The sequence below is a fragment of the Equus caballus genome, chromosome 24 (genome assembly GCF_041296265.1).
Source record: "Equus caballus isolate H_3958 breed thoroughbred chromosome 24, TB-T2T, whole genome shotgun sequence".
Classification (NCBI taxonomy): Eukaryota; Metazoa; Chordata; class Mammalia; order Perissodactyla; family Equidae; genus Equus; species Equus caballus.
In genome coordinates, this window is record NC_091707.1 from 47,601,120 (window position 1) to 47,814,287 (window position 213,168).

General features: G+C 39.3%; 2 protein-coding genes and 1 pseudogene across 42 annotated transcripts; 1 reads left to right on the plus strand and 2 right to left on the minus strand.

Moving 5' to 3' along the window:
• Positions 1-13,267: 13,267 nt before the first annotated feature.
• On the minus strand, positions 13,268-152,236 carry CATSPERB (cation channel sperm associated auxiliary subunit beta). Of its 38 annotated transcripts, XM_070249415.1 has the most exons (30): positions 117,345-117,532; positions 116,829-117,030; positions 114,363-114,441; positions 113,512-113,669; positions 112,821-112,909; positions 110,611-110,751; positions 108,361-108,421; positions 106,067-106,183; positions 98,401-98,496; positions 87,398-87,547; positions 81,525-81,620; positions 81,283-81,401; positions 80,065-80,097; positions 73,561-73,627; positions 73,242-73,288; positions 72,692-72,844; positions 71,223-71,375; positions 68,068-68,212; positions 55,536-55,690; positions 52,957-53,111; positions 40,991-41,181; positions 38,649-38,987; positions 33,027-33,166; positions 30,463-30,660; positions 30,089-30,199; positions 22,567-22,677; positions 21,208-21,343; positions 19,473-19,573; positions 18,704-18,778; positions 13,274-13,747 (listed from the first exon to the last, which is right to left on the minus strand). In XM_070249415.1, the coding sequence occupies exons 10-30, from the start codon at positions 87,513-87,515 to the stop codon at positions 13,547-13,549; spliced, it is 2,844 nt and encodes a 947-aa protein (XP_070105516.1). In that variant the 5' UTR covers positions 87,516-87,547; positions 98,401-98,496; positions 106,067-106,183; positions 108,361-108,421; positions 110,611-110,751; positions 112,821-112,909; positions 113,512-113,669; positions 114,363-114,441; positions 116,829-117,030; positions 117,345-117,532; the 3' UTR covers positions 13,274-13,546. The 38 variants fall into 38 exon arrangements, 35 of the variants coding, with proteins under 35 accessions (XP_070105507.1, XP_070105516.1, XP_070105512.1 ...); XM_070249411.1 differs by lacking the exons at positions 113,512-113,669; positions 116,829-117,030; positions 117,345-117,532 and adding an exon at positions 118,657-118,755; XM_070249395.1 differs by lacking the exons at positions 106,067-106,183; positions 113,512-113,669 and having other exon boundaries at positions 117,345-117,632.
• LOC102150759 (pyruvate dehydrogenase (acetyl-transferring) kinase isozyme 3, mitochondrial pseudogene) lies at positions 98,773-100,195 on the plus strand (annotated as a pseudogene).
• TC2N (tandem C2 domains, nuclear) lies at positions 152,225-194,839 on the minus strand. Of its 4 annotated transcripts, none has more exons than XM_023628293.2 (13): positions 194,711-194,839; positions 179,895-180,017; positions 178,336-178,569; positions 171,734-171,901; positions 170,543-170,634; positions 169,262-169,337; positions 168,622-168,722; positions 168,108-168,224; positions 164,717-164,908; positions 160,586-160,700; positions 158,127-158,326; positions 155,780-155,854; positions 152,225-152,380 (listed from the first exon to the last, which is right to left on the minus strand). In XM_023628293.2, the coding sequence occupies exons 2-13, from the start codon at positions 179,959-179,961 to the stop codon at positions 152,225-152,227; spliced, it is 1,593 nt and encodes a 530-aa protein (XP_023484061.2). In that variant the 5' UTR covers positions 179,962-180,017; positions 194,711-194,839. The 4 variants fall into 4 exon arrangements, with proteins under 4 accessions (XP_023484061.2, XP_070105527.1, XP_023484062.2 ...); XM_070249426.1 differs by having other exon boundaries at positions 194,616-194,800; XM_023628294.2 differs by lacking the exon at positions 152,225-152,380 and adding an exon at positions 152,607-153,323 and having other exon boundaries at positions 194,711-194,832.
• Between the last annotated feature and the right edge of the window lie 18,329 nt (positions 194,840-213,168).

Sequence of the window (213,168 nt, forward strand, 5' to 3'; positions counted from 1 at the left end):
TAGTTGTGTGTGGTGGGGGCAGCTTAGTCACACAACGGCAGTGTGTGAAACGGTCTGGCCAGGAACTCCTTCTGCTGGAGGCTGGAGCTGCCTGGTTAGTGCAGGATCATGGACCCACTGCAAGTGACATGACACGGGGTGGGTGGGAGAAGGAGGTGGATGTTAGTTGACTACTGAAAGAGGAATGGTGGTACTTCAGGATAGGATGTTTGATTCTGATGGTGCTGAGAAACTCAAATCCCAAAATTACTGATCTAGACAACATAGTCTTGGTCAGAACTAGTCTGTGACTCTTCTGAATGAAGCTCTCATTGCCTGTGGCCAAAAGCTGAGATGATGAAAACCTGGCTCAGAACTGATTTTGTGGATTTCCAAAGTATACTGCCGGTTGAGTTCATAAGCCAGGTAGATTTCTTTGATGAGCATCAAAGTGGCAGATGATACTTCCAAAGATGACTGCAACAAACCCTCCTGACCCATAGGCACTTTTGCATCTCACCTTGCTACTCAAAACAAGTGGAGTCTATTTCTCTTCCCTTTGAATCTGGGCAGGACTTGGGACCACCTTGACCAATAGAATGAAGCAGAAGTGACATTCTGAGACTTTGAAGTCCAAGTATTAAAGAGAATCTGGCAGTTCCCTCTGTTGTGTTCTGGGGGAAGCCAACTGCCATGTAGGAATTCCAACTACCATGATCCCACAAGTCTGTGAGTGGGCCTAAGCTAGCTCCGTGGAGAGGCCATGTGGGGAGACAGATGGCTGGCCAGTCCCCAGCTGTTCCAGCCAACCCAGCTGAGCAGCCAGGCATGTGAGTTAGGAAGTCACCTTGGCCATTCCAGCCCCAACACACAAAGGAGCCTAGATTTACTGGCAAGGGTGCTTTCTGGCAGTCTGTTGCACTGGCGGCCTTCGATGAACCTCACTTCTAAATATTCGTGATTGTGCATAGTCCACTTCCCTTGAATCTGGGCTAGGCTGGTGACTTGTTTTAGCCAACGGAATGTGGATTACATTGTGCCAGTACTAGGCCGATGTGTGGCAACTTCCATTTTTGCATTTTTTGGAGGCCTGAGCTGCCCTATAAGAGGTACAACTACCCTGGTAGAGAAGCTACATAGAGAGACCGTGTGGAGAGGTCTCCTGAGAAGGAAGAGGCTCTGAGATTAGACGGAGAGAGAAAGAAGCTCAGGCATCAGGTGCCCAGCTGAACCCAGCCCCTAGTCAACCTGCTAGCTGAAGGCTGAGGCATGAGTGAGCATTGGACAGACCAGCAGAACCATCCAGCTAAGCCCAGTGCAGACTACACCATCTTGAGCACATAAAATGCTTGTTGTTTTGTCACTAAATCGTGGAGTTGGTTACACAGCAATAGGTAACAGAAGCAACCAGGTAAGAGTGGGATCCTAAAACTTGACCTTTAGAAGGAGAGTAGTGTGCATCCCTGCCTGCTGATGTAGGGCTCGGCCGTGTGACTTGCTTTGGCAAATGGAGTATGAGCAGATGTGATGTGCGCCCCTTGCTTTAGATGGTTCGGATGGTTTGGCAGGGTCTTTTGTGTATGGTCCTGTGCAGTGAGAAGAGCTGCCTGAATGGCCCCTGCTCCTTTAGCCTGTGTTCCAGAATGACAGACTCCAGGGGGCAGACCTGCCTGGAGCAGAACCCCCACAGACCAACTGGGCAAGAAACACACGTTTATCGATCGTCATAAGCCACTGAGAGCTGAGAGTTGAGGATTGCTAGTGCTGTAAAAACGAATATGCTCAGCCAACCAAGTATCATCTAAATTCTTCCTTCACTGGAGACGTTGCCACTTCCTAACGTGCCTCCCTTGTAGGCTCAATCTCAAATTCCCTCTTGGCCCCATTCTTTGTCTGATGGTAGATTCTGACTCAAAATGAATGAAAGGGTATTAAACATAATCAGAATAGAAAAGAGTTACAGCATGGAATTGCAAGTTATCGAAATGTGTTCATTTTATTGACAAACTTAGGGGAAATTTTTATGGGCCAGGAGTTTTGAGATGTTTGACCAAAGACTGAAGAACATAGGATGTGATTATTCTCAATTCATCGTCATAGAGATGCTGTCATAGAGACGCCGGCTAAGGCTGACTGCTGGGGTTCTAAGGGATTGGATTGACTAATGCAAATCTGGCCCAATATCTGCACCATGCCAGGTGACACTGGAAGGCCCGAAAGCACCTGACCCGGTGGAGAGAGAAGAATTCAAAGACTGATGCCACCCAGAAGCCTCTCTCTCCCTTCTTGGCACTGGGCGTAGATTGATATGGGAGGCATCTGAGTCTTTTAAGGCGTGCTCCCTGACCTTTTCTGTACATGGCTAATACTTCTCTAGCACTTTCTAGGTGCTGGGCTCTGTTCTAAGCATTTTATGTCTATTAACTCCTTCCATTCCCAAGCAATTCAATGGGGGAAGTAATGTAATTATTGAGAAAGAAACTGAGACACAGAGAAGTTAAATAATTTTCTCAGATGACAAAGCTAGAAAGCGGCAGAGACAGCAGCATTCCAACCCAGGTGTTCCCACACTAGAGTTCAAGCTCTTAACGGCCACACTGTGTGGTAGGACTGGATGAGGGTGGGTAGTGCTGTGGTTAGAATTGGATCCCTGGTATTGATGGGAATGAGAGGTGCTTAGGATGACCACGTCCAGTGTGGCCATTATAATGACAGCAGAGTGGGCACAGTCATCATGATTCAGAGATAACCAATGGCTCTGCTAATTGGCATATTGCTCCGCTTCAAGCACAGCCCTTCCCTTGGCAGGGGAGCGATATTGTTTTACTGTTCTACCACTTCTGGCTCTGTGCCCCAGTCTAGTAGGGAGGAAGTTAATGACCTCACTCTGCTATAGAACATTATGTTGCAAGAACCTGAAGAGTATGAAGGAGCAACTTCCTAAGCTATCTTGGTAAGATAGCTGTGTGATGGATGAAACTCAACAAGAACACACTTTAGCAAAGTTTGGGTTAATTCAGTATCCTAGAGTGTGTGGGGATCTCCCATTTCAAAATAAGGACAGGCTAGAACACCTTACATTCCCTACCACTAAGAAAGATGAACAATTTTGGTCATTTTGGAAATGTGAGGCAGCCCATACCACATACCACCTAGATTATTCTGCTCTGATGCATTTTGGTTCAAAAGTGGACAGCTTTGAGTAGGATCCAGCCCAGTTCAGGCTGCAGTACAAATCTGGTTACTCTCCTCTCATGACCCAGCAGACCTGTGAACAAAGTTAAGTCTTGTTTGAGTCAAGAACTGTGAAGGAGCTGAGATCCTTATACTACTTGCAAACCAGCAAGGTAGTTCGGGGATGCTGGGTGAAGACACAAGACACCTGGGACAACATAAAGGACAGTTTATTACTTTCAGGAACAGTAGTAGCCAGAGTATCAGCATTTTTGCATGTTTTGCACCTGAGCCCCAGGGTGACACTGAGAGGGCCAGATGACACGTGCACACATGTTGAGTTGCATTACCTGAAAGGAACCCTGAGCTTAGGGAATTCAAATCTTTTTTTTTTTTTTAATTGAAGGAATTCAAGGAATACAGCATCCTTGAAAAACTTCTTTTTTCAAAAAAATTTTTATTGAGTTAATGATAGGTGGCGATCATGTGAAATTTCAGTTGTACATTATTGTCTGTCAGTCATGTTGTAGGTGCACCCCTTCACCCTTTGTGCCCACCCCCGACCCTGTCTTTCCCCTGGTAGCCACTAGTCTGTTCTCTTGTCTACATTTTTAAATTCCTCATGTGAGTGGAGTCATACAGAGATTGTCCTTCTCTAACTGGCTTATTTTACTTAACATAATTCCCTCAAGGTCCATCCATGTTGTTGCAAATGGAACGATTTTGTTCTTTTTTAAGGCTGAGTAGTATTCCATTGTATATATATACCACATCTTCTTTATCCAATCATTTGTTGATGGGCACTTAGGTTGCTTCCATGTCTTGGCTATTATAAATAATGCTGCCATAAACATTGGGGTGCATAGGGCTTTTGGAATTGCTGACTTCAAGCTCTCTGGATAGATACCCAGTAGTGGAATAGCTGGATCATATGGTAGTTCTATTTTTAATTTTTTGAGGAATCTCCATACTGTTTTCCATAGTGGCTGCACCAGTTTGCATTCCCACCAGCAGTGTGTGAGTGTTCCTTTTTCTCCACAACCTCTCCAACATTTGTTGCTATTTGTTTTAGTGATTTTTGTCATTCTAATGGGTGTAAGGTTCTTAGTGTAGTTTTGATTTGCATTTCCCTGATGATCAGGGATGATGAACATCTTTTCATGTGCCTATTGGCCATCCGTATATCTTCTTTGGAGAAATGTCTGTTCATGTCTCCAGCCCATTTTTTTGATCGGGTTGTTTGATTTTTTTTTGTTGAGTTGTGTGAGTTCTTTATATATTACGGATATTAAGCCTTTGTCAGATATATGACTTGCAAATATTTTTTCCCAGTTAGTGGGTTGTTGTTTTTTCGTTTCAATCCTGTTTTCATGTGCCTTGAAGAAGCTCTTTAGTCTGATGAAGTCCCATTTGTTTATTCTTTCTATTGTTTCCCTTCTCTGAGAAGACACAGTGTCGGAAAAGATCCTTTTGGTACTGATGTCAAAGAGTGTACTGCCTACATTTTCTTCTAGAAGGCTTATGGTTTCAGGTCTCACCTTTAGGTCTTTGATCCATTTTGAGTTTATTTTGGTGAATGGTGAGAAAGAATGGTCAGTTTTCATTCTTTTACATATGGCTTTCCAGTTTTCCCAGCACCATTTGTTGAAAAGGCTTTCTTTTCTCCATAGTAGGCCCTCAGCTCCTTTGTCGAAGATTAGCTGTCCGTAGATGTGTGGTTTTATTTCTGGGCTTTCAATTCTGTTCCATTGATCTGTGCACCTGTTTTTGTACCAGTACCATGCTGTTTTGATTACTGTAGCTTTGTAGTATGTTTTGAAGTCAGGGATTATGATGCCTCCCGTTTTGTTCTTTTTTCTCAGGATTGCTTTAGCAATTCGGGGTCTTTTGTTGCCCCATATGAATTTTGGGATTCTTTGTTCTAATTCTGTAAAGAATGTCATTGGGATTCTGATTGGGATAGCGTTGAATCTTTAGATTGCTTTAGGTAGAACAGACATTTTAACTATGTTTATTCTAATTCCAATCCATGTACCTGGAATGTCTTTCCATCTCTTTATGTCGTCATCCAATTCTTTCAGAAAGGCCTTGTAATTTTCATTGTATAGTCTTTCACTTCCTTAGTTAAAGTCACCCTGAGGTATTTTATTCTTTTTGTAGTGATTGTGAATGGTATTGTGTTCTTGAGTTCTTTTTCTGTTAGTTCGTTATTAGAATATAGAAATGCTACTGATTTATGCAAATTGATTTTATACCCTGCAACTTTGCTGTAGTTGTTGATTACTTCTAAAAGTTTTCCAATGGATTCTTTGAGGTTTTCTATATATAAGATCATGTCATCTGCAAACAGCGAGAGTTTCACTTCTTCCCTCCCTATTTGGATTCCTTTGATTCCTTTTTCTTGCCCGATTGCTCTGGCCAGGACCTCCAGTACTATGTTAAACAAGAGTGGTGATAGAGGGCATCCTTGTCTCATTCTTGTTTCCAGGGGGATGGCGCTCAGTTTTTGCCCATTGAGTGTGATGTTGGCTGTGGGTTTGTCATATATGGCCTTTATTATGTTGAGGTAGTTCCTTTCTATGCCCATTTTGTTCAGAGTTTTTATCATAAATGGCTGTTGGATCTTGTCAAATGCTTTCTCTGCATCTATTGAGATGATCATGTGGTTTTTATTCCTCAATTTTTTTTTTTTTTTTTTTTTTTTACAATCTTAACCATTTTTATGTGTACAGTTCAGGGGCACTGAGCACATTGGCCTTGTCATGCAACCATCACCACCATCATCTCCAGAACTTTCTCATCTTCCCGAACTGAAACTCTGTCCCCATTAAACTTACTCCCCATCTCCCTCCCCCAGCCCCTGGCACCCACCGTCTACTTTCTGTCTCTAGGAACGTGATGACTCCGGGGGCCTAGGAAGTGGGATCCTACGGGATTCGTCCTTTTGTGACTGGTTTGTTCACTCAGCACAATATCCTCTGGGTTCATCCATGTTGGAGCAGGTGTCAGAATCTCCTTGCTTTTTAAGGCTGAATAATATTCCATTGTCTGGATGGGCCACATCTTGTTTATCCATTCACTCATCTGTTGACGGACACTTGGGTTGCTTCCACCTTTTAGCCATTGTGAACAATGCTGCTGTGATCATGGGTGTCCAGGTGTCTCTTCAAGACTCTCTCTTCTATCGGCGTGCACCCAGGTATTCCTCAATTTTTTGATGTGGTGTATCACGTTGATCGATTTGCGGATGTCGAACCATCCCTGTGTCCCTGGTGTGAATCCCACTTGATCATGATGTATGATCCTTTTGATGAATTGCTGAATTCTGGTTGCTAAAATTTTGTTTAGAATTTTTGCATCTATGTTCATCAGTGATATTGGCTTGTAGTTCTCCTTTTTCATGGTGTCCTTGTCAGGCTTTGGTATCGGCGTGATGTTGGCCTTCAACAATGTGTTAGGAAGTGTTCCATCCTCCCTAAGTTTTTGGAATAGCTTGAAAAGTATAGGTATTAAATCCTCTTTGAAAGTTTGGTAGAATTCCCCAGGAAAGCCATCTGGTCCTCGGGTTTTATTCTTTGGGATGTTTTTGATGGCTGTTTCAATCTCTTTCCTTGCGATTGGTCTGTTCAAATTGTCTGCTTCTTCTTGAGTGAGCTTTGGGAGATTGTAGGAGTCCAAGAATTTATCCATTTCCTCTAGGTTATCCATTTTGTTGACATATAGTTTTTCATAGTATTCTCTTATAATCTGATTATTTCTGCAGAGTCTGTTGTTATTTCTCCTCTTTCATTTCTGATTTTGTTTATTTGAGCTTTCTCCCTTTTTTTCTTTGTAAGTCTGGCTAGGGGTTTGTCAATTTTATTTATCTTCTCAAAGAACCAGCTCTTTGTTTCGTTGATCCTTTCTACTGCCTTTTTCATTTCAATACCATTTATTTCTGCTCTGATTTTTATTATTTCTCTCCTTCTGCTGACTTTGGGCTTTGTTTGTTCTTCTTTCTCTAATTCAGTTAGGTGTAGTTTAAAATTGCTTATTTGGTATTTTTCTTGTTTGTTAACGCGCCTGTATTGTGATGAATTTTCCTCTTAATATAGCTTTTGCTGTATCCCATATGAGTTGGTATGGCATGTTATCATTTTCATTTGTCTCCAGGTGTTTCTTGATTTCTTCTTTAATTTCTTCAATGATCCATTGCTTGTTCAGTAGTGTGTTGTTTAGCCTCCACATCCTTGTGCCTTTCTCAGCTTTTTTCTTGTAATTAATTTCTAGCCTTATAGCATTATGATCTGAGAAGATGCTTGTTATTATTTCAATTTTTTTAAATTTGTAGAGGCTTGCCTTGTTTCCCAACATATGGTCTATCCTTGAGAATGTTCCATGCGCACTTGAGAAGAATGTGTATTCTGCTGTTTTTGGATGAAGGGTTCTATATATGTCTATTAAGTCCAATTGTTTTAGTTTTTCATTCAGCTCCACTATTTCCTTGTTGATTTTCTGTCTGGATGATCTGTCCATTGATGTGAGTGGGGTGTTGAGGTCCCTACTATTATTGTGTTGTTTTTAACATCTTCCTTTAGGTCTGTTAATAGTTGCTTTATGAACTTTGGTGCTCCTGTGTTGGGTGCATAGATATTTATAAGCGTTATTTCTTTTTGATGAAGTGTCCCTTTGATCATTATATATTGTCCCTCTGTGTCTCTCTACCTGCCTTATTTTGAAATCCGTTTTGTCTGATATAAGTATTGCGACACCTGCTTTCTTTTGCTTGCTATTAACTTGGAATATTTGTCTTCCACCCCTTCACTCTGAGCCTGTGTTTGTCCTTGAGGCTGAGGTGTGTTTCCCAGAGGCAACAAAATGTTGGATCTTGTTCTTTAATCGATTTTGCCACTCTGTGTCTTTTCATTGGAGAGTTCAATCCGTTTACATTGAGGGTGATTATTGATGCATGAGGGCTTAATGCTGCCATTCTGTCTCTTGTTATCTGGTTTTCCTGCGTTACCTTTGTTTCTCGTCCTGTGTGTTTTAGCCTACCCATTGACTTCCGCAATTTCTTGTGCTGGGTTTCTTAGATTTTTCCTTATTTATGCTTTGTGTCTCTGTTCTGTTTTTCAGTTTAGTGGCTACCCTGAAGTTTGTATTCAGAATCTCGTGTACACCATAGTCCACTTTCTGGTGGTCTCTTACTTCCTTGGCCTAGATTGATTTAGTCTCTTTCCTCTTCCCCTCCTAAACTATTATTTTCATCTCTTATTCCACCTTGTGTTGTGAGTTTGTGGTTAGAGCGATAAGATCATCTTTGCTTTGGTGGTTTCCTTACCTTTATCCTAATGCTATAGTTGAATGTTTGCTATCCTATTCTGCTTCTATCTGTTTGTCTCCCTACTCTGTGGTTTGTGACCCCTTTCTCCCTTTTTTTCTTTTTTCAGGTATGAGAGCCTTCTGGAGGATTTCTTGTAGTGGAGGACTTTTGGTTACAAATTCCCTTAACTTTTCTTTGTCTGGAAAAGAATTAATTTCTCCCTCATATCTGAAGGATATTTTTGCTGGATAGAGTATTCTTGGCTGAAGACTTTTATCTTTTAAAGTTTTGACTATGTCACTCCATTCTCTCCTAGCTTGTAAGGTTTCTGTAGAGAAATCCGCTGAAAGTCTGATAGGAGTTCCTTTGTAGGTTATTCTCGTCTGTCTTGCTGCCCTGAGTATTCTTTGTCATTCATTTTTTGCCATTTTTACTACTGTATGCCTTGCAGTAGGTCTTTTTACATTGACAAATCTAGGAGATCTGAAAGCTTCCTCCACACACATTTCTCCCTCAATCCCTAGATTTGGGAAGTTCTCTTCTATAATTTCATTAAGCACACTTTCTGCTTCATTTTCCTTTTCCATGCCGTCAGGAATTCCTATGATTCTTAAATTGGTTCTCCTCATTGAATCCGTTATTTCTCTGATATTTTCCTCATTCTTTTTAATCCTTAGTTCTCTTTCTTCCTCTGTCTGGAGCCATTCAACCTGGCTATCTTCGATTATGCTAATTTGCTCCTCTATGGTGTCTACCCGGGCATTCAGGGAATCCATATTCTTTTTTATCTGGTCCATTGTATTTTTCATCTCTAGTATTTCTGATTGATTCTTCTTTATAGTTTCAATCTCTTTTGTGAAGTAACTCCAGAACTCGTTGACTTGTTTCTCTATATTTCCCTTTACCTCATTGAGTTTTTTGATGATAGCTACTCTGAACTCATTTTCACTTAGTTTACCTATTTCCAAGTCCTTGGGACTTAATTCTGTGTTTTTATTGTTTTCCTTCTTGTCTGGAGCTTTTATAAATTGCTGAATGGTAGAGGAGTGGTTTTTGTGCATGATGGCAGTATTCGGTTGCAGTTACAGCCTGTTGCCATGAGATGGGGGTCGAGAGCTGCGTGTTCTGAGCCCTCTGCCTTCAGCCGTGATGGCGGGTTTGCAGCGTGGTTGGGGGAGGAGGGGCACCTTCTCTTGCATGCCAATCTGGATTCTGATCAGCTCTCGCTCTCTGGTCTCCCGGGGCCCTGGCTTGATGGGGTCCCCACACGCGCAAGCTTTCCCCTGTCAGTGGGTTTCCACTGCACTGGTGGTGGGAGTCCTGGACAATCCCTGGATGCGCAGCCCCTCCCCCACTCCTTCCCTCACCAGCGGCAGCGATCCCAGTCTCTACGGGAGGGAGTGAAGTTCTCTCCTACCCTGTTCCAGCTCCTTCGAGGCTGGCTGCAGCCTCTCCGTCCTCCGTTGTCTTGCTGCTGTAGGTCTCTGACAGTCTCTGTATGAGGGTTATTGGTTGAAATTCAGTTTTTCTGATTCTTTGGTTGTAGTTTGGAGGGGAGAGAGTCCCGGGTCAGCTCACTCTGCCATTTTGCTGGCATCACCCTCAAATCTTTTATAATGGGCAGTAAGCATGTCGCCTTTTGCTCCAGAAAGAGACATTATATTTATTATACAGTGAGCATGCCTGTCATTTGTTCTGAATGCCCTACATGCTGCCATGGTATTCTACCATCTCTGCCAATTTACATGCCAACACAAGGAATGGAGTAACCAAAAAAAAAATGAGAGTAAAGCTCTGATAAATTTATTTAGAATTTTGCAACCAGAAACATCTAGAAAGAAGTGATTCTAATTTCCACATATGTTTACATTTTGTGGTATATCAAAAAATTTTAATTACACATGACGAGACACCGTAATCTTTTCAGCGCTTGTGCCTCTGACCCAATCCTCAACCTCTGCACAGGAACAAGTAAGGCAATGGTTGATGTTTTGGACATTCGATGCATTATTGTGTACTCTGTCACCCAGAAATAGGTGATCTTACGATACAAGGAGGAGGCCTGTTGAAAGTTCATGCACATTGGCCCCCTGGACACTGGTGATTTCTCTAGCTGGATGAAATATGTGTTCCATGTCAGTAATCCCCAGTGTGTGGGACTGTTTCCTACAGCTAGAACACGTTGATTTGGAAGACAAGGGGTGTAGAGTGAATAGTTCTTTTTAAGATTTCACTTAATAAACCACTACCAAAATCTTTTCCTTTTGTGCTTTCAACTTTAGGCTCTGATGACCAGGTGGCCTTAACCAATGTAGAAATGCTTCTACCAGTGAATGCAACAAGATTCCACTGAATGGGAAACCAAGATTGCCATGTAGCTATTTTAGGTTCCTGGTGTATTAGGAAAACAGGCACAAGAGAGGATAATTGATCTTACTGAAGAAAAATAGAGATGCTATAGGACAATGAGGACCAAGATTAACTTGGGTGGATCCTGGGCCACAAAATTCTACTGTTGTACCGAAGGACAAAGATCAATGGAAAATAATTTGCACAGTAATAGATAACTGATTACCAAAGGGCAGGTTTACCAAAGGCTCGGACCTTTCAGGAATGAGGACAGTTGATCCTCCTGTGCGGAGGATCCTAATCAGCTGAGGTGCTGGTCAAAGGCAAGGATGCGCATGGAATGTGTAGTGGAGGGAGAAAGCTAATCTATCAGCCTTGGTATCAGCTACAGAAACGAGGGTCATAAACCCTATTCACATTTCTTGTTTTCTGCTAAAGTATAATAGTTACCACCATTTTCCCCTTTTTGAGGAGAAACTAAGAAAAACTGATGGCACCTAGAGATCCTGGACTCCAAGAACGGTAGCTCTATGACGTTATGTCTGGACCCTACCGTTAGATATGATTTTGGATCATCTTTTTTGGGGGAAGAGGTGAATGAATTTGTAGTTGCATGTAGAATAGCTGGATTATCTCAGTGGGAGCATCTCTGAGTGTACAGGAAGACAGAGGTGCACATGGCATGCGTCTACACACTGAAATGCAGAACAGCCAAAGGGTGATGTGCATAGACCACAGTATAGAATCTCAGGCTAAGGAACTTCCCCAAGTTCACGCAGCTAGCAAGTGGTGGAGCCAGATAAAAACCAGGCTGTAGGATGTCAGCTTCAGAGGCAAGAGAGTGTGGGCTCTATGGGAACCCTCTGTCTTATCTTCACAACTTTTCTGTAAATCTAAAACTATTTTAAATTGTAAAAATTTCCTTAAAAGGAAAAACCCATCCTGTTAAACTCTAGAACTTGCCCTTTTAACCACTGTGCCACATTTTATCAATAGACTCCTGGCCCAAGTGATGTTCTGAAAAGTTGACAAACTCCTGTTTCCTGGGTCCCCAGAATGGTTTTCATTCCTGCCCATGACAATAACTGATTGTCTAGATTTTACTTTGATTATCTGACTCTCTGTAGTATCCTTCCAATAAATTTCCCCTTTTATTATAATTTGACAGAATCGTGGGGCTGCCTCCATGGCCGAGTGGTTAAGTTCACGCGCTCTGCTGCGGCAGCCCAGGGTTCGGATCCTGGGCGCGGACAAGGCACCGCTCGTCAGGCCACATTGAGGCGGCGTCCCACATGCCACAACTAGAAGGACCTGCAACTAAGATATACAACTATGTACGGGGGGCGGTTTGGGGAGATAAAGCAGAAAAAAAAAAAAAAAGATTGGCAACAGTTGTTAGCCCAGGTGCCAATCTTAAAAAAAAAAAACCCTTCCTTTAAAAAAAAAAAAAAAGAATCGCTTTCTATTACTTGCAATCTAACCACAACAGCAGCTAGTACTTATAGTACTCACAGACCCAGGCACTGTCCTAAGTACTTTACATATATTAATTCATTTGACCCTCACAATAACCCCATTAGGTAGGTGTTCATATTATCCCCACTTTACAGGTGAGATATCTCAGACACAAAGAAATTAAGTAACTTGCCCGGATTATACATCTAGGAAGTGGCGAACCCGGGATGTCTGGCTCCTAAGTCTGATTCTTGCATCCACCTTGCTCACTGCCCTCTCAAAAGAACTTTGATGATATACCCAGGCATGGTTTACAGCTCCCAGCACTGGGCTCTTCTGGACCAGGTGCCTAGCCTCTCCTCATGTTGTCAAAGCAGTGTGCTGCTCCTCCTGAGCTTTCCCAGCAGAGTGTGACTCTGAGCTCTGAATGCATGGGCCATCTTCTGACTACAGTCACGTGCCACATAAAGATGTTTGGTCAACGACAGACTGCATATATGACAGTGGTCCCATAAGACTAGCACCATATAGCCTGGGTGTGTAGTAGGCTACATCATCTAGGTTTGTGTAAGTACATTCTATGATCGCACGATGACAAAATCACCTAAAGATGCGTTTCTCAGAACGTATCCCTATCATTAAGAGGCACAGGACTGTGCTTGGGAACAGGTGCTCTGAGACAGCACACGGAGGTACATCTTTCAGAATTCTACAACCTGCATGTAGGTCTGTGAACCAATGCCTCACCTAGATGCTGTGTTCCTCCAACATCCCTGAGAAGGGGTCATGTTTCCCTTTCAGGCACTACAATCTGGTTTTGAAGGTGCTTCGAGAAACCCAAATGGGTTCATCTTCAATTCCCATGAGGCCTGCAGACGAGCCTCCTTCCCCACCCATCTCCCCCCGCGTGGCTGCCTTCCATTCCGACTCCTCTCTGAAGAGAGCAGCGCTGGTGTTCTGAGCCCACAGAATGGGCTCCAGTCAAGAAAAGCCGAAAAACACAGAAAACCCATTCCACACAGAGATGACTACCATTTTATATTTTTCTAAAAACCTCACGGAAGATCCTCCATATAAGTGTTGACATAAGACATTTTCTATACATTTAAAATAAAAGAATGGATGGTAAACATTGACAAATAGCAATTTGAGTTATAATGGTAATTCTGTAGTTTTAAATCTAGTTTTTATATTAACGTTTACATATATTGTTCTAGGAATTGTCTAATAGAACTAGGAAATGAAGAGAAAAGTACGATTGTTGTTCATTCATTACTCAGATTTTCATCAATGAGTCGGCTGATTGGCATTAAAATTGGAAAAGTTCACTTTGTTTCTTCGAAAGAGTCTTCGGAACACATTCCATGGGTGGATGTTACGTAGTTGAAACATAAATGTTATAAAAATTAATCCCCCCAACATTACAGCTGCTGCGACGGCAATAAGTGTGTGTCCTGGAAATGGCAACGGTGCTTCATCAACATAAATCTGTAACAGAAAAAGCAAAGTCTTTAAGTTTTCTGAATCTAGTCATTTAAAACACTGAACTTTACATCCTTCCCACAATGGTGGAGACACTATTAATCTCTTAGCAAACTTCTGCCCCGACTTATGTAGATATTCAGCAGCCACAAATCTTGGCCATCTGACAAACAACAATTTGCACACAATAAAGAGGGGATAAGAATTCTATTTATTATCCTGTGTCTTTAATGGCAGGGGTAGGCAGATAATGCTTAGATGGCAGGAAAACGTTCTATGTTCGTTACAGGGGGATCGGCAAAGTGCCGTGGGAACACGGTTAGGGCATACCTGACCACCTAGGGTGGACAGGGAATGCGCTTCCTGAGCTGGATCCTGAATAAGCGGGTTCAGAGAAGAGAAGAAGAAGGGACGTTCCAGGTAGGGGGAATAAGCATGAGCTCTTTCAAGCTGTCACGTCTCCTTAGAAAATCCTCTACACCAGTGATGACATAGGGAAATTTGTGTATTCCAAATATTTCGTCTGCCTCAATGGATAATCAATAAAAACAAGATCCTAGAGGAGAGAGAGTATCACTGACAGAGAGGCACACAGACGTCTTTTTCTCTGAGACACGAGGCAAGGATGGGTGCCATTTTATGTTCAATGTAGAAGGGAGAGCATAAAGGGAGGAAGGTGATTCAAGCCCTTATGTTCTCTCTGTGCAGTGGAAGCAAGATCATCTTTTGAGGTAGAGAAAGTGGAGATGAATGGAAATAGGACAGAGGGAATGTGGAAAAATGCTAAAGACAAGAAAAAGAACGGATAAGCTGCTTCAGGGAATGGCTCAAGTTAAAGTCACCACCATCCTCCCAGTGACCCAAGGAGGTTATTTCTTTTCTTAGAGTCCTTATATGCTATCAATTCTTTTTCAATTCCTCTCAGATTCCTTCTTTCCATTCCACTTTCAATGCTGCTGTTGTGAACTTTATCACCTCACTTCGTATAAATAAGCTAATCTAATAGCCTCCTTTCTATGCTGTCAATCGATGTTGACCTAATAACATTGCCAGATTAATCCTTGTAAAACATCAGTCTGTCTACATAACAATTTTTTTTAAAGTGAAACTAAAAGAATCTTGACCATACAGAACTGGTACCAGAAGTGGGGTGTTGTAAGCAAAGGAGTTTAAAGGGTAGACCTGGTCAAGTGACGTGGAAAGCAGTGAGAAGTCATTCTTTCCAATCTGGGAAGATAATTATCTCTATGGTAACAGATAAGCTGGTTTAACCATCTCCTCTTGTGCTTTAGAGCTCAGACTATATGCCCAATGGTCCTGGAATTATCGGGGATTTGATAGAAAGCTGTTAGATATCGAATGTGATATACTACTTGTGGTCTTGATGAGAGTTCTACAAGATAAAAATCTTTCTTTTAAACTGGACCATCAGAAGAGGTTGCATAATTAGCTCTGCTAAGAAAGATCTAGTCTGTTTGTGGCCAGTGAGAGAGACAATTGTGTGCTACATGTAATTACAAAAGTGAACTTGCTTTTCTATGTGCAAATTGGGAAGAACCAGAGGAAACAATCCATTGTGATCATAATATATATATATATTTTCCCGTCTCTCTGTTTTGCTTGCTCAATGTTGGATAACTGCCCTCATAGTCCCAACAACCCTCATGGCTGACAGCAGCTCCTGGGGCTGCAAGATTCCTTGTTCAATATCATTAAGAAAGAGCAAGTCCACGTCCCAGCATTTTGAGCAAAAGTCCTGTGGTTCACTCTGATCGGGCTGCCATAGAGCATTGCCTTTCCCTGAAAACCTTTTTTCAAAAATATTTAATAGCTTCTCATTGCTGACAGGAACGTTCTAAAGTTTTCCTTCTGACATTCAAGATCTTCCACAATTTGACCCTAGCCTACCCACCTTCTCATAGATAACCTTACATTCCAGCCAAATGGATAGAAGCTACTCAAGAGATAAGTTTTCTGTTTTCCCATATCTGTGTTTTCCCATATCTGGGCTTCTGTTCCCGCCGCCCAGAGTGCCTGCCTTACCCATTTCTACCTAAAATGAAATTTTAGCCACCTTACTACACAATATGAAAATTTCACTTGCTCAGTTAAGCCATCCATGGCATTCCCAAGAGTAGAAACCTGTATCACCTCTGAATTCTGTATTCTCCAACTAAATTGCTACCTCTAAAGTTTTTAAAAACAGTTTTTCTTCAAATATTTCCCTTCCAACTTTCTTTGACTATCCAAATATTCCACGCCATGTCTAAAAAAAAAAGGTTAAACCCCAGAATCATAAAAGAGTATGTTCTAGACACAATGTCTCTTTACCACCAAAATACTTCAGTTTGTATTTCCCTAAACACAAAGAATTCATTTAAATAACCACGGTGCAATTATCAAAATCGAGAAGTTAACACTGAGACAATGCTATTATCTAATCTACAGACCTTATTCAAATTTTGTCAGTTATCCCAACAGTGTCCTTCATGGTGAGGGAAAATCCAGCATCATGCTTGCATTCCGTTGTTTCAGGATACTTTCTAAAGCAGATTTCCACAGTCCCAAGAAACTTTATGACCATTTTCTATCGTTTCTTAATGATTCTCTTCCTTTATTAACTGTGCAATCACTTCCTAATTTTTCTTTTACTCATTTTTACGGCCCTTCTTTCATTCCTGAAGCTTCATTTCCCTCTGTTGACACTTCTTTTCAGCCTTAAGAACTTCCTTAAGCATTTTTTTTTAGACAATAGATTATCTTACTTTTCTTTCATCTGAGAATGCCTTTATTTTTCCTTCATTCCTGAAGGATATTTTCACTAGACGGAGAATTCTGGATTGACGGTCCTTTCTCCCCACCCTACTTCTGCCCCCAGCACATTAAAGATGTTGTACAACCTTCGTCTTGATTCTATGATTTCTGAAGAGAAATCAGCTGTCATTCGAATCGTCATTCCCTTATATGTAGTGGTTTTTTATCTGGCTGCTTTCAAGATTTTTTTCTTTATCTTTGATTTTTAGCAATTTGATTATGATGTGTTTAGGCATCATTCCTTTAAGTTTATCTTGTTTGGGATTCATTAAGCTTCTTGAATATGTAAATTTATGTCTTGACTAAATTTGGGATATTTTCAGCCCTTAGTTCTTCAGATTTTTTTTTCCAGCACCAATCTCTTTTTCCTCTCCTTCATAGACTCTGGTGACATAAATGTTAGACTTTTTGATACTGTCACATAGGTCCCCAAGGCTATTCTTTTTACAATCTATTATCTTCAGGTTGAATTTCTACTGATCTAGTTTCAAATTCACTGATTTTTTTCTCTGCCAGATCCATACTGCTACTGAATTCATCCAGTGATTTTTAAACTTTAAATATTGTATTTTTCAGCTCTCAAATTTCCATTTGGTTCCTTTTTATAGCTCCCACTTCTCTGCTGAGAATCTCTCCCTTTCCCTTTCCATTTATTTCAAAAGAGTTTACCTTTACCTCATGGAGCATGGTTGTAAAAGCTGGTTTAAAATATCTGATAATTCCATTTGTTGTCATTGGCTGATTGTCCTTTCTCTTCAGAATTGATTACATTTTCTTAATTCTTGGTTTATTGAGGAAATTTGGATTGTATCCTGGACATTTAAGATATTACGTTGGGAGACTCTGGGTCCTGTTAAAAATTCTCTGGAAAATGTTGATTTTTTGTTTGTTTTAGGAGTCCATCACACTGGTTGAGTTTGGATCACAAGTCATGCTTTACTGTCTGTAGGTGGTGGCTCCAACATCAGTTCAGTTTTCAAAGCCTTTGCTGTGCTATTGTGTCTGCCTGGTTCCTTTGCCACTCAGGCGTTATTCTGGAACTTACGTGGTGTTTATATTGTAGTTTTATTTTGACTCCTTTACTATTCTTCTTTAAGTGTATTCTGCTCCTGTGATCCTTGGTACTTATGCTAGTTCATATATGAGGAATCTCCTTCTCCAGCTCTCTTCTCTTAGGGATTCCTCCCACCCTCCCTACTCCCAGAGGCCCTTTTTCCTAGTCCTCTGGGAAGAAAGCTGGGATTCTATGAGAATTTTAGCCCCCTGTACTATTGTGCTGTTCCCTGAAACTGGGGCTGCCTTTGTGACAAAGAGGTGAAAAAAGAGAGAGAAAAATAATGGGAATTTCCTCTCACACTCTTCATATGACAAGTGTTTCTCTTCCTAGTTTATCTATCTAGGGGGATGAATTTCCCCCCAGGGTCTTGGGTGTCTGCACTGCTGCCGTGGCCACCCACCCCTGCAGTTGTGTAGATCCATTATTGGGCTGGCCTTGGGGTGGGGCCAGGATAGAAAAAGGAAAGGGGAAGAGGGAGGGAGAGATTAATTTTGTTTTTTGGTAATATGGCATCAGTATTTGACGATGAATGAATCATTGATCAATTTAATCAAATCCTCATTTCTTCCCACCCCCCACAGGCAGCAGATGTCATTACATAAATAAGCAAAAATGAGTCATTGCACATCATGTGGTGATTTGGGGACACTGATTTTGGCTCTCAATTCTTTTCAATTTTGAAAGCTTTGGGGGTATTTAAGACTCTACCATTACAATGCAAATAACCAAAGGGAGGATCATATTGGAAACTAAAATGTTACAGCCATGTGTCTCTGTCAGGAGGTGGGGGTGAGAGGAAGGGCATTAAAAATCAGAAACTGACCTAAATAAGGAAGGTGGAACAATAACAACAAAAAAGTACAGGCACTTAATAAAATTTCCACAGCATCCATCAGTCCTGCCACCTGTCATGCGCCTTAACCCCGTCATTACTGACAATGTCACTACAAGTCTCCAGGATCCTCTGTCTCCAGGCCTTGTCCATCACACAAATTCTACCATTTTTTTTCCCTTAAGTTTCTCTTGGACTGACGCATGTCATGTTATTTCCCCAGCCATCACCCCACCGGATACCTGCGCATTCACTGTACCTGAAATTCTTCAACTAAGTTACAAAAAGTGACCCCCGGAACAACTGACACTCTGAAGTGAAAAAGCTCAGATCCCTGTGGAAAAAAACACACCTGGTCATTAGCAGCATTGACACTTATGTCCTTTTAAGTAAAAAAATACACTGGGGCTACTGTCCCTCTAGATGTTGCCTAGAAAAATTCCAGTCACCTTCCTAAGGCTTTTGGGCATACACTTCATGGATCAAAATAAAAACACAGGGAGAAGGACGAGACTCTAAGATGAGGGATTCAACAGCTGATGCTTTTATTTGTAGAATGATGAAACAGAAACAAAAAACCTAACATGGCCTTGATGTGTACTGTGGGCTAATCCTCATTTTTATGGTTGTGATTGCCTTCTAATTTTTATTGGTTTTCACAACAATTCCCTGGATTATATCAACTTCATATGTTCTTATGGGCAGCTATATCCAGGTGAAGAATATTGAGCCCGTTTTCCCTCTAACTTTGGGAAACACCCTTTCTGCTCCACCTTAATAGGTAATGTATTAGTCTTGCCTATCAGCTCAAAAATTAGTAAGTTAATGTTAAATTCAACTTTCAGATACCTTTAGAAATAATAACATCAAGGGAAACGGAGAAAAAATAAACACTCTCTGCAAACTTTAAAAATGCTATTTCCACCATTCGTGGATACCTATACCTCGAAACTAAAACCAAACTTTGTTTAGACATATACGTTTTATCTAAATTCAAAACAGGACAAACAAAAATGCTGTCAACTCACCTTTATACTTAAGTTGAGGCCTGAAGGATTATACACCTGGGCATGAAGAATCGGTTCTAAGTAAAATTTCAATTTGCTTACAGTTTCTGGTACAGTGTGTTCTAAAAGTACATGAAGTATATTTTAAGCACACTGACGCTGTTTTCTCATTTTGCACACAATTTGTTACATATATTAAGGTACAATGAAAGATTCCATTCCACAACATGGCTGAGTTATCCTGTTCTTTCAATTCTGCTTTAATTTGTGGAAGATGTATTTAGGGAGATTAGGTCTAGAATTTGATATTGCATCTCCTCGGGGGACTTGTCAAGAAGGACAAGATCCCTGACCCCCTTAACTCAGGCTGGCCCCTCCTTCCAGCCCCACGCTCACAACCAGTCCTGACTGGCACATGCTTTCTGTCTTTGGCAATGAGATAGTTTCAGAACCACCTTTGTGGATGGTAGGTGATTTTCAGTAAGGGGGCAGAAAAGTTCCACAATAGAATCATTTAAATCTTTTCCAAAAGAAGGGATCAGTTACTCCTATCTTTCTCATGATTCTTTCTAAAACCAGATAGGCAGTGTGTGGGTTAGAAATTGCAGCGGTGTAATGGTACATGAGATCTAAAAGAAAAAAGAGCTCTGATTGTAGCATTTGTCAGTTTCCATGGTGTCAATATTCTCACCCAGTTTCAAGCTCACTTCAAGCTACCAATGGTCTAACCACCAGCATGCAAAATGCGTGAACATTTAACAATATTTAACAATCGGTGCTCAAAAGCCAGTAAGAGCAGTCTCCAGCACAAGACAGAAAATTAGCAGTTTTCTCTGCTGGACTTTTCATTTCAAAAATGTATATATTGGGGGGCTGGCCCTGTGGCCGAGTGGTTAAGTTAGCGCGCTCCGCTGCAGGCGGCCCAGTGTTTTGTTGATTCGAATCCTGGGCACAGACATGGCACTGCTCATCAAAGCAAGCTGAGGCAGCATCCCACATGCCACAACTAGAAGGACCCACAACGAAGAATATACAACTATGTACCGGGGGGCTTTGGGGAGAAAGAGGAAAAAAAATTTAAGAAAAAATGTATATATTGGGCAAAGTAAGACTCACTGAATATCAAATATCTGGATATTTGGTAACATATTAATGACTGATCAAAATTTCATTTAATTCTATTGATCTATTGATCAATTGCCTCAAAATATTCCTACAAGAACAAACATAAAATGTGCAGCAAAAAGTTGTATACATGAGATGCAATTGAATTGTGATACATTTCATTTTTCTTATTTAGAAATTTTTCTGCACCTTCTCAATTATTTTAGCATACACCTTTTAAGAAATTTTGCTCGTATAATTAGATGATAGGTCCTACAGATTATCGGGCAACACCTTTTATAACCTCCTCTGTAACATTGCATAAGCAATGGAAGGGGACACCAGACCTACGTGTAGCACAAATTCAGTTAATCACTTTTGTTACTAATCTAGAAAATGGCTTTCAAAATATGTTACAGTTCAAATTCCTCAAAAATGCGGTTATGCCATAGAACCCAGGTCACTGGAAGTGATGCTAAAGCATGCGGGAACCTAAACGAGTAAAGTGAACGGCAATGTTCCAACTGATTCGAATTCTTCTCCAAAGAATTCCTGGCTGTCTCTCGTGTAAACAGGTTTTGTAAGCCACTTATCTAGGTAATAACAACACGACTTAAAAGACAAAATAATTTTAGGAGAAAGCAAGCCCTACTTAGTTTCCAGTTCCGCCTCTCATTCACTTCAGTCACAGTCACTAGATACGGACTTTCCAGTGGGATGCGTCCATCCTCACTGTGAATTTCCAGAGAAATTGGATACTGTGTAACTGGAAACTTAAAACGAGGAACCTAAAATGCAAATTCCAAGAATGAATGTAAATTCGGAAAATTCAATACTAGTCTCATTTCCCGGTAAGGAGTGAATAGATATATTCCCAAGAGTTTGGCTAGTCTACACGAGATGGGCTTCCTGGGGTTTCTACCTTCTCAAGGCACGAAAAAATAATCCGTGTTACAGGAGAATCAATGTGAACTCCAAAAGTAGCACACAAACGTTGTGGTAACAAAACTCAGAACTTTCTGTTGGCCTTTTTTACAGGAATTTACTGTGATGGTAGCCAGACTTTTTTGGCTGGCCCATATCCCACAGGTTCTGCACGAATTGTTCTTGCCCATCTCCCTGACACCCCTCTCCCTGCCAGCCGCGAACTTTCAGGCACACTCTTTAAACTCTGGCTCTGGAGTCAGAGTTCAAATCTGCCTCCATCACACATTAATGATTGATCTTTGGCAAACTATCTGGCTTCTCTGTGCCTCAAATGAAATGAGAAAAATCACAGAGAAAGCCTAGAGCAGGTTAGTAGATAGGAAATGCTCAAGAAATATGGTAATTCAGCAAGGGGGGAGCTGTAGAGGTATATAAAAGCAACCCTCCTAATTTATTGAATGCTAACTCTATGCTCAATATACTCTTATATGAAATCTCTTAATATAATGCTACCTATAGTCTTACAAGGCCTTTGAAACAGATCTACTTGAAACTTATACTAAGTACACCCCTAACTCAGCTAATGCGAACACTACCAGTAACTCGATAGACCTTTAAATTCTTTGAGACTAACAGAATGAAATCTTTCACACAGAATCCACTCTCTTAACCAACACATTATATGTCTTCCTTGATTACAAGAACTTCAACCTTTGTTTTCCCAGAACCCGATACACATTAGATACTCAATTTTGAATGAATCAATATTCACCACAATCTAGTGTAGTGTTTGGTTACAAATTGTTTTCATATAGATACATGCATGTGTGTTTGTATATATCTCTATAAAAACCTGTAAAATGGACAGAGCAGTGTAGGTACTATTGTATTTTACAGATGAGGTTAATCAACTTGTCTGGGGACATTTCAATCCAGATCCTCATAACTCTCTGTCATATTTAGTTCAATGTCATAATAAGACATTATTTCTATGTCTCAGTTTTCACGTTTAACCAAAATCCTTATTTCAAAATCTTATTAATATGAGAGTCCTCTGTCTTTAGATAATTAAAAATTATCTTACTTTTTCTCTGCAATCTGAGAAAGCAACAGCATGCGATAATTTCTGATCCTGTGTGCAATTACATTCCTCCCGAGTAGACACGTTAGCACACTGTTTGAATTTTCCAGATTTCTGCAAATAGAATTAACATAGGTTGACTTGCTTTTTTTGTGGCAGGATTTTTGCAAACTGAGTCACATGTTCAATAAATATTTGGTCCCTGAGTGAATAAAATCCCTGAGAAGTTAAAAGGGAAAAGAAATCCATTAATAATAAAGTAAGAGTAAAAATACAGTATTTTTGAATTTGGTCTCTTCGCTTGGTAATTGGAACCCAAGGACCACTCAGCTGCTTGCCATTTTACCTACGGGCTGTTGATGGTTAAAATGCATGGGACCCAGAAAAACTGTGTCATCTGAATGCAGTATATCAGGACTGCCAACTCCCTGCCCTTGGCCCCTCCCATTGTGAGCGTGAAAACAGAGACCTAAAAGGAGCAGACTTGCTATGGCGGGGGCGCTGCAGACTACAGAACAAGCTCCAGACCTACTATTTTGTGCCTGTCTTTCCTCATAGTATTCATCAATGATATTTAAAATCTCCACTGTAACTGTCCGTTTACCGTTCATTTTTTTACTTGATCCCTCTTGCTAGAGATTGGTTTATTATTATTATTATTAATTTTTTTTTTTTGAGAAAGATTCGCCCTGAGCTAACATCCGCCACCAATCCTCCTCTATTTACTTAGGAAGACTGGTCCTGAGCTCACATCCGTGCCCATCTTCCTCTGCTTTACATGTGGGATGCCTGCCACAGCATGGCTTGATAAGCAGTGCATAGGTCCGTGCCCAGGATCCGAAGCTGTGAACCCCGGGCTGCTGAAGTGGAGCAGGTGAACTTAACCCCTGTGCCGCCGGGCTGGCCCCTATTATTATATTTTTTAAGAACTGGCTTTTGATTTTGATAATCAAGTCTATTTTTTAAAACGTTATCCTTCCTTCTACTTTTTTAAAGATTACTATCTCTCCCTCATCCCTTTGCTTCTTTTTTTCTTCTTTTTATTGAGATAAAATTCACCATTTTAAACCATTTTCACGTGTACAAGGGAGTTTTAGTATATTCACAATGTTGTTCAATCATCCCCACTATCTAATTCCAGAATGTTTTCGTTGCCCTAAGAAGAAACTCCGTACCGATTAGCAGTTACTCCCCATTGCCCCCTCCCTTTAGCCCATCTATTGATTTTATTTTTTATCTCTATCAATTTTCCTATTCTGGACATCTCTTATAAACGGAATCATACAATATGTGGCCTGTGTGTCTGGCCTCTTCCACTTAGCATACTGTATTTGAGGTTCATCCATGTTGCATCATGTCCCAGTACTTCATTCCTTTTTATGACTGAAGAATATTCCATTGTATGGCTACAGCATATTTTGTTTATCCATTCATCAGTTAATGGACATTTAGTTGTTTCCCCTTCATGGCTGTTATGAATAATGCTAATATGAAGTTTTCGTTCGAATATACATTTTCAATTCTTTTGGATATATATTTAGGAGTGGAATTGCTGAGTCAGATGGTAATTCTGTATGTTTGACTTTTTGAAGACCCGCGAAACTATTTTCCCCAACAGCTGCACCATTTTACATTCTCACCAGCAATGCATGAGGCTTCCAATTTCTCCACATCCTTGCCAACATTTGCCATTTTCCATTAAAGAAATTATGATAGCCATCCTAATGGACCTGAAGCGGTATCTCACTGTGGTTTTGATTTGTCTTTCCCTAACGACAAATGATGTTGAGAGTCTATTCATGGGCTTGTTGGCCCATCTCTATACCTTCTTTGGAGAAATGTCTATTCAGGACCGTCATCCAATTCTAATTGGGTAGTTTGTCTTTTTGTCGTTGAGGTGTAAGAGTTCTTTATATAGCCTGGATACTAGGTCCTTATCAGATATATGATTTGCAACCATTCTCTCCCATTCTGTGGGTTGACTGCAATTGTTCTGAACTCCAGATCAATCTGGAGAGAACTGACCGCTTTGCAGCAGTGGATCCTCCCATCAGGAGCATGTGACATCTCTCAATTAGATGTTTTTTACGGGCTTCAGTTAAATTGTAAAATTCTTTTCATACCCGTCTTGCACATATTTTCAGGTCAAATTCTACATCTTTTATTGGTTGTGTGGAAATGAAGAGTGGGCTGTTTTTCACTATAGCTCCTAACTGGTTATTATAAATAGATAGGAACATTATTGATTTTTCTTTGTTGGTCTTATATTCATTGGGCTACATTAATAATTATTATTAGCTTAATAGTTTGCGAGTTGATTCTTCCATATTTTCTAAGTAAATAATTATATCTGCAAATTGTGAGTTTCATCTCTTTCCAATATTTATACTTCATTTATTTTTGTCATATTGCCTTAACTAGACCATACAGAATGAAATAAAATGGAAACGTTTAATTGTGACTGCTTCTAATACTTAATTTTATATGATGTTTGATAGATTTCTCACAGATACTATTTATCAGATTGAAGAATATTACTTCTATTTCTGGTTTGCAGAAGCTTAACGAGAAATGGGTGTTAAATTGTACCTGCTATCTTTATGGCCTCTGTTGAGATTCTTTTTCCTTTAATTCATTGATAAAGTGAATTATTTCAATGTATTTTCATATGCTCAAACTTCCTCGCGTTCTTGGAGAAGCTCTCCAGACTCCTGGTCTACTGCAGTTTTAGATACTGATGCATTTGATTCCCCAGTATTTTATTCAGGATTTTTGCGTCTATGTTCATAAGTCAGACTAGACAGAAATTTAGGGGAGGGTGAACTGAAGAGAGGTGTGTATATATGTACTATTTTTCATCATTTTTTTGTGTTTTTAAAATTTGAATTTTAATGATTTAAAGTTATCAGACGTGGACTGTATTAAACCTTTTTAAAACTCATCAAGACTTTATTACAAAATAAAGTCACTTGTATGAATATTCCATGTAGATTGAAAAAAATGTGTATTTTCTGCCCAAACACACACACGTATGTCTGAATATGAACTGTAATATTCAAATTCCTTATAGACTGACTTGTTCTTTTGACTACTTGAGATGACCATTTCTGAAAGAGTTGTGTTAAAACCTCTTGTTATCATTATGTATTTGTCAATTTTTCCTTGTATTTCTATCGGTTTTGACTTTATATATTTTGAAGTTCTGATATCAGGCACATAGAGCTAGATTAGCAACACACAATCTGTCTCAGAAGATTTCATTTCCCTACTCACTCATCTGCTGTCTGGTTGGGTCCATTGAGCTATTCAGTCAATCTCCTGAGCTGTTCCACTGAGCTCATTTATAATCTCCAACACCTTTTTTGCAGGTACGATGTCTCCAATTTTTTTCATGGCTGCAATATTTCCTTGAATCATTCTGAAATAATTATTACACTCATTCTAAAGGTTGTTTCTAATGATGATATTAAGTCTGTTTTCTGAGGCATCAGCCTTTTTCAATTGTTGAGATCTATGCCTCTTTTTTTATTGTGCAAGTTTTCTTCGAATATTTGGCATTTTGTAGTTGCCAGCTCCTCCCTGGAGGGTCTAACTGCTGCCGCACGTATTTGGAATGATGTCGCACGTGATTGTCCCGTAAAGGAATGATGGCACCACAACAGGCAGTCATAGTATTGGTTCATAAGCACTTTTTTCCAGCCTGTTCATGTTTTGAGGTGCTGGGAGGCAGAGTTACATACATTTTAAGTGGTCTGCTCCAACCCTATCTTCCTATTTTCCCACTTTCCTTATTATTTTTAGGGAGTAATTTTGTAGAATGACAGATGGTTTGGGGTTCATAGTTCTCATTCCAGCAAAAACCCTTACTGTTTAAAAGAAACTGCCAGGGCCAGCCTTCTGATGTAGTAATTAAGTTTGCCCACTCTGCTTTGGTGGCCCAGGGTTCATGGGTTTGGTTCCCGGGCAGAACGTACACACCACTTATCAAGCCATGCTGTGGCAGCATCCCATATACAAAGTGGAGGAAGACTGGCACAGACGTTAGCTCAGGGACCATCTTCCTCACAAAGTAAGAAAAGAAAGAAATTGCTCTTGGCCTCCTTATTCTGATTACCCTAGAACAGTCTTTAGTAATTATGGGGTATGGACTGCAAAGAGAAACGTGCTAGCATCTGAGTGTCTGGGAGGGGGCTCCTATTGCTCTCAATGGTCAGTAGCTGCCTCCTTGTCCCAGGTTCCCTCTGGACGCTCTGCCTTGCAGGTGAAACCCTTAGCATCTCGGGGCAGGTTGTGGAGGGGCTGCCAGATTAGCCGTGCTTCTCCTGACCTGTGCCCCAGAGACGCTCCCTGGCTCCGTGCATCCTTTGACTTCGGAATTGAAATTCTCTTGAACCCCCTCTTTAGGCATTGGGGTTTTGGGGCTCCATTTTTTGTTTCGTTTTGGCTGTCACTTGTGACCTCTTCCAGTTCTGTTTCTCTGTACCTCGGATCCTATTTGCTTTCTGTCTTCAGAATTTCATTAAACTTTTTGGTTTCTTCACCAAACTCTTTCTTTCTTTTTTTTTCCTGCGCTGATATAGTCTATTCAAAAATATGTTCCTCAATGTTTCATGGAGTTCATCCAGCAGAGAGTGTAGATGTTTGTCATTTTTTTCTATTCTTATTTTTTAAAATACATTGTGTACATTTAAAAATACAAATATACAAACATGTCACTCTCTTGCTTAAACCCCGTCCATGCCTCTTGATTTCTCTCAGGATAAAATTCAAAATCCTTTCGACTGCCCACAGAGTGCCCTGGCCCCAGGGCCTGCTAGCCCTCATCTCGTTGAGGGCCTCTCCCTCCCTCTTGCTCACTGTACTCCGGGCCTTCTGGTCTCTGAGTCTTCCGTGTCACTGAGCCCTTTCCCACCTCTGCCCTTGGTGTAGGGCATTTCCTTGGCTTCAAATGCTCTTTCTCTCTCTTCTTCCCTTGTCTAGCCTCGTCCTCCCTCTTGCTTGTTTTGGTTAGCCCTACTTGTCTTCCAGACTCCCTCAGACTGGGTGAGGCGTCCCTGATCCACGGTCCTACTGTGTGTATTATGTCCGTCTCTACTACTTGCCTATCTTAAACTTTAGGGCAAATAAAGATCAACTGGAGAGATTTTTAAAAAGTGCCGATTTTAGGGCCAGCCCTGTGGCCGAGTGGTTAAAGCTCCATGTGCTCTGCTTAGGCGGCCCGGGTTCAGATCCCAGGTGTGGACCTGCTCCACTCATCAGCCATGCCGTGGAGGCATCCCACATACAAAGCAGAGGAAGACTGGCTCAGAGGTTAGCTCGGGGCTAGTCTTCCTCAAGCAACAAAAAGAGGAAGATTGGCAATGGATGTGAGCTCTGGGTGAATCTTCCTCACACACACACACACACAAAAGCCAATTTCAGGACTACATGCACAGTTTCTGAGTCAACAGCTATGAATTGAGGTTGAGAAAGCTGTGCTGCAGAAGCATTCCCAGATAATTCTGGTTCAGGCTCTGCGTGGCCATGCTGTTCAGAAACACTGCACCAGATGATGCTGTTCAACTTGCACCACTTCTTGTGGAATGCTTATTCTCCCCTGCTAAAGATCCATGAAGGTGTCACGTTATCTAGTTCATCGCTGTATCCTCAGAGGATGTCTGTACGGGGCCTGATAGCACCGGAAATGCTGAGATTAACATGTGTTGAATGCATAAAAGGTACATTAGAAAACTCTTATTTACTTAGGTGTAAATTAGATGCATTTTCTGTTCAACTCACAAGAAAATTCTGAAAAAAAAAAAAACCTAACGATTTCCACATAAATATAGCAAAGTTATAGTTCAACAGAGAAGGCTTGGGGGCCGGCCCACTGGCATAGTGGTTAAGTTCGCGTGCTCCACTTTGGCAGCCTGGGGTTCGCAGGTTTGGATCCCAGGTGCAGACCTAGCACCACTCGTCAAGCCACGCTGTGGCAGCATCCCACATAAAGTAGAGGAAGATTGGCACAGATATTAGCTCAGGAACAATCTTCCTCAAGCAAAAAGACGGAGATTGGCACCAGATGTTACCTTAGGGCCAATCTTCCTCACAAAGAAAGAAAAAAAAAATAGAGGAGGATTGGTTCTAGTGACACATGGGGTTTACCTTTGGGAGGAATGAGAATTGAAGAAGAACCCAGGATTATAGTTAGCTGCTTATTGCCTGGAGCAGAGCTTCTTACTCTGAAATCCAAGATGCAACAAGAAGTCAATCTCCTTGTGTGTGTGTGTGTGTGTGTGTAAGTAATAACGTGTTATTAGTCGGACAATTTTTAAGCACTCCCTATGTCTGGCACTGTTCTGGGTACTAAAGATACAGTAGAGAACAAAATAGATTTAAAAAATACAGCAATCTTGCCTCATGTAGCTTACTTTTTTATGAAATACAAGAAATAAATGAGTAAAATATGTAACACTGTAATAAGTGCAATGAAGAAAAATGAGGCAGGCAAGGGGGACAGGGAATGGGTAGGAGGGGAGGGGGGTCAGGAAGGCGTCACATCATGGTGACATTTAAGCAAAACCTGGAGACGGTGACCAAGTATGCCAGTGATATCTGGGAGAAGAGCATTCCGGACAGCGGAATTTTTTGAAATGCAAAGGCCCTAAGGTGGAAATGCGTCTGGCATAGTTGAAGGCCAGCAAGGAGGCCAGCGTGGCCAGAGCAGGTCCACCTGGGAAGGCAGGTCAGCTGTGTGCCGAGGCTGAATCATGGAGGACCTTACAGACTTGTAAGAATTTGGCTTTTACTCTGAGATGGGAAGACAACAGAAAGTTTTGAACGAAAGGAACAACAGTTTTGTGTCTTGGCGTATGTGTGCATGAACATAAGTGGGTATGCCTGACTGCACATGTATATGTGCAGGCAGGTGCATTTTTCTGGAGAGACTCCACAGGCACCTATGAAGTTTCCTGGAGAAGCTACCCCGTGATGTGCTTTTCCTCTGAACCTAATGGTTTCTCTCTGTCCTCTCTGTCTTGGTCACGCTGCCCTCCAGAGAGGCAGAGAGATGCTGGGGGTTGGTTATTTTCTAGGCAGAACCTTGGCAAGAGTTGAAATGTGCCTGTGAGGGAGCAAACACTCTTCTTTTCTTTTGGATGCCATTACTTTCACAGGGCTGCAGACGTGAGATGGGTCTGGGGGCTCCTTTCATTTGAGAAAACATGCTCTTACCCTATGTATCCCCTTTGAAATCCAAATGGGAACCAGGGAGAGGTCAGGGGGAAAGGGTCCATTTAGACTTCTTGGCTGCAAAACCATATCCAGAAGTCGCAGTAAGAGAAGAGGGGACTAAAGTAGTAGGAGAAGACACAGGGGTAACAACAACAATAACTATGATAACAATAAGTGCTGACATAGGGCAGATGGAGCATTGCGCTGAATGCACCTTCTCATTTAATCTCTGCAGCTAGGTCCATCCGTAATTTTACTGAATTATTTCTTGAATTCAAATAAATACTAGTTTATTTGTAGAAAAACCATTTACCTTTGACTTGGGGAATAGATTTCTCGGTATGGGTTTGCTAGGATCTGCGTGATAAAAATTATCTGTGAGTGGAATAGCAATTCCCATATTAGATGGAGGCCTGTAGTTTACCTGTAAGCGATGAAGCAAAGAAAATGTATAATGCATTATTATTTACTAAGTCTTTACCAAGTTACCAAGGAAAATCATTATTTCAGAGAGTGTTCACATTTTAGAAATAAATTATCGTCACATCCTCAAAATGACGTGAGGATTGAAAAAATTGGAGTGTTTTGAGCATCTCAGGAAAGAAATGCTATGACTGAATGGCTAGCCAATCACACAAAAGTAATACATCACTGGTACCCTTAAAACAATCTGCCTAGGTTTCTTACCGGCAAAGTTTTGATCTGATTAAAACCCTGCTTGTCTTTGTGAATTCCACTAATCCAGTGTTCCAGAGTTATAGATGTACTGGGAACATGATGCATAGATTTGAGATAACTACAGCTGCTTTTCAATATCGGCACCATTGTTGTCACAAAGCATTCAGTCGATGCTCCCCGGGCAATTAATGCCAGTGAAGTTGAACCCTGGAAATAGCCAAATAAATGAAGGTTATTAAAGTAACTGTTATAGGCTGAAATGTATCCACTCAAAATTCATATGCTAATGTCCTAAACCCCAGTATCTCAAAATATGACTGTATTTGGAGAGAGGGTCTTTAAAGAGGTAATTAAGTTAAAATGGGGGTTATTAGGGTGGGCTCTAATTCAAATGCCATGGGGGTCCTTATAACAAGAGGAAATTTGAACATAGACGCACAGAGGGAAGACGATGTGAAGACACAGGGAGAAGGCAGCCATCTATAAGCCAAGGAGAGAGGCCTCAGAGGAAACCAACCCTGCTGACACCTTGATCTTGGACTTCTAGCCTCTAGAACCGTGAGAACACAAATCTCTGTTGTTTAAGTCACTCAGTTTGTGGTATTTTGTTATGGTGGCCCGAGCAGACTGATACAGCAACCAACTAAAGAATATAGAAAAAGGAAAGAAATAGAAGAAGAGCGATGATAGGAAATAGAGAGTGATGTTTGACATCAAGGTCTGTTGGAGAACAAGTCACAACAGGAAACATTCTTCTCCAGGAAGAAACACATTCCAGTCTAATGGGTCGTGGGCAACATTCGGAAATGAGCAAGGAGCAGGAAGGACTTATTACCTAAACACCATTATTATCTCCAACCCAGGTCAATGAGGCTTCCCTCATTCACTGACGAGCGCTGGGTCATTTTCTTTGATTATACGAATAAGATAACTTCCACTGGTACACGTCTCGAGAAGAAGTTATTCACTTAGTAATCACTGTATTTCACAAAGATATGTTTTTAGTAGGAATTTATGCACAATAAATGTAAACGAACCTGGAACAATATTAAACATTTAACAAAATTTGATAATTCTGTTTCAAATTTTAGAGCCTTTTTGCAATTTTAAAAATGTAGAAATGCTAATAACTGCAGTACGTAGTAGACTGATAGTGGAAGTTTCACCCTGTCCCCACAGCATAGCCACAAAAAATGGTATATTTTTAATGAATTTCTGCCAGAACACAATGAACCAAACTCTAAGCAGGGTTCTACTATTAAAGGAAGTTGGTGGGTGGGGGAAGGCACCAGTTAAATAAGAAACAATGAGTAAATAGAAAAATCCAGAATATTGGATATTCTATAATATAACTGATCCAATTCCTACAATTGAATGGCAGGGGAAGAATGGAGTAGTACCTACCTTTGATTAAAAGAGATTTAAGAGAGAAAATAACTACATACTGTGTGAATCTTGTTTGGATCCCGATTCAAACAAACCAACTATAAAAATTTTTTTTGAGCAAATTGGGGAAATTTGTTTATCGACTGGGTTTTATAGGACAGCAGAAAATTCATTTAAAAAGTTTTAGGGATGGTAATGGCTTTGTGGTTATATGAGAGAGAATACACATTTTTTAGAGATGTGTATTGAAGCATATAGGAGTGAAATGACATGATGTTTGCTATGCATTTAAAAATATATTAGAATATATGGGGCCGGCCCTGTGGCCGAGAGGTTAAGTTCTCGCCCTCTCTTTCAGCAGCCCAGGGTTTCGCTGGTTCAGATCCCGGGTGCGGACGTGGCACCACTCATCAGGCCATGCTGAGGCGGTGTCCCACATGCCGCAACTAGAAGGACCCACAACTAAAATATACAACTATGTACTGGAGGGATTTGGAGAGAAAAAGCAGGAAAAAAAAAAGCATCATTAAAAATATATCAAAATATAAACAACCAAAAAAATTAAACAGGGATGACAAAACAAAAGCAGCAAAATCTTGGCTATGTATTGTTAATTTGAGTGTAATAGATATATGGAAATTCCACTTTTGTCCATATCTGAAACTTTTCATGATAAAAAATTTTAGAATATGTAGAAAAATATTTATTGACTCGAAAGGATTAAAACATAGAGTTAAGCGGAAGAAGCAAACCTTTTAACATGCATATACAATGCTCTCCCACTGTTGGGAAAATACCGTAAGTTTACGGTGATTGAGCATTTCCTGTGTGCCAGACATTGTTCCAGATGCCCTACTTGAATGATCACATTTAACTCTCAAGACAACCCTGTGAGGCAGATGTTATTACTACTATCCTCTCCATGCTATAGATGAAGAAACTTAGCCACAGTAACTTTCCCAAGTTCACGCAGACAGTACCAGAAGTGCAATCCAGCTCACTCTTTCCAGACCCCACTCTTTCAACCTCTAACAAGCATTGCTACACTGCCTTTCTGTCATACCTCAAATGTTAAAAGCGCTTAGTCGTCATTGATGGGTATCATGATGTGTAATTTTTCCTTGTTAACTTGTCTTCTAAATTGCCTGTAATTAATAGATTTTTCTCGTAATAAAAGAAAAGCTTACTTGACGTAAACCCTTGCTAGCCGCAGAAATTTCCAGTGTATAACTGTCGGTATCATCAAAAGCACCTTCAGCTTTAACTTCCAGTAGAGTTGGGCTTCCAACAATCACTGTCAGAAGTGGTGCTTCAAGAATTTGAATACCTATGGAAACGACGCCAAGGGTCACTATTAACTCAAGAAAATATTGAACAATTTAATCATGCCTGGCTAATCAGGCTTCTAGAACATCTACAGAATCTATTATGAAGGATGCATAATGCCTGCAAATATAGTTAGCAATTTATATAGCGTTAACTTTAACACTTGGAAAAATTTAACTTCACAAATATTTTGTCGCAGAAATATTGCTCTCTTCTACCCCTCCTTCCTCAGCCAGGTTCTCAAACGCACATGAAGGTCCCTTGCATAGCGCCCATCACACTGAGTCGGATAATTCAGTAGAGAAACTGAAGAGTATACGCTCAATTTTTTTTAAACAATATTTTTAATTCTTAAATTTTAGCTTTTTTTTTTTTTTAAAGATTGGCACCTGAGCTAACAACTGTTGCCAATCTTCTTTTTTTTTTTTTTATTGCTTTTTCTCCCTAAGTCCCCTGAGTACATAGTTGTATATCTTAGTGGTGGATCCTTGTAGTGGTGCTATGTGGGACGCTGCCTCAACATGGCCTGATGAGCCGTGCCATGTCCGCGCCCAGGATCCGAACTGGAGAAACGCTGGGCCCCCGAAGCATGAACTTACCCACTCAGCCATGGGGCCGGCCCTATGCTCAATTTAAAGGGCTGTTCATCAACTGTTGCCAAGAGGAAACTCCCAGGCATTTCAAACACAATAAGGCATCAGGCCAATTTCTGCCTGCAGGCCACCTCTGCATACCGAGAAGTTTAATGGAAAAAAGAGATTTGAAAGACCATGTAGTCTAACTGCCATCTTTACTAATCAGTAAATCAGAGCTGAGAAGTAATAAATGATATGCCTGAGGTTCTGTTGGCAGCAGTTTCCCTTAAACCAAAGTCATCTGGCCAGTGCTTCCTAAACTTTAACTGGGGATTTCGTTGAAATGCGGATTCAAATTTAGCAGGTCTGGGGAGGCCCTTGAGATTCTGCACCCTTTCCCCCAGCTTTATTGAGGTATAATGGACAAAGCTAATTATACATATTTAAAGTGCATAACATGATGATTTGATATATGTATCCATTGTGAAATGATTACCACAATTAAGTTAATTAACATATTGATCGCTTCACATAGTTACCTTTCATTTTTTGTGGCGAGAATGCTTAAGATCTACTCTTTTAGCAAATTTCAAGTATACAATACAGTATTATTAACTACAGTCACCATGCTGTACATTAGAGCCCCAGAACTTATTCATTTAATAACTAGAGGTTTGCACCCTTTGACCAACATCTCCCTATCTTCCCCACCCACTGGGAACCAGCATTCTACTCTATTTCTATGAGTTAGCCTTTTTTTTTTAGATTCCACATATGAGTGATAGCATGCAGTATTTGTCTTTCTCTGTCTGGCTTATTTTACTTAGCATAACGTCCTCCAAGTTCATTCGTGGTAGTGCAAATGGCAGGATTTCCTTCTTTTTATGGCTGAATAATATTCCTTTGCATATATATATATGTATATATATATAAACACACCATATTTTCCATATCTGTTCACCTGTTGATGGGCACTTAGGTTCTTTCCACATCTTGGAAAACATTTATTCAAATTCTTTGCCCATTTTTTAATTGGATTGGCTTTTTTTGCATTGAGTTGTATGAGTTCCTTATATATTTTAGATATTACCCCTTATTAGATAGATGGCTTGCAAATATTTTCTCCCATTGTGTAGGTCATCTTTTCATTTTATTGTTAGTTTCCTTTGCTGTGGCCCCTCTTGTTGATTTATGCTTTCGTTGCTTGTGCCTTTGGTGCCATTTTAAAAAAAATCATTGCCAAGACCAATGTCAAGGAGCTTTTCCCTATGTTTTCTTTGAGGAATTTTATGGTTCCAGGTCTTACATTTAAGTCTTTAATCTATTTCAAATTAATTTTTGTGAGTAGTGTAAGATAGGGGCCCAGTTTCATTCTTTTGCATGTGATGATCGAGTTTTCCCAGCAGCATTTATTGAAAAGACTATCCTTCCCCATTTATGTCTTCTTGGCTCTCGTGTCAAAGATTAGTTAACCATATATGCGTGGGTTTATTCCTGGGTTCTCTATTCTGTTCCATTGGTCTATGTGTCTGTTTTTATGTCAGTACCATAATGTTTTGATTAATATAGCTTTGTAACATAGTTTGAAATCAGGAAGTGTGATGCCTCCAGTTTTGTTTTTTCTCAAGATTGCTTTGGCTATTCAGGGTCTTTAAGGTGATACACCACATTGACAGAATGAATGATAAAAACCATTGATCAACTCAATAGATGCAGAAAAAGCATTTGACAAAATTCAACATCCATTCATGATAAGAACTCTCAACAAATTAGGTATAGAAAAAATGTACCTCAGCACAATAAAGGTCATCTGTGACAAGGCCATAGCTAACATCATACTCATACTCATCTCACTCAAAGCTTAAATTTTTCCTCTAAGATCAGGAACAAGACTGATGCCCACTCTCGCCACTTCTATCCAACACAGTACTGGAAGCTCTATCATGAGCAATTAGGCAGAAAAAAAGAAAAAAAAGAGAAAGAAATGGCATCCAAGTCAGAAAGGAAGAAGTAAAACTGTCTCTGTTTGCAGATGACAAGATCTTATATATAGAAAACTCTAAAGACTCCACTAAAGAGCTGTTAGAACTCATAAACAAGTTCAGTAAAGTTGCAGGATGAAAAGTCAACATACAAAAATCAGTAACACTAACAATGAAGTATCCAAAAGAGAAATTAAGAAAACAAACCCGTTTACAATAGCATCAAAAAGAATAAAATAGGGGCTGGCCCCGTGGCTGAGTGGTTAAGTTCGCACATTGCGCTTTGGCGGCCCAGGGTTTTGCTGGTTCCGATCCTGGGCATGGACATGGCACCGCTCATCAAGCCACGCTAAGGTGGTGTCCCACATAGCAGAGACAGAAGGACCTACAAGTAGAATATACAACTATGTTCTGGGGGGCTTTGGGGAGGAGGAGGGAAGGGGAAGAAGAAGAGAAGATTGCCAACAGTTGTTAGCTCAGCTGCTGATCTTAAAAAAAATAATAAAATATTAGGAATAAATTTCACTATGGAGGTGAAAGACCTGTACATTGAAAACTGTAAGACATTGGTGAAAGAAACTGAAGAAGACAAAAGAAATGGAATGCCATGTTTATGGACTGGAAGAATTAATATTATTAAAATGTCCATACTACCTAAAGCAAGCTACAGACTCATTGTAATCCCTACCAAAAGTACAATGACATTTTTCACAGAAATAGAAGAAACAACTCTAAAATTCACATGGAACCACGAAAGACTCCGCACTTCTAACAAGCGCCTAGGTAATGCCGATGTGTTGCAATGCAATGCAACCACACCTTGAGTAGCATGGACTAGGGTCTTCTCCACAGAGAGGCAACTGAGTTTATTTGCTGATTACTACCTGCTTCCAGCAAACTGAATGAGTAAAACAGCATCCTTTAACAACTAATTTGGTATATTTTAAAGTCAAAATAATTAGAACACGTGGAATTTGTGCTGGAATATAAAGAGATAACAAACAGTTTAAAATTTCAGAAATGCTTAAAATAATAGTATACTAAAAATCAGTGAAGAAAAATACACTATTCAATAAGTGATGTTGGGACAACTAGTTAACCACCTACAATTCACCAAAATTAAATCTAGATAAATTAAAGAATTAGATGGAAAGTTAAAACCGTAAAAATAACTGTAAAATTACTTGAAGGAAATATGGACAATTAGTCATATAATCAATGAGAAAGGTTTCTAAGGGTTTCAGAAAGTTTTCCAGGATATTTAGTCTACAATATCGATGGAAATAGAAATAGACGTCCTCCCAGCAACAAACAAACAGATAGATATAGAGAATAGATTGACGGTCACCAGAGGGGGAGGGGCGAGGGCGAAAGGAGTTAAAGGCACACGTATACGGTGACAGGTGGTAATTAGCCTTTGGGTGGTGAACATGATGTTGTCTACACAGAAATCAAAATATAATGATGTACACTGAAATTCATATAATGTTATAAACCAGTGTTACCTCAATAAAAAATAAACTGAAAAAAAAAAAAGAAATAGATGTCCTCCATTTTTTTCCCAAAGCCTATAATTTTCATTTGTATAAGCTGCAATTGGTTATGTTTCTCAAATAAGCTTTTTTGAAAAATAGTGTTTTGTCCTTTCATTATGGTTCATATATCTTCTTGTAACTCTTTAAGATCTCTTTTACTTATGCTTATTTTTACAGTATCTTTCTGATTTTTCTATTGTCTCAAGTACTTGGAGCTTAAATTTTTCTGTTTCCTATGCTTGTTGACTCTCTCTTATGTTGGATTATTTCCTCACATAGTTTTAAAATTCTTTTCCTCAATTCACGTTCAATGAAGACTGATTTTTCCACGAAAGTCCACGTTAGCTGGGTTATGAAATAATTTCTTCAGAGAGTTTTGTGCTTGCTTATGCTGGGGCCCAGGTGTTTTAACTATTTCTCAGTTTGGGATTTCTGCATTTGGTGGGTAGTCTCTGGGTGTTACATAATCTTGGAGTCTGGGGTTTTTTTTACAGGGGATTTTTCTCCCCACTTTGAGTCTCGTGGAGACAATAATCCCCACCCCCACCCCCCCCCCCCCCCCCACCCCCAGCTCCTTCTTTGCGTTGGTGAGTAGTGTTTTCCTAGTCACCTCTTCAGGATTTGACGGTCCCAGCTTTATGTAATGGTCTTAGTTCCAATTTTCTACTACCAAGTAAGAAGGTCCAAAGCCACATCTTCTGCCAATGCTTGGGCATCAAAACCCATCCCGCTCCCTATATGGCCTATATCTGAGCCTCACATCCTTCAGGGAGCCACACATTACCTAGATTCATGGGCCTTGAGTTCCCTCTTCATTTCTGCTGACAGGATTTCCTTCTCTTTCTCTCCCTTCCTTCAATCTTTCCCTCCTCTCTTTCTACCTCAGTTATTTGCTAAAATTTTTTGGTTTTTTTTCCAGTATGTCATTTCTCCATCATCTTCAATAAGTTTTGTGCTACTTTTACAATAAGCAAATACCTGGAAAAATGAGAAAAAGTATAAAATCCTATCTAAAAGCCATTTTTTGGCTTGAAATAATTATAACAGTACCAAGGTAATTACCAGGTTTTCTTTTCAGAGGACAGCAAAAAATCTAAACTAAAATACTCTGTAAACTTGGGGTGGTAACTCATTTTCCTCATTTTTAAAATGAGGATTATTATTTGGCATTTTAGGGTTGTTATAAACATTAAATTTAAAAAATTTTATAAACCATTTACTACAGAGCCTTGCACATCATAAGTTCTCAATAATTAGAAGCTAATACTGTTATCAGCAGGATGCCAGCTCCTATGGAAACCAAAGATAAAAGAAATATCAAAGGGCGTATTTCACATTCAAGGAAACCAGTAACACCTGCTTTTGACGTTTCCCAATAAAAATAAACTTACCTTTTGTGTGAGGTATGAGCTTAACTTTGAAAGTATGAGATTTCCCCAGATCAATGTATTTCAGGACATTGAGGGATAGTGAATCATCGTGTTGTTGAAACCAATAATTACACGGTTTTGAATGTATTTTCCATGTCCTTCCATTCTTTTGCCCAAAGTTGTACAGGAACCAGGAGTCTTTTGGAAAGATCCTATTGGTGGGCACTCTTTCAGGCATCGTAGCAATAGCTAAAGCGTTCTTATCATCTAAAATGCTTGTGATCAGGAAGCTGCTGTAACCAGGAATCACCACAGTCTTCTCTATATCTGAGTCTTGAAATGAGGAAATAATACCTGGAGCTGAAACGGGAATGATTCGGTGTCAAATCAGCAGCCAATGTTCCCCACGCACACTGGTGGACATAACCGATAAATATGCTATTTGAGTTTTTAAACTATGATCTTAACCAGAGAACACATTTGCTAGATTTCAGGTTATAATTCAAATTATTTTATAGAAGGTGTATCACAAATACGTCAAGCACAAACCTTTACTATGAAACTTTAACCTTTACAATGAAACTAGTTCTGTAAGATTCTCAGCAGAAAAAAGAAGACATGTAGGGTTAAGTAATTATAAGAAAGCTGATTTCTTTACTGTAGAACTGCCATGAGCCTTAATAACCTAGAATCTTCATTGTGATTCTACAAGAGAAGGATAATGTGGCCAGTGTTTCCCCAATGCCTACAGGTCTGCCTATTACATAGAAGGTGCTCGATAAATATTTGTTGAAGGGATGAATAATTTATTGCTTAAGGAGAGCAGGAAGGTGTAGAAGAAAAGAGGCTCCAGGACGGGGTCATAAGGGACACTGTCATGTAAGGAAAAGGAAGGAAAAAGATTCCACTTTTTGGAGCAACAGAAGAAGTGATTGGAGAAAATCCATGAGAGGGGATATGAGGAAAGCCAAAAGGAGGCTGCTTCGAAGAGGGAGGAAGTCGTTATCAAAGGTTTTTGATAGGTCATGAAACGTCAACAACAATAACACTTGCTTCATTCTGAAAAGGTAAATAGAAGTAGTCAGAAGAATCTCTTGATTCCCTTTATTATGCACATGTGCTCTAATTTCTCCCTTTTTAAACAAACCAATAAAAATCCTTTCCTACATTCCCTCCAACTGCCATATAATTTCTCTCCTCCCCCCCTAGTGAAATTCCCTGAAAGAGTTGCCTTTATTCACTGTCTTCACTTCCTCTCCTCTCATAATTTCTTGAACATAACCCAATCAGAATTTTGTCCACACTGCTCCACCCGACAATAGCTTTTGTCAAGGTTACCAGTGACTTTCACAGAGATCCATCAGCCAGTTTTCTTTCCTCATCTTACCTGACCTATGGTAGCCTCTGACAAAGAAACACTCCCACCTTCTTGAAACACCTTCACTTGGCTTCTGAGACACGCTCTTTCTTAGTTCTTCTCTGAGCACACCATCCAATCTCTTTTCCGGATTCTTCCCCACCTCCTGGACCATTAATTGTTGGAGTGTCAGGGATTGGAACTCAGAATTTTTCTTTTCCATATCCACACTCATTTTCCAGGTGATCTCATCTGGTCTCATAGCATTAACTATCATATATATGCTGACTGCCGAAATTTCTCTCTCCAGTCCAGATGTCTTTCCTGAACTCCAGACTTGTCTTTCTAAATATCCACCTTATTTTCCCACTTGGATGAGTGACAGCATCTTACAGTTGCTATGATCTCTCACCTGATTATTGCAACAGCATCCTAACTCATTTCTCTGCTTTCCTTCTTGCCCTCTCTCCACCACGTGCCCAGTCTATTCTCAATGCAGCAGCCAAAGTGATCTTGTTAAAACCCAAGTACAGTCATGTCACTTTCTGCTCAAAACCCTCCAATGGCCTCCCACTTACTCAGAGGAGAACCCAAATCCTTACAATAAACTATACTAACTTTTGCTATGTATCTATCATATAATCCTTTGAAAACGAAATTTCCTCCATAACAGTGATTCAAAATTCTATTATTATGTGGGGCAAAATCTACATGGGCTTCCTATTTTTTTTCACTTCTCCTGAATACTATTTACGACAAAATAACATCATAGGAATAAATGAAAGCACTTCTATTAATGAAATATCAATGAAGTTACAGCTAGTTTTTATTATATTAGAAATAAAAAATTCCTCCAGGAACTGAAGTGTATGTAGACTTCTGTAGGTTGGCAAGCGGACTAAATTGTAAAATCGATTGTTCTGCAAATGAGCATGAACAGTCCTCCTAAAAGATAATTTTTCATTTTTTTCTGGCCATCAGTGATGTATTATATTACTACACTTACTTTGTAATTGAAGAGTAAGTTTATAGGAGAAATGTCCAGTTTGATTAATGGAAAGGGAACTAGACAAACAAGAGCTCTCACTGGCTTCTTCTATTCCGAAAGGGTCTATGACTTCTGCAATAACTGAGGACAAAAATCCTTCAGGCCTGTTATGTTGCAATATCTCTCTTATGTAAGCTGTTCCAGTTTTCCTAAACAAAGCAAAAAACATTAAGGAATTTGGAAAAAACTGTGGCTTAAATGAGCAAGTTTATGAATATATAATTTATAAACAAAATATACTACAAATGGCTAACAAATGAACATTTCATTAATATTTCTTCAGCCTCCATAGTACGTAATCAGTGAAATGCCAACTACAGCAATGGGGTACAATTTTTCACCTATCAAATTAGCAAAGATTTGTAAATGATAGGGTTCAGGGGTGGCAAGAGTCGAGTGGAGAGAGGCATTCGTCCACTGCTGATAGGATGTAAGTCAGTACAATCTTCCCAGAAAGAAGTTTGACATTATGCATTAAGAGCTCTAGCATTATTTTTTCCCTTCTGATCCCATAAGTCTACTGATAGGGCTCTATCCTAAGGAAATAACTTGAAACACAGGAGGGAAAAAAGGCTTTCCAAACAAAGATGTGCATCACAGCAGTATGATAAAAGTTAGAAATCAGAAATGCTGGAGCTGGCTCCATGGTGTGGTGGTTAAGTTTGCAGGCTCCACTCTGGTGGCTGGGATTCACAGGTTCAGATCCCGGGGATGGACCTACACCACTCATCAGCCATGCTGTGGTGGCAACCTACATACAAAATAGAGGAAGACTGGCACAGATGTTAGCTCAGAGCTAATCTTCCTCAAGAAAAAAAACAAGAGGATGAGTGGTGGATGTTAGCTCAGGGCGAGTCTTCTTCAGTTAAAAAAAAAAACAAAGAAAGAAAGGCTGACAATAGGAAAATTAAGTAAATGACAATACATGATCTACTTAGGCCGAATGCAACTATGAGAATTATATTTACAGAGAGTTTTTAGTTGCATAAGGAAAGTGGTCATATTATAATGTCTAAATGAAAGAAGCAAGGTGAAAAATGTTAAAATGCATATTAAAAAGGACTAATTGGTAATTCATCGAAGGGTTAACGGCCATGACTTCAATGTTCTCCTTTATATTTATCTGTCTTTTAAGAAGTTTCTACAATGAGCCTGTACTTTATAATCAAGAAAAAAATCCATTTTTAAAATGTTAACCTCGGAGATTCATACACAAAAAAATAAATTTAGACACAGACCTTACACCCTTCACAAAAATTAACTCAAAATGGATCACAGACTTTAAGATAAGATGCAAAACTATAAAACTCCTAAAAGACAAAATAGGAGCACATCTAGATGATCAAAAACACGATCCATGAAAGAAAAAATTGATAAGCCATGCTTTATTAAAATTCAAAATCTCTGCTCTCTGAAAGACACTGTTAAGAAAATTAGAAGACAAGCCACAGACTGGGAGAAAATATTTGCAAAAGACACCTCTGATAAAGGACTGTTACCCAAAAGAAACTGTACGGGAGGAAATAAACTTCTTTTTTCTCTACCCTCCTAGGTTCTGCACTTGGGGCCCTGGAAATTAAACTGACAAAAGGCAGATTAGAAGAGAAAAACAAATAGTTTATTAACCTGTGCATCAAGTTTACACACAGGAGAAACCTCAGTGATGAGTAACTCAAAGGGGTGGTTAGAACCTGGGGCTTATATAGCATCCGAACAAAGAACAGAAAATTGGTAGAGACGTGACAAGACAAAGGAAAAGGGGCTTAAGCTTTTAGGCATGGCAAACTGTGGAAAAGTAAATATATGAGGGAAACTAGCAGGAGACAAGGGTTGTTTCAGTAAGGTTTGTTATGTAGGTTCCTCTGTCTCTGGGCTGATAAGAGTCTCTGGTGTTTAAGAACACCCTGCCTTTCCTGGTAGAGTGGGGCAAGGCAGAGATTTTTTTCTTGTGTCTCTTTCTGCTCTATTGCCTTCAGCTGAAAATAATCCTTAGGTAGAGTGGGGCAAGGCAGAGATTTTTTTCTTGTGTCTCTTTCCGCTCTATTGCCTTCAGCTGAAAATAATCCTTAGGCCAAAGGGGCATATTCTGGGGTAGCTATTCTGATCCCCTACAACTCAAAGAATTCTTAAAACTCAATAAGAAGAAAACAAACGACTCAGTTAAAAAAAAGGTGAAAGATCTGAACAGATACCTCACCAGAGAAGATATACAGATGACAAACAAACACATGAAGAGATGCTCCACGTCATACACCGTCAGGAAAGGCAAATTAAAACATCAATGAGATATCATCATACATCTACTAGAATGGCAAAGGCCAAAGCACTGACAACACCAAATGCTGCTGAGGATGTGGAGCGACAGGAACGCGCATTCACCGCTGGTGGGAATGCAAAATGGTACAGCCACTTTGGAAGACCCTTCTGCAGTTTCTTAAAAAACTAAACATATTGTTACCATACAATCTAGCAATCACATTTCTTGGTATTTACCCAAGTGAATTAAAAACTTAAGTCTACACAAAAAAATCTAAACAAAGACATTTATAGAAGTTTATTCATAATTGCCAAAAACTTGGAAGCGACCAAGAAGTCCTTCAGTAGGTGAATGGATAAACTGTGGTCCATCCAGACAATAGAATATTATTCAACACTAAAAAGAAATGGGCTGTCAAGCCATGAAAAGACAAGGAGGAACCTTAAATGCATTTAACTAAGAGAAAAAAGCCAATCAGAAAAGGCTATAAACCATATGATTCCATCTATATGACATTCTGGAAAAGACAAAACTATGGAGACAGTAAAGACATTAGGGGCTGGTAGGGGGTTGAATAGGCGGAGCGCAGAGGATTTTCAAGGCAGTGAAACTATTCCATATGATATTACAAGGTGGATACACGCCATTACACATTTTTCCAAACCCACAGAATGTACACACTAAGAGTGAACCGTAATGTAAACTACGAACTTTGAGTGATAATGTGTCAATGTAGGTTCATTGATTGTAACGAGACTGGCCCTGGGCTAACATCTGTGCCCATCTCCCTCTACTTTCTATGGATAATTTCTGATTGCTCTCCTGTTCCTATCTCCAAGTCAATCCACCATCAAAGCCTGTCTTCCCTCAAGTGCACCTGCTTCAGCCACCTCCATCTCTCACCTGTATTACTTCCAGAGCTTTCCAGGGGGCCTAGAAACTTCTACTCTTACCCTGTCTTAGAGTTTTCACAGCAGTCAGAGTGATTTTTCAAAAATATAAATTATTTTATTCCCCTACATAAAACTCTCCAGTGGCTTCCCCTGATATCAAGAATAAAATGTAAACTCATGAAGCCTGACACGTCCCTTATATGATCTGGCGCCCGCCTAGCTCCTCACTGACCTGGCCGCCCGAGACCTCACTTTGCACCATGCATACCGGCCTCCTCCCTGTTTATTAGCTGTGCCTGATTCGTTCTCGCCTCGCTGCACTTGCAGTTTCTCCTGCCCGGGAAGCTCTTGCCTTGGCTCTTGGCTCCTCGTTCTCAGCTCTTTATCCTTCTCATTCCCTCTGTCACCATATTTACTTTCTTCACAGCATGTATTAGATCTAAAATTATTTTGTTTTTTGCTTATCTGTTTATCATCTGTCTCTGTTCCTTAGAATGTCACCTTCATGTGGGCGAGGACACTGTCTGTCTCGCCGCTATATTCCCAGTCACAGCATCAGACTCAACGGGTAATAGGCACTCAGTAAATATTCATTGAATTAACGAATAGCTTTACGAAAAGCTCTGTGTAAATGTTGATGATGCTTTTCTTCTGGGCAATTTAGTAGGAATATTGACATTAAGTTGTCACTTTTAGGATTTTGTGAAGATTCTTAGGAACAACTGACCTTGCTATGGAATGAGAGACGTTCCTTCTCAATACTTGACCATTTGTGGAATGAGTATACTTCCGCTATTATCAAGCAGATATATTTTTTGTTTTTTACCTGAAGGTATTGAATCAATTCCTACTGTGGAAAAGATTTTGATTCAGACCCAACAACTCATCATAGGGGGTGCCCTATCCTGTTGTTGGGATTATACGAAGCTTTAGCCCCCATGGTCCAGATTCCTTGCTAAAGTTCTGAATCCCTCCTTTTCCATCACCTAAGCTTAGTGCCTGACTCTTATTCCTCAAACTCTCTTTTGAATTCAAAGCCTACCATTTGCCATCTCCACATTGCCTGATCCCTCACCCACAGTCTGTCTTCCTCAGGTGCCTGTCTTTCTAAGCACAATATGAGAACCTCAGATCCCATGATGGTGATAAGACAAGAGGTAGCTGGGTGCAGGACACAGAAGACAAGCACAGATGTACTTTATCAGGCAAAGAGCCAGGCAATGGAGCAAAGGAGTGGAAAGTGCTCTGGCCCCTCCTCCTGTCGAGTATATCTCCCAAATCTCCCTCAAGGCCATCCATTCTTCTCCATTTTTACTATCAACACTTTAGACCAAAACACCAGTTTGAGCCTAGACTACTGCCAAAGCCTTCTAACTGATCTGAATGCAACCACAATTGTTACCCTCCAATTCACTCTCCACATCACAGCCAGAGCTGCATTTGAAAAGAAAGCTAAATCATTTAAGATAAATGAGAGTTCATGAGTTCAAAGAAGGCAGTAGTAATGGTGTGCTGCGCATTTCGGCTCTCATCTCCATGCCACCCCACATGGAGAAGAAGAAAGTGCCTCTCCTCGCGATAATCCAGGAAGGGCTTTGAGGGGACTGTTTCATAAGTTGCCCTACGTCTTCTGAGGTTTGAAGGACATAGGAACCAAAACTGGACTCATCCTGAGAAATATAAAGAGTGGAGACAGACCAGAAACCTAGGGTTTGAGGCTACATATGCAATGGGAAGGGGATAAAAATATCAATTAATTTTAGACTTTAAGTTAACACGTGAAAATCTCTGATACAATGATAATAATAATAAAAAGAGCATAAAAGTCCAAATCTAGTAAAAGAAAAAAAATTGAAGTGAGGAGAAAAAAGAACCTCAAAGTGAGTCAAGCAAAGAGAGTTAGCAAAAAAGAAATAAAGAAAAAGCAGGACAAATAGAAAGTACAAAAGAAGATGGTAGGAATATATTCAAATATATGAGTAAAAAATAATAAGTATAATTGGATCAAGCTCTCCAGTTAAAAGACAGAAATTGTTAGATTGGCTAAAAAACCCCACAAAATCCATATTCGTCTTTTATGAGAGACACATCAGGCAGGTGGAAGTAAAAGGATTGAATTCACCAGGTAAATATTACACAAAGAAACGTAGTGGGACCACATGAATAACTGACCAAAACCGCCCCCCACCCCAAAACCACTGTAACCCCACAACAAAACCAAACAAGCCGATTGAAAATGAGCAAAGGTCTCGAATAGACATTTCTCCAGAGAATATATACAAATGGCCAATAGCACATGAAAAGACGCTCAACATCACTGACGGAAATCAAAACTACAATGAGGCCACCTCACATCCATTAAGATGGATATTATCAAAAAAATAAACATAAAGTAACAAGTGGCGGCCAGGCTATGGAGGAACTGGAACGCTTGTGCATTGTTGGTGGGGATGTAAAAGGTGCCGCTGCTGTGGAAAACGGTATGGAGGCTCCTCCAAATATTAGACAGAGAATTACCATACGATCCAATAGTTCCACTTCTGGGTATATGCCCCAAAGAACTGAAAGCAGGATCTCAAAGAGATATTTGTACACCCGTGTTCACAGCAGACAAATGGTAGAAGCAACCCAGGTGTGCCTCATAGATGAATGGATAAGCAAAATGTGGTATAGGCATACAGTGGAATATTATTAGTCTTAAAAATGAAGGAAATCCTGTCACATGCTAAAACTTGGATAAAACTTAAGGACATTATGCTAAGTGAAATAAGCCAGCCACAAACGGACAAATGTTGTATGATTCTACTTACGTAAGGTAACCAGTTAAAATCATAGAGACAGAAAGTAGAATGGTGGTTGTCAGGGTCTGAGGGGAGGCGGAATGGGGAGTTACCATTCCATGGGTACAGAGTTTCAACTGGGGAAGACTAGAAGTCCTAGCGATGGATGGTGGTGATGGTTGCATAACGATGTGAATATACTTGATGCCACAGAACTGTATATTAAGAATGGTTAAGATGGTAAATTTTATGTTATGCATATTTTAATACAACAAAAGAAAAGCAGTGAATGCGAAAAAAAGCATTATAAAGATAAAAAAGGTCGCCAAATACCAATACAATGTTCACCTCATCAGGAAGATGTAACAGTTCTAAACTTATATGTACCTAATAACAGCCTCAAAATATATAAGGCAAAACTGACAGAACAACAATAAGAAATTGGCAAATCCAATATCATATCAGAAAATTTTAACATAACTCTCTCAATAACTGATAGATCAAGCAGAAAAAAAATCAGTAAGAATACAGAAAATCAGAACATCATAATTAAAAGGATTAATCTAACAAATAAATATTTACACTGCACTCAACAACAGGAAATTGTATTCTCCACAAGCACATATAGAATATTTACAAAAATTGAGCATAATAAATGGCCTAGTCCTAGGCCATTTAGAAAGTTTCAACCAATTTCAAAAATCAAACTTTCAAGAAACAGAAAACTCCAACTTAAACTGTTCCAGAAAATAAAATAAATCATTTATGAGGCTGGTAGAATCTTGTTAGCAAAATTATGCAATATTTATAGGTAATATACAATCACTAGGATAGGTGTATTCCAAGAATTTGAGGTTGGCTCAACATTAAATCCATAAGACAATTCACATTAAATAAATGGTTAAAGGAAAAAATTCTATAGATAAGCACATTAGATATAGAAGAAATATTTAATTGAAAATCAAAAATAAAACACCTCAAACTGAAAATGAATAAACCGATAAATGAAAAAAGATTTTAAAAAACTATAGAAAGGATAATATGTGATGGTGAAATATTTAAAACATTCTTTTAAAAGTCAGGAACTAGGGGCCGGCCCGGTGGCACAGCAGTTAAGTGCGCACGTTCCGCTTTGGCGGCCCAGGGTTTGCTGGTTCGAATCCCAGGTGCGGACCTACACACTACTTGTCAAGCCATGCTGTGGCAGGCATCCCACATATAAAGTAGAGGAAGATGGGCACAGATGTGAGCTCAGGGCCAGTCTTCCTCAACAAAAAGAGGAGGGTTGGCAGCAGATGTTAGTTCGGGGCTAACCTCAACAAAAAAAGAAACAACAAAGTCAGAACAACAGGAATAGTCTGTGGTCTGAATAGTCTGAATGTGTGTGTCCTCCTCAAATTCAAGCGTTATGACCTAATGCCCAAGGTGATGGCATTAGGTGGAGCTTCCAGTAGGCGATTTCTGTCATGAGGGTGGAGCTCTCATGAATGGGATTAGTGCCCTTATGAAAGAGGCTCCAGAGAGATCCTTGTCCCCTTCCACATGTGAGGACCCAAGCAGCAGCTGGCAATCTGCAGCCCAGAAGAGCGCCTTCACCAGAACACGACCATGCTGGCACCTGATCTTGGATTTCCATCTCCAGAACTGGGAGAAATGTATTTCTATAGTTTATAAGCCGCTCAGTCTGTAGTAATTTGTTATAGCAGCTCAAACAGACTAAGACACCCATTATCTTCATTTCTCTTAAACGAGGGCCTAGACGCTGTAGCATGAAAAAGGTGTAAAATGCTAAGAAATGTTAAGAATGAAACAAAACAAATTATTTGCGGGTAATGTGATTATTGACTCAGAAAAATACCTCAGGCCAGCCCCCTGGCATTGTAGTTAAGTTCAGTGTGCTCCACTTTGGCGGCCTGGGTTCATGGGTTTGGATCCCTAGTGCAGATATATACCACTTGTCAGCCATGCTGTGATGGTGACCCACATATAAAGTGGAGGTAGATTGGCACAGATGTTAGCTCAGGGTGAATCTTCCTCAAGCAAAAAAGGAGGGAGATTGGCAACAGATGTTAGCTCAGAGATAATCTTCCTCAGCAAAAAAAGAAAGAAAGAAAAATACCTCTACTTGAAAAACCCAAAAGAATATATAGAAAAAGCACTGGAATTTACAAAAAGAATTTAGCAAATTTGAAAATTTAAGATTGCTGTGCAAAGTCAATTACAAGACTTCCAATTTTGCTTTCAAAGTAGAAAGATGCAACAAAAAACAAAACAGATAACACAAAGGTCATCACTTTCCTTAACCTCATCAGAGAACTAAGGTTACAAGACAACCAACTAACCTGAAATCCAGGGGAACAAGCCGTTGCAAGGAAAGTGTGAGCACTAGATCAGTCTCACTTATGGAAGAGCATAGGAGGGAGAAACACAGTGCTGGCCCCAACACAAGCAAGCAAGAATTACCTGAATTGTAAAAAACTGCCAAGGCCAAGAATGTGAGTCTGGAATGTTGAGGCATGTTTCAAAGGGGCATCTGCACTCGCTTGCAAGTTTCTTCCCACAGGCTTCTCCAGAGGCTCATGAGAAAGATTGGGGCAGGTCAGCAGGCCAGAGAGAGCCCCTGCTGGTGGTGCAGGCAGCAAGGAGGATGGGAGGATGGGAGGAAACAGGCATGAGGCACCATCCGCTTCCCTGAACCTTCTTTCATAGGAAGCAAAAGCCACAAGCTCCAGGAGGTTGGCCATTTAACGCCTTTGTACACAGGCCTCAAAAGAGGTGATCAGTGACTGGGGAGGAGTATTTGGGGTTGGGGCGGCTGGCACTGAAGCTGGGCCCCCTCCCTCCTTCACCTTTCTCTCTTATGAAACAAGAGCTTTAAGCTCCTGGGAGAAAGAAAGCAGCGCCACTCATCCATGGGGCACAGGCAAAGACACATTACAGACAAGAGAAGGATAAAATGACAACTCTTGACCCCTTAAGGAGGGTCAGGAAGTTGTCTCGGCCTAAAATTCTAAGAGAACAAAGTAGAGTTATCTTACTGCTAGGAGAAGAGGAAGAAATTTCCACCCAAGATCTAACTGCAGATATAAGGCAGAATTTGGCTGCAAGAGGTAATTTCTATTAACAGGTTGTTGTGGGTTTTTTTTCTTAATAGAACTTGATAAGCTGAACCTACCATTTCGATGCAAAAACAAAGGCCAAGAAAAACCAGGAGGGGGTGCTATTCACATGAGTTTTATAGCTAGAGAAATTTAGTCAGCGTGATAAGGGCAAGACAAATACTACAATGAAATAGCAGAGAGACCAGAAACAGACCATTGCATATACAGAACCAAGACGTATGATGAGACACTGAAGATCAGTGGGGAAAGGAGGGACTGGGACGGGCTATCGGTTATCTATACATATAAAAAAAAGAAGGCCCTGCCCCGTGGTAGAGTGGTTAAGTTCATGTGCTCCGCTTTGGTGGCCTGGGGTTTGCTGGTTTGGATCCCAGCCTTGGACCTACACACTGCTCATCAAGCCATGCTGTGGTGGCGTCCCACATAGAAGAACTACAATGACCTACAACTAGGATCTACAACTATGTACTGGGGCTTTGGGGAGAAAAAAAAAAAAAAAGAGGAAGATTGGCAACAGACGTTAGCTCAGGGCCAATCTTCCTCATCAAAAAGCTTAGGAAAAAAAAGATAGAAAAAAATCAGATTCCCACTTCATACTACACACAACATCAATTCTAGATAGATTAAAAACTTAAAAATGAAAAGCAAAAGCTTAAAACTACTACAAGACAACACAGGAGAATAACTAAATAAATTGTGGCATATTCATGTGAGTGAACTACAGATAGAGACATCAATATGGAGTAATTTTAAAAGCATATGGCGTAATTTAAAAGGCATCATGTTGTACGAAAAAGGCAAGTCACAGAAGAAAGTATACATGGCTAAATAATACATTTGGCAAAACTCAAGAATATGTTTTGATACATATGCACATGTTAAAGCTATAAAGAAAAAAATTTTAAATGTTAACACGAAATTCAAGGCAATGCTCATCTTTAGGGGACTGGCATAGTGTTAGGGGTCGGGGAGAGGCAGGAAAGAAAAGGAAAGGAAAGACACTCAGAAGGACTGCCAGAGGGTGAAGGGTTGCAACAGAGCGACACGATTCCAGAGACTAGAGGTGATGGGCCTCGTTGTCACCAGCTGGAGGAGTGGCCTGGCCCCCTGTGAAGGACCCCATCAGAGGTCTCCATGAGGAGGACTTCTCGTCCCTTTATCTCACCTCCCTTCTTTCATCCAAACTCCGGAAGAGCTGGGAACCATAGCTATGTAGGAAGGAGGAAATGAACCAGAAAATCATAAGGATGAGAAATACTCCACCTCGCCACCCTCCAGGCTCCCTGGTCGGGATCAGGCCCAAACGGGCTGGGAAATAAATTTAAATTGGGGAAGAGTTTGAAGTTTTTTTAAAACACTGGACAGGAATGGAGTCATGTGATCATTAGACTGACTTCAACTTTTTTAAACCAAGGAAAGGTTTAGTCACTCTCTAAGAGAAAAGCTACGGGACTTGCTGATAATCCTCTCGGGGTAGAGAGGAATAAGTCCACAGAAGGGATTTGAAGAGACAGTAGGAGGAAAATAAAGTTAGCTCTCCAGCTTGTTCAGTAAAATTACACACAAATCAATCCAGTTATTGATCTAATTAAAAGTCTTCAATGCTTCCTCCTTTCTTGGAATAACGTCCAAATTTCTTACTGGTACTGAAATGGCCCTCCCTGACCTGTCTCCACTCGCTCAAAGACTTTTCTCCTTTGTTCACGACACTGCAGTCACTCTGGTTTTCTCAAACACACATCCTGCTCCTTTCGGCCTGGGGGCCTTTCCCACACTGTTCCCCTAGTCTGGAACCTTCCCCCCACAACCCCCTCCCTTCATCCTCATTCTTCCAATCACATCTTAAACATCCCTTCCTCTGAGAAACCTTCCAAGATCCTCCAAACGAAGGCTCAACCCCCAGGAAAATACTCTGTCAATGCTATACACTCCTCTGGTGTAGACTTACGTCAACTGTAGTGACATAACCGTGTGCAAGGTCATGGAGTGCATGGGCTTGACTGTCTTCTTCACCGCCCCACCAGCACCTACCATAGTGCCCTGTGTGTAGTAGGTGTTAAATAACTATTGTGGAAGAGACGACTGAAGGGCTCACCCTGCTTCACCCCCTGACAACCTAGATATCTGCCTTTGACCTGCCGCTGACTTTGGACTTTGTGATATTATGTCTGATCCCAGTCTTCCTCTCCACCTCCCAGTGAGCGCCCCATGGTGCGTGGAGTTGTTGGCTATGGGACAAGATATGTATCGACAGCCCAAAACATACGATATACAGATTTCAACCTGATGGAATAAGGCCCACCACATTTGCAGTAGGGTGAGCTTCTGGTAATCTGAAATGGTGCCCTTTCTGGCTGTTAGATTCGGGGGGCAGGGTGTAGACTTCATATTGTCCTTCAAAGAGATGTTTTAGGCCCTAAAGATCATAAAGCTTTAAGGGTCATTGGCTTTTGCCGATATCTTAGAAGTAAGCATTCCTGGGAATTCTGCATACCCTGCCATGCAGAATATCATGCAAGATGGCCTCCACGGTGTTAGAGGTGTTTGTCTTTGGGATAAACAAGAATTGCCATGTGCATGAACTCTGTGGATAGACAGTACCCAGTGTAGCCCAGAACGTCTTTGATACTCAAGATGACAAACATACATTTCTATAGCTTGGCCTGTTGGTGCTGATGTAACTGGCCCATGTTTCCAAAATTGGGGCATCATGCAAGGCACCTTGTAGGCTATAAATGTTATTTGACCTTATGAGGAATCAAGAAAAGACTTACTCTATTTGAATCCCAAAATTACCCAAAACGTAGGCTCAAAATTTAGAATCTAGAAACCAGTGCACAATCTAAACAAACGGGAGGCAGATAGTAACCACCTGGAGTGGATCTCTTTTCCAAAGTGAATGTTGTTGAATTGCTTGGTGTGTATACTGTCCTTAGGCTCATTAGCGGGTACATACGCATAAAAGATCATTTCATTTAAGGTGATATGCTGTGGAGCAAGGGCAGTCTCAAAGCCCATATCAGGAGCCTGGAATGGGGAAAAAGAAAATATCGTACTTAAACTATTTTATATTTCAGTTATGACAAAAGGCATATATCAGATCTGTTTCCACTTCACATTGAAACAACAGTGTTTTGCTTATCAATAGGAGTAATAGTTCAACATGTTCTGTTTGAATGTCCACGTGGGTGCAAGGGAAAATGCATTTTTCTGTTGAGGAGGAAAAGGGATGCTGAGCAGTAAGATTCCATTTAAGACTCCTGTGGCGTTGTAGAAGGCAGAGATTAAGGGCGTGCGGAGACTGGAGTGTCTTCCAGCGTGTGTGTAGGAGGCATCCGGAGGTGCAGATTTTAGAACATGGTTCTTGGAGTTATACTTAAGAAAGGGGCTGCGACGTACTGCTCTCCACTGAAAGCTCCTGCTCCCGGTCTCATGCTAGTGACTGCACAGCCACTGAGCTCCCAGCTCCGGAGGCATACGCCCTCTCCTTTCCTCCGGTTTGCAAGGCTTTTCCTCACAGTCAACACGGGCATCTTTGGCCCGGATTTCTGACCCACAGGTCTTCTTTTCAACACACCCTTCTCCGATCCTGATCCTTTCCAGCTTTGGGAACTTTTAAGGGTGAGAAGAGAGGTGGGGACCAGCACCAAAGGGCATATTGGTGTTGACCTTGTTGCTGTGACATGATGATGTGTGGTAGTGCAGACTGGGTGGGGCGCAGCCGTCAAAAGGTGCTTTCGAGACCCATTTTCTGTCATGCCTTTTAGTCTGTTAAATTGGGAACCCACTGAGAAGGGGAGAGAGTGGGACACAGATGCAAGGAGAATAAATGTGGGACTGAACAGATGGCTTAAGGACTCTGAAAAGGCTGCAAATGCTTTAGAATTCTGTATGACATTCTAGCCGGGAAGTGGCAAGAATATCCCATGGAAAGTGTGTGCAAGTTCACTGAATGGTGATGTAGGGACGAAAGCACAGGCCCTGGAACCTGCGGTCTGGACAGGTGCCTGATGCCAGCAACTAACCAGCGGGGGATGTAATCTGGGGTAAGTCATTTAGCCTCGCTGTGCCTCACTTCCCTCATCAGCAAAATGAGGATAAATAGTTATAAAGATTAGGAGCTCCCACAGCGCCCAGCACATCCTCAGAGCCAAATAAAGGCTAGTGATTATTTGGATCCCAAGAGGATGCATGCACACTTTGTTTGGGGGCTGGAGGGGTAATCGTGAGTGTGAGTTCCTTGAATTTGTCCTGAGAATAAAAACCCCACTGGTTTTTGATTTTAATAATTTAAACTTTCTCACAAGAGAACCAGGACATTTTGTACATATTGTGGAGTTAGTGAAAAACTGAGTTAGCTATTTCTTGGTTAGTTCCACCGTCCCACTCATGTCATTTGGTTTGTGTCTATGTGGAGCCTACACCACAGACTGGCAAATACACAGGGAGTCATGTGGCGGCATCTTATTGTTACAAGGACGTTCCCACCTCACTGTCTACACCACCCTCTCAACTGCAGTCTTAGCCTGGTGATTTGGAACAATCAGTCAACACTAGGGCTGTGCTTTATTCTGTTTCCTTTAGGCCCAAAGGGCTCATTTTTATTAAATCTCAGTTAAAAAATCTGTTTGATTCTTTGTTGATATATTGAAGAGAGTTCATTTTCACGACAGTGTGCCCAGTGATGAGTTCTTAGGCATATATACCTTCACAAGTGGCACAGCATGCATTATAATTACTAGAAAAATCTGTATGTAGTGTCATCTGTGAAAAATGATAACAACTCCTTCCTATGTGAGCATTAGGAGAGGAAGAAACGGAGGGCAGGGTCAAGATAAAGAAGAAACGTAAACCAGTGGGAAAATAGAACTCAAGTTTCTTCAAGGTCAGGCTTGGGAGGTAGAGAATGAAGCCCAGGAAGAGCCTGGCTTGGGAGTAATGCATCCAGCTTAGACTATGTGGTGGCGTTTTCTGTGAAGATATTCGTGTGAAGATATCCTGGGTTGCGTTAAATTTCTATAACCCTGTATGCGACTTGAGAGAAGATTTTAGAGATGTTCCCTGGTATATGGAGGCTTTTCTTTTAGTTAAACAGAGCAAAGTACGTTGATAAGAGTCTGTCCCAGGGAGAGAACTTCCCCATTTTCCCATTATTCTGTGTATAGAATGTGGCATCTATTCTTATTTATTTATTTATTTTTAATTGCAGTAAGATTGGATTATAACCTTATAAAGCTTTCGGAGGTACATTATAATATATTCCCAATTCTGTGTAGATTACATCATGTTCACCACCAAAAACGAATTATAGTGCATCCCCTCCCAGGGGAGCCTAATCACCCCTTTTGCCCTCCCCACCCCGCTTCCCCCATGGTAACCACCAATCCAGTCTCCCTTGCGGCATCTATTCTTAAAACAAGGCACACTGTTTCAACGCCTTAGATCACTGACCTGGCCAAAAATACCTCTAAAATTTCCAAAGGCCGCGAGTGACCCACCAGCTTCAAAACGGTCTGGAGTCAGTTTATGTATGAATCCCATGTGGTCATAGTATAATGTGAAAATTTTATCAGAAATGGATCCGATTTTACTATATTGTTCTAACCCTATCAGGAAAGAAACAGAAGTCTCTTAATATTGATGTGGTACAACTAGGGAACTCAATACTCTACCTTGTAAAAACTCCCTCAATTAAACTAACACGCGGGAGTAGGGCTCTGAGACTCCGGAATTAGTAAAATACAGGTTAGTCTTTGTTACATCCCTGGAAAGTCTTTTCTAGGCTCCGTTTGGTTATAGAATCGGCTCACTGAAGTAGGTGAAAAACAGAGGGAGGGGCTGTTTAAGAGATCTAGAGGAAAAGAGGTTAGCTCCACCTCACAGTGGTTTCTTTTCCTAATACCAGGAAATCAGATTCCTGAATAAGCGGGAGGCAGGGAGAAAACAACCCTCAGGAGGGGAAGGGGAATTATCAATGGAGACCATTGGGTCATTAGCTATGCTAGGATTAACACGTGGAACCGAATTTGGCGTGCTGTGTTTCTCTCGAGCCTTAGGACAACACGTGGAGAGGCCCTGGCAGGAATCTGGTACTACAGCAGCATTCATTCAGCCAACAGACACCAATCCAGAGGAAGAGAGAGCCGCCTCCTGCATGGAGCCACAGCGAAAGCTCGGGTCCTGGGATGAGACAGGCTGATTTCCACACCCCTCCCCACCAACCCTCCCTAGCTCAGCCAGTCTCTCCTGCTCCATTCGCCTGTCCTTGATCCCTTAAACGTTTGGAGCGCCCCAGCACTCAATTCTTAGGTCTTTTCTCTGTCTCTGGAGATCCTGCCCAGTTTTAGGATTTTAAATCCATCTTTATGTGGATGATTCCCATATTTAAACCTCCCAACTTATTCTCTTCCCTAAACTCCTGACTTACATACCTGCCTACTGACAGCTCCTGAGCCATGTCCGTCGGGCATCTCAAGTTCAACTCATCCCAAACCAGACTCGTAGTCCACACACAAACCTCCATCCTCAGCCCTCCTCATCTCCAGCAAGGGCAGCTGCATGATTCCTGCTGCTCAGCCCAAAAACCTTGGTGTGGTTCTTAATTCCTCTCTTCCTCTCACACATCTAATCCATCAGCAAATCCTATTGACTCTGGTCTCCAAATATCTATAGAACCCAACCACTTCTCACCACTTCCACCACCATCACCCTGCACGAGCCAATAAGAGAAATACATACAGAGAGATTTATCATGAGGAATTAGCCCATACAATTACGGATGCTGAGAACTTCTATGATCTGCTGTCTGTAAGCTAGAGAACCAAAGGCCCAAGAATCAGGGGAGCCGATGGTGAAACTCTCAGTTGGAGGCTAAAGGCCTGAGAATTGGGGGGTCACGGGTGCAAGTCCCAATCCAAGGGCAGGAGAAGACCGATGTCCCAGTTCAGCAGGCAGACAGGCAGCAATAGGGGTGAACCCCTCTTTCCTCCACCTTTTTGTTCTATTTAGGCGCTTAATGGACTGGATGATGCCCGCCCAAATCAGGGAGGGCAGTCTACTTTACTGGGTCCACTGATTCAAACGCTAAACTCATCCAGAAACGCCCTCACAGACACACCCAGAAACAGCATTTGGTCTGGGCATCCCTTGGCCCAGTCAAGTTGACACACAAAACTAATCATTACAATTGCTAACGTCCAATGGCATATTTCATCTATAAACACTTTTTTTTCACTTTTTAACGCCTTGGAAATTGAAATGTATTTTATAATTGATATGTCTTACGGTGTCCACCAGGTGGCACTGATGCCATAGTGGTCAACTGACTACTCACGCGTACACTTTGTCTCAGCTCTTTACATTATCATCACTTTTGAGTTTCCTGAATCACTGGAGTAACACACGTTGAGTTTTACTGCTGCTTAAAATGACTTAAAAAATACGACATTACAATTTGACATCGAAACAAAGTTACTGTGGGTGCAGCAAGAAAGGAAAACAAAGCAGGGCATGTATTTATCAATAAAGCAAAGGTCACTGGAAGAGTTACTGTGATTCCCCATTTTCTTGTAGAACAACCACTAAGTATTTTATAGGACCTAAGAAAGGGAGAATCTCACAAGCAGATGAAATGGCGTAAGTTTTACTGCTGAGATACATGCAAAATGACTGCCTTAGCACACCCCAGGCAGTGCAACTGGAGGCGAGGGAAACAATGTCACAGTAATCCCTTAAAACATTGTGTTAAGTTTAATTGGAAGAGCTATTCTGTGTGTTAATAGCATCTTACAACCAGTGAGTCTCGGATTTAACGAAATACAGTGTTTACAACATTCTTGTGTTGGCTTTGCATAAGAATTACTAGATAAGTTGTTTCCAAATTCTCAGGTAATACTATTCTTCCCTGAAGGTCTGTAGAAGAAGATGTGATGTTCATTGTTGCAGCTGGAAAATGCACGGCTGATTCGATTTTTGTGCCTTTAAAGTTAACATTTTCTATTTCAAATAATTCAGAACAGTATTTTTGCTATTATTATTGGCTTGTTTTGCTTTCAGTTTAAAAAATTAGTGTCTTATTATCAATTTGATTTCCTTTGTTCCTCCTATTCCAGTATCTATCCATTCATCCATTCACATCAGAGGGCTACTATGTACCAGGAAGTGTTGGCAAAATAGAGAAAGCGAGCCAATGCCTCTGTTCAACTGGAAATTCCTCCAACTTGGAGTTTCTCAATTTTCAGCATCTGTATTTATCACTTTAGATTCTTTCTACTTATTTATTCATTCTGTAATCTGGATGTGTTTCCATAGTTTACAATTTGTAATAGTTTATCATTTATATTGACAATTTAGTTTTCTTAGGTGTTATTTTTACTGTTTCCAAAGTAATCTTGCTTAGTCTATTTTGATTTTCATTTCACAATATGTGCTGTTTATTCTCGATTTGCTCATTCCTCCAGATCCATTCTCAGACTTTCTTTTTTCTGTTTGGTGCACTGGAAAACTGACCCCTGTGAATTGCAATACTTGTGCTCTGTTTCCAGCTGGCATCTGATTGGGTTTGGCCAGTGAAAGGCACTAGCAGGAGATAAGAACGAGGGAAGGAGAGAGAAGTCTGCCTATCTGTCTGTGTATCTATCTATCTACCTACCTACCTATCTATCTATCTGTAGATCTATCTATCTATTATCTATTTATTTGCCTTACCCCTTTAATCAAAGGCACTGTAATGGCTTTCTTCCCTTGCTCCGGATATTTTAATATCCTTGTTGGTTTTTTTTTTCTCTTTTCTTTTTTTTTTTATGCTTTATCTCCCCAAATCCCCCCTGGTACATAGTTGTATATCTTAGTTGCAGGTCCTTCTAGTTGTGGCATATGGGACACCACCTCAACGTGGCCTGACGAGCCGTGCCATGTCCACGCCCAGGATCTGAACCCTGGGCCGCCGCAGTGGAACGCGTGAACTTAACCACTCGGCCACAGGGCGGCCCCTCCTTGTTGGTTCTTTTAACTTTGTCTGCCCCTCTGCAAATCGTCCCCTTATAAGTGTTCTTCACGTGAAACCCCTGAGTGGAATGATGTTTCCTGCCAGGATCACTACTGATATAGAATTTTTACCAGAAATTTCCCTAGAAAACAGAATATCAAGGTGGGATTCTGGGACTGAGCTGCTCACATGTCTAAGGAACGCACAGATTACCTCATACTTATAGATATTGTGACAGTGGCAAGCCATAGCAAGCAAAGGCATCACAATTACTCCAATTATTATTGGTACTAGCATGGGATGGAGCGTGTCTGTGGAGGGAAAGACTTTAGGTGATTAAATGGGGTGGCTGTACTTGACTACAATGATAACCACAGTTTTTACAAAGATTGTGGGGTGGTATGACTTTTACAGATGTATTGGAGAGCTTACAAGTAAAAAAAAGCTTATGACCTTGAATATCCAACTCAAGGTTAGAGTAGAGAACCTGACAGCCATCTGGGGAAAAAAATGATCCTCACCTCATATCGCACACAAAATTAGAAATTTTACATAGGCTTATATAGGAAATCTAAAACAATCTGCTAGAAGAAAACAGGAGAACATCTTCACAAGTTTGGGATAGCAAAGAGTTCTTAAACAGGATACAAGAAGCAAGAAGTACTAAACATAAAAGATTAATAAATTGAACTTTTAAAAGTCAATCTTTTTTTCATCAAAAGACACTGGGGAAAGAACAAAAAAGACAAGCCACTGATTGGGAAAAGACATTTGCAAGTCACATTTCTAAAAAAGGACTCATCCATAATACATTAAAAATTCATAAAAATCAATAAGAAAAAATTAATCTGATCAAAATGATAAAAAAAAGACTTGAAGAGACAATTTACAAAAAAGAATATAAAAATGGCCAGTGAACATATGAAATCGTGCTCAATATTATTACTCACGCAAACTAAATCTTCAGTGAGATACCATTACAAACTCACCATAATGGCTCACTATTTAAAAGACTAACAATACTAAGTGTTGGTGAACAAACAGAATTCCTTCATGTTGCTGGTAGGACGATACATTGCTACAATCAATTTGAAAACATGTTGGCACTTAGCGTTTTTTTCCATAAAAAGCTAAACAAACATTTACTTTACGATACAGCAATTCTGTCCCTAAGTATATACCAAACAGCAATGAAAGCTCTGTCCAGCCAAAGACTTACACAAAAATGCTCGTAGCCGCTTTATTTATAACAGGCCCCAAATGGAACAATTCAAATACCCAGGAGCAGTAGAATGGATAAACAAACTGTAGTTTAGTCATACAGTGGAAGACTGCATAGCAGGTGTATTGACAGGAAAGTGGCATGAGGGAGCTCTCTAGAATGCTGGAAATGCTCTGCATCATGCTCTACTCTCCAATCCCTCCTAATAATATTCATAGTCACTTCTGTTATTTCACGATCACATGAGGCCTGATTGTCAGGTTCCTAAGCCCTGTCTCAACAAATGATTCAGACAAGTAAACCGCAACGATTAACCTTGATACCAACAGAAACTGAACAAAAGTTTTATTGACAGAATAGAGAACAATAAACATAGTGGTGAAAATCTGAGGAAACAGAACCAGAATTTTGTGGTCTCTCCTTGTCCTTGAACAAGGAAGGACCAATAGAGGAGATTGGACACCCATGAAACCTGCTTCTGCTGGTGAGCATCAGGGACACAATTTGAGGGCCAAGAAACCATGCTTTCTGACGTCATATCAGAAACCTTTAGAAAGCTTGTGGTTTAAAATCATATCAGAGACTTGAAGGCCGGAAGAGACTGGTTTTAAGCTAGACAGTCAAGAATCTTGTCAATGATAAAAACAAACAAAATAACAGTCTCACTCTCGTCTGGGAGACAATCAGTGTTTTTCCCACTCTGGCTAGACCTAATCAGATGTCTCCAAATTTACTCCAATCTCCAAATTTACCTGCTAATCTGCAAAGTGCTACTTGAGCATTTTTTGGGAAGACTGTTTTTCTGAGGGTATATCTCCCTTGCCTATTAAGTTACTGAATTTCAGCTTTATTTCTGATACAATTGGTAGCCTCACTATCTTATGAATGCCTGACAAAATGAGCCCAAAAACCAAAATATGTATGAAAACTATAAACCACTCTGAAGAAAACACAGGAGTAAATCTTCATGATCACAGATTAGGCAATGGTTTCTAAGGTATGACACCAAAAGTGCAAGCAAGAAAAGGAAAATTAGATATATTGGACTTCATCAGAATTAGAAAGCCCCATCAAGAAAGTGAAAAGATAACTCACAGAACGAAAAAAAATACATGCTAATCATATATCTAATAAGGGACTTATATCCAGAATATTTAAAGTATTCTTACAACTCGACAATAAAAACACAATTAACTCAATTTAAAAATGGGCAAAGGATTTGAATAGACATCTCTAAAGAAGGTATACAAATGGCCAATAAACGCATAGAAAGACATTTAACATCATTAGTCACTAGGGAAATTCAAATCAAAACCACAATGAGATACAATTTCTCACCTAGTAGGATAACAAAATACAGACAGACAAGAATAAGTGTTGGTGAAGATGTGGAAAAATAATCCTACATTGCTGGTGGGAGTGTAAAATGGTACAGCCTCAGTTTGGCAGCTTCTCAAAATGTTAAACAGAGTAACCACATGACCCAGCAATTAGACTCCTGGGTATATACCCAAGAAAATTGAAAGCATATTTCTACGCAAAAGCTTGTATACAGATCTTCATAATAGCATTATTCCTAATAGCCAAAAAGTGAAAAAAAAATTAAACATCTATCAACCCAAATATTCCGATAAGTGGATAAACAAAACATGCTATATTCATAAAATGGAATGTTATTCAGTCGTAAAAAGGAACGAAACACTGATATATGCCACAACATAGACAAAACTTGAAGACATTATGTTAAGTGAAATAAGCCAGTCACAAAAGGACAAATACTGTCTGATTCCACATATTGGAGGTACCTGGAGCAGTCAATTTGTAAGGACAGAAAGTAGCGTCCAGGGGCTGGAAGAAGGAAGAATGGAGAGTTATTGTTTAGTGGGTACAGAATTTCACTTTGGGAAGACGGAAACGTTCTGGAGGGAGATGGATGGTGGAACTGGTGGTACAACAGAGGAATATACTTCATGTCACTGAACTGTGAACTTAAAAATGGTTAAAGGACTAAATTTTGTGTAATGTATATTTTACCATAAAAATAAACAAATAGCAAAAACCAAAACCACCAGTAGCAGTGAAAAAAGGAAAAGGAATGATGTTATGCCAAAATGTAGAAAAGTATGAGCTAAGGAAAGAAAGAGAAAATTCTGCTGTAATAGGTCACATTATGCTACATCCAGCCCTTTGAGGCAATACATTGAGAGAAGGAAGATAAATCAACAGAATCCTGAGGACTCTCAGTTACACCCTCCTAACAAGAGGGAAGTTGATAGTGGATGAGATGGTACCCAAAGGAAAAGTAAAGGGAAAAGTCAAGCTCTCTTGAGTGAAGCCAGGTTATTACCAAGGCACTGTCCTGAGTTGAGAGAAGGCGCCCACGTCCTACGTAACGAGATGAAACAAATGGGTCTCAAGAATAATTCATGTACGCTACATCAGAGCAAACAGAAGATCCGACCAGTGCTGCACACTCTAATGATGAAGAAGAGAAAAAGAGGAGGAGGAGGGGGAGAGATGGAAGGAGGAGAAGAGGTGAGGAAGGAAAAGAAGTAAGGAAGAAGGTGGGGAAACGGGAGAGGGGAGGCAAGAAAAGTCAGGGAGGGCAGGACTGACAGCACGTAAAAGATAGAAAGAATCCAGCTGAGACAAAGCTTTCCCAAGGTAAGAGGTAAACTTCCTTCCCTATTTTTCATCAAAAGACATTAATAAATTAATAGGTTCACCAAAACAAGATCCCAAGGACCCAATAATTGAATGACAAAAATGAAAATGACAAAGCAGATCAGAGAGATACACAAATAAATTGAGAACCACGTCCAATAATCGTTCTAGGCTCCAAGACTGGTCACCAAATTCAGCTGAGTTGGAAAAGAGTGGGCATCTGTCAATAGGTCAATCAGTATTAACTGTGCAAGCAAACTGAGAGGAGCTACATGGGCTCAATCGATAAAATCACAACATCACCAAATCAAGTAGACAGAGAGCCATATATCATTTACCCAACTCACCTCTTATGAGCTGTATGGTCTCGGTTGCATCAGTTTAATCTGTAAAAGCAAGCTAACATTACCTGCTTCAGCTATTCTGTTACGAATATTAAATGAGATGATATCTGTAACATCTCGAGCACAATTGTAGTTCAATAAGTAGGAGCTATTATTATCTGTCTTTTGGGAAAGTAAAACATCACTGAAATTGTAAATGAGAATATAGCATGATGATCCAGGGTCCCCTTTCTTTAGGGCTGTTCATAGCATCCTATTTTTGTAGATCCTAAAAATCCATCACCCCCAGCGGATTCTGGGAAGACAGCAGAGTAGGAAGCACCAGGAATCTGTCTCCCCATCTGGACAATTGCACTGGCAGAATCTATCTGATGTAACTACTTTGGAACTCTGGAGTCTATTCAAGGCTTGCAGCTTCCAGAGAAGGCTTGGATGGTAAAATGTGGTTAATTTCAGCTCTTAGCACAGTAGAAGCTACCCATCCTCCACCACTAGCCACCTGGGAGGCAACTGTGCATGCGTTCCTGGGGAAGTTGCACACAGCCTGTGGGAGTCAGGGTGGGCAGAAAAAGACTCTGTCCTCCAGATCTTGGGGTTCTGTGCTCTGACTGCTGCTTCTGATACAGAGGTGCAGATAAAAAGGAGGGTGGCCATTGTTGTTGTACCTCCCCCCATTTTTGAAAGTGATTGAAGTGACTCCCCCCCCAAAAGTGACTTCCAGAGAATTTAAAGGGTCTGGGCCCTTCCCCTCTCCTTTAGTTTTCTCTTTTGGGAGCCAGACATTAAAGATTAGGACATTTGAGCTATTATCAACAAGACAAGAGATAACAAGTATAGGCAAGGATATGGAGAAAAGGGAACTCTTGCATAGCATTGGTGGGAATGTAAATTGGTGCAGCCACTATGGAAAATAGTGTGGAGATTTCTTGAAAGATTAAAAATAGAACTACCAATTCCACTTCCAGGTATATATCCAAAAGAAATGAAATTACTATCTTGAAGAGCTATCTGCAGCCCCATGTTCACTGCAGCATTAATCACAATTGTCAAGACATGGAAACAACCTACGTGTCATCAACAGGTGAATGGATAAAGAAAATGTGGCACATATATACGATGGAATATTATTCAGCTACAAAGAGAAGGAAATCCTGCCATTTGCAACAACACGGATGAAACTTGAGGGTATCATGCTAAGCGAAATGTCAGACAGAAAAAGACGAATACTGTATGACCTCACTTATGTGGAATCTATTTTTAAAAAGTCAAACTCATAGAAATAGAGAGTAGAAAGGTAGCTGTCAGGGGTGTGGTGGTGGTAGTGTTGGTGGGGATGGGTGAAGACGGTCAAAAGGGACGAACTTCTGGTTATAAGATGAATAAGTTCTGCAGATGTAGTGTACAGCGTGGTGACTACAGTTAACAATACTATATTGTCTTTTTCAAAGTTGCTAGAAGAGATCTTAAAAGTTCTCACCATACACAAAAAATTGTAACTATGTGAGGCGAGAGATACATTAACTAACTTTATTGTGGTAATCATTTGAATATATATATATATAAAATCATTATTTTGTACATCTTAAACGTACACGATGTTATATGTCAATTATATCTCAGTAAAGCTGGGGAAAAAAGACTAGGACATTCCAAAGCAATTCCATATATGAGGAAAATTAGAAAGTGACCATGTGTGCCCCAGGAAAAGCACAGGCTCAGGAAAGACCTGAGAAGAACTTAAGTTTACATCTCAGGCTGATCCTTGGCACAAAGACAGTCCACAACAATAAAAAAGAAACCACCTAAAACAATAAAAAAAGAAAACACTTGGGGATGGAGAGAATCTCATTTCCAGAGTTACAACTTTATTAGATTTAAATATCCAGTTTTCACCAAAAATTCACAAAACACACACAAAAAAGCAGGAAAATATGGCCTCTTCAAAGGAAAAAAATAAATCAACAGAAACTGTCCCTGAAAAGGATTTGATGGTAGATCTATTAGACACTGACATTGAAACAATTCTTGTAAAGCTGTTCAAAGAACTAAAGGAAGATGTGGAGAAAGTCAAGAAAATGGTGTATGGACAAAATGGAATATCAATAAAGAGACAGAAAACCTAAAAAAGTCAAAAAGAAAAGTGGGCACTGAAAAGTACAATAACTGAAATGAAAAATTCACCTGAGGGATTCAAAGGCAAATTTGAGCAGGCAGAAGAAAGAATCACTGAACAGGAAGATAGGACAATGGAAATTATTCAGGTTGAGGAACAGAAAGAAAAGACTGAAGATAAGTGAATAATGGTTTGTAACCATATTTTTTTCTATGTGATTCAAGGGACTAATACATTTAAAGAAAAAAAATAATTAATGTAAAAGCTAGTATTACTTATTGTAACGTAGATCTGTAACTCCAAATCTTGTTTTGTACATACTTTAGGAGACTAATGCATTTAAAAGAATTATTATTAGTTTAGAATTAGAATTAGTTTATGTTTTTTGTGCACACAATGCATAAAAGATGCAATTTTGTAGGGGCTGGTCCAGTGGTATAGTGGTTAAGTCTGTGTGCTCTGCTTCAGCAGCCTGAGGTTTGCAGGTTTGGATCCTGGGCACGGACTTAGCACCGCTCATCAAGCCATGCTGTGGCAGCATCCAACATAAAATGGAAGAAGACTGGCACAGATGTTAGCTCAATGACGATCTTCCTCAAACAAAAAGAGGAAGATTGGCAATAGATGTTAGCTCAGGGCCAATCTTCCTTACACACACACAAAAAGATGTAATTTTGTGACATCAACCAGAAATAATAATAGTTGGAGACTTCAATACCACACTCAGAATAATGGATAGAACAAGCAGACAGAAGGTAAGTAAGGAAATAGAGGACTTGAAAACACAATAAACCAACTAGATCTAACAGACATATACAGAACACTCCACCCCAAAACAGCAGACAAACATTCTTCTCAAGAGCACATGGGACATTTTACAGGATAGACTATATGCTATGCCAGAAATTAAATCTCTATAGATTTAAAAAGATAGATACCATACAAAGTATCATCTCTGACCACAATGGGATGAAGTTAGAAACCAACAACATAAAGAAAACTGGAAAATTCAAAAAATTGTTGAAACCAAACAACACGCTTTTAAACAACTGGTGGATCAAAGGAGAAATTAGGAAATACTTAGAGATGGATTAAAACAAAATCACAACATACCAAAATTTACAGGACACAGAGAAAGTGGTGAGAAGAGGGAAATTTACAGCTATAAATGCTTACTTTAAAAAACAAGAAAAGTGTCAAATGAACAATTTAACTTTAAAACTTAGGGAACTAGAAAAAGAAGAATAAAGTAAACCCAAAGCTAGAAGAAGGAAGGAAATAATAAAGATTAGAGCAGGGATAAATGGAATAGAGAATAGAAAAACAAGAGAGAAATGAACCTAAAAGTTGGTTCTTTGAAAAGATCAACAAATGACAAAACTTTAGCTGGATGAACTGAGAAAAAAAGAGAGATGATTCAAATTACTAAAATCAGAAATGAAAGTGGAGACATTGCTACTGCTTCTACAGAAAGAAAAAGGATTATAGGAGAGTACTATGAACACCTGTACACCAACAAATTGGATAAGCTAGATGAAATGGAAAAATTCCTAGAAATACAAAAACTACCAAGGCTAAATAAGGAAGAAATAGTCAATCTGAGTAGACCTATAACTGTTAAGGAGATTGAATTAGCAATAAAAAGTCTCTCAACAAATAAAAGCCCTGGACCTGATGGCTTCACTAGTGTTTATACAAAATGTTCCCATAAAACATTTAAAGAAGAACTAATGTCAATCCTTCTCAAACTTTTCCAAAACATTGGAGAGGATGGAAAACTTCCTAATTCATTTCAAGAGGCCAGTATTATCCTGATACCAAAGCCAGACAAAGACACTGCAAGAAAAAAAAAAAAAAAAACTACAGACCAATATCCCTGATGAATATTAATGCAAAAATCCTCAACAAAATACTAGCAAACTGAATTTAACAGCATATTTAAAAGATTATACACTATGACTAAGTGGAGTTTATTCTATGACTAAGTGGAGTTTATTCTTGGAATGCAAGACTGTTTCAACATACAGAAATTGATCAATGTAATACCCACATCAACAGAATGAAGGAAAAAAAACACATCTCAATTGATACAAAAAAGCATTGGACAAAATTCAACGTCCTTTCATGAAAAACCACTTAGACTAGGAATAGAAGCCATTGAGACTGAGCATGAGAAACCCACAGTGAACATCTTATTCGATGGTGAAAGACTGAAAGTTCTTCTTCTAAGATCTGGAACAAATATGATTTCACTTACATGAGAGACCTAGAGTAGTCAAAATCATAGAGACAGAAAGTAGAATGGTGGTTGCCAGGGGCTGTGTGTGGGGGGGTGGGGGGATGGGGTGGGGAGTTATTGCTTAAAGGGTATAGAGTTTCAGTTTTATAAGATGAAAAGAGTCCTGGAGATGGATGGTGGTGATGGTTGCAAAATGATTTATGTATTTAATGCCACTGAACTGTACACTTAAAAATGGTTAAGATGCTAAACATTACATTATGTATATTTCACCACAATAAAAAAATTTTTAAATCCATCACCCCTAATAGGTTTGAGACCTTAAGATTAGTTGATTAATATGGCAGATTTTTCACATATCTTCTAATCCCTGGCTTACATGTACTACTTAAACCAATAAAAGTGAATTCCTTACCTGCCTTGGTCAAGTAAACATTTCCACTTTGGGAAACAAAAGCAATGCCTGAAGTATAAAAACTATGATACGTATTCTTTATGATATCATCATGAAAGTCAGCTAAGAAGTCAAAGGTGTTGCCGCCATCGATCGAAAGCCATACCTAAGGGAATAAAAAGATAATATCTCACTAAAGAGCTGCCAAATCACAGTCGGCAATGACCAATCAGCCTAATCTTCCCACATAAGAAAAGTCACGCAGTGTGGTCTTTCCCATACCCCCACATCCATCACACACACACACACAGACACACACACACAGACTCCTTACCTACGGGGTCTACTCTCTTTCCTGCCTAGAGTTTGTATGACGGTGTATGTGGTGGAGTCTCACGTCTACACAGCATGCATGGTGAAATGTATAAAAAGAACAAAGTTAGTTCTATCATCTCCCAAATGGGGTCCCGTTGTTCGTAAAAGGATGAAGTGCTGGGTGTATGTGGACATGGTGGGGAGAGTTTACCCCGCTGACATGAGACTTCACGTTTCAGGCATCTGGCAAATATGTATGGAAACACGTTTTGGGGGGAAGAGCCCCTTGATATTTGTAAGAGTGCGTCCTGGGACCTTAGCAAACCCTTAAATATACTTCTCCATAGCGTATGTTTCTCTGTTTCCTCATCTTTTGGTAACAAATTGTTTGAAGGTAAATCAGATCATGAATTGGATGAATCCTGCTTGGTACCTCTTTAAATAGCCTGAGTCTTACTCAAATGAAGATTTCTGCTTTTTAAATTTCCTTATAAAAATTAGTTTTAATGACAAGTTATACTTGAAAATAGGCTTTTCTTAAATTTAAAACATTATCGTTGTGGCTGAAGTCTCTTTGATCGCCATCCAAATAATTCTTCTTTCATACCTCACCTGATATAATCGTGGTCTCCTCCCTTCCCAGAGGTAACCACTGTTACTACTTTGAAAGTTCTGTGCATTTTCATTCACATATATATGCACCCATAGGATATGTCACCTATTTTATGTTAAGGAGGAGAAGAAGCACGTATCTGGGCGCAGCACTACTTTTAGACCTGGGCAAGAGGGACCCTCGCCCTGGACTGCATGCTTACTGGGCCTGCACGTTAAAAACTCACAGAGAAAATTTATTGAATAACACAAGGGCGCTTCTAGCACTCAGGAATGTAGCGATCAGTGCTGGCAGAGCACAGCCCATAATCCTAAACATATGATGTGGGGCCTCCATTTTTACTCTTGCTTTGGACTCTGCCAACGTTACCTGTGAGCGTCGTGGTGGTGGTGGTGGTGGGGTGGGGAGGGACTTTGAACAATATATTCACAATGCCATCATACTGTGCTCGTTCTATAAATTCCGTTTGCCACTCAACAATATACCTCAGCTCATTTTATGTTAGCTCATGTGATCTTCACATTATTCTATACTGCTGCATAAATCCAATATTACAGATAGACCATACTTGAGATATTCTATTTTCCTCCTCATAGATATTTAAATTATCAATCCATCAGGAGTTGGGCTTGATGTATGTTATGACGTGGGGCTGTATTTCAACATTTTTCGCATGTATAACCAATACTTTCCGTCCCATTTTGAGCAGCTCCTTATTTTCCTAATGCCACTTGGGCTATCTAGATTTGCATGGGTCTATTTGTGGGCTTTCTATTTTATCCCATTGGTCAATTTTTTTGTTCCCTGGACCAAAACCACATTATCATGATTTCAACTTTTTAAAAAGTGTTAATATCTGCTGGTGCAATCCCCCTTATTCTTCTTCAGAAGTGTCTCGGCTATTCTTAGTCTTTTGTTTTTCCATGTATACTTCAGAATCAACTTAAAGTCCACAATAGATCTTGGGATTTTGATTCGAGTTGCATTAGATCCATAGATTAATTTAAGGAAGAATTGATATTGTAAGGCAACAAGTTTTCCTATTCACAAGCATGTTTATATCCATTTCTTTATAAAGTTTTAAATGTTCTTCACTAAAGTCTATAATTTTCTACATAGAGGTTTTAGAAATCTTTTTTTGGATTTATTCTTAGGTACTTTATAGCTTTCGTTTGTGTGGGTTTTTTTTTTTCTATTGTAAATAGTGTCTTAAAAATTATGCTTTTAATTTACTGATCACGCGCAGAAATGAAACTTACTTTGCTTCCCGCCTTGTTTGATGCTTCTGCTTGTTTCAGTAATTTGTATGTATCTTTTAGATTTTCTATATAGACAATCATATCTTTTGCAAGTAAATAGTTTGTTTACTACATTTTAACGTTCATAACTTTAATTTCTTAATTTTTTCTTTGTCTTATTGAATTCCCTTCTATACACACTTTACTTCTTAATAATTTCTTGGTAGAATTCCAGTTGTAGTTAATACAACGCCGTCTTCTCCTCTATGTATGCACCCCCATAATGGAACATGCAGAAGAATATCCAATAACCCTAAACTGGTCACAATTTGAATTCGTGCGCACAAAACTCGAGAACTCATACTGCGTTTCCTTAGTCAGTCGATTCTCCCATCCTCCTAAGTAACTGTTTTACTCTGTTCTCTTTTCTCAAATCTCCAACACTCCTATCCATCCCCGCTCTCAAATAAAACTCTGATTTTTGTTGAGGAAATAGAAGATAAATTCCCACACCCTTCCATTACCACATCTACCCACCTACCAGTTTTTGAATCCCAAAACTCCTCCTTCCTCCTATTACTATAAAACAATTATCTGTGCTCCTAAGGCTGACCTCTCCAGCGGTTCATACACCTCATCTCCTCTCACCTATTTAGAGATGTCACTCCAGCAATTTCTCCTCTCTCTTTCCTGCACCATCCACTTTTCCCTCTCTACTGAATAATTCCCATCAGTACACATCATAATTCCTTCTATCTTTTAAAAAAACTTCTCTTGACCACTCTTCCTCCTTCAAACATTGCCCCATTTCACTGTTCCCCTTTTCAGCAAACTTTGCAAAACATTTGTTTGTATTTATCGTCTCTAACTCTTCTCATTCTCTCTACATCAGGCTTTCTACTTCCCCGATCATCAGAGTAACTGTTCTTGGCTTGATGTATAACCACTCAGCATAGAGTAAGTGAACGATTTACACCCATACTAGAGTGTGAAATCTCACGTGTACGCACCTGATTACCGTAAGCGTAGAGAAAATGGCTCCGTGGATGGAACACCATTCCCACAGGGGAAGAGAACGATGAAGGAAACAAGAAAAGTGGAAATCTTTGTTTTGATTCTAATTTGCTGTTTTTTAGGAGGCACACTGAGGCACTGGTCTGTTTCTAGGAATAGATAAACAAAGCAAGAGCAAGTCATAAGAACTTTTCCGTTAATATTGTTAGTCTATGTTGTAATTTTTTAGAGTTTCCTGTTCCTTGGATTCTGCTTTAGATAGGGACACACCCATCAACCCAGCATAAAGCTGGAAGGATGAGCAACCACAGGCATCTCTTATGCTGCCTCCCTGCCATATGCATCCACTTGATAGATGTTGAATATGAAGTTTAGGAGGTTAAATAATGTGTCCAAGGTTCTATAACAAACGCCACGGGGAGACTTGCAGGATCCTTGTTGAATTTGACAGACAGACTCCAACACCCACGCTCATAACTGTCATATCAAACTAGTTTTTAAAAGTGTGGCTGCCTGGGTCACACTCCCATTCTACTGGACCATAATCTTGAAGGGGATCAAAATATGCACCACACGATATGCCACTTTGGTATAAAGATTATTTCAAGCTGAAGACATCTGAGATTCAAATGATGCAAAAAAAAAAAAAAAGCCTTCCCTTATCTGACTAAAAGCACAACTTCCGGGAAATAAAGCTGCCATTAGTTCCTCTTCAGAGTTCATCTACTCCCAGAAGGGAGAATGAGAATCAAACCTACTCCAATCCCTCCTCCAGGGGACTTTGAAGCCCCTGAAGGAGACGGAAAGACCACTCACACCTGTATAAACAAGCATTATCACAAGCTTTCTTGGCTCCCGTCTGTTTTCCTGTAATCCCATTACCTTTTCATTTGTTTTCCCTTAAGTGTCTTTTTCATCTCCCCTTAAACTATTAAAATTAGATATAACCCCCAAATTTTAACCACCTGCATGTGTGTACACTGCATGCATAATAAATTGTTTTCTTTTCTCCTGTCAATCTGTCTTTTCTCAGTTTAATTTGCAGGGCTCCAGTAACAAAACCTAAGAGCACAGAGGAAAATTATTTTTTCTCCGTTAGAATCATGAGGGTAGAGCTAGTTCCATTTTTTGTTCATTTAAACTAACCATTTTATGGAAACTTAAATTTGCATAGACCATTTATGTTCTCTTAGAGAATGAACAAATAAGAATCACTGTGCAAAAGCACCATATTTTCCATTTACATCAAACTGAATGACAATCAGAGGCAAGCAATCTCCAAAGTGTCTTAAACTATATTATTAATCATAAGTAATTTGGTGGTTATATTATTTAAATAAATAATAAAGCCAATTTTATCAACTTCTATTGCCAAAGATAACAAGAACTTGGAAATACGCTTTGCAAAGGTAACTTCTCCTTGCTGTAGTGTCCAGAGCAATCATCCCTGGGCAGTAAGGCCCACCTGGTTTTGGAAGAGGTAGATTCCAGAACTATGCTCTTGGTCAACGAGAAATGTTATCACAGTTGAAGGAATAGTTTTTGCTCCTTTTGAAATGTGAGGCAAGCAAGGCAACCATTCAAGAAACGGTTCTTTACTATAAAAACAAGAGCTTGCCTACAAAAAGAGAAAGGAAAAGTTAACGCCGTTCTTGAACTAAAAGTCCTACTTGGTTCTCTTAGGCAAATAAACTAATGAACCATTGTGTTGTCCTGGCTGAGCACAAAAAACAGTCATGAATCTTTAACACCCGTGCTTCTCTTCTGGGGGCTATGAGTCCAGAAAATACTGCAAAGCATCCTTTTCTGGCGTGGGCTGTTTTTCTAGAACACTGTGTAGGTCTAGATTTAACATAACTAGGGAATTACCATGAAACCCAAGTAGAGGCACCACTAGGAGCAAAGAGTGATCGTTAAGCTTTTGGACTGTAGAATTATCATTTTTTAGATGAATAACAATTCATGAAATCACGCACAATAAAATTTCTTACCTTTTAAAATATTCAATACCATACCTCACTTAGGGTCCTGTTTCTCTCAAAGGTGATAGTAACATAATCAACTATAAAATACAAAGATACAAAAATTACGAGCAATATCTATATTTCTAAATGTATCAATAACTAAATAGGCTCAAATACAATTTTCTTGCACTTCAAACAGGGCATGCCTATTGTCTCATTTAAACTAATTTTTCCCCTCAGTTTTAGGCCATTAACTTATACAAAACAAACCTATCTTTACATTTTATTCTATTTTGATTTTATGTCATTTTATTTAATCTATATATGTTACGTGGGAAAAAGCATATTAATATCGTTCACTAAAATTTACCTTCAAAGTGTTCTCTGTTAGCAAAACATCTTTCGTTATACCACAGTTTTCCTTTGACATAGTCAACCTACATCAATAAATAAATTTAAAAAAATATCATTTAGGCAATACATGGACTTAAGATATAAGGAAGAAAAAACTTAAAAATGTAAAAGTTTGGGGCCAGCCTAGTGGCATAGCAGTTTAGTTTGCATGCTCCACTTCTGTGGCCTGGGGTTCACGGATTTGGATGCTGGGTGTGACCTACACACCTCTCATCAAGCCATGCTATGGTGGCAGCCCACATACAAAATAGAGGAAGACTGACAACAGATGTTAGCTCAGGGCCAATCTTCCTCACCAAAAAAACCCAAAAACCAAACAAACAAAAAATGTAAAAGTTCAATAGTTCAGGTACGTGAAGCAAATAAAGAAAGAAAAAATGTATGTAAATAAAATAAAAGGTTGTAGGATGAGGACAAGAAACAAAAATATGCTTTTTGAACAACACCACAGAAAGAATAAAAGAAAAGAAATTTCACATGAATTAGCATGTTAGTGGAAGATGCCCCAGTCTATGAACTGTTTTTCTGAAGCTACCAGAAACTGTTAGCTTTTCATCTCAGGTACAACGGTCACACGCTTCTCTTTTATTCATTAGCTGCAGCTGGCTCAAGGAGTCTTCACAAAAGCCTGACAGCTGCAAGAAGCAATACGAAAAAAGCCACAAAAATACACATCTTGACAATTTGGTCATAAGAGAGAAACTTCCGAGAAAGTGAGAATGTATATGTTGGATATTAATTATACGCAAGAGTTTGAGATGATTTTGTTATAGGAAGATTCTGACTTTAAATTATTGTTGAGACAAAGGGAAGTCTGCCTTACATTTCTAAAGACCAGTAACAAAGTCTGCACAATCCGTGCATTCAAACCCTTTTAAATGTTCCAAAACATTGGCTGTGGTGACTCTGTGACTATGCTAAAGGCTAGTGAATTTTGCACGTTAAATGAGTGCATTTTCTTTTTCCTGAGGGAGATTGGCCCTGAGCTAACATCTGTGCCAGTCTTCCTCTACTTTGTATGTGGGTTGCTGCCACAGCATGGCTGATGAGTGGAGTAGGTCCACTCCTGGGATCCAAACCTGTGACCCCGGGCTGCCGAAGCAGAGCACACTGAACTTAACCACTAGGCTAGAGGGCCAGCCCCTAAAGGGTGCATTTTATGCAATGTGAATTATATCTCAATAAAACTTCTAGACAAACAAAAAAGTCCTTTAAAATGGAATGGACAAGAATTTATCTGAATGGTGTGGTATCTTCAAGCTAAGGTGTTATATCAAATGAATCTTTTGAGTTCTCATATAAATCTTCAGGTTTGCAGGATGCCGTAATTATCACAACATCTGGGCAATTAATATAGAATCTTTATTGGGCCCTAACTCATTCCTTTTCTTTCTCTTTAGATTCCTTGTTTTTTTCCTACCTGGAATCAAAGTAGTAACAGCCCAACGATTATCCTTGGGGACAATTTCCGATCCGGCCACCTTCATTCTAAGGATAAGCTCATGACCGAGGCCTGATTGACAGTCACGAGGATTGGTCGGGACGAACACATGATCCAAGTCAGGGTAATGAGTCGGCCCTGAGATGTGCTGGAACCACTGGGAAAGAGACACTTTTTTCCTGTTGGGGTTGCTAAACTGATTGCATATAAGCCTGATGGCTATTCTTATTAACAACTGGAGAAAAACCTACTGAGAATGAAGCTAAAATAGAGGAGAGCAGGCCCAGACCTTGAGAAGACTGAGTCCTACCAATCTCTTAGGCAGTAAATCCAGTCACGTCTGGAGGCCGGATTCATTCACCCCTTGAATTCCCTATTTACATGAGCCAACAACGTCCCCTCCTTTGCTAAAATCAGTTTTGCTTTGGTTTCTGTCATTTGCCTTCAAAAGGTTCTGACTATCTGTGTAGGGAAGAGAAGCCAGTTATTTTTTCTTTTAAGTTTCTGCTTTGTTTTATGAACTGTGCTGAGTTTTTTCTCATGTAACGCTATTTAATCACCTCACCTCTAAGAGGTGGACATTATTATACGCATTTTAAAATAAAGAAATCGATGTCCAGGGAGTTATACAACTTATCCAAAGTCACATGTTACATGGCTAACGAGCTAGGACAAGATTTATTCACTCATTGATTCAGCAAATACTGAGGCCGCCTCTGCGCGAGCAGTGTAGTAACTTGTTAGCATACGACGGTAACTAAGATGGTCCTTGACATGAAACCTAAAGTCTTGTGAGGCTAGTCAGGGGGCCAAACAGACAAAAGAGTGTGATAAACGACAAGAATTCGTGTTGAGAGCTTTGCGATTGCCCAGGAAGGGCACCTTGGCGGTCAGGGAGAGATTCCTGAAGAATGAATAGAAATTCTCCAGTGACGTTGAAGAGAGGAGGAGGGAGTGCATGCTAAGAAGATAAAACATTTTATGCGAAGGATTTGAGCTGCAAGAAATGTTGGCTGACTTCAGGGAAGGCGAGTAGTTTAGCGCGGCTGGAAAGGACGGCACGAGGTGAGGGGTGGGTGACGAGGCTGAGGAGGTGAGGAAGGCTCTGACTTCAAAGGATCTTGTCTCACAAGAGTTTGAATTTTATCCTTAAAGAAGCAACCCAAAGCCCCTGCTATTTCCACTAAACAGATTTTGGTGGCTAACTAACAGACGTTGCCTCATGCCAAGTTCCCAATTTAGAGTCTTTGTACTCAACATTCCCTCTGTCTGGAAACGCTTTGTTGAAATCATTCCTTCAAGTCGTTGAGTTTCTGCTTGAATTTCACCCCCTTGGAGAAGCCTGTTATAATCACCTTATTGAAAATACAATATTATCTCCCCTTCACTGTCTATTTCCCTTATCTGCTTTAATTTCAATAAGCTCATATTATTATCTACAATCATAGTATGCATTTTTTTGTGTACTTGTTTACAGTCTATCTCCCACAATAGAATGGTAATCTACACAACAGCAGGGACCCTATCCATCTTGTTCACTCTGGAATCCTCTTTGTCCAAACAAGCCTGGCATATGGGAAGTGCTCAACAAATATTTGTTGAATAGACGAATAAGCGAATGAATAAATCATCAAGTGTTAACCCCTTCAACTATCCGCCTGAGCAGCCACATACACCTGATACTTACCAGCCTTCCTTCAATCATCATGAAAGAGGTCTCATCCAAAGGTAACCCCCTACCCCCTATGCTTTCATGAACAAGTTCACTTTTCCCCTTTCCTCTCTCCCACACTATCTCACTACCCTGTGACCCCTCGTATTCCCCTTCTCTCTCATCACTACTAAAAACCCCTGAGTTTCGCTGAGATATTTTAGCTCAAGAGGATTTATTATAATATCCTTGCAAACGGCAAAAACCTCTATGAAGGGCAATTTGTCATTACCTTTTAATATTGCATAAGCATTTACTCCTTAATCTGCCAATCCAAGTTTAAGGAGTGTGTTGTCCCAATATGCGTGGACACATATAAACTTGCTGGGTACAAAATTATTAATGGTAGCATTGTTTGTAATAGCAAAAGATTAGAAAACTACCCAAATGTCCATTGATAGGGTTCAGCATAAGTAAATTCCGGTAAGGCCGCACAATGGAATACTTGCAGCTATAAAAATAAATGAAGAATAAAAAGGCCATTCTCTACATATGAATATGGAATTTTTCCCCTGATATATTGGTAAGTGAAAACTACAAGATATGTATATATTTAGTATATGGTGTAACAAAGTGAAGAGAAGACTATATATTCATAATTATTTGAATTTACATTTAAAAATCACTGAAAAGATATAAAATAATAAAAATAGTTTCCTGTAGGGGCCAGGGTGAAGCATGGTGAGTATATACAAGGTGGGAGTGAGACTTCTCAGTGTATATCTTTATATAACTTTTTTGATTTTTAACTATGGGAATGGACTATTATTTGAAAATAATATTTTTAGATGTTGAAACTTCTAACTTCCCTACTACATGTCCTCTCTGTTTCAAGATGCCTCATCTAGCACTGCACTCTGATTTATATAGGTAGGCAGAAAACATATAAATAGATAGCTATGAGAGGTAGGTGAAATGAGAGAAACAGCTAAACGTTGCTCATCACTCTTTCCTCTTCTCTTTATCTCCCTAATCTCTCTTCTCATTTGTTTATTATGTTAAAGCTCTTTCTTGAGTATTTTCCTTAGTTGGAATAACTGGGTGGTACACTCTCTAAATTCTTTCTTAATCTGAAAGATGAATAATCTTTTGGCTGGAAATAGGATTTTTGGACTTTGGTCCCTTTGTTTTGATAGCCTGTAGACGTTGATTTTCTTTCTGTCTGGAAACCTGTAGTATTTTCCCCTTAACCTCCAAATTCAGAAACATATCTAGGATAAGCCTACGCGTACATTTGTTTCAGCCCTGTCAGGATTTAGTCGACCTTTTCAGTATATAGTCTTGGATCTTTCTTAATCTCAGGGTAATTTTCTTCCATTGTTAGTTGTAGTATTGACTCTCTTCTATCTGCCCCTTTTTCATTCCCTCTGAAAACTCTAGCACTCACCTCTTATACCATCCAGATCCTCCTCAAAGGCTCATTTTCAACCTCGTGATTTCCATCTATCTTCCCTCGATGGTTTGAGAAGTTGCTTTCTCTTGATCTTCCACGTCACTCACCTGCATCTAAACAGTGGCTAGTCTATCCCTCAATACATCCCATTTTTTTAATTGCAATTTGTGGTATTTAGTCCCAGGAAGTACTTTTATGCTGCACTTGAAACTCCTTACGGACATTGGCTGTCTTTTCTTCTTGCTCATATCCCAGTGCCAATGACAGTAAACTCATAACAGGTGCTCACTGGATAACTGTTAAATGAATTAATTAGGTCTTGCTGTTCTTGTTCAGTTGTTGCTTTCTCCATCAGCAACTCTGCTGTATATTTTGATTCTAATGATCTTACATTCTCAGGATGCTGGGCTAGGTTAGATGTATTTTGAAGGGCGGGCTCAGGTCCGGTTTGGGGAGCCGCTCAGAGTGTGGCAACACTGGAGTGACAGACGGCCACGTGGTCACTCTCCTCCGGGCTGCTGTTCTCCCTCACCACCGAACCAGAAAGAGGCTTCCTTGCTGCCAGGTCTCCGTCAGCCTGCCCACCTCAGGCACGGGGAGAATGCAGCCTTCCCACTAGGCTGCTGGCTCGGAGACCAGCCACACTTGCACGGCTGCTAGAAACCTTCCCTGGTTGTTCATGGAGCTCTGCAAGCCAAGCTCCTCCAGGATCCCCCACCTCCCAGTCCTCCGCCTGCATCTCTGTGTTCCCAGATGCCTTGCTCTCACGGGCCAGGTCTCCTCAGTGGGATTCCTCAAAGCTTGGGCTTCGAGTGGGTCCAGCTGTCCAGCAGCCCCCAAACACCTCTGACCTAACAGGCAGGCAGACCAGAGATGGAAGTTAGCGGAGCTGAGGGGCAGGGAGCAAAGCTCAGATTACAATCTTCCATCACTTTATTTTACAATTTTTTGTGTGATTCACTTTTAGGTATACCTCTTGCAATTAGCATATAGCTAGATTATCTTTAGTTTTCTATAATACTCATTTATATTGATTATAACAGCCGCTATATTTGGATTGATTTCCGCCATCTTACTTTATAGTTGGCTTCCCATTCTTTTCTCTTTGCATGTTTTCTTCCTCTTTTGCTTGTTGTGGAACTGATGGATTATTTTTTAGTTGTTTTCTCCTTCACATTTCCTCTGATGAGTACGATGAGTATGGCAAGAAGTCAGTTCCATTTGCTTCCTGAGAAATAAGTGCTCCTTCCTTCTGGATAGTGTGAGAGTGTGCGTGTGTGCACATGTGGGTGTGTGCCCACAAGACTGTATGAGGATGGAATGGGGAAGGGACGTGGCACAGGCTAAGAATACCCGTAATTGTGCTGTGGCTTCCAAGTTGAAGTATGCTTATATGTTGATGGGAACAAACTAGTTGAATCACAAAACTTGACTTTCTCCCGAGAGGGAGGATAACTGATGGAACAAAATCCCCCCAAAAAAGGCCAGAATCAGAGCTGTGGTTAGCTTATGTGGCACCTGTGTGCAAATTAGAGAGAGCGCCCTTTTCTCCAGGTGGGCACAGCTCTACACGGCGGGTGATGGATCTGGGAGTAAAGTATTGGCCAGACTCCAGTTCCCAGTCTCTTTTCAACCGGGCACCGTGTGCAGCACACACCTGAACCACCACAGCAATCCTGGACAGAGCATACAAAGAAGGGGTGGGGGCGGCCTCGGAAACAACGAGGGGACATTTCTTCCTTTGAAACAGAAGGGGAGATCATTGCTTAATCGTCCCTGGAAATACTTTCTTTTAGTTCAAACTGTAAATTATAGTATAGTATCAGGAATAATCTATATTATGAATTCTTGTCTTATCTCATCTCTTAGGTCACCAAGGGTTTTAACCAACCCTTGGAAACTTAAAGCTTCTTACCCTTTCGAAACCACAAAAGTCTGCCCTTGAAAACTAGAAGGAAAGAAAAGAAACTTTAATTTTCGCTTGCATATCAGAAGGCATAACAAAACATAGCAATTTAAATTAAGCTAAAAGAAATGATGCTTTTTACATCCCAGCATTTAGGAGTCAAACACTAAAACCAGCCTCTAAAGTCATTTACACAACATCCTGGAGATTCGCCCCTCGGTCTTTGCCTTGTTGCACCATTTGATCAATTTACTTATACTTCAACTTAATGCCAGAAAGGACTTGAGATCACAGCCTCACCTCCTAATGATTTCAATGGAGGCGTTAAGTGTGCAGAAAGATACGGAGTCTGCCCCCACTGGGGATTAGGAAGGAACTCCCGGATCCTGTCACTCCTCCACGTCTTCCGCCCAGCCCAGGGCAGCCCCTAGACGAGGCCCTCAGGATGCACAGCCCGGGCCTAACTCTCTGTGCTTTGACCTCAGGTCACAGCCCCTGGCTTCAACTCTCCACTTTAGCAATCAAATGAAAAGCACATAAGAGGCCAGAGCTATTAGATGTCTGAGCATCAAATGGTACTTTCTCAGAGACTTTGAGGAAGGACAGGAGGCTGTGAATACTCGTACCCTGAAGAAAGAGGACAGTTACCATGTGTATGAAATACCTGCTTCTCAGCCGATACAATTGCCCCTTCTATGTTCCCCTTTATCTTTTCTTCTACTGCTCCTAAGGCTTTCCTACCGCTCTTTTTTCTGGGTGGTCATTCTTTGAGAGGTGTTTATTAACATGTTTAAGAATGTCACGGTATGCAGACTGCGTATCCTCACCAAAATCTGCATTCCCCTTCTCTCAGTCCCAAAACTTACTTTTAACTTACGTTACTTTGTAATACTATATTTCTCTTTGTAAATCACCCTCAAGCATTTTGGGGTCATATGTAACTATAGATAGATAGACAGGTAGTTAGATAGACAAAGTGTTTTCTATTTGCAGTATTTAAACTTACTATAAACCTGTATAGCAATAAAACTAGCACCATTTTCAAATCACATATTCCACACTATAAGGCAAAGGAGAAAGTTGCCATGTGATGCTTTTGCATTTTTCAAAAGGAAGAAGCATTTCAATTCTGAGCTATACCACATATAACTCAAGTGTCCAATATTTTTACTTTACGTCACAGAAGATATTGAAGGTTAACTCTTAGTTAGAAAGCAATTCACGTACCGTTAAGACAGAGGATGATGGATAACGAAGATCTCCACTTATAAAAAGACCCAAAGAGGTAAGGATAACTAAAAAATGATTTGTTAAAACCATGTCCACCACTGAAAGCTCTGTGTGTTCTAAAGGAAGAAATCACACCACGGGTTAAAAACCTCCTCGGCAAAGAAAGACATTTCATAAATATTGATCAAGTGATGACAGAAACGAAATGCTGAAGACGAAGGCACTGTTAGAGGCATTACCTTCTCCGACTTGGGAATAGATCATATCCGTCAGGTTATACCACGTGGTATTGTCATAATTCCAAAATCCCGAAAAGCTGAGGCCTATGTAAACACCTACCGTGAGAGGAAAGAAGCATTAAGCCTGAATGACTCTGCAGAGTGAGTCACTCACTCCCACGGTGCTGGGTCTTTAGGGGCCAGTCCGCTCCACCTTCCAACCCTTTCTACGGCCCTGCCTCAACACACCTCCCCACAGTCTGAATCTTGCTTCCCCGAGCTGGAAAGATGAAGTAACTTCAGTTTATACCACGGGATTTTAGCCAACTATCTGATTTAATTATTATAGATTTTGTTTTAAATTCAAGGGGATCAAAATACACCACTTCGGCATGAGGATTATTTTGAAACGGAGGCAATTGAGAATCAACAGAAGCAGGCAGAGTCCTCTGCCCTCCCCTTATTTACCTAAAAGCAGGGCATAAATTTCCCCTTGAGAAAGGTACCCTTCCCCTCCCACCACCAGGAAGAGAAGAGCATTTTTATCGCCAGAGATGGGGAGTCAACACTGAGACAAGTTTGCATAAACAGACTTTACTAAAATAACTCTTATCTCCCGTTGGTCCCATCACATACTTCCTGGTCACTCCCCATAATTTACCACCCCTTGAGGCCCAGACCCTCTTCCTTTGTTATAATGTATATATCCCCCCAAGTTTAACCAGTTCTTTGAGTATCACTTCTTTTCTGAAAACTCCCATGAATGTAAATATTAATAAAAATTGCATGCCTTTTCTCTTGCTGATCTGTCTTTTTTAGTTTAATTTGCAGGCCCCCATTTGTTGAACATAAGAGGATAGAGGAAGAATTTTTCCTCCTTGACAATTTTCTTCTAAACATAAATATGTTCCTATTTCAGGAATGTAATCGTAGTCAACAATAAAAAAAAAAAAAAAAACTCCAAAGAAGAAAATTAAAATGTAACCTCCAAGAGGCAAGAAACTATGTTTGATTTACTTTAATATCAGTGATTTAAAAAATAAGAAATATATTTGCTAATGCTTCATGAGAACCTATTAAAAGAAGAAGAATGAACATATTGCAAATACTGAAAGCGCTTTGTTCCTGGTCCCACCTTTCCTTGGCCATGGTTGGGAAGATTAAGAGTCTTTTGTGTTTTAAATGTAGAATGTCACTCTGAAGTCTGGTCAACAGGCATAACTACTGTGGACGGTGGGGGACAGGGGGGGCCTGAAGACAGTTGATACGCTAATGTATATACTCTGTTTCCAAAAGATGAATGTAGGACCACTCACGCTGTGAAGTGTTTCTTTTAACTCCCAGCTCTTTTCCGCATAGGAAGAGATGAGGAAGGAAGTATTATTATTGTCTACTTTTTCCGGGAAGAGGAAAGCTAAAGACAAGCTTTGCCTTTCTAAGCATTAAGCCCAGTTCTGCAGGTAACAGGCTAGCTCTACTGCATTCTAAGTGAGGATGATGATGGGTGTCCAGCACGATATCACATGGCCAGACTCATGGGAAGTTTAAAAACATTCAATGGAGAAGGAAGCAGTAAAATAAATGCTTTATTCTGGTTAAGAAGATGGAATGAAATTAAGTTACAGGCCGCTCTCTATGACAAACTGACCACAACTGTATCCCAGGGTTACCGAAGCTGATGTGGATCATTGGGAAGAGTCTGGATTTTATTCTAAAGGGGAAAGGGAAGCCACTGGGATGTTTGAAGCAGGAAAGTGATGTGGCTTGGTTGACACTTGAGATCACTCTGGTGGCTGTATGGAGGGTGGGTTGTCCTGGGGCAAGAATACAAACAGGGAGACCACTTAAGAGGCTGTGATTAGTCTCATGGAAAAACAGTGTTGACTTGACATAAGATTTTAGCAGAGGACAGAAGTGGTCGTGTTGGGGATGGACACCAGGTATAGCACCATTCTGGAATGTCATGAGAATAGAAGTAGTCAAGAACGTGCCCTGGATTTTAGTTTTGAATAACTGGATGTGAAATGAGTTGAGGAATACTGGAAAGGAACGGATTTTAGGGAATGAAGCATCAACAGTTCTGGATTAGACTTTTCATATTTGAGACGCTCATTAGACATCAAGAGGAAACGCAAAATAGACGATTGAATATGGGAGTCTGGTCTCAAAGGAGCAGTCAGCATGAGAAATATAGATTTGGGAATTATCAGCCTGAAGACGGCATTATTATTATGAGACCGCATTAAGTTTCCCAGAGAAAGAACGTGGTTACATAAAGAAAGAGAGATGAGGACAAAGCCCTGGGTTCATCAACATTTTAGGGGTCACACCAAAAAGGAGCTGGCCTAGAAAACTAAGGAGTGACCAGTGAGGTAAGATACAAGCAATTGAAGGTGGTGTCAAGAAAGCTAGGAGAATAAAGTGTTTTGAGGATAGTGGTCAACTGTGTCAAATGCTGCTGGGAGGGAAAGTAGAAAAAGGGTAAAGAACTGACTGTTGGAATTGGCAATCTGGAGATCATGGGTGATCTTGGGAAGAACCGTTTCAGTAGAGTGGTGGGAACAAAAGACGGATTTGTAGTGGAATGAAGATAAAAATGGAAAGTGGAAAATGTAGTACTGTCTACAATAAATTCTTTCCATAAATTTTGCTTTGAAGGAGATGAGAGAAATGAGGGATGGGAGTAAAGTGAGATAAATGAAGATTTTGCTTAAGATGGGGGATGTTAAGCTGTGCTTGTGTGTCAATGGATCTGATACAATAAGGAGGGAGAGCGTGATGATGCATGAGAGAAAGTTGAAGTTTTCAGGAAAGATGCAGGAGCAAGGCTCTTCAGACGGCTGGCGGAATGCAAGGGGTGACAGGTGCCCTTTGATAGCAGCAGAGACACTTCTCACCATGCAACAGGCAAAAAGGCAAATGCAAGTAAAAATGAAAGTTGGATGGAATGTTTTCAGGTGTAATGATGAAGGAGTTCCTTGTGATCAATCTTGATCTCCAGCGTGAACGAAGTATTAGATAAAGGCATAGCTGAGAGTGAAAAGGGAAAGGAAGTGATATAGAGGGTTTGAGGAGTGGGAAGAGGTGCCATAAGGTCATTTTGCAGAGTGGGAAAATAAACATACCGGGGAAGAAAGATAGGACTTCTGGGCAGTGCTGAGTACCCACTTGAATTTATGATCGTGAATTTACAGCAAGACCAGTCGATGGAATTTTAAAGTGAGACTGGTGTGCAATTTTTTCCTAGAAACATTCTGCTATTTCAGTGCCGGAGTAGAGGTGGTTTGCTAGAGTTGGGGTTGTACTGGTATGGAAGAAGAGAAGAGCGAGAAAGTTACAGAGGTATTTGTAAGGATGGACTATGCGAATTATGGTGAGAAAAGAGGAAAATATGGATGTTGGGTGGTGAAAAAAGTGGTAGGTACAACATAATGAAGTCTCAATGAACCCAAAGAAATATTGGAACGTTGAGTACTAGAGTAGACTGAAAGAACAGGAGGTAGTGGACAGAGCATGAGATGCTTGTTGTGGAAATTTTAGAGATAGTAACATCGTTAGAGCCGACAATGCCAGGAATATGACCACAGAAGCAAGATGGAGGAAAGATCATTAGAGGTGAGGAGGCCTTGAAACTGCATATTGCATGGTCATCCATATGGATGGTGAAGTCACTGAAAATAGTGACAAAAATAAGGTGGAGAGGAAGGCAGGGGTCCAGAGGCTAAACTCATCAATGAGTGAGTGAGTGCCACGGGCTGGCACCCAAGAAGAGTCAGAGGGAGGTAAAGTCTGAGTTCAGAGGAACTGGGCATTTTGAAGAAGAGGAGAGTAACTATTAAGAGGCAGCCCTAAGGAGCAAGGAGGATAACCTTGCCCTTGGGCTCTGAGACATGCGACATGTGAGAAGGCTGCAAGGGAGAGAATGCTAACTGGGAATGGCCAGGTCACTCTTCACGGCAAGAAGGTTAACAGGCCACTCAGAGAAAAGATTAGTAGTGTGCGGGAGTTTCCTGAAGACAGACCACAGATTCCAATGAAAGGATTTGGGTGAATGGAGAGGGACAGAAGTTTGGGAGAAACTAAAGGAAGTGTGGGCTAGGGTGGCCACAAGTGACCTGGGAAGCTTAGATTTCTGGGGGCGATTGATAAAACTTGGATGAAAGGCGTGATGGATGTGTTAGGAGTGTTACAGAGAAGGAAGGTGGGTAATAAGTCCACACGGGAACACATGGGGCTTCTGGATACCTGTTCCCACCGTCAACTCCATGTGGAATGGAGGCCAGAAGGGGACAAAAAGGGCCTCGCAAAGGAACTGCTAGTTTAGCCAGAGGCAGCTTGATACTGTGGGAACCTTTTGGCTTAGGTACAGTGGTGGCCAGCGTAGGAAAAGCCAGCTCATCTAAAGAACAGGTTGCTGAAGCTGTTTCTTTCCTTGGGAGGTTGAGGCGGTCTGGTGAGTGAGATCCCAGGAGTAGAGACTGCCCCTTCTTTCCTGTGACTGTCAGTGGTGTGGCAGGAGGGAGCACACGCAGATGAGAACGGCTCCTCCCCTGTGGCTCCAGGTACTAGCGTTTGGATAAAGAGAAGGAGGAGGAGCCCCAGCCTCGCATCCACAGAACAAAGCTGGAAAAGGAGCTGAGTTTCTACCTGGTTGAGGTAGAGGGGAAAGAGACACAATTTCTAACTCAGCTAACTCAGCAGAAGCAGGCGCTCTAACTAGAGAGAGCTCAAAGACTGGAAGCCATTAGGAATTCAACAAAACCGGGGCCAGGGCTATTTGTCCAGCCCTATACCAGTGCATGCTGTTTTGATCTATGACTTTATAACAAGTCAGGCAAGTAGGGCAAGTTTTTGTTCTTTATATTCTATTTAAAATTACGTTACACATGTTACTTCAGCCTCCCATATGAATTTTGGGATTGGCCTGTTACCTTCCATACACACAAAAATACTGGTATAGTTTTTCTTGGAATTGTTTTGAACTGATTGACAAATTTGGATAGAATTACATATTTATAATACTAGGAGTTCTTGTTCATGAACATAAAATATCTTATTTGTTTTAGTCTTCTTTACGGCCTTCATTAAAGTTTTATAATTTCTATACAATAGACCTTACAATTCTCTCTTTTTTTTTTGGTTGATTCCTAAGTTCCTCTTGAAGGTTTGTTACTTTCTGAATAGGATTTTAAAAATTATAATCTTTAATTAGTCTTCGGTGGGGTGGTTTTTATATATTGTTATTATACCCCTCAATTTTGTGATTTTGTGGCATTCCTATATTTGTCCTGATAGTTTTTCTGTTGATTCTTTTGGATTTTTATATAGATACATAAATTATCTATGAGTAAGAAAATTTTGTTTCTTATTTTTAAATTCTTTTATTTCTTTTTTTTTTTGCCTTTATATTCATTGAATTTGGGGACTAGGAGGTTATCAGTTACTTGAGAAAAACAACTAGAACAATCCTTAAATGTGTAAAGATCCTATTAAATATTATAGTAATGGAAAAACACATACACAATAAATAAAATAATCTGATATCTTAAAACAACAATACCTATTTACACATGGCAAGAATAGCAGATGGATTAGAAACACAATGAATAATCTCCGAGAGGAAATAATATATTAACAGAGGACAGCGGATAAAGGGAATTACGAAAGATACTAAAGTCACCATGTTAATACGTGGCAGAAAGTCTCGGAGAAAAAAATAAAATATCACACTTGCAAGTAGACAAGGTGAAGTGACAAAGAGTCAGTTCTTAAGTGCTTTTAGGAAACATTTTTACTCCATTACATCTATGCATTTAACGTGCACTGCCAGTTAAACATCGCTGTTAGAAAATACAAAACGCCTCTTCCAACATTCCATAAAGCCGTGAACTCACCGTCAAGTGTTGCATTCAAAATGAAGCCAAGTAACGCTACATCATTGGCGCAGGGGCACTTTGTCACTGTGAGATCTACCACATGTGGATACAATTTCCTGACATCGTTCTTGGTCATTACACTCCCAAGATGCCACTGTAGAATAGGTTCTGTGGGAATCAAGTTGAGGTGTTTACATTGTGGCAGCGCTCTTGAAAATGAAACATCACTGCTTTCCTTTAAAGGTTTTAAAGAAACTTTGTAAAGGAACTTCTCCATAGATCAAAAAAAAAAAAAAAAAAAAAAAGGGTGCATTATCTCATCCTTCATCAGTTAGAAATAGGTCAATTCTTATTTTCCAGGCTGGAAGGAATGAAGTCGAATTGCTCTTGATGGGGGCCTGGCAAGGCCCCGCTGCAGGAGAGCATGTGGGATGTGAGGTGCTGCTCTGCCATCTTTGGAAAATACAATTGGCTACAGGATCTGTCCCTAGAAAATGGAATTGCTGGATCACAGGATGTGCACATTTTTAATTTAGAGAACGACTTCTGCCTTGAGAGCCTACACATTTACTCTTTGTTCTCTTCCTTTAATCCTGTCAAAACAGCAGTAGATACATAAAGCGAGAATAAAACCAGGATAGCAGTGGCGAACAGGGAAAATTATTAGTGGCCAAGGCACTTAGAGGGATTTCTGGAAGACAAAGAAGCTGGGGTGGGACTAACGGGAAGAACTAATGAGAGGGGAGACATCTTCAGCCCTTCAACCAGCAGTCTATTCTTGGATATGCAAAGGGTTGGAGCTGGATGAAGTCAAATTTTAATGCATAAGAAAATAGGAGGATTCATTTTCTTCCGAAAAAATGAGGAAAGAGTACAAAAAGTAAGCCGGGGCAATTTGACAGAATACTCTGCTTGAATTTCAAAAATAGTTAAAGAACAGCAATATCTTATAATCGATTCTTTAGCTATTTACATTTCTACAGTGTAACTCTCCTCCATCTCTCCAGACTTTCAATAAAATCTACTACAAAACCAAAGACTTTATGGGATGTATTTTTCACCGTGTGCAAAGCAAGAAAAAGAGCTAAGTTTCCATCTGCGTTGACACAGCGAAGCACAGGGACGGCCAAGGAGGGAAAGAAACACAATTTATAACCAAACTAATCCACTCTGAAATTCAAAGAAATTTGGAACAAGGCAGCTGACTTTCCAGGGTGTGGCATGTGTGTGCAGGCAATTAATAACCAGATCTTAGAGGACAGGGGGATTGGAGTTTGCATCTGGGACATGATTTCATTGAAGGAAAACGCCTCTTTCCTTAAAGTCAGATACTGGGTTTTAAACACTTTAAGAATGAGGGAGGGATTAAAAGTCTTGACTGCTACTGAGAAGCTGAAAAGTGACCAATATGAAGGTGACTGATAATTGTGATTAGAGCAATTTTAGTGGAGTAGAAGAGACAGAAAACAGACTGGAGAAGTCTGGGGTATGGATCAGCGATAAGAAAGTAGGGACAATATTTTTAAACATCTCTTGAGTTTAGTAGTGAATGAAAATTTCCAACTGCAACTCTAGCATTAACCCTTGACTGTCACTTCCCAATGTTTTCTCTCCGTGTCTTCGGCATTTCAGTAAACGACGCCGTCATCCACTTGACCACTCAAGTAAGAAATCCAGGATTCAGCCTTGATACCTCTGTTTCCCTCATCCCCAGTCCACTAGGAAGTTACATCAGCTCCACTTCCAAATGTAGTCTGAAGACTCCTACTTGCCACCACCTCCACTGCTAACCCAACAGCCCAGGTACTCCAGATCATCTCCTGAGCGGATGATGGCAACAGCTGCCAACAAAGTTACTCCATTCTTGCCATCCCTCCCCAAGAACCGATGCTCTCCACAGCAACCAAAGTGATCTTCTTATAAAGCATGAATCAGAATGTATCACTCTCCTGCTTAAGACACTCCAATGACTTTTCATTATAATTAGAATAAAACCCACACTTTTTACCACGATCCCGGTCTCTCCAAACTCATTCTACACCACTCTGTCATTTATTATGCTTCCGCAACATTGATCTCCTTTCAGTTCCTCAAACAGATGTCTCAGTCCTGCATCTGGAACCTTTAAGAACTGCCAATTTGTAAGCTCTTGGCTGCCACAATACCTCTGTTATTCTAAATAAATGTGGAAGATAAACAACAACAACAACAAACAAACACACAGGTACAGAGAAGAGATTGGTGGTTGCCAGAAGGGAAGGAGGCAAAAGGGGCAAAGGGGCACACTTCAACAGTGACAGATGGCAACTAGACTATCGGTGGTGAACACGATGTAGGCTACACAGAAATTGAAATATATTGATATACACTTGAAAAATTCATGTAATGTTATAAACCAACATTACCTCAATTAAAAAAGTAAATAAAAATTTCAATGCAGTATATAATATTCTAGGTACATCTCAATATGTAAATAATTCAGATTTCAATTTTTTTGTTGTTGTTGTTGAGGAAGATTCGTCCTGAGCTAATATCTATTACCAATCTTCCTCATTTTGCTTGAGGAAGATTCACCCTGAGCTAAGATCTGTGCCAGTATTCCTCTATTTTGTATGTGGGTCGCCACCACAACATGGCCACCAACGAGTAGCATATGTCTATGCCTGGGAGCCTAACCCATGCCGCTGAAGCTGGGTGTGTCAATCTTAAGCACTAGGCTATGGGGCCAGCCCCTAGATTTCAGATTTTTTTTTTAAATTTAAATAATTGTATTGGTATTTTTGTACTTAAAAGTAGCACAGGACATCAAAATATCAGAGTCTCAAGAGCCAGTATTACAATTACTATTGAATAACTATTTTTAAAATTTTTGGACACTATGAAAATATAGGAAAGCACAACATTTTGTCACTTTTTCAGCTATTTTAATTTTGGTTAAAGAAATAAAACAAAACCAATACAATTGAAGATATCTCTGCTCTCTTCCATAGTCCCATTCTCCAATTCTCCCCAAATCCAGCCACTATTAGATAATTGCTGTGTATATTTCTAGTACATTTTAATATTTTTATCATAATATATATGTACCCATGAACAGCATATAGCATTGCTTTCTGTGTTTTCTGGACTTTAGACAGATGCTCTCCTGCTCTTCTGAAATCTGAGTTTTCACTCACTTTTGAAATCTGCTCTTGATGGCATATGTGGGTCTATTTCTTTCATTTCACAGCACATGTATTTTTTTCCTCCTGATGGACATTTATGTTGTTTTCCATTTTTCCTTATTTCAAATAATGTTACATTAAATAGGTTGGTATGTGTCTCTGGGCACATATGAAGTCTTTTCTCTAGAGCAGTTCTCAGTTGTCTGCACATCAGAATCACCTGGAAGATTTTAACCACAGATGCCTGGCCCTACTTGTAGATGAAGTGATTTTAACTGGTGTATAGTGGGGTCAAGACATGAGGACTTTTCTTAAAGCTACCCAGATGATTCTTTCCATAAAATGTAATATGAATTTATTTTACTCTGCATTCTGCATAGCACCACATTAAAGTGGGAATAAAAGAAGAAAAGTAAAAGGGAAAGTGAGAAAAGTGAGGATAAATACAAGATCCAGGACTGAGGATATTTTTAAAAATTTTATATTATAGTGCTAGAGGCGATCCAAAAATTGGGCTATGAATCAGACAACTGGAAAAGAGAAGCCTAGCCAGTTATATCACTCAGTGTTCATAACCTTAAAACGACCAGTTTTTGAGGAAAAAATACAAATGTTCTTACTAAGACGGAGCAAGAATTTTTGCTGATGGTCCTCATAAAGAAGACCGTGATGCAATGAACAGTATCTTCTATAACATTTTTATAAAAATAACTTTATAAAACCATTGTTTATTATGACCCCAAATGGTTATAGAACAAGATATATTTCCATATTTCTATAGCCCTCTTTGCAGACTGTTTTTTTTATTGTGGTAGCATTGGTTTCTAACATTATATAAATTTCATGTGTACATCATTATATTTCGATTCCTGTGTAGGAACATCATGTTCCCCACACAAAGACTAATTACAATCCATCACCACACACATGTGCCTAATCACCCCTTTTGCCCTCCCCCCCTCCCCCGTCCCATCTGGTAACCACCAACCCAATCTCTGTTTCTATGTGATTGTTTGTCGTCATTTTTATCTTCTACTTATGAGTGAGATCATATGGTATTTGACTTTCTCCCTCTGACTGATTTCACTCAGCATAATACCCTCAAGTTCCATCCATGTTGTCCCAAATGGCTGGATTTCATCATTTCTTATGGCTGAGCAGTATTCCATTCTGCGTACATATCACATCTTCTTTATCTATTCGTCCCTTGATGGGAAGGTAGGTTGCTTGCAAGTCTTGGCTATTGTGAATAATGTTGCGATGAACACAGGAGTGCACATATCTTTACATATTTGTGTTTTCATGTTCTTTGCATAAATACCCAGCAGTGGACCAGCTGGATCGTATGGTAGTTCTATTCTTAATTTTTTGAGGACTCTCCATATTTGCATTCCCACCAGCAGTGTATGAGAGTTCCCTTCTCTCCACATCCTCCCCAATAATTGTTGTTTCCTGACTTGGTAATTATAGCCATTCTGATGGGAGTAAGGTGATATCCCATTGTAGTTTTGATTTTCATTTCCCTGATAGCTAATGATGCTGAACATCTTTTCATGTGCCTGTTGGCCATCTGTATATCGTATCTTCTTTGGAGAAATGTCTGTTCACATCTTTTGCCCATTTTTCAACTGGGTTTTTATTTTTGTTGTTGTTGAGATGTATGAGTTCTTTATGTATTTTGGGTACTAACCTCTTATCAGATATATGGTTTGCAAATATCTTCTTCCAACTGTTGGGTTGTCTTTTTGTTTTGTTCATGGTTTTCTTGCTGTGCACAAGCTTTCTAGTTTGATGTAGTCCCATTTGTTTAATTTTTCTATTGTTTCCCTTGCCCTATCAGACATGGTACCGATGTCGAAGAGTGTACTGCTTATGTTTTCTTTTAGAAGCTTCACAGTTTCAGGTCTTACATTCAAGTCTTTGATCCATTTGGAGTTAATTTTTCTGTTTGGTGTAAGATAATGGTCTACTTTCATTCTTTTGCGTGTGGCTGTCCAGTTTTCCCAATACCATTTATTGAAGAGAACTTCCTTTCTCTATTGTGTGTTCTTGGCTCCCTTGATGAAAATTAGCTGTTCGTAGATGTACGGGTTTATTTCTGGGCTCTCAATTCTGTTCCATTGATCTGTGTGGTACCTTCAGCTTTGTTCTTTTTTTTCTCAGGATTCCTGTGGCTATTCTGGGTCTTTTCTTGTTTCACGTGCATTTTAGGATTCTTTGTTCTATTTCCGTGAAGAATGTTGTTGGAATTTTGATAGGGATTGCATTGAATCTGTAGATTGATTTAGGAAGTATGGACATTTTAACTGTGTTAATTCTTCTGATCCAAGAGCATGGGATATCTTTCCACTTCTGTGTGTCTTCTCCAATTTCTTTCAACAATGTTTTATAGTTTTCAGTGTACAGATCTTTTACATCTTTGGTTAAGTCTATTCTTAGGTATTTTATTCTTTTTGTTTCAATTATAAACAGGATTGTTCTTAATTTAGCTTTCTGCTAATTGGTTGTAAGTGTATAGAAACACAACTGATTTTTCGATGTTGATTTTGTATCCTGCAACTTTACCATACTCATTATTTCTGAAAGTTTTTTGGTGGACTCTTTAGGGTTCTTAATGTATAAAATCATGTCATCTGCAAATAGTGACAGTTTCACTTCTTCCTTTCCAATTTGGATCCCTTTTATTTCTTTTTCTTGCCTGATTGCTCTGGCTAAGACTTCCAATACTATGTTGAATAAGAGTGGTGAAAGTGGGCATCCTTGTCTGGTTCCTGTTCTTGGAGGGATAGCTTTCAGTTTTTCTCCATTGAGAATGATATTTGCTGTGGGTTTGTCATATATGGCCTTTATTATGTTGAGGTACTTTATTTTTATTTTTTAAATCATAATTGGATGCCATATCTTGTCAAATGCTTTCTCTGCATCTATTGAGATGATTATGTGATTTTTATTCGTCATTTTGTTAATGCGGTGTATCATGTTGATTGATTTGAGGATGTTGAACCATCCCTGCGTCCCTGCAATAAATCCCACTCTATCATGGTGTATGCTCTTTTTAACGTATTGTTGTATTCGATTTGCTAGTATTTTGTTGAGGATTTTTGCATCAATGTTTATCAGTGATATTGGCCTGTAATGTTATTTTGTTGTTGTTGTCCTTGTCTGGTTTTAGTATCAGGATAATGTTGGCTTCATAGAATGAGTTAGGAAGCTTCCTCTCCTCTTTAATTTTTGGAACAGTTTGAGAATGATAGGTATTAAGACTTCTTTAAATGTTTGGTAGAATTCACCAGGGAAGTCGTCTGGTCTTTGACTTTTATTTTTGTGGGGGTTTTTGATTGCCGCTTCGATCTCCTTACTGGTGATTGGTCTATTCAAATTCTCTACTTCTTCTTGTTCCAGTTTTGGAAGGTTGTATGATTCTAAGAATTTATCCATTTCTCCTAGATTATCCAGTTTGTTGGCACATAGCTTTTTGTAGTATTCTCTTCTAATTTTTTGTATTTCTGAGGTGTCCATTGTAATTTCTCCTCTTTCATTTCTGATTTTATTTATTCGAGCCTTCCCTCTTTTTTTCTTGGTGAGTCTAGCTAAAGGGTTGTCAATTTTGTTTATCTTTTCAAAGAAACAGCTATTCATTTTGTTGATTTTTTCTATTTTTTTTTAGTCTCCATTACATTTATTTGTGTTCTGATTTTTATTATTTCCTTCCTTCTACTGATTCTGGGCTTCATTTGTTCTTCTTTTTCTACTTCCTTTAGGTGCACTGTTAGATTATTTATTTGAGATTTTTCTTGTTTGTTGAGGTAGGCCTGTATTGTTATAAACTTCCCTCTTGGAACCACTTTTGCTGTATCCCATTGATTTTGGCATGTCACATTTTCATTTGTCTCCAGGTATTTTTTTTATTTCTCTTTTGCTTTCTTCATTGACCCAATCATTGTTCAGCAGCATTTTGTTTAATCTGCACATATTTGTGGCTTTTCTGATTTTCCTCCTGTAGTTGATTTCTAGTTTGATACCTTTGTGGTCAGAAAACATGCTTGGAATTATTTCAGTCTTCTTAAATTTATTGAGACCTGTTTTGTGGCCTAATATGTGATCAATCCTGGAAAATGTTCCATGTGCATTTGAAAAGAGTGTGTATTCTGTGGTTTTTGGATGGAATGTTCTTTATATACCTAGTAAGTCCATCTTGTCTATTGTGTCATTTAAGGCCAATGTTTCCTTATTGATCTTCTGTTTGGATGATCTATCCATTGGTGCAAGTCAAGTGTGAAAGTCCCCTACTATTGTTGTGTTACTGTATATTTCTACTTTTATGTCTGTAAATAATTGCTCTACATATTCAGGTGCTCCTATGTCGGGTGCATAGATATTTACAAGTCTTATATCCTCTTGTTGGATTGTTCCCTTTATCGTTATGTAGTGCCTTTCTTTGTTTCTTGTTACAGTTTTTGTTTTAAAGTCTATCTTGTCATATATAAGTATTGCTACCTCAGATTTATTTTCATTTCCATTTGCATGGAGTATCTTTTCCATCCCTTCACTTTCACTTTGTGTCTTTAGGTCTGAATCGTTTCTCCTGTATGCAGCATGTATATGGGCCTTTTTTTTTTTTTATCCAATCAGCCACCCTATGCCTTTTAATTGGAGCATTCAGTCCACTGACATTTAAAGTAGCTATTGATAAGTATGCACTTATTGCCATTTGTTACTTTTTTTCTGGGTGTTTTAGTAGTTCTCCTCTGTTTCTTTCTTCTTCTCTTGCTCTCTTCCTTTGTGGTTTGATGGCTTTCTTTAGTATTATGTTTGAGTTCCTTTCTCTTAATTTTTTGCATATTTATAATAGGTTTCTGGTTTGTGATTATTATGAGGTTCATATATAATAACCTACATATATAGAAATCTATATTAAGTTGATGGTCTCATTAGTTTGACCTCTTTCTAAAAGCTCTACTCTTTTACTCCCCTCCTCCCACATTTTACGTTTTTGATATCATATCTAACCACTTTTTGTGTGTGTATCTGTTACCCTCTTATCATGGAAATAAGCACTTTAAGTTCTTTTGTCTTTTGACCTTCCTAGAATCTTCATGGGTGATTGATCTGCTACCTTTACCATATTTATGCCTCTATCAGTGATTTTATTGCCTGGTGGGTTTTTTTGGATAATTTTCATATTCCTATTCGTGGTCTTCTCTTTCCCACTTAAACAAATCCCTTTAGCATTTCTTGTAGAACTGATTTCTTGGTGATAAATGCCTTTAATTTTTGCTTGTCTGGGAAACTCTTTATCTCTCCTTCCATTCTGAATGACAACCTTGCCAGGTAGAGTATTGTTGGCTGTAGGTTTTTTCCTTTCATCACTTTAAATATACTGTGCCTCTCCCTTCCAGCCTGTAAGGTTCATGCTGAGAAGCCAGCTCATAAACTTATGATGTTTCCTTTGTGTGTAGGGTAACCCTAACCCTAACCTTGTTGCCTTTCTCTTGCATCTTTTAGGATTCTCTCTTTATCTTTAATTATTGACATTCAAATTAAAATGTGTTTTGGTGTGGACCTCTTTGGGTTTATCTTGTTTGGTGCTCTCTGCACTTCCTGTACCTGGATGTCTGTTTCCTTCCTTAGGTTAGGAAAGTTTTCCGCTATTATTTCTTCATAAAGATTCTCTGCCCCTTTGTCTCTCTCTTCTCCTTCTGGAACACCTATAATATGAATGTTAGTGTGCTTGATGTTGTCCCAGAGGTCCCTCAGACTGTTCTCATTCTTTTTAATTCTTTTTTCTTTTATCTATTCAGATTAGGTGATTTCCTCTAATCTTTTGTCCAGCTTGCTGATCTGTTCTTCTGTATCATCTACTCTGCTATTGAGTCCCTCTAATGAATTTTTCATTTCCAGTATTGTATTCTTCATTTCTGATTGGTTCTTTTTTATATTTTCCAATTCTTCACTGAAGTTCTGAGTTCATCCATTCTTCTCCCAAGATCAGAGCATCCTTATGACTGTTTGCTTGAACTGTTTGTCAGGTAGATTATTTATTTCTGTTTCATTTAGTTCTTTTTTCTGGGGTTTTGTCCTATTCCCTTACTTGGAACGTATTCCTTTGCCTCCTCATTTTGCATCTTTCTCTGTGCTTATTTCTATGTATTAGGTAGGTCAGCTATGTCTACTAATCTTGGAGAGGTGGCCTTATGTAAGAGATACCCTATGAGGCCCAGCAGTGTGCTTCCCTCTCATCACCAGTTCCAAATGTTCCAGGAGTGTCCCCTCTGTGGGCTACATGTGTCCTGTTGTGGCAGGGTTGCTCTTGCTGCAGGTGCCCAGGGAGGCTAGGCTGTCCCCTTGGCCATCTGATTGTGATGCATGTAGGTGCTATGGACTCTTCAGTCACTTTATCAGGTGTGGGGAGCCCCAGAACAGTTGGCTGCAAGGTCTAATAGCACATTCCTGTTGCAGTTTTTCTGTTAAGTGAGTAGGCCCCCAGCATGGCTGGTTCCTAGGCTCAGGGACTTACAATTACTGTAGATCTCTGGCCTGCAAGGCTCTTGTCAGCTCTCTCAGGATTGAAGCTGAGTGGGGCTGGCCCCAGGCACAGAAGCACCCAATTATTTCAGGGTTTGGGAGGTGGGGCCGATCTCCTACATGGCTGTTTGAGAAGCACAAATCTTCAGCAGCTGACAAGTCCCATTGCCCATGGGGCCACAGACACCTCAACACGGTCATGCCCCATGCGCATGCCCTAACCCCATAAAGTGGACCTAGTCATTCCACTGCAGAGGCCTCACACACTCTACCAATGCCCCACGCACTCCACTTGCTCCTTGTGCACACCTTGCCCCTCAGAGGTGGACTCACTTACCCAGCTGCAGAGGATTCAGGCACCCAGCCTATGTAGGCCCACAAGTTGCCAAGGGCCAGTCCATAGGGCCGGCTGCCTACCCTGGCTGAGCTGGATTAAATCAGTGCTGCAGTGGGTGTGGCAAACTCTGGGCTAACAGGCCAGGGGAAGAACTCCAATTGTATCATCCAGTGTCTGTGTCAGCACACCTGTACTAGGTCACAATAATGGCTGCCACCATTGTCTCAGTCCCTGGAGAGGTCTCGCCTCTCATTGAGATGCACCCAGAGCCTATCAGGTGAGTCTCTTTCCACCAAAGGACTGTGTACCTTTATTTCTGGTGATTTAGGTTGCTTTCTGAAACAGGTGAATTTATGTGTGGGCCCTTTATGAACCAGCTTTTGTCCCCTTGTGTCTGATAGCTTTTCTATGGGTATTCCCCATTGTTGTTAGTATCCAGCAAAGACAGATATTATGACAGTTGTCTCAGTTGTGCTGAGTCCAAAGGATGCTTATAGTGGTAATGCTCTCCCACTCAGATTCCGTACTCCTCCAGGGAAGGCTGTATACCTTAGGGTTGCTCCCAGCCAGCCATGAAACACTGCAGCTTGCAAAGGTGGCTTTTTTTTTCTCTTCAGAAAGGAATTTCTGCCTCTTCCACCTCAGTCAGGACTGTCCCTTGTTGTGGGGGTTCTTTTTATCCATTTTTCAGTTCTCTCTCAGGGATAATTGTCCCAAGAGTAGTTGTAAATTTGTTGTGTCCATGGGAGGAGGTGATTTCAGACTCTGCCTATGTTGCCATCTTGACATCAACCTCTTTGCAGACTTCCGTTAACAATTACCCTTATATATTTAATTCTTTGTTTGTCTCAATAGATTGTGAGCCCCTCAAGGGTCATGATCATCTCTTATTTATGTATCTCCAATATTTAGCATGGAGTCTAGCATAAGAAGGTTACAAGTTTTGTTGAAAGAATAATAAAAATTCCACTTTACTTTTATCTGCTGGCATTTACCTCGAACACTGTCCAATAGAGTTCCTTCAGTAGTATAAATATTTAATCCATGTTGTAAAGTGATCCTTACTAACCATTCTTCTACAGCTGCAACATCTGTTTGAAAACAAAAGGCAAATGATCAATTATTTTTTTGTGTGTCATGTTGGTGAAATGTACGGCTATATGAACATTACCAACAATGATTACCTTTCATTTCCCAATCATTTTCATTGCATTTATATGTTTGTTTTCCCTACAAAAATTTTGATAATAAAGTGAGGAAAAAAGAATTACAAAGTGATCTTACTACCACAGCAGTGAATTCAGATAATAATATTTTAGATCATAATTTTTCTTTGAGAGCTGTTGTGGCTTGGTAAAAAGCAAACCATGGCACTTCATGTAAAGTGGTACAATATTATTTGAAAATAGACCATGATTAATTAAAACATATAGTGTAAACCCTAAGGCCAACTCTAAAAACATTATAAAGCATAAATAATAAGCCAACAGTGGAGATAGAATGGAATCATAAAAAATAATATGAATGAAGAAGTAAAAAGAAGAGAAAAGTAAAACAGAAGAGATGGAACAAATAGAAAACAATCTGATGGTAGATTTCAATACAACCATACCAACAATTACATTAAATGTAAATGGTCTAAAAATTCAATTAAAAGACAGATTACCAGATTAGATGTGAAAATTGAGACTGAGCTGTATGCTAACTCTAAGAAACCCACTTTAAATATAAAAGCATAGATGAGTTAAAAGTAAAAGGATGGGTGGTGAACTTAGCCTGGGACTTGCTGCAGTGGTTGCACTCATGGGCTAAGGATGAGGCTGAGGCTGAAACCAGGGTGCGTTCATGAAGAACATGCCTGATACAAACAGCTCAGTTGCACAAGCCTCTAGGTGGATCTGTGCACCACCCCAAGGAGAATATAGCTCTTCTGGTGGCTGCTGAAGCCACTTGTACCCAAGTAGATCCTAAGAGCTATTTGTGCTTCTTGCTGTCAATGCTCTCTATCAAGTAGTTCCTGGACTTTGGGAAAGATAATGGTGTGAGAAAACATCATATATGTTTCTACAAAAGGAGCTTCCTGCACAACTGGCTAACACAATGACAGAAGTCAATCTTCTGATGGATAACTTCACTGGCCTTCAGTGGGACAGGTTCTAAGTTGGTATATGCATCACTTTCAAAATATGAAAATAAGAACCCTGATGATCCACAGGTCTTGGATAACTTCCTACAAGTCCTGATTAAATTCAGAAATAGAAACAATAATGTGGTTCCTATAATGGTATAAAAGCATAGGAAAATTAAAGGTTTGATCCTTTCATTAACAGTAACATCCAATATTTTCTGAATTGGTTTTATACCAACTGCATCTCTTTCCACATGCTTATTAACTAACACACACTTCTGTTTGGTGTCTATACTAATCCTGCTCATCCTAAACACATGGAAAGTATTAATCCCACCTATAATGTGGCTAATGTAGTGAAAGATGTATATGAAACAGCCAAAAGGCTGTGTGAACAGTGTTAGCTGGTAGATCCAGAGATGGAAGGTGAAGAGCTCGATGCTGAAACTTCAGACAAACCCATTCAGGTAGTTTATGTGCCTTCACATCTGTTTCACATGCTATTCAAGAACTCAGTGAGAACGACAGTAGAACTGCCTGGAGAGTTATAGAAAAGGGGGATATCTGGCCGTTAAAACCCTTGTTACTTTGGGTAAAGAAGACTTATTCATTAGATAAGTGACCACGGGGATGGTATCCCACTCTGAAAAATAGCACCATAGTTATTTCAGCGCTTGAATGTTTATTTTCTCTATACCAGCTGGAGGTACTCCAGCCCTTCCATGAAATTAGTAACTTGAGTAATTTTTCAAAATAACTTGCTGTAGTGTGTCTGGTGCCTGATCTAGAAGAGCACAGAGCCGCCCTACAGCTGTGTCCTCTTACCCTCCACCTCATTATCACAGAGTTGAGTGCCCACATCTCCACGGGATTCTGAACTTCTTCCCCATTCCAGACACAGCAGATACCCACTGTTTCTCTTTGTAACCAAGCACCATGCTTGTCCAAACCACAGATTAGGGCCCCAGGTATCTGGAAGTTAAAGACATCAGCTGAGTCTGTCTTGATAATTCATTCCCAGAGTCCTTCCTGCCTCATATGTGTCCCTCCTCCAGCCTCTGATTGAGATTTCTGCCTTTCTCCACCTGACTATATTCCCATTGTGAGGCACAGGCACTTTTGTGTTAGATCTTACTGATTTTTATTTGAAAATTCATTTATGTACTTCCATTCTGCTGATTAATGTGTTCTAAAAGTTGTCTTAGCGAATAAAACGGTAAAAGGATGAAAAAAGAGAGTTATGCAAACACTAACCAAAAGAAAGCTGTAGTGGCTATATTAATATCTGACAAAGGAGATTTTAGAGCAAGGTAATATCAGGAGTAAAGAGGTGCAATACATATGATAAAGGAATCAATTCAGTAAAAAGACATGGCAATCCTAAAGGTGTACATGCCTAAGAGAAGAGCTTCAAAACATGGATCAAAAGCTGATAAAACTAAAAAGAGAAATAAACCAATCCAAAGTTACAGTTGGATATTTCAACACTCCTCTCTAAATAATTGACAAAATCAGTAAGGATATAGAAAAGCTGAACAATGCTATCAACCAACTGACCTAACCAATATTTACAGAACACTCCAGCTAAGAATAGCAGAATGCATTTTTTTCAAGTGCACATGGAAGATTCACCAAATAAACCATAAAAAAATCTTAAGAAATTATCATATGAAATATATTCTCAGAAAATAATATAATTAATCTAGGAAAATCAATAACAGAAAGATATCTGGAAAAACCCAAAATATTTGGACACTTTACAACACACTTCTAAATAACCACAGGTCAAAGAGGAAGTGGCCTGGGGAATTAGAAAATATTTTGAATTGAAAGAAAGTGAAAACACAAGATATCAAAATTTATAAGATGCAGATAAAGCAGTACTAGAGAGAAATATATGGCAGTAAAATATTTATATTAGAATAAAGAAAAGTCTCAAATCAATTATCTGAAGCAGGGGTTGAAAGAGAGTAAAGGCCTTATACAGTGGCAAATAGTAAATATTTTGGGCTTTGTGGGCCATATGGTCTCTGTCACAACACTTCAGCTCTGCCACAGGAGTACAAAAGCAGCAACAGAAAACACATAAATAAGTGAACATGGCTGTGTTCCAATAAAACTTTATTTACAAAAATAGGCAACAGGCCAGATTTGGCCTGCAAACTGTAGTTTGCTCACCCCTGATCTAAAGGTTCTCAACTGAAAAAACTAGAAAAAAAAGAGCAAATTAAACCCAAAGCAGGTTGAAGCATAAGATAAAGAGTGGAAATCAATGAAATGAAGAGCAGGAAAACAATATTCATAATCAACGAAAACAGAAGATGCTTCTTTGAAAGGATTAATAAAATTGATGAACCTCTCCAGATTAATCAGGGAGGAAAAAAAATACAAATAACTCATATTAGAGATGAAACAGGGGACATCACTACAGACTCTATAGCTATTCTAAGGATAATAAGAGAATATCACAACTTGTCATAAATTCAACAATTTAGATGAAATGGACCAGTTCCTTAAAAGATAAAAACTGCCAAAACTCACTTAAGAACTAACAGGAAACTTGAATATTCCCATACCTATTAAGGAATTTGAATTTGTGTTAAAATCCTTGCCACAAAGAAAACTCTAGGCCCAGATATCTTCACTGTGAATCCCACCAAACATTTAATGAAAAGATACTGAATCTAGAAAAACTCTTCCATAATATAGGAGGAGACTCTTCCCAACTCATTTTATTTGTTTACTTCCCTTTTTTAGAAATGAGCTTTATTTTCAATGATATTTAGTTCTAAAAGCCTGTATACTTACTTTTTCCTCTCATCAGGTTTACCTACAAATCAGGATTTCAAAAACCACAATAAACAAATAAAACACCTGTGGGATTCTGGGCAGTGGCCACCTGCATTTCATTTTGGCAATTAAACCAGGACACCCTTTCAAAGAAGCTTATGTGCAAAATGCCGTACTTCCTAGAATGAGGCTCATTGTTTTTCAACCTTGAAATCACCCACTTGAAAAGCAGACCTAGAGACCCGAGCTTTCAGAACTCAGTCACAATATCGCCACCATTCTGACAACTGTACAATTAACACAGCCCCAAATTTACTGTATCTAACAGAGGGCTTCAAGACAAGGCAAAATTTTTCGTACCACTCCCCTCTGCCCCTGCCAAACGTTCTGCACTTCTCTTCGCTTGGAATCAGTAATACTTCACGCATAAAGTCCTGAGGATGACCTCAGCTGACTGAGTTGCTCAACAGGGCCCATCCGGATGGAGGAAACTTTGGACACAGGTCCCCTTGTTGGTCCCAGCACTGCTGTTGAACCCAGCAACAATGAACTTGTTCATTATTCATAAACACTGTCCAAAAAAGAGGCTGCTTCTAACTCAGAAGCTCAGATCCCCGGATAAAAATCATTTTTGATAATCTGTATAATTCAAATCAAATGAATGGTTGTTAAAAATAAACCAAGAAATATCCAGAAACAGATTTCCAGTGAAAACTTGGTAGAAGAGGGATTCCAATACGAAAAAACAATCTAGACACGTTCTTTTGTCTATGGGGGATGCAAAGTAATCACAACCCCCTGAAACTCCTTAAGTAGACAGTATTTCAATTCAGAGACCAAAGAGAAAATACCTTTGGAAAGAAAACCGTGACTTGGCTGGGAAGAAACCCTGTGCATCTTAGTGAACATTTTTCCACCCACCACAAGCTCAGGCTTTCTGGGGTCACTTGTTTCCCAGTCAAAAACGTTTTTGAAGTCATCAGGAATGGAGGAAAAGAGACTCGTCATCTGGCAAGTATGTTCCTGGTTCCATATCTGTGGCTCAAAAGCCAAAGAGCACAATCCTGCAGGACTCATGAAGACAGTCCCCAGGGCGATGAAGATTCTGAAGTATCTGGGGCTCAATAAGAACTCTTGCATGTTACCACCTTTGCTGGGCTCCCTCGATTCCTCCCCAAATCACTGCCTGTCCTTTTTCAGCTTAAAGTTGAGCACTGACCCTGCGTTCGTCAGCAGCATCTGGAAGAGCTGAGCAACTCAGTTAATAATGACAGCATCACCAGATACCAAAACGAGGTAAAGACATTCATTACAAGAAAATAAAACTCCAGACTGACAACCTCAAGAACCTACCAGCTAAATGAGTCCAGCAATATATAAAAAGGATAATACATCATATCCAAAAGTTGTTTATTCTGGGATTGCAAGGCTGATTCAAATTTCAAAAATGAATCAATGAAATCCACTCTATCAACTGACTAAAGAAAATCCTTATAATCATCTCAATAGATGCAGAAAGAGCACTTAACAGAATCCAACAGCAATTCATGATAAAAACTCCACAAACTAGGAATAGAAGGGAACCTCCTTAACACGATAAAGGGCATCTACAAAATACCTACAGACAACATCATACCTAATGATGAAAGATTGAATGTTTCCCCCGGAAACTGGAAACAAGGCCGAGATGTCCTCTCTTACCATTCCTATTCAACATTGTACTGGAGATCCTACCAGTACAATAAGGGAAGAAAAAGAAATCAAATGAATACATATTGGGAAGGAAGAAATAAAAGTATCTCTATTTCTAGATGGATGATTTATCGCTGTAGAAAATCTCAAAGAATGCACAAAATGCCACTAGAACCAATAAGTTCTACTGAGTTTAACAAACTTGCAAGATACAAGGTCAATCTTCAAAAATCCATCGTATTTTTACATACTAGCAATGAATAATTGCAAATTAAGACATTAAAAATAACCATTTACAATAACACCAAAAACGGGAAATTCTTAGGTATAAGGTTTTTAAAATATGTGCAAGATCTCAATGCTGAAAACCACAAAACCCTTGGATGAAATAAATCAATGAAGATGTAAATAAATGGAGGGATGTACTGTGTCTGTGGATTGAAAGACTCAGTGTTAAGATGTCAATTTCTTCTAAACTATAGATTTAATGCAATCCAAATAAATCACAGGAGGATCTTTTGCAGAACTACAGTTCTTTCTAAAATTTACATGGAAAGGCATAAGAACTATACTAACCAAAGCAATTTTGAAAAAGAACATCAAAGTTGAAGGATTAACGTTACTTACTACAAGATTATTTATAAAGCTAAAGTAATCAAGACAGGGTGGTATGGGTGAAAAGACAGAGAGCCCAGAAATAGCTATTCAATGGAGAAAAAATGGTTTTTACAACAATGGTGCTGGAATAACTGGATATCCATATTCCCAAAACGTTAACTTCAGTTCATATAACATTGAGTATAGACCTAAATACAAAACCTAGAACCATAAACTTCTAGAAGCAAGAATAGGAGAACAACTTTGTGAACTTGGGTTAGGCAAAGATTTCTTGGTTACGATGCCAAAAGTGTAATCCATAACATAAAAAACTCTTAAATTAGACCTCATCAAAATTAAAAACCGTCATCTTCAAGAGTTTATAGATGAAAAATACAAGGCATAGCTTGGGAAAAACTATCTGCAAATCATATATATATATGATAAGGGACTTGTATCCAGAATATATAACAAACTTACAAAAGATTTGAATAGGTAATTCACCAAATGGCAAATAAGCACAAAAAAGATGCTCAGTGTCATTAGTTATTACAGAAAGGCAAATTAAAACCATAGTTAAATGCTATTATGCACCCATTAGAATGGCTGAAATTATATATACATACATGCATATATACAAACATACATATGCACTCGTATATACTACGTGCTGGCGTGGATCCAGGTAAACTGGCAGTGAGAATGCAAAATGATTCAGCTGCTTTGGAAAATAGTTTGACAACTTCTTGTAGAGTTAGATGTCACGCTTACCATAGAACACGGTAATTCTACTGCTCCGTATTAGCCACATGCAACAAAAATTTCTGTTCACGCGAAAACCTGTATGAGAATGCTTGTAGCAGCTTCATTCATAATTGCCCAAACTGGAAAAATCCAAATGTGCTTCAACAAAATTAACTATGGTTCATCCAAACAATGGGATAGTACCCAGTAAGGAAATGGAAGGAACTACAACTTAGATGAATCTCAAATGAATTATGCTAAGTGAAAGAAGCCCCATTCGAAAGGCTACATATCCCATTCATATGGCTCTGAAATAAGCAAAACAATAGGAATAGAAAACAGATCCATGGTTGCTGGGGCCCGGGAGATGGAGAGAGCGTGACTACCGGTGGGATGATTGAGTGATGGAGCTGTTCTATGTCTTGACTGTAGTGAATACACAACTGTATACTTTTGTGGAAACTAATAGAACTGGACACTAAAAAGGGTATATTTTGCTAAATGTAAGTCATATCTTTTTTTATTTTAAAATAAGAACAAATTACGAAGTGTGAATCAAAGAGGGACTCTTTACTTTCAACAGTTTTATGCAGTTCAAACTCCCAACTGCCTTCACCACTTTCTTGTTGTTGTCAGTGCCCTCAAGTCTCCTAGCCCCCCTGTGGACAGCAGAGCAGAGCCCTGCCCAATCTTTTGCACCATTCTCTCACCTTCCAGCGCTACATCAGACACTGCTCTGCTGCTATTCACAGGGTTTTCACATTTTCGGAAGCTGGTGGCCAGGTCCCTCTTCCTCGTCTGTCTTAGTCTGGAAGCTCAGCTGAAACCTGTCCAACACGGGTGATCCTGTTGGTATCTGAAGGACTGGTGGCAGAGCTTTCAGCATCGCAGCAACACGCAGCTGCCATAGCATGACAGTCGACAGATGGGGAGTGTGGTCCCCTGACCAGAACCGAACCCAGGCCGTGGCAGTGAGAGCATCGAATCTTAACCACTAGACTGCCAGGGCCGGCTTCACCGCTTTCCCGCTATTGCTAAATCTGCATTTGGCTTCATGGGCCTCAGTTAAATCATTTGAAAATGAAGATAGTAACAGTGTCCAGCAGATGGTGAGGGACAGGTAAGTTAATATAGGTAAAGTGTTTAGAGTAGTGCTAAAATATAGTAAGAATTCCATTAATGCTCCCTGCTAGTTCTACCACCTCTGTGATGACTATTTGCTACCTTTGTTGTCGTTGTTACCTAAACGACCCTCCCCAAGAGTTCACATATACGTAATACTCAAACTCACGGCATGGCGGTAAATAAGACATGATTAAGGAGGAAAAAGTGAATGAGCAAGTATGGTGCCTTTGCCCTTGAGTACATTTTTCCTGATTTCTAGCATATTGGTAATGTTAGATCATCTTCTCCTACTACATTGCAGGCTCAAATAGATTTCTTTTTATATAGTGACGTACGCCTGAAATTTACCCAGTGTTGTAAGCCAATATGGCCCCAATAAAATAACTTTTTTTAAAAAGAAAAAAATATGTCTTTCTTTTTACTCAGTCCAGGGAGTTGTTCCAGGATAGGCAGAGCTCATTTGGTCTCTTTCCATAAAATACTTAAGTTCTCGGATCACATTTGTTCCTGTCTGGGTGACCTTAGAATCATTGCATTTCTGAAATTAAAGTTTGCAACTAGAAGTACAAATAACATGTTATCTTCACTTCTTCAGTTGTCAAACTAATGTCAATATTACGCCAGGCAACCAGAGCAATCCATCATTATACTGAGGACAGTTCATTTAGATTTTTTTAAAAAGGAGTACATTTTCAGGACGAATTTCTTGAAAAAAAAATCACAAAAAGTTCCAATAGATTAACCTGAAAAAATTGAAATGAATAAAGGACAAAAATGGTGTATAATCCACATCAAATGTTACAGCACTGGGGCTTCGTTTGCAGACTTTTATCTTTGACTCTTCCTTATAGAGTCTTTTCTATCATTTCGGCCTCGCTCTCACCTTCCTCCTGCTTTCACTCTGTAGGACACACAATTCGGGATGTCCTTTAACTACTTCCAGTCCCTCATCACTTGCTACATTTGACTGACACACAAGTTGATACTGGATCAACACTTGGCCAATTTAAGATACTTTCCTGGGAATTTGGAATTGGGCTGGCCCCTAGGAAATATATATATAAATTTTACAGCAGTGAGGGAGCTTTAGGAAGCTAGCTTGAAAGAAGGAAAAATAAATGTAGATTCACAGAAAATAGAGATAAGAGAGGCAGTGTGAAAGTATTCCCTCGGTTACTGATTGTTTTCCATTTGTTAATTCTAACTCCTTCCTATAATCTGGCTGCATTTTTGTCTTTGAGTTCCATGACAAAAACAAATTTCTTCTTTTTCCTTAAGTAAAGTCAAGTTGGTTCCATTTCTTGCATCTACCATATTAAAATGGTATACCCTCCATCATTTTAAACTATAGGAATGTATTGCATGCCTGAAGATCCACTGGCTGAGTGCACTAGTACAATACTCACAACTCCTGGAGTTTGACTTTTCTCCTCCTTCATCGGGGAGTTTACAGTGGCACATAAGGCTAGGCTGCCACATGACGCTCAACAGTAGCTTCCACAGTAAAATAATACATCACACATTTTAGTCTATAACACTTCCAGATTAATGGTTCAATTTCAGTATAATTAATTGGTACATGAATTTCTCAATACTATAACTTTTGAGTTTTAGAAAATGAATTTAAATACTAGAGAATAATATAAGTGTTTTGTATGTCAGAACAATCTATCTATAATAGCATTGCCAGATAAAATAAAGGAAGCCTAGTTAAATTTAAATTTCAGATTAACCACAAGTCATTTTTAGCAAGTATGTTCCAAATACTACACGAGACTTCTTACGCGGGATAGCAAATAATTTTTAATGTGTGTTTTTTATTTGCTAAATTTGGCAATCCAGACCCATGAATTAAAGAATTAATTCAGATGACTCTTACCTGTATTTTTTGTAATGTGTTCTCTCGGAATATTAATCAACCAGTAAACCCGATCACTAAACTTGAATAAAGAGACATCAGAGAACAGTGTTTTACAATGTTAATAGCAACATTATTTTGGCATATTCTACCCTAACTTTTAAAAATGCAAATTAAACAAGAACATCCAATGCATATACTCTTTACCTAGCAATTTCATTCTTAGGAATTTATGCTACATTATACTCATATGTGTGAAATAAAATTTTCATCATTATTTGTAATAGTAGAAGATTGAAAATAACTAAAATGTTCATCAGTTATGTGTAATAATATAGCCACAAAGTGGAATACCATACAGCTAAGCTTAGGTGCCATAAAGCTGAAGAATTACTGGCTTGATGTGTCATAGGACAGAGCTTGGTGTTGACGGTGAATTGGAAATTTAAGAGGAAAATCCCAAGCGCAAGGGAACTGCAAGAATGATGATCTAAGAGTTAAATATAAACTCTTCTCCAAATCCTTGGGGAATACAAGTGCAGAGGAGACTCCTAGAAATCCACATTTAAAAAATCGACAGTGGGGAGCTGGCCCAGTGGCACAGTGGTTAAGTTTGAATGTTCCACTTTGGCTGCCTGGGGTTTGCCGGCTCAGATCCCAGGTGTGGACCTACACACCACTTGTCAAATGGATCAAAGACCTAAACGTAAAAGATAAAACTATGAACTTCCTAGAAGAAAACATAGGGGTAAATCTCTGTGACCTTGGATTACGTAATGGTTTGGCTTGACAAGCGTAATGGTTTCCTACATGACATCAAAAGAACATGCAACAAAAGAAAAAATAGATTCATCCGGCTTCATCAAAAAATATTTTGCACACCAAAGGACACTATCGAGAAAGTGAAAAGACAACACACAGAATGGGAGAAAATATTTGCAAATCATGTCTGATAATGCACTTGTATGAGAATATATAAAGACCTTTGACAACTGAATAATAAAAAGACAAGTTAATTAAAAACGGGCAAAGAGTCTAAATAGATATCTCCACAAGGAAGATACTGAAATAGCCAATAAACACACAAAAGGATGCTCAACATCCTTATCCATCAGGAAAATGCAAATTAAAACCATAATGAGATAGCAGTTCACACCCATAGGATGTCTATAACAGAAAAGACAGGTAATAACAAGTGTTGGTGAGGATGTGGAGAAATTTGAACCCTACTACACTGCCAGTGGGAACTAAGAGAGTACAACCACTTCAGAGAACAGTCTGGCAGTTCCTCAAAAAGTTAAACAAAGAGTTACCATACGACCTAGCAATTCCATCTCCTAGGCTTTACACGCAAGAGAAAGAAAAAACATATTTTCACACAAAAACTTGTACACAACTATTCATAGCAGCAGTATTCACAGTAGTCAAAAAGTGGGAACAACGCAAATGTTCATCCACTGATGAATGGATAAATAAACTGTGGTATCGAGACAATGAAATATGATCTGGTAATAAAAAGAAATGAAAGTCTGATACATGCCACCACACGGATGAAGTCTGAAAACATCGCGCCAACCGAAAGAAGCCAGGCGCAGAAGATTACATATTACATGACTTTATTTACATGAAATGTTCGGAATAAGCATCTCTACAGAGACAGACGGTAGATTAGTGGTTGCTTAGGGCTGGGGAGAAGAGAGTGGAATGAGTGACTATTAATGGGTATGAGCAGTCTTTTTGGGGTGATGAAAATGTTCTAAAATTAGATAATATAATGGTTGCACACTCTATGAATGCACTAAAACCCATTTAATTATACACTTTAAATTGGTGAATTGCATGGTATGTAAATTATATCTTAATAAAGTTGTTACCAAAAACATGAAGGTAAAATAAAGATATTTTTAAGGAGAAAAAACTCCCAGAGAATTCATTGCCAGCAGACCCGCACTGTAAGAAATGCAAAAAGAAGTTCTTCAGGCTGAAGATGTGACCCCCAGATGGCAACTTACATGTACAGAAAAGAGTGAAGAGTAGTAGAAATAGTAAATATTTAGGTAAACAGTAAAAAAATTCATGTATTTTTTCTTTTCTTATCTTCTTTAAAAAATATATTATTGTTAAAGCAAAAAGTATAACATTGCATTGCTGGGTTTAAAATATATATAGATAGAATATTACTGGACCAGCTAATTTTAAAAAACACATCCTATAAGGAAGAGCATCCTTCTTGTTAATAACATACTACAGAATAAAAGAAAATGTAATTACCAAAGTTAAATTAAAGTGGAAGATGCCAGAATATGTGCTATTTATGATTCCCAAGCTGGGAGCGAGTCCTCCTGACGTGAAGATGCTTAGAAATTCCTTTGCAGTAAAAACACTTTCAGATTGGAAAAAACACTGGATTTTCTTTAGGAAAAGAGAAAAAACACAAGTAATGACAAGCTGATGGAGAGAAGCATATTACATTAATTTACAAGTGAGAAGAAATCTATGAAATGTAGATGCTTGCTAAAGACTGCTGTCTTTAGTAATTCCAGTCTCAAACTAGAAAAAAATTCTATTTTGAAAAGTACACGTTCAGAATTCAGAAACCTATTATGCTAGTGTCATAACAGGTTTCAATTCATCCTTATAATAATCTTTTCTGTCAGAGAAAGGTCATTATTACATTTAATAAACATATAATCAAAGCCACATGCCATCACATGTAGAAATTCCTAGCTTATTAAATCATTGTTTTGTGTCTGAATTTAAAAAGAAGCAAATGTATAAAGCAAAACACATTTCCTGCCTTTTTATTGGATATTTCCCAGTCTTGAGAGGGTATATGAAAATGTAGCAATCACAAATTGTGGATTTCACTGAAACTAACTTGAGATGGACACTCAGGCTTTATCTCATTTAGTTCTCCTGCTGGTGAAGATCACTTTGGTCAAGTTACCTGAGTTTCAGTTTCCCTGTCTATAAAATGGGGAAACATATCCATTCCAAAAATATTTACTGAGCTCTTACTATGAATCAGGTCATGTTGTAGATGCTGGGGAAACAGAAGTGAACGAAACAGACGAAAGTCCCTGCTGTCAAAGAACTGCCATTCCAACCGGGATTGGCAGGGAGATAAACACAAACCCCTTTCCTTTGTCTGGTCCTTCCTTCACAATTTACTTCCCTTTGTTAAGATGGTATACGAGCCATATACAAGATGGCATTGAAGATGGTATGCAAATTCCAGCCACCCCTTTGAGTTACTCATCACTGAGTTCTCCCATGGGTATGGCCGTTGCATGTGTAAATAAACTCTGTGTTTTTCTCCTGTTAATCTGTCTTTTGTCAATTTACTTTACAGGCTCCACCCAGTGAATCTGAGAGAGTAGGTTTGGTATTCCCCAAAAGTACTTATCTTACAGAAGGTCAAACGTCATAATGAACGTAAAACAGTTTGAAAAATGCCTTACACACATAAACACTTTGCGAATGTGAGCTATCATTTCTACTAATGATAGAAAATGTTAGCTACTATGTCTACTAACAACTGTTCTAGAATGACTACATCACAACGCTCTAAAAAGTAGGTTCTAATTCCCTTTTTAAGAGGATAAAACTGAGGATCAGAGAGGTTAGGTAACCTACCCGAGGGCACACAGACCATACATGGCAGGACCAATATTTGACCCTGGTTCCATAGGTCTCTCTTCCCCTAAAACGCATTCTTTTTCCATAATATGCAATCACAAATAGGAAAGGCATTTTTGATTCAAAGGGCATGCGCTTCACAACAGTTGTAGATAAAAACCAAAATATATGTTTGGCATATCAAGAAGGAACTGGGAACCAAGTCAAAGCAGACTTCGGGATAAATGTATTTGTCTTCATAGCATGCTTTTCTTTGTTTTTATCATATTTATCATAGATTTTTAGACAATCTGTTCATTTTTTATTAACGTATCTTTTAGTTAGCATTTGCTGCATGGCTATCTTAACAGTCTGTTTTATTTTATTTTGTTGCATGTTTTTAAAAAAAATCTGCCATTATTTGATTCAAAGGCATCAAATCATCCTTTACCCAAAATGACTCCAATGTGGTCCTTTTTATAAAAGGGAAAGATTCTTCCTCAAGGTCACACAAGGTAATGCTCTTTCTCTAACAGGCTACATCTGTCAGATTTCAAAAGGACAAATCAGATCCATAAAAAATGAAGATCGTTACAGCTGATCTTTAAACAAGGAAAGGAGGAGGCATCTTTAAAAGAACAAAACAAAACAAAGCAAAACCACCCAGGGTATTCAATGGCTAAGTGGAATATTTTATCTGATCCAAGTGGAATGGAATAGAAAGGATTATTATTTATATAGAACTTCACCTCCCCGAGTCTGAACACAGTAGAAGGTATTTGAACAGAGTACAGTGTTACTGGTTTTGCACACGGACTTGAAGCATGTGAGTAGCTGTAACACACGCTGTGGGTGGACCTTACCAAGTCGTCTGAGGAAAGATACAATTTGATTATTTCATTCTTTTGGGGGAATCCTTGGCTAGCACAAGCAAAGCTTTGTTCCATATCACCTAAATAATACAAAATATACATATATATTTTAGGTCACCGATAGAAGAATTTCCGTTAAAAGAACCATATTTTAAAAACTGACAATATCTCTAAAAAACATAAGAATGATAATTGTGTATTCTACATTCACATGAATCTAGATAAAATTCAAATCTTCCACGTTTTTTCACTCCAAAGATACAATATCAGGACGCTAAAAAGGAAGGTTTGACTGAATACGAAAAGAAAATATTCCACACGCTAGGCCACGATGCGAATTTTTCAGAGGTGGCCAAAACGCGCTTCTTGACTCTTAAACTCCTCAACCTTGGTGAACATATAAAAGAGTCAGGAGTTGGCAGTTGGAAAGAGAATTTACGTTTTGATTGAGAGCTATTGATATGAAGGTGACTCCTCTGCCAAAAAAGGGGAGTTTGGGAGGAAGATCCTTTCTCCTTATGTTGGTCTAAAGGGAGCCTCTTGTACACAGCACAGAGTTGGAGCGTGTGTTTTTATCCATTCTGCCAATCTCTGTCTTGATTGGAGATTTAACCCACTTACACATAAAGTAATTACTGATAAGGAAAGACTTCTGTCATCTTGCTATTTGTTTTCTACATACCTTATAAGTTATTTCTCCCTTATTTCCTGCATCACTATCTTCTTTTGTATTCAGTTGATCTTTTTGTAGTGAAGCACTTAAATTCCTTTCTCCTTTCCTTTTGTGTATATTCTATAGCTATTTTCTTCACGGTTACCGTGGGGATGACATTTAACATCCTAAAGGTATAACACCCTAATTTGAATTTATAGCAGCTTAACTTCAACAACACACAAAAACTCCGCTCCTTTGCAGCTCCACCCCCACCCGTCAGTGGTCGATGTTACAAAATTACATTTTTATACACTATGTGCCCTGAAACAGAAATTAAGAATTCTTTTAAATGCGGTAGTCTCTTAAATTATGTAGAAAACAAGATTTGGAGTTACAAACCAAAGTTACAATAATACCAGCTTTTACACTACAAAGTTTTCCCACCATAGAAGTCCTATTGACTAATTTAATCTGTGCTTTACTTTCAGGAAATTCTCTTCAATCTCAGCCCGCCAGCCTTATATTTCAGTTTACAATTCCTTCTACATGCAATCATTCATGAAGGAGAAACCAAAGAGATCCATCCGAATAACTCAAGTTTTGCAAGTATAAAATGCTTCTTAAACATTAAACACTCTATGCCTTATAAATGACGAAATACATAACAAAAGAAAAGTCTCCATGTACACAACTGACTAACAATAGAGTCACAATGATATTATTAGAAACTTCTGGACCAGAGTACAACAGATAATACCTGGAAAAAATTGGAAGATAAGGTAAAGAAGAAGTACTATAAAAAATTATTTCAACCATTAGTGAGGAAGGCATACAAAGGAGAACGCCTGAGAAGAAGATAGAAAGAGTCTGACACTTACCTTTGTTATATGTTATTGCTGATGAAAAATCAGACACGTTCAAAAGGAAAATTATAACACATAAAAGCAGCAGTTCCATCTGTTGGAAGAAATAGAATTATTTCCATTTAATTACTCTAACATATCTTTTAGTTCCTTTTGCTATAAACAACTACATCGTAAAGAAATCATCTCTTCCTTAAGTTAAAAACATTTCCCATTGCGTGACAAAAGCAGACAACATAACAGTTGACTAAGCCCTACATTTACTCCCATCTGATGTTAGAGATATTTATACATTTAATTATTGGGAACTAGAGAAAGAGCGGTGGCCCAGTTTCCTTCGATGCAGGTAACTGTTGGAGAGATGAGATCGGTTCCACAGCTGTGCAAAACAGAGCCTGATGACGCAGACCCTGAGGACGCCACAGCTGTACTTTGATCTGAGATGTTGACTGCATTGCTTCCAGGAGAGACGGTCTGCACGGGTCCTGGGCATTCCTGCGCGTCCTTGCTGTGTGCCAGGAGTGCAAGGCCCTGGCTGCCCTTTACCCAAGCCTTTTCTCAGAGCTCTGTTTGCAGCAATCAACCTTGAGGGATGGGGCAATGTCCCCCCTGGACAACAGCAGGCTTGCATCCATGGTGAATCCACCAAGCTCAGGGTTCCTCTCCTGTAATGCACCCCACTATGTGTGTAAGCAAGCATCTGTTACGGGCTGAGTTGTGTTCCCCCTCAAAATTCATATGCTGAAGTCCTAACCCCTGGTATCTCAGAGCGCAGTCGCATTTGGAGATATGATCTTTACAGAGGTGACTAAGTTAAAACAAGATCATTAGGGTGGGCCCTGGTCCAACACGACTGATGTTCTTATAAGAAGAGGAAACTTGGACACACATTCATACAGAGGGAAGAGGATGCTGAAGACACAGGGAAAAGATGGCCAACTACAAGTTAAGGAGGGAGACCTCAAACAGATCCCTCCCTCATGGCCCTCAGAAGGAACCAACCCTGCTAATACTTTGATCCCAGACTTCAAGCCTCCAGAATTGAGACCGTAAATTTGTTGTTTGAGCCACCCAGGCCGTGGTGTTTGTTATAGTGGCCCTACTAAATTAATGCAGCATCCCTGATGGATGTCTCCTGCACGGAACTCCCGGGCATGGAGCACTGGAGGGAGAGTCACGCAGACACTCTGGCTACTGCTTTTGCTGTGGGTGATAAAGTCCTTTGTCTCTGACTTAGGAGTGTTGTGTCCTCTGCCAGCATCCAAGAAACAGTACCAGACTGACTTGCCAGCTGTAGGTAGAGTAAAATCCAGATCCCGCGAAGTTTCTGACACTGCCGAGTAAATTAAATTTAACTGATGTTTTCCTCCCTCAAAATTGATTTGTTTGATTCAATACATCTAACTGACAATAGAAAACTTGAACATTTATTGGATTTTGAATTCATCATTCTTATCACATGATTAGGGGAGAATTTTTTTTGAAGTGCATTCTTTGGTCATCTGAGAAAACAACTTGTTTTCACAAGGTAAGAGGAAACAAATAGTATATCAAAACTATCTCAGTGTGGTATTATGTTCAATTATATTTTTGGTGTAAGAATGAATTCAACATTAAATGGAGAATTTACAACAGTTAAACTTTGAAAATAGTGTCTTTAACAGGAAACTCTTGTATTATTTTGCAAAACATTCAAATTAAATGTCATAAAACCATACTTAGAGCCTGTCAGTTTTTCTCATCCCTGAAAAACTGACTGAAATGTATTATGCTTCAAGGCCCAAGTTTGGATAATCTATTATTGAGTTATCTTCAAAGTTGTTCCAATTCAGTTTTCTCAGATAAATACAAGAGGATCTCTAATTTAATTTGAGTGGATTTGGTTTTATCTATCTTTTTTTAATTTTTTTGGTGAGGAAGATTGGCCCTGAGCTAACATCTGTGCCCATCTTCCTCTATTTTGTATGTGGGATGCCTGCCACAGCATGGCTTGATGAGCCGTGCATAGGTCCACACCCTCGATCCAAACCCACAAACCCCAGGCTGCTGAAGCGGACTTAACCACTATGCCACCAGGCTGGCCCGTGTTGTATCTATCTTTGACCAAAGAACTAAAAACTTACTTTGAAAGCCTTTTAAATGTTTTCATTAAGGAAAAGAAATCTAAGAAAGCATAATTTAAGGGATCTTTCCCTTAAACTAAAGAGCTATCTTTGGGCTTTCTGTGGCTTTGCTACTTACTCTAATTCTAGCAATTCGGCCTATGTTTATTTATTTTTCAATTTAGAGATGGAATGTACTTTAGAGTTGATACATGAGGCATTAAGTAATATAGTCAAAGTCTGTAACTAGCTAGGCACAAAGTCGGGCCTGGCACCAAGGTCTCCTGATTCCACAAATCTAGTCAGCATACAAAGATGCCACAAAAGGAAAACTTAAAAACTGGAAGGCACAAGTCCATGATTAGATTTGACCTCTCACCAAAACTGCTAAATGTGTGCACCCTGATTCTGTTCCATACGCGCATTAGTCTCATTCTCATCATTCTTCAGTGTTACAGTGTTTCTCAGTTTGGTGCACTCATCTCATGGTTGAAGAAAAGGCAGGCTTCAGTCTAAGCTCCGTTCTGCCCACGGAGATGTTTGACGTTTGGAAAGTTACCAAACTTCTCCGAGTTCATTTCCTAGTCAGTAAAATAGAAATAACAGCCACTTCAAAGGGTAGTTGTGAGAATTAAATGAATAATATACTTAAAACATCTCACAGCTACTTTACACAGAAGAAGCATTTGGTGAATACTAAGTCTGAAGTCATAACTTTCTTTATCCCCACCCCACCACCCTACTCACCCTCTTAGCAGTTAAATTACCCCAGTTATCATTCGATTTAATTCTTATATGAGTTTTATATAACTGTCAGAGATAAGTCACATATCTGGCATTTTCTCTTCTCTGGCACCATATAAATTTTGGGAATTGCCTCAAACAAGGAGCCTACCTCCTCCACCGTCTGTTCATGTGAAGTCAGTCCATTAGCACGGAATAGTGACTGCGCTGTCAGTTTGTCCTGTGGTAGGGCCCTTCTTTCTTACTGTAACTCTCTCTTAATGGGATGCCCAACTAGTTGCACTTTTCTTTTTTATATTTTCCCGAGTTTTGTTCCAAATAGGCTGAGAAAGAAAACCCAACATCAGGAGCGGAGTTTTCAGTTTACTGGTTTGAGGGGTCCAGTCCGCTTTGCTAACAGCCAATCAGCTGCCACCAAGCACAGAAGCTCAGACCATTTGAAGGCCAGGCAGTTGGAATTTCCAGTTAACTGCCTCCTTCAGAGCACCAAAGGTCATTTCCTTTAAAATGTTGGCAGATTGCTTTCCAGAAAATGCAGCATTGAGAATTAGACATAGTCTGTAATAATTTGATACGCAAAACAGTAGCTCATTGTTTTACTTTTTTGAATAATGGTGCAGTTGCTCATTTAAAATATGTTTGTTAGCCCTTTTTAGTTCTATAAATTATCTGGATGTCTTCTTGATCATTTTACTGGAATAAGCCTTGCTTGTGAGGTGCAATAATCCCTTGCCATATTTACTATGAATATTAAGCCCAATTTATCATTTAACTTAATTTTACTTAAGATGGATTTTGATGTATAGAAATTAAAATCCGATGCAATCAAATTTATCAGTATTTTCCTTTCTGGTTATTTCCATCACCTTATGGTCTCAGAGTCTACCCCCATGCAGAGACCTACTGTTCTCATTCTTTTTACGTGAGAAAATTTAAAGACTCAAAAAGTTCAAAGAATACAATAAGGATATTTTGATCACCCCAGATTAACATTGCTCCAAGTTTTAAAAAATTTTTATTATGGTATATTTCAAACACTGGAAGAAGTAGAAAGAATTGTGCAATTTATCCCTTCCTATCCATCACCCAGCGTCAGTCTTGTTTCATTGATATGCCCACCCATTCATCTTTCTCCTCCAAGATTATTTTGAAGATATCCTAGACATCTATATACATTTCAGTGCATATTTCTAAGAGGAAATGACTTGATTAAAAAAAAGAAAACCATAATACTATTTCACACCTAAAAATAATAATGATTACTCGATATCTATCCAGTGACTGTTTATATTTCCCCAGTTATCTCATTCTTAAAATGTTTTATAGTTTGTTTATATGAATCAGGAACCAATAAGGTTCATACTTTGCAATTGGTTGATATATCTCTGAATTTTGTAATCTACAGGTATCTCCCCCTGTCTCCCCAATCGTTGTCTCTCTCTCTCTCTTTCCTTGCAACTTACCAGTTGAAGATGTAGTTAGCTCTGTGTTTCCTACAGTCTGAATTTTGCTGATTGCATTATCATGGTATCTTTTCACACCATAAGTCTATCTCATCTGTCCTGTAAATTAAGTAGATTTAGAGCCTTGATCAGATTCAGGTTTAATTCTTTTTTTTGGGCAAGAACGCTTCATAGGTAGTGTTGGGTACTTCCAACAGGAGACACATAATGTCTGGCTGTCTCTCTTTGCATGATATAGCAGCCATCATTTATTGCCTAGATCTGTTAAATTCATTAGGGTTTACAAGATGGTGATATTTTATTATTTCTTCTTTATTTATTTGCTGGAATACTTCTATAAAGATAAATTTTCCTTCATCAACTATATGGTTACCCAGAGGTACAATTGCCAAGGAAGGGCAAAATAAATGCTTCCTTCTTTCCCTTCACTCACCAGTTTTGAAAACAATTAATTGATTCCTCAGCATTCTCATAGAAGCAACCAATAGGGTTTGCTTTTTAGTATCATTATCAACTCATAGGTTTCGATTTAAATATACTTGAGTGCTTCTATCCATTATAGCTATTATCCTTATTAGTGCTCGAAGTGGCTGATATTGGCAGGTGTGGTCTTCTTAAAGTTGGCCCCTAAATCCCTTTGACATGACTCTAGTAATCTCTGATAGCTTCCTTCCTTCCTTATAGGACAAGATATTCCCGGCTTACCTTATACATTTCCTGGCCCAGACATGGAGTCAGTCATTTCTCTAGGGAATTCTGATTCATTTCACTAGGAAATGGTATTAGAAACCATACTCTGGGAGCTAGGTCAGAATTGTTAAAAATAAATACATAAAAACTTTATGGAAGAATGATGGCTACTTAAAAGTGAATTTCCCTATCCGCCAAAAAAAATCACATAAATAAAGAGGAGATTAAAAAACAACCCTAGAGAAACTGGGAGGCAGAGATCACTAACAATTTCCGTTTACATATAAGTAGGAAAATAAACATCTGAGACCAGAAGGACCAACTCTAGGGTCCACACCAGAGCAAAGTCAGGTAGAGATCGTGTGAAAAGAGCGGAGGACCGCAGGAGTATAGCAGTGGTGGAATGCATATAAAATCCTCTCTAATAGAGTCCTGCCTGAGAGCGGAGATTCTGAGAACAGGTTGGAGAACTGGGAGATCAGAGCACTGGCTTGAAAGTCTTCAGGCTGTTTCAGGAGGGCACCATTCTGAAGAAGAAGTAGGTGTCTTGGAAGGGGGAGAAAAAAGCAAGCAAGCAATGGAAATTAAAGGTCTTACAGAAACAAAAGAGAACCACAAAATTGGAAAACACACTGATCCCCACCCCAAAAGTGTTCCTCCTGCGTAAAAATTGAATTTCACGAAAGCAACAGAACAGGATGCTTTTGAATTAAGAAACCTAGATAGACACTCAAATCATGCCCCTTATCTGCAGGCTTGTCCAGAAAAAAATATGACATTTCAAAATGAACACAAAATGTCAGGCAACATCCATACGAAGCTACTCAAAAATAAAAAAGAGAACAGAGGGGCTCCCAGTGGTATAGTGGTTAAGTTCACACACAGCAGGCCAGGGTTCGTAGGCTGGGATCGCAGGCACAGATCTACACACTTCTCATCAAGCCATGCTGTGGTGGCATCCTGCAGATAAAATGGAGAAAGACTGGCATAATTGTTAGCTCAGCACCAATCTTCCTCAAGCAAAAAGAGAAGATTGGCAACAGATGCTAGCTCAGGGCCAAGCCTCCTCACAAAAAAAAAAAAGAAAGATAAAAAAGGGAAGGGAAACATTTCAATATATTCTCCCTGCCAAGAACAAAAAACAAACAAAAAAAACCTATAAAGCAGAGAAAATGGTAACACAATACTTCAACCTGAAATAAGTATGTTAAAACAAGAATTTGCACATTGAACAAAAATTACCTTGAGCAATAAGTTCAAGATGACTCAGAATAGAAACAGAGAAAACACAGGAAGATATGAAATTAGAGTTGACCAAATTTAGAAAATGGAAGAAAAGACAAAATAATCTCAGAAATAAAGATTGAATTTCAAGGTGCTCAAGGGAAAATGGTTTTGAAGGCAAATATAATAAGGATCCTAAAGAAGAGGAATGAAAACTATAAAGAGAACAAAATGAAATAAAGAAAATGGTAAAAAGCATCAGAGAAAAAGTAATAAATTTGGACAATGGGCAAAGAAAGTCCAGCATCTTCTCAGAGCAAAAGAAAGACCCAAGTACTCAGACTGAAAGAATTCATAGAATGCTGACACGAAAATGAAAACAGGCTGATATCTGGTCACACTTCATGAATTTTCAGAACAAGAATAAAGATTCTGAAAAACTTCCAGAGAGAAATTCTCACTAAAAGGACAAGACTCAGACTGGCATAAGTCCTATCAGCTATACTGGATGATGGAAGAAAAGGGAGCAATGCCTTCAAGGTCCTAAAGCAAAAATAAATGATTTTTCAACCTAGAATTCTATAATCGATCACACATGAGAGTATAAAGACATTTTTACTCAGGCAAAGTATAACGGACACATGTTATGTTTTGTCTGCTCAGCATCTAGTCCACCACTCTTTGATTATGATAGCTTTTCACTTTCCTTATAGTCTGGTGGGACTGATAATCAAGATTCTCTACCTTTCTATAGCCAAGTGGCAAGCATGTGACCCAAATCAAGACAAACAGTCCTTTCCTGGACTGGAAATCATAGAGCATAATGACAAGAAGACTGAAGATTGTGGAGTCCATTCTTGAGGTAGGTTCCAAAGAAGATTGATGAGCACTTTTTCTATAACCCTCTCTGGAGCTGCCGCATCTTTATCTGTTCCAAGCCTGCTTCATCAGCCATCTCCTTGAGTCTGCGAGCACCTCCTTATCCTTCAAATAAATTCCTTTTTTGGATTCAGTTATGAGTCTATTTCTGCTGTAGTGTCTAACTGATAAAACTAGGCCTCAGAAATTTATATCCCGTGCATCATTCTTCGGAAGTCACTTGAGGATGCATTCAAGCAAAACCAAAGACGTGGGATCCGGATAGAACTGGAGTCAATCCAGGAGAACAGCCGAAGGTGAGTCCTGGGATGACAAGTGGGCAGCGAGCCTAAAGACTAAGCAGTCCAGATTGGAACAGGATGACAGAGGGCTCCTGCTGGAAAAAAAATAAGAAAGAAATCCCACGTAGTATAAAGTATGATTGAAAAGACAGAAAAACTTGAAGATATTAAAGTCACGTTATCCTCTTGTCAATAAGAAAAAAATGAAAAGGTATAAGAAACTCTAGGAAAAATAAAATGCTTTATAATAAGGTAATGTTCCAAATCATTATAAAAGATGGCACTTTTATGAAAGATGGCAAGTGTGCTTTACTTTTCTGTTTCATTTTTTAAATCAAAATTATATATGACATAGTTCAAAGAGCCAAACCGTTCTGCAAGCCTTGTTGCAAAAACAGCACTTCCTTGCATCCTCCATCCTGTTTTGCAGACATTTGGTTCTGTCCAAAATGTCCATAGAGACAGTTGGCCTATGTCTAAAGGTCCTTGATATTTGGTCTTGTCCAAAACATCCATGGAGACATTTAGTCCAAACCAAAAGGCCCTTGAAATTTGGTCCCATCAGAAATGTCCATGAGCATATTTGGTCCATGCCAAATGGTCCTTGATGTTTGGTCCTAACAAAAATGTTCATGCGTAGAAGAGGTCCTAGGGTTCAAATCGCCCATAATAGTTATTTATACTTTTGGCTTACAGGATTAATGCATAAAAAATACCATCATGTTTTATTGGTCCAATAATCATGGTGTGGCTTTATTGCCAGTAAGAACGCTTTTTGCCTTGATAGCCTAGCTATCAACAGCACATGGGGTTAGGCAGATGGGTGAGGGTTCAAATCCTGCAGAAGAGCAGGATTTATGTTAACTATGCATACGAAGGAAGAGTCCTACAGTTAGAGAAATGCAGAGGATAAGTTGAGGATGGGATCTCGCGATGCATGGGGTGTTAATAAGTCACTGGGCATTTGGTTGGATGTGGCAGGGTCATTCAGTAAGGGCAGAGTTTGAAAGGAGGAGCTTGGTCAAATTGCTATGCAAAACTGGCAGGAACACGTTGAGTAAACACTTTACAGAGCATTTCACTTGTCCGGGAGGAATGAGAACAGGTATGGCTTTCCTACCACAAAGCAGTTGCGTGTAATAGCTGCTGTCAGGGCAATACTGGGCATCAAATTAACCCCCCACAACTATCCCATCCCCCAGGGTGATGTTGCTCTTGAATCCATGTCCTACAGAGGTATAATCACAGTAGACTACAAGGAGTGTCTGCTGCTATTTCGAGAGGTTTTAGTGGGTGTGACTCCCACACGTACCTGCCGATCAGCATGGACCACCACACCCTTGGCTGGTGCCTACCTGCTGGCTGATCTCGCCTGGCCACACTGGGCATCCAATCCATAAGATATTAATAAGTTTTCCCCTATTAGTAAGCCAGTGACAACTGGTCAGATGGTTACAAAAGAAAAAATAATAATAACCCTTCTTATGTTGCTTGGCACTATGACATCTTTATTTGAAAATTCTCAGCGGAATATGGCAGAAATAGTATACTCACAAAAAGAGAAGCCAATGCTACATTATGTAATGGTTTTTTGAGATAGGAGTAAAAGGTACTGGCACTGTGAAAAAGGAGAATCCACAATGCCCGATGAACAACTAGTCAGGATTTGGATAGCATTACAATCATTCAAGATGGAAAAGGAAACATCAGCACAATGATGGTGTTGAAGGGGAAGTAAGGAAAACCCTGAACAGGGTAAAATGACATGCAAAAGAAGAACCACATGCAACGCCATCACAGAACTTCAAAGAACTCTCCATGCTATTCGTGATAAAGAGGTCCTGCTTAACGCTACCAGAAAGAAACTCATTAAAGAGGCAAGTAAGTAGAATTCAAAACAGACATCGAACTTCAAACCCAACTTCATCATATGGAATTGAAATTCCAGAGGAGTATAAAGTGACCAGACATGGAGAACCATTTCTTATGTACGATTCTGGTGCTCAAGAGGGTGAAAAAATTCTTATTTGCACACCTTATGACACTATTCAATATTGAAGTGCCAGTACCACATTATTCAGTGATGGCACCTTCAAGATGGTACCAACATAGTTCACTCAGTTATTTACTGTGCACGGTGTAGTACCAGGTTATACTATGCTACTGAGTTAGGCACTAACAGTGAAAGGTAAGACACTTACAGATATATATGAGAAAGGACTTGCATTTGCAGAGGAAAGAAATCTCAACATTAACCCTTCATTGTGCATGATGGATTTCGAGACTGAAAATGTGAATGCAATTCAACTACTCCTCCCAAATGCACAAGTAAAAGGATGCTTGTTTCACTTTTCACAATGACTGTGCTGAAAAATATCTCCTTTACCTCTAACATATGAGTATATAACAACAGAAAATAACATTCTTAAGTGTGTAGCCATGTTGTTTAGACTTCCATTTGTGCCTTTGGAAGATGTACGTGAAACTTTTGCGTACATTGTGGGGAATGCAGAAGAAAATCTAGATGACCTAATGGATTATATTGAGAGGGTGTATGTCTGTGGAAGGTGTGGCAGAGGCAGAAGACCAGAAGTTCCAAGATTTCCACCAGAAACTTGGAACGTTGATATATCAGTACTGAATAGCAATCACAAGATGAACAATGCACTGGAAGGCTGGTATAGCAAATTTCAAAGGCTGACGGTGGTGCATCATTCTTCAATTTGGAGATTTACTGAAATGTTAAAAGATGAACAGGAAAGCAATGAACAAGTTGCCATCCACGGTCCTGGTGGTCACACTCAAATATGGCCACCAACTTCATGATGATACCAACAAAATCAAATTTGTATAACTGAAACTGTTAACAGATAATAATGAATATAAAGCCAATAATCAGGTTGATGTGTCCTTGAGAGCAATTGCTCATTGACTTCAGAGTAACTCTGCCGAACTTCATGAAGAGGAAGAAAAAGAATAAATATGAAATCCAAACTTCATCATGAATTACAATAAAAATAACATAAATAAAATTTTAACCAAGTTAAATATTTGTATTATTTAATGAATCATGTACCAAATGTCTCCATGGATGTTTTGGACAACACCAAATTTCAAGGACCTATGACCTTTTTGGCATGGACCAAAAGTCTCAATGAACGTTTTGGACAGGACCAAATATCAAGGACCTTTTGGCATGGACCAAATGTCTCAAAAGATGTTTGGACAGGACCAAATATCAAGGACCTAGGACTTTTTTGGCATGGACCAAATGTCTCAGTGGGTGTTCTGGACAGGATCAAATATCAAGACATTTTTGGCATGGACCAAATGTTTCCATGGATGTTTTGGACAAGACTAAATGTCCTGCAAGGTCCACCCCATTTTCCCTTCCCAGAGACAATCACTTTCAATCTTTTGCTGTTTTGTTTTAGTTTTAGACATTATCTATTGACTTTCTTTCTTTTGTCTTTTTTTGCTGAGGAAGATTTGCCCTGAGCTAACATCCAGTGCCAATCTTCCTCTTTTTGTATGTAAGCCATCAGCACAGCATGGCCACTGATTGATGAGTAGTGTAGGTCCATACCCAGGAACTGAACCTGGGCTACCGGAGCAGGGCATGCCAAACTTAAGCACTGGGCCACCAGGGCTGGCCCTCTATTGACTTTGTATTCTGCAAGAGGATTTACCTCTTTTCCTCCACTCTCCCAACACTCATGCATGCACCCTTTCCATTCCTCCATTTTCTAACAATCTTTTGGACTGTTCATCTCATTTTCTTTCCACTTCTATTTTCTATCCCTTCATCTTTTTGTTTAATTTTCCAAGTGTTTTCTCATTTCGTCTTTAAAATCCTCTCTATTAATTTTTACAAGTTTTATAAAACTTTTATATTTTAATAATCGTTTTATTCTCAGAATGTTCCTTTTGATAGATTCTATTCTTATTTAATTTATGTAACACTCTCTCTTTTCTTAAACTATTAATGGTTGGGGTTTTTTTGTGAGGAAGATTGTCCCTGAGCTAATATCTGTGTCAATCTTCCTCCATCTTTTGTATGTGGGATGCCGCCAAAGCATGGCTTGACCAGCAGTGTGCAGGTCTGCACCCGGGATCAGAACCCACGAACCCCAGGCTGTCAAAGCAGAGTGTGCAACCCCAACCACCATGCCACCAGGCTAGACCCAATAGAGTTTTGTTTTGTTTTGCTTTGATTTAATTTCTTTGCACAGTTTTTAATTTTTCCAAGTCATTTTTCCTTTTCTATTTTTCTGGTCTCAAGCTTTCAATTTTGAGACTTTCCCAACATTTTTCACGATCCTTGGTTGTTTTCTCAGATTTAAAAACAGGTACTAAGAAGCTTATTTGAAGCTCTGGACCCAAGAGAATGGTCCACCAACTGTACCTTTCACAGCAGTATTTTCTGGAGAAGTTGTTTCAATGGGGCATAATCTCAATGTTTTTAGATCTTTTTCTCTTTGACTTCTCAAATTTTTCTGGGTCTTCTAATCTCCTTTCTAGAGTACAGACCTGGCTACTAACATACTGGGGTGTCAGTATCCAGTATTTAAGCATTCATCCTGTCCCCCTGTTTTCAGTCTGGTAACTGCTTTCTCAAATGTGCTTGATTTCCACCAGTCCAGCAATCCTCTGTTTTGCTCTTTCCCAAGGACAAACCTCCAGCTCTGCTGGGTAGGGAAGGGCAGCTGATAGGCTGCAGAGTATTGGGAAGAAAATCTAAAAACCTCTTTCCTGGGTGTTCAGATGATCCTACTTTCAGCCCCACTTGCATCTCTGCTTCAAGAGTGCTGCCAGGCCTGAGCCCTTGGGGGTTCTGTAGCGCAAATTCCGCTGCTTCTAATCTTTCCTCGATGCCACTCTAGGATTCAGCTTTCCTAGGTCTGCCAATTCAGTTACCACTTATCCATCTGCTTTCCAGCTTTCTAAATTTTATTCCTACTATCACTTCTTCAGTTTTCTCTGTCCTGTGGGTTTATGCCACTTTAGAAATCCCTTTAGTGTTTAGTTTGCAAGGATCAAGAGTAAATACGTGTTCAAAGCTAATAAAAAGAAATCCTAAATGTGTCATGAATTTAAACAATTGTTGGAAGATAGTGAAAAAGAAATCCATTTGGGGCTAGCCCCATGGCCAAGTGGTTAAGTGCTTATGCTTCGCTTAGGTGGCCCGGAGTTCGCCAGTTCAGATCCTGGGCACGGATCTATACACTGCTCATCGAGCCATTCTGTGGCAGCATGCCACATAGAACTAGAATGACCTACATCTAGGATATACAACTATGTACTGAGGCTTTGGGGAGAAAAAAAAAGAGGAAGATTGGCAACAGATATTAGCTCAGGGCCAATCTTCCAAAAAAAAAAAAAAATCCATTTGATTTTGGTGCTAGGAATACTCTCTTTTTGATGGCCCAGACGTCATGACATTGGGCTCCGAGAGGAGGAAATATAATCCTGGCACACTATTTGTCCTGGAAATGAATGGCGTTTATTTGGTTTACATAACCTAAAGTGACCCATAGTGACCCATAGCCTTGTTTAATCACCTTACTCTGAGTATGAGTGGGACCTGTGGCTTGCTTCTAATCAATAGGATATGTCAAAAATGACGAGATGTCACTTTGAATAAGTTATTATAACTTTGAATAGGTTATATGACAAAGTTGATGGGATCTCACTCCCATGATTCCACTTTGCTATATAAGAAGACTTAGCAGGTTGGAGGGATCTTCCTGTTGGCTTTGAAGAAGGAAACAGCCATGTTGGGAACTGCCTATGGAGAGGGCCATGAGGCAGGGAACTGCAGGCAGCCACTAGGAACTGAGGGTGGCCTCCAGCTAGTAAGAAGCTAGGGCCCTCAATTATACCCACAAGGAAATAAAGCCTACCAACAATCTGAGCTTAGGGGTAAATTCTCCCCAAATTGAGCCTTCAGATGAAAAATCAGTCCAGCCAACACCTTGATTGCAGCCCTGTGAGACTATGAACAGAGAACCAGCTAATCTACATCTGAGCTCCTGACCCATGGAAAGTGTGAGGTAATAAGTGAGTGTTGTTTTAGGCCACTAAGTCTGTGGTGATTTGTTATGCAGCAGTGTAGAACTAGTACAGGTCACAACAATGATTTCATTGAACTGCAAGTTGAGACTTCTACCTGGCAACTCTAATCTCTCATGTCTCTGAATCAACACGTGAAAAAGGGGGTTACTCTTCTGGCTGGGGTGATTGATTTTGACCTCTAAGAAAAAGCTGGGTTGGTACTACACAAGGGGGATAAGCAGGAGAATCCCCCAGGGCATCTTTTAGTAGTGCCATGTCTTGTGATGAAAACAAATGGAAGGACCTAACAGACACACGCAAACATTTTATCCAATGACAGCAGAATACACATTCTTCTCAAGTACACATGGAACGTTTTCCAGGATAGACCATATGTCAGGTCCCAAAACAAGTCTTCGCAAATTCAAGAAGACTGAAATCATACCAAGTATCTTCTCTGACCACAATTGCATGAAACTAAAAATTAATAACAAGAGAAAAACTGGAAAATTCACTAACACATGGAAGTTAAACAACATTCTCCTGAACAACCAAACAACCAAAGAAGAAACAAAAGGGGAAATAAAAAAAGTTTCTTGAGACAACCAAAAATGGAAACACAACATACCAGAACTCATGTGATGCAGCCAAAGCAGTTCTCAAAGGGAGTCCATAGCAATAAATGCCCACATTAAGAAGCAAGAAAGATCCCAATAAACAACCTAACTCTATGCCTTAAGAAACAAGAAAAAGAAGAACAAAGTGAGCCCAAAGTTAGCAGAAGAAAGGAAGTAATAAAGATTAGAGCAGGAACAATAAAATAGAGAACAGAAAAATAAGAGAAAATATTAACCAAACTAAGAGTTGGTCTTTGAAAAGATGAAATTGACAAACCTTTAGCTAACCTAACCAAGGACTCAAATCAACAAACTTATAAATGAAAAAGGAGACATTACAACCGAGCCCACAGAAATTCAAAGGATCACAAGAGGCTACTATGAACAACCATATGCCAACAAACTAGGCAACCTAGAAGAAATGGAAAAGTTCTTAGAAATGTGCAACATATCAAGACTGATTCAGGAAGAAATAGAAAATCTGAATAGACCAATTACTAGTGAGGAAATTGAATCAGTTCTAAAAAATCTCCCAATGCGAGAAGCCCAGGACCAGATGGCTCCATTGGTGAACTTTACCACACATTTAAAGAAAAATAAACAATAATCTTTTTTCAAACTCTTCCCAAAAAATCAGAAAGGAGGGAATACTCTCAAACTCATTTTACAAGGCCAGCATTATTCCGATACCAAAACCAGAAGAGGACACTACTAGAAAAGAAAACTACAGACCAATATCCCTGATGAATATAGATGCAAAAATTCCCAATAAAATACTAGCAAATCGAATTCAGCAGCACATTAAAAGGATCATTCACCACAATCAAGCAGGATTTAACCTGGAACGTAAGGATGGTTCAACATATGCAAATCAATCAATGTGATACATCACATTAATAGAATGAAAGATAATCACACGATCATCTCAAGCACCACAGAAAAAGCATTTGACAAAACTTAACATCCATTCATGATAAAAACTCTTAACAAATTAGGCATAGAAGGAACATATCTCAACATAATAAAGATCATATATGACAAGGCTACAGCTAACATCATACTCAATGGTGAAAGGTTGAGAGCTTTTTGTCTAAGATCAGAAACAAGACAAGGATGCCCATTCTCACCACTCCTATTCAGTACAGTACTGGAAGTCCTAGCCAGAGCAATCAGGCAAGATAAAGAAAGAAAAAGTATCAGAATTGGAAAGGAAGAAGTAAAATTGTCTCTATTTGCAGATGACATGACTTTATACATAGAAAATCCTAAAGACTCAACCAAAAAACTGTTAGATCTAAGCAATGAATTCAATAAAGTTGCAGGATACAAAATTAACAAACAAAAATCAGTAGTGGTTCTATACACTAACACTGAAATTTCTGAAAAAGAAATAAAGAAATCAATCCCATTTACAAAAGCATCAAAAACAATAAAATACTTAGGAACAAATTTAACTAAGGAGGTGAAAGATCTCTATGCTGAAAACTACAAGACATTGATGAAAGAAATCAAAGAAGACACTAATAAATGGCAAGAAATCCAGTATTCATGGATTGGAAGAATTAATATTGTTAAAATGTTCATACTACTAAAAGCCATCTGTAGATTCAATGCAATACCTATCAGGACTCCAATGGCACTTTTTACAGAAGTAGAAAAAACACTCTTAAGATTTATATAGAACCACAAAAGCCCCTGGATAGTCAAAGAAATCCTGAGAAAGAAGAACAAAGCAGGAGGTATCATACTTCCTGATTTCAAACTACACTATAAAGCTATAGTCATCAAAACAGTGTGGGGCTGGCACTAAAACAGACAAATAGACCAAGGGAACAGAATCTAGAGCCCAGAAATAAACCCAAGCATATATAGTCAACTAGTACACATTCTCCTCCTCATTGGAGAGAATATAGATTAGTAAAAAGCAGAGACTCTGCAGTTAGATTTTCTAGATTTTTATTCCTGTGGTCTTTGTTAACCATGTTACTTTGAAAAAGTTACTTAGCCTTTCTAACCCTCCATTTTCCTTGTCTGAAAAGTGGGAATAATAACTATCTCATATAGTATATGAATGTGTGTGTATATAAATATATACTTTCACTTTCCCTTAATTAAAGTAGCGCACTATACACCCTGTTATGCTCTATACAACCCAACAATATACCTTGGAGCTCTTTCCTTATAGCTGTCACATTCTATTTTAGTGGCTGCCTCTTATTCTGTTGTGCATATGTACCATAATTTATATAACCTATTGGTAAGACATTTCAGTCGTTTCTAATGTTTTTCTATTACAAAGCTTATTTTCCTCCATACTTCATTTCACATATGTGTAACTATAGCTATAAGATAAATTTCTGGGAATAAAATTGTTGGGCTAAAGGAAAAGTGCTTTCAAAATTTTGTTATTATCAAATTGCCCATCACTGCTGTTGTAGGAATGTACACTCCTGCCACCAGTATGTGAATGCCAGTTTCTCTACACGCTCGCCAACCAAGTGCTAACATGTCATGGAAGTATCATATTGCCATTGCATTTCTCATATTACATGCTTCCTCTTTTCTGAACTGTTTGTTCATAAGTTTTGCCCATTGTTCTGGATTGTTGATCTTTTTCTTATTGATTTGTAAACATTTTTATATGTTAAGGAAATTAGCCCTTTGTTTGGGAGGTGAATTATAAAAATTTTTCTCCATCTGTACTTTGTCTTTTGACTTTTTTATGGTGGTGTGATTTGTTTTGCAGTTAAATAAATGAATTTTCTCTTATTTCTGGTAATTTACGGTTTCATTTTTTTAATATGACTACTTTGATTCATCTGGAAATCATTTTGGCGTAATTTATGAAATAGAGATCCAACTTTTTTTTTTTCAGATGCCTACTCAGTTGTCCCAACACCATTTACTGAATAATCTTTTTTTCCTCTATTGTTTTGAAATAAGACCTTCATTTAATTGCTGTGTAGATTTGGGTTTGTTTCTGGGTTTTCTAACCTGTTCCTTTGAATTGTTGACTCACTCATGTGCCAATATCTCATTATTTTCACTATTGCAGAATAAGTTTTTAAACTTTTAGTACAACTAGTACCCTTTCATTAATCTTCCCTTTTCAGAATTTTTCTGGTAATCGTTACTTCTTTGTCCACATGATTTTTAGAATCAGCTTGTCCAGTTCCAAACAGAAAACAAAAATAAGAGAAGCCTGTTGGGGTCAGATTAACTTAAGGGGAATTGATACCATGATGACGTCGAATTTTCCCAGCCAAATGTGTCAATACTTTTATACTTTGTCTTCTTCTTTGTTCTCTCCATGGTCTTACAAATTTTTTCATGTAGATTCTGCATGTGTCATATTCCTTTTTTTTTTTTTAATCTTTTCAAACCTATTCAATGGCATCATTTTTTCCAACACTTCTTCTAACTGGTTATTGTTTGACTATGTAAAGTTCTATTTCTGGGCTTTCTGCTTTGGTGACCTTACTAAATTATCCTACCACTTAGCCTTTTAGTTGATTCCTGGAGTCTGCAAATATTGATCTAATCTCCTTCTTTTTAAAATTCTTATTGTTTACTGTGTATTTCTACTTCAGTCTGATCACAATGGCCAAAACCCCCAGAACAAAGATAATCATAATGAATTCATCCGTATCTCATTCCTGACTCTCATGGGCGTGCTTCTAGCGCCTCTTCATTAGGCATGATGCATCCATCAGTCTTCTGCAGCTTACGTCGTTTGATTGCACAGTTGTGATCTGTTAACATCCTTCAATCTGAACGGGCTCAGTTCATCTCAGTTCATCACACCCTAGCCTCTCAGAGGAGGAAAGGCTTGATGGAGAGTCAGCACTACGTGGGATGGTAGTGGTGCTACAAGATTTCTGGGAGCAGCCACAAATGCAGATGACCATAAACTTCGAAAAGTGGAATACAAAATGGTACCAGGGTGAAGAAGTGATAAAGAGGATCACAAGAAAGAATGATGATATACGGGGAAATAAGTAAAGACGAAAGGTAGTATTCTTAGATGCAACTAACTCTGGCTGATTTCTAAATAGGAGTCAACTGAAAGGATATTGTTTGACCCACAGAATTCCCGGAAAGACTTATAGGAGTCAAGATCACAGGCAAGTATCAGGTCATAGAAGAGTCATGAGCACATTGTTGCTGCTACAACCAAAACTACTGAACACCTGCTGCTTACACATGCCCTCCACTGGAATGAACACTGGATACTGCCTCAGGAAACCGGACGTTGCTGAGATTCTCCACGGCTCCTGCTTCTGCTCCTCTCAAGCTCTAGATTCACAGACGAGGTGGGTGTACTTGACTGATCAAACCAAGGTCACATGCCTGGGCCCACGCTGCAAGGAAGGCTGAGATACCAACTATGCGACATTTTGGGTTCCAATTCATGCCAAGACTCCCATGTAAGGACGTCCCAAACACAGAATTCGGGGTTGCTAGAAACACAACACATCTGACAATGTCTGCTACCGGCAGGAACTTTAAAAATTAAATCAGACCATTATAAGGAAAAATAAAAACCAACAGTATAGAACCATAACTAAGGCAGAGTGTTTTCTTTAAGATTTTTTAAATAACTAAGACTGTAGTGAGTAGAGTCAGAGACATAATTCAAACAAAATATCTTATTGGAAAAATCACAGCTGAAGATCCTCTGAAAGTTAAAAACCCCAGGCAGACATCCATAGAGTGGAGAAATTCCAGGGCAAATCCTACTTCTGGTGCCAAAGTATTATACCTCCAAGGAAAGCAGAGGTAAATTATCTGGGGGACAGCACTGACGTATCAGCCAAGTCACAGCTGATCATTCCATCACCTGCCATTACTTGTCTCAACTCTCAACCCCCTCCCTGAGTAAATAAGTACTACAGTGCCTGGGGGTCCCAACAAGAGCACTGGCCCAGAAATTTACCTGGAAATTGGAAGTCAATATGGAGCCAGTGATATGGAATAAAATGGACAGGCCAGAGGTAGGCTACACAGAAGCACAAGAAATACATGCAAAGCCTCAGGTTGAAATTAGGCAAGTAGGAGGCTGGAAAAATATGGTTATTAAAGGCCTCAGCTGCTTTAAAAGGTGAGGAGGAGGGCTGGCCCAGTGGTGTAGTGGTTGGGTTTACGTGCTCTGCTTTGGCAGCCTGGGGTTGCTATTTCAGATCCCGGGCATGGACCTGCACACTGCTCATCAAGCCATGCTGTGGTGGCGTCCCACATACAAAACAGAGGAAGATTGGCAGGGATGTTAGCTCAGTGACAATCTTCTTCAAGCAAAAAGAGGAATATTTTCAACAGATGTTAGCTCAGGACCAATCTTCCTCACACACACAAGGTAAGGAGGGAGCACAGAATTATAGGTAGTAAAAAGCATACATGGTGGTAGGCCGAAGAGTAGGCAGATGGAGTATAAACCTAAGAAATCAACAGAAACTGAGGAAAGTTGGAGGTGGGAGCAAGCATTGTCACATACCTAGACATCGAAAAGTAATAATAAGATTACATTTGGTAAGATATTAACATTTGTAGGGAAAGAAAAAAGAACTCATGTCACTGCTTATGTGAATTTAAAAAGTTTTTCATAATCACTTATTTACTCATGCATTCAAAAGTGTTTATTAAACATGTACAGACTGGAATAAAATACTGACATGTCCTTGCATTTGTGGAATTATAATCTAATGAGAGACAAAGACAAAAATTAGTAAACGATTGAATAAATTAATAGGAGACCATGTGTAGTATTATGCTATGATAGAGAATAAGGTTATAAGGGGTATGTACTACTGAGGGAATGCCACTTGAGATGACACTTAAACCAAAAGATGAGAAGGAGGCCTTCACGTGAAGAGTTGTATACTTATGGGGTGGAAGTGAAGGGGGTGGGTGTGGAAGGCAGAAGGAACAGTGTGTGAACTCCTGATGGTTCTTCCCATCATGTGATTCTATATATCGATGTGGATATCATGAGGATATACACAATGAGACCACACAGGAGAAACACCAACTGGTCTTGTTGGCATAGGGGAGGCTTCCTAAAATTCTGAAATTTTGTGTTTTCATTTCCATGAAAATCCTGAAAAACAAATAAAATCACTTTCTGTATCATTTGGATGATCTATATAACTGAGTACTGCCATACAATTTTATTGCCCAAGTATGTGTTCATGACCTTTGTGTTTCTTTTAACTTTCCTTGTGGTTCCTAGCCTGAATACAAAGAAGGATTCACAGTATTCCTTTCTCTTCCCAACCCCCAGTTTTAACTTTTGTTACATTAACCAAAAGCACTAGAGATAGCCCATCATCTGAGTATCTTTTCCTGGTTCCTCCTTATGTCTCCATCCTGTTCATATTGGAGAACCTCAGGGCCCAGTCCCTGGAACTCCTCTCTGTCTAAACCCAGTCCCTTGGCAAGCCTATCCAGGCTTTTGGCTTTAAATATCACATGTATGCCAATGACTCCGAAATTTACATTTCCAGCTCAGACCTTATCTCTGAATTTCTAACTAGTATATATCCATATCCAGCTGCCCTCTTGAGTCTCTATTTAGATGACTCACATTTCAAATCTAACATGATCAAAATGGAAGTCTTTATCCTGTTTCCCCTGCCACCCAACAAACCTTCTTCCCAGATTTCCCCTATCTCATCACTTACCTAGTAGCATAAGTCAAAAACTTGAGAGTCATCCTTGACTGTCTCTCTCACCCCTCCATCCTGTTGGCTGACTTTTCCAGTGAATTGTGCCTCCAAAATCTATCTCAATTCTCTCCACGCCTTTCCACTTACAATGTCACGACCCTACCCAAAGCTATCACCACCTCTCAAATAGACCACTACATCAGTTTCCAGATTTCACAGCTCCCACTATAAACCATTCTTCATGTAGGAACATAGCTATCTTTTAAAAATCTAAATCAGTAGCTTCCCACAGTACTTTGGATAAAATAAGAATTCCTAACCACGGCCCATGAGGCCTTTTCTTATGATCTGGCCCTACTGTATTTTGTACTTCTTCAACTTCGCTTCTCGCCATGTCCATTCTCCCCTCCCTCAATCACTATGCTCCAGCCACCCAGATTAGCCTTTTTGCAATTCCTCAAACACATGGAGCTCTTCTCCTCCTCAGGGATTTCCCATATTCTGCCTCCGCCCGGAAGGCTCTACCCCCAGGTCTTCACATGATTTACCTCCTCACTGTTTAGATCTCAATTAAACATCACCTTCTCAGATAGGTCTTATCGATGACTCTAATAATCCAAGTACACAGCGTCTTCCTTAAATCTGCTTTTTTCTTTATAGCACTTATTATGTCGGTTTGAAGACAAATCCCACATCACACAGCATGGGGTAAAGATAGGCTTTATTGGGGAAAGAGAAAATTTAAAAGCAAAAGGCCTAGACTAATAAAATAAGAAAAGATATGGGTATCCCATCTTCTTACAGGAACCATCATACTACTGGCTTTGCTTCTGGGTAGAGACATTGAGCCCCCTGGTCATCTCCCTGTTTAGAGGGCCTTGACATTAGAGGATTGTACAGACAGTACTTGGTGCCAGGCAGTCTGACTTTGGCAGCCAAGCCGGTTGTTTACTGGAGTTGTCTAAGAATGCCAGCTTCCCTGCGAAGCTGTAATCACCTATACTGAGAAGACAAAGCCACCAGTCCCATAAGAAGTGGGCACAGCCCCTCCTACTGGGAGAAGAGGAACCTCCAGTTCTCCTTGTCCCGGAAGCTCAGAGTGAGAATTCATGGGCATTTTCAGACAACCCTGCTCCTTGAGCTACAACTTCTTTCTTGTCTTTCTCCCTTACTAGACTGAAAGCTCCATGAAGGCAGGGACCATATCTCTTTTGTCTCCTCTTGTATTCCAAGCACCTAGCAAAGTTCTGGGCAAATATTAGGCACTCAGTAAACACATGTTGAATAAATGAATGGATGGATAGGAGGGAAGGCAGAAAGACAATAGGTCCAAGATTAGAAAAATGCAGCCAAACACATAATTTTCTGTGATGCAGCAAACAAAAATCAGAAACTCTGGTCTTGGGGGAACGTTTCCAAGTTATTAAGCTCTTTCTCAAACCAGATTTCTGACCAGACCAATTCGACAGAGATTAAAATGAGCCCTAGGGGAGAAGTAGTTAGGGTGTGTGGTGGCAACGGCAGGGTGATTTGAGTCCTGCCCCGATGAGGCTGACTAGGATGTAGGTCACACTTGGTTGAGGCGATCCATACAAGCCCTTACAGGAAAACCAGACCTTCATACCAGCTCCCTTCTTACTGCTCACATAGCTGAGGAAGAGAAATTGAGTAAGTTCACATACCCGTACCAGATGATGTCATGCTGGACTCACATCCACTGGGATGCATTAACTTTCCTGCACAATGGCTCCTGGCGTGCTTTCACTCCCCACAGCCAACGCCCATGTCTCTGTCTGAGGGCTGCTCCCAGGCTCAAAGTGATCAGCCAAAGACCACTCCTCCGGAGAGCCTGAAGTTCCTGGGAATTCACACTTCCCCAGGGGCAACCCCTAAACCAGGGGCTCTCAACTGGGAGCCATTTTGACCTCCAAGGGTTAAAATGTCTAAGGCATTTTTGGTTGTCACAAGTGGGTTGGGGACAGGGTTGGGATGCTCCTGGCATTTGGCAGGCAGATGCCAGGGCTGCTGCTGAACACCCTACAATGCACAAGACAGCTCCCTGCAACGAAGAACAAAGAACTTTCCCCTAAAGGTCAACGGTGTCCAGGCAAGAAACTCCATCTTAAACAATGACTGATGGGGAGGGAAGTGCAAATACTCCACTTATCTCGTAACTGATTTGCATAGTTCTGAGATATGATCTACACGGTCGCCAGAGCTCTCCTGTGGGACTGAGCTCAAGTTACCTCCTTGCAAGTTTGCCTGATATTCTATCCTTGTTTGGTTTCCTTCTCGTCCCAGTCCACTTCCCCACTGTCCTACCAACTTTTCCTGAGGACACTTCCTAATAAGCCACTTTTACACAAATCTTCATCTCAGGGTTGCGTCTCAGAAAAACAACCCAAAACAAGATGTGCAGTGGATACTTAAGGAAAACTACAGGTTTTATGTACTCAGTATGGAGTAGGTTACTAAAGGATTGGCTCTGCCCTAACAGAACCCATGTAGTTGGACAAGCCCATCAGTAGAGGGTCAGAGTATCTTAAACCCAAATGAGGAAAGCATGGTATGGTAGGAAGAGAAACCAACTGAAAACTTAGGAAACCCAAGTTAGCTCTGTGACTAAGGAGTCATGAGATCTTAAGTAAATCATAGCCATATGAAAAATGAAAAAATAAAAACTGGATAATTGCTAAAAAACTTTTCTCTAAGATTCTATTTGGCCTTAGAGCAGTGGTTCTCAACCAGGGGCAATTTTGTGCCTTAAGGGACATCTGGCAATATTGGGAGACATTTTTGGCTGTCATAACTGGGGGCAGGGTGGCACTGACACCTAGTGAGTAGAGGTCAGAGATGCTGCTAAACATCCCACAATGATCAAGTGAGTCCCCCCACTCCCAACCTCCCCGCCCCAACCAAGAATTATCCAGCCCAAAATACCAAGAGGGCCAATTCCTGATGGCTAGAATTATTAAATGAGGCAATGTATTATTGAAGGAGATTATAGCACGGCCTCTAAATACATCCCTAAAAACAGCATAGACTACAGATGCTTTTCTGTATAAGATTTGGAAGGACTTATTCTAAACAGATCTTGAAACGTTGTGTGGCAGAACTAAGCACCTATCCAAGTAGCTGGAGAGCAGGAGCCTGAATCGTAAGGAGCTGGACATTATTCTGAAGAACGAACTCTCACCACATATCGGCATTTAAACACTCTGTGAGTACACACCCCTCTCCCCTGCAATCACGGAGGAAACCTCCCTCACATGTCCATTAACCTGTGGATACAACTGTGGGGGCCAAGTTTTCTCCTCTAAAGATTTTCCTGGAGCAAAAAAGAAAAAGTTTCCCCAAATCACATGCAAATAATAATTAGAGAAAGCTAATTATTTTATAGCTGGCTTATCTGAGTTGATAAAAATTTAAATGTACAACATATTTGCTTATGAATCCGGGTTTATTCATGTGACAGGTGGTAAGATGACGCCATACTTAACCTTGACTTCACGTTGCTGTTGGCCCAAAACTCTCACGCCCTTTTTAAACAAAGAGCTGGCAGTAAAACGCGACATATTGCGTATCCAGCCAATGCTACATATTGCTCAGAAACTCCACACTCCCAACAGGAAACTCGGGGAATGAAAGGGTTTCTCAGTTTCATTATCAGATAGATGCCCTCTTCCAGTAACCACAATGGGAGGCTAAAATGAAAACATTCATTCCTGGATTATTGATTTCTTTGAAAATGATTTAAGAACAAACTTACAATTAAAAAAAAAATTTTTTTAAAGATTGGCACCTGAGCTAACAACTGTTGCCAACCTTTTTTTTTTCCTGCTTTTCTCCCCAAATCTCCCCAGTATGTAGTTGTATATTTTAGTTGTGGGTCCTTCTAGTTGTGGCATGTGGGACGCCACCTCAGCATGGCTTGATGAGTGGTGCCATGTCTGCACCCAGGATCCGAACCGGCGAAACCCCCGGCTGCTGAAGCGGAGCATGCAAACCTAACCACTTGGCCATGGGGCCACTCCCCAAAATTACAATTTTTAAAGTGAGTCTCACATAATGAATTCTCTCTCATCTTTGATAATGATTTATTGAATGGTGCATCAGAAAATCTTGTAAGGTGCTTAAAATCTTGAAAGACTAGCTGCTGTCAATTGAAAGGTAGGGTGACAATAGAGATGGAGCCCACGGTTTTCTTGGCTCCTGAAATGAATGGCCTGCACCCTGCTCTTCACCCAAGTCTTGCTAATCAGGAACCAGGAGAGGCATATTCTCCTCTCTCCGGCATCTCTGGAGACCCCCTCTCTAGGAGAAGGGCCTAGATACCACCCACCACAACTAACACCACAAGCCCTTTGATCACCTACTGTCAATGACCAATCCAATACACACTTAACAAGAATGTGGAGATCTGACTTTTCAGACCCAAGGTCTCAAAGCCGAGTATCTGCTCCCAATAATATGACTGCCCTGTGTTTTAGTCAGCAGCAAAGCAAACATTTTAAGTTGTTATTCACACTGCTTACAGCCACTAAATGCAAAATTCAAAAAACTAAACAGCAATCATTATTTTTTATCCATATTATCATGCCTGCCATCTCATGAGGACTCTATCACCAAAGGGAATGAAATTGAAATTTATTGACATTCAACTCCAAATTTTCCAATATGTTTAAGTAAAATGCACTTATTCTCGAAGGAGGGGTGGACAAATGGGGGCACTGATCCATTGAAGGTGATTTACTGCCATTTGTGGTACTTAAGAAACAATAATAAACCTAAAAGCTAGATTTTCTTTATTTCTTCAGTTTGACATGTTAATCTTTATTGGATGTAGAAACAACAAAAAGTCAAGGAAAAGCACAGTCTCATAGTAAGACAGGTTTCCTGTCCAGTGATATGAAAACCACCTCATTTCATTACTCACAAAGAGACAGGGAAGGGAATGAATGCAATTCAACCAGGTGGATCTCTAGTTGGTTAAATAATGGTTAAATCAATGGTATGTAAAACACACACCTAGGGGAAGAGCTCTGAAAAGCAGCCAGGAGAGCAACATCCCTACCTTGGCTGCTTTAAGAATATTATCAATAACTAAGGCAAAGATAAAACAAAATGATTATTAAGTTTTGCATTATACAAAGACATAGACCTATTGGCTGGATAATATCTAAATATTTCCTCTTCTACCACTGAAATGGGCAGTGACATATTATAAAGTTATCAGACGTTCTAACATTATTTTAACCAAAATATAGCATTTAACACATTACCTGGAGATATAACAGGTACTTGATGTCTGTTGAGTCACAGATCACTAGACTAGACACCAGGAAACACAAATCTTTGATTCAGCTCTGTCACAAATTAGTTGATAAAATCAAAGCAACATTTACTTTGGACCCCAGTTTTTTGTTATAAGATGTTCATTTTGCCTCCAAGGTTCTGTGGTTCTAAGATCAATCAGATAGGTTAAATAACTACTAATCTTTTAAAATAGGAATTATAATGTGAAAATCTATACTTCATGTTAAATGCCATCAATTACTGAAAAATAGGACAGGAAGCGGAGAAGGAAATTGGCCTAACAGTAGCTCACATAGGCAAAAAATTTAGTGATTTAATTGTAAATTCAAAGAGTGATGAAATGGACTAAACTGGGGCCTGGCCTGGTGGCAAATTCACACACTCTGGTTCGGCGGCCTGGGTTTCGCGGGTTCAGATTCTGGGCGTGAACCTATACACCACACACTGAGCCATGCTGAGGTGGTGTCCCACATACAAAATAGAGGAAGATTGGCATGGATGTTAGCTCAGGACCAATCTTCCTCACCAAATAAAAAAGCGGGGGGGGCGGGTGGCTAAAATGGGTGAAATCCTGAGTCACATTAACAGAAGTATAGCAGTCAGACCACAAAAGAGAATAATCTCATTTCAAGTGCCATGAGCTGCTAAGATCACATCTAGAACATTCAGTATAATTGCAAACCAGAGATGCTGCAACTTCTTAATTTTATAAAATAAGGTATTTCTAATGTTTCATCAAAAGCAAAAGTGGCATAGCACTGACAATATTAATTCAGGCATCCAGGGCCCTAAACCCAAACTTGGGTTAGGCTGAGAAGAGAGAAGCTGTGATGGTGAATCTTATGTGTCAACCGGGAAGGTCTTTTGGGATGAGATTAACATTTAAATTGGTGGGCTTTTGTAAAGCAGACTGCCCTCCCTAATGTGGGTGGGCCTCATCCGATCAGTTGAAGGCCTGAATCGAATGAAAAGACCAGCCTCCCTGAGCGGGAGGGAATTCTCCAGTAGACTGCCTTCGGACTTCATCTGCAGCATCAGCTCTCTTGGGTCTTTGTCTGCTGGCCTTTGGACTGGAACTGCATCATCTGCTCTCCTGAATGTCAAGCCCGCAAGCCCACACTGCAGATTTTCGATTTCCCAGCCTCCCTAATCATGTGAGCCAATTCCTTATAGTTTACATATAATGTTACTTTAATTATAGGTTACAATAATTAATTTTAATTATTAAATATACAATCATTAATTATATAAATAAACATTTTATTATAAATTATATCCTCTTGGTTCTGTTTCTCTAGAGAACCCTAATACAGAAAGTTTCCTGGAGAAAGTGCTTCTAAGCTGAGACTCTCACAATATGTAGAAATTAGGTAGGTGAAGTGGGGAAGAAAGAGGAAGGCACTGATTAAAGTGTTTTAAGCAATGGGAAACAACATGAGCACAGCCTGAAGGGGCAAGAATGTCTAGCAGGCACCCACATATAAACCCCAAGACCTAAGCTAATGATACCTGGTATTAAGATTTTATCAGAGTCTGTCTCTTATTCTGTATCCCGAGAAGAGGAGAAGTAAGTATCCCCAAAGAATATGGACTTACAGATCATCAAATTACTTCTCTTTTTCTCAGGATAGACTATTTCAAGAGACTTCTGGCATGTAATTAATCTCTCTTAGTTAATATTAACCATTGCTATTTAACTTGAGTCAGATTCAATTTGGAAGATATCCAACCATTAATGGTCATTCTGTTACACAAAATCAATCAAGCACTTCCTCTCATAGACATAGCACCATGTTCTCATAGACGTGCATGTGAGGCAGCATACAAATACACGCTGAATCAATGAGAAATTACAAATTTTAAATGACTGGCACATAGATTTACATAGAAAATAGGAAAAAAATGCAGAAATGCAGTCTTCTCTGGGTCCCACATAATAGATATCCAGTATACATTAGTTGATTTGAAACCTCTATTTACCTGGATTAATTTTAAGTCATTTACTTACATAAGGTAAACTCTTTCTCTTGTGCTTATAATTTTTGTGTATGGACATTAATCTCTTCAAATGGACATGATGACACTATGAGCAATTGGCTTGGTGACAATAAGTGATGTTTTACTCTTATTTTTTCTCCATGTCTAGAAACTAGAACTTTCTTTGTATGTTTCTTTCTTCCTTATTACTCAACTCCATGAGAAAATTATTTGGAACCTTAACAGATACAGTCTTTCCCATACGCATAAGCGTCTAGCTGTTTTTCACCAGTACACTATAGCAACCCTCCTCCCCTCCACGAGAAACATTACTGATGGTGTCTGTAATCGTGAGCACATCTTAGAGACAGTGAGCAGAAAGGTTAGTCTCAGATTAAGGAAATTCCTCAGTAGCTTTAGCTCTAAGGACTTGTAACTTCTCGAGCAAACACGGCTGTCATGTGCTAAGCTGTGATGGTCACCCTGCCACGCTGGTTCATAAGGTGGACGCCAAATTGCTTTCAGGTAACTTTCAGCACCACGACCTGCCAAAAGGGATAAACAGAGCACGGAGCGAAGGAATCTCTTTCTTTACAATTTAGGTAACGTTACGAACAAATGTTCTCCTAACGAAGAAACTCTACTTCTGAAACTCACAGAAACTGTCGTGACAGCACAGGGAATCTCAGCAAATCTTTAAAACATAATACCAATATATGACTACATTTCTTTCAAAACAGCTGTCCATCCTACTTGGAATGAAAAAGCTGTTTCTCCTCATTTTCTTCCCAAGGCAGAAAAATGATAGAACATTGTCATTTTCAGATAAGTAAACTAAGATGTCAGACAGAATCAAAAGTACACTTCTAACACTTTCAAACGATCCTGCAGTAAGAATGGCAATCTTGCTGGAAAGTGTGGGGAGTACACAGAGCCAGGGACAGGTGTTTTCTAACAACAGTTTCCCCAGATCTCTGGAAAACAAATCACTGTTTGGAAACTCTGAGCTCCAGTCACCCAAATCCCAAACTGACATGTTCTTGGGATCAGACTCACAAGAGGGTGAGGACGACCTGAGCTGTTCTTCGAAAAGCTGGAGAGGAATTCTGCACGGAGGAATTTCTCCTCCCTTCCTGCGCTCTGAAGTCTCTCAACCGAGCACAACACAAACCCTCTCTAGTTTCTCCCCGCTTTGAATGACAGTGCCACGTTTTCCTTCATATCTCATACAGCGTTTAAAGCTACCCCAGCTAATGCAGTGATAAATGAATTTAAAAAAAAACAAGTTTCTCACAAATACAGTGTCTTTAAAAGGAGGGAGTAATCAATTGTGTCAAATACTTCAAATGTTAGAACAAAAACTACAAACCCGGACACTTCATTTACATATCACCAAACATACATTTATGTATTAACAAACGGTGGGGGAATTCCTAAAAGTGCACTTCAGATGACCTGGCCGTGTCGGGGAGAAATCAGAAAATGTGATTGTAACTTAGCAAGGTGAAGCCTCATCAATTAGATAATAACTTGCCTGGCCAAAGACTGTAAGTGGGTGGGGACGATTAGAATGACAGACAGAAAAAGGGACAATCAAGGAGGCAGAATTCACCGTGTGAGTCCTGTACTCTGCAGGAGAGAGACACTAACCGTGGGCAACAGGCGGTGAGGACCCTCAGCAGCCTGCCGTCAAACCAGCTGCACCAGACCCTGGATAAACATACCTCTGTCTACAATCCACTTCCCTCTGCTTTGACGTCATGCTCTCCAAACATGCATCTGGCCTCTAAAATTCAAATCACTAGGTGCCTTGACACAAAACAGAGGTTGATCGTGAAGGCAGACAGCAATAGTTCTGTCGTTAGAAGGGACTACCCTCTCTTTAGAAATTAGTAAACCACTGTTGTACTTTGTCCACCAGACTTTGGAAAGCTTTTGTAGCCAAGCCAATTCCACTCATTTATTAGTGTTCTGACAGAATGAGAAGTCAAGCCTTGCAAAACCGGGCCCAGATGCCGCACTCAGAGACTTCATTCAGGTGACGCCGTCCTGAGCCGCCTCGGTCCCCCGAAGTTATTCCCACCTCCCACCTCAAACAGCAACCAACTTCATCTACTGTCTTGTGGCAAGTGACAGCAATCACACAAGGCCCTAAAAAGAATTATTTTTAGTTTCGAAAGGAATAATTTGGGTGATTAAACTGATGTTTTCCAAATGTGGCCCAAAGAACAAAAGATTAGCAACTTCCAACATCCTGATTTTAAAAACAAAATATATGTACCCGGTTTATTTTCCTCACTCCTGGGCCATAAAAAATATCTATACAATAATATTAACAAGGAAAAAGTGCTCAAGAAATTCAAAATGATAAATTATATTTTAATGTGTGGACTGTTTGAAGATAAAACTTACATAGCCTAGGATTTGGCAATGTTTCTTGGCTGTGATACCAAAGGCACAAGGGACAGAAGTAAAAATAGACAGATGGGACTTAGTGGAAATTTAAAAATTTTGTGCATCAAAACATAGTATCAACAGAATAAAAAGGCACCCCACAGAATATATTTGCAAATCATACATCTGATAGGGAGAAATATCCAGAACATACAGAGAACTCCTAAAGCTCAATTTAAAAAAACACTCCAATTCAAAAATGGGCAAAGGACATGAACAGACGTTTCTCCAAAGAAGATACACAAATGGCCAATAAGCACAAGAAAAGATGCTAAACATCACTAATCATTAGGGAAATGCAAATCAAAACTACAATGGGATACCTCCTCACACCATTTGGATGGCTACTATCATAAAAACAGAAAATAGCAAGTCTTAGTGAGGATGTGGAAAAACTGGAACCCTTGTTCCCACCTTGTTGGTCAGAACGCAAAACGGTCTAGCGGCTATGGGAAATAGTATGATAGTTCCTCAAAAATTAAAAATAGAATTACCATATGATCCAGTAACTCCACTTCTGAGTATATACCCACAGGAATTGAAAGCAGAGCCTCAAGAAATATATGTACACCCCTGCTTGTAGCAGCATTATTCACAGTAGCTAAAACATGGAAGCAACCCAAGTGTCCACTGCCAGATGAATGGATAAGCAAAATGTGGTATATACATGCAATGGAACATTATTCAATCTTAAAAAGGGAGAAAATTCTGATATATGCTACAACATGGCATATCTTGAGGACATTACGCTAAGTGAAAAAAGCCAGTCACAAAAAGACAAATATTGTATGATTCCACTTACACGAGAGACCTAGCGTAGTCAAAATCCTAGAGACAGAAAGCAGAATGGTGGTTGCCGGGGGCTGTGGGGAGGGAGGATGGGGAGTTAGTGTTTAATGGGGATATGGTTTCAGTTTTACAACATGAAAAGACCTATGGAGACGGATGGTGGTGGTGGCTGCGGAGCATTATGAATATATTTAATACCACGGAACCGTACACTTAAAAATGGTTGCGATGGTAAATTTTATGCTATGTCTATTTACTACAATAAAAAATAATTGAAAAAAACTCCCCCAAACTACAAAGCCAAAGTATGTGTATGAATTTCACTATGGTCTACCTACTTTAATAATTCTATAGGGGTATAACAAAATCACCCACGGGGCTTTTTTCAAGATTCACAACCTGGGTGCAAATTACTGCCACTGTGACTTACTCTTAGTGATTGAAATGCGTCCTTTCCCTCAGGCATGCCGGGGAAGGAAAAACGTCAAAAACTATTATCTTGTTTCATACACTCAGGTAAAATCATTAGGAAAAAAAATTTAACTCTCTCAGCTTTCAAGAAGGAACCAGGGCGAGGAATCGTAGAACATTTATTTATTATGTACACAGCAGAGAGAGAATTCTAGACGCAATGAGTAACTCCTGCCCATTAGAACCATCTACTCTAAGCCAAAAAAACAAAGGCATCATTCCAAACATTTTCCTGTTCTGTTGTTTCTGCAACTTTCTTTCTTCTGGACTAGGAAAGGGGAAACTTTTCCCCTTTGTTATTTCTCAAGCTTAGTGTTTTCTGGGCTGGGGAAAAAAACAAACCTGATTGTGATCAAATCCGTCATAATGTTTCCATCACACTTCTAATCCTGTTGGAATCATTTACTCCCCTCACTTTCAAGAAAACAGATGTCATTTTTCTAATTCTACCAGATAAAGGACATGTGTGTCACATGTGCAAACACACACACACCATAAGCCAAATCCTACCACTTCATGTGACCTTCTTGACCCCGATGTCACCATTTCCCTCTAAAGCCCATCCTTCCTTTTGCTTTGCCCGAATGCTTCAAATAAATCAAAATATCTTTAAGAACAAAAGAAACGTTTTTAGAAAAGACTCAAGTACTTTTTCAGTGTCCCAGAGAAGAAACTGTACTTAGTTAACAAACGATCTAGTTTTAACATTTTAAGAAAATATTTATGATCCTTTTTGCCTTTCCTTACTTTATCTTCTGGTCTTAAAGGGTAGAAAAGGATTAACATGTGTGACTACATTGGGGAGTACAGAGATGAACACAGACACACACACACACACACACACACGGAAAAAGCAAATGCAGAAAAATGAACATATTTTCTCTTTGGCCTTCCCAGATACTCTAAAAATAATCTACAATACAAAGATGTCCACTGTCTTTTTTGTCTAAAGTCAATAAAAACAACATCACATTTAGAAAGTCAACCTCATCTCTACTATCTTTTAAAGCCAAGAAAACCCAAACACATCAGTAACCCAGACGAAAACGGATTTGCAAGAGGGTTGTTCTTACAATAATCACAATACTGCCCTAGGTTCAGAATTCTACGGTGGTTCTTTTTAAATGGTCACTTGATATATAGGTATGTCCTCTTTTAGCTTAGAGTAGCTCAAGGAAAACAATCTTTAAATGTAGCTTTTTCTGAAAAAAAAAAAAAAACCCTAGATAACTCATAAATATACTATGAGCATGAGCATTTGGAGTAAACTAAGATAGACAGAAACTAGATGATGACATCTAGCCTATGAAAGTCATACAGAAGGAAAGACCCGGAACAGATTTTCCAATCTTCTATTTGCTCATTCATTGTAAGATATCCGTCAACTTTACGTGGAAATATTCCATGTGTACTGATGTATTCACTCTAATGTAAGCTCTATGAGGGCAAAGTTTTTGTTTGTTAGGAGTATTTCCAGCCCCTAAAGTGAGGGGCACAAAGCAGCTACCGAATAAATGTTGGTTGTATGAACCGCCCTGTGTTCTAGGTAGATGGGCATCTACGCTAGAGGACTCTGCAGGTCTTTTCCAGACACAAGAGTCAATGATCTTATTACACAGACCCAACAAGTGTTCATATTTTCTACAAAGGAAACAAAATTTGAGCATGAGTTTTGGCGACAGCAGGGAGAGGGGAGAGAGGGAGGAAGGGTGGAGGGAAAGAAGGAGAGGGGGGAACAGGTGAAGAGTTCCGTATGCACTCCTCTGAAGGAAGCATGAGTTAGGACAAGGTGTCCTACGTAAAAAGAAAGAGTATATTGTATTAGGAAGCATACAGGCACCTCGCCGGGAGTTCCTGCTCTTCCATCGTTAACTGCTCTCCATAAGCTTTCCTTCCTCTTACAGGCCTCTCTTCTTTCTGTTCTTCTTCCTAGGGTTCCTTTTACATCACAAGTAAGAAAGCACTACTCAGCAATCCTCCCCACCTTGCTTTTCTCCAGCCTCACTATCTGTGAGGACATGGCCTTAGTACCGAGATGGGGATGAACATGGGGTTAGGCTTGCTTCTCTTCCAGCCTCTTCTCTGAATCCTTCTTAAATTCTATCAGAAAAGGTCTCCAAAATTCTCATTCTATCGTTCCAGGATGAGAATTGTCACCTAACCAATCTTCTACTAGTCTTCTTTCCTACAGAAGTCTTAGGAATCTTGTTCAAGCTGGTAAACAACTTAAACAGGTTATCTACATCTTACGGGAAATTTTCAAAGTTGGACATAATCTAAGTATCTGGCCTATTTTATATAGGAATCAAACTTAACTGGTTCCCTGCAAAAACCAAATGTTTTAAATAAGCCAGTACAACTTCTGTGCTTGGTAATGACACACAGTAAGCTGCTAACAGCAACAATAAGGTAAAATCTGATGCATATCTCAGCGATATATGAAATTTAGCGTTAACTATGTATTATAAACATTGCTCAGAGGTTCAGAAAATTTTTTTCTAGGCCATAACTCATAGTGTGAGTTAAAGAGATATAAGGCTATCATATTTCTCCTTTCTATAATAAAGAAATGCGTCAATGAACTTTAACAGTAAATGTACAATCCAGCATTATCTCTCCCAATTAAAAGATACTGGCCTTTAATTACCTCTTTACTGAGCAATAAAACATGACTCAATGTATTCATTCAGTTTTTTCTGTTTATTCACTACTATATCCCTAACAGTCAAAACACTGCCTATCAGTTAAATTAATGAATAAACAAATATTTACTATGTCCCTCTTACGTGCTAGGTACTGAGTTCACTTCAGGAATGAAGCAATAAACATGACCCTGCTTTCATGGAAACTGCAGTGCAGGAGAGACATTAAGGAAAATTTACGTAATTATTTGATCACAATTATGATAAAACCTATAATGGGAAATTATAAAGTATATGAAAATAGGATCCAACATTGCCTAAGATGTAAAAAAAAATACTTTTCTGAGGAATAGACATTGAAGCTAGCACCCAAAAAAGCTTAGGGTTTAGCCAAGGGAAGAGTGAAGAGGAAAGTTATTCCACATAGATGAAGCAACGTGTGTAGAGATCCTGAGGGAGCTGGGCATGTACTGTCTTCCAAGAAGTGAAAACAGATCAGAGGGAGTAGTTCAAGAGGCTGGAATGGAAGACAGAGCTCAGACCATGCAGGGCTTTGTAGACCATGTTAAGGATTTTGGACTTCACACCAAGAACAATGGGAAATAAGGAGTGACGATCAGATCTGCATTTTAAAAGTATCACTCTGGCTGCTGGGTGGAGAATGGACTAGAGAGGAAGAGGAGGGAGGCAGGAAGACCTATTATGGAGAAAGTACAGCACTACAGGTGCGAGATGACGTTGTCTTTGACTAAGGAAGCTAAAGTGGAGACAGGGAAGGGGGTGGATTCAACATCTACTTAGGATGTACATTTCTGAATAGGGTGACACTGAGTATGGGAGATGAGAGAGAGTGGTGTTCCAAGGTGACTCCTAGGGTTCTGGGATGACCAACCAGGCGGATAGTTCCTTTTACTTAGATGGGGAACAGTGCAGGCTAGATTTGTGGTAGGAATGGAAAATTATAAGTTTGGGTCGGGATACATTCAAGAAAAGATGTTCACCTTAGCTATACGATAGTGTGGCTCATAAGCAAGATTTGAGTCAAGACAGAAATTTAGCAGCCTTTAGTCAGTAAATAGCATTTTAAGCCATGGGGAGAGACGAGAATGCCCAAAGGGACAATGCAGAATGAAAACAGAAGACAGTCTAGGACTAAGTCCTGAAGAACTCCCCATTTTTAAAGGTCAAGGGCATGAAGATGAGCCAACAGATAAGAAAGAAAAGGAAACACTAGAAAGGTAATAAGACAACAAGCTGAGCATAATGACAGGAAAGCTAAGGGAAGCAACAGTTTCAAGAAGCAGGGAGAGGTCTATTGTTAATAAAGTTGATGAGTAATAAAAAAAAACAGCTGCAAAGCACTTGTGAAGACTTTGGCATGAGGCTCAGTGGAGTGGTGGGGAGGGGGCTGAAGAGAATAGGCTAAGAACGGTCAGAAATTATCTATAAAGAGGAGACTGGATAAGGCAGAATCTAGAACAGAGTGGGAGGTCTAGGAATTTTTTAGAAGAAATAAACAGACCAGAGAGGTCTGGAGCGTAGGTGACCTAAGAGACCGTATGCTGAGAAACTAACCCTCTTGTTCATTGGGGTATTATAGCGTTTAAATTCTTGGTAAGTACTCAGGAATTTATTGGGAATATTTTCTACTAGTTACTAACATCTGCCAAGTAAGCAGAAATGAAGGCTATGCTTGGAATGAATGGTCAGGTGGGAGAAGGAAAATGAGGAAAGAATAAAAACTCCTGTCAGAGTGCAAAAAGAGCTTCTGGGAATCTTCACTGGCCACATGGAGACTCGTTCACAGCAGCCTGCCCCAGGGCGAACTCTGGGGACCTGGGAAGACATATCTCCACAGGCAGTGCGCTGCCGTGACTCTGCATTATGTTTCCAGAGGTCCCTTCATCAGTGCAGAAACCTAACCCCCACATTATGGTGTGTTGAGTTCTTTCCATTGAACGCATCACCAACCTATTTTGAGACAGTCATGCATGCACCAGGGAGGTTTGGATGATGCTAAGAAGAATAAAGCAGAGAAGAAGAGGTTCAAGAAACAGGAGAGAACAGGCACAATAAATACAATGAGATCCCTGAAAAAGCAGAGAGGCTTGGACCAGAATTCACAAGCAAGGGCTGACTTTCTAACACAACCGAAGATGGATATAGGCAAAAATCAGCTTGTGGATATGACGGTGGGAAGTTGAAGGAATGCCTGACATTGCTTTCCTTGTAAAGCACAAAATAAGATCTACGAAGAGTAAAGAAAGGAGCAGGTGGATTGAAGGTTAGAAGAGAGTGGAAGGGAGAATAAACTTTTTCACAGCGAGTCAGCTGACAAAAGAAATGAAGTAAGATTGCTAGTTAGGCAGACTCAGTGATCAGGAATTCATAGTGCTACCAATCTGCCTGATTTGTGTGCTTCAGATCAGGGCCATACCAAACCTTTCCCAATTCCTTCAGCTGCACTTAATTCTTTATTTGGGCCTCTAAAGCACTTTGTCCATACCTCAAATCCTGCTTTTTACTACATTTCTGCTTTATATTATTTCTCTACTAAAATATAAAACCCCAGGGTAAAGAGTGATGGCTTATTCATCTTTGTACCCCTGAAAGTACCTAGAAGTGTTCTTTGCATGGAGAACTATATAGATTTTTTTGCATTTAATTATTAAATATATAAAATAGCTCAATTAAAAATTTAGTTGTTTCAAGATAAGTTTCCATACATTGTATAATCAAGAAAGATTAAGGACCCAGAAATTGAACTAAAAGACAATTAAGAGCCACAGTCCACCAAACTTATCTCTGTTAAAATAAATTTAGTCCTATCATGAAGGGTAGATATTTTTTATCATCCTGCTGCTTCAGAAACTACAAAATTGTGACCCAGAAAACGAATTCCACAGCATGAGAATATGAAAATCAAGACTGAATAAACATCATCTAAACACATATCTAAAACACACATCTCGTTCAGTGACTTAGCACAGCATAGAATCAGAGACATTTTAGCCATCTGAGAAGATGTACAGAACTTTCTTTCTAGACATCTCCTCTGTTATCAGAGTCCTATGATTTAATATAGTCATATAGTTAACACAGTTATAGTCGTATGATTTAATTTGGTTATCAGTTTTAACAACTAATAAAATATAGCTATTTTAGGGATCAGATTTTTCATACTTGAAAAAATTTAAAAATCAGTAATTACTTATTTAAAAAACATTTTCCACTAGGAAACTACTGAAAATGTAGGTAGCATTCATCTTCAGACAATTCATCATCCATAAAATACAACCCAATTTTGGAGGGCTACACTGACTCTTTTAATATCTTCTTTAGTCTTAAATCTGTATTTCAAAATGCACATCGCACTTCATTTGCACCCACCTTTCATCATTCTTTCCTCAATTCAATGTTTCAGGTAACACTTCAAGCATTTGAAATTTATTGTTGGACAAGCATAGCTGAAGCCTCAAGAGAATACCAGCAAGTGTCTATCATAGTTAATTTCATGTGTCAACTTTACTGGCCAGGGGTGCCCAGATTAAACACCATTTCTGGGTGCGTCTGTGAGGGTTTCTCCGGACGAGACTAGCATGTGCATCAGTGGACTCAGTAAACGGCTCTCTCCAGTGTGGGTGGGCATCTTTTAATCTGCTGAAGGCCTGGATAGACAAAAGGGAGAGAAGGAATTTGCCCCTCTTTTCCTGCCTAATTGCTTGAATGGAAAAATATCTTCTCCTGCCCACAGACTGGGGTTTATACCATTGGTTCCTCTGGTTCTCAGGCCTTTGAATTCAGACTGAATTATCCTTCCAGCTTCCCTGGGTCTCTGGCTTGCATGGCAGATTATGGGATTTCTCAGCTTCCATAAACACACGAGCCAATTCCTCATAGTAAAAAATATATATATATTTTCTATTGGTCCCGTTTCTCTGGAAAACCCTGATTAATACAGTGTTCTCATAACTATTTTAGATACATATTTTATCTGGTCTTTCCTCCAATATACCCTACGAAACACCAAAGGAAATGTATATCTTTGAAATATCCATTGCTGCCATGCAATAAAAAGTTGAAATTGACTCAAAATTCCTGAAATCATTCATAAATAAGCAATTTGACTAAATAAATGTAAATAACCAATTTGACTAAAGAAATGATGGAAATTTTTGCTGGGAAATACAGTTTCAGTACGTTAGTATCAGAGAAATTCACATAACTGTATTCAAACATCAGTCCTAAATTCAAAAATTTAGGTTATTTTCAGACCACAATTACATAATATATGTTCAACATCCCACTGGTTCCTTCTTAACAGTCTGATAAGAGCTGAACTGGTACACTTCAGTGGTAATTTCTCTAGGAGTTCTAAAAAAATCATGCAAAACCAAAGGAAAGCCAAATAGTGATGTTATGTTTTAACGTGGGCTGCAGCCATTTAATTGTATTAATCGGAAAGCTTATAAATAAATAAATACACTGTTAGGGTTAGCACTGTGCAAACTACCAGCTATCAATGTGAACCCTTCCATGGCTTTCTCTGGTCATCCAGCATCATTTTGGTTCTTTTCTCCTTCTTATAAGTGGGTAAAGGTCAAGAGAAGCCTATGCAAATACAAAGAGAAAGGATTTTTGCATAGTATCTCATTTTTTATTATCAGCGTCTAATTTTTTCTCATGAGTAGCTATTAACAGAAGAGTGTGTTTCTTTTTATATTTTTACATAAAGCTTCAAAGAAACAACAAGAATATCATCTGTACTCAGTACCCTTCACCCAAAAAAGGCTCAAGTAAACACTAATTAAAATATCTGAGATCTTAGTTGTGTCAATACTTATCTAACTGAAAGGTCTTTTAAATGAAAAGGTTTTCTTTAAATTGCTTTATTTACCTAGGATTCTAAGACATATAAGAAACCAAGAAGTCATAGCTTTCCCTCAAATTATACATTATATACATATTGAAAAAATATTAAAAGTTAAATAAACTAAAAATTGAGTTAAATACATTACATATAATAAATTTAGGTATTGAAAGCATTAATAGAACACAAAAAACTGCTCAAATGAAATTCTAGATCTTTTAAAATAATGAAGTCTGTTATTTATTATCTAAAAGCCAAAACATTTACTTCTGTGGTGGCTATTGAAGTAGTTGCATTTGCAGAGGGTTTTTAGGCAGTGAAACAACTCTGTATGGAACTTTGGTAGTGGACGCACATCGTTATGCATTTGTCAAAGCTCAGAGAATGTAAAACATCAAGAGGGAACCCTAATGTAAACTATGGACTTTGGGTGATGATGGGTCAATGTAGGTTCATTCATTTTAACAAATGCACCACTCTAATGCGAGATGCTGACAGTGGGGTAGGCTGTGCTTGCGGGGGTCAGGGGTATATGGGAACTCTGTACCTTCCTCTCAATTTTGCTGTGAATCTAAAACTTCTCTAAAAAATAAAGTCTATTTAAAAATAATTTTCTTAATAGTTGCCATTTGTCTCAAAGATTCAAAATACTACCACACAAGGTGATTTCTCTTAAAAGTCCATGTGAGTAATGACCAATACGCCATTTTTCACAAATCTAAAAAAAATTATTTTACAATGCACAGTGTCAGATACCTGTCAACACCACCAGAATACCATACACTCTAGGCAGTAGAAGCAAGGGGCATGCAAAGTATGTATATTTTGCAGCTTGAGGAGGTGGTACCCAGGAAAAGGGGAATTCAGTGTTTATTTGGGAAAATCTTAATGAGATACACAAAACTTAAGGACTGGAATGAAGAGGGTGTGCTTAAGCTATCATAAAGGATATTTCTGGCCTAAAACATCACCATCTATCTCTTGGCACGTGTGGGTCAGGTAAGAGAGGAAGAAAAATGGAAGACATGAACACAGAGCACTTGGTCTACTCATTAGCAAAAATTAAGTCAAATTTTCCAAGATCAGGAACGGCATTACTCATTTTTCCAAACAGCTGCTCTTTCGGCCATAGCTTGTATGGCCAACTAAACTGAAGCTACCTGCACATACCGAGTTCTATGAGTACCTAAGAGAAACTGTGATAGAAAATACTTTCTGCTCTATCATGTATGATCATTTAAAACACATGGGAAAATACTCCAACGCTGTGGATTACAGAACAATGTATATTTAAAAAACTAAAAACAAGGAAGTGATGATCAAAAAATATTGAATTTGCTACTTAAGCTCATTTCATTCTGCTAATTAGGATGGGCCATACAGATGATAATGGGCCATATGGATGAGGATCTTCTTTCAATTCCAATTAAAATAAAGAGTAAACTACTTGCGGGAGGAAAACATGCAAAATGTGTGTATGCAGGGTTTCCAATTAAACCTTTCAGTGTTTTCATTTATTCTTGCCAAAATAGTTCTCTATATCTGAAGTTCCTTGGAGATAAAGAGCTTACAAAGTGGCAATGTGATGCCTTACATGTAAGAAATGGTAAACACAGGGCGCAAACTTTCCTCAAGTACTGACGAGTTGAAGTGGTTCAATTCATTTTTGCTTTCTGAGAGAAAATACGTAACAAAAGGTAAACGGTGGAGTCGAGATCTCATCAGTGGTGACTAGCACTGAAACAGTTGGTGGGAAAGTCTTCTAAATGTCTAAAAGTACTAGAAGAGACTTGATACACTAGATTTTGAATATCTAGGTAAAGCTTCAAAGAAACCCATAAACATAATATAGCAATAACTATCGGCGGCTGATATTCTCATTGATGTCATAATTTACTTAGTTGCCCTAGGAATACTATCCTTTCATTTACTGTCTATTTCAGCAGTTTTAAAATAATTCCTCTACTTGGGATATCTGATATAATTCACCCCATTTTTTATCAAGTTTAATTTTCTATCAGATCCATTATATACTATAATTATGGCCTCCATAAATGAATCGACAAATGCATTAATTTGTCTCTTCTCATTGGTAGGAAACTGAAACCATAAGTCTTCTAAAAGAACATCAAGTTCTTCACCAAATGAATGTGTGAAGTCTTCAAGACGGATTTAATTTGTGCCACTTGATAACCACCTTTTCTGGGTTTGTAACTGTCTCTTTCCACTGGTTCACTGCTTCGACGTTATTACTGTCTTCACTTATCCAAATCTGTAAAGGAACAATACAATAACTTAACTTAACACAATAACGGTAATTGAGTTCAAACAGTTAATTATTCTCATTGAGGAAAGACAACTGGAAGTTTGGTTTACATATTTTCAATTAAACATCTTTCCATTTTTCCAAAAGTTTGATTTCTCTATTTGAAACTTAAATGTTAAAACATTTAACCTATTTAGTTTCCCTAAAGACTATGTTATATGATTCAATTCAATCTAAAAATTCAATGTGTGATATTACAAAATCATTTTCCCCAAAAACAGTTTCCTTTCTTAGTCAATAAATCTAGGAGCTCAACTTAAAATTGATCCTGGTCACTCAAAAACATTTTTGTAAAGATTAACTGAGACTAACCATGATTTTTGTTTTAAAAAAAAGATTGGCACCTGAGCTAATATCTGTTGCCAATCTTCTATTTTTTTCTTCCTTCTTCTCCCCAAAGCCCCCCAGCACACAGTTGTATATTCTAGTTGTGGGTGCCTCTGGTTGTGCTACGTGGGATGCCACCTCAGCAAGGCTTGATGAATGGTGCCGTGTCCGTGACCAGTATTCGAACTGGTGATAGCCTGGGCTGCCAAAGCAGAGCATGCGAGCTTAACCACTCGGCCGCAGAACTGGTCCCACAAATCATGATTTAATTTAAATTGGTAAGGAATGTGCATTTTAAAGTACTTTTACATTAAATAAAACTATAATTTTAATTGAAATCTAATAGTCATCCTTGATCCATAGTAAATAATTCATAGTACCTATCACTTATGTAACTTTAGATAACAGATGTGAATGAACTTGGGAAAACCGTAAAGCATTATGCAAATGCAAGACGTCACAATGGTGACATATCATGGAGGCAAGGTGGGCAAGGAATCAAAAAGCCTGAATTTTCACCTCAGCTATAGCACTAACAAATGCTGTTACTTTGGGATTAACTTCTCTGAGACTCAGTTTCTAATTCTTTTAAACAAAGAAATTGGAGCAGGTTAGTGGTTTTCAAACTTTTTTCCCTTCATTTTTTGGTCTGAAGAACTTTTCTGTCAAATAAAACCTTACAAAGAACCTTAATAGAAAAAACAGATGACATCAGAGTGCTTCGATTGATAAAGTAGTGGGAGGCCTTGAGTCCACATTTGGCTGCCCCATCATGGTGGCTGCTAAGGCAACAAACGAGCTGGAGGGAACAGACAATCAGCAGGAACCTTTCCAGAATTATTCTTTTTAACTAGAATCTCAACCAAAAAAGTGGAACCACCAAAGCTGTTCCCCTGACAATCATTTGTCAAGTAAATCTGCTCTACTCCAACGTGATAGCTGAGGCTTGACAATATAGGAAAACTAACTGAATTCACTTCACAGGCCTCATGGCTTTGAAGAGTATGTTAGTTACATCAATTCTTGAGTTCAAACTCTTTCCCATATAAGAATAAATGAAGAACAACAAAGCTACAATACTTTTTACAACTATTTTAGGTAAAATCTATGAAGAAGTGAGTCAGAGAGTTAACATTAATCTTTGAAAATTCACATACAATTTGACGATTTTATGCAGACTGGTAATAACATCTTGCTGGTAAGCAAAAGCTTTTAAACCAATAATAGAGATTCTGGAATTTAAACGTGACTCAAACAATTGCAATTAAGATAAAAGATAACGGACACATACCACTAATCCACTGAGAGTAAGGAAAGAAACTACAAAAGCAAAGAAGTTCCTGCAGGATTGGCAAGTGAGCAAGTGTCATGTTGTCTAATACAAATTTCTAAGAATTTTTAAATAAGGTAATCTAGAACCAACACTGACCTTCTAAATAATACCACAACCGCTGTTAAAATTGATGTTTTCTAGGAATTCAAATCTAATATAATTCAGTTAGTAGCATAAAGAGTTAAAACATTAAACTGAACCTGAAACAGAATAAAGTAAGTTGAATATCTAAAACCTTAAGAAATTTGATTTAAATACTTGCTGTTCCCTCCTTGACAAGGAACAAGTCAGCAGAACTGACAAAACGATCTTACAGTCTTTAAAGCTGAAAAGCTCAGAAAAAGACTTAAGAGCCTGATTGCTCAGAAATTCCACCTATTTATATTGAAGCAAAAAGTGTGCCAAGAGTTAATTTTGGTGGCAACATTGAATTTTATGACACTGAAGAATTTTACTATACCCAACTTAAATTTTATCCTGTATTCTCTTTGTTAACCAACTTTATTAAATGCATAGAAAAGTAAAAGGAAAGAATTCAAATAAAAACTCCCTACTAACCTGCCCCACAAAGTGTCTTCTTCTCACGGAGCTTCGACTATAAAGCTTAATGAGAAAAATAATTTCTTTTTCATTCTGTATAAGCGGAAAGATCATAGTCTCTCCCCACTTTACTCTTCCATTGGAGGCCTTCAGCAAGCGTGTCTTCTTCTTATAAATCAACTCTCCTGAGCTAAACATTGCCACCTTCACAAAAAAACCTAAAATGCAAGAAATTTGGATATATAAAATTTTATTTAAAATGCTATATAAAGATACATATCTATATGTCTATTGGAAAAATACAAATAAGCCACTTTTAAAGATCTGAGGAGCTACTGCCGTAACAGAAAAGTTCTCTAGTAAACTTTCTAATTTTCATCACACTTTGCAAATAGCTACCGTAAGCTCAATGAATTTAACCTCCCTCTAACCTGAATGCCACTGAAGACTGGAATTGCAGGCGTGAGTAACAAAGGAGCACACGTTGAAAACGACTGCACAAGTGAGAGGTGCCAGCTCCTTGCACAGCTAGAGGAATTTATTTCACAATTTTATATGGGGAAAATTCTTTGCTTGAGACTCTAGAAGTCAAACATACGCCCACTAGAGAAAATCTATTCTTTAAATAAATCTGAGATGCAGAGCTTCCAGTAACGGTACGCTAGCCTGTACAAACTCACCTTGCCATAGGTAAAAATGATAAACTCTGGGAAAAACTTTAAAAGCAACTGTTCGAGACACTAAAGATTGACCAAAAGCAGGAAGGAATTGGAGGAGTCAAATTCTAAAAGATGGGAACTGTATTGGGTAAAATTTAGGTTTACGTGGCTTTTCACCTAAGCATACTCCGGAGTCTGACTGATACACAGTGCTTACAACTCAAGCAGAAAGTGCAGTCTGACAGACTTGAGTAGTTATAGGGCAGCAAGAAAGCGAGGAGGGAATTTCCAGAAAGGAGGGAGATGCAAAGTGAGGACTGAACTGACCGTCAGATTTATAAAATGGAGGTCATCGGTAATCCTGACTGGCAGTTTTGATGAAAATAAAAGGGAGACACCTGTTAATGTAATAAATTGCATCTGTAGACTTCTACGGTTGTCCTTGTTTCTTAGACTTAACCCTAGGTAGTCCTGGTAATCTATTCTTTTAATGTCAAGTTGGATTCTATTTGCTTATTTTTTATTTTTTGATTTTCCATCTATCTACGTACGTGATGGTAGCTACAGCTACTTTTTGTGTGTGCTATCTTTTCTGTTTTGACATCAAAAATATGCTAACCTCATAAAGTTACTTTTTCCTACTTTTTTTTTCATGCTCTGGAACAGCTTATCCAGAATAAGGAATTATATGTTCCTTGAAAGTTTGGCAGAATCTGCCAGTAGAATCATCTTGGTCTGGTGCTTTTCTTAGAGACAGGTCTTTAACTACTTTTACATGGTTATTGTGTTATTCAGATTTTCTCCCTCTTCTGGAGTGAATTTCAACAATTTTTTACTTAGAAAATCATTTATTTTATATAGCTGTTCAAATGAATTGGTATAGTTATAAACGGTATTGTCTTATTTATTACTGAATCTCTTCTGAATTTGAAATTATATCATCTTTCTTGTTCATGTTTTCTTTATTTTTCGCTTGATCTGACCTCCTACAGGTTGGTCTATTTTAACGATCTTTTCAAACGAAAAGCTTTTGGTTTTATTGATTATGTCTTTTGTTGTTGACTCCATATTCATCAACTTCAACTTTAGCTTTAATTGCCTACTTCTACTTTCCTGTGTGTTTGCTGTTTTTCTAGTTTCCTGAATTGAATGCTCAGTGGCATTTATTTTCAGTCTTTATAGCTACAGTGGACATCCACTGCTTTTGCCTGCCTCCAGATATTTCCTCTTCTAATAGGAAAAAAGAGCACTCTTACCCGACGCTTAGCCCTTGAGGCAGGACTGACCTCAAACCTCCAACCCGAGGGGCAGCCGCATGAACCTCCAGCCCAAGGGGCAGCCGCATGAACCAGGCCTAGACAACTCAAGTATCAGAACCCTTGGTTGTACCCAAAGATGCAGGGAGGGAAAAGTGTTTCAAGGTTTGTGTTTGATATTTTTGTTTTTTTTGAAATTAAGTTTCTAGTTAGCAGAGTATCCAACAAAGAACACAGACCTGGAGAGAGGATAAATTATCTAGGCTGGTGACATATCTGACAGTCCGCTGGACACTCAACCTGTGTTAACAAATGAGCTAAACAAGGAACAGCATCAAATGCAGAGCTCACAATTGGATAAGAGTCAAGAGACCAGCGGATTAAGGAAGACACACTGGCTAAAATTTGAAATCCAATAGAGTAATTTTAACTTAAAAGTAAGTACTTAAGTCAAATAACAAAAGTAACTAAGATTTTAATCTCCATTGTAAGAAATGTAGGAAAAAACTATCTTTCACTAATATTTTCTGAAAATTTCACTTTGAGTCACTGCTATACTTACTCGAAGTCAGAGGTGTTGATGAGCTTGGGAGGTATTGTGCCTCAAGAATCTGTAACTGAATTCTGCTATTTACTGCTTGAAAGCAAGTCCCCAATTCAAGCTCTGCGTGGCAAACCTGCATATCAAAAAAGCGTCATTTGGTAATTAAGAACAAAGTTTTGGGATATTTCAAAAATTCAAAACTAAAGAGCTAAGGTTAGAGATTTGGAACAGGCTGCTTTTTATTGACACACAAAGCTGTATGTTTTAAGAGAAGGTTAAGATAAATGTCATGGATTCTGTAAATATGAGGTTTTCACTTTCATGATTTCTGAAAATACAAGTTACACCTACATACCGATCCTTCGAAATCAGGGAGACCAAAAGACAATTCAAACTAAAAACAAATTAAATGTCTGAGCAGTTTTACTAGAGAAAATGTCAGCGAAATAAACACCCAAAGAGCACGCTTTCGAAAGACTTAAATGTAGCCATTTGAATTATTTTTTGAAGAACATATGAAATACAATAAAAAATGTTAGACATGAGAATCATCAATTTTTCTAATTGTAGAAATCAGAGTAGGTGCTACCAAAATCAGAAGACAAAGGATTACTAGAATCAACAGATTTGTGGATTCAGAGCTGAATTACCATGCTGAATGGAAGCAAAGCCAAAGAGGAGAGGTGGCAGGAAGGAAGCTAGTGAAAGTGACGAGGCAGGAAACAACAAGGAAATGGGCAAAGAAAACCTGAGGCAACAAGAAAATGAAGGAGACGCAGACAGGAGGAAAAGGTAAAATGTGCTCTTCAGTACTGCTGACTCAGAGCAGAAGAAAGTTGGGAATTTGTCTGTGAAACAGAACACAAGCCAACCCACGTATGTGGATTCCAAGGTCCCTGGAGTGAAAAATAAAAGAAAGAAACATAAAGTCGTCCAAACACAAAAACATCACCATTCACGTGTTGAAAAGAATAAGAATGGGGAAAAAGCAAGAACACAATGTTAACGGTCTCGCTTAGGGCTCAGCACACACTTCCGTCTTTGCTCCTACTGATGCCAACAGAGCTACAAACCAGCTGAAGGACACTTCATTTGGTTTCAGATTTGATAATCGCCCAGTATTCTCCAATAATTGGCTCAAGGCTCATTGAAAAAGAACCTTTCTATGTATATACCATTGACTGAATCTTGGGCATTTTCTTAAAACATCATTCTGTGTTTTAAAATTGGTCATGCCATAAGAAATCAAGAGAGAGACAGTAAAAAGAGAATCACCTAACAGGACAGACTCAACTGTTGAGGTTACACTCCTCCTTGAAAAGTCTAAAATGATGACAGAAGTTGTCTATTTTGCCAACAAATGCTGAATTTACTGCTTTTGCTTTAATCAGAAAGAGAATGGATTAATATATCTTTTCACATGAACTCATTCAGTAGCTACATGTAAAATAAAACCTTTGCTGATGAAAAAAAATGTCCTTGGCATTTTAAAAAATACAGTACTGTTTACAAAACACAAAGGAAATCATGGATACAAATTTTTCATTATAGTTTTCTACCCACAATGTAATAACACATAAAAACACTTAATGGTGGCAAAATTTCTCTTAGTGTTACATACTTCTAGAGTTCACTCTCATAAAACAGAGCAGCATTTGGTAACAGGTTTACCATTTCTTACTTGCCAAGGTGATTTCACAAATTCAATTTATGTTCCAGGATATTAATCCAGATCATGGACTATTCAAAGTGGGTTTCAATCTCATAATAACCGCAAAATTAAAATTCCAATCAATTGGCTGGTATATATTAAGTGCATTTTTAATGAGCACAAAACTATGGAAGATACATGATCTCTATTCCTGAATAATGTATTATTTTTTAAAGAAAAGAAAACTTTATTAGCCTTCCTGGAATTGTCGAAAGTGAAATGTTAAGCACAACCAGAGAAAACCACGATCTGGTGATGTTTGAGAATAGTTTTTTAGGGGGGGCAACACATGGCAGAGTTCAGAGAGCTGGTCTGGAGTCAGGATGCTTCCTTCCAAATCCTGGCTCCTCGGCTACCGGCTCTATGAACTCAGGCAAGCACTTCAGTGTCCTGGTCTCCACAACAGGGACAACAAGGGCAGCAGCTCATAAGTTTGGTGTGAGCATTTCATCACTTAGGACCAATTCAGCCGCATGGTGAGTCTCCACGAATGTCAGCGATTTGTTCAGGCAAATCTTGTCTCCTCCACATTATCCAACAGAGAAATCTGGGTTCTCAAATGAACATGTGACTATTTGTCAAGGTCAAGAAATCTGTCCTGAAGAAGTTGTTAGCTCTACATGAAAGTTGTGCTGTTCGGGGTGAAAGCTGTCAGAGTAGAGGATGGGTATGTAAGTCTGGCTCTTTCAACGTCACAACTAGAATGCCAATTGTCCTCCTCAACACAGGAAACAAAGCATGCTAATCTTGCTTTAGCCAGTAACAGGAAACATTCACGCTCAGTAACATAAAGTCACTGGTCCAGTATAGCCCAAAAGCTCTTCTTTTGGGCATCAATCTTTGTATCCCTAGCATCTGGCATATAAACAGATAGACGAATGTTTACAAGACCTCCCATATATGAAATACAATTTGGTAGAAACTTAGCCATAATCACTCATTCAATTCCCCTACGCAGGTAAGATTACAATGTTTTAATTCCCCAGAAATTACCTTTGCTGAGTTTTCTTCTGATAGACTCTACTAGTAGTCTTTAAAGTTTTAATATCTGAATTATCCGTTTGAATAATATATTTGTGCCTTCTGTAAAATATGGTTGCAGATGAATGTCTACTAAGCTAGTTTCAAAGATGCAAGTGATAAACTCCCCTCACAGTTACAAATCTGCTATATTTTAACAGAAAATAACAACAATCTAATTTAGCATGCTTTCACTCATCATGTATCTTTCATACCTACCTACATACAAACATTCAATGCCAAGAATATGACAGCCCCTTATTAAGAGCACAGCAAAAGAGGAAGAAAACACATGAAAGCTTGACCCTAGTTTTGTTTTGTTTAAAACAAGTAATTTAAATAATTCTAAATTGCGATAAATGCTATAAAGAAAATATACTGGGGTTGGAGACAGAAAATAACGGACAAGAAATAACGATCAAGAAATTTCAACTCTTCTTGATCAATTATAGTATTTCTTTGTTTTTTATTGGTTTTTATTTTTTAACCCCTAATTTCCCCTCTACTTCAGTGGTTCTCAAGCCAGGCTATACATTGGAATCATTGGGGGAGCTTTTGAAAACTACAGGTGCCCCTGCCCCCGCCCCAAAATCCTGATGTAAATGGTGTAGGTGTGGGCATTTTTCTAAAGCTCCCCAGGTGACTCTAACGTGTAGCCAGAGTTAAGAATCACTTCAAGTCACCTTAAATTTTTTTGAAAGTAGATAAAATATAAATCCTATATAAATTTAAAATCACATGTAGGTTTGACCTTATAAAAAGCTTATGACTGATTTCTATAAATGTTATCCCGGCATAGAAACTATATAATTAAATTATTAGGGATTTCTGAACAATTTAAAGACAACCTTCAGCCGGCTTTTTAAGAGGAGCAAATATGAGGTCTCAAAAACCAGTCAGCACTAGAGATAATCAAGTTCTCTACCAAAAACTCCAGCCGTAGGAACCTCCACTCTACTCCATTTACGGACAGATACGTAGCTTACTCAGGATTAAAACAACTTTCCTATCTACTTCAGTACAATCTCTGATTGAGGCTGGACTTTATGGTTCTTTCTTGCTTTTCCTAAGTTATCAGCTACTAAAAAAACTAAAAGAAAACAATTAATTAATAATTTGGAATTATTCATACTTCAGGGCTGTTTTCCCCTGAAGTATGAAACATTAATAAAAAATGTACTAGAAGAAGGTAACCCTAAGGTTATTTCCCAATGGAGAAAGAAAAGGGGTTCTGTTACCCTTTTATCAATTATTTAAAAAATATTATTAAACAATAAGATGATGATTATTATTGCTTCTTGAGAGCCTTCCTAATATACTCTAGAGGGTCAAGTTACACTCCAACAAACAAAAACTCATCCACTAAATAATCCTAAAAGGATGAAGTACTTTTAACCTTACACCCTATTATCACTTACAGAAATTTTTGAAAGTGGTGTTATATCCAGAGAGTAATCTGTCTCCTGTGTGCTCAGACTTCTGAGTGACAGTGAGCATTCTCCGATTGTCTTCTTCCTGGGAGTCTGGGTTTGAATCTTAAATACAAGCTTCACAGTTTGCAGACTTTGGAGTTTAATAGCAAATACAAAAGTTTCCATAAAGTCAATAGTCTAAAAAAAAAAAAGAAAATATAAAATCTATTTTAAAAGGACTGAAAAAAAGGGTGATATGCCAAAACAAAATAAACAAAAATAATATTTTATAATCTAGGAAAAGTAGATTGAATTTTTTACAACAACAAAAAATATTTTTCAATGTAAATGAAAATGAGAATGGCCATGAATTGTTTTTCCAGAATTTATCTTGGATACTGCCTTTCTTAATTTCACAAATCGTCCTTTTAGTCAGGAATTCAGGTCAATATTAACACCAAGTCCACCAGAATATCTTTTCCCTTTTGGAAAATTAGGTCGTTTTCCATCTCTGGTTCTGGAGTATCCTTCCTGCTATTCACAATTCTTCAACAGTCAGTAAGAGTGGTTCAAGAATCTCATGCGAGCTCTCTCAGTACACAAAATCTAACTTGTTCACATTAAGAGACTTGAATTCTTTCTTTAAAGGAGCTAACATTCTTCACATCTATCTGAGGCTTCAATTTCTCTTTCGGTGATGTTTGTTTCACCTTTTCTAATCTCAAAATCAACCTCCTTAATAGAGAAGACAAAGGAAAATACGAGTTTAAAATTCTACCTTCTCTTATAAGCATCCACCCCAAGCAACAAGTCAGTGTTTTCCATGCTCAGAATATTTTCAAATGTTCTTTTTATTACTTTTAACGCTTTTAAAACCTTGGCTTACCATAGGCTAACATCTTCTTGACACTAGACAGTTCTTTGCTATATACTTCCTTCTTTCCATCTTTAGTGCATCGTTTTGAAAATAAGTTTTTGCATGTTGAAAAGGCAAGATATCTGGGCAACTATATCAATATTTTAGACATTGTGCCCAAATTGTCACTTTTATTGCAATGGTTTTATATGTCTCTGTAGTCAGAATTGTGCTTTGGAGAGCTCCCCAACCACCTAAGCTATCGTTTTCTTTCAGAGTCTCAGGCCATAGGATCACACCAATAACACGTATACATAAAATGCTTAACTTTGAAACTCAGCTGCCATGAGCATACAAACGAAGCAAGAGTACTGGTTTACTTCACATTTTGCCACAATAGGGGTCTCCCAAACCACTTAATAAATAATAATAAATTTTAAAAGTAAGATTCTATGCAAGTTTTAATGTGAGAACATTTTTTCCTAACTTTTCCCAAATTAACTAAGTTTTACTTGAAAATCAAAAAGTGAAATTGTTTAATTCAGAAAGTATTCATCTCTGAGTGTCAGGATTATAACCAGAGTTAAGATTTATTTCCATCTAGACTTTCTATTATGCAGATTTTGGTAAAGTGAGATCCTAAGAAATATACATCAATTTTGATTACTGCCTTTCCACTTATTAAGAACATTTTGCCATGTCCTTAAAAACTCTTCCTAAACATTATTTCTCATGGCTGCCTAGTATTCCATCACATGGTGTCATGGTTTGAATTCTGTCCCCTCTAAAAGGATATGTGAAGTCCTAACCCCTAGAAACTCAGACTGTGACCTTATTTGGAAATAGGGTCACTGAAGATGTAATTGGTGAAGTTAAGGTGAGGTTACACTGGAGCAGACACACCCCTAATTCAATGTGACTGGTGTCCGTATAAGAAGACGGCCATGTGAAGACACAGACACAAGGGAGAAGGCCACGTGAAGATGGAAGCTGAGATGAGAATGAAGCCAAGGAACGCCAAGGACTGCCGGCCATCACCAGAAACTAGGAGAAAGGCACGGAACAGATTCTCCCTCAGAGAAGGAACCAAGACTGCTGACACCTTGATTTCAGACTTCCTCCAAAACTGTAAGAGGGAAATTTCTATTGTTCTAAGTCCCTCAGTTTGTGGTACTTTGTTATAAAAATCCTAGGAAACAATATACACGTATACCATGAGGCTTCTCAACCATTCCCCTGTATGAGGCATTTAGATCGTTTCCAACTTTTCTGCTATGAACAGAACTGCCAAGAACTTCACATATATATATATATATATATATTTGCATTTTAGTTTATTTCCACGGAACAGATTCCAAGTAGAATTGCTACACTAAAAAGTATAAATATTTAGGGACCCACTCGGTGGTGTAGTGGTTAAGTTCAGGTGCTCTGCTTAGGCAGCCTGGGTTTCACGGCTTCAGATCCCAGGCACAGACCCAGCACTGCTCATCAAGCCATGCTGTGGCAGCAACGCACACAAAGTAGAGGAAGACTGGCACAGATGTTAGCTCAGGGCTGCTCTTCCTCAGCAAAAAAAAAAGTGTAAATATTTTAAGATTTTGATGAGAATTGTCAAAATAATTTTCAAGAAGTTATATGTTCTAGAGTACTTGCAAAATTTCTCCTAATTTTAATAAGCAAAAAAAGGAAAACTGAAAGAAAAGAAAGTGAAAGCAATATGTAATTTAAATTTGTATTTCTATGATTACTAGTAAACTTTTTGCATGTTTATTAGTAATTTGAATTACCTTATTTTTTTTCTTTCTGCTTTTTCTCCCCAAATTCCCCCAGTACATAGTTGTATATTATAGTTGTGGGTCCTTCTAGTTGTGGCCCATGGACACCGCCTCAGCATGGCCTCACAAGTGGTGCCATGTCCACACCCAGGATCCAAACCAACAAAACCCTGGGCCGCCTCAATGGAGCGCACGAACTTAACCACTCGGCCACAGGGTGGGCCCCATGAATTGGCTTATTTTTAAATGATATGTTCTTGCAGGAGATACCCTTCATATGCATGGAAAAACACTAACTTTTCAACCCACATTAGAAGACAGAAATGAAGATATATTTAAGTTAACGTGAAATCTAGAATCTATAAAACCGATTTCGGGATTATTAGTCTTCCAGTTACAATAACTGCAAGCATTTAGAAGAAATTAATTGCAATCATGCAATTATTTCTCAAAGTCAAAGTGGGGTGGGGGAGAGAGGATGAAAACATACACATTATTTTCTTTCATATAAGAAAAGTAGTTTTCTTAGATATTATTCATTTTCTATATATTTATAGTGATTAAGATTTTCTTTTTAAATGTATCTTAATATTGGACAATGAACTATCAAATGTTTTTGAGGCTCAAAATTGTCTTTAAAAAGCAAAGGATACATACTTGTAGTTTCCCAAAAATAAACCACTTTCTTATTCCAATTCTTTACATGAGTTAAAGTGACAAATATGAGAAAAACATAAAAAGAAATTCAATCACGGCCACTTACATTGGAGCCTTCCTTGGCTGAAGATTTGAAATGCACTGGTTTGGGCAGTGTTAGCATTCCTTTTATAGAAATAGTAGGAGTGTCTCCATAACTAGAGGGCCAAGTTAAATCTCTGCACTAAAAAAATTAAAAATACAGTTTGAATTTCACAAAGGATGCTGACAATACAAATATTTGATGTATTTCTTGAGTTGATGTTAGATACAAACTATAAAAGTAAATTTTAGTCTGCTGAGAGCTCTTGTTTCATCTACATTGAAATAATTTAACATTTAATGTTTTAGATATCACATCAATTTCTTTCTTGAGGTTAAAAAACAAACCTCCTTCCATCATACCTACCGATTTATTTCCTTTAGATTCTTTATTAAATACTATTTTCTGCAAAATACTAAAGAACCTTAAATTCCAAAGAAGGTACTGGCCCATGCTCCACAAGAGAGCGACAGTAGATGCCTATAATTTCTAAATATTCAATTTTGTAAGAAAAGGCGGTATTAACTAATGAACTTACCTGTAAAACCGTGATCCAGATCTGCTCTACTGAAGAATTATAAAATACTTTCACGTTCAATCTCCCGAACTCTCTTTCGTCTCCTGACAGAGTAATTGTATCTGAATTGTGAAAGAACAAAGACGTCTGAATTGCTATGCAATCCTTCTAACCCGATTAAGCTTTGAGATGATCCAATTTTAAGAGCATAATTAAAAATGCTACAATTATTTTTTAAAGTTGCCAATTTAAAAAGACAAAAATCACACTTCAATGTTTCTGTTGAAGTCCTAGGGAAAAGGTATAAAAAGTACCTGGCTTAAAAACTTAACCCAATTATAGCCTGAGGGATTGAAGTTAAAACTAAGAAAAACTTTTCCAAACAACACTGATATGGCCTGAATACTGAATGCTTTAAGAAGTCCCTTCACTAATATATGCCAAAAATATATCTATATTTAACTGCCTCACTTTTTTTAACGATGCATTGCCTAAACACTAAAAAATGGATCATCTGATCTGTGTATTCACAGGCAGATAACACTGCCAACATAGGTATAATCATCTAGAGGTTTTTTACCTTATCATATTTACTTTCAAATTACTATTGGGTAGAAATAATTCCCTTAGGAATATAAAGATAGGACACTTTCTTCCTTACCCAGGCTTCGGTTACTCCCCTGAGAATTCTTCCTTGACGAACAACTACTGGGCACGCTGGAGAACGAATCATCTCTCTAGAAATAAAGTTCTTCTTTAGTTGGAAATCGCATATCAAGTTTTAAGGATTGTGAAATTTATGCCCCAATACCCTCCCAGTAACAAACCGCATGCGAATCATTCTGACAGTGTTACTGATCAGAATCTCCCACTTTTAGATAAGGGAGAGGAAAGAGGCCTTTTGTGTGGTTATCAGGAAAATCTTAAATATCTTAATATGGGAAAGGCTTTGCTGTTCTTGGTTTGGTCCTGTAATAAGGAGGAAGAGATTACTGCTTATGTTTCATACTTGAAAGTACTAATACAAATCAGAATATATTTAGAAGTGCCCTGTTACCTAAGAACCTGGAAAGCAGCAGTGACCAAAGCATGGTCCCTGCAGTCCGGGAGTATCAGCATCACCTGGAAACCAGTTAGAACTACAAATTCTGGCCCCGATGCAGGGATACTGACTGAATCGAAAGCTCTGGGGGTGAGGCCTGGCAATCCGTATTTTAACTCCAAACAATTCTGACGCATGTTCAAGAACTGGTGCTATAAAGAATTAAGTCTGCAAAACATTAACTCAAGTGAGGATAATTAAGGATTATTTAGAATACACTTCCATTTTAATAAGATATATGTATAGACATTCAGACGGGAAAAAATCCACAAGTATACATAACAATATTTTCATAGTGCTTTTACTCCCAGTTATAGAAATATAGGTGATTTGTCCTTTTACTTTGCTTAAGTCTACTTTCTAATTTTTAAATAATTATCACAGTTTACTTGTATTAAAAAAAGAAACTTTTTTTAAATATCAAAAAATTCTCAATTCTATCTCAAAAATAGGAGGACACTGTGTTAACATTAATGAATAACTAAAGTCCTACAGCTCAATAGAAATACTAACCAGGTAGTTATGATCAATAAAGAAAGTTAATTAAGCACTTGTAACTACACTATTTTAAATGACAACTGCCTCAAGATTGCCTGAGAGCACCAACGGAGAGACGCAGGAGTCATAAAGAAAAAAAAAGAAAAACTACTGCCTTCCAGTACCCAACTGAGAGCTTCCTAAAATAATGCACGTGGGTAACGCCAAGAGTTTCTTCTTCAGATAGTAGAATAGATACGTCTACAAAAAATATACAACGTGTTGTTCCTAATTCACACGTTTCTGAATTTTTAGCTTGAAAATAAATTATCACATATAATTAAATTGATATAAATAATTTACCTGGATGAATCTCTGAGATGAACTTGTAAGATCAAACATAGACTTGCTCAGCCCAGGGGAGCCAGGAAGTTTGGTGGTCCTTAAATCACAAACTACAAAGGGACATAAGAAAATTACTATTTTTATAGTAAAAAGGAAGAAACACTGGAATTCCACTTAATTATAATGGACTAAATCTCTATAGCAATATATCATGAATACAGTATACAAATCTATTTAAGAGGGGAAGCCTTCTAATGAAGCTAAAAAAATTGTTTTTCAATTATTTTACTTTTATTTGAACCAGAAACCAACATAAATCAAACACCACATTTTCACATCCACATCAAACAGCATGCAGGGAAAATTCATTCTTTTTCGTTACATGACTCAATTCTTCATCCCAGAAAAATAATCTAAGAGGACGTAAGTCCTCTGTGCTGAATGCAACTCAACTGTTTAGTGAAACTTATTACATTAAAAAAATCAAATCTGAATACCATGTGCTCCTGTATTTTGAGTTTCCCTTCTACACTGTAAGATCCTTCAAGAATAGAACTCCGTATGCTAATTGTGTATTCTAGCATAGTGCTGAAATAAATAAATATTTAAATAAATACTTCAGCTTGATTTTCAGTACCTCATCCTGAATTTGGTAGTCGACATAACTATATATATCAAAAACCCGAAAAACAGTGAGAATTCTATGAATCAGATGCATACAAGATAGACTATAACTGACACCGTCTCAAATAGGAAACTAAGAAAGTTCTAAAATCATTATGGCATTTTCTATTTTCTTTGTTTATATTTCTAATCATATCATGAGTTTCCAAACTCATCATTTTAACTGAATAGGGCAAAAAAGAAAAAAGCTAGTAAATATCTGTTGCAGACTTTATGAATGTATAGATGACATATAAAATATACACAAAATAATCTGAAAACAAAACTTCTTTTAAAAAAGGACAGTTAAAATGGAATTTGGAACTACCAACACATATAACTCAGTATTCTTTCAATTTTTGTCTTGGATATAATACCTTGGACAAGTCGTGACATTTATCACATCACTTCTGAAGTCTGCTCTTCTCTTATTTTTAAATTGTTTTTCATAACATGAATCATTTCTTCCGGGGCCTCAGATTTAATTTGACTTCTCCATTTGTTAAAGAGAAACACAAGAGGAGGAAAACAAAAAAAATTTCATACCTGATCCATACAATCTCGTCGCTTCCGAACGAGGAGGAAAGCGCCGACTCAGATCAGGTGAAACGTGCTGATACATATAGAATGGGTTATAGACATCATAGCTGGGGACATGCTGGGATGAACCGGAAAGTTCCACCTTCCGATCTCCAAAAGATGCTCTGGCAGATCCTGAAAGCAAGTGTTTCTAAAGTTTTACAACATCCTCTTCTTGGAGTTATTAGCCAACAGCTGATGCACCCAAAGCAAAGGAAAAGAATTTTGTCTCGAGTAACACTATATCACATGCCTTTGCATCTAAAAAAAATGAGCACACATTTACTGAGTTCTAACTGTGTGGAGTATTCTGCCAGGGATCAGCCATGCACTCTGCTTCAAGAAAGCCTGGTAAATTTTTGGTATTTTTCTTTGCCTCAAAGACAATTCTGTATTCTGTGATTTAAGCTTCCTTTTATTATTCTACTTACACAAATAACATCTTTAAGTAAAAATATTATCTTTTTTTTGGAGATGCATTCTTTTCATGAAGACACAGAACATTTATAAAAATTGACTACATGCTGAGATACACAGAGCAAGTCTCAATAAATTTTAAAGGACTGAAATGATACAGAGTATGTTCTCTAGCCACAATGCAATAAAGTTATAAGTCAAATAAACTGAACAGAAAATATTTATATCAAATATATAAGGACAAAGAATAACCAAAACGATAACCTTTAAGCAGAAAAACAAGACTGAAAGGTTTGCTGTACTGGATATTAAGAACAGAATATGGGCACAATTATAAGATCAGTGGAACAGAACAGAAAGCCCAGAAAGAGACACCCATTTTACGGACACTTGATTTATAATCAATGGGGCAATGCACAACAGTAGGGAGAGAATGGACTTTTCACCAAAAGGTAGTAAGACAAGTGGATACTGATACAGGAAAAAAAAGAAACCTTCATCCCAACTAAATATATTCACAAAAAATTAATTCCACATGGATTGTAGATCTAAATTAAATGTTAAAGGCAAACCAATAAAACTTCTATATTTAAGTAAATTTATAAGAAAGTTTTCACGTCCTTTGGTGGAGAAGCACTTCTTAAATGGAAGATAGCATTAAACAGAAAACAATTTTAATAAACTGAATGGCCTTAAAATTGAAATTTCTATTTGTCAAAAGACTATTTAAGGGAGTGAAAAGGCAACCCATAGAGTGGGAGAAGACATGTGCAACAAATACAACTGCCAAAGGGCTCCTATCTACAATATGTGAGACACTCCCACAAATCACTAAGAAAAAGACAGGAGAGCCTAGATACAAACTGGCTGAACACTGAAGCAGGTACTTCAGAAGAGAGGCTATCGAAAGAGTCAATAAAAGTGACCCGGTGCTCCACTGCATTAGTCAAGAGGAAAACCTAAGCTAGAACTCCAACGAGACACCACTACACACTCACCGGGATGGTTACCATTGAAAAGCCTGACAACAGCGTTAGCAAGAAAGTAAAGCACTGGGAACTATCATAACCTGCTGGTGGGAAGGTCAAGTGATGCAGCTGCCATGGGAAACAGTTTGCAATTTCTACTAAAGCTGAAGATATGTATACCCTATGACCCAAAACGTCATTCTGGGACAGACACACAATTGAAATGCCTGCACCTGTGCACCAAGAGACAAGTACAAGAATGTTCATCATTGTCTATAATAGCCAAAAATTGGAAAAAACTCAAATGTCTATCAACAGTAAATAAACTGTAGTGTACGCTTACTAGATAAAAACACCTTCCAGTAAGCTATAGAGAAACACTACTGTCTACCATGTTATTTAGATTACAACAGAATAGATACACACTTACTGTACAAATATGAAAACAAAGTGAAGCTACTAACAATTTGAATGAATCTCACAAACCTAATGTTAAATGAAAGAACTCAAAACAAAAGAATCTATACTGAATATGTAATTTCATTTACATCAAGGTCAGAAAACAGAAAAAACTAAGCCACAACATTTAGGGAAATGGGCTCAGGTAATAAAAGTAAGAAAAGCAAGAAAGTGATTACAACCACTGGGATACTGATTACTCTGGAGGGACTGAAAAGGAGGAAGACGCAGGCGTTGGGGTTGCTGCTAACTCTATTTCTTTACTTGAGTGGTGACTATGCACATGTTTTGCTTTGTAATAAATCACTGAGCTGTAAACTTCAATTCTGCTTCTTTTTGCTGGATGTGTTTTATATTTCACAATTTAAAAAGGGTAAAACAATAGATCAGATTTCCTTCAAAGTTAATAATCACATTGGAAGTAATAGATAAACATAAAATAAAGTTTTTTAAATGTTTAAACTATGGTCATGTTTTAATTCCTTTTGTCCCATTTAAAACCGAACCCACAGTACAGGGTAATATTTTCTGAATTGAGCTAAACCATAAAACAGGTGGCTTCACACTGAGTTCAGAAAAGAAAAATAAGATATGGAGTTATGAGGTGAGATTTTATCCTCACCCTTGTTCAAATGACTCTGTGTGCAAGCCAAGCACAGACACAGGCAGAGGGGTGCCAAGAGGGAATATGATGCCAGAGAGCCTTACGAGGGCCTCTCCCCCTTATAAGCTAACACTTAAATCATGCAGCACACAAACACTGCTACAAAAGTCTGTTTATGGTAACAGAACAGCACCGCCAGGAGTGTGAGCACCAAAGATGACTCACTGCCTTTGGAGGCTGAATCCAAAAGGAATATTCTGATTTCAGTTTTCCCTTACAAATAAGCAACTGGAGAATTCCAATTTTCCCCTCAAACACTATACCGTGGTATCATTTTTAAAGTTCAAGAGGAATTTCTCTCCAGTTACAGAACTACAATGCTATAAAACTAAATGTAAAGTTGCACAATTGCTTACACCTCTCAAAAGCTCTATTTAAAATTTCAGTGTTCATCCAAAAAGCATTTTCTTGATGGAGAGAGAGACAGATGCATGATAAAGCAAGCCCAGTAAAATGTTAATGACAGAATCTGTATGTTATCAAAGTAGTAAGCTGCAGCTGTAATCAGACCCACAAGCAAGTACGCAAGGCGACAAAACAAATTCCCAGCATTCTAGTCAATATTTCAGCCATCATTGACAGCGGCCTGCCCTGTCTTAATGTCTCCATGCCAGCCCACCACTCCCACAGCATACACACACATTTGACTTTTATAATTAAGCACCAAGAATACATTTTGACTCTAGTTAAATAAAGTAATTTTCTCTCCAGTATGCTAAAAATCAGATAGCTTTGCCACATCTTCAGTGAGCCTGTAATTTCTGTGTAAACCAATTTCTTACTCATTCAACTCAAAAAGTAATCTGCTTTCTAGTGATACAATGGGGGAAAAAAAGCTGAAGAAAAACTATCACATATTGCCAGGGAGGTATTTCTTACTTATTTTCTTATTATGAAAATAATACATAAAATACCCCAAGGATAGACAATTTATTAAATAAATTATGGTACACCCATATGATTTAATACTATGCAGGCATTAAAAAGCAATGAATAATGAAAACATGCTCACAACACACAATGTGAATAAAACAGATTACAAGGCTGTTTAGGGCTGGCCCGGTGGCGCAGGGGTTAAGTTCGCATGTTCTGCTTCGGCGGTCCAGGGTTCGCCGGTTCGGATCCCGGGTGTAGGCATGGCACTGCTTGGCAAGCCATGCTGTGGTAGGCATCCCACATATAAAGTAGAGGAAGATGGGCACAGATGTTTGCTCAGGGCCAGTCTTCCTCAGCAAAAAGAGGAGGATTGGCAGCAGATGTTAGCTCAGGGCTAATCTTCCTCAAAAAAAAAAAAAAAAAAGACTGTTTATAGTTTAACCCCAATGTTGTCAAACAGGTACAAGAGAAAGAGAAAGATCAACTGATTGGGGTATCCTGTGAGCCAGAACTTTTAAAAATGACTTTTAAGGGGCCAGCCTGGTGCCGCAGCGGTTAAGTGCACATATTCCACTTCGGCGGCCTGGGGTTTGTGGGTTCAGATGCTGGGTGCAGACATGGCACCACTTGGCAAGCCATGCTGTGGCAGGCGTCCCACACAGAAAGTAGAGGAAGATGGGCACAGATGTTAGCTCAGGGCCAGTCTTCCTCAGCAAAAAGAGGAGGATTGGCAGCAGATGTTAGCTCAGGGCTAATCTTCCTCAAAAATAATGAATTTTGAGACATACTACTGATCTGTGCAAAACAAAGTGATAGGTCAGGGTTTATCTTTCCGTGTTTCTTTAAAAAAACCTTCACTCCTACCAGATCCAACTCTCCTGTAGACAAGAATGATAAACTCCAGGGGGCCGGCCCAGTGGCACAACGGTTAGGTTTGCACGCTCTGCTTTGACGGCCCAGGGTTCACTAGTTCGGATCCCAGGCGCAAACCTACGCACCGCTTGGCAAGCCATGCTGTGGCAGGCATCCCACATATAAAGTAGAGGAAGATGGGCATGAATATTAGCTCAGAGCCAGTCTTCCTCAGCAAAAAGAGGAGCATCGGCAGCAGGTGTTAGCTCAGGGCTAATCTTCCCCCTCCCCCCTCAAAAAAAAAAAAAAAGAATGATAAACTCTAGACCAAAAACTAAATGAACAAAAATCCTGAAGGCACTGGAGAGAGAACAAAAGCAGTGCAGATTCTGGACAAGACGTGACTCTTGGAAAAAACGGAATGGCGCAAAGTGAATTACGTGGTTTTTAATGACTTTTAGACTGAGGGCAAGCTAAAGTTGGCCCCAAGCAGGGCAGATAAAACTCCAATAGAAAATCCACAGTCTGTCTGGCCTGAAGAACCAGAAAGCAGAGTTCAGAGCAACCACAGCCGCTAGAAAGTAAGGTGGGAATCTTAGAAAGGAGAGAGCCCCAAATTCAGTGAGTAAAGTCTGTTCAAGTATCTGGCTGATCCCCGAACCACACATGTGTGGGACAGACTCCAACTAAGGATAAAAAAAATAAGCTGAGATAAGAGCTGCCACCAAAAACACAGAATTTACAGCATATTCCAGTCAAGTTAATTGCCTGGTTAAAGAAAGAACAAGAAAAACAAAAAAAGAAAAAAAAAACACTCTCAGAGTAATATAACAGATTCTAGAGTCTCCATAACATCCAACATCCAGAATACAACCCAAAGTTACTCCATAGACAAAGAAATGACAGAATGTGACCCATTCTCAAAGAAAGACAATCCACAGAATCTGAACCCAGATTAAAGCTCTAAGACATAAAAGAAAACAGGCTCACAATAATGAAAAAAACAAAACAAAACAAGAAATCACAGCAAAGAAACAGGAACTATAAAAAAGAACCAAATGTAAATTCTACAACTGAAAAATACAATGTCTAAAATAAAAAATTCACTGGATGGGCTTAACAGCTGAATGGAGATAGAGGAAAGAGTGAATTTGAAAATAGATCAATACCATCCAATATTAAGAAGAGAGAGGAAAAAAAAAGATTGGGGGAAAAAAGAAGTCTCAGAGACATATAAAACAATAAAAGGTCCAATATATGTGTAATTGGAATTCCAGAAGGAGAAAAGAGGAAAGATAGAGCAGAAAAAAATATTTGAAGAACTATTCTAGATCTTGATAGGCGTTTGGATTACACTGGTATATGCATTTGTCAAAACTCAAAAAATACACACTTAAAACTTGGGTGGCTCACTGTGTGTAAAGTTTATGTCAAAAGGAGGAAAGTGTAAACAGATATTGAACCCTAGTAAATGATATATATGCTTAAGTATTTAGAGAGCCGTGTACTGATGTCTGTAATTTACTCTGACATACATTCTCCCCCCACCAAAAAAGGATTAATCATGGAGAGAGAAATGGATAGATGGATAGATATGTGATAAAAAATACAGTAAAATGTTAATGATAGAATCTATGTGGTGGACATACAGGTATCTACCGTTCTTTCGATTTTTCTGTATGTTTGAAATTTTTCATAATAAAATTTTGGGGAAAAAATCATTATGACTGATAGTGTTTCAATGGACTAAAACAAATTATTTTTAAAATACAAGGGTTACACGTTGTTTCCTTTTCATTAGTCCATTGACCTCTACAACATCAGCCCAAACTCAGCCAACGAATCGACCTCATTCGAGTGGTTATTTAGACTGGCAAGTGTGTTTAGATCGGGAAGTGCAGCGATGGAGAAAGAGGAGAAGGAAGAAAGACTACTTCATTGTTTCCTTATTTCTCTTTACACTAAATTTTAGAAAATAGCAGATAATAATATTTCTTATATTTACTGATCAAATACAGAATAATTCCTCTATTTTTCTTATCCATGTGTGAAGGATAACTGATATATTAAAATTATATTATTCCTTTTAAGAAGGCCAAGTCAACACACAAATGTGTTGTATCATGAACAGATTTCACAATGGGACCTTTCAAAAAAACACTGCACATTAAGTTCCTGTACAGGAGAGAAACATATAAAAAGTGAAACGTAAATTTAAAAGATATTACGTTACAGACAGAAAAGATAAACCTATATTAAAGATTAAAAAAAGCAAAATAACAGCATTTTAACGCTGCATGTTGATTTTTAAACCCCGCCATTTTCTTGTTTACCTTCGAGTTCTTCCAGATGTGAAGGAGTTGCTTGCGTCCTGGGCTGAATATAAGATAACTTAAACCTGGGCACCACAAACGGTACTTCTTTGCCATCAGATGGTAATTTGCAAAGTAAATAATCCTCAGTACAGCCAACCTGAGGCTTTACAGAAACAGAAGTCAATGGAGGTGTACAGATAGTAGTATTTTGACTATTCGAAACTTTTGCTTTAAAGTCTCTCTCCACAGAAACTGCACATAAAAGAAAAAAGAAAAGAAAAAATTAAAAAATGCATGTAAATTTCTGTATAATATTCTAAACCTAGCATGCTTTGGTACTTATTTAATCGTTTTAGAAGAAACTGCTGATACATAAACCACGCTTGGGTCCTATCAAGCACTTCCGGAATCCACATTAATTCTGTCCAGTCAATATTTGAGCGAGTGATATACTATTGCCAAAATATATTAACTTATCATAGTAACAGGTAAAAGAAGCTTTTTAAAGAGTCTCATTCCCACAAAAGAGTTAATAGATGGAAAACAAATTTATTTTTTAGTTAATTCCACAATTATGACTTCCAGGTAAAATCTAGTCCTTTAAAAACACCCTGAACAAAGCAATTCTTGTTGGCAATACTAATGGTTAATATCAGTCTTAAATATATAGAGCAATTCTGAAAAGAAGCTAAAGGGCTCCAAGTCTACAAAAATCTTCACCAAATAACAAAATAATATGTATGCTGACCTTAATATAATACATCTCTCCCTGTGCTAGCCTCTCAGATCTATTCTATCCACTTTCCAGAACTATATGTTCTAAGCTGCGTACCTTAGGATGGGGAGGTAGGGAAGGCCAGAGTTAATCTTTATGTATAATTAGTACTCTCTGCAGACTGAATGAAAGTACAACTCCTATTCTGCAGCAATTTGTGAAATCTTTTAATGCAAAAGAAGCCTTCATACTCAAATATACTAGGAAGCTATGCTCTAGACTAAGAGATACAAGAAAGACCCAAAGAAAAAGAAAGTTCCAGTCATAACCCTGAAGAGATGAGGAAACCACACGATACAAAGGGAAATCTCCAGGAGTCCTGGATAAACGTGGGTTTTGCTAAAGTTACGGGTCTTTTCTCGATTGGGCCTTATTCACCAAAGGCATTTTTTAGTGCACTGTTCATAGACTGGAAACCATTGGCCAGAGTATGTTGTCCTCCCAACCCCCCAACACTTCTCTTCTCCCCTGCCTCCGCCTGTCCGACTTCATCCGCCTGTAACACTCATGTCCAAGCCCCACCTTCTCTTACTGCCCTCTTCCCACTCAGCCTGCTAAAGTCTTCTTCAAACCTCCATACAAACGCCACCTCGCTGCGGTGCTGTTCCACCCTGCGCTGAATTCACCTTTCTCTCCCCTACGCTCCAGAGTACTTTAATACTTACCTAGTGTGCCTTATATTTACATTTCTGCCTTCCCTATGAAGTTAGGAAATAAGTCTCATTTCTCTTTATATTACAAAATGCCACAAATGAAGACATTAAATAAATGTTTGTTGAAGACAAAACAAAACGAAACTCACAGGTGTGCTTTTCTGTTTCACCATAGAAACATCCTTTACAGCAACTCTTTATAAAGTCTGCTGCCATTAGACTTAATTTCCAATATCCAGCAAAAGATACAAACTTCCAGTTTTAAAATTAATCTGTTGGGAGAATAGAAAACAAGTTAAAATGATCATGCTTGATGCAATTAGATATCACTAAATAAATCATATTTTCTAAGACAGTGAAATGTTCAGAGGGAGAGAAAGTTTTGCTCCTATATGCAATTTTGTATAACCTAGGTTTCTTATAATTATTAAAATGACACACTTAAAACCTCATAAATAAACAATCTCAATGTTAAACCTGAAAAAAAGAAAAGTTGTACTCTCCATTTTCTCTTTTGCCTGGTATACTTAACGTCCAAACAAAATCTGAAAGATAATATGCCTCTCATAAAAAGTGTGAGAAAAATTTCACTTCCCTCAAATCAAGTCTTTTGATAACCCAAGGCCCTATAATGAGGGCCAATAAACGAAAAACTTCCTACTTTAGAAGTTACTTTAATGCTTAGAACTACACTTACAGAAAAATATATCTTAAACACTCTATCACACACTCACAAAAAGACACCAGCTAACTAAAACACAAATAAGATACAGTGGAAATAAAGGAAATCTGTGTTAAATTTACCAAGAACTTCACGTCCAATTGCCCACCTTGGTCTCAATGACTTTGTCTAAATGCATTCTCTCCATTTCTGCCTACTTAAACCCTGTACATTTTCATGGGAAATTTCAAATGGACGCAAAAGAAGACATAATAGCATAACAAAACTCCTATCGTCCAGACTAAACAATTATCAACTCATGGCAAATCTTAATTCATCTCTACCTCCCCACTTACCCTGACCTTTGGATTATTTTGAAACAAATTCCAATCATAAAATTTCATCCACAAATACTTAAGTAATTATCTCTAAAAGATGTGGCAGAAGGACTCAGGAGTTAACTTCAAGGGGCAGTCACCAGCTAAAGACGGGTCAATTCGAATATCAAAACAAATGATAACTGTAATGCATTGTTAACATATCAAGTATTTCTAAAAGGTACTCTTTTGCAAAAAACATAATCATAATAGCATTATCACATCTTAAAAATTTAATATAATCAACTACCTAGTCAGTGTTCAAATTTCTTCCATGGTGTCAAGTTTTTTTATAGTTGTTTTATTCAAATCAAGATCAAAATTTGGATTGTTTCCAGTCCTTTGCTATTAAAAATAGTGACATGGTAGCTTTGTGCACACATATTTTCAGATATTTCCCAGTACATATCTGTAAGATAGATCCCTAGAGATAGGACTACTAGGTTAAAAGGTAAATATATGTGTAACTTCATTTAATATTGCTAAATTTCTCCCTAAAGTTGTACCATTTTGCAATCCGAGTAGCAATATAAGAGAGTACCTATTTCTGTCCCCAACAAAGTATCTGTCAAAGTGCTGGACTTTTGCCAATCTGATAAAAAAAGAAATGATATCTTGTGCTGTTTTAATTTGTCTCTCTCTTATAATAAGTGAGGTTGAGCACATTTTCATATAAGGCTAATCCGTATTCGTTTCAATGAACTCGTTGCTAACTCATGCCCATCTTTCTAGAAAACCATTGGTCCTTTTCTTCTTCAATTTTAGAGGGTCTTTATATATTTGAGAGATTAACCCACTGTCCATGATATAACTGGCAAACAATCTTTCAGTTTGTCATTGTCTTTTTACTTTGATTATGTTTTCTGCTATGCAAAAGAGAGAGTGTGTGAGTGTATACATGTGTATATACATGTATACATACATATATAAGTACATATACTCACACATATGTAATTATACTTATCTATGTTTTTCCTTTTTGCTTCTGAATTTAGAGTCAGAGTAAAGTTTTCCCCATACACAGGTCACAAAAGATTTTACCCATGTTTTCTTCCAATACTTACTGTGGTATTATTTTCTATACTAACATCCTGGCGTAGAGTATTAGAAATGGATGCAATCCCATCTTTTCAGAGTTGACTATCCCAGCATCACAAATACCACATTAAAAATTCCATATTTTCTCCACTGATTTTAGGATGCTGCTTTTATTACAGACTAAATTTCCACATGCAATTGGGTTTATTTCTGTATTTTCTATTCTCTTCAGTTGCTCTGTCTATTCCTGTACCAATACCACATTTGTTTTTATTATAAAGGCTTATAATATGTTTTACTGTCTAGCAGGGCTAGCCTCCCATCCTTACTGACGTCCAATTTCAGGGTTTTCCTAGCTATTCTTGCTTGTCTGTTCTTGCAAGTGAACTTTATAATCTGTCTAGCCCTAAGAGGAAAAATGCGACGGTACTTTCATTGGAATAATGTTAAATTTATAAATTGTCTTAGAAAAAACTGAAATCTTTAGGATGTTGAGTCTTTCCTACCCAGAACATGGTATATCTTCACATTTTTCCAAGTCTATGTTTGTATCTGGGAGTTTTTATAGTTTTTCTAATATAAATTCTGAACTTTTCTTGTTAACTGCATGCCTGTAAAATTTGTTTGGCTATCACAATAGCATATTTTCTTCCATCATATCTTGTAAGTGATTTCCATTTTTAAAATTTATACATTTTCAAAGCGCTTTTCAGCCCTAGTTTAGAGGATGCATTCACTGACCACCCAGATCATACTAATTTCTCTCATCTCTAAACATCTAGAGAACTTAAAAAAATTGACATTTTTCTCAACATTTGACGAGACCTGTTCTATTTCCCGCTAGAATATCAACTGTTAAGAAAGAATATTTTGCTCACTTTCTAGTTACCATTCAGCACCCCATATGATGCTGAGAATACAGCTGGAACTCAGCAAATATGTAGCTGATAGATAAGGAAACATGGTACAATATCTAGCTCATATAAAAACTTGTAACATACTCATGAAACCACATTTCTGACCCAGTCAGCTTGCAAATACTTTACACTAATCATGAGGGGAACGTGGGAGGACTGGTTAAAAATGATTACTACTTCTGGGAGAAAAGTCCTCAAAATTAATGGCCTTGAGTCATCCACAATGAGTTGGGGAAGAGGAGGGAGGGATGCAGATAAGGAAACAAATTTATACGAATAATAAGGCAGCTAGAGTTTGCACGACGGACTCCTGGAGAGTAGAGAGGGGCACAGAGAGAGAATCACAGATGTCAGCAGAGGGTCCCCGTCGACCATTCAGCACAGCACTGATCAGAGCATGCATACAAGGAAACTACACAAGACTGGGGGAAAACGACCAGAAAAGATTACAAAAACCATGACCGGCACTCACCCAGGGTCGTAATAATGCATGTCCCTACTAATGAGACTGCAGAAACCCCATAATTCACAGGTATTGGATAGAGTACTCAGAAAGATCTTGCCTCAATACCAGAGGATAAGCAGCCCTAAACCAAACACTAGTCTGATGCCACCTAACAGATCTTAAAAGACTCAAAAGGATCAAACTATTTCCAAGAAATTTAACTATGTCCCAAAGCGAAAGCTATTTACAGAAACCTAAGAATATCTAGCAAACAGAGTAAAATTCACAATGTCTGGCATCCAATAAAAAATTACCAGACATGCAAAAAAGTGAAAAAAACATAACCAATAATGAGGAGAAAAATCAACCAATTGCAACCAACCCAGAACTGACACAAGACAGTTAAGAACGTTAAAACAGTTATAACTGGATTCTATATGTTCAAAAAGTTAAGTAGAGACATGAAAGATATTAAACAAAGACCCAAACTCAACTTCTAGAGATGAAAACTATAATGTCTGAGATGGAAAATACACCGGATGGGATTAATAGCAGATTAGGTATTGCAAAGAAAAGATTAATGAACTTGAGAACACAGTAAGAGAAACCATCCAAAATGAAACACAGAGAAAAAAGCATAAAGACAAAATGAAAAGAGTATCCATGACCCAGGGGACAATTTCAAGCAGCCTAATACACAAGTAATTGAAGTCCATGAAGGAGATGGAGAGAGGCATAAAAAATATTTGAAGAAATAATACCAAAATTTTCCAAATTTGATAACTACAAACCACAGATCTAAGAACTTCAACAAACATCAAGCACAGGAAGTATGAAGAAAACTATGCCAAGGTACATCATAATAACATGGCTCAAAACCAATGATGAAGAGGAAATCCTAAAAGCAGCTAGAAAAAAAGACACGTCATACAGTGGGCCCTCCGTATCCGCAGGTTCTGCAGCTGTGGATTCAATTAACTCTGGATCAAACGGCCTACGATGGCTGTGTCTGTACCGAACACGTACAGACTTTTTTCTCATCATTCCATAAACAATACAGTATAGCAACTATTTACTTAGCTTTTACATTGTATTAGATATTATAAGTAATCTAGAGATGATTTGAAGTATACAGGAAGACACGCCTAAGTTATATACAAATACTACGCCATTTTATAAAAACGACCCGAGTATCTTCAGATTTTAGTATCTGTGGGGGGTCCTAGAACCACTCCCTGTGGATACCCAGGGACAACTGTATACACAGGAACGAAGATAACAATAGCAGCATAGATCTCATTGGAGACAACGCAAGCAAGAAAATAGTGGAGCAAAATCTCTAAAGTACTGAAAGAAAAAAACACTGCAGTGTAGAATCTGACACCTAGAGAAAATCTTTCAAAAAGGAAGGTGACAAAAAGACTTTTCCAGACATATAAAAGTTGAAAGAATGAACCACCAGCAGATCCACACCACAAGAAGTGTTCAAGGACATCCTTGAGGCAGAAGAATGACACCAGATGGAAATATGAATCTACACAAGGAATGAGGAACACCATGGATACAAATATATAAGATTTATTACCACTTAAATCTCTTGGATTTTTGATGCTTAGATAAAAATAATAACATGGTGATATGGGGCTTATAGCATATGTAAAAGTAAAATGCACAACATCAATAGTACAAAGGCCAGGAGAGAGAAACAGAAGTATTCTACTATAAGGTTCCTGCACTAAATGTGATGTGGTATAATACCATTTGAAGATAAACGGTGCAAAGTTAAAGATAAGTACTTTAAATCCTAAAGCAACCACTAAAATAAGAAAATACAGGTTTTGCTAATAAGCAAACAAATTGATCAAGTGGAATCATACCAAAAAATTCTCAATTAGTATAAAGGAAAGGAGAAAAAGAAGACAGGTGGGACAAAAAACAGACAAGATGAATAGAAAACAAATAGCAAGATGACAGACTAGCACAAACAATTACAGGTGGGATGAACAGAAAACAGTAGGATGATCGATTTAAACCTATTCATATCAACAATCACATTAACTGTGCCAATTAAAAAGCAGAGATTGTTAGATTGGATAAAAAAGCGTGACCCAAGTATACGCTGCTTACAAGAAAGGTACTTTACATATAAACACACAGGGGGCCCGCCCCGTGGCCAAGTGGTTAAGTTCGTGCACTCCACTGTGGCAGCCCAGGGTTTCACCAGTTCAGATCCTGGGCGTGGACATGACACCATTCGTCAGGCCACGCTGAGGTGGTGTCCCACATAGCACAACTAGAAGGACCCACAACTGAAAATACAACTATGTACCGGGGGGCTTTAGGGAGAAAAAGCAGAAAGAAAAAAAAATAAAGAAATAAATAAATATGAAGACACAGACAAGTTAAAAGTAATAGGATAGATATCCCTCATAAATACAGACACAAAAATCTTCAACAAAATATTAGCAAGCCAAATCCAGGAACACATAAAAAGAATTATACATCACAACCAAGTGAGATCTATCCCAGGATTGCAAGGTTGGTTTAACATCTGAAAATCAATTCATAAAATACATTATATAATAGAATAAGGGGGGGAAAACTACATGATCATCTCAGTAGATACAAAAAAAGCTTTGAAAAATACAATGCTCATTCAGGACAAAAAATCTGAGCAAACTAGGAATGGAAAAGAACCTTCTCAACATAATAAAGAGCAACTACATAAAGCCTACAGTTCACATCACGGTAACTGCTAAAAGACTGAATGCTCTCGCTCTAACCCCAGGCAAAAGACAGGACGTCCACTCTCACCACTTCTGTTCAACACTGTGCTGGAGATTCTAGCCAGGGCAATTAGGCTAGAAAGATATAAAAGGCACCCATGAAGAAACAACTCTCTTTAGTAACAGACAACATGATCTCGTAAACAAAAAGAGCCAAAGGAATCCATTAAAAAAACTACCATAAATAATAAGTTGTGTACTGTTGTAGGATATAAGATCAATCTACGAAAACTAGTTGTGTTTCTATACACTAATAATGAACAGTCTAAAAACTGAAATTAAGAAATCCATTCCATTCATAATAACACTTTTTAAAAAACACCTAAAATCCTTAGGAATACTTTAACAGGAGAAGTGCAAGACTTGTACACTAAAGACTACAAAACACTATTGAAAGGCGTTAAAGAAGACTTCGATAAATAGAAAGACACTTCATGTCCATGGATTGGAAGAAATAATACCAGCATTTCAATATTCCCCAAATTAGTGTACAGATTCAGTACAATCTCCATAAAAATCCCTTGTAGCTTCTTTACAGAAACTGACAAGGTGATCCTAAAATTCATATGGAAACGTAAAAGACACAGAATAGCTAAAACAATCTTGAAAAAGAAGAACAAGTTGAAAGACATACTTTCTGACTTCAAAATTTACTACAAAGCTACACAGTAATTAAGACTGTGGTACTGGCATAAGGACAGATACACAGATCAATGGAATAAAACTGAAAACCGAGAAGCAGACCCTTACATTTATGGTCAATTGCTTTTTAACAAAGGTGTCAAGAAACTTTAAGGTGAAAAGAACAGTCTTTCAACAAATGGTGCTAGGACCACTGGACATCCACACGCAAAAACATAAAAAAACACTTAGGACAACTACCTCACACTGCAGGCAAAAACTCAAAATGGATCACAAATCTATGAGTAGGAACTAAAATTACAAAACTTCGAGACGAAAACATAGGAGTAATTCTTTGCGAACGTGGGTTAGGCAATGATTTCTTAGATATGACAGCAAAAGCACAAGCAATAAAGAAAAATTCGATATATGAAACTTAATCAAAATGAAAAACTTTGTGCTTCAAAAGACACCCTCACAAAAGTGAAAAGACAACTCAGAGACTGGGAGAAAATATTTGAAAATCATAAATCCAGTAAGGAGCTTATATCTAGAATATATGGAGAACTATTACAACTCAATAATAAAAAGAAAACTAACACAAAAAATAGGCAAAGGGGGCCCACGCAGCAGTGTAGCAGTTAAATTCACATGCTCCACTTCGATGGCCCAGGGTTAACCCGTTCAGATCCCAGGCACAGATCTATGCACTGTTTACCAAGCCATGCTGTAACAGGCATCCCACATATAAAACAGAGGAAGATGGGCACAGATGTTAGCTCAGAACCACTCTTCCTCAGCAAAAAGAAGAAGATTGGCAATGGATGTTAGCTCATTTTCAATCTTCCTCACCAAAAAAAAAAATTAGGCAAAGGATTTGAACAGGCACTTCTCCAAAGAAACATCCAAGGGACCAAAAACGCACATGAAAATATACTCAACACCATTAGTCATTAGGGAAATGCAAATAAAAATGAGATAACACCGTACACTTAGCAGAAAGGATAAAATTGCAAAGACTGACGATTCCAAGTGTTTACAAGCATGTCGAACAAGTACAACTCTCGTATTCAACTGGTGAGAATAAAAAATGGTTTGGCAGTTTCTTTAGTTAAACATAAACCTACCATATCATCCAGACATTCCATCCCTAGGTATTTACTCAAGAAAAAAGGAATCATAAATCCACATAAAGACTTGTACACTGGTGTTTTTAACAGCTCTATCTGAAATAGCCAAAAACTGGAAAATCAAACATCTACCAACAGGTGAATAAACAAATTGTGTTATATCTGTACAACGGAATACTACTCAGCAATAAAGGAATTACCAATCTGTGGGCTGGTGTCTTTCCAGCACTATTGGTAGATTTTCCAGTAGTGAAAAAATTCTCACTCATTATCTTTTTAAATATTGTTTTTACCTATTTTCTATTCCTTTTCTTCCAGAAACTCCAGTTTATTGGACTTTCTCACTATAACTTCTCATTCTAATCATTCTAATTTCCACTCAATCTTTTTTATGTTTTCCATTTCTGTCTCTTTGAGCTGTATTCTGAATGCTTTATTCTGACCTATATTCTGGTTCATTCATTCTCTCTTGGGATTTGCCTAATTGCCTAATCTGTGGTTAAACTCAACAAATGAGTTTTGAGTTTTTTATCACTGCATTTTTCATTAAAAGAAATTACACTGTTCTTTCTTTCAACCAGCTCTGTAGCTCTGTTACTTTTAAGACTCCTGCTCCCTGCATATATTTTCAAACTTGTCTTCTATTTACTTAAATAGCCCAACATAGTTATTTTAATAATCTATGACTGGTAACTCTAACACAAAGTTTTTGTAAGTTTACTTCTAACTATCCAATGTTCTGCTGATTCTTGCTCAGGCAGTTTTATTTCCTTATGCACTTGGTTATCTGACAATAAATTATTCACTGACCTCAAAACTTTACTGGTAGAACTTTTTTTTTAAGTCAAAGATGAAAGCACACTCCTAGAGAGAAGACTTGCATTTGTTTACCAAATCACTTTAAACGCATGTTTTCATAAATAACCCAGTTTAAAAATGGGTGAAGAAAAAAAAAAAGGGCAAAGGATGTGAATAGACATTTCTCCAAAGAAGATAGATAAATGGCCAATAAACACAAGAAAAGGTGCTCAACATCATCAGTCATTAGGGAAATGCAAACCAAAACCACAATGAGATACCACTTTACACACACTAGGATGGCTACAATAAAAAAGACAGGCAAAAATAAGTGTTGACAAGGATGTAGAGAAACTGGAACCCTCATACATTTTGGTGGGAATGAAAAAATGGTGCAGCTGCTTTGGAAAACTGTTTGGCACTTCCTCCAAAAGTTAAACACAGAGTTACCATGTGACCCAGGAATTTCACTCCTACGTAACTATACCCATGAGAATGGAAAATACATTTCCACATAAAAACTTGTACACAAATGTCCATAGCACATTATTCATAATAGCCAAAAAGTGTATACAAACTCAAATGTCCATTGACTAATGAATGGAAAACCAAAGCGTGATCTATCCACACAATGAAATATTATTCAGCCATAAAAAGGAATAAAAAGCCGTAAAAAGTACTGAGTCATGCTACAACATGAATAAACCTTGAAAACGTTATGCTAAGTGAAAGAAGCAAGACACAAAAGACCACATATCGTATGATATCATCCATATGAAATGCCCAGAATAACCAAATCCATAGAGACAGAAAGTAGATCAGCGCTTGCCAGGATTGCAGGGAAGGGGGAAATAAGGAATAACTGTTAATGGATAAAAGGTTTCTTTTTGGGGTAAAGAAAGGTTTTGGAATTACACAGTGATGATGGTTGCACAATTTCTGAATATACGAAAAACCACTGAACTGTACACTTTAAAACGGTGAATTTTATGGTATATGAATTAGATCTCCAAAAAAACAAGATTTAAAAAAATTCACATTTTGAAATTTTTTAGACCACCATAGTGCTGTGAACTTCCCCCATGGTCTGGTGGCTGAACTTCTCAAGGACGGGGTTTCCCCCTCTGTTTGACTTGGCATTAAAGCAACTTTCCCTTCAGATCCTTGAAGGAGGGAGAGTGAGTTTTCATCCTTTCCATGACATCACAGACCTTTGGGATCGCAGAATTATGGCCAGAAAGTCTCTTGTCAGCTTACCTCGAATGAGCCCTGGGATGACTTCTCACCCCGCCTCCCATCCTCCAAATCCACCAAGCTATCCAAATCCAGGCAAGTTCCCCCAGTTTAGCAAATGCCCTCAAAGTAAAAAAGACTTAAGGGCTCCTTTAGACTCTCAGATTTTCAGCTTTCTCTTAGATTTTGACATAATTCCTAAATACCTTTAAAAAAATTTAATACAGCATTCTTGGCTATTTTCGGTGTGAAGGTTTTTCTAAATATCTTAACTATATTCCCCAAATGAAAACCCTATAGTTACTTTTCAAGTTAAAATTAAGTCCAGTCAGTTAGGGCAGGATTTGCAAAAGCCAAAGTCTGGCGCAGTCTACATTAAACACCTTCGGTAGTACCTGGGATGGCGGGTGATTACTGCAGATGTTTAAGACTTAAACAACACATTACACTCCGATGACAAGTTTATCTTAGAAAACAATTAAACATTAATTTGAGGGGGAGTCATGGGTGGGCGACTCGTTCTCTTAGGTATCAAGGCTCTTTACACAACTAAAATAAATAAGATTGTGGCAAGGATACACCAAGAGAGCTAAGAAAGAACAGCCCAGACACATATGCACACATATGGAAACTTGACATGTGACACTTACAGATCACTGGGAAGAAAAACAGAATATTCACTAACTGATGCTGGGAAAGACCCATTACCCATATGGGAAAAAAATGAAACGAGACCCCCACTTCACACCACAAGAAAATCATTTTCACATGGATTAAGGACATAGACACGAAAGGTAACATTTTAAAGCTTTCAGAAGGAAACATCAGACTATATCTTTATGACCTCAGAGCTGGGAAAAATCTGTCAAACAAGACGCCAAAAGCACAAACCATAAGGAAAAGGCTGACATATTCAACTACATTAAACTATAGAACGTGCCCATCAAAAACCACTATCAAATAAAAAGACAAGATACCAGGAAAAAGATATTTGTCACATGTACAACTGGCAAAGGATTCGTATGCAGAATATATATGCAAAAAAAAACCAACTTCTGGAAGTCACTTTTAAAAAGGCAAAAAAATAAAATAAAAAATAGGCAAAAGACATAAACAGACATCCCAAAGAAGAGGAACTATGAAAGATTCAACATCAACAGTAATTAAGGAAATGGAAATTAAACTCACAATGGGATACCATCTCTCACTCACCAGATTGTTGAAAAGAAAAAAATCAGATAATTACAAATATGGTTGTACAAATGTCTCAAATGTTGGTGAGAAAGGGAACAAAGTGGACGCCTAACATCCTGCTTGTGAGAGTAGAAACTGGCACAACCGCTTTATAAAACAATTTGGTATCATCCAGCAAACCTAGAGATCCACAACTCCACTCCTGGGCAAAAAGCCAGAGATATTCCTGCACACGGACACAAAAAGACATGGATTAGAACTGTCATAACGATTCAGGTTTTGGGGTTGGTTTTTTTGTTGCTGAGGAAGATTCGCTGTGAGCTAACATCCACTGTAACTCCTCCTCTTTTTTTGCTTGAGGAAGATTCGCCCTGAGCTAACAACTGTGCCAATCCTCCTCTATTTTTCTGTATGTGGGACACCTCCACAGCGTGGCTGGTGAGCACAGTAGGTCTGTGCCTGGGATCCGAACGGCGAACCTGGGCCACCCAAGAGGAGCATGCAGAACTTCCACCACTCAGCCAAGGGGCCAGGCCCAACAAGTCAGTTTTTAATGGCAAAAGTAAAAATTAAAATAAAAAAAGAAGACTGAAAATACCCCCAAACATCCATTAACAGGAAGATGGATATACGGTGGTAAAGCCATACAATAGAATCATATAGAGCAATAAAAAGTAAACAATAACACATCCACATAGATGAATCTCACATTATATATGTTGTGCAAAAAAAAAAGTGATAGAACAGGCAAAACTAAATAATACATTATTTAGGAATATATAAATATGTAGTAAAACTTTACAGAAAATCAAGGAGCATGGAAAGAGAAAGACAATCTGGACTTCAAAAATATTGATTATGTCTTATTTCTAAAGCTTGATATGTGTACAGGAGCATTTATTTTATTTGTATTCTCTAGATCTGTAGATGTCTCAAAAGTACTGTTTCCAGTTGTTCCCCATCCTTGTCAACACTCGATTGTTTTGGCCTTTTCCATTTTAGCCATTCTTTTCACATTCCTAAAGAAAATACACATAAAACTACTTGTCTGAACAACAACAAAAAAATTAAACTTTCAAGGCCAGCCCAGTGGCACAGCGGTTAAGTTTGTGCATTCCGCTTCAGTGGCCTAGGGTTCGCCAGTTCAGATCTCGGGTGAGGACCTATACACCGCTTGGTGAGCCATGCTGTGGCAGGCGTCCCACATATAAAGTAGAGGAAGATGGGCACGGATGTTAGCTCAGGGCCAGTCTTCCTCAGCAAAAACAGAAGGATTGGCGGCAGATGTTAGCTCAGGGCTCATCTTACTCCAAAGGAAAAAAAAAAATCAAACTTTCAATGAAGATGGAAGGGAAACTCATAAAGAAATTTTAACCTAAGAGCATTTTCCCTTGAATGCGTAATAATAGTTGAAGCAAAGGCCCTATCTGATGTATGCCTCATGGATCCTGACTTTGACAAAATATCTGATGTCTACAGAAGACTTTTAGGAGAGTCACTGAGATATACATGAAAGAATCACATGACTTAAACGTAAAGAGTATCAAAGTACTGGAACTCAGGTGAAATACAATCCAACAGTTTGTTAAAGGATGACTAACACTGATAACGCCTGGACCCCACAGACCAAAATACCACTCAAATAGTGTGCATGAGTCGAATAGGGGGAGATGAAATACTCTCCTATAATATATCCAATGCTTAGTTACTGGCTCTCAGCTTCTGCCACTTGACCACGAGAGAGGCACATGCCGTGAGGCACACTTTTAATTCTACCATCCTTATATTCTCTCCAATATGACTACAAACTCCTACCAGCCTGTCACTTCTCCTTCTAATCTTTGTTTCCCAAAATGAAGATTCCACATTCACTATCTTTATTTCTTCATCCTCTATTTACTCCTCATATTCATTCAGATTTGGCTTCCATCCCTATTTTAAATTATGTTTGCTGAGATCGAGGACCCCCTTCTAACTTTCAAAGCCAATAGGCACTTTATCAGCTCCTATATTCCTGATTGCTCTGACTCTGAGATAGATTTCTCTCCTCTTTAAAACTCTTTCCTTTCCTGGCTTCTACGACACGACTATCTGTTAGTTTTCCTCCTTCTTTCTTGAATGTTCCTCTTCAGTCTCCTTGGCTGTCTCTACCCATCACTTAAATATTGGTGTTTCCCATCCTTGATCTTCCTCTCTTCTTACTCTTACTTGAATGATTTCTTCCGCTCTCACAGGATTAACTACCATAAATCCACGGATGTCTCCAACATCTACAACTCTGAGCCTGACTTCCGAAAACCCTGATACCAATATACCCAAATGCCAACTAGACAGCCCTGCCAGATGTCTTACAAGAATCTCAAGCTCATTTTCCCTCAACCAAATTAATTTCTCCATTTGTTAGTTTTATTCGTGAACACACAACTATAATTCAAGTGGAGCAAATAAAATACAAGAGATACTGTAAACACTCTTTTTCTTCAAAGGTTAAAAAAGCACAAATTTTTATGAAGCCTTTTCACCCCAGGTACGAAGGTAATTCACGTCATTAGCAAAAACTACAAAATATGAGATGACAAAAAGCAAACCTCAAATCTCAGCTCTCAAAGGCAAGAAATATCAACATTTCCTTCCAGCAAAAACAATTCTTAACCATGGTAGTTACATATCAAAATATTAAACTGGTAAACAGGAGGTGTTGTCAACTCAATATTTCCAGGCTATTTTTTGCAGTATTAATAAGGAAAAAAACATAACTCTATTACTATCTACCTGGAGTGAGAATTAGTATAATATTTTAAGTACAAATGCAATCCTTTTACATGCTGTATTTGAAATACTCCAAGGAGTCAATGTCTTTGGTTGGCATCTACTTTGCCCATACCTGGACATCTGTCTGTGTGCAATGCACTTCATAATTCATCCAGAGTATTTTCCTCTATTTAAAGTAAACCATAGCAAAGAAAGAAAAAGAAAAACTAGAAGGGATAGAAGCCAAATCTAAAATCTAGCTGGGTAGATAATTCGTGCTTTGCAAACCACAGGAAACTGACATTTTAACACCCCTTCGCCGCTTCAAAAAGTTTCGGAAAAATCACACATAACACCCCTCGGCCAACCTGTTCTCATCAGACTCTCCAGACGGAGAGGGGTGCCTCCCTCTCTCCCGGAGCCCAGAGTCCACCTGCGGCCGGGGGTCGGGAGCGCGCGCCCAGGCCCGCGCTGGGGTCTCCCCTTCTCTGGCCCCGGGCCCACGGAGCGGACCCGCGAGCCCGGGGAGGGCGCGCCTGGCCCGGCCCCACCGCCCACCGCGCTCCACGGGGCGGGTCACTGCCCCCCAGCCCCGGCGATCGCGCCTGCAGAGGGGTCCTAAGCCCCTCAGGCCTCCAGGGAGCAGGCGTCGCTGGGGAGCCTGGGGAACAGCCTCCCGGGACCCCCAACCAAGGCGACATTTAAAAAAAAGTTCAAGCAGATGAAAAACCATGCCTAACAGTCGCTCCACACCCAGCCCCGCGACGCCGGGGGCGAGGGGGCCACGCTGCGGACGCAGGGGTCGCTCGCACAGCCCCACACCAGCCACGCGAGTCCCACCCGGAGGCCAGGGCCGCGGCCGCTCGAGGCCCGAGCCACGCGGCGCGCCCCGGGAGGCGCCCCGACAGCGGCAGCGCACCTGAGCCCGCCGGCCCCCTCCCCGCCGGGGCCGGGGTCTCCACGCGCGGCTCTCGGGGCGCCCCGGCTCCACCACGCGCTGACGCGCCCAGTTACCTGCTCGAGGCCGCGGGCGCTGCGCTCTGCAGTCGCTGCCCGGGGGAACCCAGACTCGGGTCACCTCGCGCGGCCGCGCCCCGAGGCCCCGCCCCCGTCCCCCTAAGCCCGCCCCGCCCTCCATCGGCCCCGCCCCCTCCACAGGTCCGTCCCGCCCCCAGGTCCGCCCCGCCCCCTCCCCAGGTCCGCCCCCCCACCCTTCTGGAGGTGCGCGCCGAGGGGCGGGGCCGTCGGCTGGCTCGCGCACCTGAGCAAGGTGCGCCTGCGCCCTCTACTCCTTTCCTCGTCTCTCCAAGCAGCGGCTGTCAAGTGCTCCCTCTGGAAAGATCTAAAATGGAGCTGGGCAGTTTGAAGTGTGTTGAGGGATCAGAAGGGAGATAGAAGGGGTATAGAGGGAAAGCCATTGGCCTGATGAACCTGTTTGAATAGGAAAGGAAGGAGAGGTATTTCTTGTCAGAGAGATTTCTGCACCCTTTCCTTGCGAGTGCAGAAACTTTTCTTAGTTGCAGTGTTACTGGACTTTAGTGTTTATATCCTAATTATAAAGTCTTTGAGAATCAGCCCACATCTCTTCCCTTTTGTGGCTTTGCCAGCAGTAGGTCTGTTGGAAGGAATCCTATATCCGCTACCACGGCTCGCCCCCATTCTACTCTGGAAGGCCCTCTAGCACCCTGACAGGGAGTTGCCTCGCCTTTTTCTTTTATGCCTCCCATGGTGGGAATCTCAACACTGTACTTGGGAAGTTGTTGAGTGAATTCCTGGATTATCTGCTGATGATGGCTCAGTTTCTGAGGGGCTGATAGATTGTAAACTGAAATAAAGGTACTTTTCTTCCCGGAGAGCAGTCTTTCTCCAAGCACGTTCTCTTCATCTGCAGTCCTTAGGGATGCTGGAGTGCGGGTGAGATGGGGTGGGGATAGGGGGTGGCAGGCAGTAGGTCTCAAGATCAAATTAATCTGGGGAAAGAGACAGGGTATAGTTGCTCTCCTTGAGATCACGACTCATTTACAGTCCTTAGAACTGTGTTTTACTTTGTATCATCCTATATTTCCCAAATTTATTTGACCTGAAGAGTGGTAGAATATGTCACCCCAAAATATGCCACTTTGGCATAAGGATGTTTTGAGTTAAAGGCATTTGAGAAACAGCAGATGCAAGGAGGGCACTCTGACTTTCCTTTTCCTTGCTGAAAGCAGGAGATGGAGCTCCCATGTGAAAGACGTCCTCTCTTTACCAGGAGGAAAGAAACTCTCATCACCAGCGACAGAGGGGCGAGGACAAAGGAAATCTATACAAACAAACCTTGTTAGACTAACCCTCATCTTCCTACTCATTTCTCCACCATTAACTGATCTGGCTCAAGCCCCTTTGTCTTGTCACCTTTTCACTATTTACCACTCTTTGTCCAGCTTAGTTTATAAGTTTAGCTCTAACTGCCTCTTCAGGTCGTCATTTTCCTGTGGGTGCTCCTGTGTACATGTGAAAATCTGTACGCTTTGCTTCTGTTCATCTGCCCATGTCAATTTAATTCTCACTTCAGCCAAAAACCCTAAGAGGGTAAAGTTTTGCTTCCCTTACAGAACATACAACTCTCTTCTTGAGAAATGCCTGTTTCCATCCTGGGGCGTTAGTATTTCAACACACACACTTCGATAAACACTGTTTTAAAGTCCTAGTACATTCACTTTCAGTAATTCTTCACCCTGTGCACAATGTGTGCAAAGTTCTGTACTGTTTGCACAAAGCTTTCAGGTGAGTCACCTCATTTAATCATCACAATTGTGATGTAACTTATTTTCCTAGTTTTACAGTTGAAAATATTGAGGGTCAAACAAACAGTGGCTGCCCAGGTATAGAGTCGAGACTGATTCCAGACTTCAGACACCAAGGCTTTTGAAATATGTATTACATAAAATATACACATATGAAGTGCTCTACTTAAGGGTCAAATGAGAGAATACTCTGTCTTTCTCTCTCTCTCATTTGACCCTTAGGTAGAGCACATCCTGGGTTAGAAACCTCTAGATCCATGTGTTAACTCTCAAAGACAAGGACCTTTATCTATCTTTTACTCCGTGCAGCCCCTGATTTCAGAGCGCAGGGCACCAAAGTGTCAGTCCAATGTGCGGAATGAATGAAGAGTGAATGAATGTGTGAATGCTCAGTCACACTTACTGAAGTGGACTGAGTACTTGGGTCCCTAACTGAACAACCTTAACAATCTCCTCACTCATGCAGAAGTCCCCAGAGCAAGAGCTTCCCAAACGGTTCTTAGTTTCTTTCCATCTACCGTCTAACAAGTCTTCCTCAGAGGAATCCACTCTGTTGGCAGATACAGTTCTTTGAAAACAATGAAACCACTTCCTTTGTTTTCTTTGAGACGGGCCTCCTTCCTGTTCCATTTTCAGAGACAAGGCTGCATTGATATGAATGAAGGATATTAGACAGCTTTATGCGCTCATGTTTAACCTCTTCCCATAAAATGATGGCGGTTGCCGCATTCTGAGTGGGTTTTTGTTTGCTTGTTACTGTTAAACATGAATGTTTTTAATGTTTAATGTCATATTATTTGAGGCAGACCTGCAGAGAAAAATAGATTTTGGTTGATGTGCATAACACCACTGTTTAAATTTGCTGTGCATATTAATTCTTTCAATTGATGGAGACAAATCACTTAATCCCTGTCCTAACCCCTCTTCATTCTTCCTTCATTTAGTGCAGTTTATAAGTGCTTTGTGCCTCAGTCCAGCCCTGCCTCTCCAGCCTCACCTCCCACTACCCGCCACTGCACAGTTTTGACTTTCTGAATTAATTGCAGTTCTCTAAATTGCCAAGTCTGCACTACCGTTCCCCTTACCTCTATTTTATGGGTATCAACTGGCAAATTCACGTTCATTCCACTGCAGTATCACCTCTTCTGGAAGAGGAAACTCCACAATGCCCATCTGAGAGTGAATGGGGTGCCCCTCCCCAGAGCATGCCCAACACAACCCCTCCACAACTCTAACACGGCACCTACACAATACTGTGATTATTGGCTTCTTTTCCCCCTTCCTAGTAAATTCATTCCATGTGAGATGCCAATCGACAGGAATTATGACTTCCACCTGTTTCCTGAGCACAGAGCACAGAGCACCTGACGTGTAGAAAAACAACCCAATATTTGTTGAATGAATGAAAAACAAATCTTTAAAAGAATATGAATTCCTAGAGTGCTTGTGAAGTAATTTCGCAAATATAAATGGTCATATGAATACAATAGGGGTGGCATACAGATTTCTGCTTCCCCCAAAATTATTTCCTTCCTATTTTCTGCCTTAGAAAAACATAACAGCAGAAGCCTATATATAGTCGGTCATTCAATTATTCATTTATTCGTTCAACAAACATTTTTGAGTACCTATGGTGTATGTACAGTCCTAAGCACTTGCTTCAGAGAGAAAGTGACAATTCAGCTGAGTCATGGATGCTTGCCAAACCTGGATTCCTTTTCCTGGCCTCAAAGCCAAATTACCTTGTCCATTTCCCATGCATCTAAGTAAGGCCATGTGACCAGTTCTCATCAATGGAATTTGAGCAGAAGTAGAGTTTTGTTTCTGGGTCTAGGCAACTAAGAACTGGTGAGCCTTCTTCCCCTTCTCTTCCTCTTCCCATTTCTTGACCACCTTGGACCATTGCTAAGCCATTGCTAGCCATTTCTAAAGCTGAAAGTACAACCAGATGGAAGAAGTCAGAGTCCGTGACTGACTTCATGGAATGAAGCTCCCTCTACCACCCACTAATCTTGATTGAATTGTGATGTGAGTGAAAAATAAACTTTATTGTGTGAGCTACTAATATTTGGGGATTTTTTTTGCCCCAGCAGCTAGCTTTACTTACTCTGATTAACACTGTCATAAATGACATGCACATTACATAAAACACTAGAAAACATTGTCTCTTGTTCTAAGCATTGCATGGAAGACATGGAACATGAAAACTTATCAAACAAGGTACTAAGGCCATAGAGACTTCAAGTTTGTCCCAAGTGGTTAAAGAAAAATCTTTATGGATACACAGCTCTTTGTTCTCTTTCTCAGGTGGCCACCCGATCAGAATGCTAACATCTTGGCCTGAAAACAAGCATAGAGTCACCATGACATCATCTTCATCATCTTAATCAGCCATTGTCAGTCTCTTTCATGCACTTTGAAGGGTTTCCCTGAGTGAGCTCAAGAGGTCCAGTGTTACTCCAATTAGAGGATTGTCGATGCAAATAATCCGTAACCAATCTATAAGTGAAAATTGGGTTGAGTTTATTATTAGCCAGATCTGAGGACCATATAGCCCGGGATCACAAAGGAATGGAACACTCCAAAGAAGTGGGGGTGTACAGAGTGGTTATATACCATCAGAGAGCAGGTATCGCATATGACTGGAATGTCCCTTTTACAACAGTCACAAGATTGCCTAGCTGACACAGGGATTCACACAGCACCTGTTGAACACAGCAAGTGGCAGGTCTGTGGTCTCAAGCTGAGTTGTCGAAGCAGCTCAGCAATGAATCCCTAGCCTAGGGAGAGATGCTTATCCTTAATGAAATGCCCAAGTTGGGGAAGTTACATCTTTATGTATCTTTATCTTAAAGGACATTGTTTTTGTCTTTGGGACATAGTAAATGCTTAAAGCAGATGTACAACGCATGCTCAATGGCCACGTCAGGCCTTTTTGGAAAAACAAGATCAGGCCGAATTAGTTTTATACCAAATGCCTTCCTCATATACTCTAATATATCCTATTGCTTGTCATTTATTTGTCAGTATCTATTGAGGAATGATAGAAGGGAGGAGTGAGAAGATAGGCTGTGAAAGCTCTTGAACATCTTACTGAGGAGTTTGCACATTAATCTACAGGACACATATTGAATAAACTAGGGCCTACTCGTGGTGGGATCAGTTTTTTCATTTTCCCTTTTCATTCTTCCTTCATTTTCTTTCCCGGGTTACTGTTGACCACGCAAGCTAAGGTAACAATGGGGAAATGGCTGGTCATAGATGCTCCACCAAGAGACCTAATCATGACAAGGGCCTCTTTTCTCAGTGTCCTTGCCCCACAGTCCCTCCCTCCTCCAAACCCCATTAATCAGTGAAACTTCATAGCACCAAAAGGCTGACGGTCTCATTGGAGGCCTAAACAAAAAATATTCAGCCACTAGGGCAGAAGGCAATGGCAACAGCAGGATCAAAGGAAGGTTATAAAGAAGGAAAAGAAGGAGAGGATTCATGAAAAAAAAAAATAGAAGGTTTTCTACCAGCCATAAAATCAACTCACCCAGGCTGGGAAGCTGGTCCAAAGAGGATGAGAGACACGTGGAGCCTGCGGTGTGAAACTGCCCCAAGATTCCAGAACAAAGGCCCCTAGATTCGTTGAATAAAACAGAGAAAGATCTAAATCCCAACTTCCTGTTAATTCTGTATGGATTGGAAGAAATGACTCACACCTGAATTAAATGACTCTGCATTTTTCTGGATTTGATGGGCAATGGTTTAAACTGTGTCAACTTGCTTAAGCCAGAACGACCTTTCCCCAAATTTCTTTCCCTGTGTGAGTTAGATTGACCAAAAAGAGGAACTTGGATAGGATTTGGAAGGTAGCGGTGAAACAGAGCTATTACTCTCTGAAGATCCTCATGATTACACACAGTGGCGGATAAACACAGAGATGCTGGCAGGTTCTAGCTTGTCCTTGCTCCCACACCTAGCTCTTCCTCCTAACTGCTGGCCCGGCTGACCACCAGAGTCTCGGGCCCACCTCCAGAGCTTGGCTGAAGACCTACAGAGGTGACACCTATCCACAGACTTTCCCACAGCCCTCCTTCTGGATAATCCATGAGCAGCTAGATGTGCCCAGTTTCCTAGATTCATTGCAAATTCTGATGCTACAAGTCCACCTGCACCAGGGCTTCATTGGAGCTGGTTAGGAACTTTTCTCTGATCCTGCAATCCCACATCCAGGCCTTTACTTCCCCAGTTTCTCCCACAATTCTGTAAGATCTTATTCCTACATCAGTAATATTTTAGTGGTTCTGCTTCCCTGATTGAAGCCCTCTGGTCACCAAGCATGTATTTGGCTGCCCAACAGGAAGGTTATGTGGACTGTACTCTCTTCTCTTCCTTTATTAAAGGACAAATGCTGGGGTTATATATAGGAACTACAGAAATCTGGGGAAAAATTACACCTTGGGAGAGGTCTCCCCAAGAGAGGGTGGTTAGTTAGTTGCCCACTGGCTTCATCATGTGAATTTACCATAGTATGGAAACTGACTTTCAGCTTTTCAAGCTTAGAAACTTTCTTCTTTCTCCCTTTATTGTACTAAGTTAAACTCAGTTGAAGAAGACTCAGTCAGGCTCACTAGAGATTGAAGCAGACAATAGGGCGTGTGTCTATTAATATGGCATGAGAAATAGACTTGTTGCAGGACCCAGACGTTTGTACCTTATGGTCAAAACACTACACCCTGGGGGTCTGGCCCAGTGGCATAGTGGTTAAGTTTACACATTCCCCTTTGGTGGCCTGGGGTTCATGGGTTCAGATCCCGGGCACAGACCTACACACTGCTTGTCAAGCCACACTGTGGTGGCATCCCACATACAAAAGAGAGGAGGATTGGCACAGATGTTAGCTCAGGGTCAATCTTCCTCAACAAAAAAACAAAAAACAAAGAAACAAAAAACACTACACCCTGCAGAAACAGCCATACAGGAAGCTAAATGATAATCAGAAGGTTGCCTGGGGAGGGACGTGGGACAAAAATTAAAAGACTTAGGAGGAATATTGAGTGATTAATAGCATCAAGTTATGGTAGCCGTCATCAATATCACAGAACAGACTGGCCTCTCACAGTTGAAGACAAGCTGTGTGGTTCCACTCACCAAGGATACAGCCATAGTCATACGCCTTCTTCTCTGTAGTAGATTACAGCATTGGCCCCAGTTCTTCATACCTCACTGTACCCTTGATTTTGAAGTTCTTTCCACTAAAGGAGTGGGGTATATTTCTCTGCCCCTTGATTATGGGTTCAACCATGTGACTTGCTTTGGCCAATAGAATGAGATGGAAGTAACAGTAGTAAAGTTCTGGGTTTAGGTCTGAAGAGGGCTCATGTGTTCCTGCTTACCTTCTTCTGAGTCTGCCAATGCCTGGGCCAGCCAGCTGGTCCAAGGAGGACAAGGGACTTGGAACAGTCATCTCAGATAAGCCCAGACTAGAGGAGCTAAACCCAAGCTGACCAGAAGACAGGTAAGAAGTGATAGATCATTGTCGTTTTATGTCATGGCATTTGGGGACCATTTGTTACACAGCAGTAATCACCTGGCATGCCCTCCAACCATGATTTTCTGGGATGGAGTGGAGAAGGTGTTCTTACCCCATTGTGACCCCAGAGTTCCAGACCAGTGTGCCAGGATCCCCTTCCCAAGTCACTAGGGGGCACCAATTGGGCCAATGGTAATTCAGACAATTCAGCTTTGCACCCTCAGTAAAATTGTTTGACATTTTCTATCCTTTTGATTAGATATAAAATCTAAATATTTGTCGTAGCAGAGGAAAGATTTAGAAACTCTTCAAAAGGCTACTTCTGAATATTAATGGTTGTTTACAAAGGCAACCCAAAATCACTATCTGAAATAAAATTTGAAGCTCATCATTTGTGATTTTTGCTTTCATCAGAGTTTTAGGAAAACTCATACGCCCAGCAAAATCCCCAGGCAGCCTCGGTTGCCAAGACTTTCTTCCCCTCTCTTTAAATCTGCTCCAAGTCCATAAGGAGAATTCATGAATAAATGTGTTTGGCAGATGAACCACATATCTAAAGACATTCTTTATAACATTGCATCTGAACGTGTTATTTTGAAGTATGTATTTGTCTTTATGGGAATTAGAAGCATTGGTGGGAGGAAGGGTCCTCAAAACATTTTACAACCCTATTTTTTTTCCAGACATTCCTTCTTTCCCCACCACTCCCTGGCTTTCACTAGCTTCCCCCACCCTTCTAGTTTACGAGGGGACTGATGATGCTGGGATATTTTTTGAGGAAATGTGGGAGGTCTGCAATCCATTTCATACTTGATGTGGGCTTCACTTGCTAGAAGAGACGACAACAACAACAACAACAACAATGCAAACACACTTCCAGCACAGCTGGAGTGCAGCTCCACGCACTGGCTTTTAAACATCTATCATATCACCTTGCGAGGTGATGGCGCTCAAGAGACGGGACAGGGTCTGTGCAGGCCAGTGAAGCATACTCTTCCATTCCTGAAAAACATCCCCTCAGGAAACAGTTTGGCATTTCCTGCAGAACATGAACTTGCTTGGCAGTCTGACCAACTCATCGCCCCTGTTCGTCTCATACCACCTGCCTGACTAATAGCAATAACCAGTCCGAGAACAGAGTGAGTACAACTTCACTAGGAAAGGGGACAAGGAGAGACAAACAACACTCTTGCCAAAGAAACATGCATGCACACACGCCCACCCTGCCCTCCAAGCATATAAAGCCACTTTAAAAATGTTGAGAAATACAAAATGCCTCAATCAAAACCACTTTACGTTACCGGGAACAGGGTTAACAATTATTTCCCTTCTCCCACCCAAATATGGTTGGAATGATAATAGCTGCCATTCTTCATTGACGGATCATGTGCCAAACACTGTGTTAATGGTCCATATAGACACACGTATTTTAGTTCTTGCAACGACCCTGCAGAGTGGGTTTTATCATCCAAACTTTACACATAATTAACTTTTCCAAGATCACAAAGACGTGGTCAAGGAGCCAGGATTTGAACCCAAGGCTGTGTGTGACTCTAAAGGTCAAGCTCCTTTCATTAAATCACAGACTCAGTGGGTAAACTGTAAAGCCCACACAAAGGAGTGGTTTTTACATAAATCCAATTCATTACTCAAAGCCCATTGAACTTGCCGTCTCTAAGATGAACTCTTGCCTTGTTTTAGACAGAACTCTGATGGTTACAGGTAACAGAAATCCACTCCAATCAGTTCAAGTCGAAGGCAGAGAATGCTATTCCAGTCCCAGCCCTAACTTGGGTCTGGAGGCAGTCGGAAGGTCCAGGAAGTCAGGAATCTGAACAAGCAGGCCTCAGAAAGGGCAGGACCTGAGGAAGCCCAGACACCCCTCTGCCTCTCAGCTCACGGAGACTGCTTCTTTCTGCACAGCTGCATGTCCCAACCAGCTTCTTCAAGTCTCTGATCCCTCAAAGCTGCAGTCTGCACCCAATTCCACAATGACTTCCTTGATGGCAAAGCTACTACAACTTTGAGCTCAGGGGCTACCCCCTAAGAGAAGTGCTGCTTCTCCCTTTCCAGACGCAAGAATCTGATAGGCTCAGCTCATATTTTCCACCCACAAGGCAAGGGTTGCTGGCTGGTCTATAGATGGGCACTCCTGGGTCAGATGTTCACCCCGGTCCAGTCGGAGGTAGCTGGAGAAGGAGGGATCAAGCGATCTGCTGCTGGACCTCCTAGGTAGGGAAACGCCCTGAAATCCAGTAAATGCTCACCTCTTATTCACTCCCCTTTCTCCATAAGGCTGGAACCAAGGGCCGTGACTCTCAAATCTGACTGGGCCAGCACCAGCTTTCCATCAATGGGGGTGAGCCATCTTGGAAGTGGATCCTCCAGCCCCTGGATGAGCTGCCCCAACTGACACCTCATGGAGCAGAGGTAAGCCTTCACCACCGAGCCCAGCCCATATTGCAGATTCACAGACTGAATAACGATAATACGTTGTTTTAAGCTACTAAGTTTTGGGAAGGTTTGTTACACAACAATATGTAAGTGATATGTCTAACCTGAAAGGAAGTCTAAAGGTAGGTGGGATTTCATAGTCATTGATTCAGCAATTTAACCATTCATCAGTGACTGTTTTCCTTCCCTTTGCTCTGTTCTGTATTATATGAGTTTCCCCCTAAATCTGGTTCCCTCATGTTTGTAGAATGGCTGCCAGGGGCAATCAGACCTTCCTCATTCAATTTATGTGAGGAGGATAGAATGAATTCCCCTGGACTACTCTTGAGAGACAAACTTTTCCCAGAAGCCAGAAAGTTATCCTCCTATTTCTTTGGTCAGAATAGGGTCACGTGCTCCTTCATGAACCAATAAGTGGCAAAGATAATGAGATAACATTTTAACGAAACAGGCCCACCCCTTGTGTTGAGATCAATTCCCCAGACCACATAGCTGCTACTTATGGGATGGAATGGATGTTGGGTAAGCCACGTCACTGATCTAAGACATTTGAAAAGAGGGTAGATAAAGGGAAAACCCTAGGTCGTGAGCAGTCCCAGCCTATACCTAGAAGAAGATTCACAGGATTGGCTTGTCCTGAGTAAGCTACATAGGATGGAGCTTTGTGTAGACGGTGAGGGAGATGAAGTCTACTTTCAAAACTCATTGACTCTGGACCTTTCCCTATCCTCTTCTCTTGCATCTCCCATTTTTATCATCCACCTCAGCTTCATCAACCATCTGCATATTTATACCTGCTCTCTGGCAAACGTCAGCCTAGCAGGCGGAAATGCAGTATTCAACTCCCATAAACTTTATTTCGATTTCTCTCTGAAAAATAACCCTCTAACGTAGGCAAAAGTCGGTGTTATTATTGTTCCCATTTTTGCTGATAAAATAATTCAGGCTTTAAGGTTTGGGCAAATTACTTCTCCCTGGATCTATTAACTCACATGAAAAATGAAAGGAATAGATCAGAAGATTAATAACCTTTCTAGCTCCAGGAGTTTCTGCGTTCTGCCTCCTGTCTTCTCCAAGATACTATAGCCATGCCTGAAAATCAGTGTAGTTTTGTGGCAATCGTGCTATGTGCTTAGCTCCTCTTCATAGTCACCACCTCCCCATCTTTCACTAGTTTGCTTTCACTGCTCCAGGCCATTTCCAGATTCTGCCTCCCTTCTTCACTTCCTGGACTGGCTCAAAGTAATGAGGATTCCTTAGCTTTCCTACATGGAGTTTTCCTGCTCCTACCTTTCAGCCCTGTGCTGACTCCATTCAACACACCACAATGTTGTGACGGAGTTCAGCAAATATTTCATTTCCAGAAACTGAATAGGATATTTCTTGAAAAAAGAATTTTTGTGGATTAAGTTTAGGATGCCCAGAGCAGATATCTATTTATAGGCAGATCATGAGAAGCACTCCTTCCTCCACACCAAGTTTGTACTTCTAGCAGTGGCTACTATATTTTCCCATGACTCTGCTCCCCTAGTCAGAGTTGATTAGTTCATGAGAAGGCATCTGACTCAAGAAGGGTCAATCAGAATCCTCTAGAATTTTTTTTCAAACTATAACTAGGAAAAAACAGCCAGTCTTATTTTTAGCAATAGAGGTGGCCATGCCCTCTAGGTAGTTAATACATATAAAGGAGAGTGAAGTTGACATGCTGAGAGAAGTAAAAATAAGAGATGGTGTAACAGGTTCCAAAGGCCTTAGACGTCCTGATTCCATTTGGTCCTGAGGGAAGCTGCACCCTGGTTTTCCCATTGTACTAGTGTACAAGCCACACCAGTTAAAATCCCATAAATTACATCTTTTGCCTAAGTTAATACATGTTTAGTTTCCGTCGCTTAAACACAAGAGTCTTGATATGAGTACTCAAAAAACCAGTTCCTACAAGATTCTTTCGAATTGAGTATTTGGCATTTTCATTTGATTGTGACTTGTGTACATTTCCACTTGCCTTAAGTGCTCACCTCCTAGTATTTGTTTATGGCACAGAATACTGGGGAAAAATAGGATTTTGAGGCAGAAAACCTGAGTTTAAATTCTGGCTTTAATGCTTTTTCAGTGACAGTGCAAGATCCTCCCAGGACCTCAATCTCTTTCCTATAAAGTGGGGATAATAATATTCTTTATCCTAGCAACCTCTTGGGGTCATTATAACAACCAAAATAAGAAAACGGAGAGAGGGACAGGGCCATATTCCTCTTTGCACTCCTAATGTCTACCATAAGGCCTGGAACAGTGGTGTAGATAATGGACAAATATTTGATGAACGAAAGAAAAAAATGAAAGCATTTTGAACACTTTAAAACACTGTTTGAGTGTGAATTAATACGGTTAAGACCACTTCACAATAGTGTAGTGCAAGTATAAAGATTTATACTGGCAGGTTAAGTTGGTCTTGGGCTGAGTGACGATTTCACTATCATGAAGAAAACTTCCTATAAACAAGATGTGAAGTGAATGGAACCTGTGTCCAGCATCCCTCCATCCTCTCTTTGGCTATTCTCCCTGTTTGGTCCAGACAGTGTGTCGAAGTGTCTCTGGTCCCAAGTTCTAAAAGTGGCCAATGCTCTGAAACTGCTGGATGCTGTTGCAGAAGCATCAAGATGGAGATGACAGTGAAGAAAGAGATTATTAAAATGATCGAAGGACCTTTCACTGATGATTAGCACATAAACTTACCTCTCCTTTTGAATCACCGATATGGCTAAGATTCCCATAAAACTCGCAGGATGCGAATTGCCCATTCATGACTCCTTTTTCCCTTCCCAAATGCCCATGTAAAATTATCCAAAGAAGACATGAGGACTCAAGAAACACAGTTGCCTGGGCCATTCAGTGTAGGGGCAAAGAGATCTCCACTCTGTGTTATAAGACATCACAGTGTAGCCACCAATGTTTATAACGATAATCCTGAATCATCATCAGTAAAACTTTACTCGTGGCTACCAAGACAAGAACGTGGTCAATACTTTATTTTAAAAATCCATCAGAATAACTAAAATAACTTTAAAGGTTTAGTGCTCCAAAAAGTATGTTCTGAATTATCTAAAACACATTGCCCAAAATGATTCATTTTCCAACTATTCAAGAGAGCCTTAGTTTTTGGGTATCATTGCTCACTCAATGGTTGGTAAGTTAATCACAGGTACTAGATGCCCATAACATAAAGATCACAGCCTTTAATGTTGTATAGTGGGTAAAAATGAGCAATCTCCTAACAAAAAGTATATTCTGTTGGGATAAAAATACTTTTTCTCACTAACATTGACTTTTTTAATTTATAGAGGAAACTTGTCTTTGGCCAAATTTCCTACAGCAAAGATTGTTGAAAAAAATGAATTATCATGGGCTTTGAGGGTTTTTTGTCCCACCATTAGATCACTAACTTTTTAATAATTAGAGTCAAATTATCTCCCACTTTCCTACCTTAGCAGACATAATATAACATGTATGCTTTAACGTCTGCTCGACCAGTGAACCATACAGAAGAAACTTGCCTGGCTTGTTTGAGGAATGGTGAGAGAGCCAGAATGACTGGAGCGAGAGAAAGAGAGGAAGAAAGGTAGAAAGTGAGGACAGAGGAGCATGGGGTGGGGTTCGGGGAAAAGGAGATGGTGTGGACCATTGTAAAGTCATTTGCTTTGACTCTGAATAGTCTGAGAAGCCATTGGAGGGTTTGGAGTAGAGGAATGACATGCACTGATTTAACGTTTATACGGATCACTCCAGCTGTAGGGTTGAGAATAGACCTCAGGGAGCAGGGGCAAAGGTGGGAGCAGAGAGACTGGCTAGCCGACTGACTATAGTGGAGGCAAGAGAGAAAGATGGCTGGAACCAAGGTGGTGGCAATGAAGGTGATGGGTGTGAGGGTTAAATGATGTAACATATGTAAAGAAAGCAGCATAATGATTGGCACAGTCAGTCCCCAGTAGATCCTGGCTATTTTTAGTATTAGGGCATCCTAAATTCCAAGACTCATCCATCAATGGTTGGTTGACTGAATGGCAGACCCTGGTGAGTGATTGCAAATTAGAGAGTCAATGTCAGGCTTAGAAAAAGAACTTTTTGAACATTTCTGCATAGATCAACCAAAACTGAGTCAAAACTAAAGAGTTCATGCTCCCCCTCATTGAACTGTCTGCTTGGATTGTTTAAAAAATTATACACATACACACACACACACACACGAACAACCTGGGATCCAAAAGGTTGTTGAAAGGCTGCAATTGCCCAGAATCCAGCCTGACCTTGCAACACTCCTAGATATTAAAAATCGTTTCTATGGTCTTACATTTTTTGGTTTAACAAGCACAAGAGGCCATGAACTCCAATATCTGAAGCAAACGTGTTAAACATCTGGGATCTGGCGTAAGTTTCTCCTGTGGGATGCATTGTTTGTGCAAACTTTTATTGAATAAAAAAAAAGTAAGGACTGAGTTTCAAAATATTCGTGTAACCTAGTAAAAATATTTCTCTCTGAAACCAGAGTCAAAATACAGACTTCTTCTAACAAATTAATAAACTTAATTTAAAATCAGGCTAGAAAGCAGTTCTGAAAACAGAGTGGTGTCTAAAGGGAAGCAAGTTTACGTTTCCAGGGCTCACACTCTAGCAAGAAGATGGCTGGACCAAATTGAGTGGATTTTTCCAGGCTACAGGCTGCAGCTCGCAACCAGTCTAAGAAAGGCCACAGCATTTGCAGGAAGAGTGCTGGCCTGCACTTAGGACAAGCTCTGTTCCTTAAACGCAGATGATCCTGGCAATTAACTTTACCTCTGGGCTTGATTTTCCTTATTTCCTATAAAAAGTGAGAAGAACAATACAGTCCCACAAGTCTTGGAAATTTACAAGCATTAAAAAAAATAGAATAATAAGGGTGGCAGAACGTTGAAACCTCTATACATACAGACACCTGGGAGAGGAGGAAATACAGAGAGGGAGGAGGAGGAAGTAGAATGCAAGAGATTGTTGTTAGAAGATGAGAGAGATCAAACAAGCTGAGCAAAGCTTTTAAAGAAGAAAAGCTAAGGGTGGTCTTCTGGAGTGTTCCTTAAGGGAGGGACAACCTCTTGGACTCCTTTAGCAGCTCCCCAAAGTGCCCAGGGCAGCATCAAATGACTGACAGATGGACATGGCCCTCTCGACTTCCACAATCCATACCCTGAGCGTTCTAAGGGGTGGGGTGAGGGTAAAGGCTGACAGAGCTTACCCCATTGTCTCTGCAGGCTGACGGACAGGAAGTAGAGAAGGAATATGTGCTTTTCAAAGGGAGGACAGGAATAGTTTTTTAAATCCACATCTCTCTTCTGAGAGGGGTTGCTGGTCTCTGCTGAGTATTTTTTTGCAGCTGAGCATCTGGAGGGGTTTTGACCCGAATGATAGACTGGCAGCTGAGTTTCAGAGTAAGAGTTCTGCATAACAGACTAAGCTGAATTTGGAGTTCACGGACTTCATCAGAAGGAGGGATGAGGAGCAAGTTGAGCATAGAAGAGGAAGGATGGGTGGCAGACGAGGGAGCCCATGAAACAGCAGGGATGGAGAGCTGAAATGTAAATTCCTCTCTCTGCCACCCTCCACTCTCAAATCCTCAGGAAAGTTGACCACATACCCAAATGAAAATGGTGTTTGTATTAGTTTCTTAGGGCTGCTGTAACAAACTTGGTGGCTTGAAAGAACAGAAATTTATTCTCTCCCAGTTCTGGAGGCTAGAAGTCCACAATCAAGGTGTCAGCAGGACCATGATCCCTCTGAAGGCTCTAGGAAAGAATCCTTCCTCGCCTCTCTCCTAGCTTCTGGTGCCTCCTGGAAATCCTTGCCATTTCTTGGCTTATAGTTGCATCACTCCAACTCTGCCTCCATCTTCACATGGCCTTTTTTCTCTTCGCATATCTTTGTGTGCCTTCTCCCCTTCCTATAAGGATATCAGTCTTTGGATTTAGGGCTAACATTATTCCAGTATGACCTCATCTTAACTTGATTGATTACATGTGCAAAGACCCTTTTCCAAATAAGGTCGATTCTGGTATTCCAGGCAGTCATTAATTTGGGGAGATACTGTTCAATCCATTACAGGGTTGTTTCATCTTGTTTTTGTAGAAATCAAGCGAGAGTCAGAGTTTCATGTCAGGGTCAACTGGCAAGGGACTCATGGGGAGAGGGGGCATTGGTGGTAAAATGGCTTATGAACCAAGAGAATTCAAGAGAAGTTCAGAGTTTGGAGTCTGAGGTGACCATGAAAATAAAAGCCCCCTCCGCCTTCCATGGGAATGTTCAGAAATCTGGAAGGGCTTTGGAATTCCAGAGGGCATGAAATGAGGCATTCAAGGCCATATTATCTAGATCTCATGGGCCAGGAGACCACAGATGACTTCTGGTTACCAACACAAGAAAGACACCGGGGGGAGGGGAAAACAGAGAGGTGGAAGAGAAGGCCGAGCAAAAGGAAAAAAGGTGAGGAGAAGGGTAAGAAAGACAGATGAGTTTTTGGAGAGAGACCAAGGAAAAAGAAAGCACAAGCTCTTTAGAGTCAGGGTTAAGGATCTAGCACAAAACTGGTGTATAAAAAGTGCTCAAGATGAATTTGGGGAAGAAAGAAAAGAAGAGAGGGAGGGAGGGAGAGGCATGCATGGTAGGGCTCATGCAGTGTCACCAAAATTTGCCTCTGCTGTCACCCAGAGCTGTCCACACCGTGGCTGCCTGCCATGATCCTATTTAACTCCAAAGACCAGAGCGCCATGTGGGACCCCTTTCTGCTCCTCTCTCTGTATCACAGTTATTAGACAGAAGAGGCAGCCGTCCATCTTCCACCCAAGGCCTCCGAAGTCTTGCCTTTTCTGATGACGCACATTCTATCTTAACTCTAATCTGAGTTGCCACTTACTTCTGACCTCTGTGGTTTCTGCTTAGTGTTTACCTTACTGAATTCCCTTGAAAGTGGTCCAAATGAGTGAATGTCCTTCAACACAGAAGGGCAAGGAGAGCCCCGTGGATTCAACAAATAGCTTTCAGATCATTTGAGATACAAGCAGTGAAAGTAGTTTAGGATTGGAAAGATTCTGTGTTTTAGGTGAAAGAGAGCTAGACCAGGAATCAAGAGACCTGTACGCCAATCTCCCACCAGCTTACCAGGAGCTAGTCACTGCCCCCCCCCCCAGCCTCAGTTTCCTCACTGTAAACAAGGTGACTAGACCTCATGACATGATTTGTAGACCCTTTCAGCTGTCCTGTTCTATACAGGGGCATTATCAATAAAATCCTCTTAAACGACCTTCCTGGTATATCCATAGTGTGTTGGAAGAGCGAAACTGTTGCTAGAAACCACATTCCTGGTTTGTAGAAAGTAGAGATGAAATGGACCTGATTTCAAGTCTCTCTGGAATGAAATGAGAAGGAAATTGCTGAGTGTGTGCTGAGGAAAGTGGGGCCACTTTGCTCCTCCAGGTCCAGGAAGTGTTGATAAACTGAGTCGTGGCTGAGTGGGTGAGTGGCTGGGATATTTGGAATATTGGAGGTGCAGAAAGGCATGGGACAACCCTGCTTGCTGGGATAACAGGGAAGAAAAGCACCAAGCATTTCTACACACATTATCTTCTTTCCCAAAACAACAGGAGGTGAGTATCATTATCCCCATTTAACAGATGAGGACAGTGAGGCTCAGAGAACCTGAGCAACTTATTCCAAGTCACAAACTAGTAAGTAGCAGAATTGGGACCCAAATCTAACTGCAATCACAGGGTTCCCTCTGCCTCAGCAGATGGCCACTATGACACCCAGTTCTCTGAGCCAGAACAAAACTCCTGTAAAGAAGCCGAGTGGTGCCCAGCTCACTTTTCCATCCTCTAGTGTAAACAGTTGGGAGTGGCGGCTATCTGACCAGGGACCAGAGCAAAGAATGGTTTGAACAGGGATTCTTCACCAGGTCAGAGCAGGGACAAGAGTAGAAACTTGAAAAGTATCTGTTGAGGAGTTGAGCGAATACAGGATTCAGGGTTAAAATTTTCTGCAGGTTACAAAAGAAGGAGCTGAAGCTCCAAGAGACAAGTGACTTGCCCTAGGTTAAGAGAGACCTCAAAAAGGTCCAGAGAGAGCTGGAAAGAGAAGCAAAGATGTCTAGACTTCCAGACTAGAGATCTTCCCACCACATCACCATAACTCTGAAGGCCAGTAGACTTTTTCCTATACATTTAATTAAATGCAGTGTGCTTTGGAGATAAACGAATGCTAACCTCCAACCCAGAACATTTATTTGCCTAGTGGGTTAATTAGAAAATGACTGTGCTGTTTCAGGATATGGTTAATGCAATTTTCAGTTTTCATATTAGGCTATGAGTCATTTTTGTTTGCCTTAGCATTCTTTGCTCATGTGTGGTACTTGTTGACCATAATCACCAAGGATAGGAGCCCAGGCACTCACTCAGGAAGCAACTGACTGACTCGCTGTGAGTGGGTGACTGCTTTCATGAGTGTGTTTGGTCATTTAGATCAAAGAATGGGTCCTCAGGTTTCTCATCCCCAAGGCGCCACCTCCTCTGATCTCCAGAACTGCTTCTCACAAGGACCCCCAGAGCTCAGTCTCCAGCACCAAACTCTCTCCTTCAATACGTACCTCTGGCCATCTTCAGAATACCTCCCCCTGGATGTCTGACAGTCATCTCAGATTC

Coding starts and splice junctions, on each gene's coding strand:
- CATSPERB (XM_070249398.1), bottom strand. CDS start 114,441: ATGGAACTGCTGCTTTTATGTGTTATAATTTTCCTTTTGAACGTGTCT. Junction 98,497..108,360: donor ACACATTACAAAAAATACAG/GTAAGAGTCATC, acceptor GTTTTCAAACAG/ATGTTGCAGCTGTAGAAGAA. Junction 72,845..73,241: donor GAAACAGGACCCTAAGTGAG/GTATGGTATTGA, acceptor CTCTTTTTGTAG/GCAAGCTCTTGTTTTTATAG.
- TC2N (XM_023628293.2), bottom strand. CDS start 179,961: ATGGCAGCAGACTTTATAAAGAGTTGCTGTAAAGGATGTTTCTATGGT. Junction 168,723..169,261: donor GGGGAGTAACCGAAGCCTGG/GTAAGGAAGAAA, acceptor TTCACAATTCAG/ATACAATTACTCTGTCAGGA. Junction 158,327..160,585: donor ATCAACACCTCTGACTTCGA/GTAAGTATAGCA, acceptor CTTGCATTTTAG/GTTTTTTTGTGAAGGTGGCA.